The following is a 219740-nucleotide window of genomic DNA, read 5'->3' as shown; positions in this document are numbered from 1 at the left end:
ATTCATACAGATGGAACATTATAAAGCAGTTAAAAAGTAAGGACCACTGATACATGCAACAAAATGGATAAATCTCACAGACACTATGTTGAGCAATAGAAGACAGACACAAAAGATTACTTAGGTATGATTACATTATATGAAGTTGAAAACAATCAAATGAGTCAGTGGTGATAGAAGTAAGATGGCTGGTTACATTTTGCAAAGGTACAGTAATAATGGGGCCACTGGAAATGTACTATATTGTTATCTTGCTGGTGATTATATGTGTGCATTCATATGTATAATTCATCAGACTAATAAGTGAGTTCATCAAGGTTACAGAATGCAAGATCAATATACAAAAATCAAGTGTATTTCTATACACTAGCAATGAACATTATGAAAGTGAAATTTAAAAAAAATTTCTATTTACAATAGCATCAAAAAGAAAATAAATATTTAGATATAAATTTAACAAAACAAGTACAATACTTGTATGCTGAAAACTACAAAACATCATTAAAGAAATTAAAGAACATCTAAATAAATGCAAGGACATCCCATGTTTGTGGATCGAAAGACTTAATATCAGTCTTTAGACTGATGGCAGTCTTTGCCAAATTGATCTACAGACTTGTAATCCCTATCAAAAGACTGGCTTGCTTTTTCTGCAGAAATGTAAAGTTGATTCTAAAATTCATATGGAAATATAAGGTACCTAGAACAGCCAAAATCAACTTGAAAAAGACAAATAAGATAGGAGGACTCACTGTTTCTAATTTCAAATCTTGCTAAGAAGTTACAGTAATCAAGACAGTACTGGCAGAAGAAAAGACATATAGATCAATAGAATAGGACCCAGAGTCCAAAATAAATCCATATATATTATATCATGAAAAAAACCCTCGAAGTGTATCATAGACCTAAATATAAGAAGTAAAACTCTCAGAACACATAAGAATAGATCTTTGAGACTTTGAGTTAGGCAATGGTTTCTTAGATATGACACCAAAAGCACAGTGACGTAAGAAAAAAGAAATTGGACTACATCTAAATTAACAACTTTTATGTTGCAAACAGTACCATCAAGAAAGTAAAAAGTGGGACTTCCCTGGTGGTCCAGTGGGTAAGACTCCGTGCTCCCACTGCAGGGGGCCCGGGTTTGATCCCTGGTCGGGGAACTAGATCCCACATGCATGCCGCAACTAAGAAGACCGCGTGCTGCCACTAAAGATCCTGCATGCCACAACTAAGACCCGGCACAGCCTAAATAAATAAATAAATATTTTTAAAAAATTATTTGAAGAAAAGAAAGTAAAAAGACAATCCACATAATTACAAATGGGTCACTGAAAATGAAACCCAAATAGCTCCTGAACATGTTAAAAATGTTCAACCTCATTAACACTGCACTACCATTTTTCATCCGTCAGGCAAATGCTAAAAATTTTGATAGCACATGTAAACTGGTACTACCTCTGTGGAGGGCAATTTTGCAGTAAGAATCAAAATGTTTAAAATATACTTCTTTTTTTTTTTTTTGACCCAGCAATTCAATTTCTAGGAATTTAATTCTGCAGATATACTCACACATAAGGACAGTGATTTCATATGCAGTCATTCACTATATTTTTATTGGTAAAAATAAATCAGTAAACAAATATCTATCAGAGAGACTGAATAAATAACTGTTCATTCAGTCAGTAGAATACCATTGAGCTGTTAAAGAGAATGAGGAAGCTGTTTATGAATTGAGGGAATATTGTCCAGGATAAAAATTTTTTTAAGATGGAGAAAAATTGTATGGTAAATTATTATATATGTAGAATTATATGAGTATATATATAACATTTATATACACATATCTATAAAACAATTAGATATAAATATATAAATGAGTTTTTAAGGTAAAAAAGAATTATACATATATAATAAATTATATCTATACATTTTAAAGATGAAGAATAAATTGTATATGTAAAACAAATTATATATACAGTAAAATCTTCGGTTGAAAAATAGAAGTGGTAAAAAAAATCAAGCCTATCCCCTTATCTCAGACTCTGTTCTCTCCAATTCATACTGCATACCACTAGGTTAAATTCCTAAAATTCCAGGCTTCATCAGTTTATTAAAATATAAAACTCCAATTCAGTAGATTCTGGGTGATCTGAGGTTCTGCAATTCTAACAGCTGCTAGGTGATACTTTTGTTACTGGTTCATGGACCACCATTTGAGAAGCAAGGCGCTAGGACCCACAGACTTCGACTTCACACAACATTTGCCATTTGAAACTTTGTTTTATAGTGTGTGAATATCTTGCCTACTCAAATGCATTTTACATTCCAAGAGAGCTTTCAGCAACACTTGCACGGCTGATTATTTTTTCCTTCTCAAAACATTTTTCCCTCCTGCTTGTCATTACAGTTCTCAAGTTTCGCTTGTATCTCAATGGCCTCACCTTTCAGTCTTTGCATAGTATGTGCTTAATAAATAAATAAATCTTCTATGCAGATCCATTACTTACTCTTGCGTATTAATGTAAACACCATGCCCTAGCTCCTGAATGGGGTTAGAGAGCCTTTCTCAGACTTGCCCACCCACACAACAAGAGTTCACAGATTGTGTAGTTAGGACAACAGCCATGCGAGTGAAGGCTTGGTGATAAAGCCAGGGACCCAGAGACTCCAGATCATATACTAACTGATTAGATTATCAAATATAATTTTGCTTTGGTTTGAGGGTTTAGAGCTGGTCACATTTTATTTATTAATTATGTATTTTGTGAATTTTATTTATTTTTTTATACAGCAGGTTCTTATTAGTTATCCATTTTGTACATATTAGTGTATATATGTCCATCCCAATCTCCCAATTCATCGCACCACCCCCACCCCCCACCCCACCACTTTCCCCACTTGGGAGTTGGTCACATTTTAAAACAAAGTATTTGTTAGGCTGAACCTCACGTTTTTTATGCATGGATAGTTAGGGTATTTGCAGCCGCATGTAATAAGGCCTAACTCACTCAGGCTCAAACAATATGGAATTTTATGATCTCACAAAACAGAAAATCCACTGGTTAGAATGTCTCCAGGTAGGGTGCAACCACCTGCCGGCCCGATGTCTACGCTACCCTTTCAGCTCTGCCCTCCTCGGTCTGTTGGGTGACTCAAATCGCTTCCCTCCAGTGGCTTCCCTCTTGGTTACATGATGGCTGCCAGCAGCGGTAGTGGTGATACGAATCTTTACTCACACGTGGAGAGAGAAAGGACCTACTCACTTACTATGGAACCTAAGTCTTTCCCTTCAGTTTGTGGGGATCAGTTTTGGTTCACCCCCAGACCAATAAGAGTCACCATGAGAATACTGTGTGCTCACTGCCTTAAGCCTGGCTCTGGAGCAAATAGCTAACACAGACGTGGGGGTGGGATTACTAAATTTGCCCTAGTCAAAATAAAGCTCCTAGGACTAGGGATTAGGTCAGCTCCAAAGATACATATAGAATTCATAGGGCAGAAGGGGATAGTTGAATAAAAATCAAGGTTACTTAGGAAGGAGAAGGGGGGAATTCTGAAATTATAAATTATGTTTATATAATATAATTATATTTTTATGTTAATTGTAATAGTATCATAGCTTTTATAATAAAGTTTTTACTTGTTCTTTACACAGCTAGCCTGTGTAAAATAAATAATGTATACACTCATTTATTTGATAGTAAAACCTTAATTATAAGTGTCAAGAGGTAAGAGCTCAACTGATTCTGGACACGGAGTTAATTTAGGGAAAAGTATCATTAAGCCCAGGATCCTGGGTTCTACTGTTGAGCTCAGCAGATCTTCTGCCTCTTTCCCTATTTATATTAATATAGCCCCAAATTATGTGAACTGATATCTATGCCCAATTGATTGTTCATATATGGAGAATTCCCGTTTCTCTGCATAAACCTGAGTTGAGTTTTCTGAAGTTTAAAACAGAAGTTAAAACCCGTCTTCATTCTCCTCTGCTTAGGTATCATGCTATCAAGGACTTGTTTATACAATAGACTTTATGCTGGAGGTATTCAAGCAGAAGCTGTATGAATGTTATTGATGGGATTGGTGCATCTGATCAAAGGCTGGACCAGAGAATACTTGTTAGGCATGGATGATCAAGAGAATTAACTGTGTAGTTTTTAACCAATACAAATCCCATAACCTGACCATACTGAATCAGAATCTCTGGAAATGGAGCCCAAGATATGCATCTCTAAGAAGCACTACATACATACATATATATATATATATATATATATATATTTTTTTTTTTTTTTTTTTGTCGGTACGTGGACCTCTCACTGCTGTGGCCCCTCCCGCCGCAGAGCACAGGCTCCGGACGCGCAGGCTCAGCAGCCATGGCTCACGCGCCCAGCCGCTCCGCGGCATGTGGGATCTTCCCGGACCTGGGCACGAACCCGCGTCCCCTGCATCGGCAGGCGGACTCCCAACCACTGCGCCACCGGGGAAGCCCTACTTATAATTTTTTATAGCCAATCTATCACGAGTTCCCGGGCAAGTATTTAAGAACCCCTGGGTCAGATTTTTTTTTAAAGACTGGCTTAAATTTACAAGTTAATAATCTATCACAGTGGAAAGGCCATTGCACTAGAAATTAGGCAATTGCAGTTCTAGTGCCAGCTCTGCTATTGGTCGTTTTGGTAACGGGCAAGTCAGTTTACTCTGTTGAACCTCTGTTTCTCTTTCTGAAGAATAAGGGACTTCTAAAGTCCCTATCAGCTCTACACCCAGTCAATGCTACTTGTCTGGACATTCTGAGGAACCAAGAGCATATTGTAAATATTCTAATTCCCAATACTCTCTGCTGTTTAAGAGAAATTATGCATATGAAGATTATGCATGACCCCATCGTAGAAGAAAGGTTCTATCTAGATGAGGTCCATAGAACTCTTAGGAGTGCTATTATTGTTATGGTAACGTTGAACAAATCTCTCTGGAAAAAGTGGTGACAAAATGCCATAAATACTTGGAGAAAAGCCTCTTTGTTTACCAACGGTAAACAAGGATGCCTGCAACTACCACCTGAAATTGTTTTGGCTCTGACTCCAGGACCAAACCTTCTGGCCTTTAACTGTTTGGTAGGATGTTACAGATCACACCATACTTAGGCTAGATTTTTTTTTTTTTTTTCCCGGTACGCGGGCCTCTCACTGTCGTGGCCTCTCCGGTTGCGGAGCACAGGCTCCGGACGCGCAAGCTCAGCGACCATGGCCCACGGGCCCAGCCGCTCCGCGGCACGGGATCTTCCCAGACCGGGGCACAAACCCGCGTCCCCTGCAGGCAGGCGGACTCTCAACCACTGCTAGGCCAGTTTTTTAAGAGTATAAAATGAGGTTTTAAAAATAACTAATTGTGGGCTTCCCTGGTGGCGCAGTGGTTGAGAGTCCGCCTGCCGACGCGGGTTTGTGCCCCGGTCTGGGAAGATCCCACGTGCCGCGGATTGGCTGGGCCCGTGGGCCATGGCCGCTGGGCCTGCGCGTCCGGAGCCTGTGCTCCGCAGCGGGAGAGGCCACAGGAGTGAAGGGCCCGCGTACCGAAAAAACAAAAAACAAAAAACAACTAATTGTTATAGGAAGATTTTTCTTAGAGTGTTTCACAGTTCCATACACTTACTGCCCGATGTCCTGGCTCCATTCCTTCCCAGCGCCTGTCAGTCTCTCTTTTGCCTAGTTTTCCCCAAAGAAGCCTGATACATCTTCTTAATCCCTTGCTATTTCTATGCACACTTCTGATTTCAGCTCTTTTCCTCAGTTGCCCTGGGCAGATAAGTATGTAAAGGTGGCTCTCTTGCCTTGGCTCAGGGAACATGGTCTTTGAAGCCTAGTCCTCCTAAGTCTGTAAGGCTCACAATTCCACCGTAGCCCAGATCTCTACAGAGATTTGGGTCCATCATTTATTTAAAATTCTCCTATGATCCCATTTCCTTCTGGTTATCTTGCTCTAACTCACTCATACCTAGTTTGTTTCCCTCTCCAGCCCATGCCCTCTTCTCTCTTCCCAGCCTCCACAGATAAATTCAGCTTCTTTGACCCCTCCTTCTACAATCCTTCAGTCACACTCCTGACTAGGATGTTTTCATTTTAAAACTCTATTTACACTGAATAATAAATAGCTAATGTTTATTAAATACTTACTATGTGTCAGGCAATGTAATAAACAGTTTACATGTAATATCTCGATCTTTCCACACTTCAAGAAGTAAATCCTACCAGTGCCTCCATTTTACAGATGAGACCCAGAAAGATTAATTGACTTACGTAAAATCACATAGCTATGGGACTTCCCCGGTGGTCCAGTAGGTAAGACTCAGTGCTCCCAATGCAGGGGGCCCGGGATCGATCCCTGGTCGGGGAGCTAGATCTCGCACGCATACCTCAGCAAAGAAGCCCCTGTGCCGCAACTAGAGATCCCACCTGCTGCAACTGAGACCTGGCGCAGCCTAAATAAATAAATATTAAAAAAAAAAAAAAGCAGAGCTAGTTAGGTGGCAACCCAGAATTTGAAACAAACACTTTGACTCCAGAGCTTCTACTATATTGCCTCCCATAAGAGCAAAGATTAAAGGTAAAAAGCAGTAGATTAAGAAGAAAGAGGTGAGAGTCTTAAGTTTTTCTTTTTTTGCCACTAACTAGTTAGTAGTATTACCATGGGCAAATCACAATCTTTCTAATTTTCTTATTCATAAAGTAAAGAGATTGAAGTAGAGATAACTAGTATCTCATTTCATAGTATTCTGTGGTCCTATGGTGTGAAAAACATATTTTAAGATTTTTTTTCTGACATGATGGGCTTTGGAATTTCACCCTCCTCTCCCATATTTTCATATTTATTCCAGCACTGGCTTACATAATAACAATGAAATACAGGTATATGTTCTATTTCTGTAAAGCAAAATGAATAAAACTTTAGAAAATTTCACATCTCATCCCTATTTATCTGACATTTTTAGATCTGATTTCTCAGTGATGGCATAAGATATTTAAACATGGAAAATGATTGCAGTTTTGCCCAGGAAATCAGTGTTTATTTGGTAGATACCATATAGTTTCCACAGCTGTAACAATTGTTTATTACATGGTGATCTCTGAAAGAGCAATCTATTCCATTAGCATTTTTTTCTGATTCCATGTTCCTATTTATTTCTTGAATTCGTTTTTCCTTATACTTATCACCCTAACTCCATTTACCTTTAGGTTGAGTTAGGAATTTTAACGAAGCCAAAACTAAAACTTCTTATTCCTTTAAGCTGAAATATGTTAAGAGGATCACCAAGGTCGGGGTGGGGTGGGGGAGAGAGAGAGAGAGAGAGAAAGCAGGCAGGGATAAAAGAGTAAAGCCCTTTTGCAAATAGGCATCCTTACACAAACTGAGAGCAGGTCCTTCAATCTCTGTGAGTCTTCAATCCTATAAGAATTGAAGTGTATTTGCTTGCTACTTTTTTCGTTCTTTGGAAAACCTTTTAACTACCATTATAGTTATTTTGGCATTTTGCATCTTCTTGTTTTGGAGAAGTCAGTAGTAAAGGGGAAATTAAATTTAAAAAATTACCAGTTAAGCATACCTATTGTAGAAGTATAAGAAAATATAGGTAAATAAGAAAAGAAAAATCTCTTTAACTGAAATGAGATGGTTGCACAATGCTGTAAATGTATTTAAAAACATTTGATTGTACATTTAAAATGGGTGGATCTTATGATTAATAAATGAAACTTAATAAAGTTTTAGAAATTCCCTTAACTTGCTCATACAAATGCACATACACAACCTAGGACCATCCTTTAACACTGCTTTGCAGCTGCCTTTTCTTCCCTGTTTAACTGCACAGTATGACCATCTTTCCAGATCAATTCATAGTTTTCTATCATATAGTTTTGTTTTTGTTTTTTTAAAAAATAAATTTATTTATTTATTTGGCTGCGTTGGGTCTTCGTTGCTGCGTGTGGGCTTTTCTCTAGTTGCAGCGAGTGTCGTTTTGGTGCACGGGCTTAGTTGCGGTAGCTTCTCTTGTTGTGGAGTATGGGCTGTAGGCATGTGGGCTTCAGTAGTTGTGGCTCGTGGGCTCTAGAGCACAGGCTCAGTAGTTGTGGCACACGGGCTTAGTTGCTCCGTGGCATGTGGGATCTTCCCGGACCAGGGCTCGAACCCGTGTGCCCTGCATTGGCAGGCGGATTCTTAACCACTGTGCCACCAGGGAAGTCCCTATCATATAGTTTTAAATGGTAGCATAGTTTTCAATTTTTGTATTATATTATATTATAATTTGTTTAACCAATCATTCCTTGAACATTTTGCAGCCAGATTCGGGTACAAATTTCCTTAGGTTAAGTTGCTAGAAGAATTATATGCTCATTTTAAGATTTTTCATACTTATAAATTGCCCTCTAGAAAAGCTGTACTCCTACAAAGTGTCATTCTATCCCTCTTTCTCTCCCATCAAATCAGTATTAGCATTTTATAAAATCTCTACCATTCTGACAGGTGAAAATGAAATATTTGTATTAATTTCCATTTCAATTACTAATAAAGTTAACCTTTTGGGGTCATTTATTGGACATTTGTATTTCAGCTTATGTCTTAGTCCATCCCTCAAACACACTAGTATGTGTATATATGAATGTTTCTTATTAATTCATGTGAGATTTGTATACATTAAAGATAAGTAACACTGGGACTTCCCTGTTGGTACAGTGCAGGGGTCCCCAACCCCGGGGCCGTGTACCTACTGGTCTGTGGCCTGCTGGGAACCAGGCTGCACAGCAGGAGGTGAGCAGCGGGAGAGTGAGCAAAGCTTCATCTACTGCTCCCCATCGCTCCCCATCGCTCCCCATAGCTTGCATTACCGCCTGAACCATCCCCCTCACCCCCCCGCCCCCATTCGTGGAAAAATTGTCTTCCACAAAACCAGTCCCTGGTGCCAAAAAGGTTGTGGACCTCTGGTCCAGTGGGTAAGACTCCATGCTCCCAATGCAGGGGGCCTGGGTTCAATCCCTGGTTGGGAAACTAGATCCCGCATGCATGCCACAACTCAGAGTCTACATGCCGCAACTAAAGATCCCACGTGCTGCAACTAAGACCCAGTGCAGCCTAAAAAAATATAATAATAAATAAATAAATTTTTAAGAAGATAAATAACTCTCTGTTATGTATGTCAAATATTTTTCCCAGTATGTCTTTGTTTTTTATTTATGATGTTGCTTTTACAGAAGGAAGTTTCAAATTATGTAGTCAAAACTATTAATCTTTTGCTTTATAGATATTGTTGTTGGTACTACCCTTCTAAGGCTTTTCTTACTCTCAGATGATTAAATATTCACCAATATTTCTTCTACTAATAATGTTTTCTTTCCTTATACTTAAATATTTATCTGGATTTAATTTTGATATATGACATAGGGTAAAGATCTAATTTGAAAGATTAGAAAGAATGAATGAGGAAACAAGTTAGATCTTTACTTTATTTGTTGTATGCCTTCTAAGTATTGAAAACTTTGTTATATATGTAGTTTGTAGTAATAAACATGACAAGAATAGTCTCTGACCAACTATGTAATTTACAAACTCAGAGAGAAGAAAGATATTATACGAGTTTGATGAATGCTATGAAAAAGTGCTAAGTTCTAAGGTAGTGTATAGTAGGTAGGCTAACCAATTATTCTGGCACCTATTGAACAGCTGATCATGGAAAGGTAGGTATTTTCGTTGGAATGAAGGAAAGTTCAATTTAAAACAACAACAACAAACATTTATTATCTCAGAGTATCTGTGGGTCAAAATCTGGGTGTGGCTTAGCTGGGTCCTTGGTCTCAGGATCTCTTACAAGGATTAAACAAGGTGTTGGCCTTGAAACAGGGCTGCAGTCTCACCTGAATGCTTCACTGCAGAAAGATTCACCTCCAAGCTTTGCTCTGGTGATTGTTGGCAGGATTTAACTCCTCCTCAGCTTTTGAACCAAAGCTTTCAGTTCTTAATTAAGGATTCAATTCCCTACAGGCTGTGGGTTGGAGACTTCCCTCAGTTCGTTGGCATATAGGCCAGGAGAATTCAGTCTTACCCTGGAATGGGTAATTTAGCTTTGATACACTGATTTGTAAAGAATGTCTATGTGAAGTAAAAATTAGCATAGCATTCATGTTCTTAGTTCTAGATTGAGGACTAAAATGAATGTGTATACACTATGAATTTTGTGGTTGGTATACATTTCTGGCCTTTATATAAATTAATACAAGTGATTTAAGCATTCTTAGAGTATTAATTACATTTTTCAAATAACAAACTTAATTCTGTACAGGATAGGAATGTCAGGAAACATTGACGATGATTAGAGTGGGATGAAGTTGAAATAATTTATAAACTTGAGTTTCTCTTTCAACCACATTATGGTTATAGTTTCAAGTTGTTTTCCATTTTCTCCTTCCCTTCCCATCACATAGACTGTATTGTGAATACACTCCCCTGGAGTTACGTAACGTGGCAACCCTGAGCTGAGCCACACAGTACACACACAAGAATATACACAATTATTTTATTTTTTAATCTAATTCTGTGGGTTTTATTTTTAACACAGGAAATTTAATTTTTATATTATATTTATTCTTTGGTAGATATTTATCAAAATTCTGAAACTAGAATTTGACTGTCAATCTTAGACTTTGAAAGCAATAGCCTTAGCTAAGTGCATATGTTCTCAACATGGGCAATATTGCCTTCAAGGGGGCAAAAACTGGTTCTTGGGGGTGTGTGTGTGAAAAAAAAAAGTACTCTTTATGGGACTTCCCTGGTGGCACAGTGGTTAAGAATCTGCCTGCCAATGCAGGGGACACGGGTTCAATCCCTGGTCCAGGAAGATCCCACTGCCGCGGAACAACTAAGCCTGTGTGCCACAACTACTGAGCCTGTATTCTAGAGCCCGCGAACCACAACTACTGAGCCTGTGTGCCACAACTACTGAACCTGCGTGCCTAGAACCTATGCTCCCCAGCAAGAGAAGCCACTGCAATGAGAAGCCTGTGCACCACAACAAAGAGTAGCCCCCGCTCACCACAACTAGAGAAAGCCTGTGGGCAGCAACGAAGACCCAACGCAGCCAAAAATAAATATATTTTTTTAAAAAATTAAAAAAAATACAGGCATATAAGAAGAGCACAGCAACATTTTTCAACAATTTGACAAATGAATAATGGTTTGTACTCTTCAAAGGGCAACTGCTTTAAAATTGACTAATTATCTGTGTATATTCTCAGGTCTAAAACAAAACATTGTACATATCCTGTGTCCAATAATGTTAATGTAACGAGTCCGTTCCATTAAGTCAGGTAATCCTTACAATCCACTGAGGAAAATGCTATTTTTCTTCTTCTTTTTTTTTTTTTTTTAAGATGGGAAGACAGACTCTCTTAAGAGGTTAAGTAACTTGCCTTAGGTCGTATACTTAGTTAGTGGGGCTTCTAGCTCTGGAGCCTATGGGGCTGACTGCCACACAATAGTGCCTCTCACAGTTAGCTTAGTAATATTCACTTTTTCAAAACATCCCTCTGTTTGACCCTCTCTACCTGCAACCTCCCACATCCAATCACCTAGAAGAAAAAAAAGACTCATAGCTCATATATGCAGTTTGTTATCATTCACAGAAAATGTGTCTGCATATACCTCGCTTTGCTTTATGTAAAAATATACTAATCAATAACTTATAACTATACCATTTTAATCATATTTAGAGACAATGTAATGATTATAGTTATTTTTATTGACCTTTCAAACTCTTTAAAATGGGATCTCTGTTCAGTGCTTTGGAATTTGAGTACGTCAAAACATGCATCCAACAGGCTAAATTATCTTTTAATGAAAGCAAAATGTGAAGCAGCTTATAAAGAATTCTGGACTGTACAAGAAGTCATATATCACAAGCCCTCCATTATTACTATTACATTATTACTTCTAACTATGAGGGTATAGTTAGAAGACAGAATTGAAAAACCGGTTCTTGCCACATTACAAAATAACTATAAAGAGTGGCATCTGGTTCCTGGAACTGGAAGAGGTGACTATGCTTTTTAAATCATGGTATTGTCTCAAACAAAACAAATGGAAAAAAATAAGAGAGAAACAAAAACAGAAGAAAAAGAAAAAAGAAAAACCTTTTCATTTCTGAATGCTTTGGGGCTAGGTGGACCTGTCAGATGCTGCTGTTTCTGTGTTCCCTTGGTTACTGCAATCTTCAGGCCCTTAAGGCTTTTCCATTTTGTTCCTTGCTACAGTCTTTCACTAATTCATAAACAGGCTGCATTGTATCAGTTGTGTCCAATGTGTTGAATTCCAACATCAATCCTCTCTGGCCATGAACTATTCAAAGCTGGGGGACCACTGAGGATGTGAGAGGTGAGCTGGGCATTTGCACTAGAGAAACCCTAGATAAGGGATGTGGTGGGGAACATGCACATAAGGTCCCCTCCTCCTCTTCCACACAACCTTCAAGTTTTCATGGTGACCTAGAAGAATTAACAGGTAAGAACACTAATGTTGATATAATGTCAGCAAGATTCAATCAACACACTGAGGTAAGAAGACAGTGTCTATTGGTTTATAGCTTTAGGTTTATATTAATTCACTCCAACATTATCAAAAGCTTGGAAGTGTGTTGGTAATGGGAGATACATAGACAACTCATGTTCTAGGCATCAAGTGATGAGTGTGCAATGGCTTAGAAAACAGTAGTCTTGAAGTGTATGTATTAACTGGGGGTAAAGAATGATTGGGAAGGATGTCAGGCAGAGGGAATAGCAAATGCAAAAGCACGGAGGTATGAGAAACTCCAGCATATAATGCTTTCTTAGAACACCTCAGTTTAGTGACTTGTGTCTCTTGTAAACTCCTTAGCACGTACCATCTGTGTCATTCTTCTTGGTTTGTCACAGTTACCATTTTTATAACCTTTCCTTTAAATTTAAATCACTTTCCCTTAAATAATGATTTCTTAGATGGCAGGGTTCTTCTTATTTAAATCTCTCCAGAATGTGTAGCAAGGTGCTTTGCACTGGGTAGTCACTAATAAGTAACTATTCATGGGTTGACAAAAAAAAAAATGTGACATGTATTTTAAGTTTTCATTAAAAACAATAAGGTTGTATCTGCAAGATTAAAGCGGGACTACTTGGATTGAAGATAACACACTTGTTTATTCACTATTCTATTTTTATTACCTGTTTCCAGGAGGAACAAACATTGCATACAGTCAATGTTTATGCTGCCAATCTGGACAACAGTAGGCTTGATAGCAATTATTCCATTATAACAAATACAAAAACACATTTTAGAAAAGGAATAAGCTCTTATTACAATTACTGAGAATTGTATGGAAAAAACAGTGGGCTTGGACTCTGAAAACTTGGACTTGAATCAAAGCTCTGTCACCTGTGGTGAATTTTGGCAAATTACTTTTCGTATTTTTCCTCACCCATAAAATTAAGCATCCCAACTTCTAAACAATGGACACTGCAGAAATCAAAGCACCCTAAGAGACTACTACAAGCAACTCTATGCCAATAAAATGGACAACCTGGAAGAAACAGACAAATTCTTAGAAAGGTTATAACCTTCCAAGACTGAACCAGGAAGAAATAGAAAATATGAACAGATGAATCACAAGTGATGAAATTGAAACTGTGATTAAAAATTTTCCAACAAAAGTCCAGGGCCAGATGGCCTCACAGGTGAATTCTATCAAACATTTAGAGAAGAGCTAACATCCATCCTTCTCAAAGTCTTCCAAAAAATTGCAGAGGAAGGAACACTCCCAAACTCATTCTATGAGGCCATCATCACCCTGATACCAAAACCAGGCAAAGATACCACAAAAAAAGAAAATTACAGACCAATATCACTGATGAATATAGATGTAAAAATCCTCAACAAAATACTAGCAGACAGAATCCAACAACAAATTAAAAGGACCATACACCATGATCAAGTGGGATTTATCCCAGGGATGCAAATATTCTTCAGTATATGCAAATCAATCAATGTGATACACCATATTAACTAATTGAAGAATAAAAACCATATGATCATCTCAATAGATGCAGAGAAAGCTTTTGACAAAATTCAACACTTATTTATGATAAAAACTCTCCAGAAAGTGGGCATAGAGGGAACCTACCTCAACATAATGAAGGCCATATACGACAAACCCACAGCGAACATCATTCTCAATGGTGAAAAACTCAAAGCATTTCCTCTAAGATCAGGAACAAGACAAGGATGTCCACTCTTGCCACTATTATTCAACATAGTTTTGGAAGTCCTAGCCATGGTAATCAGAGAAGAAAAAGAAATAAAGGAAATACTAATTGGAAAAGAAGAAGTAAAACTGTCACTGTTTGCAGATGACATGATACTATACATAGAGAATCCTAAAGATGCCACCAGAAAACTACTAGAGCTAATCAATGAATCTGGTAAAGTTGTAGGATACAAAATTAATGCACAGAAATCTCTTGCATTCCTATACACTAACAATGAAAGATCAGAATTAAGGAAACAATCCCATTGCAACAAAAAGAATAAAATACCTAGGAATAAACCTACCTAAGGAGGTAAAAGACTTGTACTCAGAAAACTATAAGACACTGAGGAAAGAAATCAAAGATGACACAAACAAATGGAGAGATATACCATGTTCTTGGATTGGAAGAATCAATATTGTGAAAATGACTATTCTACCGAAAGCAATCTACAGATTCAATGCAATCCCTATCAAATTACCAATGGCATTTTTTTTACAGAACTAGAACAAAAAAAATCTTAAAATTTGTATGGAGACACAAAAGACCCCGAATAGCCAAAGCAGTCTTGAGGGAAAAATCGGAGCTGGAGCAATCAGACTCCCTGACTTCAGACTATACTACAAAGCTACAGTAATCAAGACAATATGGTACTGGCACGAAAACAGAAATATAGATCAATGGAACAGAATAGGAAGCCCAGAGATAAACCCACACACCTATGGTTGACTACTCTGTGACAAAGGAGGCAAGGATATACGATGGAGAAAAGACAGTCTCTTCAATAAGTGGTGCTGGGAAAACTGGACAGCTACATGTAAAAGAATGAAATTAGAACACTCCCTAACACCATGCACAAAAATAAACTCAAAATGAATTAGAGACCTAAATGTAAGACCAGACACTATAAAACTCTTAAATGAAAACACAGGAAGAACACTCTTTGACATAAATCACAGCAAGATCTCTTTTGATCCACCTCCTAGAGTAATGGAAATAAAAACAAAAATAAACAAGTGGGACCTAATGAAACTTAAAAGCTTTTGCAAAGCAAAGGAAACTATAAACAAGACGAAAAGACAACCCTCAGAATGGGAGAAAATATTTGCAAACAAATCAATGGACAAAGGATTAATCTCCAAAATATATAAACAGCTCATGCAGCTCAATATTAAAAAACCAAACAACCCAATCCAAAAGTGGGCAGAAGACCTAAATAGACATTTCTCCAAAGAAGACATACAGATGGCCAAGAAGCACATGAAAAGCTGCTGAACATCACTAATTATTAGAGAAATGCAAATCAAAACTACAATGAGGTATCTATCACGTCACACCAGTTAGAATGGGCAGCATCAGAATATCTACAAACAACAAATGCTGGAGAGGGTGTAGAGAAAAGGGAACCATCTTGCACTGTTGGTGGGAATTTAAATTGATACAGACACTATGGAGGTTCCTTAAAAAACTAAAAATAGAATTACCATATGACCCAGCAATCCCACTACTGAGCATATACCCAGAGAAAACCTGAATTCAAAAACACACATGCACCCCAATGTTCATTGCAGCACTATTTACAATAGCCAGGTCATGGGAGCAACCTGAGTGTCCATCGACAGATGAATGGATAAAGAAGACGTGGTACATATATACAGTGGAATATTACTCAGCAATAAAAAGGAATGAAATTGGGTCATTTTTAGACACGTGGATGGATTTAGAGACTGTCATACAGAGTGAAGTAAGTCAGAAAGAGAAAAACAAATATCATATATTAATGCGTATATATGGAACCTAGAAAAATGGTACAGATGAACCGGTTTGCAGGGCAGAAACTGAGACACAGATGTAGAGAACAAACATATGGACACCAAGGGGGAAAACAGCAGGGGATTGGGGTGGTGGTGTGATGAATTGGGTGATTGAGATTGAGATATATACACTAATATGTATCAAATTGATAACTAATAAGAACCTGCTGTATAAAAAAAAATAAAATAAAATTCAAAAATTCAAAAAAAAGAAAAAAAGAATCCCAACTTCTAGATGCAAACTATTACATTTAGAATGGGTAAACAACAAGGTCCTACTGTATAGTACAAGGAACTATATGCAATCTCTTGGGATAAACCATGATGGAAAAGAATATTTAAAAAATAATGTATATATGTGTAAAATTGAGTCACTTTCCTGCACAGCAGAGACTGGCATAACATTGTAAATCAACTATACTTCAGTTAAAAAAAAAAAGAATCCCAGCTTCATGAGATCATAGGGAGTAAATTTAAAAAGTGTATGCACCTACTCTAGCATATAGTAGACACTCAATAATATATTTGCTCACTTTTTGCCCGTTCATTCATCCATTCATTCAAATACATCCACAGGGCAACACAATAGAGATACGGTAAACCAGAGAAGCATTTCTCTTGCAAACTTTGTTATAAAAGTACTTTTTTGGACTTCCCTGGTGGTCCAATGGTTAAGACTCTGCGCTTCCACTGCAGGGGGCATGAGTTCCATCCCTGCTCGTGGAAGTGCAGCATGCCTCATGATTGTCATTAGGACAAACATATGCTCACTTCTTGGGGGTGGGTGATCATTTGCTATTTTTTTTCTGTAATATAAGCACACTATTAGGCCAAATAAATGTGCCTTGCAATTATGGGGAACACAGACACTATGGTTTTGTACATTTGTCTAATTGTATGAGGGCGTGTATGTACTGTACTTCTAGATCCAGCATTATCTTACCACACATTGTAGATAATTACTTGTTTAAAATCTCCAGTTCAATAATAAAGTCTATAATTCTGTATTCTAGAAGAAAGATAAGGTAGAAAGTGTACTTTAGACAGGGGGCTGCAGTCAGGATTCTCAGGTTCTATTTTTGGTTACTGTATTACTATTTCTACCAGACTTCTAATGAGACATATAACCTCAGTTTCTCTAAGCCTTATTATTATTTACCACATAGAACTGGTATAAGATCTACCTCTCAACAATGGTATAAGACTTAATTGTTATTTGTAACAAAATATGAAGTACACAGATGTTTTTAAAGAAATGCAAAGTATTCAATTAGCTTATTAGAATCTCTCTGCACATTTGCTAAAATTTTAAATTAAATTTATATTAAAATTAAAATTTCATTTTCTTACCTCCTACCTGGTAAAACACAGGAACAACTAAAGCATTAAAAAAAAAACAAACCCCAAAAATGCTGCATTAAAAAAACTTTGTAAGCAAAATGACAAAAAGCAATTTCCATTTAGGTTTGGAAATGGTGTTTTAATTAAATCATACACGAATTTTTGGGGAGGTGACCACATCCCAGTTTGTCTGAGATTTCCCAGTTTTAGCACTGAAAATTCCACATCCCAGGAAATCCCCATTTTATGCCGACTGGGACAGTTGGTCACCCTAGTGCCCTGCCGTTACTAGAGGTTTTTTCATAGCTTACAGCACTATTATCTGCCCTTAGAAAAATTCCAGTGCTATTTTAATTTCTATTTATCTGAAAAGCACTTGCACATTTTCCCTGTTGGAATTTAGTTCATAACTATTTGGTGAGCATATAAATATTTATGGAGTTTTGCTCCATGAGTAGATATCTAATAAATATGTACTAATATTTTTGACCTTATTAGGACATGGGGAAAATGGGAGTACCTAATTACAAAACAATTATTCTTTTGGCACCAAGGAAATATTAACTTGCCTGTTCTTTTTCAAGGAACTTGTCCTGTTGTTGTTTACAGACTATTGTACTTCAACACAGTAATCACCATAGCTGAGAAGGCAGTAACACAGGTAGTACCTTTAAGATCAAGTCACTTAAAAAAACATGGTATGTGGGTCATCCCTTAGCCAATTTGGGACCAGAGAGGACTTGTTATACTGGTTTTCTTTAATAGCACTATAAACTAACCTGATTCTAAGATAGTTTAAAAAAATATCAATGGAATAAGTGTTGCTGAAAATTTCATTATGATTGTTTACCCATGAATAGGAGACCCCAAAACTCAGAAGCACTATGATAATGACCAAAAAAGGAGTCATCAGATTATGGAAGAGCTTTCTAAGAAAAAAGCAGGACAATTTTCTTCCCTGGAAAACAGGATGACATAGGCCATGTACATACATGTATAATCAAAATAAAATCAATTAAAAGGTTATAAATCCAATTGGTTATTGTTCTTTTCCTGCAAGATGTAAGGTGACTTATGACACTTTTTAAAAGTTTTAATTTTGTGAACATATAACTATGTGCCAGGCACTGTGTCAAGTGCTTTAAATATATTATTCCATTTGCTCCTCACAAATAATCCTATGAGAATAGGAATTATAATCCTCCAAAGTGAAGTTCAGTAATTTGTTCAAAGTTATAGATAACAACTGGAGGGGCAGAGGTAAATTCTGCTCTGTTTCCTCCAGAGCCTATGCTCTTAAATTTTAGCCTATGCTGCTTCTCAACATTGTTGACATAAACACTGGTGAAATTCTATATCTAGCCCTAACTTCTCTTGACCTTCAGTCTTGTATATTAGCCTATGGAACTGCCCTCTCAACATCTCTACCTCGATGTCTAACAAGCATATCAAATTTAACATATTTCAGTAAACAGCATCACCATTCACCCAGTTGCTCAAGCCCCCAATTTAAGAGGCATCCTTGATTCCTCCATCAACCCCACAGGCAAGCCATCAGCAAATCTGTTGGCTCTACTTTCAAATTATACATGAAACTGACCACTTCTCATCATCCCCACTGTCACAACCCTGGCCCAAGCCATTATCATAATTCACCTGGACTACTGAGACAGCCTCATAATTGGTCTCTGCTTTCATAGTCCATTCTCCACAAAGCACCCATACTTATTAAAAAAATAAAACAACCCACAGATCATATGGTTGCATTCTTCTGCTTAAAATCCTTTAATGCTTCCCATTGTAATAATGTAAACTTCTTAAGATGCCCTACAAGGTCCTGCTGGCTCTCTGCCTTGATCTGCCCTCTCTGACTTTATCCCCTAACACTCTCTTTTTGCTCAGTATGCTTCAGTCACATTGGTCCTTATGATGTCAAATGTCTCTGTGATGTAAAGTCACGTACTTTGAGAGGATTTGGAAGGGCAGGATTGGGGATTTGAAAAAACTGGCAAAGGTTTGAAAGTTGCCTAGAGTGGGAGAACAATTTAGAAAAATTTAACAGGATTGCTGGGTGGTGTTGAGGGTTCAGGTGTGGTAGGTGACTGGAATTTAATAACAGAATGCATGTGATTATGAAAATTTCTGCAATAGTGGTCAGCTGCTCCAGTACCAAAGGGCAGGATGTGAATGGTAAGGTTCACTCAAGATAGGGGTAGATGAAAAGAAAGATGGGGCAAAGGAGTTTAGGGTGTTGACAAGCATTGCTGATTTTTTCTGTAGGTATATGATAGTGGGGATGAGAAGGGTTACTAGTGTCCTTAACTTGCCCCAGGTGTGGCAACAACCTAGAATCGCTAAATAGAATCAAAGGACCAAGACCTACCAGCATTGATGTTAAAAGCTTTAATTTGCAAATCCTAAGATTGTTTCAGGAGATCTGATTATTAAAAAATTTACAAAACGGACAAATTAGTAGAGGCTTATGCACATTATAAAGGAGCTTTTCACTTTTCAGAATCAGTTTCCAAAAGGAACCTGTAGGTTGAACGGTAAGGTTTATAAGTAAGTTAGGTATTCAGACTTTAACAAATTTCCAGTCTGGCCAGTCCCTCAGGTTATCCCAAGAGGGAGTTTTCTCATGCCACTTCTTCCTTCAGAACATTTCTCTGGTTCTCCCGTCCCACTTACAAAGATTTAAGCCTACTGTTAGAATGTCATAAAATACTCTTACTGTCCTGGTCACTAACTTGCTTAATATTTTGCCATTTACCCTGCTTACACTTTAAGCTCCCCAAACTAAACTACTTTACACCTACTGTGCTATTGCTTTTGTTCTTTTCTCAGGCTAGACCATCTTCCCTACCTTCTCTGTTAAAACTCCTAGCCATCCATCAACACTCAGCTCACACAGCACATTTCCAGATAAGAGACAAGCACTATCTCTGCTTTATTTGGTGTCTGTAGATATTTCTACTATTGTCGGTATTGTGTTGTCTTACAATGCATTTTATATACAATGCAGTATATAATACATATTATACATATTATACATACATATAATACATATTATAAAGTATTTTTATGATTGATATTTAAGGTCACCTAAGCGCTAAAATAGAGCAAGTGTTCTGTGGTCTTGGTCAAGTCTCTTTCCCTTTGAGTCTCAGGTATAAAATGGGTACTGTGGCTCCGTGAAGATGAGAAATATATATGTAAACCCCTTACACGGTGCTCACTTAAGGCAAGCCATGACTGTAACATTGTTTAGGGCCTTGAATAGGTGCTTGATAAGCTGAGTTCAGGAAACGCTTCTTTAAAATGACGTCACTATAGGCGACTTAAAAATCACAGCACGTCTGTACGGAATCAAATGAATTACTCAAAACGAGGTTCACCTGCTACACAGTTTAGACGATCTGCATAAAACAGAATTCACTGAGTAGCCCAGGCAACAGGAATATTAGCTGAACAGCCGAGGTTTTCCTGAAATTACTCCAGGGCGGGCGGGAAGGGTCTCCCCGGCCCGGTGGGAAGGCAACCTTCCCCCACGGATTGCGCGAGGGGCTGGATCCCCATGGCCTGCGTCAAAAACCACCACCTGGGTGGTCCAGGTGCTCCCCCCCAGCCGTCCCCCTCGGTGACCAGGAGGCCACTGACTCCTCCAGTACACCGTCCGCTGGCGTCGGCCCAAAGAGCGACCGCAGCTGGAACCCAGCCGGCAATTCCCGCCGCGCCGCAGCGCGCCGCGCTCCCTGGGCCAGCCCAGGCCGTGGGGTCTCCCCGCACTCTACGCAGGGGCGGCGGGGCGGGGCGCGATTACGTCAAGAGCCGTGACGCGACGACGCAGCGCGGCGCGGTGACGCACGCCCCTTTGTTGGCTCAGTAGCAGTAGCAGCGGCCGTGGAGGTAGCGCTGGGGACTGTTTTCCTTCGGAGGCCAGAGCGGAGCCGCGTCTGACTGAGGCGGGCGGCAAGCGGCCCCCTCGCTCCCTCCCTCCCTCCTCCGCGCCCTCCCCGCCGCCGCCAGCCGCCTACCGCCGCGCCCGGGGAGGAGCCGCGGCCCGCGGGGCCGGAGCCAGGCCTGCGTCCGGACATCAGCCGGAGCCGGAGCGAGAGCCGGGGCCTCGGCGTCCCCGCCCTCTCCCCGCCTCAGGGGCCAGCGTCCGCCGGGCCCCCGCGCGTCGCGCCATGGACTCGGACGAGGGCTACAACTACGAGTTCGACGAGGACGAAGAGTGCAGTGAGGAGGACAGCGGCGCCGAGGAGGAGGAGGACGAGGACGACGACGAGCCGGACGATGATAACCTGGATCTGGGCGAGGTGGAGCTGGTGGAGCCCGGGCTGGGCGTCGGCGGGGAGCGGGACGGACTGCTGTGCGGGGAGACGGGCGGCGGCGGCGGCAGCGCTCTGGGGCCGGGCGGTGGTGGCGGTGGTGGCGGCGGCGGCGGCGGGCCGGGGCACGAGCAGGAGGAGGATTACCGCTACGAGGTGCTCACGGCCGAGCAGATTCTGCAACACATGGTGGAATGTATCCGGGAGGTCAACGAGGTCATCCAGGTGAGGGTGGCCCCGGCGTGGGCTGGACCGGGACGGACCCGGGAGCAGATTCGGGTGGTCCGCGCGGCCCCGAGGGGCAGGCCTGGGCCTGGTGCGCAGCCCAGCCCGGTGCCTCCCGGCCCTGTCTTCTCCGCTGTCTCTGCTGGGGATAGAGCAGACATTCGCCGGGTGTGGGGAGGTGCGCTGGGGGCGGTGCTTTCCAGGTCCTGCTATGGCGGAGGCCTCCGGCCGCCTAAGACTTCTCTTACGGGCAATTCCTGCCCGTCCCTGGGCCGGGTGTCCTTCCTCTGGCCCTAAGAGCGCCTATAGGGGCGGGGCGTAGGTGGGGTGGAGGAGAGCTGGAAGAACTGGGCCCTTAAGACGGTTTCCCCGGCCTTCAGCCTCACTTGAGAACTTTTGGAAGGGGTTAGAGTAGGCCTGAGAGCTGCTTGGTGTACGGTTGCCCCAAGTGGGCACCAGTTAATAAAGAAATGGATCTGCTTGGCAGTCTTAAGTGCCTACTTAAAGGTGGGGGAAGGGAACTATTTCTCGGAAGAGGTGCTGATGGGCCTTCTTTTCTGATGGTGAGGCTTCTGCTTGCCTCTTTTTAAGTCGTTGCTGTTCTTTTGGGTCCTGACTACTACTTTTTTCAGTTGTAGCATACTTGAAGCTGTTGGAATAGTTGCTGCAGCTTGCACACCCAGCCTTGCAGCTAAAACCACAGCAAAACGCAGTGTTATTGTGTAATATTGGACAGGACTCTGCTGTGAGTTAGCAAGTGGAGACTTTTTGCTTCTGGGCTCCTTTTCTCTGATAATTTGTATTTCGTGGTCAGTAAGTTGGGCTCGGTTTAAGTTGATAACCACATCTCATTTAATCTTCTCGTGGGTCAGATTTTGCGTTTTTGAGCTTTAGGAAATCAAAGGTTTACATTTATTTGGAGAAAACAATTATGAGGGGTCAGGGGTATGACTGAAGAATAAAAATGGAGTCTTGATTCAGTGCAACTCTTAGAAAACACTAGTTACATGGAATGAAACTGTATATGTGAGCAGCAGGTTACTGTTGCCTTCTGGTATGTCATTTTTTTCCCCCTTAAAATTGGTTGGCCAATATTCACTGGCAAATTAGCAGTATGTCACTGCCTACTTGTTGAGTTTAAATGATTAATAGATTTTTACAGTACTGTTTAGTAAGCGACACTTTCTTTTGGAAGTGGAACCATCTATTTAGGCCTATTTGAAGAGAGTGGTTTGAATAATAGTAAAAAAAAAAATCTGAAAATCTAGTGCTATTACTAAAGAGTGGAAATCTCAAATTTTCTATAGACGATGTAGTTTGAGGAGGAGATTGAAGGGTTGTAGAAGAAAGATAAGTTTTACTGCTCTTTCTGATCCTAAAAATATGACAGTTGAGTTCTTAGGTCGCTAAATTGAGAAATTTTTTTTTTTTGAGGAAACTGAATTTACAGTGAAACCCTGAATTCTCTTTTCATTTATTTATGATATAAAGTATATAGTAAACCTGTATAAAATCTGATGTTTTCAAACTTTGTAGCTAGCTTATTGGCATTTTAATTAGCTTTAAAAATTAATGGATATTTATTATTTAACTTTTTAACTTATAGTCTGTTTCATGTAGGTAAATCTCATCCAGCTTTTTCAGCTCTTAGGTGTGTCCTTAATCACTGAGGCCAAACCTTACAAGTTCTTTATGTTGCTTCTGGAACAGAGATGTAGCTAATGCATGTGACATCATTTTTTCTTTGTTAGTTTAGGGGAAAAGGAATAAAAGTGGATGAACTGAACTAAGGAGACCTACAAAATACTAGGGATTTTTTTAGGTGTCCTACTTTAATCATGTTTTCATGCTGGATTTTTGATACAACTTTTTTTCCTAGTTTACTTCATGTTAAGCATGCCCTTAAGTAGGATTGCTGAAATAAGTATCTTTCCTTTGTTAAAAGTTCATATTTAGAAACATCAGTAAATCAAAGGATAGGATTTATCCCAGACCGTTTTTTCTCCAAATGGTATACACTAGGCAAATGGTACACTAAACTAGGCTTTGGTTATGTTATAGGTTATTTATGTTAATAGATTTAAACTTAAAAAGTTACACAGGTAACACATTACCTTGTAAGAAAAAACTGATGCTGTAAGGAGCAAAAAAAGACAAAAGAATTATTTTGCTTGCCACTGGGAGAGATACATCAGAATTTGAACTGTAGTAATTGTTCCAGACCTGTGGATACATTGTACATATTTTTTAAAAAATAATAACACAGTCAAACTTTGTGTTCTCTTTATGTTTTCAGTAGAAAAAAGCAGGTTACAAAAACAGGAGTGTCAATTTTCTCCTGTCAATAAGTAATTATTTTTCAAGCGCTTACACAATTACATATCTAAACTGATTTATTTAATCAATCTGTTATTATTGGTCTTCCTTTTTATTGTCCAGTTTCCATTTTTTATAAACCCCATTGGGACTATGCTTATAGATATATCTTTGAATGTTTTATTTTCTTAGGATAAACTGAATTGCTGAGTCAAAGAATTTGCTTATTTTCAACCATTTGATACATATTACCACATTGCTTTCAGAAAGGTTATCATTTTTTAAATTTGCTTTTTTATTATTTTTAAACTGATGAGGTTGAACTTTTAATGTGTTTATTGGGCACTGGTATTTCTTTCACAAATTGCCCTTTGCTTTTGCTCACTTTACCCCCTTTTGGGATGTTTATCTTTTATTGATTTATAAGTCCTGTTTATATTCATAGAGCCTTTAAGTTTTTCAATTAAAACTAACGTTGGTTTAATATGACAGTAAGTTTTAAGTAAGTTTAAAAACCATTGTTTTATTTAGTTCACATCAGGGAGCTTACTGTTAATTCTAGAAAATTTAAATCCCCTTCTTCCCAGTGCTACTTTTGAATCAGTTATGTTAGTGGATTTGAAAATAAATGTGCAGGAGAAAAAGATTGAATGTAAAAAGGATGCCAAGTTAATTTAATCTTTCCTGGGGGAATTTGATTCCTTTTTTGGGCAACAACAGATTAATACTGTTATTTGTAGGTACCTGTGGGTTAGTTATAGTCTTCAATCAAGTAAGTTAACACTTTTTCTTTTAGAAAGCTCTTGGTTTTCTGGCTTTCTGTAACTCTTGTTATAGTTTGTCTAATTTGTTCTTGTTTTATTAAAACTCTTTGTGGCTACTTAGCTTACCTTTTGAACTTTTAAGAAAAGATCAGGGATGTTCTTTAACGTATAGTAATGATAGAGAAGTGCTTAAAGCCCCTAATTTACCTAGCTACATTTACTTAACTAGTATTGTTCATATTAAAGTGGTTAATAATAATACAGTGGTTATCTAACGTAATTGCCTAAATGTCTAAGTAATTTATTAAACTAACACTACAGAACTCTGCAGTTGAGGGATGTTTAAACTTGCTCTTTTGTGTTTCCACAGCAATCTTTAGAAGATGTTGGTTGTACCTTGTGTCTGTGCTGGTCACTCTAGAGGACGTGGTTCTTGCCTAAGAAGCATATGGAGGTGGGGGAACATAGAGGTCCTTGGGCTCCATTCCCAAAGATTGTTATCCATTAGTCAGGTCTGAATTGGAGCCTAAGCATCTCTATATTTTTAGCCACTCTAGTGATAGTTCCGAACCACTGGAATAGTCATAGTTCATCCAGTGTCATGATTTTGACTCACTCAGGGAGAATGAGTAGAGTGAGAAGGTCAAGTAACCCTTAGGAATACCACGTTTAAAGGGTGTGCTGAGGAAGAGGCGCGTGGGACTGTTGGATGTGAGTGGTCAGAGAGGAGGCATAAAGAGAAGTGGGTGGGCATCTTCCTATTATTTATTATTCTAAATAACCTGTTTTAAAGACAACAGAAATATGTAATCTTTATGAGGGAAATTTTCTGTTGGCTGTTGATTTGAAATCTTTATTATTTCACCCATTTATTTAATTAAAACATTTAATTAAAGAGCTTCTAAGGTGAGGTTTCATGCATAAATTAGAGACAGTATAGTCCAGTGTATTGTGTAGTGGTACAGGAGTCAGTTCTAGCCACTGCTTTTCCTGACTGGCAAGTTAATTTACATCTCAGAACCTTCAGTTTTTGTTTTCCTTTGCCTGATTTTTTGGATCTGGGAAGTTAAAACAGGAGTGATGAACTAATAATGGATTGGTCTTTTTTACATTAATGCTTTGTTTTTCTAACATCCTTTAAAAACCTCAGTGAGTTGGAGGTGCTCATTGTTTCCAAGAAATTGAATTCAAGTGGTTGTATCAAGATGAATTTAAATTGGTTAACTTTTAGGGTGGGGAGAGGGGAAGTAGTGTGTGTGTGTGTGTGTGTGTGTGTGTGTGTGTGTGTGTGTGTGTGTGTGTGTGTGTGTGTGTGTGTGTGTGTGTGTGTGTGTGTGTTTGAAGCTATTAAGGTGTTTGGTGTGGTTTATTCCTCTTGAACTTTTATCTTTTCCCAGCTGATCTCCTTGAGCTATAGGCTTTAAATTACATTAATTCTTTTTGAATCTCTTATGGCATTAGTCCTATGAATCAGAAACTGAGGGGGTGGGCTCTGGCAGAGTCTCTCTTTTTTTTTTTTATTTCCCTCGCGGTAGGCAGGCCTCTCGCTGTTGTGGCCTCTCCCATTGCGGAGCACAGGCTCCAGATGCGCAGGCTCAGTGGCCATGGCTCACGGGCCCATGCGCTCCGCGGCATGTGGGATCTTCCCGGACTGGGGCACGAACCTGTGTCCCCTGCATCGGCAGGCGGACTCTCAACCACTGCGCCACTAGGGAAACCCTGGCAGTCTCTTTTAACAAGCATTCCAGGTGATGCTGATGCAAGCTAAAGTTTGAGAACCACTGGTCTAGTTGAAATTTAACAGCAGTGTTTCTCCATTGTAATGACTAGTGATAAATTACTAGAGAGTGGGTTAATGAGGGAAGGCAGATTGTTTAAGAAACTAATAAAAGGAAAATTTCAAGAGCCTGCACACCACTTACTAGGCTAATCATGGAGGGGATTTGTTATCATTACTGTAATCCTTCAGATTAGGGTGGTCTTTACTCAGTTATTGCAAACATGCAAGCCAAACTAGTGACATTTCACATTCTAGGTCGGAACACTTGGGTTTTCTTCCACCCTTCTTCACCCCCTGGGTTTTTGTTTTTGTTTTTGTTTTTTAAACAAAAATAGTTGAGAGAGTTTCTTTAGTTGATACATTGGAAGGGATGTAAGGTCTTGGATACTGTAAATGCAACTGCTCAATACTGTATAACATGTTGAAGAAAATATGAGACTTATTCTCAAGGAGTTCATGGTCTCTGAATTTAGACACTCAAAGCTATTAGGTCAGTGCTAAATGGATAGTAATAGGTGTTCATGGAAGAGAGATCTATGGGTGTTATCTGGAAGATGTCTAGGATTTAGATGGATAGAACAGACGGATAGGAAGCCCTTCTAAGAAATTGAAGTAAGAATGAGGAAAGTGTGTCCCGGTGATGGTGAAGTCAGCTCAGGTAAAACAGAGTTTGTTAGTTATGGGTGATACTGTTGTAGAAGCTGGGAGGTTTGATACTATGAACAAAGGTAGGCAGAAGTCACCAGGTTAGATTACTTTCTTCTGGATTTGACCTGTGGCAGCTGTATGTATTAGTTATCTTTAGCCCTATATTTCTACCAAAACTTAGTGGCTTAAAAACAACAAACATTTATTATCTCACATTTTCTGTGGACCACGATTCTGGCTTCACCTTAGTTGGGTGCCTCGTCTCAGGGTCCCTTATAAGGCTGCAACCAACATATCAGCTAGATTGCAGTTATCAAGATTTGACTAGGGGAAGATCCCCTTCGAGGCTCACTCGTGTGGCTGTTGGGCAGGCCTCAGATTTTTCACTGGCTGTTTTTTGGCCAGTTCCTGACATGTGGGCTTCTCCAGAAAGTGGCCTACAACACAGTAGCTTCTTTCCCGTGGGGCGGGTGCCGGGAGGGGTGTGTGTGATAGAGAGCCCCCAAGATGGAAGCCACAGTCTTTTATAACTTCATCTCAGAAGTGACATCCCATCCCTTCGCCATATTCTACTTGTTTTGAGTGAGTAAGTCCAGCTCACACTCAAGAGGAAGGGATTACACGGAAGTAGGAAGACGAGGAGGTGGATCCTGGGGGCCATTTTACAGGCTACCTACCATGATATATATAATCTGGCTCAGTCAAGAGGTGAATGAGAACTACTGTATAATGTTTATCCAATCAATTTATATACAAATGGGAGGGTATTACATTAATTTGGATTTTTTAGTTTTGAATAACCATAAATTATTTGTTTGGCTTTGCAAAGTATTATATCTTTAAATGATAAACATTCCTAATTACCTTTCAATGGCTGAGATTGAAAGAATAATTTGCAGCTTCTTAGATTTGGCAGGAATCTGAGATTCTCCAGTCGTTTGTTTGTTTGTTTTTAACTTTAGCTACATAGTGGAATCACCTGGGAATTTTCATCACATTTTAAATTTTGAGATAATTGTAGAGTCACATGCAGGTGCAAGAAATAATGCAGAGAGATGCCGTATACCCTTTTTACTGATTTTTCTACAGTGGTAACATCTTGCAGATCTGTAGTATAATATAATCAGTATATTGACATCGATGCAGTCTACTCATTTTATTCAGATTTCTTTACTTGAGGATTTAAAAAAATGCTGGCACTCATAACCCAAGACTAAGCAAATGGGCCTCTGGGAGTTTGCACCAGGCATTGTCATTAAACAGAAGTTTTCCCTGGTTTATTTTAATGTACAACTAGGGTTGAAAGCCCCTGTTGTTGTCCAGTGTCTCTAATAATCCTCTCTCTTTAACATTCCGGTCTGCTTAACTATGAGTAAATGACAGATATTTTGTGATGTAGCTCATTCTAAGTTTAACTCTTGATTTAGGGGAAAAAAATGGAATTAGAATCTGTTTCCATTTTAACTTTGACCTGTTGTTCCTAGGGTGGCCCTTTGGATGAAGATTTTTATTGTTGTTTTCTTAACAATTATTGTTTGGAAGCATGAAGGAAAAACTTTTCTTCTTGAAGTTAGTCAATCCCCTTTTCTTTGTTCCTTTTATGACAGTGAACCAGTATCTTTGAATATGTAGGTTGCCTACTTCTCTGTTTTTCCATTAGACACTTTTCATAGGTATAGAATCACAGGCCCATAACTTTGTTAAGATCTTTCTTTCTAAATAAATAAATAAATTTATTTATTTAGGCTGCGTTGGGTCTTTGTTGCTGCGCTTGGGCTTTCTCTAGTTGGCGGCGAGCGGGGGCTACTCTTCCTTGCGGTGTGCGGGCTTCTCATTGTGGTGGCTTCTCTTGTTGCGAAGCATGGGCTCTAGGTGTGAGGTATTCAGTAGTTGTGGCACGCAGACTCAGTTGTTGTGGCTCGCAGGTTCTGGAGCGCGCCGGCTGAGTAATTGTGGCGCATGGGCTTAGTTGCTCTGCGACATGTGGGATCTTCCCGGACTAGGGCTTGAACCCATGTCCCCTGCATTGGCAGGTGGATTCTTAACCACTGCACCACCTGGGAAGTCCCCTTTGCTAAGATCTTGACTATCTTGACACACTGTGTTACTATGTACCTTTACAAATAGCTTAATTATTCCCATTAAATGATGGGATAAATGGAAGAATGAGTAGTTAGGCTGACATTTGATGATCACTTACTAGGTGAGAGAATAATCTGTAATCCGAGGCTGCTTCTAACCTGGGATGACTGGATCCTTTGGAGTCCATGGAGATAGTAGTGGCAGTCCTTGCCTTATTTTATTTTCAGTGTTTAAAAAAGCCTACTGTATTTAAAACAAAGCAAATCGAAACTGCCCAAGCTAATTAAAATGCGGACCAGTGTTAGACCTTCAATTCCAAAAGAATGGCACATTTTATAGAATCAGTAGATTTCTACAATCGTGTAATTTAAGTTTCTTCCTAAATTTTAGCTTCTTCCTAAATTTTTATTCACCCAGTGATAGGTAGTCATCTGGCTTGATCTTGCATAATATTTCTTGATGTATCTTGGTGCCTAGTAGATACCCAGTTGGTATTTGAATTAAATTAATGGGTAGTTTGGTATCTTAGAGGCAGTTTTAAAAGGTCTTATTGAGCTAGCAGCTGCTCTGGCAGATTAACTTTCAGAGCCCTACTTTTTTTCGTTTTTAAAAATGAGAATGCTAGTATTAAGGCCAAATACTGCATTGGGAGTTTTTTCGTGTAGTTTTTTTTCCTGTAATGTAAACTTGCTGAATAGCATTTTTCCTTTTTCCTATGTTCCATTTAGAAGAAGTGTCACAGTGACCTGACACTTAATACATTTTGGCAAAAACTACAGCAGATAATGAAGTATTAGGTAACATTTCCTTATTACTAAGACATTTGTTTAGACAATGCTAAGAATAGGTATAATCTCAGACACTTCTCCCCAGGCTTGCTTTGCTATCTCCTTTGAAACTGTCATACTTCTAATTCAAATATTAAATGATTTCAATTACTTGGTAATATATATCCTTTCTCAATCACAGTTGTACGTTTTTTAGGGGTTAAGTATAAGCTAGAGACTGAAGTATTTTCTGATTCTCTTAGCAAGTGTTTATAAGTAAAAACCTCTAATATGGACACATTGAAACTTGTGACATTTTGGATAGATATTTCTCTGAAACCCATTTGAAACCCAAATTTATTGCCTTCTCTCCTTAAGGCTGTTCTTCCTTCGATTGACTTGCTAGTTAACCATTCTTGGAATTTGAAAGTCATCATTGATTTTTCTTTTGCCCTGCATTTCCCATATCTAATTAGCCCTGATCAAGTTATCTCTGAAATTTATGTTATTCCTCTCCTTTTTACTAACTAAGCCTAATCTAAGGCCTTTTTTTTTTTTGTCTCCCCATGCGGCTTGTGGGACCTTAGTTCCCCAACCAGGGATTGAACCCCTGGGCCAAGGCATTGAAATCCAGGAGTCCTAACTACTGGACTACCAGGAAACTCCCTAGGGCCTCTTTTTATTTTGCCTTTTTGTCCCTGGGCTTCCAGTCTGTCTGTCATTACTACCAAATACAAATATACTAGTCATTTTCCTGCTTAAAAAAAAGAGAGACTTCATTGTCCTCCCTGCTGCCACACACATTTCCTATTATACATCTGGTCTAGATTCTTTAATACGGTGTTCATGGCTTCCCCATCTTGATTTCAGCTAATTTTTTCACTCTTCTGTTGTTCCCGATTCTCCCACAACCCCAACTGCACTACTTATAATTTCTTAATATGTAATACACATTTATGTTTTACTGTTTTTGCTCATGCTGGTCCCTCTTCTTGTGATGCTCTTTCTCTTTTTAACTGCCTGATATAGTCCTACTCATACTCTGCTCAGATATGACGTATCTCTTACCAGGTCCCTCTTCTCTACCATCACTGCTTTCTTACCTGTGTTTGCATAGCACCTTGTAAGGATGTTTGGTGTGGCCTACATGAGGCTGTAATATAGCTATCCCAATACCTAAGTCACTAGCTAGCTATGAGGGTTTTGAGGGTGAGAGCTGAGTTTTCATCCATAGCATATGTCACACTAACAGTCTGTGACATAGTAGAAACTCAGTGAATACATACTGCAGTTTGTCCTTTTAGCAAATGCTTGCTTCTTTGGTTTCCTTATCTGTAAACCAAAGGGAGCCAGACACGATTTTCTTCTGGCACTAATAAATTATTTTATGATTTCTAGATAACACCACAGTAATAGTGTAAGAAGATGGCAAGAAAAAAAGTGTTTAAATTCCGGGAGGGCAAGCTTTTTAAGGCCTCTGAATATATAGCAACTGTTTTAGATTAAACTTTATTATTTGCATATAGTTCCCTGGCACTTTATATGAACTGAGAGTTATGTTAAAACACCTGAGTCCTTCTAATACAGTAGTTCTCAAAGTATGGCCCATAAGAGGAAAACTTTTTAAGACATTACTTGCCTTTTATAATGTGCTGGGATTTGTACTGATGGTGCAGAAGCAGTGGGTGGGTAAAACCATGGGAACCTTAGCACAGGTCAAATCAGTGGCACCAACTATACCAGTAGTCATTTTCTTTTTCACTGCCATACACTCAGTAAAATTGTCGGTTTCACTTATTGTCCTGGGTGAAGCAGTAAAAATTATTAGTGTTATATCTTATCCCTTAAGTACACACATTTTCTTAATAGCTTATATGGCAAAATTGGTGGTATGCCTAAAGCACTTCTGCATACTAAAGTACAGAGGTTGTCTTGAAGAAAAACATTTGTGCATTTGATTTGTGAGCTGAACAAGCTGCCTCTTTTTACTTGAAAAAATGGCTGGCAAACTGGTTATTCAGACAAATGTTTGTAAATGTTTCTTCAAAATGAATGAAATACACCTGTTATTTTAAGAAAAACTGCTTACAGTATTTGTTGCCAATGATAAAATATTTAGTTTTTAAGTGAAAATTAGAATTTTGGAAAACTTACATCTGCCATTGTGAGGCTGAGAGCTTCCTGATGAAATACTGTATAATATGTCAGCATTTAGAAGATCTGCTTAACATAATGAACCAGTATTTTCCAAATGACCAATTTTCCAGTGATACCAATTGTGATATTTCACAATCATGCATTGGTAAATGATCCATTCAGAGTTCAAGATTGGATTTTAATATAGCAAGAATAAGAAAAGTTCTCTGATATGGTTTCAGATTCTATTTTACAACTAGCCTTTAAGAAATGACCACTTTTTGAGTTTTGGTGTAATATCAAAAGGAATATCCGTACTTATCTGAAAAGGCTATAAAAGTTCTGCTTTTTCCAACTACATATCTTTGAGAGGCTACATTTTCTTTATTCTTTAAACAAAACAACATACTTAAGGATTGAATACAGAAGCAGATATGAGAATCTGTTTTCTGTTTAGCCAGATATTAAAGAGACTTTAAAATAGTGCATTTTTTTCACTTGTTTTAGAACATATTTTCATAAAAATGATTTTTGTATTAACATATAATGGGGTTTATTACTGTTACTTTTTGATGAATTAATACGTATTTTAAAAATTCTGTTTTGATATCTAACATCATAAATATTGATAGTTACAATTCGCATAAGCAAAACTCTTTGGCACCTTCAGTAATTTTTAAGATGAAGAGGGGTTCTGAGACCAAACAGGTTGAGAATCACTGCTCTGATATTCTGAAATATTTCTGAATCACTAAGGAAGCATAGTATTGGCGTGCAAACAGGAGATATGACTAACCACGTTATATGAGTTTACTGTAAATTAGCAATGGGTTATATATGACAAGTTAGGAATTACTGCTGATTAGGAATTACTACTGATAATTCAGAAACATTTATATATAAGCTATGTTAGATGCTGTGGGGGATATTAACAGAAATATTAGAAATGTGACTCATGAGGTATTACTAGTTTGGGAAAGATGTTTGGAAATAGAATGAGATGCTTAATATTTCAAGGAGGAGCTCTCAGAGATACCACCTGACATATTCCATTTGTTAATCTGTTTATATTCTGACTTCTTACATTTCAATGAAAGCTGTATGAGAGCAGTGACTTTGTTTTATTCATTGCTGTAGTCGCAGTGCCCAGAACAGTACCTGACACATAGTAGGCTCTTAGTAAACATTTTTTGTGTAAATATTTTAATCTCACCCCTGTCCTTGAAGAATATTTTGCTATGTTTGTAATTTTAGGTTGGTAGTAGTTTTCTTTCAGCACTTTAAAGATTCCATTGTTTCCTGGCTTCCATTGTTTGCAGTAGGAGGAAGCTAAGGAATCTTTAATCTGGATGTTTGTAACATTTTTTACTTTGTGTCTAGTTGTGGTTTTCTTTGTGTTTATCTTGCTTTGTGTTTTCAGATCCTTTTGAATCTGTGATGTCTTAAGAGTTTTGGAAATTCTCAGTTCTGCCTTTATCCCCTTTCCTTCTGAGAGTCCAGTTACACATACATTAGAGGTTTTGTTATTTTCCGTATGTGTCCAATGCTCTTTTGTGCATCTTACATCCTTTTTTCTCTGTGCTTCAGTTTGGATGATTTCCATTGATTTATCATCTGGGTCTCTAAATCTGTCTTCTCCTTTGTCTGATTTACTATTAAACACCCCTCAATTAATTATTAATTTCAGATACTATATTCTAGAGTTTCCATTTGATTCTTTTTTTATAGATGCTAATTTTCTGGTGATTTCTTCTTTTTCATCTCTTTTCCATCTTTTGTTCTATTTTCTCCAGCATATTAAGAGTTTATTCCTAAAAGTTTTGTCAGCTAACTCCAATATCTGAATTATCTGTTAGTCTTTTCATATTATCTTTATTTTCCTCCCAGTTTTCAGTCAGGTGTTCCTGTCAGTTGACATACTTTGATTGCATGCTGAACACTGTATATAAACTATTTAGAGATTCTGGATGATGATGGATTCCTCCAGAGAGGATTTTTATTTTTCCTTCTGCTTGACAGTGAGAGTGATGAATGGTTGCCTTAATTCAATAAGGCTGAGTTCTAGCCCTGTTCAGTTTCAGTTTATCTCTTATCTGCCATTGGCCTTTTAGAGTCTTCAACTAAGAACCTGGTGTTTTCCTCAGCAGTCCCTCCCCTAGTGGGTCCCAAACTTTAATCATTGCCCCTCTGCCTTTCAGAGGTTTTAGATTTTTAGTCTCGGCCCTGTGCAATCCCAGGATTCAGTAAATGCCCTGGGTGGAAGACCAAGTGTTCCTCCATTCATTGAGACATCCCTTCAAGTCTCAGTGTTAGTTTCCTTTTGTTGTTGTAATAAATTAACACAAAGTTAGTGACTTAAAACAACAGAAATTCATTATTTTACAGTTGAGAAAGTCAAGTTCAAAGTGAGTCTCACTGGGCTAAAATCAAGGAGTTGGCAGGCTGTGTTCCTTCTCGAGGCTCTAGAGGAGAATCTGTTCCCTTGCCTTTTTCTCTTCTACAGGCTGCCTGCATTCCTTGAACTAGAATTCCAGCTAGAAAGTATGACATTTTAAAGATTGCAGTAAGGAATATCTTAGATTTGGGAAAATAACAGAATGGGGGAAAAAAAGATCAAATTTACTCATTTTTATGTAAGGGGAGACTCACAAACCATAGACAAAAGTGGTAATGATAGCTGATATTTATAAAACATGCTAGGGTGTCTTCACGTGTATTCGTTACAAAATCCCAAGAAAATAGCATTATCTCCATTATATCGATAAGTAAATTGAAGTTAGGGAAGCTGAGAAATGGGTTTATCAGGGAAGCTCAGGAGTTTCTCTGTTAGAGACTGGTGGAGGTCATTGGAACTGGGTCTTTTTTTTTTTAAATTTATTTATTTTCGGCTGCATTGTGTCTTCGTTGCTGTGCAGGGGCTTTCTCGTTGCGGCGGGCTACTCTTCACTGCGGTGCATGGGCTTCTCATCGCGGTGGTTTCTCTTGTTGCAGAGCACAGGCTCTAGGCACGTGGGCTCAGTAGTTGTGGCTTTGCAGGCTCAGTAGTTGTGGCGCACGGGCTTAGTTGCTCTGTGGCATGTGGCATCTTCCCAGGCCAGGGATCAAACCCTTGTCCCCTGCATCGGCAGGCGGATTCTTAACCACTGCGCCACTAGGAAAGTCCTGAAACTGGGGCTTTTTGACTTTTAAAATAGAAGTTTTTTCTGCTGTACCAAACTTTTTCAGATTTTAGTTGGACCTTTTGACTGAGCCAAATTCTCGTACTTAGGTTTTCTTTGTATTTGTATACTGAAAGCTTTACAGTCCTAAAAGAATCTTTCATTTTAGCTAATTGACTGATTTTAAATGAGTCTCTTGTATTAGTTATCTATTGCTATATAAAAAATTACCCTAACACTTAGTGGTTTAAAACAGCAAACATTTACTGTATTATAGTCTTGAGTGGTTTAGCTGGGTAATTCTGGGTCAGGGTCTCTGATGAGGTTGTAGTCATCCTGTCAGCAGAGGATGCATTTATCTGAAGGCTTGGTTTGTGCTGAAGAACTGCTTTCAGGATGTACAAAGATGAGTGGAGAACATTCCTTCCTGTCTAGGGTTCCTAGTCTAGGAAGGGCAGACATGTAAATAAATCCTTGATTATAAAGTCAATAACTCAGGACCTATCATGCCCACTTTTATCCACATGTAGACTGATCTCAATTATATCCTGTTTCTTGACTTGCCCTGGCCTGGTTTTCATAGTTGAGTATCTTAGTGTACTGCCATTACCCAGAAATCCCACACCTACCAGTTTGTCTTTGAGGTGTTATTTTTACATCAGGTCAACCCTGACATGTTTCACGTTTGTTGTGGTTTGACCCCTCTTTGCTGCTTGGTTAAGGAAAGCCCTGCCTTGCAAAGAAGAGACTAGTTGGTGTTTAGGAAAGAAGGAAAGTAGTCCTTTGTGTGGATAAGTAGAGTCTTGTTAGAAGCTATTAGAAGTTATTGGAAGGGTCTCATTAGCAAAATCAGAAAAATTGAAAGAATGTGAAAAGGGTGATATTGATGGAAAATGGGGCCTTGTGAGTGTAGTGTGGTCGCCACAGATTTTTCAGGAAATGCTGAATGTCTCCTTTTTTTTCCTGAGTGGTCATCCTGTTCAATTTATGACAGTGTCAGAAATGTTCATACTTGGTCTAAGTTTATGGCCTGAGAAAGTATACCAGATCTTTACCAATCATGATAAGCAGTAGGAATGGGACAGGAAATGGTGCTTATGAGGAACCTACTAAGCCTAGGGATTCTGAGCCTAGGACGTTCCAGTAACTAGGTTACCAGAGGATGCAGATTAGGAGAAAAGATTCTAAGCATGATAGATCAGACTTTTCATAATTTGACCTTTGGCTACCTTATCTGTCATTTCTTCACACTCATCTTGACATAGCAAAATAGTGATAGTCCCTGTGAAATTTTTCTTTGTGCCTTTGTAAGGCTTTTTCCTTTGTTTCAAATGCTTTTCGCCTGATAAACTCATTAATACTTTATGACTCACCTTAAACATCATTTCTTTGAATCTTTCCCTTTGAGTGGGTCTCAGGATTTTGTATAGACTCCTATTTAAAAAATAATCTCTATTATTCTCTTGCTAAATAGACTCTGAAAATCCTTGAAGGTAGGATCAGTGTATTAATTTTGGTATTCTCATTGGCCAGCACAGGTCTTGGACCATAGCTGATAAACATTGATTTGAAGAGTCAAAATTGAATATGAATGAGTTTTCTTATTGATTTTATTATTGATAAAAATAAGTCTTGGTACTATCCCTATGTTTTTAATTTGTGAATTGTTCACATTCCTCTTCTGTTGACTTCACTGAATTAACTCTTCTCTCTTTCTCTGATACATTTTCCATTTTTTGTTCTTAACCAGTTATTTAAGGGGATGTTAGTCATCACAACTCTTCTCTGAAGTAGATGGTATTTTTACTATTTTATAGATAAGGAAATGGAGACTTAGAGGAATTGAGTAACTTGCCTAGGCTTTCAGAACTCAGTATTTTATATCATTAAATATAAATAAAACATATATGAATGTTATTGTCTTGTGTGCTGCGTATTTTCTGTTTGTCTCTCCAGACCTGTTCTACCTTTCTGTCTCCAGCTTTGTATGCACCAGGAGACTGACTTGTACAGAGTGAGTCAATGGGCTCTGTTTTGTGACTTCAGTGCTGTTGCTTATGAATCCAAATAAATAATAAACCAGAGTGATATAGAGGCAGAAGTCTACTATTTACAAGCCCCATTTAAACTTTCCAGCCTACATATATACCACCTTCAAGAAAATTTCAAGCCAAAATTGCTATTTATAACATTTACTGTTTTCTAGTCCAAATTAAGCACTTAAAAACAAAGTTTTAACGTTAATTCTACATATTTGATGGATGTTATAGAATGTATATATAATGTAAAATTTATTTGTGATTTATATATGAAATTACGAACTGAGACCAGTGGTCCACAAAGTCAGCATTCTCCTGACAGAAGCACCAAGAGATTCTGGGAGAATGGCATTGTGAAATTGTTATGGATGCGCTGGATAACAAATGCTTTATATATTTAAAGGGAGATAAGCTGACTTGACTTATTTTGTTCCATAATGAGAAAATATTTCTTTTGTGACGTTCTTAGAGGAGTGTATTACTGATAACTTACTATTTAAACTCATTTAATATGGAAGTAATATTCCTTTGAAAAGAGAGTATATATATTACTTACCAGTCTAACTGACTTTTTAAATCTAATAATTCCGTTTCATTGGCCCTAAACATTTTGTCTGTTTTCTATAATCATCTCAATTCACATTGCATCAATGTAGTTAACACTGGGTCCTTGAAATATATGAGTACCTGAAGCTTGATTTATAATGTTGCATTCCATGCAACTGTAAAGCCAAAAGGGTGAAAATAGGACTTTAAAATTCACAAAAATCCTCTAGGCACCCTTAGGAATGCAAGCATAATACGTAAACAATAGCTAAAGAATGAAGGATGACAGTAAACTTGCCTGATATTTGTTTCATGTCGAAGTCAACACAATTTTTGATTCACATAGAGTAAGACTAACAAGGATGAAAAGGATCTTTAAAGGTTATGCTGGCCAACAACTTACCAAGTATACCACCTCCCTGTTAAGTGATCCCTTTTAGGGTTAAGAGTAGCTTAAGCCTATTCTTGAACCTCCGCAGTGACTTAAACTCCCACAGCCACTCTAGAAGGGAGCGCATTTCATGTTTGAACAGCTCTGATTTTGAGTTTTTCCAGGTGTTAATATCTGTCTCTCTGTAGCTTTTTACTTGAACCTACCTGCTTCTAACCCTTCCTCATGATAGCCTTTCTATAAGTTTTAAAGAACTATTTATCATATTGGAGATTACCAATGTGTTAAAACTATATCCAGGCTAACATTTTTTGTGTGTGCAGAATCCAGAATAAAGCTTCTGCTTCACTTCTTATGGATTGTTGAGTGAAGATTATTATGAACTGGTATTTTGGATTCAGGCAGATGCAGATGTTTGTTCATACCCTCATTGCAGACATTGGCAGGTTTTGCAGTAACAAGTGGATAGATAACTCATCTTGATGTGTTTCTACTATTAATAGTTTTGGGGTTTTGAGTTCTGCATATTTCCTCTGACTCAGCATTTATAAAAATAAAGGCAGTTGCTAGACAGTGTTAACAAGTCAACTCTGAATAAACTGTTTTCTACTGCCTTTTTTTAAGCTTCTGGATCAGTTTAAGTGAAGAATATTCTGAAATGGCCATGCAAATTTCATATCTTTGTGAATCAGGGTTTTCATTCTGTGTAACCAAAACAAAATACAGAAATACGTTGCATGCTGGGGCCAAAATGACTGAACTCTCCTCCATAACCTCTGATTAAAAAAAAATTGAAACAGCTTTAGTATTCTAAGACTTGATACTTTTTTTTTTTAGGATTAAAAAACTTTTGTTTGACTATGCATTATTTTCTTGGCTCAAAATTCAAAAAGTACAAAAGATAAAAAAGTAGAAAATCTCCCACCTTAATATCTTAACTACCTGCTTCCCTCCCTCAGAGGTTATCACTACTATTACTATCTTTATTCTTAATACTTTTCTCTTAAAAGTAGAACCTCCACAGTTCCCCTAACCTGATTTTTATCCTCCATTTAAGACCCTAAATATCGTGATTATTTTATGAATTTCTGAGGTTAATGGGATCCTAAAAATAATGCTTCAGTTTAATTAGAGAACAGTATATAAGTTGAGTATTTGATTGATTTTTTACCTAGTATTTTTTTAGTGGCTACACTGTGCTGGGGGAATACAGATACTGGACAACTCTTTAAGGAGGCTTGTCTAAGTAAATTATAATACAGTGATATGTACAACAGTAAATTTACAAGGTCAGAGAAGGAATGTTAGTGCTGTTTTCTGGGAAGGACTGACAGATCCTGGTGGAAGTGGGTCTGAAGCTAGGTTTTGAAAAATGAATAGTAACTCACTAGGCAGATGGGGTTGGAGATGGCATTCCAGACAGAGGAGGAAGATTAATGGAATGTACAAAGCCAGAAGCTATTAATGGTCTAGGTTGTTGAATGAACAATAAGGAATTGAAAAGATTGCTAAAATTATTGGAAAGTAGTGTGGTAGGAGCTGGGGCTAGACAGGTAGGCAGTTTGTGAAAGGCTTTATTTTAGCATAGTGCTAAATGAGATGGGACCAGTTGAAACAACTATAAACTTTTAATATAGGATTAGTGTTGAGAAGAACCACTTTGTTGGCAGTATAGGGAGTAAATGAGAACAGGATGATATTAGGAAGCAGGGAGAGTAGTGAGAAATGTATTACAATAATCTGAGCAAGAAATATATGATGAGGTTAGCAAGGCAGGAGTGGAGAGGTGGGAGAGGTATTCAAGGTATTAGGAGGGTAGCATCAGTGAGAATTGGTGGATTATTTTATTAGGAGATAAAATAGTTCAGTGGTTAAGTCTTTGGCATCATATAGAACTAAGTTTAGTTCCAACTTTGCCTTTTATCCGCTCTGTGACTTTGTATCAGTTATTTAACTTTAATAAATTGTCTTTCCTCATGTTATAATGTAGCTGAAGCTTTAAGTAGCCTTCCTTTAACTAACCTTCTGAATTAATAGTTCCTCTCCATTCCCCTAGTAAAACAGACCTATTTGATGTCCATGGCAAGCTATCAGCTTGTTGGCCTTCCTAGATAAGTAAAACTAAATGACAGAATTAACCAGTCACAATAGACCTCATACTGTATGATGCTATTTATAGGACATGTCCAGAATAGGCAAATCCATAGAGACAAAAAATAGAGACTGGGTGGGGAAAGGGGAGAATGGGGAGGGACTGCAAATGGGTATGGGGTTTCTTTCTGGGGTGATGAAATGTTCTAAAATTAATGGTTAACACAACTATGTGTCACCACTCTGAATATAATCAAAACCACTGAATCACACATTTTGAAAGTGAGTTTTATGGTATATGAATTGTATCTGAATAAAGTTGTCATAGAAAAAAAATCTAATATACATATCACATTCACATTTTCCCAGTTGTCTTTCATAGCTTTTCTTCTTCTAGTCTAGAATTTAGTCAGAGATTATGCATTACATTTGATTATCATTACTCATTACCCACTCATGTTTTTGAGGGGTTACAATAAGAAATATGTAAATGGTTAGATCCCCTGGAAGTAGAAGGGGAAACATCTTCCCTCAGTGTTTCTTAAACATGTAGCTTGGCTCTGTATTATTTTAGATGCATGCAAAATAAAATATTTGATTAAATTAAAATGACGTACATAGATGTAAGTTTTTGATGAAGCTTAAGCCAAGCCAGCATTTTGAGATATAAAGGTACTTTTCAAAAAATAACTTTTGGAAGCCTCTTGAAGTATGAATACTCATTTGAATGGATTTGAGCTAGCAGGAGGACTCTACATGGCTTTTAAAGATACTGTTGGTAGTTTTGTGTATAGATGTTTTACTCTATCTTGGAAATTGGCCTAAATGACACTAATACATTCTTTTAAGCACTAATGGCACTAATACATTCTTTTAAGCCCCCAGATTAATCTAGATGTGGTGTGAGCAAACATTTTTACATAGAAAAACAGGAAAATACAGAACGATAAAATGCTGAAATGTGACTTTCATTCAGTGATTCCCAGTAGTATACTATAATCACATAGGCCTTGACACTGCAATAGAAATTTTCTGTGTGTAATAGTTGCCATTTTAATTTTGTCATAGAAAGTCGTCTTTGGATGTGATAGTTTCTTGTGTATTAAAGAGCAACCTCTATTTGAAGAAATCGTGTGGCATGGTTACAGAAATGCCTGCTGTATCTTTTAACTGCTGATGGTATTAAAAATACTGATTATTTTGCCTATGGCAGTGGTACTATTTCTAGTTGAGAGAAGAATAAAATGGAAATCAAGAATAATTTATTTGGTATGTGGATGAGAGGGTTGCAGATCCGAAGTTCAGGTATTTTACTATAGAATATAGGTAGATATGTTTTCTGGTTCCTCCCTCCCCTTTATATACCTTGATTTTAATTTTTGTCAAGTCTGTCTCTCTGGCCTTTGTCGCTGTGGCCCATTGATCTGTCCATCTGTCTGTTACAGTGCATATTGGGTACTTCCAGAAGTATGAATTCAGTGATGCAAAGGACAGGAGGGCTGCAGCAGCAAAGGTAGGACAGAATCATTCCAAAGACAAGTTATTAAAGGATCATTAAACACATATGTGTGAGCACGTATTGGCAGTGAATACCTAATTATTTAAGGGCATACTGTTTATCCTGTGAATCTTTATGGAAAGCCTCTTCTGACATGACAAATTTGACGTATCTATTTATAAAGGGCACAGTTTTATTGTTTAAACCAGAAGCTTACTTGGCACTCAGGCAACAAAGTAAATTGGTATTTGCCACTATCTTTTAAAAAAATGCTGAATAATAGAAGAAGTGATTAAATGGAGGATATTTATGATATTTGCTTGATTCATGGACCTGGTTGATTTTCAGAAACTATGATGACAGAGGATCACATTTATTATTTTTAAAAAAGATTTATTATTTATTTTATTTATTTTTGGCTGCATAAGGATCACATTTATAAAACTGGGAGAAGAAGCAGGAAAGATAGATTGATCTGGCCATGTGTGTATATTTATATATTAATGTTATATATCTGATTCTGTTTTGATGGAAATAATCTAAATCTTCCAGGTTGTTCTTTAACTTATATAAGGAAACTTAAGGATTTTTATTTAAATATTCGTAGCATTTACTTAGATATTTGGATCCATTTACTTGCCAAATGATAGCAGTTGTAATAGCAATTCCTGGCTTTTTTTTTTTTGTAAATACTGGGTTAGAATGAGAGAGCTGAATCCTAAGACCTAAATCACAGGCAGGTTTTAAGAACTTAGGCAGTACAATGCAAACATATGAAGAAAAAGAAATGAAAGCTTTATATATAGTATGGTAAAATGTTGGATTGCTTATTTATTACTCTAGTATTGGCTGTAAAGTGAGATTTTATAGGGATAGCTGAATGATACAGATATTTGCATCATTTTCTTTGCTGTTGTGCTTCTAAATGAAAGAGGTTTTGTTTTTCTAATAGGTTAAAACAGTGCTTCTCAAGGCTTCCCAAATGAAAAGGCAGATAAAAGTTGGTATTTGGTTTCAAAATGCTGGGTTTTCAAAATGACTGTAAAACCTAAAATCTTAGATACTTATAGCCTAAATTCTGGCCCAAAAAAGCTGATGATAATAGTTACTTTAATAAACTCTATATACTATATTGAAGAGATCTAGTCTACTGTTGCTTGAATGTGGAAATGTATTTTGAAGTGAAGTTGCATGGTAAACCATAGTACCGATATTTTGGCTCAATAGTGTTTTGTTTTGTTTTTATTTTTTGCGGTACGCGGGCCTCTCACTGTTGTGGCCTCTCCCGTTGCGGAGCACAGGCTCCGGCCGCGCAGGCCCAGCGGCCATGGCTCACGGGCCCAGCTGCTCTGCGGCATGTGGGATCTTACCGGACTGGGCCACGAACCCGTGTCCCCTGCATTGGCAGGCGGACTCTCAACCACTGCGCCACCAGGGAAGCCCTGGCTCAATAGTGTTTAAGACAAGATGTTTTGGTGTATTTTAAGATGCCCTCCTCCCGGCCCCCCCTGTTATTTTGGTCTTAGAAACCTTTTTGGTTAACTTTTTTAAACTTTCATATTTAGCACCTTCTTTCAAAAGTATTTTAGGTAAATTTCATGGTCTAAATAAATCACAAATTATTTTTTATCTTATCGCATGGCATATTAAAATGAATATTAGTCATGAATCTATAGTTTCTTCAAAATGGTCAGATCTAGCAGTCCAACTCAGTATAAAGCAAAATAGTTCTGAATTTTAGAGACCTAGGTATGTTCTAATCCTGACTGCCACTGTTGACGTTTCAAAAGTAACTTCTGCTTTTTAGTTTTCACCTTCTTAAAATGCATGTTGGTGATATCTTTACAAAAATCTGGTTAATCTCTGTCTTTATGAAAAGGAATTCTTAGTAAGAGGGTAAAGATGGAAACTATTTAAATCATGCTAAGATTTGATTTTTTTAAAAAGTGGTGCTTTCTTATGCTTATGTCAATAAACTTTAATCTACAATTGAAATGTTTTATTTTAGAAGAAAAATAGCTGTATTTGTACTCTTTCCCACTTCTTTTCCAATCTCACTTTATTCTGAAAGTTGCTGTTTTTTCCTTCAATGTTATACTATGGAATTAACGATTGTACAGTATTTTCTAATATGACTTTAGTGGACGTTTTGTTCATCCTCTATTGTGTGCCTCCTTCCTTTCCTTTCCTTCCTTTTCCTTTCTTGACCCAAGCTAACCTTGGATGTGAGCTTGCTGGCCTTTGGGTATAGACATTTACGGTTTTTATAAATACGACTGAATGTTTTCAAAAATGGTTACGGAGTTTATACCAACAGTGTGTGAACTATCATTTTCTGTATACTCTTTCTGACACTCTTAAGAATCCTAAAATTTTCATTAGTCTGATAAGGAAAATATTACTTGGTTGTTTTAATTGAACATTTCTCTGAATTGCCTTTTCATATCCTTTGTGCCTATTCTTAGCTCTTAAACTTTTTTTTAAATTTTATTTATTTATTTTTAATTTTTGGTTGCATTGGGTCTTCGTTGCTGCACACGGGCTTTCTCTAGTTGCGGCGAGTGGGGCTACTCTTCGTTGTGGTGCATGGGCTTCTCATTGTGGTGGCTTCTGTTGTTGCAGACCATAGGCTCTAGGCGCATGGGCTCAGTAGTTGTGGCTCACGGGCTCTAGAGCACAGGCTCAGTAGTTGCTGCGCATGGGCTTAGTTGCTCTGTGGCACGTGGGATCTTCCCAGACCAGGGCTCGAATCCATGTCCCCTGCATTGGCAGGCGGATTCTTATGCACTGCGCCACCAGGGAAGCCACTTAGTTAGTTCTTAATATATGATAGTTGTTGTAGCTCTTTTCTGCAGTCTGTAATTTGTGATTTTAAAAAAAGAGAGTAATACTTGCATATGGTAGCAGATAAAAAAGTAAAGACCTATTATGCAAATGATTACATTTATAATTTTAATTAATATACCTTTTTCTTTCCATCACCCTTTGGCATTATCTCTTTCCTCCTCCTTTTCGCATCTTTGAGGATCGCAGTTTATGCTACCTATACTTTTATGTTATCAAAGTTCTTTTGCCTTGTGATCATAACGAAGTCTTAGTTCGCTCATAGCTTGATTTTTAAAGTGACACCATTGAGTAATGTTTGTTTTTATGGTGATATCATTTGGTGACAGTCCAAGTAGTCCAATTTACGCTTGGATTGTATTTACATTTCTCCTGGAGTCCTCCATTTTGTTCTTCTAATCAGGATGCCCTTCCCACTAGGCCTCTTGTATAGCCATCAGTCACGAACTTTTACATTACACTTCTGCCCCGGTTTCTTAGATTTATGTCTTTTTTCTTGATTTAGTCTCATTTTGCTGGACTACATTCTTAATTTAACTCCCACATAACTTTTTGTAGGATATTGCTCATTGTGACTCTGATAATGTCTTCAGTTTGCCTTTAATCTTGGTTGCTAGATTGGCTAGCCAGGAAACTTCTGGACTGGAATGCATATGATAGATACTGCCTTCTGCATTCACTGTTGCTAATAAATGACCAGTCTGCTTCCCATTTCTTGATAACTTTTTAAAAAAGTTTCAGCCTTTTCTCTTTATCCTTTGTGTTCTGAAGAGATGTATAAATGTGAATCTTCTGATCGTATTGGACCCTTTCAACTGGAAGACTTGTGTCCTTTTAAAGCTTTGGGAAATAAACTTTTAATACTGCTTTGGTAATTCCCTTCCCTCCCCTCTTGGAGTTCCTATTAGTTGATTGTTAAAAACAATGGATAGTGGCTTGAATAAAAACTATGATAAAATAATATAAGGATGATTTGGGAGTGGGTACATGTAGGAGTGCTAAATCTTCAACTTTCACAAGGAAGGTGATAGATAATATCTAAAATGGAAAGATAGTAACTATCTGAGCATAAGGATATTATTTAGGATAAAAATAAATACCAGAAGAAACAGCTAAAAGAATTTAAAATGGTTTCCTCAAAGGATTGGAAATGATTAGCAACTGGGATGTGGCAAAGATGGTTGTTAAACCTTGAGGTTACCATTAGCTTCTAAAACTGTACATCCACTAAATTTTTAACAATTTAACAGTGATTCGGTGCAATCCCATCCTTAAAGGTCCACATTTAGTGATACCTTCATTCTTTAAAATCTCTTCTGCAAATATATGTAAAAGTGTTCTTAGTCCAAGCCTTCATGAAGAAAGATTCCAGTTGTATGTGCCACATGTGCCTTGTTCATTATTCTTAACCATTGAGCTGTGAATTTTGAGAATAATTGGCAAGAGAATGTACTGGGGATGTATGTGGCCTGTTACAGCTTGGTTATAACACTTTCTTTAAATGATACAGGAGTATATTTTTGTCTATTTCAAGATCATTTGGATTTATGACTACTTTTTGATCTTTAAAGACATTACAATCACTTTATTTTCAAGTAGTTTTTCTTAGAAAAGCATTTGTAAGATATAAATTTACTTAAGTAAAACTTTCACACTTTTAAAATATAAGCACTATGATTTTCCTTTTTTTTTTTTTATAAATTTATTTACTTATTTTTGGCTGCGTTGGGTCTTTGTTGCTGCGCGTGGGCCCCCTCCAGTTGCGGTGAGCGGGGGCTACTCTTCGCTGCTGTGCACGGGCTTCTCTTTGCGATGGCTTCTCCCGTTGTGGAGCACGGGCACGTGGGCTTCAGGAGTTGTGGCTCGTGGGCTCAGTAGTTGTGGCTCATGGACTCTAGAGCGCAGGCTCAGTAGCTGTGGTGCATGGGCTTAGTTGCTCCGCGGCATGTGGGATCTTCCCAGACCAGGGCTCGAACCTGTGTCCCCTGCATTGGCAGGCGGACTCTTAACCACTGCGCCACCAGGGAAGTCCCTGATTTTCTTTTTTTAATTTTTATTATTTTAAAATAATTTTTATTGGAGTGTAGTTACCTTACAATGTTGTTCTAGTTTCTACTGTGCAGCAGAGTGAATCAGCTATACGTATACATTTATCCCCTCTTTTTTCGATTTCCTTCCCATTTAGGTCACCACAGAGCACTAAGTAGAGTTCCCTGAGCTATACAGTAGGTTCTCATTAGTTATCTATTTTATACATAGTATCAATAGTGTATATATGTCAATCCCAATCTCCCAATTCATCCCACCCCCGCTTCCCCCCTTGGAGTCCATACGTTTGTTCTCTAAAGCACTATGATTTTCAAATAATCTCACTTATGTTTATATCGTACAAAATTTTGTGTACCACATATACATGTATAGAGTATGAATAAGTAAAAAGTAGTCAGTCAGTTGCTAATCAGAGTCCTACCAGTTATCAATAGGTATTTCGAGTTGCCATGTTGGGAAAGGAAGGATATTAGTTAAAAGATACAGTTAAAAGTACTAGGTCAAATACTGTTTAAAAAAAAAAAAAAGTAGTAGTTGGGAATGTATAGGTATCTCTTTTTCTAAGTGCCTCCAGAAGAAGAAGTAACTACATACAAGACTTCTTAACAATATTGAGTTCACTTTACAGAACTAATTTTTGTATGCCATCTTTAGGTAGTTTGGAGATGGCTGGTGGTAGTGTTAAGGTGAAGTGACAGTACATGAAAGCCACTCAGATGTTTTGGTTGTGTGGTGGAACATTTTCAGTATATGCCACAATAGCCATGTGGATTGCTAATGCTTTGGGCTTGACCATTGGAATCCAGAGGTGAGAATGTGAGTAGATAACTCAAGGTTGCTAAATAACCTTAATTATTTCTCACAATTCTGAACTATCACAAAAATAGTAAAATAACATAAGGTGGTTTATATAGAATCTTTATTTGTGGTTTAGATTAGCTCCGTTATGCCAAGATAGTTTGGAATTGGAGTTACCTGATTCTTGGCCCTACCTTTTAGTTCTTACCCTTTTTATCTATAGGATTTTTTCCCTCCACTCAAGGAATAGCCAGTTAGGAGACTGAGGCTCCCCCCAGATTTTGCCTGAATGAGGCCTCACGTAATGGTGAAGGTTTAAAACTAGAGTTATGATTGTTGGAGGTGACTTGGCTCTTGTTCAACTAAATGCTAAAGTATATACTGCTATTTACATGAGTTTGTTTTTCTGTTTAAAATAGAAGTTTTACATACTGCTTCTACTGTTTATGTAAATATATCTGTTCCATCACCCAACCCCTTTGGTTTGCAGTTGAATTTTTGCAGAAAATTAAATAATTATACACAGTTTAGTAACCTTCCTTCCATTTACAGAAACATTTTATTTCTCTTATTCTGATTAAACTCTTGACATTCTGTAGAGGTGAGATCTTGGACCTTTCAAATTTGAGATGATATAGAAGGAAGTAATTTCCTTCATATAACACCTACAAGGCATTTGAAGGGCAAGGTGAAGAAGAACAAAGCCAAATTTGAAATGTTATTGACGGGTAGTTGGCTAGGTGCATTCATTAACAACTTTTGGTACATCAGGATTAAATTTGTAGTTCAAATGCATATATCAGCAAAATTTCAAGTTAAGTATCATGGATCTACAGAATTACAAATAGTTGGTCAAAACTTGTTGGTATTAAATTTTATTTTAAATAATCCCCGAGGTTAGTGAGTAAAGTGTGAACTTCTTGCTAAAATAATATCCAGGAAGCATCTTCATTACACTCAACATTTCCCCCTTTTTTTCTTTTACCTTCCTTCTGCTGATGGTAGCTTAGAAGTAAATATTCAAAACTGGAAACTCTGAGGATTAGTGTTGTTTAGTTGTAAATTCTTTGTGTGAATATAGCTTTTAAGCCATCTGAGAATTCTGTGAGATGGTCTTCCTCAATCCTCCTAATTACCTCTCTGTATTGTTGGGCTAGAAAGCCAAAAACTTTATTTCTCAGACTATTTTGCGTTTAGGGTTTTAGATGTGAAATAGTTGCTGGCAGTTAGATACGTATGTGAGGTGTGAAGGGGGTTTGTCTTTCTCCCCCCCCCCCTTTTTTTCCCCCCCCCGGTACGCGGGCCTCTCACTGTTGCGGCCTCTCCCGTTGCGGAGCACAGGCTCTGGACACGCAGGCTCAGCGGCCATGGCTCACGGGCCCAGCTGCTCCGCGGCATGTGGGATCTTCCCGGACCAGGGCACGAACCCGTGTTCCCTGCATCAGCAGGCGGACTCTCAACCACTGCACCACCAGGGAAGCTCTTTCTTCCCTTTTCTGTCCCCATTCCCCCCCACCCTTTTCCTGGGTTGTGAAAGTGTGAGATTTTCCTGCAGTAGCGGAAATGCATCATTGCATTGTTCATTCTTCACTTTCTGTGTTATCAAGAGGCATTTGTAGCAAAGGCAGAAGCTAGACTCTTGTGTACATCACCTTTCTTCATGGTTATATAGTGGCAGTTGTGGCAGTGGCAGTCGTGACTTTCTGATTCCTTTGGATCACAGTTATCTGCTGTTCTTGAATTTAGTGGTTCCATTGGTGGCTTAATGGAGAGAGTCCCTTGTGATTCAGTTGTGTAGTGTTCTGGTGTCATTCTTATAGACAGACGTAGCCTTACAGCCCCATTCCTCCAGTCGTTAAAACTATTAAGCACCCAATTGCTCTCTTACTAACTCCCCCTTTGCTCAGAATATCTAGTGGTTTCTATTCCTGGCACCTAATCCTGATTGATCAAAGTCAAGAGCATCTTTTGGTGACAAGATACTACTCTTCCATTTTGTATGTAGTACTGTATGAACTTTGGATACCTAAAGGATTTATTGTATGTCATTGACTGTTAATTATATTGCAGCCTTTTAGTGATTCTTAGTATAAAGCTCTCAGCATTCTTATATACCTTTAAAGGGAAGGCGAATTATACCTGAATTATACATGATCATTTCTTAAAAGGAAATCAAGATTTAATTAAATCTGAGAGTTTGGAAATGAAACTTTTTACAGTTAGTGTGACCAGCTCAGATGTTGTTTCCTATAGTCCGTACCAGTGCTTCTCAGACTTTAATGTGTGTACATGTCACCTCAGGAACTTTTGAGGGGCTGGTTGAAATGAACATTCAGTAGATGTGGATTGGGATCTAGGATTCTGCATTCCTAACTAACCCTTTGAAATTAGGGTGATTGAGATTGAGATACACATTTTGAAGTAGCAAGGCCTATACTACTGTTAATTATTGTAAAAGTAACATTTTAAATGTCTATTCATATGATTATAAAATAGAAAAAAAGTTTTACCCTATTCCCAAACCAGTCCCTGGGGATATAATTCTCAAGGACAGCTTTCTAAACCTTTTAAAGTGCACATTCAATATGTCATACAAATTTACTTTTCTTTTTTTAAACACAAAAATGGAATATTGTACATCGTTCAGTAACTTGCTCTTTTCACTTCCATTCCAGTGCACACAGATCTATTTTCTTTTTGCTTTTTAAATTGCTGCATAATATTTTAAGTATGGTTACAGCATAATTTATAGGCAATTTCCTCTTGGGAAAATGTAGGTTGTCTTTGCTTTTCCAAATAATGTGCATGTGAAATTTCTTATTCTTACCCTTTTACACTTGTAGATTTCTTTTGGCTGTGTTCCTAAAAGTGGAATTTCTAGGTCCTAGGTCAAGTGCATTTTAAGTTTTGATCAGTTCTGCTAAACTATTCTCACAAAGGTTTTAAGAGAGTTGCCATCTCACTAACATGTTGTGGGCTAGTTCCCCACACCTTTGTTTCCGGATATTATCCGTTTTTAAGGTCTTAGCCATTGTGGTACATTAAAAACAGTCGTTGTATTATGGAGGTTGGATATTTTCTTGTTTTTCAGCCAATTGTATTCTTTGGCTGAACTCATAAACTGCCCATTTTTGTTGGATTATTTGTCTTTTGTGGACGTGTATGTTTGCTTATTTACCTTTTATTGTAGGTGTTGCAAATAATTCTATACAGAAGTTTTTGTACTTTATGGCTTTTGGGTTTCTAATATTGCTTTAAAAAGGTACATTAATAGTCTATAAAATTTGGATCACCAGCAGCTCTCTTAAGAAGCTCAGATTAAGCTAGATAGAAACATAATGTAGAAGCATGAGCCCATTCTTTTTAAAACTTTTTAAAAAAAATTTTATTTTATGTTTTTTTAATTTATTAAAAAATTTATTATTATTATTTTTTTGGCCACGTCGGGTCTTAGTTGCGGCGCGTGGGCTCCTCTTTAGTTGTGGCGTGAGGGTTCTCTCTCTAGTTGCGGCACGCGGGCTTTCTAGTTGAGGCGCATGGGCTCAGTAGTTGTGGCATGCAGGCTTAGTTGCCCTGCAGTATGTGGGATCTTAGTTCCTCGACCAGAGATCAAACCTGCATCCCCTGCATTGGAATGAGCCCATTCTTGTGTAGGAAAATTGTCAAACTGAGTTTTGAGATGGAATCTATTTAATTCTATTTCAGATCAAATTCTGATATAAATAAAATCTAGGCTTTGGAAGTCTGTGTATGTTAATTGGGTTAAAAATGTTTTTTTTTTTTTGCTGGTTCATCTTAGGCTACTCTTTAATATTATAAAATCCATTCATCTAATATTTAGCTTTCCCTTAAAATAAGAAGCTTGTCTGCTGAGATTTTTCAAAAAATAGTTGCCTCCCCACAGTACTAATCCTAGGAATGTCATTCAGCAGCTTGGTTGATCTACCAGGAGAGACTGTCATACTCTTTTGAATTTGGGTCTGTCTGCGTACATACATACGTCTAGAACTGTGGTTCTCCACCTCGGTTGCATATTGGAATGCATATGGTAATGCCCAGGTTCTTCCCTTTCGTACCCATTCCCTCCTCCACCTCTCCTCCCCCATCTCACTTCTGATGTATTTGGCCTGGGATGTGACCTGCACATCATTTTTTTTTTTTTTTTTTTGCGGTACGTGGGCCTCTCACTGTCGTGGCATCTCCCGTTGCGGAGCACAGGCTCACGGACCTAGCCGCTCCGTGGCATGTGGGATCTTCCCGGACCGGGTCAGGAACCCGTGTCCGTTAGCATCGGCAGGCGGACTCGCAACCACTGCGCCACCAGGGAGGCCCACACATCAGTTTTTTTTTTGTTGTTGTTGTTGGGGGGTAGGAGTTTATTAATTAATTAATTAATTTTTGCTGTGTTGGGTCTTCGTTTCTGTGCGAGGGCTTTCTCTAGCTGTGGCAAGTGGGGGCCACTCTTCATCGTGGTGCGTGGGCCTCTCACTGTTGTGGCCTCTCTCGTTGCGGAGCACAGGCTCCAGATGCGCAGGCTCAGTAGTTGTGGCTCACAGGCCTAGTTGCTCCACAGCATGTGGGATCCTCCCAGACCAGGGCTCGAACCTGTGTCCCCTGCATTGGCAGGCAGATTCTCAACTGCTGCGCCACCAGGGAAGGCCCCACACATCAGTTTTTTAAAAGCTCAGGTGATTCTAATGTGCTACCAAAGTTGAGAATCATTTGATCAAACGATAGAGGATGACAGTGCATAAAGTTTCAGCTGGGACAGTTGGCATATTCAGAGCCACTTTTTAAAAATGCAAAAATGGAACTTTGGAGATATTTTCAAAGGAAACGCTGCTGCTATAACCCTAAAATGTAATTTTCTTCAAATTACTAAAATATTACACTACTATATTCATATGAGAGTTCTACATATACACTTTACTTTTTTAGAGCCCCCATAGTGGGAAACTGTTTAGAGCATTAGTTCCTAATTCTGGCTGCATATTACTATCATCTGGGGAACTTGAGGTTAAAAGTTCGGGTGAAAAATACATGTATCCATGCCCCATTCCAGACAATTGAATCAGAATTGCTGGAGGTGAAATCCATGTATTGGTATTTTTTTCTTTTTAAATTAATATATATATATATATTTGTTGTTGTTGTTTGTTTGTTTGTTTTTGCGGTACGCGGACCTCTCACTGCTGTGGCCCCTCCCGCGGCGGAGCACAGGCTCCGGACGCGCAGGCTCAGCGGCCATGGCTCACGGGCCCAGCCACTCCGCGGCATGTGGGATCTTCCAGGATCGGGGCACGAACCCGTGTCCCCTGCATCGGCAGGCGGACTCTCAACCACTGCCCCACCAGGGAAGCCCAATATATATATATATTTTATTTTTTGCTGTGTTGAGTCTTCGTTTCTGTGCGAGGGCTTTTTCTAGTTTTGGCAAGCGGGGGCCACTCTTCATCGTGGTGTGCGGGCCTCTCACTATTGCAGCCTCTCTTGTTGCGGAGCACAGGCTCCAGACGCGCAGGCTCAGTAGTTGTGGCTCACGGGCCTAGTTGCTCCGTGGCATGTGGGATCTTCCCAGACCAGGGCTTGAACCCGTGTCCACTGCATTGGCAGGCAGACTCAACCACTGAGCCACCAGGGAAGCCCCGTGTATTGGTATTTTAAAGTTCCACAGGAGATTCTAATATGTAGCCAGAATGGGGAAACCATTGTTTCAGAGTTTATAACTAGAGATGATGTGACATTTTAGATTGCCTTATTGTCCTGAAAGTTAAATGTATCACTGCCAGTAGTATTAATTTTCTAATTATAGTGATTTCTCTCATTAACTGATTTTGTTTGGTTTGTTTATATCCTTAAAAAAAAAGAGGAAGACCAGTAAGAATACGATGAAGAGTTGTTTATTTCATCCAAGAGCTTGAGTTGACTTTCCACTAGAATAATGGATTAGTGAATTTTAATTATGAATTTTAGTAGCATACATGGGTGGGTTTCTCTCCTTTGACCAGTCCCCAACCTAAAGCAATTAAATAAGAATCTTTAAGGGTGCCATAAGTATAAATTTTTACAAATGTCATCTAATATTCAGATCCTGTTAAAACTTGTTTTATCTTGGGCCAGGTCACTTAACCTCTCTACCCTCATCTGTAAAATGTATATAAGCTTACCTTACATAAAGTATTAATGTGAGGATTAAATGAAATAATAATATATATAAAGTGCCTGGCACTAATTTCACATCTGTGTTCTTCTGTTTAGGATTGCCCTTTTGATGCCGCACTTTTTAAAAATACAATGTTTATTTATTTATTTTTAAAATTTATTTTATTTATTTATTTTTGGCTGCGTTGAGTCTTTGTTGCTGTGCGCGGGTGTTTCTCTAGTTGCGGTGAGTGGGGGCTACTCTTTGTTGTTGTGCCCAGGCTTCTCATTGCATTGGCTTCTCTTGTTGCAGAGCACGGGCTCTAGGCATGCGGACTTCAGTAGTTGTGGCTCACGGGCTCTAGAGCGCAGGCTCAGTAGTTGCAGTGCATGGGCTTAGTTGCTCCGTGGCATGTGGGATCTTCCCGGACCAGGGCTCAAACCCGTGTCCCCTGCATTGGCAGGTGGATTCTTAACCACTGTGCTACCAGGGAAGCCCTTTTATACAGTTTTTAAAGGTTACACCCCATTTACAGTTATTACAAAAGATTGGCTATATTCCCTATGTTGTACAATACATCCTTGTAGCCTGTCCCAGTAGTTTGTACCTCCTGGCCCTATGTTGCCCCGACCCCACCGGTAACCACTATTTTGTTCTCTGTATCTGTGAGTCTGCTGCTGTTTTGTTATATTCACTAGTTTGTTGTATTTTTTTAGGTTCCACATATAAGTGATATCACACAGTATTTGTCTTTGACTTATTTCACTTAGCATAATGCCCTCCAAGTACATCCATGTGGTGCTAATGGCAAAATTGCCATTGCATATATATTACCACGTCTTCTTTATCCGTTCATCTGTTGATGGACACTTAGGTTGCTTCCATATCTTGGCAATTGCAGATAATGCTGCAGTTAATATTGAGGTGCATGTATCTTTTTGAATTAGCATTTTTGTGGGGTTTTTTTGTTTGTTTTTCCAGATAAATACCCAGTAATTGATGGGCTATAAGGTATCATTGTACTTTTAACAGTCAGAATTCCATTATAGAGGATCCAGTGCAGGTTAGATTACTTCTATAATTTACATTTTACCTTTATATTTCAGTTTGCATACACTGAATTTATACTTTTGGGTGTACAATTTCATGAGTTTTGACAAATGCCTAGAGAATGTAACTGCCACCACAGTGAACTTACAGAACAGTTCCATCATCACCCTCTAAAAAAACTCCTGTCTTCTACCCCATTTGGTCAACCCCTCCCCCATTAATCCCTGGCAACCAGGGGATTTGTACACCATCCCTATAGTTTTGCCTTTTCTACCTTGTCATATGAATGGAATCACGCAATATATAGCCTTTTGAGTCTAGCTTCTTTCACTTAGAATTTGCATTTGAGATTCATACATGTTGTTGTGTATATCAGTAGTTCTTTATTACTGAGCAGTATTCCATCCAGTGGGTGTACCACGATTTGTTTATCCATTCCCTAGTTGCAGAACATTTAGATTGTTCCCAGTTTTTGCCAGGTACAAATAAAGCTATTATAAATATCCTCATACAGGTTTTTGGGTGACCATAAGTTTTTGTTTCACTTGGGTAAGTTCCTTATAGTGAGATTTTGGGGTTGTGCTAAGTATATGTTTATCTTTGTAAGAAATTTTTTTGTTGGCTGTATTATTTTGCATTCCCACCAGCAGTGTATGAGAGTTCCAGATGCACCACACACATTGCAGCACTTGGGATTGTCAGATTTCTCCCCCCACCCCAACATTCTAATTGGCATGTGGTGATAACATTGTGGCTTCAGTTTGTGTGTCCCAAATGACTAATGATGTTGAGCGTCCTTTCATGTGCTTCATGTCTCTGTATGGATTTTCTTTGGTGAAATGTCTGTTCGGATTTTTTGCCTGTTTTTATTTTATTTATTTAATTAAATTAATTAATTAATTTATTTATTTTTGCGGCACGCGGGCCTCTCACCGCTGTGGCCTCTCCTGCTGTGGAGCACAGGCTCCAGACGTGCAGGCTCAGTGGCCACGGCCCACGGGCCCAGCCGCTCCACGGCATGTGGGATCCTCCTGGACCGGGGCACGAACCCGTCACCCCCGTATCGGCAGGCGGACTCTCAACCACTGCGCCACCAGGGAAGCCCCTATTTTTTTTTTTTACTAATAAAAATAAATATGGGAGTATGGTTTATTAAGCTGTGCCTTAGTGCAGGCGCTGGGGCTTGCCCATGGTGCTCTTAATGTACAGAGCCCGGACGATCTGCCGGTTTTTCTTGAGCAACAACACCAGGAAGTTGACGGCTAAGTGGATTTTGTACACAAGCTCATCATCTGTCATTTTTCACGTGGCCAACAGCCACTGCCAGACACAGCACCTTCTTCATCTGGAACTTGATCGTGGACTTCACTTCATCAACTTTGGCCACCATGTTCTCATTGTGGGTTAGCAAGGAAGGGAACTTGCCAGCCTTATTCAGGCCTGGGCCCAGGATTTGTGAGATGTGCTTGATCAGAGACTCTGAAGCCAAAAAGGCATCATACTTCTTGGCCAGCTTCTTGACCAGTTTCTTATTCTTAAGTTTCTTCAGGGCCTCGATGTCCATGTGGGGAATATCCACAGCCTTGGCCTCATCACGATGCCACTGGTCCCCCAGAACACATACAGAAAACTTGGGGCGGGGAGTGGACTTGAGCCTGAGGGTGCCTGAGAAGCACTTGTTCTTATGAGGGTCATAGTTCTTCAGGCTGATCTGAAGCTCCACCGTCTCCAAAAACTTCTGGTGCTTGCGCTGGTTCCCGTGCAGGACTTCCCGCACCGTCTCGTAGAGGGTGTCTTGCGCCGCGATAACTAGAAGAGAGCTTTGCTTATTTTTAGAATTGGGTTTTTGTTTTCTTGTTAGGCTTCAAGTGATTTTTGAAATATGTATTCTAGGTACAAATTCATTGTCAGATGTGTGATTTGCAAATGTTTTCTCTCATCTGTGGCATGTCTTTCCCTTCTCTTAAATGTCTTTTTAATTTTGATGAATTCCAGTTTATCTGTTTTTCTTATAGATTGTACTTCTGGTATCTAAGAACTATTTGCCTAACTCAAGGTCACAAAGATTTTTCTCCCAGAAGTTTTATACTCATATGTTTTACATTTACGTCTGATCCATTACGAACTTTGTATGAAGTCTGAGGTATAGGTCAGAGTTGATTTAAAATATATCTGTATGGATGTAGATGGATAGATGTCTTAATTCTTCTAGTATTGTTTGCTGAAAAGATTTCCCCCCCATTGAATTGTATTAGCACTGTCGTAAAAATCATTTTGCCATACTAGTATGAATCTATTTCTGGCTTCTCTGCTATTCCTTTGACCTGTGTATTTATTCTTTTGCCAGTACTATACCTTTGTAGTATGTTTTGAAGTCAGGTGGTGTTCCTTTCAAAATTATTTTGGCTATTTTAGTTTTCTTGCTAACCCATAAGTTTTGGAAATATCTTGTTGGTATCTACCCCAAAATCCCACTGGGGTTTTGATTGGTATTGAGTTGAATCTTATAGATCAGTTTGGGAAGAATTAATATTTTAACTACATTGAGTCTCCCAACCCATGAAGATGGCGTATCTCCAGTTATTTAGGTCTTTTAAAATTTCCTTCACTAGTGTTTTGCAGTTTTCAGCATATGTGTACTTTCACATAGTTTGTTAAATTTATACCTAAATACTTCACATTTTGGTGCTGTTGTAAATGGAACTTAAAATTTTTTTCGATTTCCATTTATTTGTTGCTAGTATGTAAAAAAAAAATACAGCTTTTTTTTTTTAACATCTTTATTGGGGTATAATTGCTTTACAATGGTGTGTTAGTTTCTGCTTTATAACAAAGTGAATCAGTTATACATATACATATGTTCCCATGTGTCTTCCCTCTTGCGTCTCCCTCCCTCCCTCCCACCCTCCCTATCCCACCCCTCCAGGCTGTCACAAAGCACCGAGCCAATATCCCTGTGCCATGCGGCTGCTTCCCACTAGCTATCTACCTTACTAAGTTTGTTAGTGTGTATATGTCCATGACTCTCTCTCGCCTTGTCACAGCTCACCCTTCCCCCTCCCCATATCCTCAAGTCCGTTCTCCAGTAGGTCTGCGTCTTTATTCCTGTCTTACCCCTAGGTTCTTCATGACATTTTTTTTTCTTAAATTCCATATATATGTGTTAGCATACGGTATTTGTCTTTTTCTTTCTGACTTACTTCACTCTGTATGACAGACTCTAGGTCTATCCATCTCATTACAAATAGCTCAATTTCATTTCTTTTTAAGGCTGAGTAATATTCCATTGTATATATGTGCCACATCTTCATTATCCATTCATCCGATGATGGGCACTTAGGTTGTTTCCATCTCCGGGCTATTGTAAATAGAGCTGCAATGAACATTTTGGTACATGACTCTTTTTGAATTTTGGTTTTCTCAGGGTATATGCCCAGTAGTGGGATTGCTGGGTCATATGGTAATTCTATTTGTAGTTTTTTAAAGAACCTCCATACTGTTCTCCATAGTGGCTGAACCAATTCACATTCCCACCAGCAGTGCAAGAGTGTTCCCTTTTGTCCACACCCTCTCCAGCATTTATTGTTTCTATATTTTTTGATGATGGCCATTCTGACTGGTGTGAGATGATATCTCATTGTAGTTTTGATTTGCATTTCTCTAATGATTAATGATGTTGAGCATTCTTTCATGTGTTTGTTGGCAGTCTGTATATCTTCTTTGGAGAAATGTCTGTTTAGGTCTTCTGCCCATTTTTGGATTGGGTTGTTTGTTTTTTTGTTATTGAGCTGCATGAGCTGCTTGTAAATTTTGGAGATTAATCCTTTGTCAGTTGCTTCATTTGCAAATATTTTCTCCCATTCTGAGGGTTGTCTTTTGGTCTTGTTTATGGTTTCCTTTGCTGTGCAAAAGCTTTTAAGTTTCATTAGGTCCCATTTGTTTATTTTTGTAATACAGCTGTTTTTTAAAAAAATATTGGTCTGTAGATAACTGATAAGGACCTACTGTATAGCACAGGGAACTCTACTCGGTACTCTGTAATGACCTATATGGGATAAGAATCTAAAAAAGAGTGGATATATTTATATGTATAACTGCTTCACTTTGCTGTACACCTGAAACTAACACAACATGGTAAATCAACTATATTCCAATAAAATAAAAAAAAATATTGGTCTTATAATCTGGAACTTGCTGAACTCATTTATTCTAGGAACTTTTTTGTAGGTCCATGGAATTTTCTGCATAGATCATGTCATTTTTAACACGACAGTTGTAATTTTTCTATAATTTTTCTAATAGATTTTCTATTAGCTGTAGTTTTTCTAATAGATTTTCTGTAATTTAGCTGTAATTTTTCTAATAGATTACCAAATTAAGGAAATTCCCTTCTGTTCCTAATTTGCTGAGAGTTTTTATGAGTACCAGATGTCAAATTTTGTCAGATGCTTTTTTTGCATCCTACTGTTATGATCTTGTAGTTTTTATTTAGGCTGTTAATATGATTATATTTACTGATTTTTTTTTGAATGTTTAAGTAGCTTTGCAATACTGGGATAAACCCCACTTTGTTGTGGTGTAATTATCCTTCTTTTGATATATTGCTAGATTTGATTTCCTAATATTTTGTTGGGGAGTTTTACATCTTTGCTCATGTAGTAGTTTCTTATAATGTTTTTTGTCTGATTTTGATATCAGGGTGATGCTGGTCTTATAATAGGAATTGGGAAGTGTTTCCTCCTGTTTTCTGTAAGAGATTGTGTAGAATTGATATTTTTGGGTTCCTTAAACCAGGGGTCCCCAACCCCCAGGTCTGATACGGGTCCGCGGCCTGTTAGGAACCAGGTCTCACAGCAGGAGGTGAGTGGCAGGTAAGCATTACCACCTGAACCATCCATAAATTGTCTTCCACAAAACTGGTCCCTAGTGCCCAAAAGGTTGGGGACCGCTGTATTAAACGGTTAGTAGAATTTACCAGTGAAACTATTTGGGTCTTGAGTTTTCTTTGTGCAGAGATTTTAAATACTCATTCAGTTTGTTTAATAGATATAGGAATGTTCATATTATCCATTTCTTCTTCAGTGAATTTTAGTAGTTAGTGACTTTTAAGAAAATTGGTCTGTTTTATCTACGTTGTGAATTCCTGGTCATTTGGGTCTCTTTTCTCTTGGTTAGTCTTTGCTAGAGTTCTGTTGATCTTTAGTACTAGCTTTGGTTTCATTTATTTTCTCTTGGTTTTCTATCTTCAGTTTTATTGACTTCTCTTTGTATTATTTCTTCTGCTTGCTTTAGATATAGTTTGCTTTTTTTTTTTAAAAAAGCATTTATCTTTCTGCATTTCTTATGTAAGCATTTAGTACAATAAATTTCCTCCTAAACAGTGTTAGTTACATTTCACAAATTTTGATGTGTTGTATTTTCATTTTCTTCAGTTCAGGTTGTTTTCTAATTTTCTTCAAGACTTCCTTGTTGGCCCTTAGGTTATTTGATAGAAGATGGTTTATTTTCCGAATAGTCTGTCTACTTGTTAAATGGATTACTGAGAGAGGAGCATTGAAATCTCCAAGTATAATTGAGGATTTGTCTGTTTTTCTTTCATTTTAAACAGTTTTTGCTTTATTTATTATGAGGCTTTGTTGTTAAGTGCATGTTTTCTTAGTAACTTGACCTTTCCATTGTGAGGTTTTTTTTTTTATCACTGGTAAATTTTCTTGTTTTGAAGTTTACTTTGAGAAATATAGCCACTGCAGCTTTTGTTTGATTAGTGTTTTGCATGATACGTCTTTCTTCATCCTTTTACTTTTAGTCTCTATGTGTCATTATATTGGAAAATGGGTTGTTATAAACAACATATAGTTTTGCCTTAAAAAAAAACTAAGCTCTCTGTCTCTTATTTAGCAGCATAAAGATTTCTTTTTTAAAAATTAAGGTATAATTGACATATGACATCAGTTTCAGGTATACAGCGTAATAATTTTGTATAGTTATCTGTCTTTTAAGTGGGTTTTTTCCCTTCACTTTTTATATTTAATGTAATTATTGATGGTTGAATTTTGGTCTTTTAAATTATTTTTCTCTTTGGTCCTCCTTTTCTGCTTTCTTTTGGATTGGATTTTGAAAATATTCCACTTCATGTATCTATTGGTGTTTTTTTTTCCCCGCAAGAATGGCTTATTATTAGAAATTATGTTAACATAATTTATCTCATTAATAGGTTTAAAAAAGATCAACAATGTGATCATTTCCTTTGATATTGTAACAGCATTTGATAAAGGTCAACATCTGTTTCTGATTTTTAAGGTCTTAATTAAATGAAAATAGGTGGATATTTCATTGGACTTTTAATACATACATATACTTTAAACCAAAAGCTAGTATCACACAAAATGATCAATCTCTATTGGTGTTTTTAGCCATCTCTCTTTTTTTTTCAGTGGTTGCTCTAAGGATTATAATATAAATATTTCACTCTTCACAGTCTACTTAAAGTTGATACTTTACCACTCCAAGTGAAACATAGAAACCTTATAGCTATATAGATGACCTTTCTATCAGTCCCTTTATACTGTCGTTGTCATATGTGTTACATCTAACCCTTCACCTTACCATGACATGTTATAATTTTTGGTTTCAACAGTTTTGTATATATTTCAGAAACATAAGAAGAGAAGAATAGTCTATGATATTTACTCATTTACCATTTCTGTTGCTCTTCCTTGTTTCTTGAAATTCCAGGTTACCCTCTGGTACCATTTGCTTTCTGTCTGAAGAACTTCTTTTAGCATTTCCTTTAGAGCAGGTCTGCTGGCAATGAGTTCTCTTGGTTTTCTTTTGTCTGAGAGTATCCTTGTCTTCATTCCTGAACTATACTTTGAGTATAGAAGTCTAGGCTGATAGCTTTTGATATTATCCCACAGGGCCCTGAGACTTCTTATTTATATATATATATATATATATATATACACACACACACACACACACACACACACACACACACACGCACACGCACACACACACACACACACAGTTGTTACTGACATATCTTTAAGTTCACTGACTACTGTCATCTCCTTTCTGCTGTTGAGCCCATCGAGTGATCTTAGGGTTTTTTAGTTCTAAAATTTTCCATTTGGTTCTTTTTTATAATTTGAGCTTCTTTCCTAAGAATTTCTTTCATTCATTTTAAGGTGTTCACCCTTACCCAATGTATCATGTTTTTAACAGCTGCTTTAAAAGTCTTTGTCTGATAATTCTAATATCTGGGTCATCTTGGGGTCAGAATCAAATAATTGTCTTCTCTGTTGATAATTGATCAGATTTTTGTTGTTCTTGCTTTGGTAATTTCAGATTCTGTCCTGGATGTTTGGAATGTTGTGTGAGATTCTGCGTCCTCTTAAAATCCTTTAGAGAGTGGTGAGGATCTTTTGTTTTAGTAAATAAGTCAACCCAGTTAGGTTCTACCTGAAAGTTCTTTCTCATTTTTTGTACAGATTTGGTTCCATTATCTGTTCAGTTTTCAAAGTCTTTGCTATATTGAGTTTGCCCCTCCCATTCCCACTTAGGTTGATCTAGGATTTGGGCAGTGGTTTATATCATAGTTCTGGTTCTGGTTCTGGAAGCCTCTCCTATTCTTTGGCTGTGTTCCACACATGTATAGCTTACATGTGAGCCCAGGACTTGGTTCATACACAGAATTAGGAATCTACTTCTCCATCTCTCCTTTCAGTGATTTCCTCTACACTCTTATCTCCCAGTGGCCCTTTCCTTCATTCCTCTAGCCAGATGCACGGAGTTCTCTCAGTTTTAGTTTCCTGCCTGTCATACCTTGAGGTGAAGTGGCAAGAGAAAAAAGAAAAGAAAATAATAGGGATTCTCCCACACTCTTTTTTATTTTCACACCGGGGTTCGTCTTCCTGGTTCCTGTGTTCAGAGCAGTCTGTTTTCTCTTGTGGTTTTCTGTGGTCTGCAGTAGTGTAGTTTCATGGCTGGGACTGGCCTCAGGGCAGGGCTGGGAGAAAGAAACAAGGGAAAAAGGAAAAAAGTATTCTCTCCACCTCCAGGAGCCTTTTGCCTTAGTCCTCTGGCCAAGAAGACGCACTTGTTTCAGCTTTTGCTGATTGTGCCTACTATACAGTATGCCTATTTGGCCTACCCTTGTGTCAAAGCCAGGAAATAAAGGAGAAAAAACAAACTGATACTCACCATCATCTTATTTGTTGTTTTTCACTGCTCTCCCCCATCTGCCTGCTGTTATTTAATGTTCAGAGTACTCTGTTAGTTGTATTTTGTATTTTGTCCAGAGTTTTTAGTTGTAATTGTGGGAGAGAGTTGTGTTTATTACTCCATCTTGGTCAGGACCAGAAGACAGATTGTTCTGTTTTTAAATAAAAATAAACATTATTGGTATGACTAAAGGTACCCATTTTTAAGTGTATAGTTTGAGTTTTGATAAATGTATTCCCTCATATAACCAGCCATCACATTCAAGAAGTAGAACATTTTTCAGTCTCTCAGAAAGCTCACTTGTGCCTCTTAGCTTTCTGCCATCCTCTCTTCATCCTGCCCTGAATTACCCTTTGGTGGAGGATATAAAGGATATTTAGACATATGACTAGTAGTTAAATGAACTCTTTAATATTCCTTTGGATTGTCCTATATAGAATAAACGAAGGAATATTAGATCCAGATTGTCCTAGGTGAGAATTCACAACTATTCCACTTAAAATATCAGCTTTAAAATATTTATTTATTTAATTAATTTTGGCTGCAGTGGGTTTTAGTTGTGGCATGCGGGATCTTCGTTGGCCACATGTGTGATATTTAGTTGCGGCATGTGAACTCGTAGTTGCAGCATGCATGTGGGATCTAGTTCCCTGACCAGGGACTCAAATCCAGGCCCCCTGCATTGGGAGAGCAGAGTCTTACCCACTGGACCACCAGGGAAGTCCCCACAACTGTTCCACTAAATTAGCTGCATGATATTGGGTAGTTTTTGTAACCTTTTGGAGCCTAGTCATAGTTTTCTCATATTTAAAATGGGAGGTAAGTGTATTTACCTTACAGAGTGCTTTGAGAGTTAAACGAGATGTTTAAAATACCTTGTACAGGGTCTGGAATACAGTAGATGCACAATAAATGTCATTTCCCCATCACCTTTCCATTTATGTGCAATGCACGTAAATGACTTGAGCCAGCTGCATTAAGATAGTGACCCAAATATATTTATTTAGTATTGTGAAACAGCCTCTGACCTATAGTGTAGAGCCCTGGCAGAATGTAGATATTCCGGCATCATCATGTGGTTTAGCCAGATTTTCCAGTAATGTCCTATTGGGAAAAACTTTTGAGCCTGTACCTCCAATACATTATTAAACACATTACACCTACAGAGAAAATTTTAAACAGCTAAAATCAGAAAAATTGTCATGTTTTCTTCATCCTGAGGGATGAGTAGTCTAATGTTCTGAATCCCTTTGGTGATGAGCACTTTTGGGGGTGGAACCTAGGAATCTGTTTTTTTTGTTTTTTGTTTTTTTTTTTTTTTTAGGAATCTGTTTTAAACAGAAGATTCCATAGTAATTTTTGAAGGACGAATAACAGGTTTGGAAACCTCTGGATCAGACCAGTTTTAATTAATTAATTTTTAATCTTTTGGCTGCTGCCATTCGGCATGTGGGATCTTAGTTCCCCAAACAGGGATTGAACCCACGCCTTCTGCATTGGCAGCACAGAGTCTTAATCACTGTACCACCAGGGAAGTCCCGAGACCGATTTTTGAACTCAGACACAGAAAAGGTATTTAGCAATATTAAGTCAAAGAGGGCATTTCCCCTCCTCTCCCTTTTTTCTCTTTGCAAGTTGAGAATTAACAATTCCTGAAACATTTTCCCCCAAGTGTGCTGTCTAGTGGCAGAGATTATATCATGCATTGGATGCCGCAAAGTTATATTTGCAAAATCCCAGTGGATACGACTAGACTTAATTTTCCCAATTAATAGGATTATTGCCCTTATTTTACATATGACTAAATGAATAACTATTTCAATTGTAGGCAAATCCTATTGTAAAAACCTGTTGTATCATATTTCTGGACACTTGACAATGTCTATATTCTGTACAAATATTACAACTTAGGATCAGCTAATAGGTTCCTTTTCACATATTAATTCTTCTAGATTGGGAGTGTCTTTCTCAAGTGTTAAAGGAGGATTCTTAAGGGAGTCTGGGTTCAAGAAGTAAGGAATACCTGGATGGATTAGCAAAATGTGCCTGGAGTGGAGGGTTGGGACTTATAATGTCTGCATCTTCGACTTTTTTGCCAAAGGGGAAGTGGATGTATGTGACTTTTTCTGTGAAAAATGGTATTATTGAGAATAATTGATAGGGATTTCTTTCATGACATTTTTATACAGGATTACTTTTTAACTAAATCAGTAGTTAACTAATACTGTTGTCTAACTATGGTGAAATAAAAGTAGTTTATATACGGAGGCCTTTTTTATAATGTTATTTGATGTAATAAAGTCATACATGAAGTACAAATAAGCAGACTCAGGTTTGACTTTCACTTCTGACATTGTAACTAGCTCTAGTATCTTTGAATGAGTTGGATTTCATCCATCTCTTAGTCCCTGTTGCCTTTTTTTTTTTTAATTATTTATTTTTGGCTGCATTGGGTCTTTGTTGCTGTGCGTGGGTTTTCTCTACTTGCGGCGAGCGGGGGCTACTCTTCGTTGTGGTACGCAGGCTTCTCATTGCGGTGGCTTCTCTTGTTGCGGAGCACAGGCTCTAGGTGCGCGGACTTCTGTAGTTGTGGCACGTGGGCTCAGTAGTTGTGGCACACGGGCTTAGTTGCTCCGCGGCATGTGGGATCTTGCTGGACCAGGGCTCAAACCTGTGTCCCCTGCATTGGCAGGCGGATTCTTAAACACTGGGCCAGCAGGGAAGCCCCCCATTGCCTTTATTCTTTTTTTTTTTTTTTTTTTTTTTTGCGGTACGTGGGCCTCTCACTGCTGTGGCCTCTCCTGTTGCGGAGCACAGGCTCCGGACGGGCAGGCTCAGTGGCCATGGCTCATGGGCCCAGCCGCTCCGCGGCATGTGGGATCTTCCCAGACCGGGGCACGAACCTGTGTCCCCTGCGTCGGCAGGCGGACTCTCAACAACTGCACCACCAGGGAAGGCCCCCCCCCACCATTGCCTTTTAAAAAAATTAATTTTTATTTATTTTATTTTTGGGGGCGTTGGATCTTTGTGCTGCACGCAGCCTTTCTCTACTTGCGGCGAGCAGGAGCTACTCTTCGTTGATGCCCAGGCTTCTCATTGCAGTGGCTTGTCTTGCCCGGAGCACGGGCTCTAGGCGCGCGGGCTTCAGTAGTTGTGGCACATGGGCTCAGTAGTTGTGGCTCGCGGGCTCTAGAGTGTAGGCTCAGTAGTTGTGGCGCACGGGTTTAGTTGCTCCTTGGTATGTGGGATCTTCCTGGACCAGGGCTCGAACCCATGTTCCCTGCATTGGCAGGCGGATTCTTAACCACTGCGCCACCAGGGAAGTCCCCAGCCGAGGGCCTCCCCACCCCATTGCCTTTTTTTTTTTTTCTTGGATCTTTTATTTTTATTTTTTTTAACATCTTTATTGGCCCATTGCCTTTTGAGTTAAAATTCTGCTCACTAGTTTCAAGGGAAATGGAAGTATTTGTGACATCATTGAATGATAAGGCAGTCAACTTTGGGCTTATTTCATGGTGGTAGCCTTTCCTTCTAGAAACGAAATAGCAGCTGAAGATTATATTCTATAAATTATTTCATAGTACAGATATTTTGTTGTTTTCATTAAATATGTCTGAAGGACCTTCTGAATTAAAAATGGTTTGGATTCATTTGAACTATTCATTACGTAAAATTTTAGAAATTTTATTGATTTACAGTGTGCCGATGCGGCAGTCTGTTAAATCTAAATGCAAAAAGGTTCACTTTAATTAGCGCTTAATTATACAGTAGTTTTTCATTTCATTTTTTCTTGGCTTATTTTGAATTCTACTTTAGAATCCCATAGAAACCTGACATATTAGTGTGACAAACTATTTTTAAATAGTCTTGATCTTATAATTAAAACTTTGTATTTTCCTTTTTTTAAGATTTAATTTTATTTATTTTTTGTACAGCAGGTCTTATTAGTTATCTGTTTTATACATATTAGTGTATATGTGTCAATCCCAATCTCCCAATTCATCCCCCCACACACACCTTTCCCCCCTTGGTGTCCTCCATAAACAGTTTGTATTTTCTTAGGGGAATAAAGAAATATCTTAGGAAAGGAAATTTGGGTGGGGTGTTGTAGAACTTTAAATTCAACCTAAAAATTCACTAAATGTCAGTGAAGTGCTATTACCTTAAAATGACTTTTTTTCCCCCTTCTTTAGAATCCAGCAACTATCACAAGAATACTCCTTAGCCACTTCAATTGGGATAAAGAGAAGCTAATGGAAAGGTAAGGAACTATATTGTCAGCTTTATGCTTAGAAGTAACACAGAGAGCCTGTTGAACTGAATTTATGAGACACAAGTAAGTATGTGAACAAACCAGTGTACAAGTGGTATTTGCTTTAATGTATTCCCCATCTGTAAGTTTTGCAATAAACTTAGTGTTAAGGGAGCTCAGGCTTAATATTTCTCCTTTTATTTTGGAGGTGAGGTGTGGGGGCTCTGCTTCTGTGTCTTCTAAAATGTATCCTCTTGAGTACTGAGAACTAAAAATACGTAAAGGGCTAGATACATTCGTGGAGCACACGAATAAGATCTTCCTTTAATTACTTAAAACCTTCATGCCCATAAACCTTTAAATCTACCTTAGGTGTAATAATGACATTTCTTCAGTAAAAACGAAGTTACTCAGGGTATCCTTGCCACCAAAACAGCTGTTTGGACTGACTGGTTTGTTCTCTGGTTTCTGTGCAGGATTAAATTCCATTGGGTATTTTCTCTCTGGAAATGTTTCTGGTTCCAAAAGGGAAGAAATTACTGGGACTGGAGAATGATAATAATAGTGCCATTCTTTATCTTTTTCTCTTCCTTAAATTGGAAATTTGGGGCACTTTGTGGTAGGGTGAGAGCCTTTATTCTATCAGCCTTATTCTCTCAGTCTAAAATTAGCAATTTTAATTTTAAAATTACAACTAGTTTTTGTTATGAACTGAGAACCCAAATATGAGAAGTAAATGGAAAATATTTCCCATTTGATTTTTAAAATCAAAAGCACTCTGCAAAACAGATATTAAATAATACCAAGAATATTACCCAGTTTCTCACATCTTGCACCCCAGCTACAATTTAATAGTAACAACAATAATTCTTAATTATTGAGTCCTCTGTGCCAGGCATTATTTAATTTTATCCAGGTGATAGCTTTATGGAGCTACAAATTATCCCCACTTAATTGATATGGAAATTAAGAGCTTGATGTATTTATCTCAGTTTTGTAACGCAAGGAGTTAGCACTCAAACTCAGGTTTGTTGGACTCCAAAGCTTATGTTCTTAAACACATACTATACAGCTTTCCCAAGGTTCATGAAGAATAAAATCCTTGACTAGTGTGATTTTTCTTTTTTTTCTTTTTCCCGTGGAGCTGACCGCCTTTTTTGAAGTCAGTGGTATTTCTTAATTTTGCTCATATTTATTTTCACACTTACTTTGTGACACAAGAAAGTTTAGGAAAAAAGTAGTTTTCATTGTTTACATCTGATACTCTTCTACTGAACTAGACTTATTTACAGTTTGTTTCTTATTAATATATCTCTCCAAAGACATTCTCAAGTTTGTCCTACAACACTGTTGACACTGCTGAAAGCATTTTTCAATTAACTATTGTAGAACTTAAGTGTGATGAGTATGAATTGAAAATTAGGCAGCTTCTGGGAACTTCTAATGTGTATGAACTTTTCAGTTTCTCCTTGTAATTTCAGTTTCTGTTTTAAAATCTTCTGGAGATATGTTATTGGGTACTTGTAAATTTTTAAACAGTGTTTTTAAATCATTATGCAATATCTTTTTGTGTCATTTAATGAGTTTCACATTACTATATCCTATGTTGTCTGATAGTAGCACTGCTACACTTTATTTCATAATTACTAATATGTTTATATTTCACTACTGATTTACCTTAATTTGTGCTTTATATTTACTGTGTTTTCTGTTTGGTTAGTTTCTTGGCTACTTTCTTGGTTTGATCAAGTTTTCTTTCCCTTTTTCCCCCCGTTATAATTTCAAAGTTATATATTTTATTTTAGCTTTTCTAGGGGTCACCCTTACAATTTGTATATGCATAGTTATATGTATATGTATATGCAAAGTTTATAACAATATTTAGTCACACTGTTTGTATCCATGCCCTGCATAAGACAAAAACTGTAGCATACTTTTCTTCTCTGTCCTCCGTTCTTTCCCTCTCAGTTGGATAAGTTGATAATATTTGAATTTTTCATTTCATGTTAAGCATTTTTACTATCAATGTATTTAACTTCTGTTTTTTTTTTTGGCTAATTTGTTTCTTGCACCCTACTGTTTTCTCCAGATGTACTTTTTTTCCTTCTAGAATAATACATCCTTTAGTCATTTAAGTCAGGTTTCATATGTGATCAGTTTTTGAGTGCTGTAAGAGAAATCCTTAATATTCTGAAATTTTGGAGTAGGTTTTGAAAACATAGCTAGTTGGGCACTTTAAGTATGAGGACTCATGTTTTTGGTTTGGGAAATTCTTATCTGTTATTTCTTTAATATTATCTTTTCTCCATTCTCTTGGTGCTTTCTAGAATTCCTGTTGGTTACATGTTGAAACTTCTGGATTTTTTTCACCTTTTTTCAAAATGCTTCTTCTGTACTTGTCTTTCTACTTTGGTCTGTGAAAGTTCCTCAGGTTTACCTTTAATTCACTAACTTGCTTTTCTTTCTGCCTCCATTCTGCTATTTAGCCATCTTGAATTTATTTCAACCGTATCCAACATATTCATTTTATTCGTTTTGTGGATGCTGTCTCGACATATAACTGTTACACTAGAGTTTTCTTCTAGACTGTTTATCAATAAATAAACATAGAGAGGATTTAAAATATGAATTGGTATTTGGTGTACCGTTCAGAGTATATTATTTTCAAATTGATCACATTCTGGGCTATAATAAATTCCAAGAAAAATTGATATGTGTTCTATTTTCACTCTTGCAAAAAACTCTTAGAATCCCAAAATGAAATTATTAAAATAATTAGAACTAAATAATGAGAGGACAAATGTGGGATGTAGCTGAAGAGATACAGGGAGATTTACAGTCTTAGTATCTATAAGAAAAAAGATAAATAGGTAGAAAACAAAGTGAGGCTTTGAAACAGGAAGGTTAGAAAAATAAACCCAAAGAGAGTAGAATAGGTATTTAAAATGAAAGCAACATTAATGAATTAGAGAACAAAAATAAATAAAGCAGAAAGATGGCTCTTTGAAATGGATTTTTAAAAAGGGAAATATCAAGAGAATGAGAAAACAAGCCACAGACAGGGAGAAAATATTTGCAAAAGATATCTGTTAGCCAATATATACAAAGAATTCTTGGAACTCAACAGTAAGAAAAAGAACCAATTTTAAAATGAGCAAAAATCTTAATAGATACCTCACTAAAGAAGATACACAGATGTCAAATAAGCGTATGAAGATATATTTAACATCATACATCATCATTAGGGCACTGCTAATTAAAATGAAACTGCTAGTTAAAATTACCACTACACACCTATTAGAATAGCCAAAATCCAAAACACAGGGACTTCATTGGCAGTCCAGTGGTTAAGACTCCGAGCTTCCACTGCAGGGGCCATGGGTTTGATCCCCGGTTGGGGAACTAAGATCCTACATGCTGCGCAGTGTGGCCAAGGGAGAAAAAAAAATTTCAAAACACACCACCAAATACTGATGAGGATGTGGAGCAACAGGAACTCTCACTCATTGCTGGTGGGACTGCAAAATGGTGCAGCCACTTTGCTTCCAATTTGGCAGTTTCTTACCATACAGTCCAGTCACGCATTTTGGTATTTACCCAAATGAGTTGAAAGCTTAAGCCCACCAAGACCTGCACATAGATATTCATAGCATCTTTAGTCATAATTGCTAAAACTTGGAAACAGTCAAGATGTCCTTCAGTAGGTGAATGGGTGAATAAATTGTGGCACATCCAGACAATGGAATGTAATTCATTGCTAAAAACAAATGAGCTATCAAGCCATGAAAAGACATGGAAGAACCTTAAATGCATATTACTAAGTGGAAGCAGCCAATCTAAAAAGGTTGCATACTGTATGATTCCAACTATATGGCATTCTGGAAAAGGCAAAATTATGGAAATAATGAAAAGATCGTGGTTAGAGGGAGGGAAGGATGAGTATGTGGATCAAAAGGGATTTTTAGGGCGGTGAAAGTGTTCTGTATGAAACTGTTATGATGGGTATATGTCACTATACATTTGTCTAAACCCATAGAATGTACACCCCCAAAACTGACCCCTAATGTAAATAAACTATGGACTTGGGTGATAATGATGTGTCAGTGTAGGTTCATTGATTGCATCAAATATACCACTCTTATGTGAGGTGTTGATGGTGGAGGAGGTTGTGTTGTGTGTGTGTGAGTGGCGGTGGGGTATATGGGAAACCTCTGTAATTTCTGCTTAGTTTTGGTTTGAGCTTGAAACTGCCATTAAAAAAGTAGGACTTCCCTGGTGGCGCAGTGGTTAAGAATCCGCCTGCCAATGCAGGGGACACGGGTTTGAGCCCTAGTCCAGGAAGATCTCACATGCCTAGGAGCAGCTAAGCCCGTGCGCCGCAACTACTGAGCCTGCACTCTAGATCCCGCGTGCCACAACTACTGAAGCCCACACACCTAGAGCCCGTTCTCCACAACAAGAGAAGCCACCACAATGAGAAGTCCGCGCACCACAACGAAGAGTAGCCCCCGCTCGCTGCAACTAGAGAAAGCCCATGTGTAGCAACGAAGACCCAACGCAGCCATAAATAAATGAATGAATGGATGAATGAATGAATAAATAAATGTAAAGTCTGTTTTGAAAAAAGGGAGGTAAATAAACCATTGGCAAATGTGATTCGGTAGGAGGAAAAGTCACAAATAAACAATATTGGCAATAATGCATAATTATGGTTAGGAAAAATATTTCAAAATTTTAAATTAATACTGTGTATACCACTTTTACCATTAAGTTTGAAAGCTTAGAAATGGAAATTACCGCTCCCCCCCCAAAAAAAATACAAAAACAACTGTGGAAAAATGTAATAAATATACTAAAAGATCCCTCTCCTTCCCCCAAAAGCACTAGATGATTTTATGGGCAAGTTCTGTCTTAATAAACCTTTAAGGAACTGCTAGTTTTTCTAGTTCTGAAAAACTATTTCAGAACATAGAAAAAGATAGGACATCATTAATTCATGTTAGCCAAATCAGAATAACCCTGGTTACAAAATTTGACAAAGACAGCATAAGAAAACCATCTTCATTATGAACATACCTTTTGAATTCATGGATAAAATAATTGAATTGAAAGAATTAATGGTCTAGTAGGATTTCTCCTAGGAATGCAAGAATGGGTCACCATTGGAGAAAAGATTTGTCTATAACATTTACTACTTTTAACAGGGTAATGAAGAGAAACCAAAAGGTAATTATAATGAATGCCAGCAATGTATTTAATAATATTGTGCATTTACCCCTGTGTTAGAAAAACTTTTTTGCAAACTAAAAAGATAATTTCTTAGCTTAATAAAGGGTATCAACTAATAATCTACAGCAAAATTATATTTAATTTTGAAACGTTAGTTACTGGCTTCACCACCATTTAAATAAATGCATTGGAAGTTCTGATAAATAAAGTAAAACATGGAAAATTAAATAAGTGGCATGAAGATTGTTTTGGGGATAGGAGGATTATGGATTTTTTAAAAGATTCTTTATGCTTTTTTGTATTCTGTGAATTTTCCTCAATAATCACAGAAGAACTTTATAATTTTTAATGAAAACACTTTCTTTTTAAAAAAGGAAGAGAAATTCTATATAGACAATATAATCAATACCTAGGAGACACAAGAGAATCAATTGATAAACTATTAAAGTGGCTGTACATTAGAATCACCTGAGAATTTTTTTTAAGTGCCAATGCCTAGGCCCCTTTCCATTCCTCCCTCTCCCCTCACCCCTCTCCCCTCACCCCATTAATACCCTTGGAAAATGAAAAGAAGTATGGAATGTAAGGAGGTTTAGCCTCAGTGACACTGTGCGCCTCCCAATTCGTGAGTATAAAAATGAAGGTATGATGATCTTGTAATTATTTAGGATCCCAGGAATTACAAAGTTAGACAATATGTCCAATAAATTTTGTTACATAACATTAAAAAAAGATCTTGCTTCCCAGTGGGTAACACAGAATGTATTCAAGTGTTATTTCGATTCATTTGACATACTTAAAGATGATTCTTAGTCAAAATTGTGAAGTGTAATTGTAAATTTAGTCCGCTCTGCTCTTCTTTCTTATTTCCATATACTAGGCATACAAATGTTTCTTTTATTTTATTCATTAGTGAGCCATAGTCCCAGCCCTGGAGGGAGGAATTCATGGTCCAGTGAGGGCAATAAAAGTATAAATAGATTCTTGCCAATAATTCTTCTTACTTGCCCCCCGGCCTTCTAGTCTACAGTTTAAACAGATCTGTCCTGATCCTAAAACCGAGTGATTTATTCTTTTTAAAAATACGTTTTGGTGCAGGTGGGGAGGGGCCATTTTAACTTTTTGGTCTCTTGCCTCTAGTAGCCGTTTTCCAGATCTTTGCTGTTTTCTTTCTTATCCAGCCTTCTGCTTTTCAACTCTATAGGTTTATTTCATTTCTGTTTTACAAATTAAATAGAATTTTCTCTATTCACTGGGTTTCTTCCCATGCTTCTACAGGTGAAGCAAAACAGAGAAAATCGGAGAATCAGAAATGCAGCAATAACAAATCTGTCCTTCTTTAAGGCCAACCTTTCCATCTGGGCTTTGATTCTATCATAATTTTTGTGGGATGTTCCTTCCATTATTTCATTTGTCATATGGTGAACCGTCTCCTGGTGTTATCAGTCAGGATTTTTAGTTGTAAACAAACTTTAAGAGGTTAAGTGGAAAAGACATTACGTATTGAGAATCAGCCACGAAGTATGTGAGTCCAAGACAATGCCAGAAATCAGAGTCAAACTATTCTAATGGAAGAGCTGTTGCTGTTGCCATTGGGCACAGGCATCACAGCTCGTAGCATCAAATATTGGGCATGTGACACCATGACTAGTAAGTACTTCTGCTATTGCAGCCTTTGAAAGCTGGATATCTCCTTACCTCTTTGGTAGAATGAATTTCTCATTGACCCTTCTTCAGTACTATACATAAACTAAAGATCACCCTGCTCCTGCCAGGCATTTATCCTCCCAGCAGGAGAGACTGAGAAAGTGAGTTGTCGTTCTCTTTCTTTTTATGACAATTCCAGCTTCTGTCTGCCTTTCTGAATTTTCTCTTTATTTATTTAAATTAATTTATTTTTGGCTACGTCTTCGTTACTGCGCATGGGCTTTTCTCTAGTTGTGGAGAGCGAGGGCTACTCTTCGTTGCGGTGCGCGGGCTTCTCATTGCGGTAGCTTCTCTTGTTGTGGAGCACGGGCTCTAGGCATGTGGGCTTCAGTAGTTGAGGCATGCAGGCTTAGTTGCTCCACGGCATGTGGGATCTTCCTGGACCAGGGCTCGAACCCGGGTCCCCTGCATTGGCAGGCGGATTCTTAACCACTGCAGCACCAGGGAAGTCCCCTCTTTATTTCTTACACTACACATTAGTAGTACAGAACTTTTAAGGTGGTCACCAAATTCATTTTTGTGTTGCCTCAACTTTGGAAATGTTTCCTTTATCTGACCACAGGGTTTCTGTGTGTGTCAATGTAGGCTGTTAGCTCCACAGCTCTAGGGAGCACCTTTGGAATTATACTGTCATGGGCCCTCTCCTAGCATGCCTTTCTTATTGTCCTGTGTCCTGATTGTTCTTCAAAGCCCTGCTTAAGGTTTACATCTAAGATGACTTTTCTTATTTCTGAAGACAGTTAATTACTCTTTTCTTTGTGCTTTAATATGTATTTGGTTTAATATTTCACCACTTCTGTTAGAGTTCCTTGTGTAGAAAATACCTCACTAGTCTTTCATTCCTAGCACCTAACACAACTCCTAATATATATAGTTAGTGTTTAGTAAATGTTTTAATTAAATTCAGCCCGTTCTAGGTTTTGTTTTCTACAATAGAACTTTTATTTAACTTATTACGTGCATGTAAATCAGATTTTCGTTTGGCAGGAGTTAGAGCCAAAACGCCCCCACCACAGCCACCCTGTGCCAAATTAAGCTCCTTTAAAGTTGGTAACAAGTAAAAAGTCAGTTATCTTCTTTCCTGCAGCTGAGATTTCTTCTCTTACAGGTATTTTAAGACTCATTTTAGTTGACAGTATATAAGGTGAGTGTTAATGAATTAACTGGCCTGTCTGAGGTGAGGGGAAATACAGGTGTCTGATGACTCACTACTTTAAATGGACTGGTATGATCAAAGAATCTTAAAAACTGATATCAGTCTTTTCCAGACTATGTTACAAATAGCTTTTCACTTTTCATTCTGAAGCATTAACACCCATTTAGTGATTAGGTACTAGAGTTAGCCCTTGTATGTTATTATGATAGTATGGAGCTTTCCTTAAGCACATTAATAATAGTATACCATTTCACAGTTAACTGCTGGAATGTGAAAGTAAATTTGGTTTGTCAGATGCCTGGCTTTTGTGATAGCATTCATTTCTATTCTGTATAGTGAGGTCTTTCCTCTTTAAACAACTCAGGTATTATTGGGGAGCAGTGTGTGGAAAGCAGCAAATGTACTGTCTTATTATACTATAGTGGTTAAGAACATGGATCTTTGCTCTACCACCTACTAGCTGTATGAACTTGGAGCAGTTTTTTCCTTTAGTTACCTGATGTGAACTTATTTCCTTTTATTTTTTATTTTTTAAATCCATTCTGTTGTCCCTAGTCTCCCTGCCATCTTGCTGCTTTATAAATTTCAAGAATGTTTTTGCCTATTAGTTATGTGTAAGACATTGAGCAGAAGTTTAGTGATGAAGAGGTACACGCAACAATGTATCATACGTAGTTTCTATCCCCAAGGTACTTAGATACAAAGTTTTATGAGAATACATAAAAGGTTATTTGTTTCTCTTTTTTTTCCCACTGCTGAATATGGTTGTCTTTATTTTTTTTCTTGCCTAGCCCTATCTAAACAAAATGAAACTACAGGACTGAAATTAACAACCCATTAAAATAAGTAATAAGGTATGAAAATTATGAAGCTTTTTTTTTTTTTTTCAGGTAATTAAGGGTAGTTATATTATTTAAAGTATGCAAAGTCCAGAGAGCCAGGGTAAGGTCTCCAAGGCTTCCTGGGGTAAGGGAGAGGGTCAAGGGGAACCTTGAAATTTGAAAGATAGAGGGAACACATGACATCAAAGTGTGGGCTAGAATTTCACTTAAAAAAAAATAACATTTCTGAAAATATTGACAAGAGCAACAATAGTACCTGCACAGTAGGATTGTGAGGAAGGAGAGAGACTGCCTGTAGGAAAAAGGAAGCATATCTTTTTTTTTTTTTTTTTTTTCTTCCCCGGTGTGCGGGCCCCTCACTGCTGTGGCCTCTCCCGCAGCGGAGCACAGGTTCCGGATGCGCAGGCCCAGCGGCCATGGCCCACGGGCCCAGCCGCTCTGCGGCACGTGGGGTCCTCCTGGACCGGGGCACGAACCCGCGTCCCCTGCATCGGCAGGCGGACTCTCAACCACTGCGCCACCAGGGAAGCCCAGGAAGCATATCTTTACATTAAAATAAGACAAGTTTCACACTTAACTATGTTAATTATGATAGTGTTTCTACTATAGAGATCAGATGGTTAAAAGATGGTAGAAGGTAATGGTTCTAAAAGAAAACAAAAACAACATGACCTTTTTTTCTACTTAGCCCAGAACTCATTCATTTTGTGCACTATAGAGAGTGATGTGTGAGGCGTTTTATCATTATCAAAGGGTGCATCAAAATAGATGATTTTTTCCCCTGTGTGTTTTTCACTGTAAAAGACGCCTGTTTTTTATGACAAGCTTAAAAAACTTGTTAAAAAGGTTTGGTTTTCAACACATACAAAAGGTTATTAAAATCTGAAATAAAAATGCTGCTGTGGCTCAGATCTTGGCCTGCTAGTCTGCATGCAGAACTCTCTGGCCCACGCAGACAAAGAGGCACGTGGAGCTTTTCCCTTCTGGCTCCATAAAAGGCTATTTCTGACTTAGGTGAGAAAGAATTTATTGATGAGATGGCATTTGATTGGACCTGGAAGGGCGGTGGGTGGAAGGGCAATGTGGAAATCTGGGCATTTCAGGTTCAGAAAATAAGTTGGTGTGGAGGGAGTTCAAGGAACATATATTGAATGGTAATGAGATTTAGAGTGGTTAGAGTACATGAAGAATAGAGGGGAAATGATTGGATGTGTTTAGTAGGAAGGACCTTGAATGCTTAGCAAATAAATTTGGACTTCTTTCCTATTGAGTAAGTTGTTTTATGCAGAAATGTAATACAAGAGCATTATTGTAGAAAAAAATCTTACAGTAGCAGTATGAGCTGATTGGAGGCAGGAAGGCGAATTGGAAGACTATTTCAATAATACAGATAAAAGGAAAATGTTGGCTTGACTTACGTTGGTGACAGTTAATTGAAAGCAGAGTGTTGATGTAAGAGATGTGAAGGGGTTTTAACTGAGACAGAAAATACAGGAGACTGGGAAACTTCTGGTAATTTGGACTATTCCATCCACTAAATACAATAATACAAGCTAGATGAAATATTGAAACATCTTTTAAAAAATCAAGAACATCAAAGAATGGACTTCCCTGGTGGCGCAGTGGTTAAGAATCTGCCTGCCAGTGCAGGGGACATGGGTTCGAGCCCTGGTCTGGGAAGATCCCACATGCCGCGGAGCAACTCAGCCCTTGCACTACAACTACTGAACCGGCGCTCTAGAGCCCACGAGCCACAACTACTGAGCCCATGTGCCACAACTACTGAAGCCCGCATGCCTTAGAGCCTGTGCTCTGCAACAAGAGAAGCCACCGCAGTGAGAAGCCCGTGCACCGCAACGAAGAGTAGCCCCCACTCACCACAACTAGTAGAAAGCCCACGCACAGCAACAAAGACCCAAAGCAGCCGAAAATAAATAAATGAATACATAAATTTAAAAAAAAGGACATCAAAGAATTAGAAAAATAGGAATTACAGCCTTAAGGTCCAAGAGAATGTGGAAATCTAGACAAATGAGCCAAGCACCGCAGTCTGCTTTGTCCTAGAAGTATGTGCTGATCCAGAAGAGGTGGCCAAGAGACTGAGCTGTGATTTTTGTTGGCCTTTGGTTAGTGGGAAAAAAGTTGGAGTTCTCGGCCCACCAAGAGTGGGGATTAGGTAAACCAGCTCCTCTGAAGACTGAAGATATATTCAGGTCATCTGGGTGGCCCAGAAAACCTTAAGCCTTGAACTTAGATTAAGATGGTCCCAGGCTGTTAATGTACCCAGGCACAGAAGCAAGTGTAAATCTTTTCGAGGGAAAGAACAGTAAGGCCTCAGACTACTTCCTCAAATTATTTTTGTAATGAAAACATACTAATTTGGGACTCCAGATGTTAGAATTCGTCAGACATAGACTAAAATGGGTATGCTATCATAAGGGAACTAGAAAGTATGAGCTGTTGTACAGATTTGAAAAAACAACTTATTAGACAAAATAAGCAAAATTGACTCAGTGGATTAATTTAACAGCAGGTTGGACAAAGCTAAAGAGAGGTTTAGTGTACTAGAAGATCAAAACACTTCAGAATTAAGCACACACACTAAAAGATGGAAAATACACAAGAGAAGTTAAGAAAATAGAAGATAGAACAAGAAGGTCTCCATTGAGTTTAGAAAAAGAGGAGAAAATGGGGCAGAGATGATATTCGAAGGTAAAATGGCTAATTTTCCAGATTAGTAAGAGACAAAATTGCCCTAAGAAGCTTGACAGTTCCCGTGCATAATAAAATACTGTTTCATTGATTCTAATATGTAGTTTTTCACATCTTAGAAATCTGTCTGAAATCTGAATGCATCTTTCAATTGACGGCACCTTACAGTCCAGCAAGATTGAAAATGTGACTTACGTGAAAATTTTCCCATTTCACTTTCTGATAAGATCATGAAATTTTGGTACCAAAGCATATTATTTTATTTTTTAAAATTAATTAGTTAATTTTGGCTGCACGGGGTCTTTGTTGCTGCTCGTGGGCTTTCTCTAGTTGCCCTGAGCGGGGTCTACTCCTCATGGCGGTACGCGGGCCTCTAATTGCGGTGGCCTCTCTCATTGTGGAGCACGGGCTCCAGACACGCGGGCTTCAGTTGTTGTGGCTCGTGGGCTCTAGAGCGCAGGCTCAGTAGCTGCGGCAAACGGGCTTAGTTGCTGCACGGCATGTGGGATCCTCCTGGCCCAGAGCTCGAACCCGTGTCCCCTGCATTGGCAGGCAGATTCCCAACCACTGCACCACCAGGGAAGCCCCCCAAAGTATTTTAGATTTTATGAAATATGGTAAAAAATCCACATTTTAAAACATCATAGTGAAACTATAAAAATAAAGAGAAAACCATAAAAGCAATGAAGATGCAAGAAAGATTACTTTTAAAAAGTGTGAAAGTGTGTGTATATGTAATGTATATAGAGGGAAAAATAGATATAGAAAGTGTATATTATACTTACATTCTTCTAGAGAACAGCTGACTTCTCAATAGCAAAAGTGGAAGTGGTGGTAGGATGATACCTCAGTAGGTGAAAGAAAATAAGTGCTAAGCTAGAATAGTGTAATCATGGAAAATGTATTTAGAAACAGTGCTACCTTTTAATTAATATAGATGGCTTTATGTTGTACCTACCCTTTATATTTTTTTAAGCCAATATTTAAAATTCTATCAGTGTTGATTAAAGTCTCAAATATTCATAATTGCTATTTAAGCAACTATTTGAATGTTAAGGGGAAAAATTGTGGAATGCAGCCTAATTTCTGCTAAAAAATGTATAAATGAGTGTTAATTGCATGTATCAGGATAGTAATGAGCTAAGCATTCATCTTAAGCCTCAAGTTAATGAGCTAGATGTGTCAAGATGGAAAAAGAGCAACAAAATAAATTAAGAGAAAATAGAAGAAGAAATAACAGAGCAGACTTTAATAAAATGGAAAAGAAACATACAGTAAAGGGGACTAAGAAGCCAAAAGATGAGATTAGCCAAGAAAACACAAATAATATCAGTAATGAAAAGGAATGTCACTTTGGATCCTGCAGATACTTAAAAAAACCCACAAAAACCCAGCCTCATAAGATATTGTGAATAACTGTGTTGAAATTTGAAATTTTACATGAAATGGATAAGTTCTTAGAAATTTGCAATTCATAAAAATTTACATAAGAAATAAAAAACCCATATGGGGCTATAACTATAAAGTGAAATTTTCTATAAAGTCCAAGTCCAGATGGATATACTAGAAATTTCTACCAACATTTAATGAGACAGTAGCTCTAACCTTATAACTTTATATTAGAAAACAGAAAAAGAGGATCTTTTACCTTCTTAAGTCTATCACAATCTTGATACAAAAACCCAAAGAAAAATTACAGGTTTTATCATGTAAATAGATGCAAACAAAAGGAAACAAAAACCCAAAGTATTTGCAAATTGAATTCAGCAATACATAAAAAAGATAATATTCCAGCATGGCCAGCTGAGATTTATCCCGGGAATGCTAGGTTGGTTTAACCTGAAACAATTAAATATGGTTGGTCAGTTAACAAATTAATGAGAATAATATTTCAGTAGATGCAGAGGAGCAGTTGCTAAAAATTAGTAATCATTCATGATTTTAAAAAGAAACCATTAGCAAACTGGGCATTAAAGGGAACTTTCTTAATCTAATAAATCTGTAAAAACATCTGTAGGAGATATCATAGTTCATGCTGAGATGTTGAAAATATTTCTTTTAGATGGAGTTCAAGACATGGGTGTCTGTTATCTTCACTTATGTTCAACATTCAATTCATACTGAAGGAGATCCTAGCCAGTAGTATACCGAAAATAATAATAATAAAGTATAATGGTTGTAAGGCAGATGCTAAATAGTTAATATTCACAGATGATATGAATTGTTTACATTGAAAATCCAAAGGAGTCTACAGATAAATTGTTAAAATAAATGATTTTAGAAAGAAATGTAAAATTTTTATTTTTTTCTCTTAGCATTTACATGCATATCTTTGACCCAGTAATTCCACTCACAGATATATGTACCTAACAGAAAGAAATATGCATGTCTAAACTGAAAGTTGTATATAAGGATGTTCATAGCAGCGTTACCCATACCAGCTCCAAACTACAAACAACCCAAATGTCTATAGATAGATACACAATTGTGGTATATTTATATAACTGTTCAGCAATTAAATATAAATGAACTAGAGCTACGAGTGACTACATAGATGAATCTTAAAAACTGTTATATTGAGTGAAAGGAAAACAAATTTGACAGAATACTTATCCCCTATATGGTTCTGTTTATATGAAATTCAAAAACAGGCAAAAATAAGTTATATTCTTTAAGGGTGCATATTTAGGTGGTAAAACTATAAAGAAAAATGGGGTAATGATTATCTCTGGGGCAAAAAGGAGCTTGTTACTGAGAAAGGGATGTTTGGAGGGTTTCTGAAGTACTAGCAGTTTTCTAGTTCTTGTCCTGGGTTGTATGATGCCCCCTGGATCTCCTTATTCCCTGAATTCTTATCACATTTACTGTTAAGTCATTCTGACTTCCTGAAGTTAGATACTATTTTCTATACTTCCCTAAGCATTCTCCTCCTACCTCTTGCATACTTAGAATGACATACTGCAAATAGCTGTAGGTCTCTTTCTGTTAGTCAAAGCAATTAACGTTGCCGCTAACTAGCACAGTTCCCACATATAGTTTGGTTAATCTGCGAGGGAACCATGTAAAAATGATCTTAATTATATACTGTCTCATATTTTGATAGCTTATTCTTGGTTTTAGCCTAGCGAGATTTTTAAACATACTTTGGTTTATAGGCTCTTAACATTGACAACCTGTGGGCTTCCGTTAAATATATTGAAATACCATTATCAGAATAATAAAAGGGTATTTCTTTTTGTACTCAAAGAAATCATTTTTGTCTTTAATTGGAATCAGACCCATTATTGCATAAATCACAAGTAGTTTATTTCATTTTATTTACTGAGTTGTGCTGTTCATGTGTAACAGGAGGAAAAGACCATTGAGCTGAGCAGAGCAGAGGGTTTAGACTTCCCTTGCATGCACATATCTGGACAGAGGGCACAGAAACCACTGTCTTTGTTTTCTTTCGAGTAAAACATAGTTTTTTGTTTTTTTTTTTTGCGGTACGCGGGCCTCTCACTGTTGTGGCCTCTCCCGTTGCGGAGCACAGGCTCCGGACGCGCAGGCTCAGCAGCCATGGCTCACGGGCCCAGCCGCTCTGCGGCATGTGGGATCCTCCTGGACCGGGGCATGAACCCGTGTCTCCTGCATTGGCAGGCGGACTCTCATCAACCACTGCACCACCAGGGAAGCCCAGAGTAGAACATAGTTTTAAAAAATAGTATTGGTTCTTGTCGTTTTGGGGGCCATGGTCTCTTTTGAGAAATTAATAAAAGCTTTGGATCCTCAGGGGAGGAGAATGAGCATGTATAAATAAGTTAGAATGTTTTGGGTACTGTACAGTTGTTGAAGTGCCAGGGGTTTCAGGTTAGAAGAACTTGGTAAATTGGAATAATCATAATCAAGCCAAAGAACATGGACAACTACCAGTGAAGATGATACAAGCGTATTTAAGTGTGGCTGGAATACCCAGTGAAACGAGCATCTGTGTCTTCTGAGGCCTCTAGTGTAGAGTTCTCTCTTCTCTGTTATGAAGGGAATAGTTAGTTATTAGCTTCTTCTTACAATGTCCGGCGTAGTATCAGATCTTCCTTGAAAGTTCATATGAGAATGAAGTCTTATTCTTCCCAAAAGTCTTTTAATTAGCAAAATATTAATAATAAATAAAGCTGGATGGTGGGTATGTGGGAGTTCAAGTTATTTTTCTTTTGGCTTTGTGTATTTAAATTGTTCTGTAATAAATGGGAATGGGAGCCTTTTTGGAAGATGGCATAGTTATTGTGTTTCTGTTATGATTTTGCTAATTCAAGCCTGGATGGAGTTATCTTAGATCTGTTTTGCTGTGGTTAGTTTTCTTAATACACTTGCCTTCATCAAGGCTTAGAACCAAAAGGATAAAGTATGGAAGAACACAGAAAGGTTCTTAAAAATTATACAATAAGATTTTTGTACTGCAACTTGAAAGTAATATTATCAGTATTTAGTAACTTTTTTGTCAAGTGGTCTTTTGTTTAGTAGTAAGCAAGCTCAGGAGATTTTTTTTAGTGTCCTGCTGGGTTTTTCGTTTTGTTTTGTTTTAGGTTGCATTTTCCCCTATAGGGGAAAAAAATATATCAGAATCTCAAAAAGTATTTCTTTCTTAAAAATACATAATCAGTGCATTTACTTAGCTATAAACCATGTATAATAATATTAAAATATGAGCTAAATTTATCTTTTAGACTAGCATAAAAAAACCCAAAACTTTGAAAGCAAGTTTTTATAGACTTGTGTATGTCCTCATTAGATCTTTTTTCTTATGAGGACCAAAAGTCTTCCTTAGAAAAAAAGATTTTCTATCCCTAAATCCTTAGTTAACTAGTTCTCTGGGATTCTGAACTTTACTTAGTAGAGGTTCATGTATTTGCTAGTTAACCTTACATTCTAATTTTAGTCCTTTTGAAAGAATACCTTTAAAAACCACAAAGAATGTGGTAAATCTTTTAATATGTTTAACGTTTACCTTCTACTTCAGGAGCCCTTTTTAAATTTAAATTTTTATCTAAGTAACACGATTAAAGTTATTGAAAGGTTTTAAGTTTTATTTTAAGGTTTAAGGGGGTTGTAAATGAAAAATAGTGCTCAAATTATCAGTTCTAATCTCATTCCCCAAAAGAAAAAGAACTCTTCAGTAATTCTTAATGACTTGCATATACTACCATACAGTATTAGATCTACTGGCTTCTTTCTATGGAAGATGAGGAATAAGCTCTGAAAATAATGTTTATATGTAAAGACTGGAGAAAGCCTTATCTCCTGGTGTGTCTTCTCTCTTTTTCCGTTTTGCTGGTTTAAGACACGTTTTCATTCATTATTATTTTTGCTTTTTATAAATATGGCAGTTTTTATTCATCCTTAAGATATAAATAAATATCTTTTCCTTTGCGCCTTTGATATTTTTCCTTAAATATACCTTTTCTAAAAGTGGAAAGAATTACACCGTTTAGAAGCAGGTTAATGGGGCAAAGGATGGTTGAAATGGCAGTTCCTAGAAGAGATGTTGATGTCACAGATCTTTTTTAGTGCTTTGTCAGAACATACAGTATAGAATAATTGTAACTGTTTTGTTGCCTTTTGAAATTGAAGTCTGGTACCCATAAAATGCCACATGAGAACGTGAAACAAAAATTATTTGGTTATTTAGAAGTAAAAGTTCATTTACTTCTATACATGTTTATTTGTGGAGATATATATATATGGAATTATTTTTATAAATTTTCATATATATGTTTGTGTGTTTTAGCTCTCTCTCAGGCTTATAGTAGTAGATAAGTGATGTATAAAAATATATGGGAGCATTAAAGACCTATAAGGAGAATTGAACTCTGGTAACCCAAAAATAAGCAGTAGGAAAGCCCAGTATATAACTTTAAATTAGCTTAACAGTTTTGCTTTTCCGATTTTGTTGTGAAAATAAGTACAACATCAACAGTGATCTTTTTATGAAGTATGAAGCCCTAGTGGCTTTTAAAATAAACTCATAATGACAAAATTAAATATTGACATGGCAAACAGTGATGCTAGTCATTCAGAATTCAAGAAGAAACTTTAGCCAGTGATATACCCCACCTGCCATGTCTCTCCTCTCCATAACCAGACATAGTTTTTAAGCTGTAACTCCTCCTGCCTTGAAATTTAATTCTTGTTATGTGGTATATTTCTAATAGTCAAGGAAAATGAAAAATTAAGATCTAGATTTTCTGGGAGGTTGGCTGATTAAGTGCCAGTTTGCTTAACTATATTTATATAAACATACTGAATGAACAGAAAGAACCTTAGAGAAGAGGATTTATAATCTCTACTGAAGAACCTCTCAAATCGCCCTTCTAACAATCTTTTTGGTGGTAGGTCTTGCAGGATCTTAGTTCCCCCATCAGGGATCGAACCCAGGGCCCTGGCAGTGAGAGCACAGAGTCCTAACCACTGGACCTCCAGGGAATTCCCAGCCATTCTAAAAATCTTTAATCTAAGCCATGTGAGAGATGGGGTGGGGATACTCTAATCATGCCCTTGCCCCACCAAGGAAAGGCTGGACTGAAGGAAAAACCACACTGCTATTCTGTTTTTCTTTTCATCAGTATGATTTTCTCAAAAGGATGGGCAAATTTTGCAGGAAAGGAGGGCAGCAGTGTCCTACCATAATCTTTGCAGCTGTTGACCAACATCAGTGAAGCAGAGAGAAATATGTGTGTTAACTCATTAAACAAGGTACCTGAACTTCAGTGCTTCACATTGAATTAGTCTCTCTTCATTTTGGTCTGTTTTTCACAGGCAAGGGTATATGTAAGAGCCAGCAAACTGAAGGAACTTTCAAATATATAGTGACCAGGTATACAAACTGTGGGGGAGTTAAGAATCCACCTGTATTCTTGAGCACACTAGTAGTCCTTAAGAAAACTATCATAATTAGCAGGCTGAAAAAACCTTTGTTCTTTTAAGAAGATTAAAGTAAACATAGACTCTATGAGATAAGGGATCAAAGATAAATTGATGAAACAACAGAACAAGACGAAAAGGAAGCGGACAGAACTAAGAAAAAAGATAAAGGGACAAGCAGTAATCTTGCAGAAGATAAAACCACATTGGCAACAGCAAGAAATAGAGCAGATACTATGGAAAATGGAGATACGCAAGAGAAGAAAAGGACAAAGAAGGAATTAGTAGATGGTAGACAAGGAGGAAAATTAGCAAAGCCTGGGTACATATCAAGCAGGTCTTAATAACTAAAAGCTCTTGAAGTAATTACTACCTGAATGGCATTTCAAAAGAGAAAGTTAAATGCTAAGATAAACCGTACAGAACTAAACTTAAAGAATGAAGAAACCTTGTCTACCTGTCAGTTGAAAAATGATTTGAATTATAAAATGAGAATTATTTTGATCACAGACTTCAATAACAACGGGTACCAGAAGAAAATGGAGGCTGTCAGTATAGAGAATATTGGGGGTAGGGTGGGTAGGATTTTGGCCAAAGTGAGCATTTGAATACAATTAAACATTTTAATTATGTCTAAGTAATTAATTAGGGCTATCAAGCTTAGGAAACAAAAAGCAGTTTTTACTATTCTTGAAAGAAAAGCTATATAATGTCAAAACAGTGTAATAAGTGAAAAAATTATGTAAAATGATAATCAACTGGGAAAAGCTTCAGGAAGTTCCAAACAAAACTATAGGGTTAAGTGTAGGGTCATATAATACAAGGACAATCAATGTGTTATTGAAAGTTGGCGAAATAGGTTTAAGTACCCATTTTAAGTTATGTTTAGTAAAAATAAATTAGACTTCAGTATCTTTCAGAAAACCATAGCAGAGTCATTGGTGGACAAAGCAAGTAATAAATAAAAATAAAGAACAAATTTTAAAATGTTACATTTCTGTAAAATGGAACTTAAATGAAAAAAATTTCTAGGCCTGCCTGCTGTGATCAGCAATATGAGTGGATTCTTCAACTCCCCATTCTGTTTACCTGGGCTGTATTTGAAAGCTATTTGCCTTCTATAATGGACCAAAAACTATAAACTCTAATATATTGCTATCTTTAAGAAATATTCCTAAATAAAGGAATTCAGATTTATTATCAGGTATCATTAAGAAGTCACTCTTTTCTTTAAAAAGAAATTGAACGCTTATAGTAAGATTCTTCTAGGTACTAGGACTACCTCAGTAATAAAATAGTCCTCATGGGGTTTACATTCTAGCAGGAAAAACATAAAATGGCGATTACAGAGTTAGTAATGTGATATGTTGCACTGGAGTACAAAGTACTGTGAGGATGTAATACAAGGGAACCTTACCTAATTGGAGGGGGAGGAGCTGTCGAAGAAGATTTGTTTGAGGAAGTGCAGTTTAAGCTGAGACCTAAGTAAATGGTTAGACATTTGGCTTAAAATAAAATGGAATCCCTGCTTTCCCCCTTACTACACAAAAATAATTTCCATGTGGATCAACAGTTTTAATGGAAACAGTTTAAAGGAATGACCTAAATCATGAATGAATTTTTTTAGTCTTTGGGTATAGAGATCTTTTTAAAAACTTCATATGAAATCCATAAATCACAACAGTGTCGCATCGTAAATTTGCCTACATAAAAATTAAAAGTGGCAATTAAACACCATTAAGCAGGATTCAAAGGCAAGTTAGAAGCTGTGGGAAGAAAGCAATCCATAAAACAAAGGGTTACTCTTCCTGTTTACATACTGAACTCATAAAATAATAGCAAAATCTTCACAGAAAAATTAGTGAAGTTCAGCTTCACTAATAAAGAAATGCAAGTTAGGTCTAATTATTTTCCCCCCATCAAATGGGACAAGATTTTAATCTAGGATTGTTATATGTGGAACATCTCTAAATGTCTTTCAGTATAAGGTTGGTTAAGTAAATTATAGTATATACCTGCTGGGAAATATTATGCAACAATGAAAAATATTGTAGACCCACCCATGCTCATGACAAAGATGTTACATATTGTTCAGTGAAGAAAGCAGGTAATAAGCCTGGAATATGAGATTACATGAAATATGCACATGTCTGTTTGTCTGTATTTGCATAGAATGCTGTCTAGTCTGTTCACCAAAGTATAAGGAGTTGCTAATTTTGTGTAGTTAAGTTTTAGATGCCGAGAGTTTGTCTTTTTTTGTGAGCATGAATATATTTTTTATAAAAGCAAGGGGTTTAGCTGGTTTACCTATTCATACTAAGTGTTAGCTTCATACATTTTCTGTTTTTCAGATAAAACTTACATCTTAGGTTTTTTTCAGAGATAACCTTTGTAGGAGAGCATTTGATTTATCTGCTCTTTATATTTTGATCAGGGACAACTTCATATGAGTTCCCCTTTTATAATATGTTGACATTTTGATTGATAGCTTGACCAGTTCATTGACACATAACTGTAGTCAAAGTATTTATAAAAAGATATTTATCAGTCTTAGGAGAGTGATGTGGTTTGTTCTCATGAGTGATTTTCCAGAGATGTAGCAAATGCTTTGAACAAAGCCTGAACAAGACTTCCACTAAAAATATTGAGAATCTCTTGAGTATCGATTATTTTTAACTTGAGAACCTCCTGTTTATATATAAAGAACATTGTAGTTATTTAAACCTAGACTTAACAAGCTAAAAAGTAAATTGATCAGATTCCATGTTAATATTTTTGCTGGTTATATTGATTCACAAATTGAAAGTTTTTCTATCTATTGCTTTTCCATTTAGAATATTAAGGTATTTCAGGAGGCCAAAGATCATGTCTTAACTGGATTAATGGTAGATATTGTGCTATTTACCACTGTCTTCTGTCAAGAAATTTACAGTTCAGTTGAAACTCTGTAGCTAGTACTTGCCATACCATGCTGTTGACATGTTAGATGGTGAACTACTTCTATATATTTAGATACATATTTTATGAAAAAGCTAATGTATAGATTATTTGATACAAAAACTTTTAAAGATACATTTTTTGTTTCCTCCTTCTTTGCTTTTCCTATTAAAAACTATTTTAAAAGAATATTTAGAAAGCAAGTCTTTTGTAGAATGAGACACATGTAATAGTTTCATTTTTTAAATGATTTGTGGGATAAGGTATGCTTTATAGGTGGTTTACTTGCTAATATATTTAAACTGGTATAACTAAAATTATTAATAAAATGAATTCATTGGTATAAAATATAGCCTAGCCTTCTGAAATACCATTACTCTTCATAAGGTCCCACTTAAGAGATAGTACAACTTTCATCCTTAGGTTTTTATTGTCGTGTTGTTAATATTACTAATAGCTTAACCTCTCATGATAGAAACAAACTAAACAGTGTCAAAATAGCAACAAAAGTTCAATCTGCTTTCATACACATATGCTTCTGTATGCTACAGTTTGTAGCCATACAGCTTATTTTTTCTGAGCAAGAAAGGTTATGGTCTTGGTTTAATTTACTTCATTGACTTTCCCTATAGAAAATCAGGTTTTTGGAGAGCTCTAACAGTGTGCTATTGCTGGGCTCTCATCCTTTCTGTTTAAATAATGCAGGTACTTTGATGGAAACCTGGAGAAGCTCTTTGCTGAGTGTCATGTAATTAATCCAAGTAAAAAGTCTCGAACACGCCAGATGAATACAAGGTCATCAGCACAGGATATGCCTTGTCAGATCTGCTACTTGAACTACCCTAACTCGGTGAGTATCTGGTAGTTTAAGGCTAGCACCGACTCTGTATTTCAGAGGGTAAATCAACTTTTCATTATTTAAATAAAGGAAGATCTGGGAGTCTGGGATTGTAGCAAAGCAGTAACCTATCAATATATTAAGGATAAAGAAAGGAAAAGAAAGAGTAAGAGCTTGTTCTCTCTCAGTCCTCCCCCATTTGCTCTGTGTGTGTGTGTGTGTGTGTGTGTGTGTGTGTGTGTGTGTGTGTGTGTGTGTGTGTGTGTGTCTGCGTTGGGTCTTCGTTGCTGCTGCTTGTGGGCCTTCTCTAGTTGCAGTGAGCGGGGGCTACTCTTCGTTGCAGTGCACGGGCTTCTCATTGTGGTAGCTTCTCTTGTTGCGGAGCACGGGCTCTAGGCACTTGGGCTCAGTAGTTGTGGCGCACGGGCTTAGTTGCTCCGCGGCATGTGGGATCTTCCCGAACCAGAACTCGAACCCATGTCCCCTGCATTGACAGAATTCTTAACCACTGCGCCACCAGGGGAGGCCCCCATTTACTTTTTAAAGCAGCAACTTGTCCAAGTTGTCATTACACACTTAAATCTTTTCCATTTTATATTACCACAGTGAGAGAATTGTGTAATAGGTAGGCAGCAAACAGAATTATTTTCCATCCAAATTAAAATAGATTTAAAACTAAGTTTTTAGAATAAATATCCAAAACACTTATAAAATGTCTTTAATGCTATTTCACTAGGGAGCTTTCAGGATTTTCATACAGATCCATTCTAATGGAGATTCTTTAGTACAAGTATTGCTCTTAAAAACCTATTGAATTTAGATGATTAACTTTGGGGTATCTAGTGAAGAAATTTTAGGCTTAAATAAACATAGTCTTCCTATGAAGGCACGTTATTAGTAACCATAGGAAAATTACATTTGTGGCCAAAAAAAGGGGTTTAGTTACTTGGAATTCACCTCTTAAGATGTTTCAGGATATCTAAGAATAATTTAATTATACAACAATTATAACTACCTTGTTCATATTCTCTAATAGTTAAGCAGCTTTTTCTAGTAATTAGTGTATACCAGGTCGTTGTCACCTATGTTATATATTTTTACATATTGAAGGTTTTTCATTGTTAATCTTAGAGTTTAACATGTGTAGCTCTAAAGGTTCCCATTTGAAGGAAATTAATTTGTTTACACATACAAGTGCTTAGAAAAGAAATTTTAAAAGAAAGTTAATTATATTCTCTTAGAGAAATGGAAAATCAGAGTTAAAATAATTTAGTAGGTAAAATGCTTAATTGAATTTCCAAATTCTCAAGTTTTGATCACAGCTCTGACACTAGCTTTTTGGCTTTGGGTAGTAAATCATCTAATCTTGCTGGGCCTCAGTGTTTTTAATCTTTCAAATAAATTTAATAAGATATTCTTTCAAATCTCTATCAGCCTGAAACTACTATTTATTCATTTCCCTCTCCTTAAATCACAATCCTAACTTAAGTATTTAAAAAGAACAATCAGCACTCCTATTAAAAATACATTAATTTCATGTTTTGACCATTTTATCATCTTTCTTTAATAGTTGACATTTGTGTAGTGTCTACAGTTTATAAATGTTTCTGTGAGGTAATACTGAGACCCAAATAATTTGTCCCAGCTTATACAAGGTTTCCTTATTCCTTGGCATTTCCCTTGGCACTCTATTATAGCAGCTCCTCCTTAGTTTAAATCTTAAATGTAATTCGAGTACTGAAGCTAGCTGCTTGCAAATAACCCCTGTAACTTCCTCAGTGCCCTTGGTATTGGCAGTCTGAACAAATTAGAATTGAAAATCATGAGTAGATACTCGCAGTGTAAATTGTGCTTGCACTTGAACTGATAATGGAGAAACCACTATTTATTCATTCAATCATTCAACACACCAGGCACAATTCTAAGCGTTAGAAACAACGGAGAATAAAGGCATAATGCCTGCCTTAGATAATTTACAGGTTAGCTGGGCAGATAAGTAAAATGACATAGTCAGAAAAAATGGTAAGTGCTTTGATAGGGCATGATACTGTGGGAACATGTTGAAGAGACACCTAACCCAGTTTTGGATCAGGGAGAACTTCCCACAGACACTGACATTTGAACTAACCTCTGAAGGTGTGGTAGTTAGGTAAACTAGGAAATACAGAAGCCAAAGGAAGAGAATGCAGTTCCAAGAATGGTAAACAGTGCTAGCTTCAGAGAAAAGAATTGAAAGGTGAGTTTGGAATTAACAACAAGAAGTTGACTGATGATCCTGGAAAGTTATCAGTATTTTAAGTATTGTGGTAAGATGGGAAACCAAACTGCATGGGCCGAAGAATTATTGACTTGAAAGTAGTAAAGGAAGGGGAAGCAATAAATATAAACAGATTACTTTTTTAAAGGAAGTTTGGCTATGTAAATGACAGGAAAAGCAAACAGCAGCATGGGTTGGAAAGTAAGTTAAAGTGTTAAGGAAACCGTGTTAGGAAAAAGTAATCATGGTGAAACTAGGACTTCTTTTCTCACAGTTTTTAGGCTAATGAAGAAGGATAATTTTAACCTCTTCAGTTTTGCAAGTAAATGTCACCTGAGATTCTTCATTCATGCTTTATTAATTGGATGGATGATTTCTTTACTTACATTACTTGAATAACTCCCATGTTTCAGTTTCCACTACTCTCTTCAAACACTGATACTAGCCTTTTATTATTGTGTATCTTTGATACCTTTCCCCTAGAAAGCAACTTTGCTTTATTACAGTACCACATGAAAACAGATTTTAAGTAAATGCTTCTGACAGCTTAGTTTATAATACTTTGGAGTTAACTATTTTGGGTGGTCTCTTCTTTAAAAACAATTTCCTGAGATTTTGGAACACTCTTTAAGTTCAGAGATTCCTCCCCCATCCCTCTGCCCCCTTGTGTTGTGGCCAGTTCAGGGGGTTCCTGGTCCTGGCAACAGTTACTCACTTTATAATAATGTTCTTTTGAATCAAAGCGTAAGATTTAGCTCTACTAGGAAATATAGCTTGGGCTACCTTATTATTTTTATGAGATAAATAATTTGTATTTTCTAAGAATAAGGTATGTTAAATAGATAAAAGCAAAGTTGAAGATTGTGATGATTGTCCACCCTCGGCTTCCTCATTCCTGGGGCACTTCTGAATCTTTGTGCTCTATCTTCCTTTTTAACTCATTCCATTTTACAGATGAGGGAACTGGTGCCCTGATTATTTGCTCAGTTTTTATGAACAAAATGACTTTAAGTTTAGAGATTATATGGGCAACTTCTGATAGAAGAAAGATAATTCTTAATGTTCTTTTCTTCGACATTAGTTGCTATCTGTAAATGGTGGAGATAAATGAAACTTTTAAGAGTATGTATTTTTTCAGTTCTTTTTCTTCAGCACCATTAATTTCTGTTGTAGATAATATTTTATATATTTTTAGTGTATTTGTGGTCAGATATATTTATGATATAAACAGGGGTAAGTTTAACGAATAGATAATCTGATCCCCTGAATCAGGGAAAGACCCAGGGAGCCAAGTAGGTAAACACAAGGTAGTAAGGGAACAAATATATCAGAGGAGGAGGAAGGAAAGGGAACTAAGACAGGATGATACCCTGATATATCCATGATGATAAAACTCTTTTTTTAAAAAAGTTAAATTTATTTTATTTTTGGCTGTGTTGGGTCTTCGTTGCTGCACACGGGCTTTCTCTAGTTGTAGCGAACAGGGGCTACTGTGCGGGCTTCTCATTGTGGTGGCTTTTCTTGTTTCAGAGTACAGGCTCTAAGTGTGTGAGCTTCAGTAGTTGTGGCTCATGGGCTCAATAGTTGTGGCGCGCAGGCTCTAGAGCGCAGGCTCAGTAGTTGTGGCGCACGGGCTTAGTTGCTCCGGGGCATGTGGGATCTTCCCGGACCAGGGTTCGAACCCATGTCCCCTGCATTGGCAGGCGGATTCTTAACCACTGTGCCACCAGGGAAGCCTGATGACAAAACTCTTGAGCACAATGAATATGTCTTTATACTACAGGTTAGTTTTTGCTTTATCTTTGGGCATGCGTGTGTGATTTATTTTTGTAATTTATCTTATTTAGTCTTGTTATCTATTTAATTAGAAAACTTATTGGGGGACTTCCTGGTGGTCTAGTGGTTAAGACTTTGCCTTCCAATGCAGGGGGTGCGGGTTTGAGCCCTGGTCAGGGAGCTAAGATCCCACATGCCTCCCAGCAAAAAAAAAGCCAAAACATAAAACAGAAGCAATATTGTAACAAATTCAGTAAAGACTTTAAAAAATGGTCCACATCAAAAAAAACAAAGAAAAGTTATGGGAAAGGGAGGGGAAAAAAAGCTTTCTTTTTGTCTTTTTATCTTATCTTATAATGAGCCCTGGTGTAGAAGTCCCAGAAGTAAAGGTGTTACTTAAAGTGATCACTTACTAACCATTGTGACCTTTAATCTCTCAGTCTTTGAAAAACGAATAAAGCATATGAGGATGTGTATGTGTTCTTTTTTTTAAGGCCATTTTCTTTTTATTTATTTATTTTCGGTTGCGTTGGGTCTTCGTTGCTGCACACGGGCTTTTCTCTGGTTGTGGCGAGTGGGGGCTACTCTTTGTTGCGGTGCGCAGCTTCTCATTTTGGTGGCTTCTCCTGTTGTGGAGCACAGGCTCTAGGTGCATGGGCTTCAGTAGTTGTGGCTCACAGGCTCGGTCTTCCACTACCAGGGCTTGAACCCATGTCCTGCTTTGGCAGGTGGATTCTTAACCACTGCGCTACCAGGGAAGCCCTGTGTGTGTGTTTTTAAGTCACCAGTAAAACATTTTAGAATTGCTGATACATGACTCTACTGTATTTGTCATTTACAGAATGCCCCTTCTCATTATAGTTTCAAAAATCACTCTCCTTTAGTAATCTGGCAACAGGTTAGTGCCAGATCTCCTTCACTACTGGGGAGTAATGAGAATAGATTCTTTTTATTGATTTCCCGGATCTTTTTTTTTTTTGGCGGTACGTGGGCCTCTCACTGTTGTGGCCTCTCCCGTTGCGGAGCACAGGCTCCAGACGCACAGGCTCAGCGGCCATGGCTCACAGGCCTAGCCGCTCCGCGGCGTGTGGGATCTTCCCAGACCGGGGCACAAACCTGTGTCCCCTGCATCGGCAGGCGGACTCTCAACCACTGCGCCACCAGGGAAGCCCCCAGATCTTTTTTTAAATGGATGAGAATATTGATTTCCCAAATATTTATCTTCACTCATTTTGTGAATGAGTTAGAATCATTGTCAATCTCTGAATAGCACCATATTTTTAAGAATTAATTTATTATTTTTTTTGGCTCCGTTGGGTCTTCGTTGCATGCAGGCTTTCTCTAGTTGCAGTGAGTGGGGGCTGTGCTTCATTGTGGTGTGTGGGCTTCTCATTGCAGTGGCTTCTCTTTTTGTGCGGCGTGGGCTCTAGGCATGCGGGCTTCAGTAGTTGCAGCATGTGGGCTCAGTAGTTGTGGCACATGGGCTTAGTTGCTCCGTGGCATGTGGGATCTTCCTGGACCAGGGATCGAACCCATGTCCCTTGCATTGACAGGTGGATTCTTAACCACTGTGCTACCAGGGAAGTCCCCATATATTTTTTTTTAAGATTTATTTATTGTTTATTTTAAATTTATTTTTAGCTGTGTTGGGTCTTAGTTGCGGCATGCGGGATCTTTTGTTGCAGAGCGTGGGCTTCTCTCTAGTTTTGGTGTGCAGGTTTTCTCTTCTCTAGTTGTGGTGTGCAGGCTCCAGGGTGTGTGGACTATGTAGTTGTGGCACGCGGGTTCCAGAGCACATGGGCTCTGTAGTTTGCGGTACGCAGGCTCTCTAGTTGAGGCTCGCAAGCTCAGTAGTTGTGGCACGTGTGCTTAGTTCCCCGACGAGGGATTGAACCCGCGTCCCCTGCATTGTAAGGCGAATTCTTTACCACTGGACCACCGGGGAAGTCCCTGAATAGAACCATATATTTTTATTTTTATTTATTTATTTTTTTTGCAGTACGCGGGCCTCTCACTGCTGTGGCCTCTCCCGTTGCGGAGCACAGGCTCCGGACATGCAGGCTCAGTGGCCATGGCTCACGGGCCCAGCCGTTCCACGGCATGTGGGATCTTCTTGGACCGGGGCACAAACCCGTGTCCCCTGCATCGGCAGGCAGACTCTCAACCACTGCGCCACCAGGGAAGCCCTAGAACCATATTTTAACCTTGATATTTTATGTAATGTGTTCTGTAAAGCCAGTCTCAGGGCTCTGAAACATTTTCTTCCCTGGCTACTTTCCAGGTATTTTTTATATAGTTGATATGCTGTAATATTGTATCCTGACTATTTTCATCTATATCATAAGCAACATCAGAAATTTTGTAAGCATATTTCAAATAACAGCTAATTAGAAAATGTTATAGAATTTAAAATGCCACTATAAGAGCCACAGAATGAATAAAAGAGCTGGGAATAAACTTGGCAAGAAATATGGAAGATCTGTATGAAGAAAAGGGGAGATAAATGAATGCCATTTGTATTTGGAAAGAGGAATAATAATGAAATAAAGAAAAAGAATAGATTGATGGTGGTAGGGAGGGAACTAGTCCTACCAAATTCAGGAATAGGCAGTGCAGTGATTTCCCTCGTGGCACAGTTGATAGGGCTTTGCACTCCCAGTGCAGGGGGCCTGGGTTCGATCCCTGGTCAGGGAACTAGATTCCATATGCATGTCCCAGCTAAGAGTTTGCATGCCACAGCTAAGGAGCTTGCGAGCCGCAACTAGGACCCGGGGCAACCGAAAAAAAAGGAATAGGCAGTGCGGTGGAACAGGAGAGTCAAGTATACATGAGGAGAATTTAGTATACAATAGAGGAGGCATTTCAGATAAGGTGGATTATTTAATAAATGGTTGATGGAACAACTTGGTAGCCATCTGGAAACTTCGATTCTTACGTAACTGCTTATATCTAAATTAATTTAGAAGCCATAGATTCTAAAACTAATACGTTTTGCCTCATATGGATACAGAGCTTCTGCATAGCAGCAAAATGTAAACATTGAAACCGGGAGAAAATATTTTCCACACTTATAAACAGCCAATTTTCTACATAAGTAAAATACCCCAGTAAATGATTTAGAAAAAAAGCTCAGAGGAAAAATGGGCAAAATAGGAGAAGAAATTTCACAGAAAAAGAAATATATAGCCTTAAATCTTCTTTCATATGTTTAAACTTCACTCATAAAAAGAAATTAAAATGAAAACTAATGGTAGTTACTTCATTTTCACCTGTTAGATTGGCAGAGATCAAGGAGTTGGATAATACACTGTTTTGACATGGGTCACCAAAGTTTTGACCTGGGTCAGCAAGGGTCACCAAGGTCATATTCCCACCAAGGTTCTCTTCTATAGTATAAATTGCAACAGCCCCTATGAACAAAGCTTTGTAATAATCAAATTCTAAATTTATACTGTTACTATTTCACTTGTACAGATTTTTTCTGATACACATTCACAATCACAAAGGTAATAATAATGAAGAAAACCAAGATGCAGAAGAAAGTTTGTGGTACTTTTACTGTGTGTGTACCTGTGTACATTAGAACATCTCTGGAAGAATATAATATGTAAGATATTGGAAATAGTGATTACTTCTGGGTAGAGAGGTAGAGGACAAGGTAGAGAAGGATGGGGATGAGGGAGACTTATTTTTCCAACATAAACTCATATTGTTAAATAATTGTCTTTAACATCAGCCTGTATTACTTACTCATTTAAAAATAATTTGGTAGGGCTTCCCTGGTGGCGCAGTGGTTGAGAGTCTGCCTGCCGATGCAGGGGATGCGGGTTCGTGTCCTGGTCTGGGAGGATCCCACATGCCGTGGAGCGGCTGGGCCCGTGAGCCATGGCCGCTGAGCCTGTGCGTCTGGAGCCTATGCTCCGCAATGGGAGAGGCCACAACACTAAGAAGCCCGTGTACCGCAAAAAAAAAAAAAAAAAAAAATTGGTAGTAAATATTGTAAAATATTCTTAACTAAAATATGATAACCATTGGACTTCTCTGGTGGTGCAGTGGTTAAGAATACGCCTGCCAATGCAGGGGACACAGGTTTAAGCCCTGGTCCGGGAAGATCCCACATGCTGCGGAGCAACTAAGCGTGTACCACAGGTACTGAGCCTGCGCTCTAGAGCCCATGAGCCACAACTACTGAGCCTGTGTTCTTTAACTACTGAAGCCTGTGCTCTGCAACAAGAGAAGGCACCACAAGGAGAAGCCCGCATACTGCAGTGAAGAGTAGCCCCTGCTCACTGCAACTAGAGAAAGCCCGCGCACAGCAGTGAAGACCCAACGCAGCCAAAAAAAAAAAGAAAGAAAATCTAAAAAAAAGAAAAGAAAAAGAATTTAAAAAATTAAAAAAAAATAAAGTATGATAACCATTATTTGTCTTTTGAAAATACAGTCCTCTAGACTCTCTTAATATTATTTAAAGTACCTGCTTTTAATATCCCATTATAGAAGATAGTAGTATCCTTCATTTAACCAGCCGTCAAACAGATAGTATTTCAAATCATATAAGTAGTATAAGATTAGACCAAAATGTTACTATTATTCAAATGTTACTATTATTCTGAGTAAATATTTTGGTTTCCATAGCATTTTATTTTCTAGGTTGGCCATGTTCCATGCAGCTCCATTAAGTGCTGTATTTGTGTCACATTTGAAAAATAACAGCTTTGGGAGCTCTCTGGCGGTCCAGTGGTTAGGACTTGGTGCTTTCACAGCCGTGGGCCAGGTTCAGTCCCTGGTTGGGGAACTAAGAATCCCACAAGCCACGTGGCATGGCCAAAAAATAAAAATAAAAAATAAAATAACAGCTTTATTAAGATGAATTCACATACCTTACAACTTGCCTATTTAAAGTGGTCTTCAGTCACAGAGTTGTTCAGCCATTACCACAATTAATTTTGGAACATTTTAGTAACCCCCCAAAGACCTGTTCCTTTTACAGTCACTTCTCATTCCTTCCTAAGCTTCCCAGCCCTGAGCAACCACAAATCTACTTTCTTTCTCTATGAATTTACATGTTATGGACATTTCATATAAGTGGAATCAAACAGTATGTGCTCTTTTGTGATTGGCTTATTTCACTTAGCATGTTTTCAAGGTTCGTCCACATTATAGTATGTATCAATACTTTGCTCCCTTTTATGGCTGAATTATATTCTGTTATTATTGATATTTCACATTTTGTCAGTTGATGGACATTAGAGTTGTTTCCACTTTTGGGTTATTGTTGATAATGCTGTGAACATTTGTGTACAAGTTTTTATGTGGGATGTATGTTTTCATTTCTGTTGGGTATATACCTAGGAGTGGAGTTGTTGGATCATATGGTATATTTAATTTTTAATTTTTTTTTGCGGTACGCGGGCCTCACTGTTGTGGCCTCTCCTGTTGCGGAGCACAGGCTCCGGACGCGCAGGCTCAGCGGCCATGGCTCACGGGCCTAGCTGCTCCGTGGCATGTGGGATCTTCCCGGACCAGGGCACGAACCCGTGTCCCCTTCATCGGCAGGCGGACTCTCAACCACTGCGCCACCAGGGAAGCCCTCTGTTTAATTTTTTGAGAAAATGCCAGTGTTTTCCAAAGTTCCTGTAGCATTTTACATTCCCACCAGCAGTGTATGAAAGTTCTGATTTCTCTACATGCTTGTCAATGCTTTTATTATGTCTTTTTGATTATAGCTGTCCTAGTGGGTGTGAAGTGATGTCTCACTGTGGCTTTGATTTACATTTCCCTGATGACTAAGGATATTGAGCATCTTTTCATATGCTTATTGGTACAAACTTGTTTTGTGCCTTTCCTAAAAATTATAAATATCTACTGCAGATGCATTTCTCATTAATTAGGTGTTTTGTGTTCAATGAATTTGCATGTATAGATTTCACCACCTAGAAGTTCATTTTAGGAACCCATCTAGTCATGTCAAATTGGACATTTTGGCCACTGCGAGAAATGTGACCTAGTAGAGCCTTACTGAGTCACTATATATAGTGATTCTCCTGATAATGTATTTTCAAAGTCCATGTATTATTTTTGTTGCAGTATTTCACTGGCCTTGAATGTGGACATAAGTTTTGTATGCAGTGCTGGAGCGAATATTTAACTACCAAAATAATGGAAGAAGGCATGGGACAGGTAAAAATGCTAATTTGTTTCTGAGTTTTTCTTGAATTTCTTATAGTGTTTAGACCCTTACACAAATATAAACAGATGAAGCATTCTGGGTTGTGAATTGCATGTGGACTTTTTTTCTAGATTAAAACAACTAAAAGATAATTGAGACTTTTTTCTATTTACAATGAGGCATTCCAGTTAAAGATCCAGTCCAGGTAGTATTTTCTCAGCAGGCATTAACATTTGTATTTATCAGGCTAAACTTGTTGAGAATTTTTGTCATATCTCTTGCTTTTGCCAGTCAAATTTTATATTGAAAAACCAGTTGTTTGGGTTAGCAGTTTTACTTACTTTATGGTGATACACATACACACACACGTTTTCTTTAATAGAAAGGGAGTGATTAAGGTCCTGTAAATGTTAAGGTATCCTCAGCACCTAGCAAAGTTCCTGGCAATGGTAAACATTCAGTAAATATTTGTTGAATGAAGACATAGTTTAAATTTTGATCTTTTTCAGACTATTTCGTGTCCTGCTCATGGTTGTGATATCTTAGTGGATGACAACACAGTTATGTAAGTACTTTTGATAGATTCTGCATGTTGAATATTGATTAGTTGGTTAAACCAAATTAATTTTCACTCAACACCATAGAGGAGGTAAAATTTTTAGTGTCTGAAGAGACTTTCTAATCTATATTCCTTTGTAGTACACAAGCCTGTTTGTAACCTGGTTAAATGCCCAGGCAGTATTCTGGTAAAGTTGGCAGTACATGATAGCTAGATTTCAGTAAACCTTGTGGTTGGAGAATAGGATATGTCAGTGTGTCAGTTGATGTCTTCTGGGAAGCAGATGCCAAGACAAAGTTAAAAGGGAAGGCGATTTATTGTGGGATAGCATCTGTGTAGGATAAAGAGGAGGAGGAGCACTAGACAGACCATGATACAGTTCTGACACTTGTTAAATGAGAGAAAGAAGGAAGGAGGATTCAATAGGAAGAGACTCAGACTATGTTGCAGCTGTGAGAGTCTCTGTTAACCCTGTGGGGAACTCCAGTGCATAGGTTTCCCACAGAGGAATACCTCAGCAAGCAGAAATGGCCAGGCCCTGGTACCATTGTCATGCTCAGTCTGTCACTGGGAGCTAACCAGGGGGAATGTGGCCTCAGCTGGAACACTGCTACAGATCCCAAAGACCGTGCAGCTGGAGGCTGTTGGCTATCTACTGGCCTTGTGAAATGTTCCCTTTTGAAGTAGAGAAAGAAACTTGAAGAAACAAGCATAGTTAGCTCCTATACATGGGGTAAAATCCCAGGTTGTTTAATTCCTGAGTCAGTGCTGTTTTCATGTCCTCAGGCTACCTAATTGATTTCAGTCTAGGAAGATAAACATATGAGGGCCTAAATGATCCACAGTCAAATTGTATAATTAGTCCTGAATAATTGCCTATATAAAGGTATGTCTGTGTTTAAGCACTGGGATTTGAAGGTAATAAAAGTAAAGGCAACCATGTGCTTTAGTGAGCAAATTTCTTAATCTAATGAAGCCATAAATTGGTTTAACCAGTACAGTTTATAAAGCCACTGATTCCACTTTGTTAATCCCAACCTACTTTGGTTTACTAAAATATATTTACTGTTGTTGTCAGCTTGTGTTAATACTATTTCTATCTTTCAGTAAATCTTATTTCCATTATTGTTTTAAGCTAACAAACATAAACATGTATCATCTTAAAGTACCGCCATTCTTGCAGCCTTCTTTATCTTGTCCCCTGATACTTTAATTCTTTGTATTCTTTCATCAGTACATTTCATCAGCATAGGTCATTGTATCTTTTCATTCATTCCACAAACATTTACTGGGAACCTACTCATTAGCACATATACACAGGAGAACAACAAAAAAATTACGATACATTTCCTTTCTCTAAGAGGTTCATAATAATAAATAAATAAAATGCATAGTTTAAGTTTTATGTATAAATGTATATATAAAGTACATTTACAAAGAAGCAAATTACTCTACCTGAAGAATTTAGGGAAGCTTTACTTAGGGAGTAATATCAAAGAGTAAAATTTTGGGTTGAGGGAGTGGAGGGTAATATTAAAGAAGGGATGCCAATATTTTTTAAATAGTCCATGAACTTCTCTGTTATGTATTCTGTAGTAGCTAGAGCACAGAGTAGCAGATTACTAGAGATGAGGATGGAAAGAGTTTGACAGTTTATGATGAGTTTCATCATAGAAGGTTATTAGGACTGATAAGAAAGAATTTGGTAATATCTAATATGAGTGAGCATATAGTACAATGGGGAGTATACTGTTGGAACCTTTTTGTAACGCAGTTTGGTGATTTCTACAAATGTATATGCTCTTTGGCTTTTTGTTTAATAGTTTCATCACTTTGAATATGTCATTGTACTGCCTTCTTGCCTCCATTGTTTCTGATAAGTTAGCTATTAATGATATTTTTGTCCCCTGTTTGCTACTTTCAGGATTTGCTGTGTCTTTGGCTTAAAACAGTTTTGACTATGATATATCTAGATGTGGTTCTCCTTGTGCTTATCCTCTTTGGGGTTTCTTGAGCTCTTTGGATGTGCATGCTGGTGCACGTCCACATTTTACCTTAAATAGTTGTATGCTATATCTTCCATATTCTTTCTTTTAAATAAATAATTTCTTTCTTTTAGAATTTAAAAGGTTAATTAAATGAGAGAAAGTGCAGTTTTTCATGTTTAATCTTAAGATCTGGACTTCTCTGGTGGCGCACTGGTTAAGACTCTGCCTGCCAATGCAGGGGACGTGGGTTCGAGCCCTTGTCCTGCAAGATACCACATGCCGCAGAGCAGCTAAGCTCTTGTGCCACAGCTACTGAGCCTGCCCTCTAGAGCCTGTGAGCCACAACTACGGAGCTTGTGTGCCAGAGCTACTGAAGCCCTCGCGCCTAGAGCCTGTGCTCCAGAACAAGAGAAGCCACCGCAATGAGAAGCTTGCACACCGCAATGAAGAGTAGCCCCCACTTGCTGCATCTAGAGAAAGCCTGCGTGCAGCAATGAAGACCCAACATAACCAAAATAAATAAATAAATAAATTTATTTAAAAAAAAATCTTAAGATCCATAACTGAAATATGCTTTTTTTTTTCTTAGTATGAAAGGAACTGAATCCTTCCCAGTGATGGATTATCAGTTTTTTAAAAATTTCCAACTTGAGAGATTTTAAAAATGGTTTCTTGTTTTAATTTGAATTAAACTCATTTGGAACTTGAAACTGAAACCTGATTCTTCCTGAAGACATATTACCCTTTAGCCCTCTCAATTTGAAGCTAGCGTGTTTTCCCCTTTGTATTTTATGGTCAAGAGGTAAAGTCATTGTTCCCCTTGGTCCCAAATGCTGTTTTCAGACCATTTCGCTTCTTCACTTTAAAATCCATAAATCCTTTGAGTCTTGTTGTCCAGCTGTATCATGGTCCTTTGTGCTTTTCTCTGCTTGACATCTTGGTCTGTCCCATTTAATTATTTGTAGTGCTGTCACCTCAAGCACAATCTTTTCTTTCTCCCAAGGCTTGCTGTCATCCAGTGTGATTTCAGTGCCCATACGTGTAGTTCATTCTACACCCTAGCCCTGTAGTTCTACAAGTGTGGTCCCCCGACCAGCAGCATCAACATCACCTAGGAGCTTGTTAAGAGAATGCATATTTTCAGGCCCAGCTCCAGACTTACTGAATCAGAAACTCTGGGGACAGGGCCCAGCATTATGAATGACAAGCTGTCTTAGTATGGTTCTGATGCATACTTATGTTTGAAAACTCTTGCCATAGCCTTTCATTTCTGTGATCTACTCGTTTCCAGGAAAATCCCCTTCACCTTAGCCATGTACTCCTAAGGCCACCACCCTAGGACTACTCTAGTTCTACTCTTACTTTACAAAATCACGTTTATCTGCCTTTTCCTAAAAGAGTGCTCCTTGGGGTCTGTCTGTCCCACTATTCTCACTCTATGCACTTTATACACTCTCCCTAGGCATACATTGGAAATTCCCAATTTTTAAAAAAAAATTTTATTTTATTTTTTTTGGCTGCATTGGGTCTTCGTTGCTGTGCACGGGCTTTCTCTAGTTGCGGGAGCAGGGGCTACTTTTTGTTGTGGCGTGCAGGCTTCTCATTGCAGTGGCTTCTCTTGCGTGCAGAGCACAGGCTCTGGGCGTGGGCTTCAGTGTTGTGGCACACAGACTCAGTAGTTGTGACTCGCAGGCTGTAGAGCACAGGCTCTGTAGTTGTGGCACATGGGCTCAGTTGCTCCATCGCATGTGGAATCTTCCCGGACCAGGGCTCGAACCTGTGTCCCCTGCATTGGCAGGCAGATTCTTAACCACTGTGCCACCAGGGAAGCCCTGGAAATTCTCAAATTTATATCTCCAGATTAACACTCTTTTTTGATCTTGGGACCCATATATCCTAGTGCCTATCAGGCATCTTCATTTGTACATTACTCTGGCTTTATCTTGTCCAGCCCTCCTACTACCTTTACCACCACCAGAATCATTCTTTTTGCTTCTCAGTATCATATAATGGCATCACTTGGTGTTAAAGATTTGCCTGAATGAGAAACCTTGGTGATATCTCTGATTCACTTTTCTCCTGCATTTTGCAGTCATCCTTGCACGAAATTCTGTAAATTCCACATCCTAATTACCTTTAAATCCATCCATTTCTCTCTGTTTCTACTGCCATTAACCTGATTCACGCCATCGTCTTGTCTTAGCTGGGAATCTGCAACTAGCTCCTAAGTGGTTCCCTTATACCCAGTGTTACCACCTTCCAGTTCTTCTTCACAAATGGCTTTCGTTGTCCTATATTGCTTACCTATGCAACTTCATGTTTTGCCTCACCTTTTCTCACATTATTCTAGCCACATAGAGCTTGGTTTCTTGAAAGTACTGTGCATTTTATTTGCATTTGGTTTGGTAGGATTTTTTTTACTTTTTTTTCCTACTGTCTCTTGACTTTGTTTCTTACAAGCAGTACTCGCTTTCTGTTTTACTCTTCAGTTCTCTTAATCTACTCATCATCTTAGTCATTCTTAACACCTCAGTTTAACTCATTTTAATTTGGGTTTGGATAGACATCCTATGTGTTCCTTAGCTCCTCCATATTTCCCTTACCCTGCACTTTTGTAATTGCCTGTATCCTTGTCTGTATTCTTTCTTAGGCTGTAAGTTGACCCCAGGTACCCTATTTATGTTGACTGAATTCTTTTCTTATTTCCATTCAGGATGTGTGACTTTAACCTTGGTAAAATACTACACAGAAATTATTCACTGATCTTTCAGTGCTTCTTAGACTCACTTCTTAAGATTAGTGATTCATTGGATTCACCTTTTTACTCCTTCGCAATGGGTGTGTAATAGGCCCGTGTCCTTGAATAAGTAACTGGAAATATATTATTCTCCCTGCTTTCATAAGCGTATGTTATCATTGCTAACTCCAGTGATTGATTTGTGCTATGATACCATTAGGGCTATTTGGCTAAGTGGGGCTCCCCTTCTTTGATGCTTTCATGAGATTAATTTAAACTATTTATCTAAATTATTTATCACTTGAGACTGAATAAATCTTTGTCTCTTTCTGTTCATACTAGTAGTTGGTTAGTGGTTTGTGGTTTTTTTTTTTTTTTGGCTGCACCGTGCAGCTTGTGGGATCTTAGTTCCCCGACCAGGGATTGGACCCATGCCACGGTAGGGACAGCCTATAATCCTAACCACTAGGCCACCAGTGAACTCACAGTAGGTTAGTTTTTTTATGTAGTTGTTTGGGGCCTAAATTTCTTTTTCTGTGTATAGCTTCTCTAGTAATCTTAGGGATGATAAAGGTAAACTTGTATCTGTTTAATCTTTAAAGACCTGCAAGTAATGTATTTAGTCACACCTTGACCAATCATTGTTATCATTAACACATATCTAGAATTGTGATGTTCTGATTCAACATCCTGCAGGGTGTGTCTAAAAAATGGAATGGTTTATTTTCATATATGGGGGTTTTTAGAAACAGATAAGCAGAGATGATGACAGACACTCATTGCCACTCAGTTCTAGCAAAATTATTCCAGATGATTTTTTTTTAAAGCTTTAAGTGATACATAAGATTTTAAAAAATGAACTAAAAATAGAGTTACCATATGATTCAACAATCCCACTCCTGGGCATATGTCCAGACAGAACTGTAATTCAAAAAGATACATGAACCCCTGTGTTCATAGCGCACTATTTACAATAGCCAAGACATGGAAACAACCTCAATGTCCGTCAACAGATGAATGGATAAAGAAGATGTTGTACATATATACAGTGGAATACTACTCAGCCATAAAAAAGAATGAAATAATGCCATTTCAAGCAACATGGATGGACCTAGAGATTATCATACTAAGTGAAGTAAGTCAGAAAGAGAAAGACAAATACCATATGATATGACTTATATGTGGAATCTAAAATATGACACAAATTAATTTATCTACCAAAGAGAAACAGACTTAGAGAACAGACTTGTGGTTGCCAAGGGGAGGGGGCATGGGGGAGGGATGGCTTGGGAGTCTGGGGTTAACAGATGCAAACTATTACGTATAGAATGGATAAACAACAAGGTCCTACTATATAACGCAGGGAACTATATTCAATATCCTGTGATAAACTGTAATGGAAAGAATATAAAAAAATAATGTGTATATATATATATATATATAACTGAATCACTTTGCTCTACAGCAGAAATTAACACAACATTGTAAGTCAAGTATACTTCAATTATAAAAAAAGATTTTTAAAAAATGTATCTTAGGATCTTGGTATTGATAATCCATACCTCTATTGGCTAATTCCTCACTTGTCTGAAAAGGGCAGAAATGTTCTTTTAAAAATAGATTGTCTTAAATTAGATAATATAACTTAAAAGCTATTCTTCGATAGTTATTTCCTGTTCCATCAACTTTAAGCAGTAAATCTTAACTACTTACTATGTAAGGTGAGGAAATTGCTGCCTCTGTGCTGTCATTCACCTTTAATCTCTTCTACCCCCTAATTTCTGTTAGATACATAATTACTTTATATTGTCAACTTTATACTTAAATCTATTCTGGAACAGTTTCTTTTATGTTTTGTCAGTAGGTTTAGTCACGAAATGGTAAGCCAGTGCTTTTATAATATTATAATTGTAAATATTACATAAAACCAAGTAATTGAATGGATCCAGAGCAAAGTAAATGTAGTCCTGTAAGTCTGTGCTGCTCCAAGAAGAATGAATATTCCAAGCATCCAAGTCAGACGATTATTTTTTACATTCTATCACATAGGCTTGTGAAGCTGTGTAGACCCTCAGATGATTTGTACCATCTGAGGCAAGAGACAAACTAAACTTTGATATGTGTATTAATCACAGTATAGTAGAGCATCTCGTCTTTTACAGTGGAAATACATCATTTTTATTTAATTATAATCAGTTCAATTTGCTGTGCATTGGTTTTTGTTTTTACTTTTTGAATTAAGTTCTAAAATAAATTCAATGAAGTGTGTAAAGTACATTTACTTTAGAAATATGTTTTATTAACCACCCAGATCAAGGTACAGAATTTTTCCAGTACCCAGAATATTCATCCTTGTGACCCTTCCCAGACAGTATCCATCTCACCCCCACTACCTATTCTGACTTCTGTCACCACCAGTTAATTTTACCTGTTTTTGAACCTCATTTAAATAGAATTGTGTAGCATGTTCTTTTTCTGAGTGTGTATCGGCTTCAGTTAATGTAATGTGTTTCTTTGAGGTATGTGCATGTTGTTAAGTATATATGTATGTTTTTAGGTTTGTTTTGTTTTTGCTATGTAGTATTTCATTCTCCTGATAATAGATACTTGGAGTTTTTTTGGTTTGTTTGTTTGGTTTTGACTACTGTGAAAAAACTACAAAGAATATTCCAGAAGTGTCTGGGTAGATATGAACTGATTTCTTTTGGGTATATACTGAAGAGTGAGATTTTTAGCCTTACAATAGGTACTGCCAGAGTATCTACTTTTCCAGAGTAGTTGTACCTCCGCTTCTCCTAGTTATGTGTGACTGCTCTAGTCCTTGTTCACACTTGTATCACTAGTCTTTTCTAATTTTAGCCATTTTGGTGGGTATATAGGGATATCTCATGGTGGTTTTAATTTGCATTTCCTTGATGGGTAATGATGTCAGACACCTTTCCTTGGATATCGCTTTTTGCGAAGTGCCCATTCAAGTCACTTTCTCATTATTAAAATTTTGTTATTTTGTCTATTTGTTAATTACTTTCTAAGAATTCTTAAAATATTCTCATATGAGTCTTTTGTTAGATATATGTATTACAACTATTTTCCCCAATGTGTGGCTTACCTTTATTCTCTCTGAATGATGTTTGGTGAACAGAAGTTTTTATTTTAATGGCATCTAATTCCTTATTTTCCCTCATTTATGATTATTGCTACTTACGAAATCTTTGCTTACCCCCAAGGTTGTATTTATTTTTAAGGCAGTCTACAGAGAGTTTATGGAGAATGCTTTGAAAACATGTGACTTTAAAGTTGTATGTCTCATGGTGGAGTAAATTAATGCTCCCCCCCCATCATTTCTCTACGATGAAACAGAAAAACACTACTTCAGTATTCTAAGTAGGAAATTAATCACAAATGTATAGAATACTGTCCGTTTTAAAATATATGCTTAAGGGATCAGAACTCAAGTTCACACTGAAAATAATTTCCTCGTCTCATTGAAATGCAAAATGAAATAATTTGTCAAGCTTTGGTAATTAATAAGGTAAAGTGTATATATATAGGGATTAAATTACTGATAATTATTAAACTTTTAATAATGTTTTTGAACTATAAATGTGAAGTTCCAGATTGAAGGGAAGCAGAGAAGGGTGTTGGAGGGCTGCGTGAAGCTGATTGTGTCAGGCCTAATAGGCCATTAAGGTTTTTGGCTTTTATTCTAAGATAGAGTCATGAGAGGATTTTGAGCAGAGGAATGACTTGGTCATAGAGGATTGCTCTGACTGCTCATATTAAAAAGAGACTAAGTGGGAGCAAGGAGATGGCGAGACTATTAAAACAGAAGAGAAATGATGTTGGTTTGATCCAAGACTGTAGCCGAGGAGGTAGTGAGAAATGGTTGGATTTTGGATGTGTTTTCAAGGTAGAGTTAGAGTCAAACTCTGATAAAAGAAGGAGATGAGCCAGACATGATTTTAAGATCATTTTGACCTTTGATTGTGATTACATGAATTCAGCTCATAGTATATGTTACATTTCTTTTTATGACCAGAAATTTGAGCAGAGTTTTTTTATAAAGTTGTTAATCATCCCATTGTCATAATCCTACAACCCAAAAAGCCTACCAGTAGGGGAAGATGGAACGTAATAGCAGCTTTTAAAAAGATTTATGAATTATTTTAATACATTGGAAAATGCCTATAATGTTAGTTTTAAAAAACTAAGATATGAAATAATATGTAGTGAATTTTCTATTTAAAATTATATATCATACATTTACAGAAAAGAAGAGGAAAGAGTCTAGATTCATAAAAATCTTGAGTGGTTATTCCTCCTGAGCAATAGGGTTAAAGGTGATTTTTATTTCATTCTTTATACTTACCTATAATTGGTTTGTCAGGGGGAGAAAAAACCCTTTTTAAAGAAAAATATTTCATCATTAGTCCTAAATTGAAGCATAATATTGTTGACTTATTCAGGGTGCTATATAAGTATAAGACATATAAATATTATATGTTTAGTGTAAGTATACTAAAGTACTGGGCATACTAAAAAAAAAAAAATCCTGTGTTTAAAGTTACCTGGTTTCAAAGCACAGCTCTCTAGTTATCTCTTTTGTAAAAGCATAGAATTATCCCAAAACTCAAGGGCGTTTAAATGCTTCTGACCCTGTGCTCAGAATGTATATATAGATGGCATTCAGTAAAAGTCTTTTTTTTTTTTACCTTGATAAAGAGCTGCCTTCTACGGTGAGAATTGGCATAATAGCTATTTTCAACATAAGTGATGGCAGCAGGACCTTGTGAAGATAATTAGCTTATTAATGGCCAGGTTGACACTTGCCTTCTTGAGAATGCTTATTCTCAAAGATGGGAGATCACTTTCTTTTTCTTCCCTATCACCAACTTAAGGCTTAGTCATTTTGGCCTAATAGCTATGGCTGACCTTTATTCTCACCAGTTATGCTTAGGCTAGAATCATCTATAAGAAATCATTAGGGTTTGTCTCATCAGAGAAGCATTATGGGTAATAGAAGGAGTAAGATGTATTTGGAAATTAGGGATTCTGAATTTGAGTCTGTTTCTTAATTATTTTTTAATTGATGTGAATTTCATATAGCAATAGTCACCATTTTGACTAGTTTAAAGTACACAATTCAGTGTACCAAAAGAAATCCCATAACCACTAAACAGTCATTCCTCACTCCCTCCTCCCCCTAGACCCTGACAACCACTCATCAGTTTTCTGTCTGTATGGATTTGCTTATTCTGGACATTTCATTAAAATGGAGTCATACAGTATGTGATCTTTTGTGTTTGGCTTCTGTCACTTAACATAATGTTTTCAAGGTTCATCCATGTGGTAGCATGTATAAGGATGCCGTTCCTTTTTATGGCTAAATAATATTCCATTATATGGATATTCCATATTTCTCCATTCCTCAGTTCTTGGACATTTGAGTTATTTATACTTTTTGTGGAAACATTTGTGTTATTTGAACATTTGTACGCAAGACTTTTATTGAACACATGTTTTCGATTCCTTGGAGTGAAATTGCTGGGTCATATGGTAATTCTGTGTTTAAGTTTTTGAGGAACTGCCAAGTGCACTAATCATTTTTATACCTCATTTTCAACATCTGCAAGATGTGGAGGTTTACTCATTTTAAAAATCCTTATTAAACACAGACCAGGCACTGTACTGAACATAAGAGATCTTTTCATGGAGGTTATTGTTTGGTTGGGGATAGGGAAACAAGAAGGCAGATATTAAACAAATGATTATACAGATAGCTGTCTAATGAAAATTATGACACATCCTATAAAGGAGAGGTGTATCATGTGCCATAGGAACTAAGGTAAAGGTGGTCTGTGTCTAGACTGATATGGTGAATTGTCAGAAAAGACCTCCATGAATAACAATATATCTTAGCTGAGTGAAATAAAATATAATAATAATAGCAACTTCATCTTATATTTATTGAGTGCTTACTATTTGCCAGGCACTATTCTAGTCGGCCAGCTCTATTTCTTCTCTCCATCTTACAGATTAGTAAACTGAAAAATGGAAAAGTCAAAGAACTTACCCTCAGTTCATAGTAAGTACGTTGTGAAGCCAGTATTCTAACCTAGGTTGTCCCACCTCAGAGCCCCACTATGATAATCTTTTGTTTCCTTTCCAAGGGAGGTGGCCCCAAGCAAAAGCCTCTGAGGAAGTGTGGTGTATACTCTTTTGAAAGAATACAGATATGAGGGGAGTACACTGAAAGTAGCTCAGGACAGGTGGGGTCTTTTTTTTCTTTCTTTTTGGCCACACTGCGCCACATGCAGGATCTTAGTTTCCCAACCAGGAGTAGAATCTGTGGTCCCTGCAGTGGAAGCTCAGAATCTTAACCACTGGACCACCAGGGAAGTCCCAGGGTGGGGTCTTATGGAAGAAGAGAAGTGAGTGGGATAAGAAACTCAAGAAATAGATGAAGCCAAATTGTACAAAACTTTCCTGTTCATTTAAGAGAGTTTAATGAGATTGGACTACGCATTTTTTTTCACATCTTTATTGGAGTATAATTGCTTTACAATGGCGTGTTGGTTTCTGCCTTACAACAAAGTGAATCAGCTATACATGTGCATATATCCCCATATCTACTCCCTCTTGCGTCTCTATCCCACCCGTCTAGATGGTCACAAAGCACCAAGCTGATCTCTTTGTACTATGTGGCTGCTTCCCACTAGCTATCTATTTTACGTTTGGTAGTGTATATATATCCATGCCACTCTCTCACTTTGTCCCAGCTTCCCCTTCCCCTTCCCCGTGTCCTCAAGTCCATTCTCTACATCTGCATCTTTAGTCCTGTTCTGCCCCTAGGTTTTTCAGAACCTTTTCTTTCTTAGATTCCATATATATGTGTTAACATACAGTATTTGTTTTTCTCTTTCTGACTTACTTCACTCTGTATGACAGACTCTAGGTCCATCACCTCACTACAAATAACTGAATTTTGTTTCCTTTTATGGCTGAGTAATATTCCATTGTATATATGTGCCACATCTTCTTTATCCATTCATCTGTTGATGGACACATAGGTTGCTTCCATGTCATGGCTATTGTAAATAGAGCTGCAGTGAACATTGTGGTACATGACTCTTTTTGAATTATGGCTTTCTCAGGGTATATGCCCAGTAGTGGGATTGCTGGATCGAATGGTAGTTCTATTTTTAGTTTTTTAAGGAACCTCCATACTGTTTTCCATAGTGGCTGCATCAATTTACATTCCCACCAACAGTGCAAGAGGGTTCCCTTTTCTCCACACCCTCTCCAGCATTTATTGTTTGTAGATTTTTTGATGATGGCCATTCTGACTGGTGTGAGGTGATACCTCATTGTGGTTTTGATTTGCATTTCTCTAATGATTAGTGATGTTGAGCATCCTTTCATGTGTTTGTTGGCAATGTGTATATCTTCTTTGGAGACATGTCAATTTAGGTCTTCCACCCATTTTTAGATTGTGTTGTTTGTTTTTTTGGTATTGAGCTGCCTGAGCTTCTTGTATATTTTGGAGGTAAATCCTTCGTTAGTTGCTTCGTTTGCAAATATTTTCTCCCACTCTGAGGGATGTCTTTTCATCTTGTTTATGGTTTCCTTTGCTGTGCAAAAACTTTTAAGTTTCATTAGGTCCCATTTGTTTATTTTTGTTTTTATTTCCATTTCTCTAGGAGATGAGTCAAAAAGGATCTTGCTGTGATTTATGTCATAGAGTGTTCTGCCTGTGTTTTCCTCTAAGAGTTTTATAGTCTCTGGCCTTACACTTAGGACTTTAATCCATTTTGAGTTTATTTTTGTGTATAGTGTTTGAGAGTGTTCTAATTTCATTCTTTTACATGTAGCTGTCCAGTTTTTCCAGCACCACTTACTGAAGAGGCTGTCTTTTCTCCATTGTATATTCTTGCCTCCTGTAGCAAAAATAAGGTGACCATATGTGCATGGGTTTATCTCTGGGCTTACTGTTCTGTTCCATTGATCTATATTTCTCTTTTTCTGCCAGTACCATACTGTCTTGATTACTGTAGCTTTGTAGTATAGTTTGAAGTCTGGCAGCCTGATTCCTCCAGCTCTGCTTTTCTCTGTCAAGATTGCTTTGGCTATTCGGGATCTTTTGTGTTTCCATACAAATTGTGAAATTTTTTGTTCTAGTTCTGTGAAAAATGCCAGTGGTAGTTTGATAGGGATTGCATTGAATCTGTAGCTTGCTTTGGGTAGTATAGTCATTTTCACAATGTTGATTGTTCCAATCCAAGAGCATGGTATATCTCTCCATCTGTTTGTATCATCTTTAATTTCTTTCATCAGTGTCTACAGTTTTCTGCGTACAGGTCTTTTGTCTCCTTAGGTAGGTTTATTCCTAGGTATTTTATTCTTTTTGTTGCAGTGGTAAATGGGAGGGTTTCCTTAATTTCTCATTGAGATTTTTCATCATTAGGAAAAATGATGTATAGGAATGCAAGAGATTTCTGTGCATTAATTTTGTATCCTGCTACTTTGCCAAATTCATTGATTAGCTCTAGTAGTTTTCTGGTAGCATCTTTAGGATTCTCTGTAGTATCGTGTCATCTGCAGACAGTGACAGCTTTACTTCTTTTCCAATTTGGATTCCTTTTATTTCTTTTTCTTCTCTCATTGCTGTGGCTAAAACTTCCAAAACTGTGTTGAATAATAGTGGTGAGAGTGGGCAGCCTTGTCTTGTTCCTGATCTTAGAGGAAATGCTTTCAGTTTTTCACCATTGAGAATGATGTTGGCTGTGGGTTTGTCATATATGGCCTTTATTATGTTGAGGTAAGTTCCCTCTGTGCCTACTTTCTGGAGAGTTTTTATCATAAATGGGTGTTACATTTTGTCGAAAGCTTTTTCTGCATCTATTGAGATCATACGGTTTTTCTCCTTCAGTTTGTTAATATGGTTTATCGTGTTGAGTGATATGTGTATACTGAAGAATCCTTGCATTCTTGGGATAAACCTCACTTGATCATGGTGTATGATCCCTTTAATGTGCTGTTGGATTCTGTTTGCTAGTATTTTGTTGAGAATTTTTGCGTGTATCTTCGTCAGTGATATTGGTCTATAGTTTTCTTTCTTTGTGACATCTTTGGTTTTGGTATCGGGGTGATGGTGGCCTCATAGAATGAGTTTGGGAGTGTTCCTCCCTCTGCTATATTTTGGAAGAGTTTGAGAAGGATAGTTGTTAGCTCTTTTCTAAATGTTTGATATAATTCGCCTGTGAAGCCATCTGGTCCTGGGCTTTTGTTTGTTGGAAGATTTTTAATCACAGTCTCAATTTCAGTGCTTGTGATTGGTCTGCTTATATTTTCTATTCCTTCCTGTTTCAGTCTCAGAAGGTTGTGGTTTTCTAAGAATTTGTCCATTTCTTCCAGGTTGTTGGAATGTAGTTGCTTGTAGTAATCTCTCATATTTCTGCAGTGTCAGTTGTTACCTCTCCTTTTTCATTTCTAATTCTATTGCTTTGAGTGTTCTCCCTTTTTTTCTTGATGGGTCTGGCTAATGGTTTATCAATTTTATCTTCCCAAGGAACCAGCTTTATTTTTATTGATCTTTGCTATTGTTTCCTTAATTGCTTTTTCATTTATTTCTGGTGAATATGATTTCTTTCCTTCTTTATGATTTCTTTCCTTCTGCTAACTTTGAAGTGTTTCTGTTCTTCTTTCTCTAATTGCTTTAGGTGTAAGGGTAGGTTGTTTATTTGAGATTTTTCTTGTTTCTTGAGGTAGGATTGTATTGCTATAAACTTCCCTCTTAGAACTGCTTTTGCTGCATCCCATAGGTTTTGGGTCATTGTGTTTTCATTGTCATTTGTTTGTAGGTATTTTTTGATTTCCTCTTTGATTTCTTCAGTGATCTCTTGGTTATTTAGTAGTGTATTGTTTAGCTGCCATGTGTTTGTATTTGTTTTACAGATTTTTTCCTGTAATTGATATCTAGTCTTATAGCGTTGTGGTTGGAAAAGATACTTGATACGATTTCAGTTTTCTTAAATTTACCAAGGCTTGATTTGTGACCCAAGATATAATCTGTCCTGGAGCATGTTCCATGAGCACTTGAGAAGAAAGTGTATTCTGTTGTTTTTGGTTGGAATGTCCTATAAATGTCAATTAAGTCCATCTTGTATAATGTATCATTTAAAGCTTGTGTCTCCCTATTTGTTTTCATTTTAGATTATCTGTCATTGGTGAAAGTGGGATGTTAAAGTCCCCTACTATGATTGTGTTGCTGTCAGTTTCCCCTTTTATGGCTGTTAGTATTTGCCTTATGTATTGAGGTGCTCCTATGTTGGGTGCATAAATATTTACAATTGTTATATCTTCTTCTTGGATCCATCCCTTGATCATTATGTAGTGTCCTTCTTTGTCTCTTGTAATAGTCTTTATTTTAAGGTCTGTTTTGTCTGATATGAGAATTGCTACTCCAGCTTTCTTTTGATTTCCATTTGCATGGAATATCCTTTTCCATCCCCTCCCTTTCAGTCTGTATATATCCCTAGGTCTGAAGTGGGTCTCTTGTAAACAGCATATATACGGGTCTTGTTTTTGTATCCATTCAGCCAGTCTATGTCTTTTGGTTGGAGCATTTAATCCATTTACATTCAAGGTAGTTATCGATATGTATGTTCCTATTACCAGTTTCTTAATTGTTTTGGGTTTGTTATTATAGGTCTTTTCCTTCTCTTGTGTTTCCTGCCTAGGGAAGTTCCTTTAGCATTTGTTGTAAAGCTGCTTTAGTGGTGCTGAATTCTCTTATCTTTAGCTTGTCTGTAAAGCTTTTAATTTTTCCGTCGAATCTGAATGAGATATTTGCTGGGTAGAGTAATCTTGGTTGTAGGTATTTCCCTTTCATCACTTTAAATATGTCCTACCACTCTCTTCTGGCTTGCAGAGTTTCTGCTGGAAGATTAGCTGTTAATCTTATGGGGATTCCCTTGTATGTTATTAATTGTTTTTCCCTTGCTGCTTTTAATATTTTTTCTTTGTATTTAATTTTTTTTTTTTTGTTTTTTTTTTGTATTTAATTTTTGTTAGTTTGATTCATATGTGTCTTGGCGTGTTTCTCTTTGGATTTATCCTGTACGGGACTCTGTGCTTCCTGGACTTGATTGACTATTTCTTTTCCCATATTAGGGAAGTTTTGAAGTATCATCTCTTCAAATATTTTTTCAGTCCCTTTCTTTTTCTCTTCTTCTTCTGGGAACCCTATAAATCGAATGTTGGTGCGTTTAATGTTGTCCCAGAGGTCTCTGAGACTGTCATCAGTTCTTTTCGTTCTTCTTTATTCTGCTCTGCGGTAGTTATTTCCACCATTTTATCTTCCAGGTCACTTACCTGTTCTTCTGCCTCAGTTATTCTGCTGTTGATTCCTTCTAGAGAATTTTTAATTTAATGTATTGTGGTGTTCATCATTGTTTGTTTGCTCTTTAGTTCTCCTAGGTCCTTGTTAAACGTTTCTTGTATTTTCCCCATTCTCTTTCCAAGATTTTGTATGATCTTTATTGTCATTACTCTGAAATCTTTTTCAGCTAGACTGCCTGTTTCCTGTTCATTTGTTTGGTCTGGTGGGTTTTTACCTTGTTCCTTCATCTGCTGTGTGTTTCTGTGTCTTCTCATTTTGCTTAACTTACTGTGTTTGGGATCTCCGTTTCGCAGGCTGCATGTTCGTAGTTCCCGTTTTTTTTTTGGTGTCTTCCCGCAGTGGCTAAGGTTGATTCAGTGGGTTGTGCAGGCTTTCTGGTGGAGAGGACTGGTGCCTGTATTCTGGTGGATGAGGCTGGATTTTACCTTTCTGGTGGGCATGACCGCGTCCAGTGGCGTGTTTTGGGGTGTCTATGACCTCATTATGATTTTAGGCAGTCCCTGTGCTAATGCGTGGGATTGTGTTCCTGTCTTGCTAGTTGTTTGGCATAGGGTGTCCAGCACTGTAGCTTGCCAGTTGTTGAGTGCAGCTGGGTCTTAGCGTTGAGATGGAGATCTCTGGGAGAGCTTTCGCCGTTTGATATTATGTGGAGCCGGGAGGCCTCTGGTGGACCAATGTCCTGAACTCGGCTCTCCCACCTCAGAGGTAGAGGCCTGACACCTGCCGGAGCACCAAGACCCTGTTAGGCACCCGGCTCAGAAGAAAAGGGAGAAGAAAATTAAGAAAGAAAAAAATAGAATAAATTAAAGTTATTAAAATAAAAGATAAATTATTAAAAATTAAAAAGTAGTTTAAAGAAAGAATAATAATAAAAAAAGACAGCAACCAAACCAAAAAACAAATCCACCAGTGATAAGCAGCGCTAAAAAGTATACTTAAAACAACAACATAAAAACGGACAGACAGAGCCCTAGGACAAATGGTAAAAGCAAAGCCATACAGACAAAATCACACAAAGAAGCATACACATACACACTCACAAAAAGAGAAAAAGTAAGTATATATATATATTTATTTATATTAAAAAAAGGAAGAGAGCAACCAAATGAGTAAACAAATCTAGCAATGATAATAAACTCTAAACACTAACTAAGATAATCATAAAACCAAAAACAAATTAGATGTAGAAAGCAAACCCCAAGTCTACAGTTGCTCCCAAATTCTACCACCTCAATTTTGGGATGATTCGTTGTCTATTCAGGTATTCCAGAGATGCAGGGTACATCAAGTTGATTGCGGGGATTTAATCCTCTGCTCCTGAGGCTGTTGGGAGAGATTTCCCTTTCTCTTCTTTGTTTGCACAGCTCCTGGGGTTCAGCTTTGGGTTTGGCCCCGCCTCTGCGCGTAGGTCGCCTGAGGGTGTCTGTTCTTGGCCCAGACAGGATGGGGTTAAAGTAGCAGCTGATGAGGAGGCTCTGGCTCACTCAGGCCAGAGGCAGGGAGGGGTAGGGATGCGCGGCAGAGGCCAGCGTGATGTTGCACCAGCCTGAGGCGTGCCGTGCGTTTTGCCGTTCTGCCGTTCTGCCGGGGAAGTTGTCCCTGGATCACGGGACCCTGGCCATGGCGGCGTGCTCGTGGGAGGGGAGGTGTGGATAGTGACCTGTGCTTGCACACAGGCTTCTTGGTAGCTGTAGCAGCAGCCTTAGCGTTTTATGCCCGCCTCTCGTGTCCGCTCTGTGAGCCTAGGCTCGTACCCATCTCTGAGCTCGTCTAGGCGGTGCTCTGAATCCCCTCTCCTTACGCACCCCGAAACAATCGTCTCTTGCCTCTTAGGCAGTTCCAGAGTTTTTCCCGGACTCCCTCCCGGCCCACTGGCGCACTAGCCCCCTTCAGGCTGTGATCACGCAGCCAACCCCATTCCTCTCCTTGGGGTCTGACCTCCGAAGCCCGAACCTCAGCTCCCAGCCCCCACCTGCCCTGGTGGGTGAGCAGACAAGCCTCTTGGACTGGTGAGTGCTGGTTGGCACTGATCCTCTGTGCGGGAATCTCTCCGCCTTGCCCTCTGCACCTCTGTTGCTGTGCTCTCCGCTGTGGCTTTGAGGCTTCCCCCCGCCACCCCCCCCACTCCCCCGTCTCTGCCAGTGAAGGGGCTTCCTAGTGTGTGGAAACTTTTCCTCCTTCACACCTCCCTCCCAGAGGTGCAGGTCATGTCCCTATTCTTTTGTCTCTGTTTTTTCTTTTTCTTTTCCCCTACCCAGGTATGTGGGGAGTTTCTTGCCTTTTGGGAAGTCTGAGGTCTTCTGCCAGCATTCAGTAGGTGTTCTCTAGGAGTTGTTCCACATGTAGATGTATTACTGATGTATTTGTGGGGAGGAAGGTGATGTCTATGTCTTACTCCTCCACCATCTTGAAGGTTTCTCTCTGGACTGTGCATTTTTGATATCATTCTTGCTGGGTTTGTGAGTTACTCTTTTTCTGCTTTAACACCATTTTCTTCTAATACTCACAGGAGTATTTACCATTAAAATTAATGAAACTTAAGCTTCAGGGTTCTTCACTTTCATGGGTTCCTGTGAGTTCAAGAAATTCTTGTGAATTAAGGTGTTCTAGGTGGATAAAGGAAGCCAGGTTGCAGTCAATAAGCATTTCTGATAAATTACCAAAAGATTTCAGAAGAAGGAGGCTATCAAAATTGTATCTAGCAAACCTGGATCAATTTCTGAACATTCCTACCAACATCCCTTATTTCATACACAGATTTTTGGGAGGGGATCTTAGAAAAGGTGGCTGAGAATTACTGTCTTAAGGCAAGATATCAGAGTCAGAAAACTCTGAAAGGGGCCTAAATTTGACAATATTGGTAAGTCATTAGACTACAATACAAACTGGGTAAAAACAGAATATTTAGAGTATAAGAAATGGGGAAATGTCTACCAAAATAAAATTATAGAAACTTTGAAATTATTGTTTTGATTCCTACAGTTCCATTTGTTGACAGTTTATGTATTTTAGTATTTTCAATTTAAGGCAGTTTTTATAGCACAGAGCATTGAAATTTTATTTTATAAATGTGGAAAATATTCTTAGCTGAAAACTTCCTAATAAACTTTTATTCTCGCTTTCAGGCGCCTGATCACAGATTCAAAAGTTAAATTAAAGTATCAGCATTTAATAACAAATAGCTTTGTAGAGGTAAGTGATCGCATAAGTTTTCCTTCTTTAAGTAAAAGGAATTCTGTTTATTAATAGAAATATCAGTTTGTCTTATATAAGAAACACCTTTACAGTAACTTCAGTTTTTGTCTTCATTTATGAAGCATACCAAAATACCTTTATTCTCAAAGGAATGTGATAAACCAATAAGTAGATGTCTTTTCATCAATCTTGAGCTTTGAAAATAAAATTATTTTATAGTCTTCCTTTTTCCCTAGCAGAGAATTTTAGCTGATTATTAGTGATGTCATGTTTAATCATGTTGGGCCCTCTAACCCTGCTATATCTCTGCTTGTTTTACCTTCCATTACCAGTAAACTTCGTTTAAAAAGAATTATGTAGTGTTTTTTTGTTTGTTTTTATCAAATATGTCTTAACAGAAGTTGGCAAACTATGGCCTGCCTGTTTTTGTAAATAAAGATTTATTTGAACATGCAGTTTTATTCTGTGACTGCTTTTGAGCTGCAGTGGCAGAGTTGAGTGGTTGCTAAAGAGGCCATATGGCCCACGGAGCCAAATATCTCTACTTTCTGGCTCTGTGTGAAAGAAGTTTGCCAGCCCCTGTACAAGAGCACCAGTGTAACTTGGTATTTCAAATTCTAGAATGTAATTTTAATTTTTATTAGAGATTAAACTGAAGGTCATATCTTCTAGAAAATAGCATTTTTTAGGAATAGTATATTTTTTGAAATGGTCAATAAACTTGAGTTCTGATGGACTGTTCCTTGAGCCATGTTTTGTCTCATAATAAAAATACTTCAAAAGTTATATTTCTTTTGATGAATTAAAATGGAATCTTTGCTGGGGTTTAGGCACTGGCTTTTGTTCTTAGAAGAGCTTTCTATGGTCAAAGAGAGAAACTCCACGTGTATTCCTCAGCTTGTTTCATACTATTCTATAGCATGTAAACGCCTTCCCTAAGTAGAAGCGTATCTTGTTTTCTTGTATCTTTTAAAATTGCCCTGAAATAGAACCATAGACAAATTGATGCTTGTTAATGATCACATAATGGTGATCATTTATTTTAAAGTTCTCAGTGGGATTTTGAAGATAGAATAAGAGATAGGTTATATATTTTATAATACCAGGTCTTCAAGGGATGTATAATCTTAGAAGAACAGTACGTCCAAAAGCATTGCTGTAGGAGACTAAGTATTGGTGGCTGGTATTTTTGTGTCGGTGACACCATCCCCACTTTGTGATAATGAGGAAGTAGTATAAATAATTGCATGGCGTACTGGAAAATCTTGCATCATGATTTAATTTGCTGTCATTTTTTATGTTCCAACTTGTATTTCAGTGCAATCGACTGTTAAAGTGGTGTCCTGCCCCAGATTGCCACCATGTTGTTAAAGTCCAATATCCTGATGCTAAACCTGTTCGCTGCAAATGTGGGCGCCAGTTTTGGTAAGCAAGTGATTTCTTAAATTGGAGTACTGCACATAGCTTTTCTATTTATTTTTGTTAGTAAAATAGTAGAAAAAAAGCAACTATACCCCAATTTTAAAAAAAGAAAAAGAAAAAAATAGTAGAAAATATTCTTTATCTGAGGTAGGTGGGTGATGTTGACTTTAAATAGTTTGTATTTCTTTTAAATAAAAATTCGATTAAAAAGTCACATCTTAAGATAGTTTTTCCTCTTTGTTGCTCTAACTTTTGGATTTATTTTCTTATGGGAAAAAAAAATGCGGCTGTAATCACATTCTCTTGTGTGCTCCAGTGGAACGTATATGGCAGCAAATTTAAAGATCTGGGACAAAAACTCAGTTCTTCTCATTTCTTTTTTTTTTCAACTTTATCTGTTTTATATTTATATATATTTATATTTTATATATTGTATTATTACATTATTTATTGTAAATTTTAAAAGTTCTCATTTCTGATTGACTGCTTATTTTGTCAAATTATGTTTGGTTCCCTTATAGCTCTTGATCTGTTTTCAGGTTCTCTCTTAGGAAATAAAATACACAGTTAGGTGTTTTGTTTTGTTTTTATTTTTTATTTATTTTTGCTGTACGCGGGCCTCTCACTGTTGTGGCCTCCCCCGTTGCGGAGCACAGGCTCCAGACGCGCAGGCTTAGCGGCCATGGCTCACGGGCCCAGCCACTCCGCGGCATGTGGGATCTTCCCAGACCGGGTCACGAACCCGTGTCCCCTGCATCGGCAGGTGGACTCTCAACCACTGCGCCACCAGGGAAGCCCTTATTTTGTTTTTAATTTCCTTTATTCTGACAAGTTTAATCTTATTCCTAAAAATATGCAGAAAATTTGGAAAGATAAAACTTAGTTGATAGATGTGCTTTCTTTAACTAAGAGTTCTTCTATGGGGCCCCTGGCCACAGCTTTCTTGGTAACCTGGATTCCTGGGAGTGCTATAGCATACTCTCTAGCCTTTGAATTTTAGGTTCAGTTTAGCAGGGAATTTCCAATATCACGTATTAGAGAGTGAAGATGATCTTCCATTCCCTTATGGATCTTTTAGGAATGAGAAGCCAGTCAAGCCAGGGGGCTCTGTAACTAACAAATAAACATTTTATTGGTATTCCGTATCATTCTTCTTTTTTCTCCAAACATCTATAAAATTAGACATATACATCATTAATACTAAATATTTCCAAAAAGAGTAGGTAAACTCATAGAGATTAAATTTATGTAAAATACATGCTATTTTGGTAAAGATTAAATATGCATTATTGTTTCAGAGTTTACCCTGTAGACAGAGGGTAGAGTCTGATTCCTTACCTAGTTTCAAATATACTTTTAGTATGAAATATTTCAAATACAGACTTAAGTATAGAGAATAACGAGTACTTACATAGTTACAACCCAGCTTAATCAGAATCAGTATTTTGTTGGTTTTTGTCTAGAAATAAAGCCTGACAGGTGCATTTGAAACTTCTTTTTTTTTTTGCGTTACGCGGGCCTCTCACTGTTGTGGCCTCTCCCGTTGCGGAGCACAGGCTCCGGATGCGCAGGCCCAGCGGCCATGGCTCACAGGCCCAGCCGCTCTGTGGCATGTGGGATCTTCCTGGACCGGGCACGAACCCATGTCCCCTGCATTGGCAGGCAGACTCTCAACCACTGCGCCACCAGGGAAGCGCCATTTGAAGCTTCTTGATGTTCCCTTCTCCATTCCATTCCCCACGTTCATCTCCAGAAGTAACCATTATCCTGACTTCATTTAAACTGATGTAGCACTTTATTCTTCTTATTTGCAAGGGATTTTTAGCATTCCCAAATTACTTGATTAGCTAATTAATCAGCCATACCATGGTTACTTTTTCACAAGCATTTGTGTTTATTCTTAATTTATACTTTTTAAACAAATGTATATACCTTGTGCCTAGAAAACAGAAAGGGATTAGCAGTTAATATAGTCTTAGAGAATATGTAGACATAGTCTTTTGCTTTATACCTTGTTTGGTACAATTTATCTCTACTGGCTGAGATTCATTTGTTTGGATCATGCAGAGATATGACTTGTTTGCTTCCCACATATTGCTTACTGTGCATTAGTACTGAAGTATAGAATTACCCTACAAAGTCATTCTTTAACTCTTCATTTGGAGTGTTAAATAAAATATTTAATATATACCTATGGTAAGCGTTGGTTGAAATTTAAGTTCAAATTATTGAACATGATTTCATTTTGGTTTCAGTTAGATAGTGGTTGCAGCAAGGAATTATACATATTAAAAACTATCAGAAAAATACAAATCTAACTATACTGATTTTTTTGTCTTTACAGTTTGGTAGCTATTTAAATAGTCATCTATTGTGAAATTGTCATCATAGAATATCTTCATGCTTACAAGTCATTCCTCATTTCACACACAGACACCCAAATATGTGTTGGTCCCAGTACTAAATGCTAAATAATTTACTGTAGAATAAAATAGGCATGGTTCCTGTCCTTGTATTTTGTAGTCACTAGAAACTGGTGAAAGTATTGAGGAACTGTAAAGCATGAAGTTGTTTGTTTGTCTTTACTTACAGTAGGTAGAACTTAATTCTTTTAACTCTTGTGTCACTTAACAGCTTTAACTGTGGAGAAAATTGGCATGACCCTGTTAAATGTAAGGTGAGTTTGCCTGGCATTTTCATTTTTAAATAAGGTAGTAGAGTACTTCTAAGACTTAATGACTGAAAGCCACAGCCCACAAGTTTGTTATTTATTCATTAGTAAATGGAAGATAGTATTTTGCCCTTTTTATTTCAGGTGATGTTTGCAAGTATTCAGGGAACATTCCTTAGGAATAAAGTCATCTCCTGATTATTATCAAGATAATGAGGGTTAAGGCACCTCCCTTGGAACGCTTTGTAATTAGCTAAGGGGAATGACACACCTTGCAGCTGTGCCTCTCCTTGAGCTCTAGGTTCCCCACTTAGCTTCAGCCAGAGAAAGTTCTCCTTTGGTTGATTTTTTATGTACCTGGACTGGATATGAGAATCACAGGATTTCTTGGTTTAAAAGGTAGTAAACCCAGTGATAGTCTTATCCTTTGGTTTTTACATTTAAGCTTGACTGTATTTAAGTGTTGATGTAATTTGCTATCCTTGAGTCTTCTGTTGTACTGAAAACGGTTCCTGTTTTCAAACAGTGGTTGAAGAAGTGGATTAAAAAGTGTGATGATGACAGTGAAACCTCTAATTGGATTGCAGCCAACACAAAGGTTGGTATTTTCCTTCAGTAAACTCTTGGTATTGAAACGGATAAGGATAGGTGTATCAGCATTAGCAAAAGTAGTAAGTTTACCTAATAAAGGGCCTTGTTTTACCTTTTTCTTGATTAAGGTTTACTTTTTATTTTCAGAATTATTGCCTATTAATAATTTGCCTTTGTTTTACTGTTTGAGTTTATTTTATTGATTACTATAATGCAATATGCACGGTACTCTGCTGTAGAAGTTTTCTTCTATCAGAAAAGCAGTAGTTGATAATTTTTCTACCCTGGGGTTTGATAATATCTTTTCATACTGTTCTTGGCTGCCTTTTAGTATACAAATGTATTATAGAGTTTTTTTCCACCTAGATTTTTTTTTTTTTTTAACTAGGCTATATTTCTGCCTTTTAAAATCCCCAGGGTTTAACTTCTAAGGAGTCATTCTTTAGGGCAGTGTTCAGTCAGAATAACCGAGTAACTTCTTATTATGTAACTGAATTGGGCTTAACAAGTTTAACATGTTAAACTTCCAAAATATGATTTATTAAGAGACTTGAATCCTGAGAAGTAGAAGCTTTGGGGTAATATGAGTATCCTTGGTTTTTTGGCTTTTATTTTTTGAATAACATTGGTCATGATACTAGTTTCAGAATTCAGTATCTTTATGCCATGAACCACTTCTTTAACCCTAGATTAATGTCTTACAAATGCAGATAATCTTGAGCACCCTTCTTTTCTATCACTAAGTATTAAGTAAGCATTTGAATCCGAACTGTGTACCCAGCTAATTTCTTTTTTTTTTTCTTTTTTTTTTTTTTTTTTTTGTGGTACTCGGGCCTCTCGCTGTTGTGGCCTCTCCCGTTGCGGAGCACAGGCTCCGGACGCGCAGGCTCAGCGGCCATGGCTCTCGGGCCCAGCCGCTCCGCGGCATGTGGGATCTTCCCGGACCGGGGCACGAACCCGTGTCCACTGCATCGGCAGGCGGACTCTCAACCACTGCGCCACCAGGGAAGCCCCCCAGCTAATTTCTTAGTAGAAAATTGTGTAAACGTTCAATCTTACATCCTATTCGTATAGGAAGTGACTTGGGTCATGGATAATAGGGCTATTCATGGGCTATTCATTTTTATTATTGTCTTTCATATATGAAGATGATGTTTTAAAGACAATTGAGTTGTTTGACCAGAGTTAGTTACAGCTTTGCGCTCTTCCATCACTCAATCTCAGGATACTGATAAGAATGAGTGCTTAAATGATGAAGGCCAGCACATGATTTTAAACCATTAGTACCCTGCTCTACCCCAAAAGATTAAAATATATGTATACATTTCTATCTCCCAGAAAGCATTAGCAGTAAAACAGTGAGTCCTGTGGCATAAAACAAATGCCCACATCTTTGAGGAATGTAGTTTTGAAGTTGATATTTCTGTACTCTCTAAAACCATCATGATAAACATACCTTATGGCACTCAAAAAAAACCTAACTATAATGTCAGGAAGTGGTTGCTTTTGTTGTTTTTTTAAAACTTTCCTGGTAGCCAAGCATTCTTTTTCAGAAATTGAAGATTTCCCCACCAGAAATGTTCATTAAAATCCCAGAATCTGCTTTCAAACTAGTATTTAGAATAGGGCAGTTATACTTTCCCTAAGTAGATTGATTAAACTGTAGCCCTCTTTCGGCATCTAGAAAAATCCCCAAATACTCTAAATCCCCAAGATGTTTAAAATAGGGAGTATAGGCTTGAATATGTTTTGAGTTTGTTTAGAAGGTAGAATATTAAGCAAGAATGGCAATTTGTAATAACAGATTTACCTACTTGGCAGTTTTGAGATGAAACTGAGGAATTTTTCTCCTGAGACATTTCAGAAGCTTATTTTTTTTTATTAGCTTTTTTTAAAGGATTTGCAAATTGTTATATTAAGAAATTAGTACTTATTAGTTAATTATAGCTAAGAAATACAGAATGAAACAGATATATTAGGCCTGGAATTTGCTTCTTTGGGAAAATGTAGTATGTTTTTATGTGAGTGACTTCAAAAATTTGATTGAAAATGTATAATTAAATATTGCTGTACTGACCTATTGAATTACTATAGTTTATGGGTAGTATAGTCTGTTCACAGTAGCTGAATTGCAAGCAATATAATGGGTGATACTCTCGCCCCGTTATGGGAGTAACAGATGTCAGATACAAAAATGTACAACAAAATCCAAGCTTTACATCTTATAGTTTTATTAAAAATAATGAGTAAGTTTAATTTTCTAGATTTTTCAAGAGAAAAAAAAAGTGCCTGCAGGGTAATAACTTTGGCTCATTACCAACCGAGAAAATGATACAGTCTTGGAAAAAAGAAAAGTGATCTCTGTAGCACAATTGTAAATGGACCACAAGAAAGTTGGGAAATTCAGTAGCCACAAAAAGAATTTACCAGTCTTGCTTGCCTGATTCCTGAGGCCAAATTGCTTGGGTTTGTATCCTGACTCTACCATTTGCTACCTGTGTGACCTTGGACTAGTTTCTTTAAAATTTTCTTAGTTTATTCATCTGACAGATGGAAATAGGAGTAGGGCCACTATAAAGATTGTGAGTTAATGCATATAAAACACTGAGTACAGTGTGTGGGATACAGGAGGTACTCAATGATTATTTCTAGATGACACTGGAAGGATATATTATATTTACATGGAGAAAATGTTTAACCTCCCATAAAACTATTATTAGTATGTGTTTGGTTAAAAGTACTTAAAATGTTTTTGTCTCCCAACCCCACTAAAACAAATCCTTAAGTTGTTAATAGCCAGTAATAATAACTCATTTTCAATGGTACTTATTAAGTGTTTGACACTGAGTGCTTTACATGTATTAATCACAATAAATGTGGTATTTAAAATAAACCAAATCTAAAACTGGCTTCTCCTCAGTGTAGCATTGACACCAACTTTATAGTTTCTCTTCATAGGAATGTCCCAAATGCCATGTCACAATTGAGAAGGATGGCGGTTGTAATCACATGGTCTGTCGTAACCAGAACTGTAAAGCAGAGTTTTGCTGGGTGTGTCTTGGCCCTTGGGAACCACATGGATCTGCCTGGTAGGTTGGGGAAATGAAGGGAAGAACATGTTCACATAAGTATGTGATATATCTGCCACATATTATGAATAAGGTTTCTACCTCATGAAAATCACCATTTAGATAAATGAATACAGTGTGTGATCAGTGTTAGAAGTATATGCAAGATATCCAGAGAGAGGGATTAATAAGGCTTATCTCACAGATCATATAACAGTTGAGTTGAACTTCAAGGAGGACTAAGGATTCATTTGTTTAAAAAGTGGTAGGAATAACAGGGCAAAAAGAGCCGCATGAACAATGGTAGAATGATGTGAAAGTACATGACTTATCCAGAAAAGAGTTGCATTGTCTAATATGTCTTTCTAGATAATAGTTGAAAACTAAGAGACTTGGCAAAACCCCTTCCACAGTTGTGTTTTAGTTACCTTGCACCGCCATTAGACAAAAAATTTGTTCCAACTTTAAAACTTGGAAAAATTGCCCAATGCAATCCAGATTTTTAGCCTCTCTTTGAAACATAGGAACAGGCCTGCATTTCTGTTTGGCAGAAATCACCTGGAATCGATTAGTAGCCCTTTAGATGGAGCCTTTACTTTGCAGTTTGTTTTCCCAAGACCGGAGCTTATTGGCATTTTCATATATCATGATGGCACTAGTCACATTTGGTAGCAATATATACCTTTGTTCCAAGTACGTTTCTTATCAATTTGGGAAAAATGCAAGTTAGATTGAGGATGCCTTGATGCATTTTTCTCAAAATGAGAAAAATGGGAGCTAGCACATCCCCCTGGTAAAAGTGGAAATATTTCTGGGTGTTATAGTATGCAAATTGCCTGTTTCATTCATTTGTATTACTTGCCTGTCTCCTATTGGTGTTGAGTGTGTGGCCGCTCAAATTGTGGGGAACAGGAAAAGAGAAAGTAGGCTGGGACCTAAAGTAGTTTGGACATTATCAGAAGGATTTTAACTGGGAGTGACAAGATTAGATCGTAGTTCAAATGAGAAGGTTCTGTATTATGTGTTTTACTTACATACGTTATCTGGACATTGTGACTGCTTTGTAGAGCGCGGGTGGGAGTGGAAGAAATTGCAAGTTCAAGACAAGATGAGGAGGATCTGAACTTAAGACAGTGGCAAGTCTTCCCTTTTAGATTCATTAATTAGAGGAATAGTAAGAGGGATTATTTGTCTGAAATTAATTCTGAACCAGGTAAAAACTAATTGCTTAGATAGAAGTAAAGAAAGTGATTTTACCACTGTCAGAGCCAAGGAAAGGTATTTGGGGTATAGGTATTCTAGGTTTTAGGAGGTCAAAGTGGAGAATTAGAGTGTTCCTGGAAACTAAATTCACTCAAATTTATTTAAACAAGCCTAGTGAAGGGGAGAGGGAATAGGAAAGAGATATTAAAGAGACTCTGTGTGTGTGTAAGGAAATCTCTGATCAGAACTCAAATTTTCAATGAGCTGTATTGAAAAATGGAAAGGGTACAAAACAAATGATGGATACAGAAGAATGAAGAATGGCCTGGACCAGGGGTGTCAGAAATGTTGCCTGTGTCTTTAACATTGCAGGTATATCATGCTGTGCTTTCTTGTTTAAATCTGAAAGTGCCTCAGAAATCTTCAAAAAAGCATTCCAAGTAGCACTATCAGTCATCTGAGTTAGAAGTATAGATGGGCCCTGCTTGCTTTCTTGGCCTTAAAATTCTTAATGTTGGCAGATTAAAGCCCAGAATGACTTGAGGCTTAAAAGTATCTAAAAATATCAAAAGGAAAGTATAAAAGGATGTATCAGATAGAAAGAAGAGGTGTTAATAGTTGACCAGTAGAGGGCAAGAAGAGGCAGTCTTTGGGCTAACTTGAGTAGAGTAATTATTGGTAAAAGAGGATTATAACCCAGGCTGGGGGAAAATTAATAAGTCTCCTGACTCAGATGATTTGTGATCTGGGTTACTTTAAAAACTTCAAGATGAGATCAGTGAGCCATTGTTGGTTATTTCTGAGTACTTACAGAAAATGGAAAGGTACCAGAGATTGAGAGCAGACAGAATGTAATCCCAAATTTCCAAAATTTCTGATTCCACAAGCTGCATATGAACCGTATCACTTAGTTTTTCTCTTATGTGAAATTCCAGAATCAAATGGTATTATTAGGTTGATGGATTAGGGAATGTTTGGTAGATTTCAGCAAGGTATTTCATTGTGGACTGAGAGGTTTGTGGCCTAGGCTGTGAATACAGACAGGGAGGTTTGGGATTAATTGAATGACCATTTCTTGGAGTACAGATAATAGGTTTGTGCCTTCTAGTGGAATGCTTTAAAGGTTTGCTGAAAGGCTTTGTCCTCATTTTTTTATTCACATCAACTGCTTTTATATACTGCTTTTCTGGTCAGTTGTACTAATGATTTTCTTAAACTAGTATAAGAATCTTGTATACATTTTGGGGTAACATCAAAGAGGGATATTGACTATATAAACCATTATAATCCTGAAGGATTTGGCAAGCTGGAATAATGAATCCAGTTTAACAAGATTTACATTAAATTCAAAATTCTTCTAAGACGATTACTGTTAAAAGACTCTGAAGACATGAACTCACTAGTTAAGAGCATGGGCCTCAGTTGCCAGATGGGCATAAGTTTAGTTTCCATCTCTGAAGCTCTATTTTTGTGACCTTAAATATGTTGCTTATCTTCTCTTCATCTGCTCAGTGAGGATAATATTTCATAAGGTGCTTGAGGGGATTAAACGTGATAGTACAGTTGAAGTCCTTAGTAAGTTGGATGGTATGTAGTTAACACTCAGTAAACATCAGCTGCTCCTGTAATGTAGGTTCCCATAAAAGAAAACAGAGGAACAAGGGAAGTGCCAGTTTTATACATCTCCACTCTGAGCTGACCTCTCTAGGAAGATTCAGTGATTCTTGTAAACTGTAATAGCATATAAAGCACATAGCACACAGTACCTGTTACATAGCAGTCTGTCAGCAGTTGGTTTTCTTTGGTGTATACATGTGAAAATAAGGTGAGTAATTCTGGAAAAACTGGGACTATTTGGCTAAATAACAGACAGCCTAGGAGATGAGGTGATCTCTTTCTTCAAAAATTGAATTAGAAGTTCAAACTACAGTTGGTAAGTGGAAGTTCTAGAATAACAGTGTTTTCTAATGATTGTCGGTAAGCTGATTTGAATGGACTGCCTCAGGAGGTGGAGAACTGCCTGTTACTAGTAGAGAACTGACACACTATTATGGAAAGGATTCAAACACTAGGGGTGTTTGTTTGTTTTTTTGCGCCTCAGTTTATCTGTGTAAAGGAGAGTATTGGTTCTAAGTAATCTCTAAATCCAGGCTAAAATTCTGTGATTTGCTCCCTTTTCATTGATTTATGGCTTTATGGAATCCTCTTCACTTACTTTAAGGTACAACTGTAACCGCTATAATGAGGATGATGCAAAGGCAGCAAGAGATGCTCAGGAGGTAAGTGCATTTATTTTCAAACAGTTGAACAGGAATATGCATTTTATGTTGATGAGGGAATGATTTAGCTGGAGTGTTCAGTTCTGAAAGATTTGTTGAAATGACACTCCAGTAAATACTGGGTATCTGTGTACCTGTAGAGAGGGGATCTTATGCAAAATACGTATCAGGAGTATTCCTATTTATAAGTTTGTTTGCACTTTTAAAATTAATCTAGCACACTTTCAGGTTTCAGTAGTCTTCAGTATCAAGACTTTCCCTTCCCAGCAAGGAGACTAAAGAACAATATTTGTTAAATGGCACTGCTGCAATTTATATGCAGTCTTACTTCTTTTAATTAATTCATTATCTCATTGTTCATCAAGAAGCTCTAATGATTTTAGGTGAGCTGATCTGGAATGAACTGTCTCAGGAGGTAGGGATTTCCCTCTTACTGGATAGGGAAATAACCCACTATTGTAGTAGAAGGGATTCAAACCCTAGGTGTGGATTAGATTCGGTAACACTTTTAGTTCCTTTCAGCCTGATAATTCTGTCATAATTGTAGAATCCTGGAATTTAATCATTCCTTACATTCATCGATTCTGTGTTGGAATTCCCCAGTTGTCCCCCAAAAATCTTTTTAAATGGCTCGTCTTGCCAGGATGCAATCCAAAACAAAACCTGTTTGTTATTGTTTCACTTTTTAAATGCTTCTTTTAAATTTATTATAATTTAAATTACCATAAATACAAAGGAATATATTTATATAACCTAGGCAGTCATATTACAGACATTCAAAATATTTGTAATCCTTTTAAAGGAGGAAAAAAAACCCCCACAAATTCCAATGTTGATTTAAATTTTATTTATTATAATACGACTTAAATATGTTTAAACATAAAACTAGCTTTAAACTCTTAAGCAACTATACAACCAAATCAAGAAGACCACAAAACCAGTGGAACTCAAGTTAAAACTAATTTGACAGATAAGTTATTTGCTGAAATTAAATTACTGTTGTCAGACCAGGTTTTTAAAATTTAGGGTTACCCATACTACTAAGTGCCACGTGATAATTTGTTCTCCCACCAGTTTTCTATATCTCACCTATTGCACATTCACCCTTACAGTGCATCAAAATTTGATTTGATCAGAATTTATCATTAATATATTCTTTTATCACTTATTATTCTCAACTCTGGTGCAGTTTAAGTAATCCTGTTTGATGCCAGTTTTAGCCATTTCACAAATGTAAGACCTGAAAATGTTGATTCTCATAAGTTCATTCATATGGCCCGGAGTGTTTGTGTTTTCTTTAGGTTATTATCAGATTTTTAATACTTAAACATTCCATGGTCTGTTTAAACCAGATCATTTGGCACCCCTACTCCAGTTTTATCTAGCATCCTTAGACTCCAGTTTGAGAAACATCACCCCATGTTATCTTTATATACAAAACTCTACAATGACAGTCATGCTTTTCCTACCTCCCATTTGGAATCAATTCTACTGCTGCATTTTTATCTAGCTCAGTTTGTCATTGCATCTCCTTCTGTTTTGGGTTTGTTTGTTTGTTTTTAAATCTTAGCCCTCATGACTTTCTGCTTCTGTTTTAAGCAGTCACAGTTGTTTTAAATGCTGCTGAAGAGACCATAAATTTTCCTAAAATTTTCTTCTAATTTTGATAATATTTTTTGAGTCCATAGAGAACTGTTCTTTTTCTCTTATGCTGCATTACATTTTTCCTAATAACCATGTTAGACTTTTAGCTTTTACTTATCCTGAATGAAGAGTAGTCTAGTTAGATCTAGCCAGAATATGGTATTTGCTGACAACAAAAAGTATATGGGTTATCCTTGGCCTTACCTGGTCTGCATTTGGGTACTGGTAGAATCCCTTTCTGAGGTCCACAGGGAGGGTGGATTATTGAGCATAGCTTCTAAGCCCTGCTAATGTGTAGATTGTAGATGCTAGAATGCATTATTTTTCTAGCTCATTTCTTTTGGACTAAACTAGAATCTTCTGATCCTTTGGATGTACAGGGAAAAATTTCATATGAGTGCCTGTATTTGTTTGTTTATTTAAGTGGGAACCATACCTCCCAGAATGGAGCACACCATTGCACACATCTAGCATATTCTTTCCTCACTTCCCCTACTTCCATACTCAGGCCTAGTGTTTTCTGGGAGTTGTAGTTCTTAAAAAGTACTAGAAGGTTGGCACACAATGCGGAAAGAACATAGATGGTACTTTGAGTGTCTTGGAAGGATGTTATCTGTGTTGTAGAAAGTTGTTGACTTAATATACTATGCCACAGTTATGACAGGGGTGGACATTTGAATTTTCTTTTCTTTCTTTTTTTAATTTTTATTTATTTTTTTGGCTGCATTGTGCAGCTTGCAGGATCTTAGTTTCCTAACCAGGGATCGAACCCAGGCCCCTGGCAGTGAGAGTCCTTATCACTGGACCACCAGGGAGTTCCCTGAATTTTCTTATCTACTAGACTTTCTTTCTTTTCATATTAGGTGCTAGAGATAACAAGATTACTTTCTTTTTTTTTTTTTGGCCAGCTGGGCCTCAAGGCTTGTGGGATGTTAGTTCCCTGACCAGGGAATTCCCTGAATTTTCTTATCTACTAGACCTGTGAGTTGCCAGATAGTAAATATTTTCAGCTTTGGAGACTATATAGTCTCTGTTACAATTACTCAATTCTGTCCCTGCTCTTGAAATGCTGACTCAACCATAGACTTAAAAGAGTGGGCATGGCAGTATTCCAAGTTAACTTAGTTTACAAAAAATAGGCAGCAGCTGGATTTCACTCACAGGCCAGTTTGCCTACCCCTGTTCTAAGCAGTCAGGTTGTTGTTTTGTTTGTTTTTCCAAAGTGTTTTCAGGATACTGATTACATTTCTCAATCCAGATTCTGGCATTTGATTAAAAATGGGTCTTATTTGCAGTGTTGGTGTGGGTTTTCTTTCATGTTGATTTTAAAGGTATTTTAGTGATGCAAGCTGTTTGAGAATTGTTGGTCACATTAAATCAAATGCTGGTCACGTTAAGTCCTGTAACATACATTTTAATATGTGATTTAGGTTTTCCATTTCATCTTGGGAATTTGACAGGCTTAAAAATATTAGTGCTTTGGGGGGAGATAAAATGCCACGCAGTTTATTTTCTACATATTATATTTTTAGATATAATTGGAATAATTTTCCATCGTGTAAGCATTGATTTAAATACCTACCTGACTGCTGAAATAATATGGCTTCTGTAGGTTTTTTGAGATGTTTCAATGTTGTATGATACTGGATCATGTGATTGGCTAGTTATGTGGTTCAGAGATAGTATTTCTAAGCAAGAGGCCAAGCATAGGGCCTAGTAGTATCTGTGCTGTTTAGTAGGCTTTAAGACATGAGGAGAGGAAGAGGAGGTGATAGTAAAAGAAAAGAAATATGTATGTGTGGTAAGGAACCCTTCCATGGTGGTTGCATTTAACAAGCATTTATGATTTTCTGCATATTAGGTGCTAGAGATAACAAGACTACTTTTTTTTTTTTTTTTTATTTTGGCCAGCTGGGCCTCGAGGCTTGTGGGATCTTAGTTCCACCAGGGATTGAAACTGGGCCCTTGGCAGTGAGAGCAGAGTCCTAACCACTGGACCGCCAGGGAATTCCCCCAAGATTACTTTTTTAAAACTGTATCTCCTCTAGAGATTTACAGTATAATGGGAGAGACCTATGTGAATTCTTTTTGCAGTATGATAAATAATATAAAACAAATTTAGACCTGATATTTTATATATATATATGTTTATGTTTTTGTAATACTTCATGTACTTTAAAAGACTCTTCATAAAACTGTAGTACCATAATTATGTTTGTATATATATTTATTGTATTATTTTATAATTATACTATATTATATACTTAAAGCAGTACTTTGTTAATATCATCAACTATCCAGTGTTCAAATGGTCCCCATTTATCTCATAAACTTTCTTTTATAGTTGGTTTAAATCAGGATCCATACAGGTGCACAAGTTGGATGTGATCCTCTAATCTATAGGTCCTTTCAGTTTTTTGGTTTTTTTGGGGTTTGTTTTTCTTCCCTTGCCATTTGTTTGTTGAGGAAACTAAGTTATTTTTCTTGTAGAATTTAACACATTCTGGATTTGCTGATTGCAACTTCCTGGTTTTATTTAATAGGTTCTTCTATCCCTGAATTTCCTGAAACTGGTGGTTAATTCTAGATAATTGAATTCAGACTCGATTTGGGGAGGGGTGTGGAAAGAACACAGAACACTTAACTGGTGGTACTGTATAGCTTCTGTTGCATTATATTAGGTGTTATATGATGTCTGGTTGCCTCTCTTTTGTTTTCTACTTTAAAATATTGATGTACCTTATTACATACCACAGAACAGAGCTATCCAGTAGAACATTCTGTAATGATGGAAATGTTCTTTATTACCACTATCTAACGTGGTAGGCACTGACTGCGATATGGCTGTTGAACACTGAGGAACTGAATTTTTTACTTTAATAGCCACCTGTGACTAGTGGCTGCTGTATTGGAAAGTACAGCTATAGGACATTCAAAAAATATTAAATAACAAAGGTAGCAGTAGATGTCTCTTTGTTCCCGATTTTAGCCTAAATTCCTATACCGTTTCATCAGTAAATATGATATCAGCTTTTGTGTATATATAATACATTTGTTATAATTATGTGACCTTAATTTTTCTTAATGGGACAGCGATCTAGGGCAGCCCTTCAGAGGTACCTGTTCTACTGTAATCGCTATATGAACCACATGCAGAGTCTACGCTTTGAGCACAAACTATATGCTCAGGTGAAGCAGAAAATGGAAGAGATGCAACAGCACAACATGTCCTGGATTGAGGTGCAGTTCCTGAAGAAAGCAGTTGATGTCCTCTGCCAGTGTCGTGCCACACTCATGTACACTTATGTCTTCGCTTTCTACCTCAAAAAGAATAACCAGTCCATTATCTTTGAGGTAGGAATAGTTACTGAGTGGGGAAATAAACCACCTGTGTGTCGTAGGACTACTTGCCTTTCATAGATAAGATATATAGAGTTTTAAAGCTTACTCTCTGCCCAAAAATGTGGATTAAAAGTTTAGTGTTAAGGGCTTCCCTGGTGGCGCAGTGGGTAGGAATCTGCCTGACAGTGCAGGGGACACGGGTTTGATCCCTGGTCTGGGAGGATCACACATGCCGCGGAGCAACTGGGCCTGTGCGCCACAACTACTGAGCCTGCGCTCTAGAGGCCGCGTGCCACAACTACTGAAGCCCGCGTGCCTAGAGCCCATGCTTCGCAACCAGGGAGGCCACTGCAATGAGGAGCCTGCGCACCATGGCGAGGAGTGGCCCCTGCTCGCCGCAACTGGAGAGAGCCCTGCGCTCAGCAACGAAGACCCAACGCAGCCAAAGATAAATAAAAATTTAAAAAATTAAAAAAGAAAAGTTTCGTGTTTATTAGGAAGATACAAGAAATTTAGATTTCTTGCTGTAAACTACGTTCAGAGTGATGTGGTTTAGCCAACTAGTGATTTAGTGTGCAGGCTCTGGAATTAGCCCTGAATTTGAATCTTGACTTCATCACTTTTTAGCTCTGTTGACTTGAAGCAAATTACTTAACCTCGTCTATATCTCTATTTTAGCATGGGGATAATTTTTCTATAAATGTTAAGAGGTTTAAGTGAGACAATCCATGTTCAATGCTTATGTAACACCTGGCACGTCATAAGTTCTTTCACAAGTCTTTATTCAGGCAAAACTAATACATGGTATTAGAAGTTAATATGGTGCTTGCCTTTTGTGGAGAAGTAATGACTAAAAGGGGGACTTTTAGCAGTAGAGGTTTTTCAAGTAGAGATTCTCATTTAAAATTGATGCATGCAACATTGATGTTGATAGATGGCTGGGTAATAACAGTGACTAGTAGATGGGAATTTATATGGGTAAATATATAGAACTAGCCATAGTAGTAAAGGATAACAAAATTTTAATCTTCCATACAGTGTTCTCTTATAAGAAGTAGATATCTAGCTAGATATAAAGAATAATGGGTTTCTTAGTTTTCCTCAAGCTTTAGCCAATAGCAGTTTTCAGAACTGGAAGATTCCAAAAACTTTTTCTTATGTCCTTTCAGATTGTCCTTAATATTCTTCCAGAGGTAATGGATAAATCTTTAGTTTTTTAATGTTTAAAAAATTGTCTTGGACAAGAAAAAACAGGTTGTTAGGGGTGAAAGTGATGAAGGGCTTTACAGGTGCAGTTAAACCACCTGTGAAAATTACAAAATTGGTGTTGAGCCACAGTCTGTCAAGGAAGCAGCTAAGATGGTTTATCTTTTAGCTTTCTTTTGAAGGCAAAATTTACTATATATTCTTCTTCCTCTTACAGAATAACCAAGCAGATCTAGAGAATGCCACAGAGGTGCTCTCGGGCTACCTTGAACGAGATATTTCCCAAGACTCTCTACAGGATATAAAGCAGAAAGTACAAGATAAGTACAGGTAAGGTTTTCTCCAGTAGTTGTTGAACAAAAATGTCGGCCACCGGTGGTCTGGTATGCCTTAGTGGAGAAGTTAGATGATGGTGAAACTTGGGTTTAGCATATTCAATAACTGAGCAGCTGCCATGTTTCTCACAGATTGCTTCTGTGCTTTGGGCAACAGATTCCAGATAGTGCTAGTCAGGCGTAGGGAGGAAATCAGCCGTTTATCCCACTGGCTGATTGTGCTTCTTCCATGCAGTTTTATCTATGTAGTTGCTGCCCTGACAGGAAGAAGGAGCCCCAAAAGGGCAAGTGGCTATTAGGATGAGGGGTGAGATTAGGATGCTGGCCCTAGCCTAGGGATCCTGTGGATCATGGCTTTTGACAAATGAGCTACCCAGACTTTTTAAAGAGTTTTTCTAAGGAGAAATTTACTTTGTCCTAGAGATAGGTGATACTTTAAGATATGTTACCACTTAAGTAAAAGATGCAGAATGTTTGCTTTCTCAACATGGAGCTCTTTCTCCCACAGTTGTTTTCTGGCAAATACTAATATCTTTTTAATAGTAGTAGAAATCTCTGGGAATTTGGAAGACTTGCAGATTTAGTCCTAAGTAACATTTTCACTTCCCTTAGCCAGCAATAGCTCCCACTAGTTCTTTAAGGTTTTGCAGATGTGAATAAATAACCCCTGAAACTACTTCTTCCTAAAACTGTTTACTTACCTGTAGAATGACAAGATTGAGTCAGATGATTTCTAAGGCCTTTATTTTATTGCTCTAGAATTAATTTCCCAAAACTGGGAACTTCAAAAAATACCTTTTTAAAATGAGAAATAGTCATGTCTTTACATCTAGACCTGAAAATGTGCCTCTTAAAAACAAAAACAGGTGCTTGGGGGAATTCCCTGGCGGTCCAGTAGTTAGGACTCCCAGCTCTCACTGCTGAGGGCCCGGGTTCAATCCCTGGTCAAGGAACTAAATCCCACAAGACATGCAGAACAGCCAAAAAAAAAAAAAAAACAGCACAACAACAACAAAAAGCAGGTGCTTGGTTCTAAGTCTGAATAAACTGTAGGGGACCTTAAAAAATAAGTAAATGCCTCTTTTTTTTTTTATTATTGGAGGCTGACAATGGGTTTTTTTTTTTTTTTTCTCTTTGATTACAGATACTGTGAGAGTCGACGAAGGGTTTTGTTACAGCATGTGCATGAAGGCTATGAAAAAGATCTGTGGGAGTACATTGAGGACTGAGAATGGCCCTGCATAAAATGAACTCTGAAAACTTTATCGTCTAGAGTGCTCATGCAATTAAAACAAACAAAACAAAACAAATACAAACAAGGAGGCACTAAGCCTATTCTGACACCGCTGGTCTATAGTACCAGAATTCTGTTTTGTTAATGGAAAGTTTAAGTAAATTATATTGTAATAAAAAAAGGTAGATAAACCATTGTACAACAGTATTCTAGGCCGCCAACAAAAGTGTGACAGACACACTAAAAGCCCTCCAACTTTAACTTGTAACGTAGCTTCGTTCTCAAAGCTGACTCCTTTTTTTCATTTTCTTTTTCCTGAGTGTAGTACAGTTAAAATTTAAAATAGCTCTTTGACACTGCTTTTCATGTCCAAACCAGCCATTTTGTTGTACTTTGGTAAAGGACCTCTTCCCCTTCCTCCCCTGCACATACAGATACACCCAAACACGCAGACTGTCTCTTTCTCATACCCCAAGGTCATGAGTGAATGATTAGTTCCTTGTAAAGAAAATTCTTGGGGCGGGGAAGAGGGTAGGCAGAAAGAGGGGTTAAACAAACAAACAAAAAAAAAACAAAAAAACTTTGTATATGACTTTTAAAACAAGAGGACAACACAGTATTTTTCAAAATTGTATATAGCGCATATGCATGGACAAAGCAAGCGTGGCACGTGTTTGCATAATGTTTAATTACAAAAAATATTTATTCTTTAAAAATCTTCAAGATTATGTCTTTTGCTGTGCATTTTCTTTCAGTTTGCTTTTATCTTTCCAGGGTTGAGGGTTGGACTAAAAGGTGTGTTGGTTTAGCACCTCTGGAAGACCTATCTAGAGCTCTTTGATTTCCCTTTCCTGAGATTACTTTGCCCTCTCTGGTTTGATATGTTTGTTGCTAGCCATGGGCCTCATGCCCTGAATTCCCAGCTCCTGGTTGGGTATAGAGAAGTCAAGTGCTGACTAAATGCCATGGCCTGATAAGGGCTGCAACAGGGAGCTTTGCTGCTGCAATTCAAGAATCACCCAGTCCCTAACCTCATCCCTCTCCACGGCCTCATGCATCTACGTAAGCCTTTGTGTGCCCGTGTCATATAGCTGAAGGCTTCCTGTCACATCCAGAGGAAACATTTCAAAAAATTTTCCCCTTAATTGCTGCTTTGAGCCTTTTAAGATTTTAGTTATGGCTCTTCTCTCACCCCTTCTTTACGTTAGGGTGTCAGATAGAATGTTTTTCCTTTAAATATAAATAAATAGCCATTCACTTAGTTTCAGATTGTGAATTAAAAATGGCAGATACTGAAATTGCTTATGTGTGTTGCTGTGGGTTCAGTTTGAAGGCAAACACCCTAGAACTTGATATTCCCATCTAGTGCATTTAAATAGAAACCACTGTTTGCTTCTTTTCTATTGTCAGCAAATAGGAGAATTAATAACGTGTTTTAGCTGTGATGTCCATTTTTATGAAATTTCTACTAAGAGCTATGTTAAAAGTAAAGGGTGGTGGTGGTTTTATTAACTATGTATCTGTTTAGGCCATTCTTGCTGTGGTATTTTTCAACAGATTAGCATCCCTAAATCTGTCAGTTTTATACAGGAGTACAGAGTGAACTAGGCAACTAGATTGAGGTCTTAATACTAAATACCACTTGTGGCTGAAGGACCTCTTTGTCTTCCTCTAAATGTCTTGCGCCTAGGGAGTGTTTACCGTTTGTGAGGCAGCTTTGTCTGCTCTTGCATTGTACATCTTATTACATCATTGGGAAGTAGGTTCACTTTCCTCTGGCCTTTTGCCTAAGTTAGGCTTTGCTAAATCAACCCTACTTTTCCTTTTAGAAAAGGTTGTTACATGAGATGTACTTGCAACTATTCTTTTCCCATCAAAAATCAGTGAATGTTTGCTGAATATATTATGCTGCTTCCTTAAACCACTTGTTGCTTTAGGATCAACTTTACCTGTACCTTTTATCCTCCCTTCTCTTGCCACTTTAGGTGCAAATCTGAACTCAGTGTCTGCTTCTTCCGTATTCTCTTCTCCTCCCCTTTCCCTGTCAACCATTTGACTTTATTTTCAATGACTGCATCAATCTTAAAAGACATTTATCAAAACTAAGGATTTTTTTTTTTAAAGAAAGCTTGAATAAGTTCCTTTCCCTGGTAACTTTGAAAAGCAGCCAGAGTTGCTATCTAGATATATGTGGTTCCATTAAAATGTTTTGTGTATGTGTGGTGTTTTTAAAAAACCTTACCAGTTAACTGCAGTATGTAAGTTTGAGTGTCATAAATCCTTTTTACATGCTCCCCTTACAACAGGTATCCAAAAACAATGTGTGCACTTCATAATATCAGCCCCCACCCATGGAGGAACAGCGCTTTTTAGAGCTGCTTTCTAGTTTCAGTGTTGGCATATTACCTGAGGGTATAGCAATTGTGGGTGCATTCCCTAATTTGTATGGATCAAGATGAATTGGCATTTTCTACTTCCAAGCTTTTAACAGCTGTCTCCATATTTGACAGAATTCCCTGAGTTAATTGCTTTCATTGTTAGTAACTTCAGTGACCCCAGCTGGGATAGGCAAGCCATACTGTATGACAGCTTCCCTGTTTCACCTACCTAAGTCTTTCTGTCAGAGGGCTCTATTCATGGTCAGCACCAGGGTCTCCCTGTCTTCTTGAGGTTTTCTGAAAAGTGCATGCTTCATCTGAACAATTCATTGAGCAGTAGATGGACTTTAAATTATTTACAATAAAATGTCGATCCAAAGCGCAGGATACAAACCACAGTGGTAAAATTGAGTAGTATATAATATCATCAGACTCTAAATTCTGTGTAATCTGCTGCGACCCAGATTGTATATGTTTTATGTGTGTTTAAATAAATACATTAAATACACAGGTGTATACATACACACAAATATAACAGATCCAAGACTGACTGACTTGATTTGAAATGGTTGAATCTGCAGTGTACAATGTGGATCAACCATGATTAGGAACTGAAATTTAGTATAAGAGAGAAAAGGACTTGATGTAACAAAATCTTTTAGCTACAAATCCCAGTATAGAGCACTTGGGGGATGGGAGGGGGCGGGTTGGTGAGACAATCAGATCGGTAAATTGATTAAATGCTCCTAACCCTGTAATTTTGTGCATAGAGCACCCTGTGCTGTGGAAATAACTGTTCTTAGATTTTCATTGTAACTGGACTGTTCAGGTTGCCCAGAGGGAAAGAACATTCCTAATTCTAATAAAATAAACTTTTATTTTGTTATTCCATTAGTTACTTATGTTTATTTTTATAGTTAAAAAAAAAGACGGTGGCCTAACAGTCACCTGTATTATGTGCCTTATTCACTGTTCCTACTTAACATGAAATGTCAAGGTTTGGTTCAGTTTCTTTTCAGGGAACTGTGAATGAGACTATCCCCAACAATTATCTTGGTTAATGAAGCCTTCAGAGCATTTTCTGGAAGACTTCCAATTTCTGTGTCTTGAACATTGAATTTAGATTGCTATTCATGTTGTAACAGTGATATTAAATGCTCAGTAGATGTTTGTCAATTTATAAAGATAAAATATTTAAAAAGTCATTCTCATGCTTAAAACTGCTTCACATTACTTCCACTTAGCTCACTTTTAGAAGCTGATATCTCCCATAGGAATGGAGGGAGAGTTGTCTTAAAGAAGGTCCCAAAGTTGAGATCTTTGTTATTGATATTCTAGCCAAGTCCAGATTTTAGGACAATTTAATTTGGTCTTATTTGGATCTGTAATTATGAGAGTTCATTTATCACTTGTATCTTCAAAGCACTTTAACTTGTATCGTTGTCTAAAGCAAGTGGGGTAGAAATCACTCTGTTTTATAAAAGAAGGTAAGGCTCAACAAGGTTAAGTAACTTGCCCAAGATTTCACAATTTCTCCTGTCTGGGACTCAAGTTTTCTTCTATCTGATGAACATCATACTACCTCTTTGTATCATATTTTCTTAATCTGGTCTCAGAATGACCTAGCATTCGATACCAAGAAAGGTGGTTCTTATCTACGGTGTTGTACTTTTAAACCACATCAAAGACTATAAATGCCTGTCACTGCTCCTGTTAGAGGAATGCTGTGTACTATCTCTGATCTTCAATTTGCTGTTGCAGACTTTGCAACTAATGTGGCTCTTTGTTTTGCCTCATCAGATCAGCCATGGATAGAAGAATAGCTCTTCCCATCTTGGTGATTAGGACAGGCATCATGAGAAGACTGTGTGATAGTTGACAGTAAACAGTTCAGCGTCATTTGATTTGATAAACAGGGGCCAAGAAATTTGCAGTTGTAGGTCTAGTTATTTCAAATGAATTTCCAATGTGAAGAAGTTTGGATAGTCTATTGGAACTTGTTACAGAAGTTGTTTTGTAACTGAAAATGCCCAGAATAGCTCATTTCCATTTGTTTCTCAGCATTTCTTCTTGGAACTGGATGACCTATGGGACTTTCAGAAGATAAGTAGTGAGCGTTAGGGGGAAATCTTGGCTCCTTCAGAAACAGGAAAAAGTGTGAACCCCTCATATTTTTTTCAGATTTCTTTGGGGATAAAGTTGGTGTATTTCTGGTTTATTTTAAGGAATTTGTTTCTCCACTTAATTACCCAAGATGAAATAGCTGAGTCAAATGCTCAACTGGAAGTAATCAAATAGTGCCTGCTGCAGGAGCGGAGGCAACTGTGGTTGATGTTTCTCTAAGCAATAGCATTTAGGCTGGGGAAAATAATACAAGATTCTTTTGAAAAGCAGTTTTCAGACTACGATTAAACTATAAATGTGCTTGTTTAGGGCCATTTTCAGAGTAGGAGCCAATTGGTATATAAGTCAGTCACACATTGATAGCTAGCAGCTCTAACAATGCCAAAAGCACAACTTTACTACCACAGTAATCCAGGGATTTCAAGTAATACCAAGAGTCTCAAACTCAGATGTCTACAAGAACTAGGTAAATATTTTAATAGACTACCCTGGGCCAAGTGGACTCTCAGAGGAGCCTGTGAAATACACTTTACGTGGATTCTCTCAATTTTGAAATGGTCATTAAAATATTCTTAAATGTGGCTCAAAGAACTGCACATGGGCCTTGTCATTTTCCAACTTGTGTTCCAATTTAATGTCCATTTTACACATTGAAATCACTGAGAAACTTCAAAAGTACAAACCAAAAAACACTATGCTTGAGTCCCACCCCATAGAAATTGTGATTTATTTGCTTTGGGTTGTGTACTGATCATCAATAATTTTTAAAGTCCTATCCCCATCCCCAACCCTGATGATTGTGCAGTGCAGTCTGAGACCTGTAGGCAAGGTTGAGACCATTGATCTAGATACCTACATAGTTTCAAAGAGGAATGTAGTTGAGCACTCTAGTCATAAGGGACAATAGGACGTGGGGCGAATTTACAAGCTCAGGAAAGGGCCACACTGTAGGCCCTAGCTGAATGGGTTTTGTGGAATGGTGCCTCCTCGGGTATAGTGTAAAGCGCCCAATTTGTTTCTTTGTTGGTGTTTTGCTAAGCGGTCCACCTTGGAGAAAATAAAATTCACAAAACTAAAAGAACTGTAGAACCGATAAGCTCAGTAGAATATTCACGTCAACTGGCAATATATTTTCTTATCAAGGGAGAGAGCCCTATCTGGAAGTAAATTAGTGTAGAGTCTGAGCAAGTTGTTGAGTGGTTAAGCTATCTGTTTCAAGTCAATGCACAATTCCATTTAATCACTTAAATTCAGAGCACTTGAAAGTCACAAGTTTCTTGCTGTCACTTTCATTCTTTTGATGAACTTGTATGTTAAAAGACAGTGGATTTTCCTATTTTTATTCCCAGTGTAGTTGGCATAGTAGAAAGAATATCAGTATTTCTCAGCCATAATTTTCCCTTTGTAAAATGGGGATACTAATAGGAGCTATAATTTGTTGAGTGCTTCTTGCCAGATGCCTTACTTATGTTATTTGTATCTTCTAAGCAGCCCTAAAACAAAGTAGGCATTGCTATCCTATTTTATAAATGAGAAGAAAGGTGTATAGACTTATTAACTCGAACTTAACAGTTTATGGCAGCATTGTGCTTGTCTAATTTCATGTGTTCATTCTATCATGTCATACTGTCTTTTATAGGAATATTGTGAGGGTCAAAGAAAATTAATGGGAAAACAAATCCTAGTTACAAATAATGAGCTTACTAGTACTAACTTAGGCAAAAAATAAGGATACAGAGCTGTCTCATAGACTCCCAAAGGCAGAATGAGATCAGATCCAGGAACTAGAAAGCCATTTTGGACTCCTAAACTGGCATTGTCTGCAGTCTGTACATCCACATCATTCTAAAGTCGTCTGCTTTTCCTATCAGCCACACCCATAGCTCTAGGTGTTACATGTTAGCTGTCCCAGACACATGTAGACAACCAGACAGAGCCATGGAACAAGATCATTGGTACAAATGTGGCTTTGGGGGGTTACCCCTGTGGATTGGGAGGCAAATTTTGGAGATCATGGCTCACTGGCTGTACATCACAGGTGTCCTTGACAATACCAAAATGCCCTGAAAGTTTTCTTTTTTTGCGGTACGCGGGCCTCTCACTGTTGTGGCCTCTCCCGCTGCGGAGCACAGGCTCCGGACGCGCAGGCTCAGCAGCCATGGCTCACGGGCCCAGCCGCTTCGCGGCATGTGGGATCTTCCCAGATCGGGGCACGAACCCGTGTCCCCTGCATCGGCAGGCGGACTCTCAACCACTGCGCCACCAGGGAAGCCCCGAAAGTGTTCTTTTTAAAATAAATGTAAAGAGTTTGTATATAATAGATAATTATGGCTAACTTATTTAGTGTTTACTAAATGCTTCATGGCCATCTTTTTAAAATTGCAAATCATATGAGATAGTTGCCATCTCCATTTTATAAATAAGAAAATAAAAGCGCAAAGAAGGTGGGTTATTTCTTTGAGGTCATCCTTTTGTAAGTGGCAAAATGAAGATTCAAGCCTAAGTTCCTTCTGTCAGCACCCATGGTGTTGGGCACTGTTCTAGGCACTGGAGGTACAGCAGTGAACAAAGGGGTCTGTTTGTCTGAAGCATTTAATTCTGATTCTACATAGAGATTCAGTGGGTTGCCCAGGGTCACCCAACCAGTTAATGGCAGATCTGCAGGCACATTTGGACCACTACACTAAATTCTTTTCACTACTATAGCTGCTTCTCAAACAACCTTGCCAAAAGTATCTGCTAAAATTACATAGACTAGTTAGGGGACTTCCAACCTCAGGAGACTCAATGACTAATTCTTATTTTTGGCTCCTCTCTGTTCAAAACATGTCTTTGTTGTTAACCTCAGATACTCTACTAAGAAGGACCCAAAGTATGCCTTTTTCTTCTCCCTCACATTTCAGAACCACCCTGGCATTTTAATGAGAGCTTAAAAAAGCAAGTCTCATATTTCCAAACCCTTTCTAGAAGGCAATCTTGCCGATATTGAGCTGATGATGTGGCTTCCTGTGCACAAAATAACATTTCCTGATTCGGTGTTTTATTTAGCACCTGTATATCCCTCCTCACTACTCCACCTGTATAAAAGTTTGGTTTTTAATTTTCAAGCTGCCTGCTTTTTGCCACGGAGTATTCAGGTTTCTTTCAGAGTGAGAATTTGGAAGGTGATGATAGAAATGAATTCTCTATTGTAGATAGGTAATTCTCCAGAAAGCTGTCTAGGATGAAAACTTGCTTCTCTAGATTTTAGATTTCCTTCTGATGGTTAAAATTGGTTTCTGTGTGGCTAACAACAAAGCAGTGCCCTAGGAACCACTTCAGTGTATGTTAAATGATGATTTCTTAGAATTGTGAATCAGGGCTTTTGCAGTGAGGATCTGGTTCTCTGGAATCAGTTGGCCAAGTTGGGATTCCTAAGGAGTGAGCAAACACACTGTCCTGAGTTTTCTGAGGGACCCTATCCAAAAACATCACTACTTATTGAATTTCCCACCTTCCTCTCACAGGGGGACTCCCTGTGTGTACTCCCACCTCTGCAGGTCACATCATTTTCTCAAAGGGAGTGCCGTGTAAAATGATAACCGGAATTCAGGGAGCATCTCTTATGGGTCTACTTAGGCAGTAGACATTCTGATAGAATGCTCTAGAATTGTAAGTTCTTGCACCTGCTCTCAAGTCATTTATAACCTAATTGCTGGTCTTCCTGGTATGAACAAAGTTGTTGGTTTGTTAATAAATTCCTACCGTATGACCCTGACTTGTGGTTCATTTCTACATAACCTGGGCAAATACTATAATGTTTTCTAACAAAGGAGGAAGCATGATCTGAGTGTCCACCTGCTTTGGATAGGAAATAAATTTGTATCCAAAATCCTGTGACTGGTTTAGAGCATTGTAAATGTCATGGCAGCAAATACCAGAGAATGGTTTTTATGAAGAATAATAGTGTTCTACATGCCTTTGAAGAATTAATTTTTACTCCATTGTTTTGACTACCTTGCAATAGGGTAAGTTAAGTATTAATACCATCAATTCATGTTAAAATCACATTAGTATAAGTCAGTGCCTTAAAATGGTCAAATGGTTGCTCACTAATCAATGGAAATGAACTGTTGGTTCCACAGAATTGCTTCACAGATTCTAAATGCTACTTCTTAGGGGCACTGGATTGTGTGCCCTTTAAGATAAATTATATAATCAAGGCCTAGCCCTGAACAGATTAGAGCCCAAAGATCGTACTGAGGAGAACAAATCAGATAGGTCAGTAAAGGGTCGGGGACAGATGCTCCTGGAGTAGGTATCCTCAACTCACCTTTATTTTAAGTTGATATATAGAAATCAATGTTATTATAAAATGCACACACGTTGTGTTCAGATTGATGTTTCAGCGATTGTATACCTCTGTGAGATAACCACCCAAAGGAAGATATAGTTACCATTAACCCAGAAAGTTCCCTTGTGCATCTTTCAAATCATCCCTGCCCCCCTCCCTACTCCAATGATCATTTGCCGATTTTTCTCACTGAAGATTTATTTTGCCTGCTTTTGGACTTTATATAACTGAATCATATAATATGTACTCTTACATCTGGCTTCTTTCATTTATAATGCTTTAAAGACTCATCCATATTGTTGTATGTATTGATAAATTATTCTTTATTGCTAAGTAGTATTTCATTCCTATAAATGTACTACAATTTGTTTATCCATTCTCCTACTGATGGACTTTTAGGTGGTTTCATTTGGGGCAATTATGAATAAGGATATTATATATATATTCTTAAGTTATATTTTTTTGTTTTGTGGGTACATGTTTTTTCTCTTGGATAAATACCTAAGAGTAGAAAATTGCTGAGTCATATGATAACTTTTTAAGAAACTGCCTTCCTGTTTTCTGAAGTGATTTATCATCTTTTACTCTTATCAGTGATGTATGGGAGTTTCAGTTGCTTCATATTATCAGTGTTTTTTATATTAGCCATTTTAGTGGGTATGAAATAACTATGATTTTAATTTACATTGCATTTCCCTGATGATTAGTGATGTTGAGCACTTTTCATATGCTTGTTTTACATTTTTATATCTTTCATGAAATGTCTTTCATGTCTTTTCCCATTTTAAAATTGAATTGTCTTTTTATTTTGGTTTTTCTGTGAATTCTGGATACAGTCCTTTGATGGGTATATGTGCTGTGATTTTTTTTTTGTAGACTATGGTTTGTTCACTTACTGGGATCTTTTGATGAACAGAAATTTTTATTTTGATAAAGTCCACCATATCAAGTTTTTCTTTTATGATTTTATGACCCCCAAGCTCACAAAGAATGTATTTTCTTCTAGAAGTTTTATGGTTTGGGGTTTTATGGCTATCTGTGATCTATCTCACTGGTTTTAGGTTTTAAATCTATGGTTTGGAGTTTTACATTTAAGTTTATGATCCATCTCCAGTTAATTATTTGTACAGAACGAGGTTTATTTCAACATAGATACCCAGTTGTTCCAGCAACATTTGTTTAAAAAGATTTTCCTTCACCCATTAGATCGACTTGGCATCTTGGTTGAAAATCAACTGACCATATGGGTCTGTAGTTATTTCTAGATTCTCTATTCTGTTTCCCACAGAATACTTCATTTTCCACAATACTTCATTATTATTTCTGTTCATGTTTTCCAGCAAGTCTAGGGTTCCATGTGTTATAAATTCCCTTTAATCTAAAGAACTTTCTTTTTAACATTTGTTCTATTGCAGTTTTTCTGAAGATGAATTCTCTCAGGTTTTCTCTGTCAGAGAATATCTTTATTTTTCAGGGGTATTTTAGTTGAATATTAAATTCTATGTTGACCTTTTATCTCTTCTTTTAGTATTTTAAAGTCATTTATTTGTCCTCAGGTCTCATTTGTTTCTGGTAAGAAATCATCATTTTTATGTGTCTCCCTGTCCATAATGTGATTCTCCCCCATGGTTACATCTGCTCTTTATCTTTGGTTTTCAGCAGATCGACTATGATATGTCTAGGTATGTTTTTCTTTGTATGGAGTTTACTGAACCTCCTGTATCTGTTGCTGTCTTTCATTAATATTGGGTATTTCTTGGCTTTTATGTCTTCAAATATTTCTTCTGTTCCATACTCTCCCACCTTGCCTCTCCTTCTGAGACTCCAATTACACCTATATTAGATGATTTGATATTATCCTACGGATCTCAGATGATTTCCCCCCATTCTTTTCTCTTTTTGTTTTTAGTTTGAATACTTTCCATTTAGCTGTCAAGTACCCTGATGCTTTTCTCTTAAACCTATCTGATGAAATCATTCTGATACTGTATTTTTTATTTCTAGCATTTCATTATGTTTGTATAGTTATCATGTTTCTGCTTCAATTTTCCATTTTTTTATGTATGTTGTCCACATTTTCCACTAGAGTTTTTAAAGCATTTTCATCATAGTTATTTCAAAAACCCTATCTATTGATTGTAATATTTTAGCCTCCACTAGATTTTTAAGCATTTTACTTTCAGCCAGAGTTATTTTAAAGATCCCACTGTTAATTCAACATCTGGGTCATTTCTCATTCTGCTTCTCTTGAACCTTTCCTCTGTTACCATGGATCTTATTTTCTTGCTTTTGCACATGTCTTGTATATTTGATTGTATGCTGGACGTTTTGTATAAAAAACAGGAGAGACTGAAGTAAGTATTAACTTCAAATTGGGGCATGCCCATTTTTCTTTCAGCCATTTGAGTAATGGCTCAGTCAATCTGGTGTATATTTGACCTAGATCTGGGCACTATTGCAGCCTTAGTTTGATTCAGTTCACCCTGACTTTGCTTCGTAGCTAAGGTGTCAGCTGCCTCACTCTCAGCCTTCAAGAGTATATGTGGTGGATTTCTCAGCATTCCTGCTTTGCCTCCTCATTTTAAGGTTATCTTGCAAAGATAACCTTAAAATGTTAGTTAGTGGAAAGTCTCCACTTACCTCAAGGGAAGGAGTAATCTGTCTCAACTTTTCTATTATACACACCCTCTTCCCACTTTTGGTTACTACCTTCCTGTACTTTTTAAGATCCAAGAGGTAAGATTGGTGGGTGGGTGCAGGTTTTCTCTGTGGATTTGGGTCCTCTAGATTCTAATGTCATGCCAGCCTCAATGAGACCGACATTTTTGTTAATTTTCCACTGGCTTCTCTTTATTCCCCTATGGTGGAGCAGCCATGTATCTCTTCTCTCCTATGAAGGACTTAGCATTTTCTGGAGGTTAGTTCACTTAGGGTTTCTTTATGTCCTTAGCTTTCTAATGAGTTAAAAATATTTTTGATTTTCTAGCTAATCTAGCCTTTGTTTGCTAGGGTGGGAGATATATTCTCCTGTGGTTTTCTACATCCAAATGAGAAGTGAATTCTAGGAATGGGAGTTTAAAAAAAAGTTTCATTTACATATTTTAAAAATAATTTTTAAAATTATATATACATGGATAATAAAATGTTAAATTTTATAGAGTAGTGAACAATGAAAAGCGAATTACCTTCCCATTATAGGTTCCCAAGTCCTCTCTACTCCCTCTACAGAGACAAACATCATTACCAGTTTCTTGATTGTTTCTCAAAATTCTGTATACAAAAAGTGTGCATATCTTCCCCCCTTATTTTTTTTAATACAAATAGAACCATACTATATCTTCTATACTTTGTTTTTCTCATTTAACTATTTCACCATCTTGAAGTCCTTTACAGACTGCATAATATGTCTTCGTATGGATGTACTGTGGTTTATTTGAACAGTCCCTGGTGATGGACATTTGGGTTGTTAACAGTTTGTTTGTTTTTTTCTCACAAACATTGCAGTATATATGCCTTTGCCCACATTTGTGGTTGAGTATCTGTAGTATCAGGAATGGGCATATTTAAAATGCTTCACGAAGGCCCCTGGAGCTTCATATTAATTCACAGTGTTTCTCAAGGTGTTGGCTGGGCTCTCAGCAGTTGGTGGTATGGGTTTGGGGAAGACTGGATACTGCAAGAGACTCATGAGGTGCTGGAGAGTTGCCTGGCAGGTGGCGTCAGAACAAAGCTGGCTATAGACCCTACCAGAGTAGGAGTGACATATTAAAATATTTAAGACGTAGAAACTCAACTGTAATTCCTTCTTTATACATATATTGGGGATGTTAAAAAGTTACTGATGTCAGATTGCTCTCTTGCCTCCTCAGCCCCCACCATGGGGTAAAAAAGATAAATACCATTTTCTTTGGAATGTCTTACCCAGCTATATGACTTGAATGATCCTGATAAACAAGATTACATCCAAGGAGGTTTTCTAAGGGGAATGAAGACTTATACAAGAAGTCTTATACAAGAAACTTATACAAGAAATATTATCTATGTGATTCTGGGATCTTCCTGTGAAGATGTTATGTTTTTTGAGATTTTTTTCTAATTACCTACCTAATTAGCACATTAAGTTTGGTTGTTGACATCTGAGAAACCAACGTGCTTTCTCATGAAAAAGACCCTTGCACAGAAAGTGCTCTTTTTTCTAAGATCTGGGGTCAAAGGAGAGATTTTTAAGCATATAATAATGGCTTCTACTTATTTAATAACATAGGCACAAGAAATGTCATTTACTTCTCACAGGACCCCTTTCAGGGAGATTTTATATATTAGGAAGTATGCTCATGAGCTTTCTACCAACATCATCTTCCCTAAGGCTCCCCATCTCAGTAACTGACTATACTATTCACTCAGTTGCTTTTAAAGTTAGAAACGTAGTAATCTTTCTGTGACATCTGTATCCCTTTCCTTCATTCTCCCATATCCAATTCTATACCTTAGGAAATTTGTTTTACCTCCTAAAATTCGTGAGAATCCATTCACTTTTTCTCCTTTTCCCATCACTAGTCCAAGTGAACTGTTTTATCATTTCATCTGCAGTATCCTTTTAGTCACCCCTAGGTTATCAATTCTTGTCCCCCACTCGATTCATTCTCCACTCATTAGCTAACATGAACACATTAATCCATTTAACATGAATTAAATGTTAATTTTGACTATGTCACTCCTTGCCCAAAACTCTCTAGTGCCTTTCCAATGTCCTTAGAATAAAATCCCTCGCATGGCCTCTGTGGATCTGCACCACTAGTCTCTCCTACCTCTCCACCTATTGCAACCAACTCTTTTCCCCTTCCTCTTTCCAGCCATGCTGGTCTTTCTGTGCTGCAAACTGGCCAAGCTTCTTCCATCCTCAGGGCCTTTGCACAAGCTTTTCCTTTGCCTTAGAATTTTTCCCCAGCCTGCCCACTTCCTCATCCCCCTTCCCCAAGCTAATGCCTTATCCTTTAGGTCTCATTTTAAACATATCTTACCCAGGGAAACTTCCCTGTCCAAACAAGTCTAGATTGGATCTCCCTGTTATTATTTGCTTTTACTACTCTGTATTTTTCCTCAGCATTTATCACAATTCTAATTATATAGTTATGTTGTTCTTTTAATTTTCTCTGTTATTGGAATAGGTAATACATCCATTTCATACAAAATTCAAATTGTAACAGGGTATAGAGTTTCTTCCCTTCCCCGTCCCTCTGCTACCCAGTTTTCTTCCTTACAAGTAACTACTTTTAGCATTTTGAATATCCTTTCAGAGATTTGGAGTATATAAGCAATTATGTACATAAGTTTCATCTTTATTTTTGCCTTCTCTTATTAACACAGATCCTATGTACATTTTTCTGCACTTTGTTTTTACCTGTTAATATATCTTGGCAATTCTTCTATATCGCTATGTAAATGGTTTCTTTTTCATGTACCATACAGTATGGGCTTATCATTATTTCTTTAACCTTAATTATTGGGCATTTAGGTTGTTTTCAGGCTTTGGTTATTACGAACAATGCTGCATTGAATAACTTTGTATTTAAAGTCATTTTCCACATTTATACCTATAGAATATATTCCTAGAATTAAAATAAAGAAGTTAAAGGTTATGTGCATTTTAAATTTGGGTAGTAATTTCCAAACTGCTGTCAATGGAGGTTGTACCAGTTCACATTCCCTCTAGCCACAGATGAAGAATGCATGTTTACTCACAACTCAATGAAAATTTTTGTTCTCTGACAATGTAAGAGGTGGAAAATATCTCTTGGAAACTTTAATTTGCATGTTTTCTCTTCCTTGCAAAGTTATATTTTCGTATGTTCAAGAGGCATTTGTATTTCTTCTTTAGTGAACTGTTTCTTCATAAACTTTGCTTACGTTATTTAATGTGTGACTTCCTCGCTACACTCGAAGGTCAGGGATCCCGCGTATTTCGCTCGTCGCATAGCTCCTGGTACTGGAATGAATGAAGCTCAAAGAAATGACTGGCTCACGTCATGCAGTAGTCACATACGGAACTCATGTTTGACTCGAAAGCCCACGTATTTCCACGATCACCCAGTGGAAAGACTGAGCATTTAATTCACCACAGCAGGGGCTAGAAAGGTAATGTAAAAACGGCTGAAGTGTGCTGGGAAGAGAGGACTGTGGCAAAAAGGCCAACAAATGCCTAACTACAGTAGCAGCTGTTTTCAGATCTATTTTACCGCCAAGCAGGAATGCAGGCCCATTGTCGATCTTTATTTATTCCGAGGCCGGATTTCTGGCTTTCTTGCGAGATCTCCTGGTTTTTAAGTATTTCCAGTCAAAACAAGACTGCCTTCAAATGCAGCCCACCAGCAGCGGATTTGCAAACTCTAGCGTAAACAGAAGTGGGAGGCTGATGAGGCGGTTAATACCTTAGTTGGACAAACAGCCGAGAAACAGGGAATTTTTATGTAAGGCGAGAATGAGGTTCTCCGCCGTAGGGTTTGGGTTTGGGGGCCGGGACTCCCGGAAAGACGCTGGAAATAAATGCTGGGTGGCATCAAAGCAGAGCAGGGCCAGGCGACGGGAGGGCGCGCCGCCGTCCCAGTTGTGGCTGGCCACTCCACCCAGCGCTGTTGGGGGTTTCTCAAGCAGCGCCCACACAAAGGTGTAGGGCGGTAGGGGCTGGCCGGGATAAAGGGGACGACTGGCTGCGCATTCCCTCACCGGCTCCTTTAGAGCCAAGTGGACCGCAGGAAAGCACCCAACCCTTTCCCCGCTTCCAGAAGACCCTCGCCTCCCAGGCAAAGCTTTCCGCTCGGCGATCTACTTCTTTCCCTACTCAGGCCCCTCCCCACTTCCCCAATCCTACGACTTCCGTTTGCCTGGTTTTTTGGGAAACCGCCGACTTCCGGCCTCGCAGCGGCGGGCGGAGCAAAGATGGCTGAGCAAAGACTCGAGATGGTGAGCGTTGAGGTTCTGCTTGGTGTCCCGGCTGCCAGGCGGGGTTGGGCAGGGCCGGGCGGAGCGGAGAGGGGGGCTGGCGGTAGGCCTGTGTCCCACGCAGCTGCCGCTGGGGAAATGCGTGGCCGGGGCTGGAGCGCCTCGGGGTGGCCGGGGCAACACGGTTCGACTCCCGGGAACTGCTCCGTCTGGGGCCCTGCTGAGTTCTTTGCAGCTCTGGGCCTGTGCTAGGACTGGGGTATTTCTTGGGGTGCTCTAGGATATTTTCATCGGAAATGGCTCTTTCCCTAGCTCCGTGTTTTCTGTCTCATGAGGTTTGGAAAGAAAGCACTACCGCCCGTGCAGAGTCAGTTTCTGTTAATCCCCTGGATTAGGCATTGAATGAGACAAATCCTGGAAGCTTTCAGCGTCAGTACCTTCTGCGGATGGGGCGAGAGCATGTTTTCGCAAGTTTAGGAATTCACCTGGCCTGAGTTAGTTGTTGATTTAAACTCCACAGAACTGCTAATACAGAGTAACTCAGGTGAATTCGGGATGACCCAGTAGTAGTTAATTTTGAGGCGTAAATTCATAATTGGATCTAATTTCTATAAATTTCCAAGTGTGAAACCGTGTCTACCTTGTTTTAATATTGAATTTCAGAGCATGTTCTGCGCGTTTATTAGAATGACTTTAGTTATTTATTCGGGATTTATTGCCCTTTGAAAACCCCCCTGGAAAACTTAGGAGACAAAGTAGCAGCCTTTAACAGACTGTTTTATAACTTAGTTTTGGCTGCTAGGGAGCAAGGCCAGTATTACCTTGTCAGGGGGCCTGTTTGTTTTTTCTAGTCTCTCTTCATTTGCAGCGAAATCAAATTATTATAGTGTAATTAGAAAACTCTGAATACAGACCAGGAGGAGGCCCAAAGCAAAGTTTTTAAGCTACGAATTAAAAAAAAATTAAAAGCATGATTAATGTTTCTAGAGTTTAGACATTGAAAACATACTAAAGAAAATACTTCAGCTACATAGTCTTAAATGTAAGGTATAAGGGTAACATGACATTGTTGCAAATATAGCTTATCCTCTAGTCCTCACTGCAGGTATAGGTAGGTGTTCATGAACGGAATAGGAACGTGATGGCAGAATTGTTCTATACTTTTGAATCCCTGGTAGTGTATTAAAGAGGATGACGTTTTTGTTCTTTTTTAAAATTTATTTTTGGCTGCGTTGGGTCTTCATTGCTGCATGCAGGCTTTCTCTAGTTGCGGTGAGCAGGGTCTACACATCCTTGCGGTGTGCGGGCTTCTCATTGTGGTGGCTTCTCTTGTTGCGGAGCTCGTGCTCTGAGCCCGTGGGTTTCAGTAGTTGTGGCTCATGGGCTCTAGGGCACAGGCTCAGTAGTTGTGGCGCACGGTCTTAGTTGCTCCGCGGCATGTGGGATCTTCCTGGACCAGGGATCGAACCCGTGTCCCCTGCATTGGCAGGTGGATTCTTCTTTTTTTTTTTTTTTTTTTTTATTTATTTTTGGCTGTGTTGGGTCTTTGTTGCTGCACGCAGGCTTTCTCTAGTTGCGGTGAGCGGGGGCTACTCTTCGTTTTGTTGCACGGGCTTGTCATTGCAGTGGCTTCTCGTTGCGGAGCATGGGTTCTAGGCGTGCGGGCTTCAGTAGTTGTGGCACGCAGGCTCAATAGTTGTGGCTCGCGAGCTCTAGAGCGCAGGCTCAGTAGTTGTGGCGCAAGGGCTTAGTTGCTCTGCGGCATGTCGGATCTTCCCGGACCAGGGCTCGAACCCGTATACCCTGCATTGGCAGGCGGATTCTTAACCACTGTGCCACCAGGGAAGCCTAACAGGCGGGTTCTTAATAACCGTGCCACCAGCGAAGTCCAGCTTTTTTTTTTGATATGACTTTAGCACTTCAGCTGCAAGTTAACAAATCATTTCCATTATTATCAAGTTTAATGCTAGCAGTGTTATATTTATAGTAACTCATCTTTCAGGTTACCACTGCATGGAAATTTGAAATTTATTCTTTTTGGAAGTGATATGGCATCTTGTAATAGAATTAAAAGGACTTCGCAGTGCCACTCCTAGACCTGTATCCCATTGAAATAAAAGCAAAACATAAGCACCCAGTCCAAGGTACTCATTGCAGTACTGTTTATAATGGCAAAAAGCTGGAAACAAAGTGAATGCCCATTAGTAGGGTAATGGATGACTTCTGATATGCCCACACTGAGGAATAGTATGCAGCCATTAAAAAGAATGTTAGAACTATATACGTCGATGTGGAGAGATTTCCATGGTTTACATTTAAATAAAAGCTAGTTGTGGAGTGGGGTGTTAAAAAAAAGAAAGTTCAACTTGGCTTTATTCAGTGATTCACAAATCAGTCAGCATCCAGTCTAGCAGATAGAAAGGAGCTCTGAGGAGCTGTACAAAATAGAATACTTTTATAGGCAACAAGGAGCAGGAACAAGGAAGTTACAGACAAAAAGTGCCTTGGTTATTGCAAGGTCACTTTCCTTTAGGGGTTAGCAGAGGTTTATCAGTCATTTTATATAACTAGGGCTGATCAGATGACTCCTGATTGACTGGTTTAAAATTCCATTTCTGGGAGAGCTGAAACTGTAATTAAGTCTCCGTTTGGTGACATGAGGCTTAGCAAATATGATTCCATGTTGGGCCTGTTGTCTTGTTTTTAACAAGGGTATATTTTGTTATCTGTTTGTGACACAAAGGAAAAACATGTAGATCTATATATATGGATATACATAGATGTGGATGAGAGAAGACTAAAAGACTTAAAACTCAGAGAATTTTGAACAAATTCATAAGTAAAAATCTAAGAATTCTGCAGCAAAGGCCTTGAGACTAGGAGACATCCCAACAAAATGGAGTAAAACTAGTTCAAGGTGGGACACACAGAAATTCTAATATGCTACCAAACTACTGAGGATTATTACCTATTCCTTAGGAAAACGAGGGACTGATATTTATGTTTTATTTAAGAATATGTAATAAATAGTTTAGAGATCTTAAAAAAACAAGCAAATAATTCTGGTTTCTATGCTTTATACTTATAAACATTTTTATAACTCCCTAATTACTATTTTTTGGTATATTTGTATAAATACCCATCAATCTTCCTGTAAATTAAAAGATTAAACCTTTCAGAACAGAAAGCAAAAATTACTACTGCACTAGTTGATTTGGCTCAGATATAGTGCCTAGCACATATCAAGTGCTACATGGATATTTGTTAGATGAATAAATCATCACAGAATACTTAAAAATGAAAGAACCAAAAAAAGTAAAGAACTTATTCTATATATATCCCAGTTATGAATGAGATTGAGTGGGCTAATAGAATCCTTTGTATCTCAGAATGTCCTGGAAGATCTTTTGAGAAAGAGACTCATCAAAAAATTATAATTTATTTTAATTCTGCTTTGTGCAGAAGAAAGCATTGCTGACTCATGAAAATGCTTTTTGACCCTTTAAGATTCTTACTTTTCCCCAAAGTAAAAAAAAAAATCCCAGTTAGATTAAAAAAAAAAAAAGGGTTCTTTTACATTATAAAAATAGCTGAGGGACTTCCTTGGTGGTCCAGTGGCTAAGACTCTGCGCTTGCAATGCAGGGGGCCCAGGTTGGATCCCTGATAAGGGAACTAGATCCCGCATGCCATAGCTAAAAGATTCTACTTGCTGCAACTGAAGATCCCGCATGCAGCAACGAAAATCCCACATGCCACAACTAAGACCTGGTGCAGCCAAATAAATAAATAAATATTAGAAAAAACAGCTTTGTTGAGGTATAATACACATACCATAAAATTTACCTATTTTAAGTATGCAGTTTGGTCAGCTTTAGTAAATTTTTATAGTTGAACAATTGTCACCATGATCCAGTTACATCTGTCTGTCAGTCCAGAAAGTTCCCTTGTAACCACTTGCAGCCAATCTCTAATCCTAACCCCAGCCCATGGCTGATCTGCTTTCTGTCTGCGTAGTTTTGCCTTTTCTACAGTTTCATGTAATGGAATCACTTAGTATGTGTTTTAAGGTTCATTCATATTGTTGTATTTAGCAGTAGTTTGTAACTTTTTATTTCTAAGCAGAATTCCACTATATGGAATTCCACTATATGAACATACACATTTTGTTTATCCACAAATTGATGGACATTTGAATTGTTTCCTGTTTTTGGTTATTTGAATAATGTCACTATTGTTACTGGCATGCAAATCTTTGCATGCATATGTTTTCATTTCTCTAGGAGAGTAATTGCTGGGTTGTATGGTAAATTTATGTTTTTAAAAAAAACCTGCTAAACTGTTTTCTAAAGTGGCTATACTCTACCGTTTTACATTCCCATGAGCAGTGTATGAGGGATTCAGTTTTTCCACACCCTTGTCATCACTTGGTATTGTCAGTCTTTTTGATTTTAGCCATTCTAGTGGATGTGTAGTAGTGGTTATTGTGATTTTAATTTGTATCTCCCTAATGAATAATGATATTCAATATTTTTTAATGTGCTTATGCATCTATATCTCTTTGAAGTGTCTCTACAGATCTTTTGCCCATTTAAAAATGGGTTATTTCTTTTATTATTAAGATTTCTGTATATGTTAAATCAAGGTAATAAAATAGCTAAAAGAACAAATTATGTATTCTCTTTTATTTTGAGGATTTTTTGGTTGCTATGAAATATATCATACTTCTAAAAGAATGAATAAAAGGTTATTTGTAAGTTTTAAAGAACAATGCTGTTGACCTAGGAACAACATGGGGATTAAGGGCACTGATCCTCTGCACAGTTGAAAATCTAAGTAAAACTTACAGTGGCCCTCCCTATCCCCAGTTCCCTTGCATCTGTGGATTCAACCAACCTTGGAATATGTAGCACTGTAGTATTTACTATTGAATAAAATCCGTATATAAGTGGACATTCAAGGTTCAAACCCCTGTTGTTCAAGCATCAACTCTATAATGAAAACTTGTGTTCCTACCTCACATGTTAAGAAATGAGTCATTAAAAATAACTTTGGGGCTTACCTGGTGGCACAGTGGTTAAGAATCCACCTGCCAGTGCAGGGGACATGGGTTTGAGCCCTGGTCCAGGAAGATCCCACATGCCGCAGAGCAACTAAGCCTGTGCGCCACAACTACTGAGCCTGCACTCTAGAGCCCGCAAGCCACAACTACTGAAGCCCGCGTGCCTAGAGCACGTGCTTCGCAACCAGAGAAGCCACTGCAGTGAGAAGCCCGGGCACCGCAACAAAGAGTAGTCCCCACTCACCGCAACTAGAGAAAGCCTGCACACAGCAATGAAGACCCAATGCAGCCAAAAATAAATAAATACATAAAAAACACAAAAAAAAACCTTTGAAACCTAAATGTCTCCCCTACCTCATTTTCCTCCTCCGTCAAAAATGATCTCTTTCCTCAATTTTATGTTAATTATTCTTTTGGTTTTCTTTTTAAAAAATTTTTTATTCAGGGCTTCCCTGGTGGTGCAGTGGTTGAGAGTCCGCCTGCCAATGCAGGGGACGCGGGTTCTTGCCCCGGTCTGGGAGGATCCCACATGCTGCGGAGCAGCTGGACCCGTGAGCCATGGCTGCTGAGCCTGCGCATCCGGAGCCTGTGCTCCGCAACAGGAGAGGCCACAGCAGTGAGAGGCCCGCATACCGCAAAAAAAAATTTTATTCATTTATTTATTTATTATTATTTTTTGGCTGCACCGGGTCTTAGTTGTGGCATGCGGGATCTTCATTGTGGCATGCGTACTTCTTAGTTGCAGCATGTGTGTGGGATCTAGTTCCCCAACCAGGGATCGAACCTGGGCACCCTGCATTGTAAGTGCAGAGTCTTACCCACTGGGCTTTTGGTTTTCTTTATAGCTTTTATCATACTTAATACCCTTAAACAATGTATTGATTTAAAAAAATTAATGTTTTGTTTTTTTCATTTTTTAATGCTGTGAAGTATCTCATTATAGGGAAATGCTACAATATGTCCATTCTATTAGATAGAGATTTGAGTTATTTCTGATTTTTTTCCAGCTTTAGCGAGGTATAATTGACAAATAAAGTTAGTGTACAACATGAGGATTTTATAAACACACACACAGTGAAAGGATTCCCACCACTGAGTTAATTAAATACACTCATCACCTCACATGTATAACTATTTTGTGTGTGAGAACAGTTAAATTCTATATTCTTAAATTTCAAATATACAGTACAATGTTATCAACTATAGTCACCATGTTATACATTAGATCCTTAGACCACATTCATCCTTAACCCTGGCAAGCACTTTTCTACTCTCTGTTTCTGTAAGTTCAACTTTTTTTTTCCTTCTGGTTTTTAATTTAAAAAAAAGAATGCTGCTATGAACAGGGCCAAGACTAGGGTAAGGCAACTGAAGCGCTTAGGGTGCAAAATTTAAGGAGTAAGAGTATCTCAGACCTGGCTATGAACACTCATATATGTCTCCTGATCTAAGAATTTCCCCAGGGTATTCCTCGAAGTGGATTGCTGGTTTCTGGGCTACGTACATCTTCAACTTTATAACTTATGGGAGGTTCTGCGGTGATTGTAACAATTTATGCTTCTACCACCAGCTCCTGTTGCTCCTTGATATAGCTTTAAATTTTGTCAACATGGTGGATATGAAATGAGGTCTTAATGTGATAGTAATTTACATTTCCCTGATTAGTAATTAGGCAGAGCATCACTGGTTGTTTCCATTTCCTTTTCTGTGCAATGCCTGGTTCTTATGTTTTGCTTATTTTTCTACCTCATTATTTGTTTTTCTTATTGATTTATAGTTATTTATAGTTGTGGGCTGTTAATTCTTTGTCATTTTTTGGTTTTGTTTTGTATTGCAAATATCTTCTCTTAGTCTTCTGTCTTTATTTCTTCTTTGGAACAGAAGTTATTATTATTATTATTATTATTTTTTTTTTGGCTGAGCTGCGCAGCTTATGGGGTCTTAGTTCCCCAACCAGGGGTTGAACCCAGGGACACTGGCAGTGAAAGCACCAAGTCCTAACCACTGGACTGCCAGGGAAGTCCCCAGAAGTTATTAATTTTAATGTAGTTGAATGTTTAGATCTTTTCTTAATTGGTTTGTGCTTTTATATCTTGTTGGAAGTAATCCTTCCCTACCTTATGTATTTTTTAACATCTTTATTGAAGTATAATTGCTTTACAATGGTGTGTTAGTTTCTGCTTTACAACAAAGTGAATCAGCTATACATATACATATATCCCCATATCTCCTCCCTCTTGCGTCTCCCTCCCACCCTCCCTACCCCACCCCTCTAGGTGGTCACAAAGCACCGAGCTGATATCCCTGTGCTATGTGGCTGCTTCGCATTAGCTATTTTACATTTGGTAGTGTATATATGTCCATGCCACTCTCTCACTTCGTCCCAGCTTACCCTTCCCCCTCCCTGTGTTCTCAGGTCCATTCTATACATCTGTGTCTTTATTCCTGTACTGACCCTATGTTCTTCAGAAACATTTTTTTTTCTTTTTTAGATTCCATATATATGTGTTAGTATATGGTATTTGTTTTTCTCTTTCTGACTTACTTCACTCTGTATGACAGACTCTAAGTCCATCCACCTTACTACAAATAACTCAATTTTGTTTCTTTTTATGGCTGAGTAATATTCCATTGTATATATGTGCCACATCTTCTTTATCCATTCATCTGTCGATGCACACTTAGGTTGCTTCCATGTCCTGGCGATTGTAAATAGTGCTGCAATGAACATTGTGGTACGTGCCTCTTTTTGAATTATGGTTTTCTTAGGGTATATGCCCAGTAGTGGGATATGCTGTATGGTAGTTCTGTTTTTAGTTTTTTAAGGAACCTTCATACTGTTCTCCATAGTGGCTGTATCAGTTTACATTCCCACCAACAGTGCAAGAGGGTTCCCTTTTCTCCACACCCTCTCCAGCATTTATTGTTTGTAGATTTTTTGATGATGGCCATTCTGACTGGTGTGAAGTGATTCCTCATTGTAGTTTTGATTTGCATTTCTATAATGATTAGTGATGTTGAGCATCCTTTCATGTGTTTGTTGGCAATCTGTATATCTTCTTTGGAGAAATGTCTGTTTAGGTCTTCTGCGCATTTTTGGATTGGGTCGTTTGTTTTTTTGATATTGATGTGCATGAGCTGCTTGTATATTTTAGAGATTAATCCTTTGTCAGTTGCTTCGTTTGCAAATATTTTCTCCCATTCTGAGGGTTGTCTTTTCGTCTTGCTTAAGGTTTCCTTTGCTGTGCAAAAGCTTTTAAGTTTCATTAGGTCCCATTTGTTTATTTTTGTTTTTATTTCCATTTCTCTAGGAGGTGAGTCAAAAAGGATCTTTGTGTGATTTATGTCATAGAGTGTTCTGCCTATGTTTTCCTTTAAGAGTTTTATAGTGTCTGGCCTTATATTTAGGTCTTTAATCCATTTTGAGTTTATTTTTGTGTATGGTGTTAGGGAGTGTTCTAATTTCATTCTTTTACATGTAGTTGTCCAGTTTCTCAGCACCACTTATTGAAGAGACTGTCTTTTCTCCATTTTATATTCTTGCCTCCTTTATCAAAAATAAGGTGACCATATGTGCGTGGGTTTATCTCTGGGCTTTCTGTCCTGTTCCATTGATCTATATTTCTATTTTTGTGCTAGTACCATACAGTCTTGATTACTGTAGCTTTGTAGTATAGTCTGAAGCCCAGGAGTCTGATTCCTCCAGCTCCTTTTTTCTTTCTCAAGATTGCTTTGGCTATTCGGGGTCTTTTGTGTTTCTATACAAATTGTGAAATTTTTTTTTATACGGTACGTGGGCCTCTCACTGTTGTGGCCTCTCCCGGCTCCAGATGCGCAGGCTCAGCGGCCATGGCTCATGGGCCCAGGCGCTCCGCGGCATGTGGGATCTTCCCGGACTGGGGCACGAACCCATGTTCCCTGCATCGGCAGGCGGACTCTCAACCACTGCGCCACCAGGGAAGCCCCAAATTGAAATATTTTGTTCTAGTTCTGTGAAAAATGCCATTGGTAGTTTGTTAAGGATTGCATTGAATCTGTAGATTGCTTTGGGTAGTTTAGTCATTTTCACAATGTTGATTCTTCCAATCCAAGAACATGGTATATCTCTCCATCTGTTGGTATTATCTTTAATTTCTTTCATCAGTGTCTTATAGTTATCTGCATAGAGGTCTTTTGTCTCCTTAGGTAGATTTATTCCTAGGTATTTTATTCTTTTTGTTGCAGTGGTAAATGGGAGTGTTTCCTTAACTTCTCTTTCAGATTTTTTATCATTAGTGTGTGGGAGTGCAACAGATTTCTGTGCATTAATTTTGTATCTTGCTACTTTACCAAATTCATTGATTAGCTCTAGTAGTTTTCTGGTAGCATCTTTAGGATTCTCTATGTATAGTGTATTTTTTAAAGTTTTTAAAATTTGCTCTTTCCATTTTAATATTCAGTCTATTTTAATTTGTTTTCATTTTCCTGATGAAGGTTTTTTTCTTGAAGTCTATTTTGTCTCAGTGCTAATACTGCTACTTTTTCTTTTTGCTTCTGTTTTCCTGCTGTATCTGTTCTCATCCTTTTACTTTGTTTTCCTTTGACCGTATGTTTTAGATGTTTCTTTATACAGATAGCACATATCTAGATTTAAAAAAAATCCATTCTTATAATCTTTCAACCAGAGAATTTCATTTTTTCTCCTTCTTTTCTTACTTTAATCTTCCTTAAGTGAGTACCCAGATTTTTTTGGTTAATACATTTATTCATTTATTTATTTATTTTTGGATGCGTTGGGTCTGTGTTGCTGCACACAGGCTTTTTCTAGCCATGGAGAGCGGGGGCTACTCTTCGTTGTGGTGTGTGGGCTTCTTATTGCGGTGGCTTCTCTTGTTGCAGAGTACGGGCTCTAGGCATGCGGGCTTCAGTAGTTGTGACTCGAGGGTTCTAGAGCGCAGGCTCAGTAGTTGTGGCTCACGGGCTTAGTTCCTCCGTGGCATGTGGGCTCTTCCCGGACCAGGGATCAAACCTGTGTCCCCTGCATTGGCAGGTGGATTCTTAACCACTGTGCCACCAGGGAAGTTCCTTAGCTATTCTTAACATTAGAAGTCTTTTTTTCCCCAGAGCCCTCTTCCTCACCCCAGATAGGTTCTAGAAAGCTTGTTAACACACCTGCTAATCAGCAGCATGAACCTGCCAGCCCAGCATCTTCAGAGGGTCAGAGCTTTCTCTGCATTCTGATATCTGCATACAGATAGCATATATCTAGATTAAAAAAAAATCCATTCTGATAATCTGCCTTTTAACTAGAGAATTTCATTTTTTTCTTCTTTTCTTACTTTAATCTTCCTTAAGTGAGTATCCAGATTCTTAAAAATAATAGATATTTAACTTAAAGTTCAAACGTAAACCTGAATAATACAGGGATCATCGAATGTTTTGTTACCCTTTGCTTTCTGCCAATTCATGCCGTTCAGTTTTTTAGTTTTTGTGTTTCTCAGTTCAGCACCACAAATTATACTTTGTTTTATTCAGTAAGTAGATGCTTATAATATATGTCCATATTTTACCAATTCCTTTGCTTGTTCCACTCCTTCCTTCTGGGGTTGTTTTCCTTTCTCCTAATGTAAATATGTCCATTAAAAGTTTATTTAGGGATTCTAAAAAGTCAAATTTTATTTGTCTGAAAGCCTCTTAAAATTTGCTATTGTTCGTGAACGTTAGTTTTGATTCGTGTAAGAGTTCAGATTGGGGGTTGGCAAACTGTTTTTTAAGGGGCCAATAGTAAATAGTTTGAGCTTCATGGGCCATATATTGTCTGTCACAAGTAAATCAACTCTGCATTTGTAGAGCGGAAGCAACTATAGGCAACATGTAAACACGTGAGTGTGACTGTTGTGATAAAATTTTGGTTGTAGACACTGAAGTTTGAATTTTATATAATTTTCATGTGTTATAAAATATTGTTAAAATTTTTCTTAACCATGAAAAATATAAAAATTATTCTTAGCTTGTGGACCACATAAACATAGGCTGTATCTGACCTGTGAGCCATAGTTTGGTGATCTCATGTCTAGGTTAATATTCGTTTTACTTAGTACTTTACTCTTGGGGATAGTTATTCTGATAATGTCATATGATATTATCTTCCATTTTTAATTGTTGAGAAGTCAGCTGTCAATCTAACTGTCCTTTCGTTGCAGGTAATCTGGTGATATTATTTTTCTTTGGTTATTTTTAAGAACTTATTATTGTCCCTGTGCATGTCCCTATGATGTATCTAAAGTGTGGATTTATTTTCATTTAACTTGGTTAGAATTGGTTGAGCATCCAGAATCTAAAGATTAGTGTGTCTCGTATACTTCTGGAAATGTTCAGCCATTATTTTTGCTTATATCATACCTTATCATATATAACATGGGAGGTAAATAAAAGACAAATTCATTTGAAGATTTTCTGTGAAGTTATAGTACAGTATAGTATCTATAATATTAAATAATGACCCTTTTAAAATACTCCCTCCTAGAGCTGAGTGCTAGAGCATCTCTGTGTAGATGACCTCATAAGCTTCCTCTTATCAAAATTATCACTTTTTTGGTTGGCTGCTAAGAAGTATAGCATTAAGTATAATACTAATATGTTGACATTAATTTGTATACATTATATCATGCATTATAATTAAAATAAGTATATACTGTAAGTAATTACATATTATAAATATGAATTATACATTATTAATAGTTTGGACAGCACAAGTATGACCTGACATTTGTTTTTTAAACTATATTCAAAATAATTCTTTGTACATGTATGCAGGTAATGGATTATTTGCATGATTGGAGAGCTATTGATGATTGTTATTTTAATGCTTCTTTAAGCTAGCAAGATTTATGGTGGTGTTTTAACAGACTTCTTTCATTTCAGAGAACTCAGTTTCCTGCATCTGCTGAATCTCTAAAACCCCGGCTGAAAAAAGGTCTGTATATAATTTCATTTTGTGTGTATATTTGCACAATTTCTCCGTCTTATTGATTCTTTTATCCTGTATCCACTAGAGCTTTTACAAATATGATTGTTGGGAAAAGCAGTAGTCTGAATGTTCTCCCATATCTAGCTTTTATTTTGTGAAGTTGTTAGATATTACGGGATTGATTTTAACCTATAAATATGTTTATTTATTTATTTCATTATGCTGAGTCTTAGTTGCGGCAGGTGGGCTCCTTAGTTGTGGCATGCGAACTCTTAGTCACGGCATGTATGTGGGATCTAGTTCCATGACCGGGGATGGAACCAGGGCCCCTGCATTGGGAGCGTGAAGTCTTATCCACTGTGCCACCAGGGAAGTCCCTACCTGTAAATATGTTTAAATGGGGTTTTATTATTATATAAATGTGTACTAATTTTCTACTTGTGGGAAAACCACTCTAAAGTTCCTATAGTACATATCGGGCCTCAAATAATCCCATATATACATATGTTAAATAAGTGTGAGGTTTTATAAAAATTGAGTCTGGGAAGCCTAACTAGGTGAGGACCTATATTGTAAAGAACTGCCTTTAAAAATATGATACAGCGATAATTCCCTGGCAGTCCAGTGGTTAGGACTCAGTGTTTTCACTGCCGGGGGCCCGGGTTTGATTCCTGATCGGGGAACTGATGCCGTGCGGCGCAGCCAAAAAAAATTTTTTTTAATAAAATAAAATCCAATAGAGATATATATATTTTATATCGAGGAATAGGATTTCTTCATTTGTTAACCTATGAAGTCTTAAGAGGGTTTGCATCAAGTTGTCAGTGACTATACTGGATGTTCTTCCATGTCTAAAGGACTGGATGTCCTAGCTACTTGCCAGGCATTGGAAAATACCTGAACTTTTTGTTTAGCAGGAGAGACCATCTGTTTTATTATTTATTCATTTGTTTATTATTTGCTAGATGAGGAAACCATGGAAGGGGAGTGACTTGCCCAGGGTCCTGTGTGTTGCTTTTGTTTGCATACCTGAGCACCAGGCTATATGCCCTTTGGCAGCATGTGTTTTCCTGTTGTATGCTAAGAGTTTTAAAGTTGATTTTGTCAATAAAGTGTTTATTTGGGGCATTTCAGTTACACTTTGAAATTATAATACAAGTTGTTGGAAAATATTAACTTTCAGGAATATACTTTCAAAGAGTTTTTTAGGAAAACACTGTAAAGAGCAGTACATGTACAATTTAGATTATTTGTGAAATTTGGATGAATTCTGCCGATGTCTAACATCATCGTTAATAATTTAAACGCCATTTCTGAACATGAGAATCATCTTGCTGTGGTATCTGTCATTTCATTTCATCACCAGAGTGAATTGGCTAGTCCGGTGGTGGGGCTTGTGGGTATTGTAATCATCTCTCCAGTGTTCTTTCCATAATTCCTCCAGGGTCAAACCCTGTGGTTCTGTTGACTCCCAGTCCAGGAGAGTTGTAATTAGTATACACCAATCAAGAACCGGCCCATGCCCAATTCAAGCTAATGAGATAAAAACTTTACAGCTCTGGGGAGAAGGGGTACATTTGACAAGATGCTGTAAAATGTAACAGTGCCGTAATGCCCTTTCCTATCATTTCTTTCTCCCTTCCTCACTGCAGAGCAACCACTGACTTCTAGTATTAAAGTTTAGTTTTTCCTGTTCTTGAACCCCTCATACATGTGAGTACTTAGTGGGTTCCAGGACCAGTGATAGGTATTTGCAATACACAGATAAATAGGGCATGGATTCTGCCCTCAGGGAATTGACAGTCTTCAGGGCATAGAAAATAAAGGCATATAATTATATTGTATACTCCATAGGTCCTTCCTTCTGAAGGTTAAACATTTCCAGTTTCTTCAACTCCTTTCATGTAAAATGTTTAGAACTCTTTTGCCATTATTACTTTGGTTCTGTAGTGAAATTCGTTAGCCCTCTTGGAAGTATTGGAGTTCAGGACTAGGTAGAATATTCCAGGTATTGTGTGAACAGGGCCAAGTGTAATGTCTGGAAAATAAAATCTGTTCATCTGGATCTTTCATTTCCGTTAGTCCAACTCAAGGTTGCATTGCCTTTTGGTAAACCGTTTTACACATTTGCAATACCACTATATTGCACAGTGCCAGGGGTATGATTCGTGTAGAACACAAAGACTTCAATATAAATGATGCCTTTGGAATTGTGCAAGGTGGTGACACAGGCATGTAAAATGTCAAGGGTATAACCCGTTCTTATCCTGCCCTAGATTTCAGGCTTCCATGACCCAAGATTTTATCTATTGAATCACACTGATTGAGTTTTGGAATGTTGTGCCAGCCTTGCATTTCTGGGATAAGCTCCACATGGTCATGGTGTATTAAACTTTTTATATATTGCTGGATTCGGTTTGCTAATGTTTTGTTAAGGATTTTTGCATCTGTGTTTATGAGGGATGTTGGTCTGTAGTTTTCTTTTTTTGTGATGCTTTTGTATGTTTTTGGTATCAGGGCTATGCTGGCCTTAAAACGAGTTGGGAACTATTCCCTCGTCTAGTTTCTGGAAAATTTTGTATAGAATTGGTGTTATTTCTTTTCTTAAATGTTTGCTAGAATGTGACAGTGAAGCTTGTCTGGGTCTGGATTTTTTTGCTGTTGTTGGAAGGTTTTTAAGTATAAACTAAATTTCTTTAATAGATGTGGGACTATTCAGGTTATATATTTCTTTAGAGACTGCTTTGATAATGTTTCTCTTTCAAAGACATTTGTCCATTTCATCTCAGTTATTAAATTTATTGGCATAAAATTCATAATACTCCTTTATTTTCCTTTTAATGTCTAGGATGCATAGTGATGTTCCCTCTGTTGTTCCTGAATTTAGTAATTCTCTTTTTTCTTGATCAGTCTGGTTAGAGGTTTATACATTTTATTGATCTTTTCCGAGAAGCAGCCTTTGATTTTATTGTTTTTTCTCTATTGCTTTTTTTTTTTTTTTTTTGTGTGTGTGGTACGCGGGCCTATCACTGTTGTGGCCTCTCCTGTTCAGAGCACAGGCTTTGGACGCGCAGGCTCAGCAGCCATGGCTCATGGGCCCAGCCGCTCCACGGCATGTGGGATCTTCCCGGACTGGGGCACGAACCCCGCGTCCCCTGCATCGGCAGGCGAACTCTCAACCACTGCGCCACCAGCGAAGCCCCCTCTATTGCTTTTTTTTGTTTCAATTTCATTGATTTTGGCTCTTATCTAATATTTCTTGCGTTTAATTTGCTCTTCTTTTTTCAGTTTCTTGAGAAATTTCCTCTGTTCATACTTTGTTGAGAGCTTTTTACCATGAATGGTTGTGAAATTTTATCAAATGCTTTTTCTTCATAAACTGAGATGATCATATAGTTTTTCTTTATTTTTTGTAACACTACCTGATTAATTAATTTTTCACTTTTTAAACAGCTTAATTGAAAAATCACCCATTGCAAGTGTATCATCTCTACCTCACTTTTTAACAGTTGAATTCCATTGTATGATAACTTATATTTAACCCCTCCTCTATTTTTTCCAACTTTTCACTTTATATTTTTAGTTTATTTTTTATCAAGGTAACATTGGTTTATAACATTATATACGTTTCATGTGTGCAACATTATATTTCTACTTCTGTATACACTACAGCGTGCTTACCACCAAAAATTTATTTTTTATCCCTCATCATACAGTTGATCCTGTTTACCCATTTCTTCCTCTGATGCCCCCCTTCCTTCCTCTCTGGTAGCCACGACTTTGTTCTCTGTATCTATGTGTTTGTTTTTGTTTGGCTTAGTTTGTTCATTTATTTTGTTTTTGTTTTGTTTTTTATATTACACATATGAGTGAAATCATGCAGGATTTGTCTTTCTTCGTCTGACTGATTTCACTTAGCATATCCACCCATGTTGTCTTCTTTTATTTAAGATTAATTTATTATTTATTTTATTTATTTTTGGCTGCATTGGGTCTTAGTTGTGGCACATGGGATCTTCATTGAGGCGCGTGGGATCTTTCGTTGAGGCATGTGGGCTCTTCCTTGTGGTGCGCGGGCTTCCCTCTAGTTGTGCCATGCAGGTTTTTCTCTTCTCTAGTTGTGGCATGCAGGCTCCAGGGTGCATGGGCTCTGTAGTTGTGGCATGCGGGTTCCAGAGCGCGTGGGCTCTGTATTTTGCAGCATGCAGGCTCTTGTTGAGGTGTGCGAGCTCAGTATTTGTGGCGCGTGGGCCCAGCTGCCTTGTGGCATGTGGCACCCCAGTTCCCTGACCAGGGATTGAACCCGAGTCCCCCGTGTTGTAAGGCGGAGTCTTTACCACTGGACCACCAGGGAAGTCCCCATGTTGTCTTAAATGGCAAGATTTTGTCTTTTCTATGGCTAAGTAGTATTCCATTGTATATATATACCACATCTTATTTATCCATTGATCATCATGTAGTTTCTCGTCATTGATATAGTGAACTGCTTTGATCAGTTTGTTTTGTTTTGTTTTATTTTGTTTTGTCCATGCTGCGCAGCATGCAGCAGGGATCTTAGTTCTCCAACCGGGATCAAACTTGTTCCCCCTGCAGTGGAAGCATGGAGCCCTAACCACAGGGCTGCTAGGGAATTCCCCTTTGATCAGTTTTTTTTAATTTAAAAAAAAATTTTTATTTTTTATTTTATTTTTTGGCCACGCAGTGCAACATGTGGGATCTTAATTCCCCAACCAGGGATCGAACCCGCACCCACTGCATTGGAAGAGCGGAGTCCTAACCACTGGACCGCCAGGGAAGTCCCTTGATCAGTTTTTTAATACTGAACCAGCCTTGCATTCTTGTGATAAAGCCAATTCAGATATGATATAGTTTTCTTATTATTTATTATTGGATTTGATTTTCTAAAATTTTGTTAGGAACTTTTACGTCAGTGTTCCTGAAGTATATTGGCATATAGTTTTCTTTTCATATAATATTTTTGCTTGATTTTGGTGTAGGGTAATGCTGACCACCTTATAAATGATTTGGGACATAGTCTCTGCTCTTTAATTTCCTGGAAAAGTCTGTGGAGTATTGACTAATTTTCTCCTTAAATATTTATTGCAATGCCCTCATGAAGCCAGCTGGTCCTGGAGTTTTCTTTATATTAAGTCTCTTAATAGATATAGGGCTGAATAGGTTATCTATTTCTTCTTGATTATGCTTTGGTAGTTTATGTTCTTCAAGGAGTTTTTCTATTTTATCTAAGTTGTCAAATTTATTGGCATAAAGTTCACAGTTTTACCTAACTGATATTAAAGATACTGTAAAGCCTCTATAATTAAAACAGTATAGTACTGGTACATGAATAGAAGAGAAACCAGTGTGATAGAACAGGAAAAGTCCAGAAAGAGACTCAAATACATTTGGCAGTTTAATATATGATAAAGTATATGGCTTCTCAAATTACTGGAGTTAAAGATGTACTTTTTAATACATGGTGCTGGGACAACTCGATAGCCATTTTGATAAATAAAAAATTAGACATACACTGGAATAAACTCCAAATGGATCAGAGATCTAATCTAAAAGGAAAATTCATAACCATGCAAGTATTAAAAGAAATACTTTTACCAGAGTATTTTACCAGAGGTAAAATTACCAGAGGCAGTAAAAGTTGATAAATATGACTTCACAGTGAATTTTTTATGTATGGCAAAAGGCACAATAAGGAAAGACAAAAGAGAAGTAACATTCTAGGTGAACATATTTGCAACGTATATCACAGGTAAATGGCTAAAATCACTAACATATAAAGAACTCTTGTAACTTAGGGATAGGGTGGGTGGGAAGGAGACCACAACATGCAATAGGGGCTGCCCTGGTGGTGCAGTGGTTGAGAGTCCGCCTGCTGATGCAGGGGACAAGGGTTCATGCCCTGGTCTGGGAGGATCCCGCATGCCACGGAGTGGCTGGGCCCGTGAGCCATGGCCGCTGAGCCTGCGCATCTGGAGCCTGTGCTCTGCAACGGGAGAGGCCACAACAGTGAGAGGCGCGCGTACCACAAAAAAGAAAAAAACATGCAATAGAAAAATGGATAAAGCATAATCAGAATTTACACACACACATTATATAAATCTATAGTAACATAAAATATTTACACATACACACACACAGGATATAAATCTATAGTAACATACCATTTATAGCCTATCAGGATGGCTAAAATTAAGAAATATGAGTACATATTCAATTTGTGAGGCTGCAGGAAACAAGCACTGTCTTATATTGTTGGTGGGAATATAAATTGTTACAGCTGTTGTGGAAGAGAATTTGGCAATATCCAATAAAACTCCATAATTACATTTCTAGGACTTCACCTTGAAGATACATCTCTGACAATAAACAAATATTTATTCACAGTATTATTCACTGCAGTATTATATGTGATTGTAAAATGTTGGAAACATCTTAAACGTCCATACATAAAAGAGTTCTTGAATAAACTGTAGTATATCCACATAATAGAATACTGTACAGCTTAAGGAAGATTTTTATGATTTGATACAAGATATTTCCAAGTGGTTTTCAAGATAAATTGTATGTTATAAAAAAGCAAAATACAAAAAAAAGCAAAGTACAAAAGAGTATTTGCCATATACTACATTTTTATAAAAAAGAAAAATTAAAAATATGTATGAGCTTATTTTTATAAAAAGAAGCACCAGAAGGATATCTCAGAAACAAATGGGACTGGCTGTTTACAAAGCCTTGCATGGAAATGCAGTGGAAAGGTTGGAGGATGTAACAGTTATTCGAGTATGTCTTTCTGTGTAGTTCTGACTTTTGAAATCATATATTCATATCAACGAAGATTGGGCAAACAAAAACCTTAAAAATAAAATATAAGAAGCAGCACATATAGGGTAGTTTATTGGAGTCAAATTTTCTTATGTTGGAGAAGGGAATTTACATAATACAGAAAGGAGTGAGGTGAGATCAAACCCTGATATACTGGATTGGAAATGGCAGTTATCAGTGTTGAATACATGGTTTTTAATATAGATATGTAGATATAAAATATATATTTTTCTTAATTCTGTCCATTGACAAGGGGTAGCAGCAATGACACCCTAGTAGTAGCAGTGAGTACAGTTAGTGCCCAGACCTTATTTTCTAGACATTATTCTGCAGTAAAAGGAACACGGATGGGTTCCTTGGAGAAATGCCTAATTCCATGGCTAAGGCTGGGAATGAACCTGGGACATCTTGTGCCAGAAAGTGAGGAATAGTTTACCTAGTGATGGGTATTTGTTGGAAAGATGCAGGAGTGGGTTTGAAGGGCTTTCACTGGCCAGTGGCCAGTTCTGAAGTGACTGAAGCCTCAAATAATCATAGCAATGGATTATAACACACTGAATAAAATAAGAATACACCAGTCCATACTGATATAAATATACTAGTAAATAATAAATGAAGCAAAAGGAAAAACTCTCCCTTATAAAATAGAGTGATAAGTAATAAATGTAGAAGGAATGATAGAGTTAGAAAATTACCATTTGGCAACCATCATAGTAATAACTGATTCATGCAAGACTCCTCAATGGATGCTAAAACTAGTGGGTAAAAGTTTGATGAAAAACAGGATATTTACGGGACTTCCCTGGTGGTCCAGTGGTTAAGATGCTGCGCTCCCAATGCAGGGGGCCTGGGTTCGATCCTTGGTCAGGGAACAAGGTTCTGCATGCCGTAACTAAGAGCCCGTATACTGCAAGTAAAAGAGCCTGCATACTGCAACTGAAGGTCCCACATGCTGCAACTGAAGATCCCACACTGAAGATCCTAAGTGCTGCAACTAAGACCTGGTGCAGCCAAATAACTAAATAAATATTTTAAAGAAAACCCTCAAACATGCTATTTACATGAGTCTCTAAGTATCTTTCCATAAGGTACATTTTGATTATAGTCTAGTAACTTTATAATGGAAAAACCTACCAAATACCACCCTAACCAAGTGATAAAAAGTAAAAGGTCACAATAATAGGACAAATTGATATATTGTGCCTCCTAAATAACTTGTGTGGTATTCCTGCCAAAAATAATACCTTCAATCTAATCATTAGGAAATAATAGACAAACCCAAACTGAAGGACAGTCTACAAAATAATTAGCCTGCATCTTCAAAAAAGCTGTTGAGAGAGGGCAGACAGCAGAAGCAAGAAGAACTACAATCCTGCAGCCTGTGGAACAAAAACCACATTCACAGAAAGACAAGATGAAAAGCCAGAGGTCTGTGTACCAGATGAAGGAACAAGATAAAACCCCAGAAAAACAACTAAATGAAGTGGAGATAGGCAACCTTCCAGAAAAAGATTTCAGAATAATGATAGTGAAGATGATCCAGGACCTCGGAAAAAGAATTCAGACAAAGATCGAGAAGATGCAAGAAATGTTTAACAAAGACCTAGAAGAATTAAAGAACAGACAAACAGAGATGAACAATACAATAACTGAAATGAAAGCTACACTAGAAGGAATCAATAGGAGAAAAACTGAGGCAGGAGAACGGATAAGTGACCTGGAAGACAGAATGGTGGAATTCACTGCTGCGGAACAGAATAAAGAAGAAAGAATGAAAAGAAATGAAAACAGCCTAAGAGACCTCTGGGACAACATTAAACGCAACAACATTCGCATTATAGGGGTCCCAGAAGGAGAAGAGATTGAGAAAGGACCCGAGAAAATATTTGAAGAGATTATAGTAGAAAACTTCCCTCACATGGGAAAGGAAATAGTAACCCAAGTCCAGGAAGCGCAGAGTCCCATACAGGATAAACCCAAGGAGAAACATGCCGAGACATGTAGTAATCAAATTGGCAAAAATTAAAGACAAAGAAAAATTATTGAAAGCAGCAAGGGAAAAATGACAAATAACATACAAGAGAACTCCCATAAGGTTAACAGCTGATTTCTCATCAGAAACTCTACAAGCCAGAAGGGAGTGGCATGATATACTTAAAGTGATGAAAGGGAAGAACCTATAACCAAGATTACTCTACCCTGCAAGGTTCTCATTCAGATTCGATGGAGAAATCAAAAGCTTTACAGACAAGCAAAAGCTAAGAGAATTCAGCACCACCAAACCAGCTCTACAACAAATGCTCTACAACAAATGCTAAAGGGACTTCTCTTAGTGGGAAATACAAGAGAAGAAAAGGACCTACAAAAACAAACCCAAAACAATTAAGAAAATGGTCATAGAAACACACATATCGATAATTACCTTAAACGTGAATGGATTAAATGCTCCAACCAAAAGACACAGGCTGGCTGAATGGATACAAAAACAAGACCCACATATATGCTGTCTACAAGAGACCCACTTCAGACCTAGGGACACATACAGACTGTAAGTGAGGGGATGGAAAAAGATATTCCACGCAAATGGAAATCAAAAGAAAGCTGGAGTAGCAATACTCATATCAGATAAAATAGACTTTAAAATAAAGAATGTTGCAAGACACAAGGACACTACATAATGATCAAGGGATCAATCCAAGAAGAAGATATAACAATTATAAATATATATGCAACCAACACAGGAGCACCTCAATACATAAGGCAACTGCTAACAGCTCTAAAAGAGGAAATCGACAGTAACACAATAATAGTGGAGGACTTTAACACCTCACTTACACCAATGGACAGATCATCCAAAATGAAAATAAATAAGGAAGCAGAAGCTTTAAATGACACAATAGACCAGATAGATTTAATTGATATTTATAGGACATTCCATCCAAAAACAGCAGATTACTCTTTCTTCTCAAGTGTGCATGGAACATTCTCCACAGTAGATCACATCTTGGGTCACAAATCAAGCCTCAGTAAATTTAAGAAAATTGAAATCACATTAAGCATCTTTTCTGACCATAACGCTATGAAATTAGAAATGAATTACAGGGAAAAAACCGTTAAAAACAGAAACACATGGAGGCTAAACAATATGTTACTAAATAACCAAGAGATCACTGAAGAAATCAAAGAGGAAATCAGAAAATACCTAGAGACAAATTACAACGAAAACACGATAATCCAAAACCTATGGGATGCAGCAAAAGTAGTTCTAAGAGGGAAGTTTATTGCTATACACGCCTACCTCAAAAAACAAGAAAAATCTCAAATAAACAATCTAACCTTATACCTAAAGGAAGTAGAGAAAGGAGAACAAACAAAACTCAAACTTAGCAGAAGGAAAGAAAGCATAAAGATCAGAGTAGAAATAAATGAAATAGAAACAAAGAAAACAAGAGCAAGGATCAATAAAACTACAAGCTGGTTCTTTGAGAAGATAAACAAAATTGATAACCCATTAGCCAGACTCATCAAGAAAAAGAGGGAGAGGACTCAAATCAATAAAATTAGAAATTAAAAAGGAGAAGTTACAACAGACACCACAGAAATACAAAGCATCATAAGTGACTACTACAAGCAACTCTATGCCAATAAAATGGACAACCTGGAAGAAATGGACAAATTCTTAGAAAGGTGTAACCTTCCAAACTGAACCAGGAAGAAATAGAAAATACGAACAGACAAATCACAAGTACTGAAATTGAAACTGATTAAAAATCTTCCAACAAAGAAAAGTCCAGGACCAGATGGCTTCACAGGTGAATTCTATCAAACATTTAGAGAAGCGCTGACACCCATCCTTCTCAAACTCTTCCAAAAAATTCCGGAGGAAGGAACACTCCCAAACTCATTCTGTGAGGCTACCATCACCCTGATACCAAAACCAGACAAAGATACTACAAAAAAAGAAAATTACAGACCAATATCACTGATGAATATAGATGTAGAAATCCTCAACAAAATACTAGCAAACAGAATCCAACAACACATTAAAAGGATCATACACCATGATCAAGTGGGATTTATCCCAGGGATGCAAGGTTTCTTCAGTATAGGCAATTCAATCAATGTGATACACCATATTAACAGATTGAAGAATAAAAACCATATGATCATCTCAATAGATGCAGAAAAAGCTTTTGACAAAATTCAACACCCATTTATGATGAAAACTTTTCAGAAAGTGGGCAGAGAGGCAACCTACCTCAACATAATAAAGGCCATATACGACACACCCACAGCAAACATCATTCTCAATGGTGAAAAACTGAAAGCATTTCCTCTAAGATCAGGAACAAGACAAGGATGTCTGCTCTCACCACTGTTATTCCACATAGTTTTGGAAGTTTTAGCCACAGCAATGAGAGAAGAAAAAGAAATAAAAGGAATCCAAATTGGAAAAGAAGAAGTAAAACTGTCACTGTTTGCAGATGACATGATACTATACATAGAGAATCCTAAAGATGCCACCAGAAAACTAGTAGAGCTCATCAATGAATCTGGTAAAGTTGCAGGATACAAAATTAATGCACAGAAATCTCTTGCATTCCTATACGCTAATGATGAAAAATCTGAAAGAGAAATTAAGGAAACACTGCAATTTACCATTGCAACAAAAAGAATAAAATACCTAGGAATAAACCTACCTAGGGGGCTTCCCGGGTGGTGCAGTGGTTGAGAGTCTGCCTGCCAATGCAGGGGACATGGGTTCATGCCTTGGTCCGGGAAAATCCCACATGCCACGGAGTGGCTGGGCCCGTGAGCCATGGCCGCTGAGCCTGCGCATCCAGAGTCTGTGCTCTGCAATGGGAGAGGCCACAACAGTGAGAGGCCCGCGTACCGCAAAACAACAACAACAACAACAAAAAAAAACAAAAAACACCTACCTAGGGAGACAAAAGACCTGTATGCAGAAAACTGTAAGACACTGATGAAAGAAATTAAAGATGATACAAACAGATGGAGAGATATACCATGTTCTTGGATTGGGAGAATCAATATTGTGAAAATGACTATACTACCCAAAGCAATCTACAGATTCAATGCAATCCCTATCAAAGTACTAATGGCATTTTTTATGGAACTAGAACAAAAAACTTAAAATTTGTATGGAGGCACAAAAGACCCCGAATAGCCAAAGCAGTCTTGAGGGAAAAAAACGGAGCTGGAGGTATCAGAGTCCCTGACTTCAGACCGTACTACAAAGCTACAGTAATCAAGATGATATGGTACTGGCACAAAAACAGAAACATAGGATTATTGGAACAAGATAGAAAACCCAAAGGTCAACCCATGCACCTATGGTCAACTAATCTATGACAAAGGAGGCAAGGATATACAATGGAGGAAAGAGAGTCTCTTCAATAAATGGTGCTGGGAAACCTGGACAGCTACATGTAAAAGAATGAAATTAGAACACTCCCTAATAGCATACACAGAATAAACTCAAAATGGATTAGAGACCTAAATGAACGACGGACACTCTAAAACTCTTAGAAGAAAACATAGGAAGAACACTCTTTGACATAATTCACAGCAAGATCTTTTTTGATCCACCTCCTAGAGTAATGGAAATAAAAACAAAAATAAACAAATGGGACCTATTGAAACTTAAAAGCTTTTGCAAAGCAAAGGAAACTACAAAAAAGATGAAAAGACAACCCTCAGAATGGAAGAAAATATTTGCAAATGAAGCAACAAAGGATTAATCTCCAAAATATATAAACAGCTCATGCAGCTCAATATTAAAAAAACAAACAACCCAATCTAAAAATGGGCCGAAGACCTAAATAGACATTTCTCCAAAGAAGACATACAGATGGCCAAGAATCACGTGAGAAGCTGCTTAACATTACTAATTATTAGAGAAATGCAAATCAAAACTTAATGAGGTATCACCTCACACGAGTTAGAATGGGCATCATCAGAAAATCTACAAACAACAAATGCTGGAGAGGGTGTGGTGAAAAGGGAACCCTCTTGCACTGTTGGTGAGAATGTAGATTGATACAGCCACTATGGAGAACAGTATGGAGGTTCCTTAAAAAACTAAAAATAAAATTACCATATGATCCAGCAATCCCACTACTGGGCATATACCCAGAGAAAACCATAATTCAAAAAGACACATGCACCCCAATGTTCATTGCAGCACTATTTACAATAGCCAGGTCATGGAAGCAAGCTAAATGCCCATGGACAGACAAATGGATAAAGAAGATGTGGTACGTATATGCAATGGAATATTTCTCAGCCATATAAAGGAACGAAATTGGGTCATTTGTTGAGACGTGGATGGATCTATTGACTGTCATACAGAGTGACGTAAGTCAGAAAGAGAAAAGCAAATATCGTATATTAATGCATATATGTGGAACTTAGAAAAATGGTACAGATGAACCAGTTTGCAGGGCAGAAATTGAGACACAGATGTAGAGAACAAATGTATGGACATCAAGCCGGAAAAGCGGCGGGGTGGTGGTGTCATGAATTGGGAGGTTGGGATTGACATGTATACACTTATGTGTATAAAATGGGTGACTAATAAGAACCCTCTGTATAAAAAAATAAAATTCAAAAAAAAAAAGCTGTCGAGGTCATGAAAGAGAGCAAAGAAGACTAAAGAGACACGATAGCTGAATGTGGCACCTGGTCCTAACTAGAGCAGAGAAACATCTTTTAAAATATTTAAAAATTAAAGACTTTTGCTACAAAGGAAATTATTATGATGTTAAAATATGAATAAGGTTGGTATGGTAGATAATAGTATCGTATCAATGTTAATTTTGATAATTTTACTACGGTTATGTAAGAAGTATATTCTTTTTTTAAGAAAGAAAGTTTTTTGGGCTTCCCTGGTGGCGCAGTGGTTCAGAGTCCGCCTGCCGATGTATGGGACACGGGTTCGTGCCCCGGTCCGGGAGGACCCCGCATGTTGCAGAGCGGCTATGCCCATGAGCCATGGCTGCTGAGCCTGCGCGTTCGGAGCCTGTGCTCCGCAACGGGAGAGACCACAACAGTGAGAGGCCCGCGTACAGCAAAAAAAAAAAACAAAAAAAAAAAAAGAAAGTTTTTTTGGGAAAAGTGGTTATTTGTTTGTTTTCTTAGGCAGTTTTATTGAGGTTTAATTTATACAATATAGCATTCTCCAATTTTAAGTGAACAGTTCGATGAGTTTTTAGTAGAGTTATGTAGTTGTGTGGTGACCATCACAACCCACTTTTAGAACATTTTCATCACCCAAAATGATCCCTAATGACTGTTTGCAGGAATTCTTTGTACTATTTTTTCAGCTTTTTTCTGAACCTGAAATGATTTAAAATAAAAAAAATTTTTTTTTAAAGGAGCTCCTATGGGAGATCGACTTTCCAATAAAATCTACAAGCATATAACAAATTGTTTATTTTCATTCACATAGATAGGCCTCTTTTTTTAAACCATACTTTTCACCCATTTAAAGTGTACACTTCAGTGGGTTTTTGTATGTTACATTATTGTTTTTCTTTTTTAATTTAATTAAATTTACTTTTTTCTTGCTGCGCCATGTGGGTTGTGGGATCTTAGTTCCCCGACCAGGGATTGAACCCGGGCCACCACAGTGAACGCACTGAGTTCTACCCACTGGACCGTCAGGGAATTCCCTCATTATTGTTTTTTTAAAATGTAGGAAAATATACATAGTATGCAATTTGCTATTTTAACCATGTTTTAATTGAAATATTGTTGATTTACAATGTGTTAATTATTTTAACCGTTTTTAAGTGTACAATCTAGTGGCATTAAGTACATTTACAGTGTTTTGCAACCAGCACCACTATCCATTTCCAAAACTCTTTCATCACTCCAAACAGAAACTACCCATTAAGCAGTAGCTCCATTTTCCCTCTCCCCCCAACCCGTCCCTGTAACTTCTACTTTTATTTTTTAAATTGAACTATATAGTTGATGTATAATATTATGTAAGTCACAGGTGTACAGTATAGTGGTTCACAATTTTTAAAGGTTATACTCCATTTATAGTTATTGTAAAATATTGGCTGTATTCCCTGTGTTGTACAATATATCCTTGTAGCTTATTTTATACCTAATAGTTTGTACCTTTTAATCCCCTACACCTATTCTACTTTCTCTCTCTATGAATTGCCTATTCTAGATATTTCATATAAGCAAAATCATACAATATTTGTCATTTTGTGTTTGGCTTATTACACTTAGCATAATGTTTTAAAGGTTCATCCATGTTGTAGCATGTGTCAGAACTTCATTCCTTTTTAAGGCTGCATAGTATTCCATTGGATGTATATACCACATTTTGTTTATCCATTCATCTGTTAGTGGACACTTGGGTTGTTTCCAACTTTTGGCTATTGTGAATAATGCTGCAGTGAATATTGGTGTACAGATTTCTTTTTGAATCCCATTTCTCTTGGGTATATACCTGAGAATGGAATTGCTGGGTTAAATACCAAACTGTTCTCTATAGCATCCAAACTATTTTACATTTCCACTAGCAGTGTTTGAGGGCTCTAATTTCTCCACATCTTTGCCAACACTGTTATTTTCTGCTGCTGCTGCCTTTTTTTTTTTTTTTTTTTTTTTATAAAATAGCTAATCTAGTAGGTGTGAAATGGTCTCTCCTTGTGCATGTGATTTCCATTTTCCTGACTAAGGATGTTGGCATTTCTTTTCATGTGCGTATTGACCATTTGTATATCTTCTTCGGAGAAATGTCTATTGAAATCCTTTACCCATTTTAAATGGGGTTGTTTGTCTTTATGTTGAGGCTAGGCCTGTTTTAATAGTGATTGAGTTATGTCTTTCTTTTTCTTTAAGAAATATATACTTCAATTATTTCAGTATTTCCTTTAAAAAATTGACTCAAAGAACCTTATTCAGTACCATTTGGTTAAAAAAAAAGCCAACACTTTTTCAACATTTTTTTCTCTCTCAGTCTGAAAAAGAAGGCAGATATAAAGGAATTGAGAGTCTAGTCTTGATTTAATTTATTTTTTGGCTGCTCCATGTGGCGTGCAAGATCTTAGTTCCTGACCAGGGATAGAACCCGTGCCCCCTGCATTGGAAGCACGGAGTCTTAACCACTGGACCGACGGGGAAGTCCTTGATTTAATTTTGGAATGAAAGTTTTAACTAAGCATCATCCTCTTTTTCCCTCACTGTTGTAAGTAGCATGTGGAACTGGAGTGATAAGTTATTTATTATTTTTAAATTATCATGTTACGCTCCCTTGTAGGCATAGAAATATGTAGGTATGAATTGACACAATACTTCTAAGTAAGTGCTTGTCCATAAGTTTCAAGAACTTTAAAAGTTCATGTTGTTTAACCTAGTACTTCTTGTCCTAAGAATCTATTCTAATAAAAGTATCCTTCCCTGTGGCGCAGTGGTTAAGACTCTGAGCTCCCAATGCAGGGGGCCAAGGTTCAATCCCTGGCCAGGGAACTAGATCCCACATGCATGCTGCAACTAAGGAGCCCATCTGCTGCAACTAAGACCTGGGGCAACTAAATAAATAAATGAATATTAACAAAAAAAAAGAAAGAAAGAAAGCTAAAATACTCCTTAAATCACCATCCAGTCTATAGGTAATCACTGTTACCATTCAGTGTGCGTCTTTCAGATTTTTATTATGTGTGTATGTATATAGCAATAGAAATATATAGCTTACTGTTGCATGAGTGTTTCATATAAATGGTAATGTTACCAAGTCCAAAGTCATTCTGCTGGCTGCATGTCAGGCTAGTAAATCAGGAGATAAGGTGTTGGGGCAAGGAAGATGGTGGACTAATGTCATAGAGAACTGTCTTACCCAAGTCAGAATTCAGGCTTCATTTATACTAAAAGGGAAGGGGCTGTGCTTGGTTGTTGCAGACTTCTTGGTGTAGGAATCCTTTGTTCTTGCAGCTGTCCTCGTAGGTCAGATGTTCCTGTAAACAAGACAAATGTTATGCTCTGTTCTGTAACTTTTTATCTTCTGTATGAATGGAAAAGTGTCATACCCTTAAAGGTCAGAGCCTTGAGAATGGGCTGTCCTCTATATTTCAGGCTATAGGGAACATTCTAAACTTGAAGCAAAAGCAATAGAATACAAAGGTTAAAGTGAAAGAAACAGATCCAATATGGAGTCAGATTTGTTTTTTCCTGTTACAGTAACATATATTTTGCTAGATTGGTGTATCTTGGAGGACTTTCCATGTCTAGGTAAAGATCACTTCATTATTTTTAAATATAATATTCCATAGTATGGATATATTGCAGTTTCTTCTCTTTTTGATAGCACGTAAGTTGTTTCTAATTTTTCACCACTATTTGCTGTAATGGACATTCTTGTACGTGAGTCATTGTGAATTGTGGGGGGGAAAATGCACATTTTAAACTTTAATAATTCTACCAAGTTACTCTCCAAACTGGCTATTTATGTTCTTATCCTTAATATGTAGTACCCAAAGCATTTCTCTCTATATTATTTTTTATTATGTTTACAATAAAAGTAAGAAATATGGAGTACAGTATTGTATGAAGGATGTGTTCATCTTTTTCAGACTTTGTTTTAGCTGAGTTGCTTTCAACACTAAATAACAGAAAGTCCAACTCAAAGTGCCTTAAACAATAAGGAAATGTATTGGTTTATGTAAGATGAAGTCCAGAATTAGAGTGGGCTCCAGGGCTGGTCAAGCAATTCAGTGATATATATGAGGGCCTAAGTTCTTTTTGCCTTTCCACTCTGTTGCCCGGTGCCTGCCTTTTCCTGAATTATAGCTGCCAGTGGCATTCAGGCTCCATTTTTCCAGTGCCAGCTGTATGGTCTGGCTTCTCATGGTTCTCTTTTAAAAATAAGAAAGACTTTTCCCAGAACCTCCTAAGAATACTTTTTTATTGGGCTAAATTGATAGGGGCTGCCAGTCATTGGACAAGGGATATAGGATTACCAGTAATCAGTTTGATTTAATCAACTGATAAGGAGTGGATTTTGAGGAGTCAAGGATAATCATTACTGTTTGCGGAGCACAGGCAGTCAGATAAGTAAGTGATGTAAATATTGTAAGGATACAGGTGCAAATGAGAATGCACAGGAAACTGTCAGACAGTCCCCCCTCCCCCACAGTGTTGTTTCAGGAATCAGCAGCCATTCTAGCTCGCTTGTTTCCATCATATGCTCCATCTCTGTTTTATTTCTTTGTGGTTATTCTGACTCTTGCTTGTAGTACTGCTACTGATTACTTCTCTTTTACTTCCCTTTGCCTCTTATATTGTACAGGTATGTGAGTTGGTTGACTCTGAAGAATAGGGTAACAGAAAAGAGTTTGTTTTGTATAAAACTTTGTTTAATATTACTCAGTAATTTCTCTTGAATTCTGATGTTAAATTGGGCTTCCAATTAAGATGGTGCAGTAAACTCATGGTGCAGTAAACTGGTCATTCCTGCTCCAGTTACAGAACAATAATGAGTAAAATGTGAACAGAAAAAACCCAAGATACAGCCAGCCTGAAGGAAAATTGTCTTTAGGGAAAAAGATGACAGAAAAGGAAAGGATAATGGTCTTTATTTTTAAATGTAAGTTTATGATTTTCTGATGAGAAAAGCAATATAAGCTTATAGAAATTTGGAAAATACAGGGAAGTGTAAAGTAAACTGGAAAAAAATCAGCCTAAGGGTTAATGAACTTTGACAAAGTGAAAATCAAAGTAGTATTTTGAACAAAAAGCTTCCCCATTTCACTGTGAAATCCTTAGATGTCTCACAGATGGCCAATAGGTACATGCAAAGACATTCATCATTGCTAATTATTGGAGAAATGCAGATCAAAACTACAATGAGGTACCACCTTACACTGGTCAGAATTGCCATCATTAAAAAGTCTACAAATAGTAAATCCTGGAGAGGGTGTGGAGAAAAGGGAACCCTCTTATACTGTTGGTGGGAATGTAAATTGGTGCAGCCACTATGGAAAACAGTATGGAGGTTCCTCAAAAAACTAAAAATAGAGTTGCCATATGATCCAGCAATTCCACTTCTGGACATATACTCAGACAAAACTCTGATTCAAAAAGATACATGCACCCCTATGTTCATAGCAGCACTATTTACAATAGCCAAGGCATGGAAAGAACCTAAATGTCCATCAACAGATGACTGGATAAAGAAGATGTCGTATATGTATAATACACGATGGAATATTACTCAGCCATTAAAAGAATGAAATAAAGCCATTTGTAGCAACATGGATGGACCTAGAGATTATCATACTAAGTGAAGTAAGAGAAAGACAAATACCATATGATATCACTTATATGTGGAATCTAAAATATGACACAAATGAACATATCTATGAAACAGAAACAGACTCACAGACATAGAGAACAGACTTGTGGTTGCCAAGGGGGAGGAGGTGGGGGAGAGAAGTATTGGGAGTTTGGAACTAGCAGATGCGAACTATTGTATATAGGATGGATAAACAACAGGTCTTACTGTATGACACAGGGAACTGTGTTCAGTATCCTGTGATAAATCATAATGGAAAAGAATATAAAAAATATATATATATGTATAAATTACTGAGTCACTTTGCTGTGTAGCAGAAATTAACACAACATTGTAAATCAACCATACTTCAATAAAATTTAAAAAGATCCTTAGATGTCTTTTTAATTTGTAGTTCAGATTTTCTCAACCTTGGCACTATTGACATTTTGGGCAAGGTAACTGTTGTGGGAGCTGTCCTGTATATTGTAGGATGTTAATGGCATCCTTCACTTCTACCTAGTAGATGTTAGTAGCACACCCAGTTGTGACAACCAAAAATGTCTCCAGATATTGCCAGGTGTTCCCTGGGGGTACAAAATTGTTCCTGATTGAGAACCACTGCTGTGGTTAAGTAGTATGATACTTCAAAGTAGAAGGTAGGAAGTTGGTAAGTTTAATGTGAGGAATTCACACAGAAGTTGGATTAGCAGGCAGAGAGACTTTATTTGAACAAGCAGCAGTCGTGGCATTTTGACTGAGAAGTTCTGAGTCTAGATTTGGATGTTGTCCTCCATCCTCCCCCCTTCCCTCCTCAGCTTGAGAGGTCCATATCCTAGCTTGACTCTAGTCTTGAGGGTAGTGAGTGCCAGCTGTGGAAGGGATAAACAACTTTCTATTTGGGATTTTTGTCCAAATATATTAGGACTTTTTCAAGAACAAGCAACTTATTTGGAATTGTTTATCAGAATTACTTGATGCTTCTGAGAAAATAATATCTTACACGGGGCTACTTAAGTCCTCTTCATTTTTCCTCATGATATGACCTCAGATAACTTTCTTCTGGCTTTCAATTGAGGACCTTATCCATATTTGAGGTGAGTCAATTGATTTACTTCATGGGCATATTTCCTTCTTTAAAGGAGTCTTCATTGAAGACCTTATCCATTTTGGGGTGGCTATATAGCCCAGAATGAGTTTTATCTACAACCTGAGACAGTATTTACTATGTGATAAACTTAATCTCAGCTTGTGGTTTGTTTTCAGAGTATTTCTTTAAATTTATTTATTTTTGGCTCTGTTGGGTCTTCATTGCTGTGCGCGGGCTTTCTCTAGTGGCAGAGAGCAGGGACTACTCTGTTGCAGTGCATGGGCTTCTCATTGTGGTGGCTTCTCTTGTTGCGGAGCACGGGCTCTAGGCATGTGGGCTTCAGTAGTTGTGGCACACGGGCTCAGTAGTTGTGGCTCACGGGCTCTAGAGCGCAGGCTCAGTAGTTGTGGTGCACAGGCTTAGTTTCTCCGCGGCATGTGGGATCTTCCTGGACCAGGGCTCGAACCTGTGTCCCCTGCATTGGCAGGCAGATTCTTTTTTTTTTTTTTTTTTTTTTGCGGTACGCGGGCCTCTCACTGTTGTGGCCTCTCCCGTTGCGGAGCACAGGCTCCGGACGCACCCACGGCTCACGGGCCCAGCCGCTCCGCGGCATGTGGGATCTTCCCAGTCCGGGGCACGAACCCGTGTCCCTTGCATCGGCAGGCGGACTCTCAACCACTGCACTACCAGGGAAGCCCTAGCAGGCAGATTCTTAACCTGCGCCGCCAGGAAAGTCCCCAGAGTATTTTTTAATAGAAGATTCTTTTTTAAATTGTGGCAAAATATACATAAAATTTACTTCTTAAACCATTTAAAAGTACAATTCAGTGGCATTAATTACGTTCACCATGTTGTGCAACCATCACCACTATCTATCTACAAAACTTTTCCAGCACCCCAAACAAATTCTGTGCCCATTAAATAATAACTCCCCATTTCCCCTCCCCTCTAGCCTCTGGTAACCTCTATTCTGCTTTCTGTCTCTATGAATTTGCCTATTCTGGATGTTTCATATATGCAGAATCATACAGTATTTATCCTTTTGTGTCTGACTTATTTCACTTAGCATAATATTTTCAAGGTTTATCCGTGTTACAGCATGTTAGACAGAATTTCATTCCTTTTTAAGGCTGAATAATATTCCGTTGTATGTATATGCAGTACATATTTTGTGTATCCATTCGTCTGTTGATGGACATATGGGTTGTTTCAGCCTTTTGGCTCTTGTCATCACTGCTGTGAACGTTGGTGTATAAATACCTGTTTGAGTACCTGCTTTCTTTTTTTTTTTAATAGGACTTCAGCTTTTTATTGAATAAGTTACAAAAGAGATTTAGTCAAAAAGCTCATGTTGTCATTGGACTCCTCATGTTCTTCTTTCTTTGCCTTCCACTTTCTTCTTAGCTGGAGAGCAGTGGTGGAGGTGGTGGGACCTCCTGCTGGGGCAGGTCCACCAGCCCCTACATTGCAGATGAGGCTTCCCAGGTTGGTGATGGCCAGAGCCTTTGCAAACAAGCCTTGCCAGAAGGTTTCAGCATTTACATTGGCTGCTTTAATGAGAACATTGATCTATCCTCTGTGACTGTCACCTATTGTAGTGCAGAATGAGGCCAAGTAGATGAAGGTGAAAGTGCCCAGCTGGCGGCTGCCGGGCTTGGTGCTATTCAGGGCCTCACCCCAGTGTGGCCTTAGCTTCTTTGGAAGCATCTTAGCAGCAACTGTAGAAAGAGGCTCTCTACTTTCAGCTCTTTTGGGTATACGCTCAGAAGTGGAATTGCTGGTTCATGTGGTAATTCTGTTTGATTTTTTTTTTTTTTTCTGAGGAACAGTGTTAACTTTTAATTTAAATAAAAAATTAAATTTAACTTTTATTTTTTTCCCAATGCTAGTAAGATCTACAAACCTTAAGTGCCCAACTTTTGAATTTTGATAACTATATGTACTTATGTAATCATCACTCAGGTCGAGTTAACCATTTTTGTCACCCAGAAAGTTTCCTTCAGTTCTGTCCTAGAGGGAACCATTGTTCTGATTTCTGTCCCTGAAAGTTAATTTTGTCTGTGCTTGAACTTCCTGCCGTGCAGTCATAGAGTATGTACTATTTAGCTTTTGGCATCTTTTACTCAGCATAGTGTTTATGAGATTCATCCATGTTGAGATATATATATATATATATATATATATATATATATATATATCAGTAGTTCTTTTATTTTTTGAAAGTGCTGTCTAGTATTCTGTTGTAAGACTATACCACAATTTGTTTATCCATTTTCCTGTTGATGAACATTTGTGTTGTTTCCAGTTTTCGACAGTTATGTAAAAGCTTCTATGAACACTTATACATGTTTTTGTGGGTGTGGGGCATGTGTTTCCATTTTTGTGTAAGGTAGGTACCTAGGGAGTGGAATTGCTGGGTCATATGTAAAGTGTATGTTTTAACTTTATAAGAGATTGCAAACTGTTTTCCAAAGTGGTTGTACTATTTTACTCTCCCACCAGCAATTATGAGAGTTCTGCTTGCTGTAAATTCAAACCAGCATTTGATACTGTCCATCTTTTTCGTATTAGACATGATGGTGGGTATGTTGTATCTTATTGTGACTTTAATTTGCATTATCCTGATGACTAGTGATGTTGGACACCTTTTCATGTACTTATTGGTCACTCATTTCTTTTGTGAAGGAAACGTTTAAGTCTTTTGCTTATTTAAAATTGGGTTGTTTGTTTTCTGATTATTGATTTGTAAGAATTCTTTAATATATTTGGGGTCCAAGCCCTTTGCCTATTATATGTATTGTGAGTTTTGTCTCCACCCCTCAGCCTGTGTCTTACCTTTTCACTTCCTTAATGTATCTTTTGATGATAAGAAGTTTTAATTTTTTATTTATTTATTTTTGGCTGCGTTGAGTCTTTGTTGCTGCACGCGGACTTTCTCCAGTTGCCGGGAGCAGGGGCCACTCCTCGTTGTGGTGCGTGGGCCTCTCACTGTGATGGCCTCTCCTGTTGCAGAGCACGGGCTCCAGGAGCGTGGGCTTCAGTAGTCGTGGCATATGGGCTCAGTAGTTGTGGCTCGCGGGCTGCAGAGCACAGGCTCAGCAATTGTGGCGCATGGGCTCAGTCGCTCCGTGGCACGTGGGATCCCCCTGGACCAGGGTTCGAACCTGCATCCCCCGCATTGTCAGGCGGACTCTCAACCACTGTGCCACCAGGGAAGTCCCCAGAAGTTTTAATTTTGATAGAAGCCTGATTTATTAATTTTTTTCCTTTATGGTTAATGCATTTTGTGTCTTGCCTAGGAAGTCTTGACCCTTACCCGCAGACTGAGTTGTATGTCCCCCCCCATCTCTTCTGCATTGGTATTGCAGAAATTAAATTTTTTTAAAAAATAAATTTATTTATTTATTTTTGGCTGTGTTGGGTCTTCGTTGCGGCGAGCTTGGGCTACTCTTCATTGCGGTGCACAGGCTTCTCATTGCTGTGGCTTTTCTTGTGGAGCATGGGCTCTAGGCACATGGGCTTCAGTAGTTGTGGCACGTGGGCTCTAGAGCGCAGGCTCTGTAGTTGTGGCACACGGGCTTAGTTTCTCCGTGGCATGTGGGATCTTCCCGGACCAGGGCTCGAACCCGTCTCCCCTGCTTTGGCAGGCAGATTCTTAACCACTGTGCCACCGGGGAAGTCCTGCAGAAATTAATTTTTTTGGTTGAGGAGGTGTTTAGTTTGATTCTTGACACTTTTTTATTGCCATATGCCATACATACGGAAAAGTGCATAAATTATAATTGTACAGCTCAGTAAAGTTTTACGAACTGAACATATTCAGGTACTAATGATCCTGATTAAGTTATAGAACGTCATCAGCATCCCAGAGGCCTCCATTATGCCCCCTACCAGTCATTAACCACTCCTCTCAAAGGTGGTTACTTGTATCTAACGTCTACCATGTAGATCAGTTTTGCCTGCTTTTCAACTTAATATAAATGGATGGAATCATTCAGTATGTACTTTTCAATATCTGGCTTCTTTGCTCAAAATTATCTTTGTGGTATTCTTCTGTATTGTTGCATGTAGTAGTGGCTGTTTTTTTTTCATTATAATCTAGTATTATCAATACATTGTGGAGTGATACTCCAGTTTGTTCATTTTACTCTGAATAAACATTTGGGATACTTTGTGAGATGGTATACATAATGCCACCATGAAGTATCAATATATGCCACCATGAAGTATCAATATATGTTTTTTGGGTACACATGCACCTAGGAGCAGGATTGCTGGGTCACTGGAAAGGATGTACTTAGGTTCAGTAGATATAAGCAAACAGTTTCCAAATATGTTTAATATAATCCCCTTTGTGTACATGTACACGTGTACATTTGCCCATATGCTTATATAGGCATGGAAATTCCTTAGAAAATACTAACTATTCACCTCTAGTGAGGAGGAAGAATGGAGAGAGTCTTTAATACTCTATGTGTCCTTTCAGTTTTGTCTTACCATAAGTATGTATTTAAAAAAAAAAAAAACCCAACCAATTTTTTCAAAAATTTGAAAATCTTGCTACCTTAATACGTTAAAAGTCCTGTTTTGCTTTTTTTTTCATAAATTTATTTTATTTATTTATTTATTTTTGGCTGCATTGGGTGTTGGTTGCTGCCCGTGGACTTTCTCTAGTTGCAGTGGGCAGGGACTACTCTTCGTTGCGGTGCACGGGCTTCTCATTGCGGTGGCTTCTCTTTTTGCGGAGCATGGGCTCTAGGCGCACGGGCTTCAGTAGTTGTGGCTTGTGGGCTCTAGAGCGCAGACTCAGTAGTTGTGCATGGGCTTAGTTTCTCTGTGGCATGTGGGATCTTCCCGGACCAGGGCTCGAACCCGTGTCCCCTGCATTGGCAGGCGGATTCTTAACCACTGAGCCACCAGGGAAGCCCTGCTTTTTTTTAATAATAGAAAAACTTTAAAATCATTATTAATTTTGTGTTGCTAAGTTATGTCTAGTTGATAGCCCAGACACTTATATTTTAAAATTAGAAAGTCATTTACAATTGGGGCAGAAACTTGGTATAGTTTAACGAGTAACTTTGGGGACCTGGGCTATAGTCCTGCCTCTTTCATTAATTAGTTGTTGAGTATGGGCAAATCACTTAACCTCTGGAGTCTTAGTTTCCTCATCTGTAATGTTGGAATAGTCCCTGAATTGCATGACTCACTAGCCTCATGGGAACATTCAGTGTTATAATAGGGGAGAATACACTTTGATATAGATATATATCAAATACATATATATATAAATTACATATCAATATTATATAATTATAGATGTAAGTAAATCATATAAATATATAAAAATGTCATATATAAATACACATGAGGGATACACACACCCATGCACCCCTAAGAAGGATAAAATATAATTAAGTTTTGATTTGAGAAAGTAAAATAAAATGATCTAGGGTATGTAGTGAAACCATAATTGATCTTTTATATGACCTTTTCCTTCCTTCCTCATCCCATTTTAAGCTCATGAGAAGCAAACAAGTTGGATAGGTAGCAGTTTAATATTTTTTTAAAAAGTTATCTTCTAACGTGAATCCTTGGGTGACTACTGATTCAGTCCAGTTTCCTCCGCCTCCTCCATCACCATCTATGTTCCTGAGCAGAGTTGGTATTTCTGCTGATCCTGGGCCTGTTTGCCCTCAGATCCATTCCTCACCCTTCCCTTCTCTGCTGAGTATTGTGAGCAGCTGACCCTTGTGGGCTTCATTCCTTCCCAGGCTCTGGTGTCAGCAGTTTCTGGCTGGGTTAGCAAGTGAGAGGAACTGGCAAGAGATTGGAGGGCAGGAAGTAGGAGAAGCCAGGGCTTTCCCCTCTTTCTGTCTGCTTTGGAAAGTTGGAGGAGTGGGGTGGTTTCTGGAAGCGTCTCTTTTGTTGCTTCTGCCAGTCAGGCCGTTCTGTTTTCAGCTTCCTCCAGGTAACTTCAGCCTTGGAAACTGGTAGCAATACATTCCCTCCCTTTTTCCTTCAGCCTAGAGGTGGTAGTGACTTGTTCCCATGCTAACCTCTGATTTGCATCACTGTTCCCTTTTGGGCCTCTCATTTCTTCCCTCACCTGTTCACTGCATTGAAGTCCTTCTGTTCTACATCAAGTGGTTTCTGGGTTTCCTTGTTAGATAGACCCTGTCTGATACAGAGCTCAAATCAATACTAATAAAAATGTCTTCCATTTACACTCTTTTCAAGATTTGTTATATCTTTTGATGTCTCAAATAATATATTGAGGTAGAAAAGTGTTATAATTCCTATTATAACATGAGGAAATTAACATTTTATTGAATGATCACTTTCAGATTTTCCAGTGAAAATTATAGGCATGAAAATGGAGGCCCAGAGACTCAAATAACTTGCTCTAAGTCCCATAGAAGTCTGGTACTGAATCAAGATTGGACTTCTACATATAAAAATTTGATGTGCTGCCTGTCTTCTGGTCCTGGAAGAGATCCTTTACCAAAGAAGAGTTCATTTACAATGTACTTACAAAAAGCCTTAGTCATTTTAGAAAATTTTTCAACTAAAAATTCAAAGCACAATAATTTTCCGCTCAACATTAATATATCCAGGATGCTTTTCACTACCATTAATCAGTTTTATGTAAAGTTTTGAGTTTTGGTTATTTCTATGAGAATTTCACACCTAAGGCAAATTACAAGGAAGAAGAATTCTTGTGATGTCATGTTTGTTCAGTTATAGAATTGTTTAAGATAGGTCTTGTGCATCCTTATCGAGGAGGAAAGAAAGAGGTGTCACAAAAGAGTGGAATGGGGGCAGGAGAAGAGAAGGGCAAGGGAATATTGTTGCCAGGTTGCCAGCCTTCTGCCCCCACTGCCTTGGTGATGACTGAAAGGCTTTACCTTGTCTTCATCTCATCAGCTGGCCACCTGACGTCCATGGTAATATGGACTCCTACTAAAGTGTAACATGGGAGATGACCACCTTGCTCTGCTGTAAAATAGAGAAGGCTCTACTTTGCACTTACATGCCTATCTTTTTTAGAGGACCTTTCAGATAGGTAATTCTCATAATACTTGTGAAAGCATATAAGAACCAGTATCCCTGTTTGTAGGGGGGAATTGGAGTGAGCAATGATTTGGAATACAAGAAATTCAACTCACACATTTACAGGTAAAATTCTAAGTGTAAATTCAGAGTTCATAGGGATTTATGTGGTATCTAGAACTTCCTCATTTTGGAAAATGACTAATAATAATGATGATAAAAATAACAGCAACAACAGTTAACACTTCTTTAGGGGTTAGCGTGTACCAGACAGTACTTGAACCTCTTTATATGTATTGTCATTCAATCTTCACATCTCTGTGGGGTATTTTATCCCCTGACTCTCCTGTTTAAATGTGAGAAGAATATCACTAATAATGGAGATTTTATTATCATCTATCCCTTCTGCCAGCACTCTCCGAACCCGCACCCCCCCACCCCTGCCCTGATTATAAGCTCCCTGAAAGCTTATAACCAGTTTTGTTTGTTGTATCCCCAGTGCCTGGCATGTGGTTGGTACTCAGTGAATATTTATTGAATGCATGAATGAGTCTCTATTTTATAGATGAGGAAACTAAATTTCCCAAGACTACACAGTTAATAGGACAGTTACGGGGCACTGAAATGATTTATAAAGTCTTTGATGAGCCTAAAGTTCTTTTAGCTTTTAGACAAACTGTATCGTCAGGAGTGTGAAATGGCTGTTAGGCACTTGAATTTGGTGGTGCTTTCCCTTCTTCTCATCCCTAGTACTCCATTTCATGAGCCTCTGGGCCCTTGAGATACCTTACAAATTGAACATTTTTTTCCTCCATTCTTCACCCATGGAACACAAAAAATGCCTCATCTTTTATTATAAGATTGTAATAGACAAGACTCAAATTTGCATTTTATAAATTTTCTTTTAGGTTGTGGAAGCAATGATAATAAGTGATATTGTAAACTCAAAGGATTCAGTTGTCTCCTTCCCTTTACAGCAGGGGTCCCCAACCCTTGGGCCATGGACGGTAATGGTCCGTGGCCCATTAGGAACTGGGCCTTGCAGCAGGTGGTTAGCCATGGGCGAGCGGGCGAAACTTCATCTGTATTTACAGCCACTCCCCATCACTTGCATTACCACCTGAGCTCCGCCTCCTGTCAGATCAGCGGCAGCATTAGATTCTCATAGAAGTGGGAACCGCACTGTGAACTGCGCATGTGAGGGATCTAGGCTGCGCGCTCCTTATGAGAATCTAATGCCTGGTGATGATCTGAGGTGGAGCTGAGACGGTGACGCTAGTGGCTGCAAATACAGATTATCATGAGCAGAGAGGTTTGACTGCACAGAGACCATAATAAATCAGTTGCTTGCAGACTCATATCAAAACCCTATCAGTGAGTGGCAAGTGAAAACAACAAGCTCAGGGCTCCCACTGATTTCTGCATTATGGCAAGTTGTATGATTATTTCATTATGTATTACAGTGTAGTAATAATAGAAATAAAGTGCACAGTAAATGTAATGCGCTTGAATCATCCCAAAACGATCCCCCACCCCATCCCCCCGGTCTCTGGAAAAATTGTCTTCCATGAAACTGGTCCCTGGTGCCAAAAAGGTTGGGGACTGCTGCTTTAGAAGGTAGGTAACATTGAGGTAGGCCATACAATTGAGACTTGATCCAAGATTACATGCACACCCACTCACATCCGTCTTGTTGTTTTTTTTAAAAAAATATTTAGTTATTTAATTTTGGCTGTGCCGGGTTTTAGTTGCGACACGTGGAATCTTTGCAGCATGCGGGATCTTTTAGTTGCAGTATGTGGGATCTTTAGTTGCGGCATGTGGACTCTTAGTTGAGGCATGCATGCAGTATCTAGTTCCCTGACCAGGGATCGAACCCGGGCCCCCTGCATTGGGAGCGTGGAGTCTTACCCACTGGACCACCAGGGGAAGTCCCTCACATCCATCTTTAAGCTTGGTGATTTGTGTGGTCTTTAGTAGGAAATTTAATTCTGGAAGTGGTTAGTTAGGCAAAACATGAACGGCTAATATCTGATGATTGTTGGGGCTTGGGAGAAGAGAAGGAAGGAGACAAAAGTCATTGAAGAATCTCACATAGGCCCTTGCTGACTAGAAGAAGGGTGGTCTCAGTCAGAGAATGTGGGTAATCAGAAGATGAAGAGTTAGTTGCTTAACATTTTATCTTTTTTTTCTTTCTTCCGGTATATAAAATCATATCCATACTTCCTGTCATAATTTCACTTCACAGATTCTGTTGCTGTTCCCTATTCTTGGGAAAGAGTAAGCAGCATTCTTAATTTTTGTGTTCCTGCAATGTTAATTCTGGGTCACAGTAAGCTTTTTTTCCTTCCCGTCATACTATGGACATATAAGTCTTGGGTTTTCCATCGATATATCACCTAAGGTTCTGGAACAGAGCGATTACAAATGATTACAAATCATTTCCCTTTCTTCCCCTGCTATACCCTTCCTTTTACATTTTAAAAAATCAGGGAAGTACCCTGGTGGTCCAGTGGTTAAGACTCCGCGCTGCCACTGCAGGGGGTGCGGGTTCCATCTCTGGTCGGGGACTAAGATCCAGCATGTTGCGTGGTGTGGCCAACAAAAAACAACAAAAAGAAAATGATCATTAAAACAGAACAAAACAAAACAGGGATTACCTCAAGCATGTATTAAAATGCATAAAAAATACAAACACCTGTGTACTTACAGGCCAGATTTAATAAATAAATACACTTGGCCATGTATACTTTAGAGCTTTTAACTTTTTTGATAAATAAAGCATTTAACAGTTGAAATCTCCTTTTTATTGCTTCCTAATTCTACTCTTCCCTCTTCCTTCCTTGAGGTCACCACTGTTCTGAGGTTGGTGTGAATACTTGGCCTCCTTTTTACCATAGAAAAATAATTTCTTAATGAATTTTTACCTGTATTTTAATTGAATTCAAAGAGATAGTAACTCAGGGTTTCTGTATCATGAATCGTTTTCAGTGGCTCAAATATTTTTCTCCTTGTTGACTTCTCATTCCTGGGCAACAGTATAATGTTTCACATTTGAGCTATTGCTAAGACTGTGTTTAGCTATTTTTGGTCCTATGATCTATCAGATGTGATATTAACTATGGTATGTATATTTTGTTAGTAACACTCCTGAAATATCCTTTGGAAAGTCATATTATTCACGTTCTAAAACCAAGGAGAGAGAGAGGAAAAGAGGGAAAGAATGATTCTGTTTTTCTCTTCAGGCAAGTTATCAGTTGAGAAACTGACATTATAAATGACCAAAACTGAACAGAAGTATATATTCAATGTGTAATAGTAGGACAAGTATCTCTTAATTTAATAATCCACACATTTTTGATGCACTGTATTCTTATGATCAGCAGCATGAAGAATTTAACGTGATATTACAGTATGCCTGTGGTTAGTTGAGGACAGTGCTCAAGGAGAAAACCTAACAATGACTGTGTTGTTTGTTTTGTCAAAATATGCTACCCAGCTCCAGAGTTTCCTATTTTGGAGAAGCAGAACTGGTTGATACATCTCCACTATATCCGGAAGGATTATGAAGCATGCAAGGTGAGAGGCCAATGATAGAAAACGTGAGAGGCAGGCTTTGGTTAGGCAACTAACTGTGTCTGTCACTCAGAGTTTGTGTGACAGTTTAGCTCTCACTAAAAATGTATGAAATCTCATTTCTCTGCATTTTGTGTATTGGTTAGCTTTTGCTATGATAATGCTGCTTAAGAAGCAACCTCAAAATGTCAGTGGCCTCTAACAACAGATACTTATTACTACCCATGGGCCTTCAGATTGGCTGTAGGTTGGCTGGGTTTGACCACAGGCTGTGGGTCAGGTTAAAGTGTGCTCCATGTGTCTTCTCATTTCAAGATCAGGCTGAAGGAGCAGCCACTCTCTGGGACTTGTTGGTCTCATGGTGGAGAGCAGATGTTCAATATGGCATAGTGTTTAACGGTTTGATCTCTGGATAGGTGAAAAATGGTATTTCATTGAGTTTTATAATTCTCTTACTATGGTGAGCTTGGTCCTTTATATATTTTAAAACCATTTGTATTTTCTCTAAACTGTATCTTTGGTAACTTACTATGTACATTACATACTTGCTGGCAGAGAATAGTATCATCATGCAAAATATATCCCTGGTATTCTCGGTTTTTGGCATTCGGAGCTTTGTAATGCTTTTAAGGTTGTAGTTTTTATACCTGTGACATTTGTACCTATGACAATGTAAAGAACTAGCAATGTTCCAGTATGGGTCTTGAAAGATTTTTTTTTTCATCTGTGATATTATCCTTTTCTTATTTCCCTTTTCCTTTATTGACCACTTTCTCTGTTTCCTTTTTTTTGGCTTCTCTTCTTTTGCTTTTTTCTTAAGAGTTGGGGCTATTTCTAGGTTCTGTCCTTGACTCCTTTCTCTGCTCATTCCACACACTTCTTCCTGATCTTAGAGATGCGTACTGAATGCTTCCCAGGCATTTCAAATTCATCTTTTCTGTAGCTGAATTTATCTTCTTCTTTCCAAACCTATTCCTTCTCCTGTTCCCTGTCTCGGGGATAGGTACCATCATTCACCCAGCTGTCTGTGTCAGAATCCTCTGACCCACTTTCCCTAATACAGATAATCATCAAGTTCTAGAGATCCTTCTCTTACTATCTCAAGACACTGTCCACTTCCCCCCACCCCACGCCTTAGTTAATCCCTGTCATTTTTATTTAAATTAACCACAAGAGTTCTTATGCCAACATTGCCTCTAATCTTGCCTCCTTTCCATCTATTTCCACAATGTTCCTAAAATGGAGCAAATAGAATCTGGTTACTTCCCACTTAAAATTTATCACGATTTTCCCATTGCTCTCGACCTTTTTTAGCATGGCATTTGAAGCCCTTCTCTCTCTGACTCTCTGGGCCACCTCAGCTTTTCCTCCATCCCTTGCTAACACAGGATTTGAAACTGTTTACCCTGGAAAGCCTTCCCTGATTGCTCCAGGTTAGAATCAGGTGATTGCCCTCTGAGCTGTATAGCTCCCTGGTCTTAGCCCATCATAAGACAAAGGTAGAGCCTGTACTTTGCTCATCAGAGAGCTCCTAGCATCTATAATGGTGCATGGAAATCTTTTCACAGTTTTCTTAGCCTGCCTAGTTAGAGTGTAGGTAGGAGTTGGTGAACTTTTTCTGTAAGGGGCCAGATGGTAAATATTTTAGGCTTTGCAGGCCACAGATAATCTCTGTCTCATATACTTCATCTTCTCTTATTTTTTAATAACCCTTTAAAAATTAAAAAAACACTCTTAGCTTGAGACCTGTACAGAAATAGGCTATGTGAGTCGGATTTGGCTTGTGGGCTGTACTTTGCTGGCGCCTGTTCTAGGGGTCAAATAAATTTAAAAAATCTGAATGAACTACTTATTAGTCATCATTAGTATTGTAGATTTCTTACATGTACTCCTTGTCCATGTTTACCTTTTCTTAAAAACACTTGAAGACACTTAACCACTACTCAGAAGTATTGTTTCTTTCTTTTTCAGGATGTTATCAGAGAACAGCTTCAGGAGACTCAGGGGTTATGTGAATATGCTATCTATGTCCAAGGTAAGACATATATTTCTTCTCTTCTTACCAGAGAAATGCACACTCTGCCTAGGTTCTGGAGAAAGAGCAAACAACTTACAAAATACTTAAATTCAAGTAAATGTTCCACAAATCTCTTATTCAATATTACTGTTTTTTGAAATCAGAACATGATTATTGTGCTGGATTTGACCTCAGAAATGACTAGTTCTCTTAAAAAAACTTGCTACTGTCCTTCACCCCTATTCTAGTTTCCGGCTAGTGTTTTTCAGAACAGTTGTTAGGGTCCCTGCCTCATGCAGCAGTTTCAGGTCCAGAAGAGGCTTTTGGAAGGGTTCCTTGTAGTCAAGCTAAAAGAGATAAGGAAAAGCTTGAGGATTTTTTGTAAGGTGAGTCAGGATGAAGGGAAGAAGCCTAGAGGTATACAGGATAAAACAGAGAATAAATGAGATTCATCAGAAATCAAGTATAGGAACCACTGACTGGAATTTTACTCTGTAGTGCCCAGAGTAGCATCCTTAGTTTTCCCAGGAACTATCTTTTTGACTCTTTGATGTAAATGAATAGTTTTGTTTACCACTCATTGTATTTGTAGTCTTCAGATTAATATATAATTTTCTGACATAATTGGTAAGATATTGACATATCTAGGACATCATGGCAAATAATGCTCTTTTTTAAAAAATAAATTATTTATTTGTTTTTATTTTTGACCATGTTGGGTCATTGTTGCTGTGTGTGGGCTTTCTCTTGTTGTGGCGAGCAGGGGCTACTCTTTGTTGTGGTGCGCGGGCTTCTCATTGCGGTGGCTTCTCTTGTTGCAGAGCACGGGCTCTAGGCGCGTGGGCTCAATAGTTGTGGCGCACGGGCATAATTGCTCTGCGGCGGCATGTGGGATCTTCCCGGGCCAAGGCTCGAACCCATGTCCCCTGCATTGGCAGGTAGATTCTTAACTACTGCACCACCAGGGAAGCCCAAATAATGCTCTTTTATTCCCAATATCACAAGTTCCAGACTTATAGTGCCTGGTAGTAGTTAAGCATGTAAATTCTTCTGAAAAATGATTATTCTGATTGGTTGCTATACTGAAAACCAAGTCTGAAATATTACTGCATTCTTTGCCAGCATCTCCTTGTTGGACTTGAGTTATTGATTGCATTTGCCCCATTTGGGTGTACTCTCTGAAAACTATCAGGTGGATGTCGGAATTATCATGATAAATAGAGCATCTGATAAGGAGCTATAAGAATGTTCTTATAGTGAAGAGTGTGGGATAATTTACAAGGCACCCGATTATCTGCGTGGTGGAAGCTGGGAGTGGAGGAATAGGTAGATTCCAGATACCTTAAAAAAAAGGTTTTAGGGCTTCCCTGGTGGTGCAGTGGTTGAGAATCTGCCTGCCAATGCAGGGGACATGGGTTCGAGTCCTGGTCTGGGAGGATCCCACATGCCGCGGAGCAACTAGGCCCGTGAGCCACAACTACTGAGCCTGCGCGTCTGGAGCCTGTGCTCCGCAACAAGAGAGGCCGCGATAGTGAGAGGCCTGCGCACTGCGATGAAGAGTGGCCCCTGCCTGCCACAACTAGAGAAAGCCCTCGCACAGAAACGAAGACCCAACACAGCCAAAAATAAATTAATTAATTAATTTAAAAAAAAAAAAGGTTTTAGCTCATCAACAACTTTGCTGCTTGTTTCAATCCATCTGAAGTCATATCTGATTGTATTAAACACAATTATCCAAAGGATTTCTTTGATATGATTTCCTACCTCCCTCTCCTCCAATTTTTCAGATGTCAGGCTCCATTCTTCCTAGAACATGATTTTATTTTCTGTGTTTTCTCTTTCTTGGCAGCATTGATATGTCGCCTGGAAGGAAATATCCAAGAATCCCTAGAACTCTTTCAGACGTGTGCTGTTCTCAGCCCTCAGTCTGCTGATAACCTCAAGCAGGTGGCCAGATCTTTGTGAGTATTGGCAGCCTGGAGGCCCTAGGGCACTGACAGAGAACAATGTAAAGTGCATTCTTAGGCTGGAGCTGCTTCTGGCAACCGGATACATAGAGGGAGGGTTGCTTAATGGGTATAATAGATTCACTTTGAAGAGTGTGGATTAATTTTGAAATTTGAGAAAATGAGATAACTAGTATAAAGGAACTGAGTATTTCAAACACTGTATATTCTAGTTTGATGGGGGAACACCGATAATGTTTATCATATAAATAGGAACATTTTGTGCCTCAAGTACCCTGATGTATTGGCAGCCCATGGAATTTTTCTCACCTACTGTTCCAACACTTAGCATAATACTAGATACACAGTAGGTTTTTAGTAAGTGTTTGTTGAGTGAATGCCCTGGAGGTTCCTGGATGCAGGCAACCTCCGTTGTCTTTACAAGCTGTTAAGTACTAATAGCTTTACTACTCCAGAGTAGTAAAGTGTTCTGTGGAGTTCCCACTCTCACTTTCTTACCTACGTTGTCATTCATAACCTGCACTGTCTTTGCATAGAGGCTGATTTTCCCCGTGTCTCCAGAATGATGATCCAGTATCAAGGAAAGAGACTTAGTTTGGGAGAGAAGGGCCTGTCCCTAATAGATCATGATGAAAAATTGTGGTAGTTTTTGTTTAACATGGTCATTAGTTTGGCTTGTTTCTTTTTTGGTCTGCATTTGCAGTACATTGTAGAAAATAAATTACAGAAGACTTTCACTAAAATTGGTGTAGAATGGGCCCAAGGCCTTGGAACCAACTCTGTTCCTACCAAGAGAGCTTCTGCTGTTGGTGTGCGGCAGCCTCACTGGCTAAACCAGCACAGCCAGCTTACAGGGAAGAGGCGTCCCGAATTCTCTGCTGGCTGGAGCATGAGTCAGATGTGGGACTGGTGGGGTTATAGTCTCGTAAAAGCTTTGCGTTGTTAATCACAGAAAATGTGTTTTTTCCCCAGATTTCTTCTGGGAAAACATAAAGCTGCCACTGAAGTGTATAATGAAGCAGCTAAACTTAACCAGAAAGATTGGGTAAGTAGGGAACTTTGTTATTAGTGACATGCTAATGGCTCCATTTATCATATGGCTATCTTTTGTTATTATTACTGAATTCTTACATGCCAAAATTGTATCTTATCCTCACACTTGATCGATGATGTGGCTGGGTATAAGATCAAAAATCATGTTTCCTCGTAACTCAGCAGACACTGCTGCCTAGTTTTCTGGCTGTCAGTGTTGTTGATGAGCAGTCTGTTACCAGTCTGATTCTTGCTGATAACCCCACTTTCCTGTAGAAGCTTTGAGGATTTTCTGTCATTGGAGTTCTGAAATGTCAGTAATAGTTGTCTAGATGTGTTTCTTTTCTCTTTTATCCCCCTTATCTGTGGACATTCAGTTGGCTCTTTCACTTTGAAGACCCTTGCCTTTCTTTGGGTCAGCAAGGTTTTTTTTTGAGTAGTTCTTTGATTATTTTTTCCTCTCTATTGTCTCTTTGTATTAGTTAGGGATTGTGTGTAACTGCAACAAAACATTTTATTAAACATTGGCTTTATAAATTAGGAGTTTATTTTTTTCTTATGAAACAAGAAATCCAGGTAAGTAGTTGCCAACATTGATTTGGTGGTCCAGCGATATCAGTGCTGAGGCTTTTTCTTCATGGTTATAAGATGACTGCTGCAGCTCTAACATCACATCATTCTAGGTAGGGAGAAAGAGGAAGCAACAAAGAGAAAAGGAATAACCTTCATCAAGGAAGTATAATTTTCCCAGAAATCCCCAACAGACTTTCACTTACATCACACCAACTACGCCTTTTGTAAGGAAGGTTGGGAAATGTATTGTCACTGTAAACAAAATTAGGGTTCTGTTGGTAAGGTAAACAGAGTGAATGTTAGGTAAATAACTAGCAGCATTTGCCACACTGTTTTCTACTCTATCAGACGTGTTCTGTACCTGTTCTACTTGTCTCCTAACTTGCTTCTCATATTTTCTACCTCCTTGTCTTTGCTGTACATTCAGAGACATCTCCTCAGTCTTATCTTCCAGATCATCACGTCTGTTTTTAGCTATATTCACATTCTGTTATTTAGCCTACGTGTTCAATATTTTTTATTTCAGTAATTACATTTTTAATTTCTAAGAACTTTGTCTTTTCTTGCAGCAGCCTCTCCATGTCTCTGACCCTTTGAAGTTCTGTTCTGCTTTCCACAATTATCTTTTTCTTCCTCTGTTTTGGTTCTTCTCTTTCATGCTATTGTTTTTTTCAAAATATCTGATGATTCTTAGAAAGACATATCTAAGAGTGAAGGATTAGATTGATTAATAGAAAGAGGAGCATGGGTTTTCCCTGCAGTTCTTATGGCACTGTCATTATTATCATTTTTAAAAAATATTTATTCATTTGGTTGCACTGGGTCTTAGTTGCGGCAGGCGGGCTCCTTAGTTGCAGCTTGCCAGCTCCTTAGTTGCAGCACGTGGCCTCCTTAGTTGTGGCATGTGAACTCTTAGTTGCAGCATGCACGTGGGATCTAGTTCCCTGACCAGGGATCAAACCCCAGCCCCCTGCACTGGGAGTGTGGAGTCTTAACCACTGTGCCACCAGGGAAGTCTCACAGCACTATTATTTTTGTCAGTCACTTTTCTTCTGCAGGTCTAAAGACTGAGATGTTTAAGTCTTTAAGCCATTGAGTATTTTATAGCCAAAGGCCAAAGTAAAGCTACAGATAAAGGAAAATTGAGTTGCCATTTCATTCACTTCGTCCTTCTTTCAACAAATGAACGTCTGTGTGCCAGGCACTGGGCTGCAGATGCAAAGCTGGATTGGTGGTTTATGGGACAATCAACTAGAATAGGAAATACAGGAAGGAAGAGGAGCAAGTTTTGGGAGAGGGTGATGATAACAAATCAGAGTTAAGTCCTGTCTTTTAGAAGATTGTGGACATGATGAATTGTACCTTCTGGTAGGATATCTAAATCGAGATGTATCCAATACATGGCAGATACAGAAATCTGAAACTCAAGTGTTCTGAGCTAGAGATACACATTTTGGAGTCAACAACTTAAAGGCGATAATTAAAACAATGAAATTGAATGAGCTCACTCTACAGTGAGCTGAGGATGGAATCCTGGAAAAAACAGTTTGAAGGGCTGAGCTGAAGAGAAAATGAGCCCATAGATGGAGACAGAGAGGAAGTGAGACAGGAGAGCTCAGGGACAGGACAGGGGGAATGGAGAATGTCTTTCAGTTTGTCCAGTTGGTTGAAAGAGCTCATTTGGTATTACTGACTCACCTGGGATAACCAGTCCATTGGTGCCAGTAGAGGTGGTCATTCCCCAAACAGCCACTCTGTGCCCTACATGCTTCATGAGTGCCTGTGGCCTGTAGTAAACCTTGTAGCCCTACTTCCTTCGACTCATCAGGGTATTCCACAGTCTGGCCGCAGCAGGGGAATCATAATTCCTCCTGCTATGATCTCATTTGACTTGTGGAACAGCTGTTAAGTAGGGAGAATTTCCCATATTGATAGATGAGGAAGCTGAGGCTTTGGGAGATGGAGTGACTTGCTGAAGGGCACACAGTGAGGTAGTGGCAGAACCAGAGCCAGAATTCAGGCCTAGAATCTAGGATTCCTCACTTTCAGCCTGTGATCTTTCTACTGTACCAGTTGCCCTTGCAGGATGTCTGCTGCATCTTCTCACCCCATGAAAGACAGGATTTAACTCTGATTTGTTCTAGTTTCCTTTTCAAATTTCAAAAATTTTCTTGGTTGTCAGTTTGTTTAAGGCATATTGCTACTGCTTTCTCAAATAATATCTATGAGAAATGATTTAAAAAGGTTACGGGTTAGTTACCTTCCAGTACATTTAAAGGACAAGTAGGGCTACATTTCTCCTCTCCAGCTCCCTGTGTATATTCTTATAGGGTGATGAAGTGGAAGGTATACAAGTTTTATTTTAAAAAAATTTTTTTTGGCTGAGCTGGGTCTTCGTTGCTGCTTGTGGGCTTTCTCTAGTTTTGGCGAGCGGGGGCTACTCTTTGTTGCGGTGTGTGGGCTTCTCATTGCAGTGGCTTCTTTTGTGGAGCATGGGCTCTAGGCACGCAGGTTTCAGTAATTGCAGCATGTGGGCTCAGTAGTTGCAGCATGCGGGCCCCAGAGCACGCGGGCTTCAGTAGTTGCGGCACATGGGCTCAGTAGTTGTGGCTTGTGGGCTCTAGAACACGGGCTCAGTGGTTGTGGTGCACAGGCTTAGCTGCCCTGCGGCATGTGGGATCTTTCCGGATCAGGAATCAAACCCCTGTCCCCTGCATTGGCAGGCGGATTCTTAACCACTGGACTGGGAAGTCCAGGGAAGTCTGGTATACAAGTTTTAGAGACAGGCCTGAGTTCAAATCCCAGTGCTTTGCAATGTGTGGAAATTATTTGGATTATGATTTTTTAAAAATAAATTTGTTTATGTATGTATGCATGCATGCTGAGCCGGGTCTTAGTTGCGGCATGTGGAATCTTCATTGCAGCATGCGGACTCTTAGTTGCAGCATGCATGTGGGATCTAGTTCCTTGACCAGGGATCGAACCTTGGCCCCCTGCATTGGGAGTGCCGAGTCTTACCCACTGGACCACCAGGGAAGTCCCTGGATTGTGATTGAAGAAAAAAAAAATTTTTTGTAATGTGACACATTCATCAGAAATTTGAACATGATTCAGTATCAGCAGTTACTAATTTTTTTTCAAGTATGATAATGGTATTGTGGGTAGCTTAAAAAAAAAGAGATCTTATCCTTTAGAAATACATACTGAAATATTTGTGGATAAAATGGGATACTATCTGGTATTTGCTTACAAAAGTAGTGGGAGAGATGGGGGGGTATGGATTGGATGATTGTTGGAGCAGGATGATGAGTACAGGGTGATTCTGTCTACATTTATATATGGTTGAAATTCTTTAAGATTTAGAACTAAGAAAAAGAAATCCCAGTGCTAATACTTTTTGTCCTAAGTTAGGCAAACTACTTAACTTCTCTGAGCTTCCATTTTCTTACCTCTGAAATCAGAATTGTTATACTTATGTTGCAGATTTGCTGGGAAAATTAAAGTAATGTATATGGAAAACATCTGGCATAGAATCACTGATTGCTATTTTGTTGTTGTTATGTTAGGGAACTTGGAAAACATTAAACCAGTTGTTGTCTCTGAGCCCTATAAGGTTCATGTTTCTTCCGAGAGGGACACTTCTGGGTCTGAACATGCTTCTCCACCTCCCCACTACTAACAAGATGGTCCTTACTGTTTCCCAGGAGCAGTTTTCTCACCCTTGCATTTTCCTTTCTCTAAAGCTGCCTTAAATAAAGGGAGGTTTAATATAAGGGAGTTCGAGAGATTTTACAGAACACAAGGTCAGGAAATACAGATTGGTCTTGCAGTGAACTAGAACTGGAAAGATGTCAGCAACCAAGGTAGCTTCTCTGCATTTCTGCTTGATTTATTTTCTTTCTGTAGATCAGAGGTTGGCAAATTTTTTTTTTGTAAAGGGCAGGGTAGTAAATATTTTAAGCTTTGTGGATTTATACAGTCTTTGTTGCAACTACTTGACTCTGAAGTTCTAGTGTGAAAGAACTGTAGACGATACATAACAAGCGGTCGTGGCTGTGTTCCAATACAACTTGATTTGCAGAAAAAGGCAGAGGATGGATTTGGCCAGTGGGCCAGAGTTTGCTGACCTGTGCTGTAGTCTTCTGAAGATCGGCTCCAATTACATCTGTGTATTCCATCCTAGTGGCCTCCAGATGGCGCGGTCAGTCCCCAAGTCCATACCACCTAGTGAATTCCTAGATTCCTAGGAAAAGGACTCTGACTGACACACACACACACCTCCTTAGGGCTGGAGAAGGGGCTGTGGTAGTCTCTTCTGAGAAGAGGGGACAAAGGGTTTGTTCAGTGAGCAGCCCTTAGAGGAAAAAAGGTGTAGGAATGGGCTGGGCATGCACTCCAAGGTACTAAATAGACCCAGGAAGATCACTGGTTTATTCTGCTTTTATCTCTTACAATCTGTTTAAGATTCAAGTAAAAAATTAACCATAGTGCATGTTTTAAAGTTTAAGTTTTGCCAAGCAGTAATAATCTCTAGACACCTGTTGTTTCACTCTAATAGTTACTGTGGAACTTAGTAAGTTGTTTTCCTTTCTTTTGTGTGTAGGAGATCTGTCATAACCTAGGAGTTTGCTACATTTACCTGAAACAGTTGGACAAGGTAATTTATAGAAATGGTGGTGGTGGCTGAGCGGTTGGCTGGGGATTTCACTGAGGGTACACTTGTTACAGAGGTGCCATTGATCATTTTGTATTATTCCTACTGCTTGCTGAGATTTTTAGAAGTAAAAATTGAAACTGCCGTATACATTTATCCCCATTTTTATTCTCGTTTGTCACTAGTCATCTGTTTTTTTTCTTTCTTTCTGTTTTTAATAAGAAAGTGACAAATTCTAGAAATATGATTAGGGAATGGCAATCTAATTGCTTTCTTCCTCTCTTCTTATTTTCCACCCCCTAGTTTAATTTTCTAGAATGGAAACACAAATGTTCAATAAAACTTACATATCAAAAAGTGGACCTGTAAGTCTTAAAAGTGTAATTATGACCTTGTGAGCTATCTTATGCTCCAGTGGCAACTGATTTTAGTTTTCAAGGTCATTGGAAATGAATTTTTTTATTTTTTTATTTTTTGCGGTACGCGGGCCTCTCACTGTTGTGGCCTCTCCCGTTGCGGAGCACAGGCTCCGGACGCGCAGGCTCAGCGGCCATGGCTCACGGGCCCAGCCGCTCCGCGGCATGTGGGATCTTCCCGGACCGGGGCACGAACCCATGTCCCCTGCATTGGCAGGCGGACTGTCAACCACTGTGCCACCAGGGAAGCCCGGGAATTTTTAATCTTAGATTTGATTTCTGAGAGTTTGTTTTTAAGGTTATTTTCCGTGTGAGATTTTTATGTTTCATTTTTATATTTCATTGTGATTAGGCTACAGTGCCTAAGGCTCTTACATCAGATAAAACATTGGCGCTTACCCTGGTACTCAGATAAGGGAAAAAATGTATATATCTTAATTGAGGGATAGACCAAATTATAGAGAACTCTAAAAGTTAATGATAGTGGGGTTGGGTAGAGTTTCCTTCATAAAGCTCCCACTTAGTGATTATGAAGTTTTATTCTCCTTTCTCCAGTGCTGACAGGACTGAGAATCTGAATTAGTTGATACCCATTTGACAGTGTTTAATATATATCAACTTGTAAACTGATGTAACCTAATCAATCCCTCAGGGGTATGAAAAAAACCTGTACCTCAGCAGTTGAGGTATGAGAATAACTTTTGCTCCTGTGAGATCCATAAAAATAAGTAATACCTATATCTATGTAAATAAAATATACATATTTAGTGGGTCCCTTAGGTTTTCTAGGCAGATCTAGACCTTCATTGTTACATATTTGGTTAGGAGCTTTCTCTCTTCAGAGGATATTTCAAGCATCTACAAGGAAGTGATTAGGATGGATATTTATGGCAGAAAGTGAAGGGTGAATACTCAGTTGAACTGAGTAAGTACATTTCTATTCACAGGATTATTCTGAGCCCAGGGAGAGGTGGAATTGGTTTTTGGTCAGACCTGTATGGAGGAGAAGCATTATATTTAGATTTTACTATACAGCCTACAGGCTAAGCAAATACAGTACCTGGCATTTATAGAAATACTTGTTGAATCAGTGAAGGACTAAACGAAGCCCTTTTCATCATCTACGAGGACATAAGCTCTTGCGTTAGCTCTGGTATACTAGTACCTAGAGCAACAGGCACTCGATGAATACATGTTGAATGAATAAATGAGGATTCATTCATTCATCAAAATATTGGTGAGGAAAATGAGGTCCACCCTGGGGAAGGGTGTGCATTTGGTCAGCGGTGCAGCTGGGGTCGAGTTTGGGGCAGACCATGATATCCCTTTTGACTTACGAAATACGAGTCATGGGTGTGAATATCAAAAAGCAGAAAACACTCAAAAAGTTTAATCATCTGTACAAGCCTCCCAAGTGGCTCTAGAGGCAGACACTCCATGTTGCCAGCTGTCCTATGAGCAAGCATGGTTTGGGTATGTTTTAGTTTTTTGGGTAGTGGGGCATTTGCTGAAATGTGATGTTCCTACATTAGTATAGCAGGAGCTCTGTCTTTACATTGGCCATACAAGGTCATTGTCCTTTCACGGTAGTGATCTGGTTCTCTTTACTCTGTCAATCTTGTTAGGCACAAGACCAGTTGCACAATGCCCTACATCTTAACAGGCATGATCTGACTTACATAATGCTGGGCAAGATCCATTTGCTGGAGGGAGACTTGGACAAGGCCATCGAAATCTACAAGAAAGCAGTGGAGTAAGTGTGTCTGTTCCTTTAGAGCAGCGAGAAACTAAAACAAAAATGGGAGCAGACATGAACTCCCAAGTCTAAGAGAGAACACGTGTGACTGTTACACATTGTGAGCTGTAGGAGCCAGAGTTACTGTTAAGCTAAGGTTTAGAGCTCCCGATTGTTTAAATAAGGAAGACAGACATGTTTCTTTCTCACCCATCAGTGTGGCTGGTCTAGCCTAGCTGGGCAGCTTTGCTCCACAAGATCAATCTGGGATCCAGGTTCCTTCCATGTTCCTTCCTCATCATTCCTTAGGTTGTTGCCTTCACCTGCATGGTTGCAGCTAACTTACTGTAGCATCTGTGCTCCAGGCTTTGGTTGGGGGAGGTGGTATAGGAAGCTAAGTACTGAATAAATAGGAAGTTGCACACATCATTCCTGCTGACATTCTGTGGTTCGAAATTAGTGAGGTGGCCACATCTAGCTGCAAGGGAGGTGGGCAGATGTGCTTAGGAGGAAGGAGAGAGCAGATTTTGGAGTCAGCTGGCAGTCTGCCATTGTGGTTTTAAACTTTATAAAAGATCTTGTGTTTCAGGATATTAGGGAGAGAAATCTCCTGATTGAGTAATAAAGATCTGGCCTTATTAGCTTGAGACCAATATCATGCTTTTGAAAAATATCATTAGGGTCAGCCAAACGCCCCTTGAAAATGTAACTGACTGGCTTTCCCAGTGTGGTGTTCTGCGTTTCTTTTCTAGGGACACATGCTATCTTGTCTTTTCTGTCTGGGGTCTTGTGTTTAAGTGGGAGAGCTGTAGCAAAATGCTGTAGTGTCTCATTGGTTAGATCAGTTAATAGAATGCCTCATCTGTGGTTTAAGGCCACAAAGTCTGTTACTCCTGATAATAAGACTTTGAACTAAACGTAGATTTCTATTAATTTGTTAATTACCTTTGTCTTCTACCATGATAGTAACTTTTCTGGTTATATTAGTCACAACACTGCTTTTGGAATTTTCTTCAACCATATTTTATATCTGAAAAGACATAAAAATCCTTTGGTTTGGGCTTCCCTGGTGGCGCAGTGGTTGAGAGTTCACCTGCCGATGCAGGGGACACAGGTTCATGCCCCGGTCCGGGAAGATCCCACATGCTGCGGAGCGGCTAGGCCCGTGGGCCATGGCCGCTGAGCCTGTGCATCCGGAGCCTGTGCTCTGCAACGGGAGAGGCCACAACAGTGAGAGGCCCGTGCACCGCAAAAAAAAAAAAAAAAAAAAAAAAAATCCTTTGGTTTAAGCTACAAAAGAGACTTCTGTCATCAAAAGGCTAAGTTTATATGGACAAGTAGGAAGGAAGCCATGTAGCGTATGTTAAAGTCTCTTTGGTGCTGGGTGGAAGCTTTAATCCCTGACCCCTGCATTCTGTAAGTTGGCTCTTCGAGCTTATTAGCTCACATAAATTACATTAGCTCACACATTCTTCTAGTGGCTGGTCAAGGACTTAAGTCACTGAAATTCTCAAAGGAGAAAACAGGTCAGCTGAGCATTTGGAGCCTCACTGAGATTATAGAAACCATTGTTTATGACCCGCAGCTTTGGAGACAGTAGTCATGTTTTGGTGGGGGGATGGACACCCACCAGAATCATGGAAGTTACTTACTTGCTTTGGGGGAGGAAGTGATTAGGATGGGTATTTATGGCAGAAAGTGAAGGGTGAATACTCAGTTGAACTGAGTAAGCTCTGTCTGGCCAGCTCAGGCCTCCTCAGGCTGGGGCTTTGGCCCCTTGTGGTTGTGGTCTCCCCATAGGTAACCAGCACCCTACCTCATTCTTAGAAACAGGAGACACTGTTCTTCACCTTCTGTCATTTTCACTGTTGAAGCTGTCTGGTGATCCTGTAGTCAGATCATGTGAGCTCAGTGTTGCTTTCGTTTTGTGACAAAGACAAATGTCATTGAGGGACTGGAAAGGCAGATAATCTTTTACTTAAGCCGGTGTTTACTCCACAAAGCCAACAGCTGATTCTTTCCTAGAGCGGGTATGTGTCCTCCTTCTTTAGTTTGGCTGTTTAGTATGGCTTTTTGTTTAATGTGGAGAGCAGAGCATTAGGGGCCTTGGGATCCTAACTTACGCGGGAAATTATGCTGGTTGGCATTGAGCGCAGTGAGAACAGGAAAAAAAAATCTCCCAAGAGGGAAAGGGCTAAACCTGTGTGTGTTCTAGACTGACTTGGTTTACAGGGCATTATTCTTGAATTCTATCAGTGTAATCAAGACAGTGGCACAAAATATTCCATAGGTTCTTTCTAAGGACTTTGGCCCTAAGAAAAGGTCCTGCGAAAGGAGTCTGGGTTCCAAGTCCCATTCTTTTTTTTTTTCTTTTTTTTGCGGTACGCGGGCCTCTCACTGTTGTGGCCTCTCCCGCTGCGGAGCACAGGCTCTGGACGCGCAGGCTCAGCGCCATGGCTCACGGGCCCAGCTGCTCCGCAGCATGTGGGATCTTCCCGGACCAGGACACGAACCCGTGTCCTCTGCATCGGCAGGTGGACTCTCAACCACTGCGCCACCAAGGAAGCCCCCAAGTCCCATTCTTTCTTGCTGAGCAATCCTCCCTGTAGCTAGGGTTGAGGTGACCTACTTTGGAAGGAAGTTCCCAAATCCCTTTGAGAGTTCCTATGGGGAGTGGGAGGCACAGTGGTGTCTCAGGTAGTGCACAAGGGTGAGTTACTATGTGTGTATCTTAGTGTCTCTCATACACATCTTGTTTCCCTCTGAGCATCTCTGTGTTGCAGGTTCTCACCAGAAAATACAGAACTTCTCACAACTTTAGGATTACTCTACCTCCAGGTAAGAGGAATTCTTTGCTCATCCATGCATTGACGTTGGAAGTGTTTTTGGGTTTGTGTGTGTTGTGGTTTTCCTGCATTTTTACTTTAACACAACTTACTAAAGGTCATAAGAAGGACATGAACTTTACTCTCTGCATTTGATATTCTTTGTCTGCTAAAGGAATTAATTTTCAGCATTCAAATCAGAAGCAAATAAATCTGTTTGAGCCTAGTGCAATTACAGTTCTTATCCAACCAAGGCAAGAACACATACGAGAAGTAACTGGGGTCAGAGGGGCTGGCATTTTGTGGTGGGAGGAGAAGCTGTGGTACCGCTAGGGCTTTGGGGCAGAGGCCATTCCTGTTGTTCCTTCTTCCCAGCCACGTCCCCTAGAAAAGAGAGAAGGCAAAGCATTGTCTAGAATAAAAAGTCTCCTCTCCCCTCCACGTTCTGGAGTGTGGCTGGGATTCTCTTGGCCCCATCGCTGTTCTGTGTCTGCCTGAGGCCCTGGGACCCAGGGATCCCTCAGGGCTTCTCCCTGCCCCACACACCCCATCGAAGCCCCAGGTTCCCCTCTTAGCTGATCCTGCCTCCAACCCTGCCTTTGTGGTGGCCTTTTTGTTTGTTTCAGTTTTCTTTCAAAGGAGCTTAACCCTGGGCCTTCCCGGGCTCTGGCTTGGGAGGCTGGCCCCAGGGGAGATGCGGCAAACCAGCCCATTTCCTGCCAAGAGGCCTTGGGTGGAACAGCGCTAGTGTGGCAGAGGCTGTTCCTGGCAAACAGCTACTCTGACCTTATCAGGGGACAAATCAACAAAACAGGAGGGAAAACAAACGTGGGGATCTTAATTTCCTCTTTTAAGAATCCGGTATCTGTAGCTCTTTTTCTGTCCGAAGAACCCGGAAAAGTCAGGGTGTGTCTGATGAGGGTGTGCTTGGCCAGTCTCCTTAACTACCGTCCCCCCAGTGTAATTCTCTGGCTTTTGCTTTTTCCCAAGCTTGGCATTTACCAGAAGGCATTTGAACATCTTGGAAATGCACTGACTTACGACCCCACCAACTACAAGGTACTGCAGGCTGTCAAACCCCAGAGCCTTCACACAGATGGTCCCACCACTCTTAGAGGTGATCTGGCCCTAGAAAGCGTTCTGTATATCTGAGAAAGTACTTTTTCCTTAGAAAAGTTATAAATAAATGTGGCTCTCATTTGAAAATACTGTAAAGTGTCAGTGCTCTGCTTCTTATCTTCTAAAAGAGCACATTTGTTATATTGGGCCTGTTAACTTATGCAGAAAGCAAAACTGTAGTGCTGGTAAAGTTTTATATGTTACTTAGGAAGTTGGCAGAGCCTCTATAACTACTGTCAGAAATAAATCTGCTGAAATGACTCGATTCCTGATGAATCTGAGATTACAACTCTTGTCCAGATACGACTTTGGGGAGGAGGGAGATCATCATGTGGATATGCATCACTGAGGGAGATGCAGCAAAACCGGCTGTTAACAGTACAGACTCAGTCCTATCTTGGAAGTCGTAGTAGCCTGACGTAGCACCCCACCTTAACCCTTTTCCTTAGAGACATGAAAAGCTTGATCAGTGAAGCCTAAGGCTGACTCACCCTCTGCCCTGTGGCAGAAGGAGCTGCACCTTAGTGGCCAAAGACAGGTGCACCTGAGTTGTCTAGAGCACTTGGTGTACCAAGTAGGGGCTGTAGGGAACAGGTTAAAGGTGCTTTTTACTTACAGGGCCCTGATACTCTGAAATAGTGACTTCCCTGGCCACCAGTAGGAAAGAAATAAGCTGGGTAAAGTCAGTGACTTTTCTGTATTATGCCGAAGAGAGCCAGCGTGGGGTGCGGGAGTGTTCTTCATGAGCGTCTGTTCCAATAGCTTGGATATAGTATATAGGTCCCTGGAAGAAGCTTTTCAGTCCCACCAGTGCTGATGGGCCTGCTGAGTATCTACACTCAGGAAGGCTACTTCACTGCAACAGCCTTTTGGGAATGACTGAATTACCAACTTTCCATATCCCATGTTTTCAGGCCATCTTGGCAGCAGGCAGCATGATGCAGACCCATGGGGACTTTGATGTTGCCCTCACCAAATACAGAATTGTAGCTTGTGCTGTTCCAGAAAGTCCTCCACTCTGGAATAACATTGGGATGTGTTTCTTTGGCAAGAAGAAATACGTGGCAGTGAGTGTCTCCTCATTTTCTTGGTTTGTGTTCAGTTGCTGGTTCTGCCAGCTTGCCCCAGCCTCTCACCGAGTGCCTGCTCTCTCCTCCAGGCTATCAGCTGCCTGAAACGAGCCAACTACTTGGCACCCTTCGACTGGAAGATTCTGTATAATCTGGGCCTCGTCCACTTGACTATGCAGCAGTACGCATCAGCCTTCCATTTTCTCAGTGCAGCCATCAACTTCCAGCCAAAGATGGGGGAGCTCTACATGCTCTTGGCTGGTAAGAGACATTTGTGTGAAGAACCCCTTTCGCAGTCTGTACTCAGGGAAAAATGAATTAGAATCATAGGAGGCCAGTGGTTAAATGTCCCATAGCAGCCATTCCCTTGCAGATCCCATAGGAATCTGGATTACTGTCCTGGAGTTTGAAGAAATATGAAAGAAAAAGATGACAAAGCACCTTGTTGCTTCTCACTTAGGGGAATTTCACTCAGAGACCAGCAGGTTCAATCAGGTTCGTCTCTAGTTCATCTTTTAACAGTGGTTTTCCCATGACAGTTCATCTATTGAATCCAGCCAAGCTCCAGTTATCAGCAGGTGTTAAGATCTTGGGCTTTAGGTAGGGTCCTGCCTCTACTACTTACTAGCTATATCTCATAGGGTTGATGAAAGGATTACATGATTAGACACAATGAATGTTAACTACTGGTTTTGTTGTCATTATATAATTAGTCTATTACTGTTGTTGCTCTACAGTATAAAAGTACTGACTAAATATTCTTTCTGGGGGATACTTCTCCTTATACTAAATATTCTTTCCGGAGGATACTTCTCCGTATACTAAAGTTAAGAAATGTATACCTAAAAGCAGTTTCCATGTTCTCATTGACAGTAGTCTTCAGGTGTCTTCTTGGGGGTTTTTTTGTTTGTTTGTGTGTTTTGGTCATTACTGTGAGGTTCTGATTTATGAGAGAAAGGTTGCAAAAACAAATTGAGTGGTGGTTACTTGGGGGCTGTCTGAATACAAAGATAGCCCAGTCATAATGGGATACAGGAGTGTAAACAAATGGCTGTACCGTATGGCATAAGCAGCAATTCTAACTTCGCAAAATAGAGATGATCTTCACACTGAGTTGTGAAGAGATAAGCTGGAATTCAGTAGTACAGGATGGCTGAGAAGTCCCTGCGTAAAGGCATGCAGCCATGAAACTGCAAGAGGTACCAGGCCATTATGGGCAATAGTGGTGTAGAACGTGGTGGGAGACGAGTCAGGAGAGGTAGTCTGGCGTCAGCGTATGGAGGACCATTGAGTACAGCACAGGGACTGTACACTTGATCCCAGAGGCTCTGTTTTTCCCAGCTGTGTTCGTGGATCTCCTCTTGTGTCTGGTAGAAGTAGATGAACAGCTGGGGAGGTGGAGTGGGCAGGGCTTCCAGAGCAGCTCTGCTGTTGTTTGGGTTATAGGTCAGGCTTTCAGAAAGTACTGATTTAAAAAGGGAGAGTGATCTGTTGCTAAACAAAAGTTTAAAGGTGCGGTTATGGGTGCTGGAGAGCAGTGAGCATGTGAGTATTCCTGAGTAGGCCAGTGACGCGGTCAGATTTGTCTCAGTCAGCGAGATACCTGGCAAGCGGGACAGTGCCCTTGGGGAACAAAACGGAAGGCCTGGCACGACTAAACCAGGGCAGTGTCACCAAAGCAGCTGTAAAAAATGGAATTCATGGAACCCAGCCGCTGACTAACTGTGGAGAGGGGACCGTTGAACAAGATGATACCTGGAATCCAAGCTGAGTGGCTGTGCAGACGGTGGTGCCAGGAGCTGGGCGGGCACAGCAGGAGTTAGTTAGGTTTGGCGGCTGAATGAACTGCCGTCTTGAAACATTGCCTGTGTTTTCTCCGCTGGGCTCTTCAGCCACTGCACTCACTTTCTTCGTTGCAGTGGCTCTGACCAACCTGGAAGACACAGAGAATGCCAGGAGAGCCTACACAGAAGCAGTCCGCCTGGATAAGTAAGCCGCCCTGTCGGGAACGCCGCTGGGAGGGCTGAGCGCCGCAGAGCCGCGAGGTGGCGCCACGGCCCCGGCGTTGCCGAGCCAGCCCAGCTGCTCGCTCCCCGGGCCTCTGTGCGCAGCGGGCCTCTGTGCTGCAGGACGTGGCTCTGAGCACAGAGTGGCTCGGCAGGACCCGACGCTGACTCAGTTCTGAGAAAACGTTTCCAGCCCTTAGTAGTCAGGAGGCCAGAGAAAGTGAGAGCTGCCAGTGGGCTTGGGCTGTTGATAGCTGTGGGCTCGCTGGAATGTCACATGGGACTCTGGGCTCAGTTTAATTTAAGATAAACTTGACTCTCCTGGGATTTATTCCATTGGCCTCTGTTAGGCAGCAGGGTAGGGACCTGTTTTTCGTCTCTTTTGAGGGCTGAGATGTCAGGCTTGGTCCCCGTACCTGTTTTGCTGGTTGGGAAGTTAATTCCCTGATTCTTCTCCAAAGGTCCACACAACACGTGTGTGCCCCACCTTGCTGTGGAGTGGAGCTGTCTGTACTTAGCCAGTTTTATTTTTGTGCAGTGAGAAGGATCTCTAAGTGACCATGTGTTGCGAAGCCCCAGCTCCATAAGAATCGCTGTCTGTTTGCACAGGTGTAATCCTTTGGTAAACCTGAACTATGCTGTGCTGCTGTACAACCAGGGAGAGGAGAGGGGCGCCCTGGCCCAGTACCAGGAGATGGAGAAGAAAGTCAACCTACTCAAGGACAGCAGCTCCCTGGAATTTGACCCGGAGGTAAGCCTTGGCTCCTAGGAGTCATAAGCAAGCTGTCACGAGACTTTTGAATCAAGCCCAAATAACCCAAATATAAGGTGTTATATAGGCTCATGCCTGTTTTGGCTTAGACATTCCTAGTGGCATGAATTCTTCAATTAAGAACAGCTTGAGAAGAAACTTTCCTGGATGAAAATAATAAGAGGAAATTCAGGCTTACTGAGTTATATCCAGTATTGATAGACCTCAGCTCAAATGAGTTGTATTATGTCTCTTTGTAGCTTCCTCCCATTCTCCTCACATAGAAAAGGCAGGAATTTAGTCCAACAATGCACCAAACTTGAATTGTTGGGTTTGAGAGCCTTTAAAGAACTCCCTTGCCATCCACTCAGGGCAATGTGGTCTCTGCTGTTTGAGAATGATTTCTTTGCAGTAAGTGTTTCCTCCCTCAAATGCTAGTACAGCAGACACTATTTCAGCTAATCCCCACCTGCCTGCTGAAGACCTGGGATGAGGCTTGTCTTTGCCGGTCAGCCCTGTGACTCTTTTTTTTTTTCCTTCCCACTTGGGCACAAGATGGTGGAGACGGCCCAGAAGTTGGGAGCTGCTCTCCAGGTCGGGGAGGCACTGGTCTGGACTAAACCAGTTAAAGATCCCAAATCAAAGCAGCGGACCACTTCAACCAGTAAAGCCGCCAGTTTCCAGCAGCCTCTGGGTTCTAATCAAGCTCTAGGACAGGCAATGTCTTCAGCAGCCGCGTATAGGAAGCTCCCCTCAGGTAGGAAGCTACACACAGCTATATGAAGACCTGTGGGTACAAGCCACATGTGCCTGCAGAGAGATTACAGCCTTGGAATGAGGCTTGTGCTTTTCAGACTCAGGACACATCCAACGTAGTGCTGCCTAGAAGGGGGAAAAAGCCCAAGGGTGGCCAAACTGTCACTTGTTTCCTTAAGGCAATTTGTGTAAAAGTTAACAGCTACTGGCAGGCTTAGCTGGATGTCGGTACACTGGGTCTTTACAATATTCAGGTTTAGAAATACATTGCAGCACCATTCGTTACGTAGTCTCACTTTAATTCTCACTGCCTTATAAGTCAGCATGGTGCAGGTAATTAAACATTTCTTTTATAAGGTCACTGAAGGCACACTTGACTGTTGCTTTATTTCTTCAGTTATGGTCTTCCTTCACAGCTGCCCAGATATGCCACAGTCCCACTAGTCTCAGAAAATATGGGTTTTTTTCTTGAAACTTGACAGTGAAAATATTGATTTCTTCTGGAACCATGGAACTGAGAATTCAAGCTGTTTGTTTTGTTACTAGGTGTCGGAGGAACATCCCAGCTCACAAAGCCACCATCTCTTCCTCTGGAGCCAGAGCCCACTGTGGAAGCGCAACCAACTGAAGCATCAGCACAAATAAGAGAAAAATAGGTGTAGGATGAGCCGAGAGTTGGGGTTTCTTGGGCGAGGATGTTCCAGATTAGGAAAGGTCCCGTGACACAGGCAGCATGGAGGCCAGCACATTCCCTGGGCATCATGAGCTGGAACGCAGAACGTGTTACGATGATCACGAGGAGGCTGAGGCCTGCGCAGCCCCTGCTGCCCCGTCAGCCGGAAACGAGCAAGAAGATGGCCCAGACAGGTTCCCGAAGAATTGAGAGCAAGGCTTCGGCTCTATGTATGTAGTTCCAAGAGCCAGCAGGGCATGTGATGCTATCTGTGTTGGAAAGGACTTTCTCTTGGCTGGCGGACCCCTTCCTTTGTGGAAGGAAAGTCTGAGACATACCTCCGCGCAGCAGTCCTGTCATGACAAAGCCTTGTCTTAGCTGAGCTGATCCTTGGGCTGTGTGGTATATCAGCCACTGAAGCAAACACAAATCTTTGATTAATAATCCAGCTCTGATAGTCTAAAAGAAAAAAAAAATGATGAAACAAGCTCTTTAA

At 38.4% G+C, this 219740-nt stretch overlaps 2 protein-coding genes and 1 pseudogene across 3 annotated transcripts; 2 read left to right on the top strand and 1 right to left on the bottom strand.

Moving 5' to 3' along the window:
• Positions 1–21349: 21349 nt before the first annotated feature.
• Positions 21350–142267, top strand: ARIH1 (ariadne RBR E3 ubiquitin protein ligase 1). Its single transcript, XM_060005657.1, has 14 exons — positions 21350–22029; positions 67545–67612; positions 89789–89933; positions 100042–100134; positions 100633–100688; positions 119934–120000; positions 121322–121428; positions 124060–124102; positions 124623–124694; positions 127646–127776; positions 131180–131237; positions 135975–136235; positions 137647–137759; positions 138909–142267. Exons 1-14 carry the CDS (start codon positions 21661–21663, stop codon positions 138991–138993), a joined length of 1668 nt encoding a protein of 555 aa, XP_059861640.1. The 5' UTR covers positions 21350–21660; the 3' UTR covers positions 138994–142267.
• On the bottom strand, positions 53263–56992 carry LOC132421189 (large ribosomal subunit protein uL1-like; annotated as a pseudogene).
• Positions 142268–154759: 12492 nt separating the features above from the next.
• On the top strand, positions 154760–219508 carry BBS4 (Bardet-Biedl syndrome 4). 2 transcript variants are annotated; one of them, XM_060005651.1, is made up of 16 exons: positions 154760–154793; positions 166736–166787; positions 197574–197653; positions 199622–199685; positions 201517–201628; positions 202607–202679; positions 207843–207896; positions 209935–210062; positions 212828–212882; positions 213860–213928; positions 214903–215055; positions 215148–215319; positions 216978–217047; positions 217674–217815; positions 218371–218572; positions 219118–219508. In XM_060005651.1, the coding sequence occupies exons 1-16, from the start codon at positions 154770–154772 to the stop codon at positions 219225–219227; spliced, it is 1560 nt and encodes a 519-aa protein (XP_059861634.1). In that variant the 5' UTR covers positions 154760–154769; the 3' UTR covers positions 219228–219508. The 2 variants fall into 2 exon arrangements, with proteins under 2 accessions (XP_059861634.1, XP_059861635.1); XM_060005652.1 differs by lacking the exon at positions 218371–218572.
• Positions 219509–219740: the final 232 nt, after the last annotated feature.

This window comes from Delphinus delphis, chromosome 2, assembly GCF_949987515.2.
Source record: "Delphinus delphis chromosome 2, mDelDel1.2, whole genome shotgun sequence".
Taxonomy (NCBI): Eukaryota; Metazoa; Chordata; class Mammalia; order Artiodactyla; family Delphinidae; genus Delphinus; species Delphinus delphis.
The sequence above is the reverse complement of the archived record's forward strand: the minus strand, read 5'-3'. Positions and strand labels throughout refer to the sequence as shown.

Coding starts and splice junctions, on each gene's coding strand:
- BBS4 (XM_060005651.1), top strand. CDS start 154,770: ATGGCTGAGCAAAGACTCGAGATG. Junction 215,056..215,147: donor GCAAGAAGAAATACGTGGCA/GTGAGTGTCTCC, acceptor TCTCTCCTCCAG/GCTATCAGCTGCCTGAAACG. Junction 217,816..218,370: donor CCCTGGAATTTGACCCGGAG/GTAAGCCTTGGC, acceptor CTTGGGCACAAG/ATGGTGGAGACGGCCCAGAA.
- ARIH1 (XM_060005657.1), top strand. CDS start 21,661: ATGGACTCGGACGAGGGCTACAACTACGAGTTCGACGAGGACGAAGAG. Junction 22,030..67,544: donor AGGTCAACGAGGTCATCCAG/GTGAGGGTGGCC, acceptor CCCCTTCTTTAG/AATCCAGCAACTATCACAAG. Junction 100,689..119,933: donor GTGGATGACAACACAGTTAT/GTAAGTACTTTT, acceptor TCTCGCTTTCAG/GCGCCTGATCACAGATTCAA.